Below are 243,793 nucleotides of genomic sequence, written 5' to 3' on the forward strand. Positions count from 1 at the left end.
GGAAGATTTAACATTATGGATCAATTTCCTCAAAGATTTTAATGGGGTTTCCATCTGGCAAGAGCCTCCAGTATCTAGTTGGGACTTAGACCGATGCCTCAGGGGCTTGGGGATTTGGTGTTTACTGTCAGCATCTGTGGTGTACAGAGCCCTGGCCTATGTCCTAGAAAGACATGGAGTTGATTAAGAATATCACATTCTTTGAGTTATTCCCCATTCTGGTTGCTCTAGTCATCTGGGAGCACATACTCAGAAACAAAAGGTTACTAGTCAGTCATTGAAGTGCTCAATAGACAGTCAGCCAAATGCCCTCGGGTGGTAGAGTTATTGAGGGAGATAGTTCTCATAGGCTTGCAGCTCAATATGATGGTATGAGCCCGTCATATGCCATGAATTAATAATGGTATTGCTGACATGCTTTCTTGGGCTAAGTGGGATCTATTTCAACAGCAGGTTCCAGAGACAGATGAAGCAGGGACTCCAGTGCTGGATCACCTATGGCAAATTAGAATTTGACTACCTGATACCTATTGCAGAGATCTGTAGCTCCAGCTACCTGGTCCGTGTATTGCAGTGGATACAAACGAGTTGAAAGTTTCTTGAGAGAGCAGGAATGGGAGGCAGGGTTAATTTGTGCTGATTTAATTATCAAATACTTTGCCCTGGCAAGGGACCAGGAGTTGTCGAGAGGTGCAGTTAATGGTCACTTGGTCAGCCTGGCATTCTTTATGAAGGTGCAGGAATGAAGGAATCCTTCACAGATGTCATGAATTGTGGCTCTTGCTACACTTACCCACTCCATCGAGCAGTGGAGGAGCCGACCCCAGTTGACGCTGCTGAGAGTGGCCTAATCGGTCAACGCCGCAGTCACCCTCTCCCCTCAAGCAGTCGCTCTAGATGCGCATGTGCAGCACACTTGGTTATTTAAAGGGGCCGCAGCAGGAATTCTCTCGCAGCACTCACAGATGACGTCAGCGACTTCCCTTTCAGTGACACCCCACAGACGCCTCAGAACAGGTCCCCTGGCACCTTTATTGTCCCATTGCGTGATGCTACTCCTTTTCACTTGCATTCTTTCCTTATTTTTTTCCTTTCTTTGTTCCTGCCTCCCTTGTCTTGTCTGTGCCTGGTTCTTCCTTGTAGGTCCCATGTCCATCCCCTAGTCTCACTGTTGTCTGTCTTGTACCTGTTTCTTTGGCCTGATTCTTTGATTTTGATCTCGGCTGGGATTAGACTCTGCCTGACTGCTGCCTGATGTGACCTCTTGCTCGGAACTGGCCTTGCTTGTCTGCTGCCTGCCACGACCTCCTGCCCATTCTCGTCTGTGCTGTCTGCCACCTGCCCTGACCTCTGGCCTGCCCTACAGTCTCCGCTGACTGCTGCCTGCCTTGACCCATGCTCAACTGGACTTCATCATTGGATTGCCCTAGGGACCCACCTAAGTTCTGCTGGCCCCTGGAACCCAAGTGCTCCATCTGTGGGGAACAGGGTTGGTATAGGCGAAGTTCTAGTTCGTCCCATCACAGGGCTTCTCCGCCACCTGACAAGGTGGACCTAGTAGACTTGCTCACTAGATGGTGCCAATCTCCTGTCAGTAACAAGGGTCCACAATTCTGACAGGCATCACAACAAAGTTTTATGGTGAAGAAAATGATGACAAGCTGGATGAAAAAGGTGGAGTATTCAAAGGATGGAAAGCATCCCATATTGCATGAGCTGCTAGTCCAGTTATTGTGGGTGCTGTCATCAATATGCGACTCTGAATTTGAAACCAATTTATTTCAAGTTGCATTTTCTTTGGTATTTTTACTGGTAAGTGAGCTGGTGGTGGCATCCAAGAATGACTCAGGTCACAACGATATACTCCTGAGCAATGTAGAGTTGAAAAACCAGGCAGTATACATTCTTATACACAGGTCAAAAACAAACCAGGCTGGGAAGGGTGCTATGCTTTGTTTAAGACAGTTAGATTTGCAGATTACTTGTCCCTTAAAAGACTTGAGACCCTCTATGGCTGGTCCATGCCGATCAGATTCTCCTCACCATATATTAGTTCTTTACAATATTTAAGGGAGCCCTGATCAGGTTAGGAATGTATGCTGCCAAATTCGGAATGCACTCATTTTAGAATTGGGGCAGCCACTAGTGTTGCCTGGGCAAGCCTACACACTGATAGAGTCCAAAGAATAGAGCGTTGGATGTCTTCTTCTGTGAACCTGTATGTCACATAGATTTACCCTTTTCCACTTCTAATCTTTAACCTATTCATTTCAGATCTGTCCCGAGGTGAAGGATGATTTGGATTGTTGGGCACTCCTTCGCTCATTGGGCAGCTAGAAGAGCTCAAAAGCAGCCTTATGGAACAAATCTAGGCTTGGTATCACATAGGGTATGCGTATCATCAATGGGAAAGCATGGCATGCACTGGGAGCAGCTTTTACCTACCCTTCAGCGCAGTTCAGATGTATTGGCAAAGCCCGACATGTTGATCATTCACCTTGAGGGTAATGATCTGGGGAATCTTTCATGCTGCCAATTGATTCAGCTGATCAAGAGGGATATGGTGGAGCTAGCCACACTATTTAGTCACATGCATTTACTATGGTCAGATATCATCCGCATATCAAATGGAAAGATTAGAAGCTCTGGAACAGGGACCATAAAAAGATTAACCATCAGATTTGTGTGGGTGGATTGGGAGGTTTCCATATCGTGCACGAGTGGGCAGCGAACAGATGTGAAGGATTCTAGGCATGATAGAATCGTCTATTTGATATTGATTATGACCATTTTAATAATATATTCCAGGAGGCCCTGAAAGGCATCTTTTTGCATGCCATACATGGAGGCCACAGATAATCTGATTGGGAGGCATTAGACAAGTGTACTACTGCCTCGTGTCTATGGCAAGGTATTCATACCAGCGGTCAGGATTACATTCCGTTTTCATATGATTACCATGTGATTTGATTAGCAGGTTTTCAGACAAATGATTAGGCTAGGCTCCTTATGTTGGTAGATGTGTCGGAGTGCTGGTAGTTCATGCAATTCAGTGGGCACGACAGACCCCAAACATCAGAGCTTGGAATCAAGGTAGGGGGTCAGGAATGAAGATGCTTGCTTAAAGGTGGACAGTATGGGTGTAACCCATTTGGTATTATATAAAGTAGAGTGGCTTGGGTATGGGGATAGTGTTTTATGATATTATTATTTGTGTTTGATGTTTTTTTGGGGAGGGGGTGGACAGGGTAATTATAGCTCTGGGCCTAGTGCACAGAGGTGATTATAGCATAGCGCCATATGCCCATCTGTCTCTCCTCTGCACATATACACAGCATGCATGGGTCCCCGATCTTCCCTCCCCTCCCCCTATATTTCAGGTCTTTGTCTTTGGCCTTGACCAATGCAAGAGCCTGCTCATGCCTGGGCGTGGGGGAGGTGATGTTAGCAGGGATATTTAAACTATAGCAGATAGCGGCAATCTCCATCTTGGCTGCAGCAATCAGTGTGCCTTCCTTCCCACCCTCATTTGATTTTGCTTCAAAAAATAAAAGTGGATGAAATGCTGACTTGTAATCTGAAATTTGAGATAGTGTAAAATGTTAGCTAGTTGATCATGTTATTGTGATGTACCAGTTATCTTACTGTGTCACAGCTGATTAATGGTGGCGGGGTCCCCATGCCAGTGGTCAGGATTATATTCTGTTGGCATACCATGTGATTTGTTTAGCAGGTTGTCAGACAAACGGGCAGGGAGCCTCCTTCTCATGTTGGTAGATGTGTCAGGGGGCCGGCAGTTCATGCAACTCAGTGGGCATGACAGAGCCCAGACATCAGCGCCTCTTTGCTTGGAACCATGGTGGAGAGTTGGGAACGAAGATGACTGTCTTGATTGCTTAAAGGCAGGCAGCATGGGTGTAACCCAGTTTGGTTTTATATAGCGTAGAGCTACTCAGGTATGGGGATAGCATTTTATGATGTTATTATTGTAACTTCTTCTTGGTTTGAGGATCCCTAATATAAGGGTCACAGCAAATCCCTGGGCCAATCTCACTCTCCTGGCCCTCTGCTCTTCCTCTCATTCATTAGACTTTGGACCTTAGGTGTTGGCGGTTCCACCAGAGGGAGGAGAACCAAGCCTCCGGGGCTCTGGGTGGTCATCCAAAACAGTCTCTTAACATCCTTACTTCTCACTTTCACCATCCCAATTGTGACTCATTTAGGTTACTCTTCATACCAGTTCTTAAGCAGGAGAAAATAAGAGCAAGGCAATAGACTGAGAGTGGTATTCAAAAGAAAAATGTTTACTGCAACTTAAAAAATAAAATCCACACAAAACAGGCATAAATCATCATCATAAAAATAAAATGATAACTCCCAGTATTAAAGTCTCTTTATCCATCTCTAGTGCTTGAATCAGTGTGTTTTCCCCAGTGGTTAGAAAAGGGGAATAGTGCATATAGTGATGGGATAGGGAAGTGAAGTCCAAAACAATTCATCCCTTCAAAAATATGAAAACACAGTACTTCTTCTGCCACCAGAAATCTCTCCCTGGAGCACTGCCAGCTCACTTGGGCTGGTAAACAGGCAGGCAGTCTCAATCCTACTCCTTCCAAGAAGGGGGTTACCCTTCCAAGGTTGGCAAGTCATGGAAAAATAAACCCACTCTTGGCAAGACAAAAACTCTGTTCTCCATGCAGGAAAAACATCCCCTCCTGGGCTATGAGGGCACAAAAGATAGGATTTCACTTTGCAGGCTATGGGACCTACTGGGATCACCTGTAAAAAACGCCAGTCCTCTTAAACTGAAAACTACAGCTAAACACTTGACCCAGTGCTCATGCTTAATCCAGTTTAAAAAGGGGAGTTCAGCCATTCACTGCACAAAAGCAGGAGAACATCTAAGGGATGGTCTAAAAAGGCTGACCATCTCCCAAAATAGAGATTTGTGAGTAAGGAAACATAGTGCTCCTTACATTATTAATAAAACAATGGCCTTAATTTTCCAATTACTCATACATAAGAAATTAAGAATTACCATACTGGATCAGACTGAAGGTCCATCAAGCCCAGTATCATATTTCCAACAGTGGCCAATCCGGGTCACAAGTACCTGGCAGGATCCCAAACCATAGATAGATTCCATGCTGCTAACACTTAGGGATAAGTAGTGGCTTTTCCCAAGTCTATCTGGTTAATATCAGATTATGGACTTTTCCTCCACTGACCTTCCCCCCACCTAAACCTATACCCTCCCACTCTCCTAGTACCAAAATGTTTTTTATTTTTCATTCAGATTGTAGTAGCAGCCTATAGCAATCCGGGCCCAGTGCTTCTGGGGTTGCTAAGCACCTATATTGAAAGCATAGGCTTCTAGCATGGCTACTTAGAAATGCTACACTAGAAGCCTAGGCTTCCAACTGTAGGTGCTTAGCAACCCCAGAAGCGCTGGGCCTGGTTAAATTTTGCTGGGAGGAGGGGATGGGAGGGCACGATACCAGGACCAGCTGTTGTGATTATATAAGATGGAGCGGGCTTGGGGGGTGCTGCAGGCTCGATTTCGAGTGGGAGAGAAGAAGAGGGATGTGTTAGGGCCAGTAAGCCTGCATGCTCTTTCTTTTACTATTCCTCTATATGCCACTTAACCAGCGTCTCGGGCACATCTAGATTTAGGCAGAAAATTTGTCTGGCTATCTCTTAATATTGGAGTTAGCTGGTTAAGTTATTCACCTAACCCTGCCCCTCCCCGAAATGCCCCCAACATGCCCCTTTCTTATTCAGTTAATTCTTAGCCAGATAAAGACTTATCCAGCTAATTTTTAGCTGGATAAGAAAGGGGAATATTCAAAACTAGCCATTTAGATGGATAACTCTGTCTTCTATCCGTCAGCCAGTTTGCAGTCCAAGTCACCATCTTGTCACTACCCCAAACTTTTCATTTTGTTTACAAGTCTTCTGTACGGGACCACATCAAAGGCTTTACTAAAGTCCAAGTAGATTACGTCCAGCGCTCTTCCATGGTTCAATTCTCTAGTCTTGGATAAGTTCTTGGAGGAGAAGTCCATTACCTGCTATTAAGTTCACTTAGAGAATAGCCACTGCCATTAGCAATGGTAACATGGAATAGACTTAGTTTTTGGGTACTTGCCAGGTTCTTATGGCCTGGATTGGCCACTGTTGGAAACAGGATGCTGGGCTTGATGGACCCTTGGTCTGACCCAGTATGGCATTTTCTTATGTTCTTATGTTTCTTATGTTCTTATGTCACACAGTCAAATAAATCTATCAAATTCATCAGACAGGATCTCCCCCTGGTGAATCCTTGTTGTCTTGGATCAAGCAACCCCCTAGATTCTAGATAGTTTATTATCCTTTCCTTTGTTTCTCCATTAATTTACCCACCACTGAGGTGAGGCTAACCAGCCTGTAGTTGCCAGCTGCCTTTCTGCTGCCACTCTTGTGTAGTGGTACCACCACTGTCCTTCTTCAGTCTTTTGGTACCACACCTGTATCTAGTGATCTATTGAACAGGACACTTAGCGGACTTGCCAGCAAATCTCTGAGCTCTTTCAGCACCCTGGAGTGAATTTCGTCTGGACCCATGGCCTTATCCACTTTTATTTTTCCTATTTCCTCCCATACATTTTCTTCTGTAAACGGCCTGTTGTCTAGTACTCTTCCATTCACAGCCTTGTTAACCAGCGGTGGTCTATCTCTTGTGTTTTCTATGGTGAACCCTGAACTGAAGTATTTGTTTAATATTTGTGCCATTTCAATGTCCTCCTCCACATATTGATCCTTGCCATCTCTTAATCTCAGTATGCCTCTTTGGACTTTTCTCTTTTCACCGATGTATCTGAAAAAGTATTTATTTCCTTGTTTAACCTCCCTGGCAATCCCTTCCTCCGCCTGACTTTTTGCTTTCCTAATTTCTTTTTTTGTTTCTCTCAGTTTCTTCAGATATTCTACCCTGCGTTCTTCTAATTGGGATTTCTTTGCATTTCTCAAATGCCATTATTTTTGTTTTTATAATGTCAGCCACTTCCTTTGTGTACCAGATTGTTTTTTTTCTTTCTTTTACTATATAAAGATTAGTTCTTTTAACTTGGCCCATTGTAGTTCCACCTCCTTCTCTTCCTTCCAGTCTTTTCGCTCTGTTTCTAGGTACTTCCCCATTTTGACAAAGTCTGCATTTTGTAAATTCAAAACTCGGGTCTTTGTGTGATTGGTATGCATGAGAGAGAGAGAGACAGAGAGAGAGACAGAGAGAGACTCTGCAGAGAACAATATGTCACTTTACTATTTATACCACTGTAAGAGGGGGCACTTTTAACTCGGTGTGGGGTTTGGGGGTGAGGTAGGTTTGGGGGGCCGTTTTACATACACAGTAGGAGGTTCGAACAGCAAAGTTGACATCATTGAAGATTTTCTGATGTTTGAATCGATGAAATGAAATTAGGGGAAAAAACAATGAAATTAGGGGAAAAATGAAATTAACAATGAAATTAGGGGAACAATGACATTAGGGGAAAAAAACCCAAGGAACCATTTTGAAATCCAGCAAAAAATGACATGAAACAAAAACACTGCATGCCTCTTTCAATTTTAGGCTTTAAAATTTGAGCTGCTCTTGTTGGCCCTTATGGATTTCATTAATTGAAATGAAATGGGATATTTTAAAGAAATGTCCCATTTTGTTTCATTTCTTTTTTAAAGCAAAAAAAACAAATGAAATTTCATTTGTTTTTCTTTTGTTTCATTTTCAAGAAGCTACAAGCCACCAGCTCCAGTCCTAGCCCCTTACCAGAAAAAAAAAAATCATCATGCCATTCACTCAGACAGGCCCCCCTTCTCTTACACACACACTTAGGTTCCTTGTCTCATTCACAGACACACCCCTTACACAGGCTCCCTCCCTCTCACCATTACTCTCTCGTACACAGACAATCCCGCTCACTCACGCACACACACACAAACCCAAAAGGAGGCGCCACTCGTGGCCTACAGAGTCTCTGCTTCTCTCGGCTGCGAGCAGGGTAGACACTGCTCATGGCCTGCCAAGCGTCTGCATTTCTCAGTCACGATAAGGATGGGTGTTGCTCGCAGCCCGCTGAGTTTCGGCTGCGAGCAGGATAGGCTCCACTCGTGGCCCACTGTATCTCTTCTCCTCTTGGCCGTGAGTGGGATGGGCTGCACTCACGGCTCTATGTTGTTGCTCTTTGTAGCCCCCTAATGGCTGGTGCCCTAGGCAACTGCCTAGTTCGCCTATTGGGATGTCACCAGCCCTGTCTGCAGGGTTTTAAGGGTTGGGGCTAACTGGAGGGAGTGAAGACTATTAAACTAGTGGGGTTTGGAGGACCTAGCTCTTAACTGGGTGAAATGGGGATGAACTGGTAAACCTGGGATTAGCATTGGCATGCACCCCTTTTAAAATCCCCCCGTTTATGTGGTAGAAGTGGCATTTGCGCACACATGTATGTGTCCACTTAAAATTTGGCACCCTTGTGCACGCAGCCAGGCTATTTTATAACATTTGCACATATACACATGCAAGTTACAAAATAGCCGTGTCCCTGGGCGTGGGTTGACGCACATGCACACGTGTGCCCACGCGACGGTTTGAAAGTTACTATTATAGTTTTATGCACACTGAGTGCCGGTCTATTTTATAAAAGCTATTTGCATGCATAATGCCAGATTTTATGCATGTAAATGGCTTTGAAAATTCAGCCCTATGTCAGTGCTATTCACGTCCAGTCCTTGAGGGCCTCAAACAGATTAGGTTTTCAGTTATCCTTAATGAATATGCACAAGACAGATTTGCATTCTGTTGAGGCAGTGTACATGTAAAATATTAGCTTCAATGTAAAATAGGGACAAGTGATAGTATTTCTGTCTGCTCTTCAAATGGACACTTTAAAGTCAGTTTGATTAAAAGGGAAATCTCCCTTGCAAGGTCCATTGCAGTTTCTTTTTAATCTGCTGCAGGGCTCCTAGAAAAAAAAATAGCTGATGACAGTCTGACCAGAATGTAGCCTCTTGACAGCATGCTTACAAATGACAAGCCTTTGGGAAATGTATATACTAAATAAAATGAAAAACAGATTAATTGGTGGCTGATTGCAAACAATGTTACCATCAAATAAGATGATGATATAAATGTTGCGGAGAAGCTTAAGAGATCTGCCATTAGTCATCCGGCAGCAGAGATTAATCAATTAAACATCATTTACTTGTTCTTACATTATCTGCTTTAGATAGAAAATCTGGCATTTTAAAAATTAAAAAAAAAAACCGCTCAAAGTAAATTGTGGTTTTTGAGCAATGATGCTGTAAACAAAATCTGCATTCATTTCAGATCTATTAAAGCAAAGTGGCTGATTAAAACATTATTAAATCCTCTTAAAGGGCTATGGCATGAGTGACTGATCTCCCATGTAGCCTTCTAAGTTAATGATGTACATTGTACCATACAGGAATACATGGTGATGTATAAAGTTTTTGAACAATTAAAGAGAAAGCAACCAGTCTGCTTGATTTGCCTGAGAAACTAATAATGAATATCTGAATATTACTCAAACCATTTACATGATTGAATAAACAAACATGTTTTTCAGTTCATCTCAATCATTGGACTCTAACTGGGGTGGCCAGCTGATTCCATTTTGGCAGGACTGGTGATACCAGTTATAACCTGTTGAAAGCATGGACTTGTAATTCTGACTTTCCTAAAAGTAGAGCAATTGGCTAAGACGGCACTTCTCTAACCAGTCTTCATAAACCACTGGATCTGTCTGATTTTCAGGATATCCATAATGAATATGCATGAAATATATTTGCAAATATGAGGCAGTACATATAATATCTATTTCAAATTAATTCATCATGGAAAGGTTGAAAACTGGACTGGTTGTGGGACTGCCCAGGTATAAAATATTTTTGGGCTCATGACTCAAGAGATTTCCAATAGAATTGATGTTTCTGTTCACATTACTCCTAGGAAGGTGGGAGGGGTCTTTAATCCGACCTAAGTTTAGAATATTGGTAGCACAACTCTTGTCTGCTCACTTTACTGTAGCTAGGGATATGCATTCGTTTATAACGAAAGTGCAAAATGCAATGAATAAGACTAATTTATTTCATTCAGGGGCCCCCGAATCAAATAAAACAAATCTTATTAGTTTGTTTTGTTTTCAACTAATACATTGGGCCTAGGCCTGATGCCAGGGTCTCGCCTAGGGCATAGGCCTAGGCTCAGGCCCAGGCCCAAGCGTAATGCCAGGATCTTGGGGGAGGCACGGATCAATGCTGAGGCCTCAGCCAAGATCCCTGAAAAATTTTTTAAAAGCTTACCAGATCCATTAGGTAATTGACAAAGGCTGGGTCCCGACATTGGAGCCTTGGCACAGACTCAAACCCGAAGGCTGGATCTGACACTGGGGACTTGGCCTAGGCTAGAGCCCAAGTCCAGGCCCAATGCCTAGACCCAACCAGGAGGACGGTCATGGTGCCGGGACCTCGGCCTGGACCCCATACCTACACTGTACCCCGACCCATAGGCCAGGTCCCGACATCTGGGCCTCGGCTTGGGCTGAGGCCCAGAGGCCAATTCCTGATGGCATTGTTGTACATCAAAGTTGCACCGTCTGCTGGGGTGAATGTGCCAGAGTAAATTAACTTCAGCTCAACCACAGCACTAAAGAACCAAAGAAAGAAGAGGATCCAAAGAGGAGCTCCGGGCTTGAGCTCCTAGGCCTGGGCCTGACCCCGGGCCTGACCCCGGGCCAAGGCCCAGGCATCGGGACCTGGCCTTCTGGGTCAGGTCGAGGCATCAGGCCTGGGCTCGGGCTCCAGCCTAGGTCCAGGTACAGCCATCAGGACCAAGCCTTTGGTCCAGGTCGCAGCATCAGGCCTGGTGCTGGGCTGAGGCCATGGCTTCAGGACCCAGCCTCCCCTGCGGCTTCGAGCCTTTCCTCTGGCCAAGAACCCTGCCTCTGGGCTACAGCATCGGACCTGGGTTCAGACTCCAACCTAGGCTGAGGTGTCGGCTTTGAGTAGGTTGAGACTGCAGATTTGGCATATGCAAGTCCAAGGCTTCGGCCTAGTCCTTGCCGATGGATCCCTACTGGATCGGGTAAGTAGGATCTGAGGGGATCCTGGCCCTGGCAATTTTCTGGGAGGGTAGGAGGGAGGTTTCGCTTTTGTTTTTTGGCTGGTTTTTTTTGGTTTTTTTTTAATTGCTTGATTCGTTTTTTTCACACGAATGAAACAAGTCAAGCGATCCACAAACCAAAATTTATGGGGAAAAAACTTCCTGAAAATGAATAACGAAAATGAATTTTGTTCCCCTGCCCATCCTTAACAGCAGCTATTCAGACTTCTGGGAATGCAACTGATGTTTGGATCATTGGCATTTGCAAACCAGAGAAATAGCTGATATTGAATTGCTCTGCTTTGGGCTAAAGGGGGAGAAATGTAAGCTCCATCATATTTGATGATGTTTCCGAGCACATTATGTCCCAAATATAAGAAGGTATCTTGCTTTCTTTTTATGTTTTCACCTACTGTCTGTGTTGTTCGCTAAAGTTATTTTGACTATAATGTTCTTGGAGAGTGTAAGCTATGTTTTCTCTTGTGTTATAATATTTGAAAACTCTTCACATAAATAAAAAGTAAAAAAGAAAACCAAACTGGTTGCAGGGTCTTCCTGGATCAGGTTGAGAACCACAGATTTCAGGAGTGCACAGAAAGACTGAGTATGAGTAAGAATTATAAGGCATCAGAAAATATACTTATCTTCCATTAAAAATGTTAGAATGTTAAAATGTTAGAAAATCCTTGCAAAATAATTCAATAGTCATCAAACATATACACATAATAAGAGTTGTTTAAAATATGCATGCCTTTTTTGTAATTTTTCATAACATGATTATTGATATGTTAACCTTTATTTCTGAGCATTCAAGTGGACTAACACAGCAGCCAGGTATTACTTTATCCATTATATTTAATGTCATGGAGTCACAACACAGTCAATAAAGTTTACACCACTTATGCTGTCATCGAGCATGTGGCTAGCTTAGAATCATGTATTGACTGCACCACACCATTTCCAAGTGTTCTTTCAGCATCATGTATAAAATCTGAGGGGGGAAGAGGGTAGCATTTGCTTTGTAATTGGAGGTGACCCCTTCCCCCAAATGGGTTTCAATTGTAATCTTATAAAAAGGGATGGCATTGAGCAAGAAACAATAAGGTTCAAGGCATGCCCTATGCTCTCTTCCATTAAATAACTGATATAGAGGAAATGTCCTATCGTCATCATACTGGTGATCAATCTAAGTCACTCAGGCGGGTCATTCATCTAACTGCGATAGGGCCTTATCGCGTGCGTTACCGCATCGTGCTTTGAATATTTAAATTTCAAATTAAAATTAAAAAGGGGGAATTTGGGCAGGGTTTTGATTAATGAGGGGCCGGTAGCGCTGCGGGCGATAATGTTGCATACATTATCACCAGCAGTACTGCCGGAAATAACTACAGCTTTTCTACTGGCACTACAGGGGGCGAAAGTGTTCAGCGCGGCTGCAACCACCGCATGCAATACCGCACCGCTGAGATGTAGCCGGTGCACACTTTCACTCCTCCCCACCCCTTTTTTGGCCAGGGGCGATCGTTCCACTATATTTATAATGGAAAAAGATCTAGGTATCACAGTGGATAATACTTTGAAATCGTTGGCTCAGTGTGCTGCAGCAATCAAAAAAGAAAACAGAATGTAGGAATTATTAGGAAGGGAATGGTTAATAAAACGTAAAATGTCATAATGCCTCTATATCGCTCCATGGTGAGACCGCACCTTGAAACTGTGTACAATTCTGGTCGCCGCATCTCAAAAAAGATATAGTTGCGATGGAGAAGGTACAGAGAAGGGCAACCAAAATGATAAAGGGGATGGAACAGCTCCCCTATGAGGAAAGGCTGAAGAGGTTAGGGCTGTTCAGCTTGGAGAAGAGACTGCTGAGGGGGGATATGATAGAGGTCTTTAAGATCATGAGAGGTCTTGAATGAGTAGATGTGACTCGATTATTTACACTTTCGAATAATAGAAGGACTAGGGGGCATTCCATGAAGTTAGCAAGTAGCACATTTAAGACTAATCGGAGAAAATTCTTTTTCACTCAACGCACAATAAAGCTCTGGAATTTGTTGCCAGAGGATGTTGTTAGTGCAGTTAGTGTAGCTGGGTTCAAAAAAGGTTTGGATAAGTTCTTGAAGGAGAAGTCCATTAACTGCTATTAATCAAGTTTACTTAGGGAATAGCTATTAATTGCATCAGTAGCATGGGATCTTCTTAGTGTTTGGGTAATTGCCAGGTTCTTGTGGCCTGGTTTGGCCTCTGCTGGAAACAGGATGCTGGGCTTGATGGACCCTTGGTCTGACCCAGCATGGCAATTTCTTATGTTCTTATGTTCTTATGATGAATCCAGGCCTCAGTGAGGTCCACTAGGGGTGAGCTCATTCTCAAGGATGTGCATTCAAATATTATCTGTATTCTTTAACATTTAAGTGTTACCTTCATTTGATTTTTACATCTTGCATATAAGGAGCCAGAAGTGTCTGTCCTGAAATCTATATGTAGCTCATGAGCCAAGGAGAAAAAGAACTGTTTTGTCTGTAGTCTAGACAAAGAAGTGTACTAAGAATGTCCAAAGAATATTTCATTTGCTACGAACCTCTAAAATGTATCCCTATTATAGGCTGGATTGACCATCATAATAAGTGTCATCGTATAGCAAATTCATACGGTTTAATACTCAACCTTATATTTAATCATAGGTCACAATATTTTTCTTTTTCTTTTCCTTTTCTTAAGTGATTCACCTCTGTTGTGCACATTCCACCTTCGATTCGTTCAATTAAAATTCATTCTAATTTTTTACTTTTCAAATATTACTCAGATACTTAGCTGAATAAATGAAGCCACATTGTACGATTTATAAAGGCCCAGTGATTATGCCATTCTATTCAAGCTGCCTGTTCGCTCTGCCCAACATGGGACCGTGTTTCGGATATCGCCAATCCTTTCTCAAGGGCTCATTTTCTACAAGTATAAAAAAGGTTCGATGAGACATTTTTCAATTGTAATTTCGCAGTTTAAATCTATGGCAAGACAAACGTTAAACTTCAATCTAACAGAAACTTACTGTTACTCGCGCTGTTCACTGTTCAAACTGTAATAGTGTACCGGCGTTTGTTTCCAGTGTCGTCAAAATGGCCGCCATATTTAAAGGGCTAACCTAACAATTAACATCTCAACCTGACAGAGAAGATTGGGCATCCAAATGGCAGATGAAATTTAATGTGGACAAGTTTTGCAATACCGTACGTGGGCCTGGGTTCGGGGGGGGGGGGGGGGGGGGGGTGGTGATGGGCAGAATGCGCGGTTGGCATTCCAGCATGTGGATATTGCTCTCGCAATTACAAGCTGGTTAAAAGACAGGAAGCAGAGAGTAGGATTAAATGGTCAATTTTCTCAGTGGAAAAGGGTAAACAGTGGAGTGCCTCAGGGATCTGTACTTGGACCGGTTCTTTTCAATATATATATAAATGATCTGGAAAGGAATACGACGAGTGAGGTTATCAAATTTGTGGATGATACAAAATTATTCAGAGTAGTTAAATCACAAGCAGACTGTGATACATTACAGAAGGAGCTTGCAAGACTTGAAGATTGGGCATCCACATGGCAGATGAAATTTAATGTGGACAAATGCAAGGTGTTGCATATAGGGAAAAGTAACCATTGCTGTAGTTACACGATGTTAGGTTCCATATTAGGAGCTACCACCCAGGAAAAAGATCTAGGCATCATAGTGGATAATACTTTAAAATCGTCGGCTCAGTGTGCTGCAGCAGTCAAAAAAGCAAACAATGTTAGGAAAATGTCATAATGCCTCTATATCGCTCCATGGTGAGACCACACCTTGAATACTGTGTACAATTCTGGTCGCCGCATCTCAAAAAAAATATAGTTGTGATGGAGAAGGTACAAAGAAGGGCAACCAAAATGATAAAGGGGATGGAACAGCTTCCCTATAAGGAAAGGCTGAAGAGGTTAGGGCTGTTCAGCTTGGAGAACAGACGGCTGAGGGGGGATATGATAGAGGTCTTTAAGATCATCAGAGGTCTTGAATGAGTAGATGTGACTCGGTTATTTTCATTTTCGAATAATAGAAGGACTAGGGGGCATTCCAAGAAGTTAGCAAGTAGCACATTTAAGACCAATCGGAGAAAATTCTTTTTCACTCAATGCACAGTAAAGCTCTGGAATTTGTTGCCAGAAGATGTGGTTAGTGCAGTTAGTGTAGCTGGGTTCAAAAAAGGTTTGAATAAGTTCTTGGTGGAGAAGTCCATTAATGGCTATTAATCAATTTTACTTAGGGAATAGCCACTGCTATTAATTGCATCAGTAGCATGGGATCTTCTTAGTGTTTGGGTAATTGCCAGGTTCTTGTGGCCTGGTTTTGGCCTCTGTTGGAAACAGGATGCTGGGCTTGATGGACCCTTGGTCTGACTCAGCATGGCAAATTCTTATATTCTTATGTTCTTATGGAGATGAAGAGGTGGTTAAGGTGTTATCCGGACAGTTCTGCGGCAAGTTTTTTTGTACATGGGTTTTAGGGCAGGTTTCGCAATACCATACGTGGGCCTGGGTTCGGGGGGGGGGGGGGGGGGGGCTGTGATGGGCAGAATGCGTGGTTGGCATTCCAGCATGTGGATATTGCTCTCGCAAAAATTCAATCGGCGATCCAGCTGGGGCGGGTATTCGGACCATTCGCCTCTCTGCCGTTTGACAGCATGCATTTGTCTCCGTTAGCAGTCATCCCAAAAAAGGCACCAGGTAAGTTTCGTATGATTTTGAACTTTTCTTATCCAAAAGGCGCGTCGGTGAGTGATTTTATACCAAACAGGTATGTTTTATGCGGTATGCTTCTTTTGATGCAGCGGTGGTATTAGTTCATAAAGCTGGTAGAGGAACATTATTGGCTAAAGCGGACATAGAATCAGCTTTCTGTTTGTTGCCCATTCATCCTGCTAGCTTTCATTAATTAGGCTTTCGTTTCGAGGGGCGGTATTTTGTAGACTGTTGTCTGGCTATGGGATGTGCTGTGTCTTGCGCTTTTTTCGAGGCTTTTAGCACTTTTCTTCAGTGGGTGGCAGTGCAGTATACGGAAAGTGATAGTATGCTGCACTATTTGGATGACTTTTTGTTTGTAGGGCCAAGTCAGTTGGGTTTGTGTTAGTTGCAGCTGGCTGGGTTTTTGCAAATGGCTTGCACGTTCGGGGTACCCATAGCTCAGGATAAGACCAAAGGTCCAGTGATGCAGCTCACTTTTTTAGGTATCGAGTTGGAATTCGTGGCCCTAGTGTTGCGTTTGCCTTTGGATAAAGTAGATAAGTTACGAGATTTAGTGCAGGTAGTGCATAAGGCAATGAAGGTAACTTTACGACAGATGCAGTCATTAATAGGTTCTCTTAATTTTGCTAGTCAGGTGATTTCGATGGGTTGAGCCTTTATTCGGAGGCTTTCAGCAGCCACTGTTGGGGTTAGAGTGGGTCATCACTTTATTCAAGTAACATGCAGGGTGAAGGAGGAGTTAGGGGTATGGGAAGCGTTTCTGGAGTCTTTCAATGGTGTGTGTATAATGCAGGAGGAAGAAGTAACGAATCACACTCTAGAACTTTTTTCAGACACTGCGGGGGCTTGTGGTTTTGGGGTGTACTTCCAGGGCAAATGGTGCACGGAGCCGTGGCCAGTAGATTGGATAGAGGAGGGCCTCACTAAGAATATCACGTTTTGGAACTATTTCCCAAAGTAGTGGCGTTGTTCATTTGGGGCGAGAAGCTCACGAATAAAAGTGTATTGCTCTGGAGCAATAATCTGGGAATAGTTCAGGTTATTAATCGGCAATCAGCCAAATGCATCCGTGTGTCAGCTCTACTGCGTGAACTCGTTTTCCTTTGTTTGAAATGGAATGTTAACATTAGGACTAAGCACATGCCAGGAACGCAAAATCTGATTGCGGATGCCCTTTCTCGTTTTAAGTGGAAGGTCTTCAGGGAGCTGGCACTGCGAGCAAATTTGATGGGAGAGCCTTTCCTGGAGCACGTATGGCATTTGGGCCTTCCGAAGCTTGGACGTTGATCAGGAAATCCATAGCCCCAGCAACTTGGGTGTCTTATTTGGGGGGCTGTGGCGTAGTGATGCAATATTTACTGGCTGCCGGATGGCAGGGTGGCCCGGTCAGCGATGCCAGTATGGTACAATTCATCCTGTGGGCAAGGAGCAACGGGTATACCTTATCAGTACGCTCTCAGATTGCAGGGTTTTCCTTTTTTCAAAAATTAAGAGGATAGGGCAACCCTGCAATAAGTTTTGTGGTGAAGAGGGTGTTGAGAGGTTGGCACAGGGATAGAGGGCGAGCACTTGATAAACGGCTGCCCATCAGGTAATCGGATCTACTATTTATCGTTGGGCATTTGGAAATGGTTTGTTGGTCCAGGTATGAGGTGTTACTCTTTCGGGCAGCTTTTGTTGTGGCATTTTTTGGTGCCATGAGGGTGAGTGAGTTAGTAGCAAGCTCTAGGGTGAATGCTTACGGTACAGGCTTGAGGGCAAGTCACGTGTGGGTGTGCAGCAGTGCAGTTACTTTGTGCATACATCGCTTGAAGGTGGACCAACAAGGAAGAGGTCATTTTCTAACACTGGTCCTAGCTCAAGATGTCTTGGTGTGTCCAGTGCGCACCATCCAGGCTTTTGTTCAAGTGAGGCCGGATGTTCCCAGATCTTTTTTGGTGCATGCCGATGGAGCGCCGTTGACCGCTTTCCAATTTTTGCAAGTATTGAAGCGGGTGGTTCAGGGTCTGGGATGGAATACGGAGCGTTATACTTCCCATTCCTTTTGTATTAGGGCGGCTACTTCAGATGCGGAACTGGGGTTGTCTGAACAGGCGATCAGATCCATAGTCGGTGGTGATCTAAAGCCTTTGTTTTCTATGTGAGGCGAGAATAGGAAGGATGATGGGCGTGTGATAGGGATTTTAATGGTTTTTTCTTCTCTTGCAGAATCATGGGGGCTCCGTTGTTTGGGAATGTGCTTGGGTCGTAGGCCATTCCTTTGTTCACTGGGCTCAGTGCAGGGTGGAGTGGAGACCTTATGGGGAGCAACTGACCTTGGATACCATGAGATGACAATCAAGTGGTTTAGCATTAGGGGCATGAAGTGGACTGGCTTGTTATCCTTCTTGCAAGAGCTTGTCCTGGAGTGGGGTGTTCTGCAAATTCTCCTTATTCATCTGGGGTCAATGACATTGGGGGTTGTTCCTGCAGGGAGTTGGTCACGAGGTTTTGAAAAGACTTTGCGTCCATCATGAATGGGATGCCCAATACGAGAATAGGATGGTCCGATATCATAGTGCGATTGCATTTTAAGAGCATAAGAACATGCCATACTGGGTCAGACCAAGGGTCCATCAAGCCCAGCATCCTGTTTCCAACAGTGGCCAATCCACTTTTTTCTTCCGCAAATTCTTCACTGACCCACTATCAACTGACCATACCAACCATCAAATGTACTCTCAACTCTAACCTCCAACCAAACTCGCTTCCCTCCACTTCCATCCCAAGAATAGTTATTTGACCTGACTTGCTTATTTCTATATATGCTCATTCTGTTATAATGTTTCAATACTGTTAAGAAAATAATATTCACTTTGTAAACCGTTATGATGGCTCTACCGAATAACGGTATATAAAACTCATCAAATAAATAAATAAATAACTAAGAACCTGGCAAGTACCCAAAAACTAAGTCTATTCCATGTTACCGTTGCTAGTAATAGCAGTGGCTATTTTCCAAGTCAACTTATTTAATAGCAGGTAATGGGCTTCTCCTCCAAGAACTTATCCAATCCTTTTTTAAACACAGCTATACTAACTACACTAACCACATCCTCTGGCAACAAATTCCAGAGTTTAATTGTGCGTTGAGTAAAAAAGAACTTTCTCCGATTAGTTTTAAATGTGCCACATGCTAACTTCATGGAGTGCCCCCTAGTCTTTCTATTATCCGAAAGAGTAAATAACCAATTCACATCTACCCGTTCTAGACCTCTCATGATTTTAAACACCTCTATCATATCCCCCCTCAACCGTCTCTTCTCCAAGCTGAAAAGTCCTAACCTCTTTAGTCTTTCCTCCTAGGGGAGCTGTTCCATTCCCCTTATCATTTTGGTAGCCCTTCTCTGTACCTTCTCCATCGCAATTATATCTTTTTTGAGATGCGGCGACCAGAATTGTACACAGTATTCAAGGTGCGGTCTTACCATGGAGCGATATAGAGGCATTATGACATTTTCCATTTTATTCACCATTCCCTTTCTAATAATTCCCAACATTCTGTTTGCTTTTTTGACTGCCGCAGCACACTGAACTGACAATTTCAATGTGTTATCCACTATTTCGCCTAGATCTCTTTCTTGGGTTGTAGCACCTAATATGGAACCTAACATTGTGTAACTATAGCATGGGTTATTTTTCCCTATATGCATCACCTTGCACTTATCCACATTAAATTTCATCTGCCATTTGGATGCCCAATTTTCCAGTCTCACAAGGTCTTCCTGCAATTTATCACAATCTGCTTGTGATTTAACTACTCTGACCAATTTTGTATCATCTGCAAATTTGTTTATCTCACTCGTCGTATTTCTTTCCAGATCATTTATAAATATATTGAAAAGTAAGGATCCCCAATACAGATCCCTGAGACACTCCACTGCCCACTCCCTTCCACTGAGAAAATTGTCCATTTAATCCTACTCTCTGTTTCCTGTCTTTTAGCCAGTTTGCAATCCACGAAAGGACATGACTTTTTACTTTTTACTTTTCCTAGAAGCCTCTCATAAGGAACGTTGTCAAACGCCTTCTGAAAATCCAAGTATACTACATCTACCGGTTCACCTTTATCCACATGTTTATTAACTCTTTCAAAAAAGTGAAGCAGATTTGTGAGGCAAGACTTGCCTTGGGTAAAGCCATGCTGACTTTGTTCCATTAAACCATGTCTTTCTATATGTTCTGTGATTTTGATATTTAGAACACTTTCCACTATTTTGTCCTGGCACTGAAGTCAGGCTAACCGGTCTGTAGTTTCCTGGATTGCCCCTGGAGCCCTTTTTAAATATTGGGGTTACATTAGCTATCCTCCAGTCTTCAGGTACAATGGATGATTTTAATGATAGGTTACAAATTTTTACTAATAGGTCTGAAATGTCATTTTTTACTTCCTTCAGAACTCTGGGGTGTATACCATCCGGTCCAGGTGATTTACTACTCTTCAGTTTGTCAATCAGATCTACCACATCTTCTAGGTTCACCGTGATTTGGTTCAGTCCATCTGAATCATTACCCATGAAAACCTTCTTCGGTACGGGTACCTCCCCAACATCCTCTTCAGTAAACACCGAAGCAAAGAAATCATTTAATCTTTCCGCGATGGCCTTATCTTCTCTCAGTGCCCCTTTAACCCCTCGATCATCTAACGGTCCAACTGACTCCCTCACAGGCTTCCTGCTTCAGATATATTTAAAAAAGAGCAAGCCCTTATGGTGAAAAGGAATTAAAAAACTGAACAAACAGATAGGGAAATAGGTTTTAAAGCAAGGGGGTTTTTGGGTGAGACATGAGTGGTCCTGGAATGTCTCGACAGGTCTCTTCAGAGATGACGGGGTACACCTTCCGATGTGGGCATAGATTTATTTAACAATGCTTTGCAGGATGGATTTGAGCAGTTGATCAGTAAATCCTAGGAAGCCTTAGTGGGGGAACAAGGGCAACTAAGGTTGTCCTTGGTTGGTGGCAGTAAACCCAAGCCCGATGTTGTTAAGTGTTATTAATTTATTGTAAAGGGGCATTCGGGTGGGGAGGGGGGAAATCTTGTGTAGTTTGGGGGCTGCTACATGAGATGGCCAATGAGCAAGAGGGGGGACCGATGCTCAAGGCCATGCGCTTACCCACGCTGGGAAGAGGTGGGGGTAAGACGAGGGGAGGACATTTGTGTAGCTCTATCATTGGGACATGGTGGTGGGCACTTCGTGATGGATGTGGTGGTGTGGATGGTGCTTGTCAGGACTGTGTATAAAAGTTGATGGGCTCGGGTTCGGTGATGAAACTAAACTGTGCCCTTTTTGTTAACCAAAGAAAAGTTGTATTGTTATTTGTGAGGAGGGGGTGGGGGGTACTGCGGAGTGAAGCGAGAGTCTTGCCTCTCCCTGTTAGTATATTAACTGAGTATGAATACCCTGGATAACAAGCAGGGGATTTTATAATGTAAAATACAGTGAATTTATTTTTGTGCTGTGGCTCTCTTTCACTTAAAATATGTACAGAATACATGTCATCATCCAAAGAGTGTATTGATCTTGTGGCCCAGGCCAAGAATTTCTTATGAGTTCCAATTTAATGAAATGGGAAACTCTCCAGGATACTTGCTTCAGTTTGGGAAGCACGCCCTATGTGCCAGAAGATGACCACTTCATAGAATGGACTTCCATTCTAGAGGGCCAATATAATAAGGTGCGCTGAAGCTGCCGCGGGTTTGTGCGTGGATGTATGCGTGTTTTCCAGCGCAAAGCCCTATACTGGGATGTAATAAGGGTTTTGTGCCTGGGAAAAAAAGCGCGTATGAACGTGCTTACAGACCCGCGGTTTTTCCTACGCAAATGCATGCTAACGGCATGCAAAAGAGGTGATTAGCTAATCATAGGCAATGCAGAGAGCTGCGCTAATGCTCATGCGGGTTTTTTAATGTGGGTTTTTTACCGCCATGGTCAAGGCATGAGTTAAGTGTCTGCGCCGACTCGGGGGTGCCTATGTCAGTGTCCAAGCATCCTGGAAACCAGCTTAGCTAGGTACTTTTCTGGGTGTCGGGACAGCCAGCTTAGGTAGGTGCTTCCCCAGGCGCTGAGCTGATCGCCTAGCTCAGCGCCCGAGCAGCCAGATACACAGCCAGAAGAGCGCCTGAGCAGGAAAAGTAGCTAGACTACTTTCTGGGCACCCGATTGTGCAGATTTTCTGACATGAACCAAAGAGCAAGAGCGGCCTGATAAGCACCTTGCTGAGCACCTAGCTCGGCTTCAGAGCGGCCATCTTAGCAAAGTGCTTTTCACGGCATCTGAGGTAGGCGCTTCTCTGGACAGACAGATACATGGCTAGATTGTTGTGGATTAGCAACCATGAAAATATTTGCCATGTTTTCTGCAGCACAGTTACTGGAAATATTAAAAATACTTTCTAGGGTCTTACTTTCACTTAATAGGGAGAACTTTTCGCTCGCTCACTCGCTTTTATGCGCGGATTATCGGCGCGGGTTTTGAGCACGGATGCGGCCGCTTATTACATAGGCCCTGTATCATGCTTAGGTACACACATTTTTCTGTACGTGCGAGGATTCCTGCATGCAAATCATTTGCATAATTTATTTTTTTTACATCCCGCAGAAGCGGCAGCTTCAGCTGCACACGGTGATCAAAACCCGTGCACATAACGAGCACCTGTTTTGCCGCTGGTCTTATTACATCGGCCCCTAGGTAAGCTAGTTTTATCCTCACTCTTACAGTATAAATATATTCTCCAACATGCTAATGTATTCGCCTTTTCAATCAGATATAGATAACCTACAAACCAGTGAGTGGTGGAATAAAGTAGGTTGCATATAAAAAGGCCTGTTTATCTGGAATGATTCTCTGACATTGTGTAAGAGCACAGTGTGCCTATCAAGACATGAGTGATTAAAGCATTAAACCTCTTCTTGCATATGGCTAATAGGGTATGCACCTACATTTTTTTTTTGTTTCATTTTGTTTTTTTAAATAATTTTCATTTTCTTTGTGGTTTATTTGAAATGAAATAAACCAAATGGAAAACAAAAGGCAGGGGCCAGGTTCCCCCTCCCCATCGCCAGTAATGAAAAAAAAAAATTGAAGTCCCCCACCAGGCCTCTCCCTTGCCCTCTTACTCTCCAAGAGCTCCCTTACCCCATCCGTGGGTCTATAGAAATCTATATGGGGCTGGCACTTCTGCCCCAACAACTTCCTTCTTAAAAATTATATTGGCCAACCCTGAGGCTGGCACCATTTGTTTGTATGGAGGAAAGGGGGGCTCTAAGGTGGATGAGGGAGAAGGGAAGGCCCAGGCCCTTCCCAATTTCTAAATGTTCATGGCTTGATGATTTTTTTTTTCTGGTAAGGGGCTAGGACTGGAGCTGGTGGCTTGTAGCTTCTTGAAAATGAAAGAAAAGAAAAACTAATGAAATTTCATTTGTTTTTATTTTGCTTTAAAAATGAAATGAAACAAAACGGGACATTTCTTTAAAATATCCCATTTCATTACAATTAATTAGATGCAGTGTTTTCATTTCATGTCATTTTTTTGCTCAATTTCAAAATGGTTCCTTGGATTTTTTTCCCCCTAATTTCATTGCTAGTATTTTTATTTATTTATTTAGAGATTCTTATACACACGAACAATTTCATCAATTCAAACATCATAAAATCTTCAATGATGTCAACTTTGCTGTTTGTACCTCCTACTGTGTATGTAAAATGCCCCCCCAACCTACCTCATCCCCCCCCAAACCCCACACCGAGTTAAAAGAGCCCCCTCTTACAGTGGTATAAATAGTAAAGTGACATATTATTCTCTGCAGAGTCTCTCTCTCTCTCACGCAATAAAACACCCCTCTCCCCCTCATGGTGAATAGGCAATTGCCCTAACCATGCCCCCCCTTTTTTTTTTTTTATCACTGGCGCTATTTCTGCTATAAATATAGCATTTTGATAAATCTATGGGGTTAATGCACACTGGGGTAGATTTTCAAAGGGATACGCGCGTACCCCCCAAAAACCTACCCCAAACGCCCCTGCGCACGCCGAGCCTATTTTGCATAGGCTCGGTGGCGCGCGCAAGCCCCGGGACGCGCGTAAGTCCCGGGGCTTTGCAAAGGGGGCATGTCGGGGCATGTCGGATATTAAGTCGGAGGTCCCGAAAAGTAAAAAAAAGTAAAAAAAAAAAAAAAATTTGAATTCGGCCCGCGACTGTCGGGCCGAAAACCGGACGCTCAATTTTGCCGGCGTCCGGTTTCTGAGCCCATGGCTGTCAGCGGGCTCGAGAACCGACGCTGGCAAAATTGAGCATCGGCTGTCAAACCCGCTGACAGCTGCCGCGCCTGTCAAAAAGGAGGCGCTAGGGACGCGTTAGTGTCCCTAGCGCCTCCTTTTCCCCGTTTTTACCGCGTCACCTAATTTAAATACAGAATCACGCGTGCCGGGAGAGCGGGCGTTCGTCTGCTCTCCCGCGGACTTTACTGAATCGGCCTGATAGTCTGGGTAAAACAAATAAGCATAGGTGTAGCTTGCTTGTTATGGCGGTTACTACCCCGAATCAAGCCTGATACTTCACTTAGAATACATATTTATTTAACATTTAATATTTAATAATACTTAATATATTTAATAATACATATTTATTTATGTATTATTAAATATATTAAATAATATATTAAATATATTAAATAATACATATTTATTTATGTATTATTAAATATATTAAATATATACTTAATATATTTAATAATACATATTTATTAAACAGCTCACTGCTTCAACGGCAAGGGAATGAAGAAAAGAGGATTTGTATTCAAACAACCAACAAGGACTGAGTTGCACTGGCTGGGGAGTAGCTTGCTTATTACGGCGGTTACTACCCCAAACCAATTAGCTAGATACGTCACTTAGATGCAGCTCCTGCACTGCTATCTACGATGGCGGGGGTGGAAGGGAAATAGAACCAAAACAGTTATTTAAAGGGACAAGAGTAACAGAAAAGTATGAAAAAAAAAAGTGTGAAAGCTTGCTAGGCAGACTGGATGGACCGTTTGGTATTCTTCTGCCTTCATTTCTATGTTTCTATATTATTTTATCTCTTGGTCGGCCAGCAATCCTAGGCCTCAGGGATTGGTGAGTCCTTTCTATTACATCCCTACATTCTATTAGGAAGAAGAGCCCAGATTGTGGAATAGATAACCTGAAAGTGAATATGTTGGTAGGGATTTCCTTTTAAGAAACCTGGGTAGTCAGCTGTTGGGGGTTTTAACAGTTTGCCAACGGTCATTATGGGGGTCATTTTTAAAAGAATTTACATGCATAAAATGCAGTTTTATATACCTAAATGGGCTTTCTCTCTGTGGTTGTGCATGTAAAAGTACATGCATAAGTAAGGAACCATTTATGCACATACTGTTGTAAGAGCTATGTTAAACTAGACCAGGATTTGAATGTGAGTTTTCTTTATTGAATATGAGGATAAATACTAAATTCTGTATCCTACTTTTTACATAGTACTTTGTATTTTAAATTTGTAAACTGCATTGGGTGACCTTATATAGGTTAGAATTATAGTATAGATAATTGGATAAATTAATAAATAAAAAGAAATACAATTATTTAATGCAAATAGCTGAATATGGCCAGCAAAACACGGTGGCTTATATGATGGACTTCCTGCAAATTCAGTAGGGAACTCCAGGCACTTAGAAGCATAAGATAGGGTTTACACGTGACATTTTTTTCCTGCCAGTTTTGTAATAGAAAGTAAATCACATTTAATTCTTGCAAATTTGTTATCACTGTGATTGAGAGTATGTTGATTGTACCATAAGATATATATAAGATATATTCAGCTAAATGAATATTTGGGCACTTATCCAGCTAAATTATAGCCAGATATCTTATTATCCGTGTTGGGAACCGCACCCAAAGGACTTTCAGGAACACAGCCCAAAAGGTGGTATCCAGGGGGCAGCCCTCCAGCCACTCCAAAAGCCCTTTTGGACTACAGGTATGCATGAGCCCCTGTACCACGACATGACTGACACAACCCCGGGGCTGACAGTAGCCCATGCCTTTGGTGGGTAAGCGCATTGAGGCATGAGTGAGGTTGAAGCTGAAGACTCCAAGTTCAAGCAAGACAAGGAACCAGGCGAAGACTGAAGACAAGGAGTTCAGGTGAGACAAGGGACCAGGCGAAGACTGACAACCAGGACCAAACAGACCAAGGCAGGACTAAGGCTCCAGAATAGAAAGCACAGGAACCAGAACTTGAGAACTCAGAAGACTATGGAACAAGACTAGGAACTTAGGAGGAGGACTCTGAAGACTTGGAAAAGGACACAGGCCTGAAGGCTGAAGACATTGGAGCACTGAGGCAGACTGAAGACCCAGGGCACTGTCAAGATGCTGACACAAGCTGAAGACACCGGAATGCTGGACCAGACTGAAGACACCAGGACCGTGGAACAAAGTGAAGACCAAGACACTGAAACAGGCTAAATGCCAGGATGCTGGACAAGGCAAAGACCACAGGAAATAGGCAACTTTGAAGGACATGAAGACCACAGGAAACCCTTGCGAAGGTGATGAGGAACAGACTGAGAAGCCCTTTTACAGAGCAGATGAAGGATAATGTTGACTGGGGGCACTGCAGGCTTTCCTGCCGCAGGCCCTTTAACTGCAGCAGGAGTGCAAGCATGCGCGCCTAGAGAAAACAGGAACAGGAGTGGTGGTGGCATTCCAAGGCCCCACTGGAACTGGGGGTGGTGGCCAGCCATCTAGATGACTGGCAACAAATCTCCTGCCATGGGAATTGGGAGCAAAACATAGGCGGCAACAGTGATGGCGGCACCCCAGGGATGTGCAGGAACAAAAGGGGCATCGGTGGTGACTGCTGGGTGAGTGAGGCTGCTCGCAGGCCCTCTTGTGAGTGGTAACACAACAATCCAGCTAAAATTTAGCCAGATAATTTAAGGGTATTCTAGAGGTGTTTTGGGGAGGAGTTGCATTAGCTGGATAAGTCATCCAGCTAACTCCAATATTCAGAGTTAGCTAAGTCTGGTCACGCCAAAGAGCTGTCCTACAGTTAGCCAGATAAAGATATCCGGCTAAGGTAAGACAGTCAGCTATATTCAATAGTGACTGAATATGGCCCTCACAGTGTTTAAGCTAAGAACTAGATTAAAATCAAAACAGTTGTTCTGCCAAAAAGAAGACTGAGCACTATAAAACAAGTTTTAATCCCATTCAACATTTAGGGACTGATATAATAAGCCATGCTGAGCCTACCATAGGGTTTTACTCATGTTTTTAACACAGGTTTTTCAGTGCTAACCTTACCCATGCATGTAATATGGGTTTTAGCACTGGAAAACCCATGCTAAAGAGCCTGCAGTATGATTAGGGTGAGTGCAAGCAAATCACATGAAAACAAATATATTAGCTATTACAGGGCAATGCAGAGAGCTGCGTTAGAGAGGAGACATTTTTGCATGGGCTTTCTAGTGTGGGAAATTTAACTTCTGGGTCAGGGCAGGAGTAAAACATTTCTGGTGGCAATACAATGGATAAGATGCCAAATGTCCGTTTAGAATCTTTATTTTGGAGACTCGCTTTTTTATTTGATGAGTGAGTCTCCAAAATAAAGATTCTAAACAGATATTTGGCATCTTATCCATTGTGTTGCCCCCACGGCTTTTTTTAGATCGCCTACCCTCCTGTTTATCAACCCAAACATTTCTGGTGGCCATTTTAGGCTCTTGTGTTCCCCTGTGATGATGTGTGCAGGTACTTCTCTGTGGCAATATTGATTATGGGTTTTTTGTTTTTTTTTTATGGTTTTGGTACATTTTGCTGGTGAGCCAAAGAATTAGAGTGGCAGATGCTGAAGGACAAAGAAGAGAGAGAGAGAGAAAGAAGAAGCTTCATTGCTGAAGAGGAAATGAGGGCCCAAGAGGAGCAGGTCGTCCTGGCTCAAGCCATTCACAGAAGGGAATGCAGGCAGTGGATATTTCAACTGAGGACAATTCTGCTGGGGTTAGCGGTGTTAGATGTGGCCCAGATGTACAGACTGAGCTCCCGCGGCAATTCTTTCTCTCTATGAAGAAATCAGAGATGATATTGCTCCTCTAGCTGATGGTGGACATGCCATTGCAGGCTTGGTTATGCATCTTTCTTGCCACTGGCTCATTCCAGAATACAGTGGCTGCAGTGACCGGTATGGACCAGTCAACATTTTCAGCCAGGTACCGAGGGCCATGATGAAACAGGTCAGGGTACATGAAGTACCCACAAAAGCTTACAGAATGGCAGGACATGAAGAACAGTTTTTTGATATAACTGGCATGCTGAATGTAATGGGCACATTCGATTGCACCCATGCTGCTCTGACCCCCATGGGAGACAAATGGTATATCATAACAGGAATGAATAACAAACACAGGAGAAAATAAAATATTACCCAGTATAAGGAAAATTGCTGTAGATACTATAAACACAACAATACATTAGAACTGAAATGCCCATAAGAACAATTTTAAATGTGACTTTAAATGACCATCATAAGGCCAAGAGAAGGACTGCATCCATTTTTTTCAAAGATTAATGTCTAAAATGGTGTGAGCAGTATAAACATCGGTCATTCAAATAGGCAATGACTCATATGCAATGGCTCAATCCTCGAAGATCTTAGTTATTAATTTTTAAAAGTCCTTTATTTTATGAAAATGAAAAAGTGACTTTAGCACTTATCTGAAAATACTTCCACTAGCGACCACAAGCTGAAGAAAGGGAAATAGCCCCTGCAGAGGCTGCTGCAAGATTCAGTTCTTTTATTTGCAAGCTGTCCATAAGCCAAGCATAGATCACAAGTTGTCAGCAGTCTTAACTCCGACGCCGCAGCATTTCAAGAGCATCACACTCTCTGCTTCAGGAAAAATGCCGGTAACTGAAGGTGCCCTCCTTTATAACTGCTAATCAATTGCAGCCACAATACAAATCTAAATCAAAATAATATATGAAAAATGTGTACCGTGCATTAATAAAACAAGACTTCATTAGTCCAAAAATCGCCACTACCCATATAAATGTGTACAGATTGTTTACGGGACTGAAAGGAGCTAAGTAGAACCAAAAGTAACATAGCAAATGAAAGTTACTGGGACTGATGAAACTTAAGGACTTACTCAATGCTGAGTCATAACTTGTCTTCTTGGCCATAGGACAAAAGGTGACTTTTTATTTCCCCAATTTTCAAAATGTGACAAACTTCTGATTAAATTTCATTAGAATTTAAATTGTTCTGTTCTTAATATGAAATTTGTTCTGTTCTTAATATGAAATTTCATCTAATTTCCCATTTCATTTCTCCTGATTGCCCATCTCTAGTGGTAATTGTTGTGCTTCCCAGCCGCGTTCGCTCCGCGGCCAGGCCCGCTCACCTTGCTATGTCTTCCACCAGCTCCGGGCACATCCCACAGCCGCTTCCAGCTCGCGGCGTCTCTGGCTCCCCTGCTCTCCCGCTCCAGACCAGGCCTCACGGCGGGGCTCGGCGTCCTCCGTGGTGTCGGCCTCGCCCCTAGGCGCTCACACGCGCAGACTGCCCAGCCTCTGAAAGGGCCAGGGGCGGATCCCAGCTCCGTGGTGTGTCCTGATTGATCGCTGCTTAAAAGGAAGTGGTCTGACCCCACTTCCTTATCTTGGCAATCGGGTCTTTTCCACCAAGGACTCAGGTCACAGCTGCTTTGGACAATGCTCTCCCCAGATCGTGCCTCTGGCTGCCCGCTCCCTGGGGTACCATTCACCCGTTGGCCCTTCTCCTCGGTAGCTGAGGTCTCGGTTCGGCAGGACTAACATTGAGCACTGCTTTGGGTCGATCATGATGTGAAAGCAAGTTTGCCTTCCTGCGTTTCCTGTGTCTCCTGTTCCAGCATCTCCTGCTCCTTCTTCTCTCCATTCCTGGTAGTACCCTTCGGACTGATCTCACGGTATTGACCTTTGCCTGTTCTTGATTACTCCTTGATTGCTGCCTGCCCTGACCTCTGCCTGGAACTCTGACTACACACGGACAGCCCTCTGCTACCGACCCTGCCTGGCTGACCATTCTACACAAGACTCTGGTATTGATTCTCGCTATATATTCGGGCATTCTGTTCTGGCCTCCTGCGACCTCTGGACTTCCTTACTTGAACACCGACCGCGCACCCTTGTTCATAGTGGGCACTCCCTTGAAGTTTCTCTCTAGGAGACCCTGCGAGGCCCACCTAAGACCAGGCGGCCTGGGTAACCAAGGGCTCAACCTGAGGGAACCCTGGGTTGCTATTGGTGAAGCTCCAGCTATAGCCTCTGTCTCCGCCACTGCTCCGCCTCCTGATGGCAGGCGCTCTCCGGGACCGACCGGAGGGCCGTTCCAATCCTGCACCAGGCCAAGGGTCCACTCCCAGCGCAACAGTAATGGGGTATTTAGGGATTTTTCTGGGGGATAAATAGATCTCAAAATGGCATAGGAGACTATTGAACATTATTTTGTTAATGTGGGAATAAACAAATTACAAAATTTAGTCAAAGCACTAATGATTGGCTGATAAAGACTTAAAAAATCTTTTTACTGTTAGTACAGTAGTGACCTAAGGGAAAGAAAGATTATTTTGAGTTCCTTATGTACTGTCTCAGTTAACATAGGAACTTTCTTTGTATGCATTATCATTAGCTCAAGGATCTCTGGTAGAGTAGAGAGTGTGAAACAGTTTAGAACACAGAGGAGAATAAAGATGAACATGAACAGAGAGAAAGTGTAACTGACTCCTCTCTTCGGCTCTTTAAAAGCAAAAAAACTGAGTAATGAAAAGAAAGCAGTAGTAAAAAACACAAAAGAGTGTTCGTGTCAGTGAGTGTGAATGATTTATTTGAAGAAAAACATAAATATAGGTAGGATTTTACTTAGGGTTAATGTAGTTATAGCTGACCCGTAGTGCAGTAATTGTTAGCTTTTATATGAGCCGATACAGTAAAATGCACGGGAGAGCCGACGCTCTGAGGCGAATGCCCGCTCTCCCGATGCGTGCCCAGGCCACTCTCCTGGGCATGCGATTTTGAATTTAAATGAGGGCCTGTGGTAATAAGGAGGTGCTAGGGACACCAGCGCCTCCTTATTGACAGAAGTGGCGGCTGTCAGCGGGTTTGACAGCCGACGTTTAATTTTACCGGCGTCGGTTGTTGAACCCGCTGACAGCCACGGGTTCGGAAAACGGACGCCGGCAAAATTGAGCATCCGTCTTCCAACCCGTGAGCTGCAGGCCAATTTATTTGGGGGGGGCCTCCGACTTAATATCGCTATGATATTAAGTCGGAGGGTGTACAGAAAAGTAGCTTTTTCTGCTTTTCTGTACACTTTCCTGGTGCTGGCCGAAATTAACTCCTGCCTTTGGGCAGGCGTTAATTTCTGAGAGTAAAATGTGTGGCTTGGCTGCACATTTTACTTTCTGTATGGCGCAGGAATAACTAATAGGCTCATCAACATGCATTTGCATGTTGCGGGCGCTATTAGTTTTTGGGGGGTTGGACACGCATTTTCCTCGCGCTATTACCCCTTATTGTATAAGGGGTAATAATAGCTCGTCAAAAACGCGCGACCAGGCGGGGGCTAACGGTGCGCTCGGCCTGAGCACACCATACTGTATTGGCCAGATAGGTGAGTGAGCATTGGCTGAAAGGAAAATTGTGAACTAAATTTCAGTCACAAATAAACTGTCCATGAGTGAAAGAAGGTAAAGTACCTAAAATTCTTGTATATATATGTTAAGGAAAATATAATCCTAGGGAGAATTAAGTGTTTTTTTGCAATGTGCTTGAATAGAGTATCACTTCCTGCACTGCTAATGTAGCAGTTTATAGTGAATTCAGAAAAGCTAAACCTATTTATTTTTATTATAAAAAGAGTTGTTTATAGTAAAAAGGCTAAGTCTTTTCTCATTATATAACAATTAACCACTTATTAGAATCTCACTATCACATATCAGAGAAAAAACAGAAGTGAGCAAACAAGTGAGAAACAAAGTGAGCATTATCAGATATCACACAAGATATAATAGAGTGATGAATGTATCACTGTGTGGTAGATTATAATCCTTTCCCTTACTGACTACTGCTTTTCTTCTTAGGGGTATGTCGATTATCATTTAATGTTCTTATAGCTAGAAATTTACATTCAATAAGATGTTAAGATAACAGTGAGGGACCATTGTAGATAAAAGAAGACTAACGGTAACAGGAATTTAGGGCCTCATCTTCTAAAGTATCGCAGGCCTGCGATACTTTAGAAGATGAGGGGGGGGGGGCTGAAACGGGGGGAGGGCCTGCGCTAGCCGGCAGCGATCACACCGTTGCGATGCGATCGCTGCCGGTTTCGCACCCAATAGCGCCACCATAGGAGGTGTAGCTATTGGGAGCGAAAGCTGCCGCGAAAGGGCACTTACCTTTTCGCTGTCCGCGGTGTCAGCGCAGAGTCGGCCCCGGTGACCCCCTGACTCCTCCTCTTCCGGGGCTGACTCCACCCCCATCCTGGTATCGCACACGATAAAGGGACTTTTCACGTGCAAAAGGCCCCTTATCGCGTGCGAGCGGCATGGAAAATGAGGCCCTTAGTCTCTCTTTTTGAGTTTTAAAGATAAGGAGTAAAAAGATTGACCTTTGTAGCAAAAGCCCCTGACGTCAAAAGCTAATATTGAACCCAAACAGTGCTCACAAGCCTCTAAAAAGTTCAACTAAGTGTGTGCACACCTACGTTTCAGTTACAGATCATGCAAGAAAAAGAGACAGTGTCAAACGCCATTTTTTCACAGTAAAGACAGAAACAGAAAAGAGACATACAATATAGATACAGTACATGAGAGACAGAGTAAAGAAAGCTATAAGGAAATACATACAAATAGTTATTGGAAATTGTCATATCTGAATGATTTGCCTAAGTTATCGAAGCTCCTGAAAGATAAAAATTATGTATAAAGGATTAATTCCAAAGATTTACTTCACTTTTGGAATTTTAAAGTTAATAAAGTCACTGTTGTTCTTTATAAAAATACTTATCTGACATTTGGACACTTTCCATAGTGGAACCAGTTTCAGTACTGATTAATTCTAAGTGGAAACAAAAGAGAGTTGTTTATGTAAGATAAAGATTACAAATGTTCTAGTGTTTGTCTTATTTAAAAGTGATAGCTTAAAGTTTGAAAGAGTACAAGAGTAATAGCTTGTTAAATCTCATGAGGTCATAAGAAAGCTTTAATAAGTATTGAAAATTATTTCTGGTTGAATGCAATAATCTCATCTCTTTTTCCAGATGAAATTCTCTTTTGAATAAAATCAGATTATTATTATTTTATTTTTTTTTATCAGAGAACTGTCTATTTATTTCATTGATATAAATTTTTCCTGGGTGTACCATCTGGGAATTTCTAAAACAATAATTGGAAATCCTGAAGCCTTAGCTTTTGACCACAAATGTGACAGTAAATAAAAGTGAAGTTCCATTCTGGGTGGTTTACATTAGCTTCAGAAACAGAAAGGCTGCTGTAGAAGCAGAACACTGTGAAAGCAGGTCAACAGTGAACAAACAGAAAAATACCCTTGGAGACAAGACATTCCTCACCTGGAATGATAAGATTCTACTATTAACTTATCTTTAACTAAACAATAATTAACAACATTGCAGTCAATGTGGAGTCCAAAATGCTCATGATTTCCATGAGCCATGAAAAGCATTGGGTTATTTACAGTTCCTTGTCTGGAAGTCTGTATTTCAACTTTACAGATTTTCCCATCTTTACTGGGCATCATTTTGGTGATAAGATCTCCAGGTAGTGGAGATCTTATTTTATGAATTTATACGCCTCTATCATATCCCCTCTCAGCCATCAGAAGAGATGGCTAAGGGAGGATATGATAGAGGTGATAAAATCATGAGCGGACTAAAATGGGTAAATGTAAATCGATTGTTTACTCTTTTAGTTAATAGAAGGACTAGGGGGCCCTCCATGAAGTTAGCAAATAGCACATTTAAAATAAATTGGAGAAAATTATTTTTCATTCAACACACAATTAAGATTTGGAATTTGTTGCTGGAGGATGTGGTTAAGGCAGTTAGTGTAGCTAACTTTAAAAAAAGGTTTGCATAAATTTCAGAAGGAGAAATCCATAAACTGTTATTAATCAAGTTGACAGTGAATAGCCACTGCTATTGCAGGTGTTAGTAGCATGGGATTTATTTAATTTTTGGGTACTTGCCAGGTACTTGTAACCTAGATTCACCACTGTTGGAAACAGGATCCTAAGTCTGACCCTGTATGGCACCTTCTTATGTTCTTATGCTAGATTCACATCAGTCTTTTGGGTAATGATAGTAATAGGAGTCATGATAGTTGGAGATACTGGGTCTGCAGATACAGGAACAAAGCCAGGGCCTTGCCTAGGCATAGACCATGATCCAATGCAGGGACCATGGCCTATGCTGGAAAGTGACCCTGAGGTCTTGGCCTAGGCCCGGATTTGATGCCAGGGCCTCAGCTGAGTCTTGAGCAAAGGCCCAGGCCCCCTGAAAAAGTTTATGGGGTCAGGAAATTTCTGACTCACTTCCCTAATCCACTGAGGATCAGACACCGCAGCCAGGCCAAAGCCTAATGCCAGAGCCAGGATCAGATGCAAAATCCTGACTCCTGGGCCTCGGCCTAGATCAAGGGCCAGGTCTGTCGTCGGGGGCTGGTTTGGAGACCAGGTCCCAATGCTTGGGCCTTGGCCCAAGCCCAGGCCTGATGCTGGGGTCCAGCCCAGAGGCCAGGTCCCACTGCCTGAGCCTCAATGCAAGCCCAGACCTGAGACCAAAACCCAGGCCTCGTAGGAGTCTTAGTTCTTCATTCTTCTTACTTCAGTCTTCTTTTTCTAATGCTAACATCCACTGGGATCATGCTGGAGAAAATTAATTCTGGTGCATCCTCCTCAGCAAAGGATACATTTTGCTGTATTGCTGGGGGGAATTCTGCACTATTGTGGAGCCCAGAATTTGCGTAGAATTCCCCTCCTGAGCAGAATTTCCATTTTCTGTGCATTGTTTGGTGAAAATGGCGCAGGCCCCAGCATGCCATAAGTGGAGCCTGCCTCGCTCATGCCAAAGATGGAGCAGTGTCTGTGTGCCGCAAGCAGAGGTCATCCACTCACAGCAAAGGTGAAGCATGCCCCAGTGTGCAGCGAGCAAATCCCGTCCCGCTCATAGTGAAGATGCGGGCCCCAGTGAGAGTGAGGCTGGGTGTAGAGGGGTGGGGGTGTGTGTGTGTGTGTGTGTGTGTGTGTGTGTAAGATTGTGAGCCTGTGGTGGGGGGGGGGAGTGAGAGCATGTGTGAGGGTGCGTGAGTGTGGGTGCTAGAAAGAAGGAAGCCTATGTGAGGAGATTGTGAAGGAGTATGTATATGTGTGAGAGATTTGGAGCTGGTGTGTGTGAAAAAGGGATTATGTGTATGTGAGTGAGTGAGGGTGCTTGTGTATTTGTGAAAGAGGGAGACTGTGTGAGGAGGTGTGTTTGTGTGAGAAAGAGCCTGTGTGAAGGGATGTATGTGTGAGAGAGGGAGCTTGTGTGTAGGGGTGTGCATGAGAAAGAGAGGATTCCAATGTGCAGTGATATGTGAGAAACATAGGTAACCTGTGTGAAGGTGTATGAGTGAGACAGAAAGGGAGCCTGTGTGGGTGGGTATGCAAGAGAGAGAGGGAGCCTATATGAAGGGATGTGTGTGTGCAAGAGAAAGAGAGGAAGCCTATATGAGGTTGTGTGTGTGTGTGTGTGCGCGCACGAGAGAGAGGGAGCCTGTATGAGGAGGTGTGTATATGCACTTGAGAGAGGGACAGAGGGAGCCTGTGTGAGGGGTCAGGTTGATGCTTGCTGACCCTATTTTAAAAAACACCCAGATACACCCATAAAACCCACTGGGGGTCAATTTTAAAAGGCGCGCGCACATGTCCATGTGCGTGTGGTTCCCGGCACGGGCACATACATCGCTTTGGTGTCTGCCTGTTATAAAATAGGATTTACACACACACATGCGCGCCAGATTTTAATATCCGCATGCGCAGGCAGGTGGCCTCCTCCATGCGCGGGGGGGTGGGAGGGTTGATTTTTTTAAATTACATGCTGTGAAGCAAGTAGGACTTCCCCAGTTCCCGACGCGGAGGGAACTTCCCTACCCCTAACCCTATCCTTCCTCCCTCTTCCCTTCTCCTCCGTGACCCCTAAACTAACCCTACCTATCCACAATCTTTTTATTTTTATATTTACTGCTCCTCCAGAGCAGAAGTAAACTCCATGCACCCCCTTATAGTGGCAACAACAGCATCTAATGGTGCTGTCCCAGCCTGCCCCCTTTTAGCAGGCTCAGCACTTCTGCATGTATTGGGGGTTATGCGCGTGGCCAGGTCTGTTCTAAAATGCACGCAGTGCGCTCAAGGCCCGGCCACACACCTAACAGTGCAGCAGTCAACTAATGGTCTGTGGACAGGTGGTTAAAAAATTGTATTTGTGATTTGCTTTGAATGCTACATGTATATTGCAGAGGTTTGATTGAGGAGGCAGGTGTTCTCTTTCTTAACTGCTTGTTAAGCAGCTTGTGGATTTTGTCTCTGCTTACTCTATGCATTGCTGTAGTTTTCAAGAGCACTATTAAAGTCTAGCAACTAGGCAGAGAGAGGAATTCACACAGCAGAGATGTACAGCTTCTTGCTTTAGACCAACATTTAATATTTCATATTATCATGTATTTTCCTGCTGAGCATTTTTGACTGAAAGAAAACTGAAATATAGCCTGATTGGGTAAGACAACAGAGAGAGATAAAACCATCAAACATAAGTTTATTTATCCTGTATGGGTTCCAATGCTTGGGCCTTGGCCTAGGCCAGAGCCCAGATCCATGCCTGATGTTGGGGCGTGGCCCGGAGGCTGGGTCCTGACACCCGGGCCTTGACTTAGGCTAGAGGCCATACCTAGGCCTGATACTGACGCTGAGTTCAGAGGCTGGGTCCCTGGGCCTGGGCAGGGCCTGGAAAACAGGTCCTACTGCCTGAGTCTCAGCCTAGGCCAAAGCCCGGATCCAGGAGCCATCCCTTCAATCGTGCCGGTGCCGGTGCTGGAGGTTTCAAAATGGCGCCGATTGCCTTTGCCCTTACCTTGCCACAGGGAGCGACTGTCGCTCCCTGTGACAAGGTAAGGGCAAAGACGATAGACTGCCAGAATGGCGCCGATCACCTTTGCCCTTACCTTGTCACAGGGAGCGCCTGTCGCTTCCTGTGACAAGGTTTCGGCCCGTGGTTTCGGCCCGGACCGCCTCGGGCCGAAACCACGCCCCCGGGCCCGCCCCAGAAACACCGCGTTCCGCCCCCAAAAAGCTGCGTCGATCGGCCCCGCCCCCGACACGCCCCCGACAAAAAACCCCGGGACTTACGCGAGTCCCGGGGCTCTGCGCGCGCCGGCAGGCCTATGGAAAATAGGCGCGCCGGCGCGCAAGGCCCTGCTCACGTAAATCCGGGCAGATTTACACGAGCAGGGCTTTTAAAATCCGCCCCATAGAGAAGGTATAGATTAATATACACTCCCCTAATGCAATATAAAGCCCACCGCACTCCCCAATTTTCTTGATACTATGTACACAGTTATTCCCTACCCGACACAAACAGTATTAATCCCATGACCAGTTGTTTCCCCCCCACCTTAATTTATTACCAGAATGCTATCACTTAATATGCTCTGTTTAATACTCTGTTTATTGCTCTGTTTATTTCCTTGTTATTACCCGTTATAATGTATTCAGTTAATTTGATCTGTTATTCTCATTATAACATAATCAGTTAATTTGCTCAGTTCAATGTATCCTGTTTTAAGTGTAAACCATGGTGAAGGCTTGCTCCAAACTACGGTATATAAAAACCATCAAATAAATAAAAATAATTAATAAATAAATAAATATATATATATATATATATATATATATATATATGTGTGTGTGTGTGTGTGTGTGGAGGTTTGCACTCACAATCAGACTCTGACAATGGCCTCTCAGTATAGCTTTCCTGGTCATTTGTAAGGTTTGCTTTATTAGCTTTTCTCATATTCTGTAGCTTGAACACAGTCTCTTCCTTTTGTTGATTTTCTGGTGTTGCATTTGTTCTGTCTTCCAACTGAAACATTTACCACCTTCAGATCATGGAAAAGTCGCCCCTTTGCATCTTTTCTCTTTTGACTGCATTTCTCCCTTTTGACTGAGGATTTTTGGGGATAACACACCCTAGTATAACTAAGAAAGAAGAAGTATGCGAGCACTAGGCTGAGATCCTAGAGATGTACAACAAAACAAGAAGGCAGAGAACTGGAAAGGGATAGGGTAGGAAAAGAAACTTGTATTTCTTTAATTTTTTTTTCAGAGAGGGGGGGGGGAGAGATAGGGAACAAAACACCACAATATAAGCAACAAAACAGGGTGGGAGACTTGGATTGTAGAGGGGTTCTTTAAAAAAAATTTCTAGGGACAAAATCCCCAGTATAACTAACAAACAGGATGGGAGAACTAGGTTGAGATCAAAACAGCAAACATGGAGCCACCAAAACTCTCATGCTAGTACATAATAAACATGGAAGATAGTCATATTAACAGCTTGCCCCCAAGGTGGTATATATCAGGGGCAAGGCAGGTAGGCATGTGGCAGGATGCCCTCTAAGGTGGTACATTTGGAGCACAGCAGGTAGGCAGATCAGTAGCATCAAGAGCTGTCAGTTGATATATAAGGGGCATGGCAGGCAGACATATGACAGCAAGACCCCTAAGGGGATAGATAATGGGCAAGACTCCTATGTGATATATAAAGGGCATGACAGATAAACATGTGGCAGCAAGACCCTAAGGTGGTATGTAAAGGACATGGCAGGTAGGTAGAGAGATAGCAACAAGACCCCTAAAAGTGGTTCATAAGGGGCATGCAGGTAGGCAGAGTGGTAGCATTAAGACCCCTAAGGTAATAGACTTGGGGCATGGCAGGTAAGCAGAGTGACAGCAAGGCCTTCAAGGTGCTTTCAGTCATCTTATCACTTGCACAGAAATTTTAAAAATCCAAGCAATGGAAGATTGATTTTCAAAAAGATTAGCTTTTCCATCAACTTTGATGTCAGACATGTTCAAACTCATAATATTCTAGGCTCTTTTAATCGCCTGTTACATGTATTGACTACCAAGTTATACTAACTCTGTTACTCAAGGATTTTAATTCATTACGAATTTATTGTTTATATCCCAGTTCTTATCTCCTGTTCTTTGTAAGACTCTAGTCAGTCATTTCATCTGTTGTCTGTAAACCGAAGTGCTTAGTGATTCTATCTCTAGAACCTCGGTATATAAAAAATGTTAAATAAATAAATAAATAAATGTTCATTGGGCATGCTGATTGGAGGGTAGGAAAGATAATGCTCAGCTACCTTGGCTAGGACTGGCCAGACTGTGGACTTGTCTGGCCAATATGCCAATGCATCTGGATCCAATATCCTGAATGGGCTCTGCAAGAAAACAAAAATGTTATATAAATTTGTGCTGGGGTCTCTCTTGTCAGCTGCTTTAGCTATGGCCTGTGCCAGGGCAGATGGCTTTTTTGTGGGCAATGTGGGTTTCACATATTGAGGTGGGGGCAGAAGTGGTAGCTGATGGGGTGCTGCTTCTGCTTGCACTACTCTCTACTCACTATTTCCTGTGCTACATCCCTACTGTACTGCTGCCTCTGGAGCTCCTGTTCTGAGACCTTAGCTACCAGCATCTCCTTCATGAATGAGACACTAGGACTGAAGGGCATGACTCTCTTCCACACATGAATCACAAAGTATAGTAAGAATGTATGTATTGTTTTGTGTGAGAGGTTTCAGTCTCTCTTGCCCCTGCTGGTGGAAGGGGTCCAAAGACTATACGACCTGCTCCCTCTTGTTCATGGAAGCCCAGAAGAGTTACTATAGGGATGACCCTGCCCAGGGTGGCACTTCTGGAATTTAGATTTGTGGCATCCTTGAAGCGCTTCAGGATATATAGCAGCAGCCATGTCACTAGCCAATCATGATACGCGGGCAATGCACACATATGTCTATTTCCTGAGGTAGATAATGAATGTCTCCTGCTCCTCTTATGTCTGCAGCATCATATAGGTGGAATTCCAGCAGTGCCAATATCTTCAATCAGATACTTGTGAGGTATCCTAAATTCTTCCTGCCTCTTATGCAGGAGCTGCCCTGCCTGCATTCTTCTATGGAAATACCCTATTTTCCTGCACCTCTCTATCAGGTTCTTCAGGAATGGATTCCTATCATTGTTGGGTGCCATCCCAGGGCATCCCTCACTGGTAGGTGCAGCTATTGTGCAAAGCAACAGTTACCCTGAAAGCTCCCATTTTTGCTTGGCTTTACCAGATTTACACCATGGTCTGTCACAAAGAAACCTGCCTGAAGACTCCTACCTCTCCAGTCTAGCTGCCAACCCTCCAGCATCTGTCTTACAGCTGATAGAATATTGCACAAGGTACGGAGGCTATGCATCAGATGGGTATGCAGAAAAGCCCACCTGCACCCTAATGCTCTGTCCCCACTAGAACTGCTGCTAGGCCCTGCCTCAGTTTGGTTTTACCAGTGTGCTGTCCGGGAGAGGTAAGAGTGCATAGCATTCATGCTGGTACAGATAGCACTGGTGAAATGCACACTACTCCCCTCTGCCTTTGCCAGTTGCACCTGCATGTGACTATAGGACTGGTTGTACAGATTGGGAATGACCTTACTACTAAATGTAGATCTGGAGGGCACTTAGTAATTGGGAACTAACATATGTAGTAAATACTTAAAGTCCACATTCTCCACTTGCAGGGACTGATCATCAAGGGCAATCATTTCCCTGATGCTCCTCATTACTATGTTAGATGCCCTGCCTCTTGCCTCAGGACAGTGCTATGGAACACCATTCTATTTCCTCTATGGCGGGTTGCTGCTTTCAACACATGGCTGAGGACCACTGGCCTACCTCCTGCCTACTGGAAGGGTCAATGTGACCAGCCTGGGAAAAGTCTTTCCCTTTTCAACCCCTTACTTCTGGCTTGTACTTGGAGTGGCAGAAGGGGTCCCCACCCTAGGACTGCCACCCTCTGCTGTTGCCAATGCTAGCAGGTGCTGCTTCTGCAGTGCATACCACTATTTGTGATATGCCCCATTTGCTTCCCTTGACTAATATCGGTCCTGTAGTGAAGCATTGAGAAAAATGAGAGCACTCCATCACTTTAAAGTGCCTTCAGATCAGGCATTTCTTACACACTCTCTTGCTTACATCCATGGAAGATTATGCTGGCACTGGAGTTGAGGTAAAATGCCAGGGGAATTTACCCATACTTTACCTGTGCTGCCTGCTTTTCCTAGGGGTTGAACTCAGCATCCTCAGTATCATCTCTTTTCCCTATCACTGAACCGGAGGCTAAGACAATATTGACTAAACTACCTACATTCTCTTTGGTTACTAGCTCTTCAATACCTGATGATTTAGAGAATCCCAAATAATATTCTTCCTCTGAATCATGCAAATACTGTCTTCACTGTTTCAGAAGCAGGAACCAAAGCAGCATGCTGCTGGTTTTGAGCATTTCACTTTTGCTACCCCTGCCTTGATAATGCTAGTATTGGATGACTCTCCAATCTTTTCCCTCTGCTCCAACACAAGAGGGAGAGGAACAGACAGCAGTGGCATATTCTTCAACTGTCAATTTCTTTTGTGTTGCACTCTCTTCCCCTCCTGCCATTCTGAACCTAAAAAAGTCCCTTTAAGTACTGGACTGCCTTTTTTTTTGTGCAGCCCCTACTAAAGCTGCCAACTCTCACACTATCACTCCTCCTCTCTTTTCCTGATATGATAGAATTTGCTGATGTACTGCCTAATGGGGATTTGGATATTACAAATCAATTTCACAATACTGTAAGTGTACCCCCACTCATTGAACCACTCACTAAATGGCAAACTGTTTCTCTCTCTCTCACACACAGCCACATATAAAATGTGTGTGTTCTCTGCTGTATGCAGACTAACTCACACACACAAAAAAACTGATAAACACTAAAAGACTGGCAGTCTGGTAAGAATCTTCAGACTCTCAGGGTGCTGTGCTCACCTCATTGTCCAGAGACAAAAAAATAATTAACACTGCCTCAATTGAAATCTCCCCACTGTCTCACACCCTGACCCTCCCCCAGTCATGAGAAAAAGCAGCAGCAGTGAACTGCCTCTTCCTGGCAGTGAGACCATTGCAGCACAGAGAAGAGTAGAAGTTATTCTTTACCAATGTCAAATCCAAAAGTTATGCTGAAGAGGGTCACCATCACTTGATCCAGTTAGCCACTGTAGGCTAATTAAAAAGATGCGGCACTGTGATATATCCTGTAGCTAGTACTTGGTAACCTGTTCAGCCTTGGCTCTGACAAGTGGTGAGGTCACACAAGCAGGAGCTGGTTGGTAACTATAACATTGTTTTTTCTTTATAAAACACAGCCAGCGACTATAATGGGCCATTGAAATGAATGTGAAACAAACAAAGCTGATGACGATTGTTTCATTCATTGGACACCTTTAGTTGCTTTGAGGGGCCACAAATGAAACAAATATGGGTACATGCATTGTTTTACCCATTTCTTTCAAACTAATGTACATCGCTATTGCTCAGTAGAGTGCACAGTTTTACCCACAATTATGCATGTATTTTTCATGCACAAACATTACTCTGGCTGCATAAAAAACATGTTTTATTTATTTATTTATTTATTTATTTATTTAAGGTTTTTATATACCGGCAATCATGAGCACATATCTTGCTGGTTTACATGAAACGGGAGTGCATTAAATACATCAACTAGAACTGTGGTGATCGAAGGAGCAGTTACAAATAACAAGGGTAGGAGAACTTGGATAAGAAGGAAGAGATAGGAAAGAATAAACGATTAAACGGTATATAAATAAATTAAATGCTATGTATAGATGGCATGATTAATGGCTGAATATTTTGAAGTCCTTGGTTTGAGTCCGTGACTTGTGACATTAGATTGTGTCTGGGAAAGCTTGCTTGAATAACCAAGTCTTAAGTCTTTTCCTAAAAGTTAAGAGGCAGGGTTCCAGTCTGAGATCTGTAGGAATGGAATTCCACAGAGAAGGGCCAGCTGTGGAGGTGGCACGATCTCTTAGAGTGATGTGTCTGGTCATTTTCGCAGGGGGAACTTTGAGGGCGCCTCGGTAAACATTTCTGGTAGGTCTTGTCGAATTGTGTACTTGGAGGGGGATTTGTATATCGAGGAAGATGCGTTGATGAATAGTTTTGAAGATGATACATATGGCTTTATACATAATACGGAAGTGGACGGGTAGCCAATGTAACTCTTTCAGAATGGGTGATATGTGGTCTCTTTTTCTTGCGCCTGTTAGTAATCGGGCTGCTGAATTTTGAACCATCTGTAGTGGTTTGGAATAGGATGAGGGCAGACCTAGCAATAGGGAATTGCAGTAGTCTAATTTTGCAAAAATGACTGCTTGGATGATCGTTCTGAAGTCTTGAGCATGGAAGAGAGGTCTTATCCTCTTCAGAACCTGGAGTTTATAGAAGCAGTCTTTGGTTGTTTTGTTGATATGTGCCTTGAAGTTTAGCCGGTTGTCTATTAACACTCCTAAGTCTCTAACTTGTGTGGTAGGTAGGTTGGTGGGAAGAGTAGTGTTGGAGATATTGTTTTCGGGAGAGATGAGTAGAATTTCTGTCTTGGAAGAGTTTAATATGAGGTGTAAGTTGTTTAGTAGTTGTTTGATTTTCAGGTGGCATGATTCCCAGTAGTCAATAGTTTTAGAGTATGTGTCTTTGATGGGGATGATGATTTGGATATCGTCTGCGTAAAGGAAGTACTTTAGATTGAGGTCGGTAAGAAGTTGGCAGAGAGGAAGAAGATAGATATTAAATAGGGTCGGAGATAATGAAGAACCTTGAGGGACTCCTATGACAGAGTCAAATCTTGAGGATTCCTTGTTTTGGATTTTAACTTTGTAACCTCTGTTATTGAGAAACGTTTTGAACCAGGATAGGGCGGTACCGCTGATTCCTATAGATGAAAGCTGGTTTAGGAGGATGGCGTGGTTGACCGTGTCGAACGCTGCTGAAAGGTCTAACAAGATCAATAGGAAAGAGTTTCCTTTGTCCAGGCCCATTAAGATATAATCTGTCAACGAGGAGAGGAGGGATTCTGTTCCTCGATTTTTTCGGAAGCCGTGTTGTGGGGTGAAGAGAAGATTGTTGTCTTCGATGAAATCTGAGAGTTGAGAGTTCACTAGTTTTTCCATGATTTTGGCGATGAATGGGAGGTTAGCTATGGGACGGAAGTTGTTGGGGTCCTTCGGGTCAAGGTTGGGTTTCTTTAGGAGCGGTGAGATTGAGGCCATTTTGAGGTCATCAGGGAAGGTTCCTTGGGCTAGAGAGCAGTTGATGATATTTGTCAAAGATGTTGCTATTGTGTCTGGAATAGATAGAAGTAGTTTGGAAGGGATGTGGTCTGCAGGATGAGATGAAGGTTTCATTTTTCTCAAGATGGCTTGTATCTCAGTAGAAGCTACAGGTTCGAAGGTGTTTAAGCTGACATTTTTGTGAGCAGGTTGTTGATGTGTCTGGAGGGCGGCGGTGTCGGGAGGCAGTTGTATTAAGAGATTGGAAATTTTATTTTGGAAAAAGTGAGCGAGTTCTTCAGCTTTAGATTGAGCCATGTTGCCGGGGATCTCTCGCGGTATGGTTTGAGTGAGGCTGGAGACATAGGCGAAGAGGGCTTTGGCGTCAAAGACCAGGTTGTGAATCTTAGATGCATAAAAGTCTTTTTTTGATTTTGAGGTGAGAGAATTGTACTGGTATAGTGTAGATTTGTATGAAGAGATGGTGGTGTCGCAAGGGGTTTTACGCCAGGTCGCTTCTTTTTTTCTTAAACTTTGTTTAAGTTTTCTGAGTTCGTTGGTGAACCAAGGTTGTCTGTTGGCTGCATTGGTGTGAGATTTCTTTGTAATAGACGGACAGAGCTTGTTGGCTATATTTTCTGTTATATTGTTCCATGAACGAATGGCAGTGTTCGGGTCGGTGAGGTCTAATAGGGGGAGCTGGGAGATTAATTGGGTGTTAAGGTCTTCTAGAGAGCATTGCTTTTTGTAGTGGAATGAAGGTGAAGGGATGTTGGGAGTGTTGGTTTCTTTCAGTGCGAAAGAGGTGGAAATGAGAGTGTGGTCTGACCAAGGGATCTTTTTGTTCTTCAAGTTGGAAGTATTCGTAATGCCTTTGTTGACGAAAATCAAGTCCAGGGTGTGACCTGCTTTGTGTGTGGGTTCATTGACTATTTGTTGGAATCCCATAGCAGATAGGGCTGTTAGATGGAGAGGGATTGTCTATGTGAAGATTGAAGTCTCCTAAGATGATTGCTGGAGAATCCAGGTTGATGAGCATGGTGGTGATTTCAAGGATAGGGGAGACATTAGATTCTAGGAACCCTGGGGGGGGCGTAGACAAGAAGGATTTGAAGATGTTGTGAGGTAAAGAAGCCGACTTCCAATTTTGAGTTAGAGCTGAATGGATGTTGGGAGAAGTTCAGGCTTTTTTTCGTAGCCAGAAGGATTCCACCTCCTCTTTTTTCAGTCTCGGGAGTGAGAAGACGTCATCGGTATGTGTAGGTAGTTGGTTTATTAAAGCTGTGTCTGAGGGCTTAAGCCATGTTTCGGTTACTGCACAAATATCTGGGTTGGCGTCGGTGAGATAATCATTGAAAATTAGGGATTTTTTTGTTAGGGATTGTGCATTGAAGAGTGAGATTGAGAAGAGGGAGAGGCCTAGAAGCTGGGTGATTGGTGTACTCAAGGTGGGGGTGAGGGTTTTTAAGTTCTTGTGAAGGGCTCGTCTGGCAGATATTCTTTTAGGTGGGAGGCGGTGTTGTAATGTTGGTATTGGGAGTACTAGAGACATTGTGGATGGTTAGCTGGCTGGTGCAGTGGGTAGGCGGATGACTAATGGGAGGAAAGGCTGAGATTAGGAGAAATAATTAGTTGGTTAGGGCTCTGGATGAGCGTAGGATGGTTGTTTGCTGTAAACTTGCTGAATGTTTGCAGGGAGGATGTTTGCAGGATGGTTGTTTGCTGAGCACTTGTTGTATGCTTGCAGGATGGTTGCTTGCTGAGCACTTGTTGTATGCTTGCAGGATGGTTGTTTGCTGAGCACTTGTTGTATGCTTGCAGGATGGCTGTTTGCTGAGCACTTGTTGTATGCTTGCAGGATTGTTGTTTGCTGAGCACTTGTTGTATGCTTGCAGGATGGCTGTTTGCTGAGCACTTGTTGTATGCTTGCAGGATTGTTGTTTGCTGAGCACTTGTGGTAAGCATGTAGGATGGATGCTTATTGAAAGCTTGCTGAGATGGTACTGGCTGGGTGCAGTATGGTGCTTGCTGAGTGAGAGCTGGAAGAACGTGAATCAAGATGGACGCTGGCTGAGCTTGGTATTGGTGTGATGCTGCTCGGGGATGCGAGGGGCAAACCGAAGGGGCGAAACAAAGGGGCAGGCCCCTTTGTCACGCTCCTTCGGCGCGCGACGCTCGGCACGCGGCGCCTAGCAGGGTGGGATTTAAAGCCCTGCCGGGCTCTCTCTGGTTGGCTGCCTTCTGAGTTTTGGGCGGGCCTTGGCGCGATTCGCTGGTTTTTTTGCTGTTTTCGTTTTCGTTGCTGTCGCCGGATTTGGGCCTCGGCGAGCGCGGCTGGCGTCGGGGTCCCCCGGGTGGGGAGGCCGAGCACTGACCTGACCTTCCCCCGGTGGGGCTCCGGCGCCGGTCGCGCAGGTCTTCGGTCGCCGCGTGAAGAGGGAGGAAATGGCGCCTGCAGTCGGGGTTTAAAGCCCTGCCGGGCTCTCTCTGGTTGGCTGCCTTCTGAGTTTTGGGCGGGCCTTGGCGCGATTCGCTGGTTTTTTTGCTGTTTTCGTTTTCGTTGCTGTCGCCGGATTTGGGCCTCGGCGAGCGCGGCTGGCGTCGGGGTCCCCCGGGTGGGGAGGCCGAGCACTGACCTGACCTTCACCCGGTGGGGCTCCGGCGCCGGTCGCGCAGGTCTTCGGTCGCCGCGTGAAGACTGTGCACACTGGTTACCTCCCTCACATTGAAATCCCATACAAATGAAGGCATCAGCTATTACCCCCCAATGCAGAGAGGTGCACTGGCTTCACTTGTTTTCTTAGCACTGGAAATTTTACTCTTGCTGTGAGATGGAATAAAGTTTCCCATGCTAGTGTTAATCCATGGCAGGGGTGGTCCATAGCAGTCCTCAAGTGCCACAAACAGGTCGAGTTTTCAGGATATCCACAATAAATATGCATGAGAGAAATATGCATGCACTGCTACCACTGTATTCAAATTTATCTCATGCAAATTCATTACTGATATCCTGAAAACAAGAACTGGAATTCTTTACCTATGGGCAGAAACAAGAGCTCTAGATGTTAGAACGTGTAGTCAATATTTTAAGTGCAGAAAAATGGTTTGGGCACAGAAAGCATTTTTTGTATGCATAAATCATTTTATGTATAGAAAACTGATTTGCACACAAACCATGTTATCTGCACACAAAATATAATTTATATGCATAAAGGTGAATTTTAAAGGCCCGATGTTTGCATTAAATTAGGGGATGGGTGAATGTGTTGGGCTCGCGAATGCCAAGTGGATTTTAAAAGCCGTAAATGCCACACCGCACACATCTCAGAACCTTTCAAAATGGGATGGGGCATGGATGTTTCAGGGCATGAAGTTGAGATGTGCACATAAATAATTACGTGCTCCAGCATGCACCGTTGCTTCCTGCCCCACATTGGAGCAGGACCTGTGCTCCAGCCAGGACTGAGGCGTCAGACTTAGGTCACCGCAATCTTGGCCTACATAAGGAGCATCCTGGCCCCAGCATTTTTATGGGTGGGTGGGAGGTCCTGTTTCAGTTTTTTTTTTGGCCATTTCTTTTTTTTTTCTTAAATGTTTGATTCATTTCATTTGTGTGAAAAAAACAAACAAACATTCCATAAACCAAAATTTGTGGGGAAAGTACCTCCTGAAAATGAACTGAAAAACAAAAATGAATTTTTTCCCTGCACATCCCTATTTTTAACTCCTGCTGCATTTGCATACCATTAGCATACTGCTTTGGGAGTTAAAAATAAATTAGCTTGTGTGTTAAGAAACTGCACTGAATTTCAGCATACAGTTTTAATAATCAATTAAATCGGACCTCATATTAGTATACTGGGCATTTACTTGTGGGCAATTTTCAAACTGGGGAGGTTGCAGGTCTGCAGGTGTTCCCTGTGGAGTTTCCTTTTGAAAATGCAGGCCATCTGAGGAACTACTGTACCCTTGTACTTCATACCTGCTTTGAAGAAGGTGCAAAGTGCGTGCAGGGATTTTATAGTGAAATCCCTGTATGTTCTTTCACTCCTTGATCCATTTTAATCAACACTAAAATGGAGCAATTTGCAAATGTCATTTTTTAAGTGGAAACAACTTTTAAAAATAGCTCTCCTTGCCTATAGGGGCAAAACTTTCTTGAGGCTGGCACATGATCTATCCATGGCATCCCCACTTCCTCCACCATGGCTAGATGCATTTCAAAACATATGTATTTGCTGACAATTCCTCTTTATTTCCCCTGCAGTCTTCTCCCAATGAATTCATAAGTAACATTTTGCAACTTACTACAATAACTTTCTTTAGTGGTATTTCCCTTCAATTTATTTTATTTCTCAGAATTTGAATATGCGCCTTTCCATTAGTATCAAAGCGAGTTACAAAAAACAAACAAAAATAAAACAAAACACAATACAAAAAATATCAACTAATAATCTAAGGGCTATAGTGCTATGACTGTTTGGAGTGCAAATAATTGTCTCACACCAAAGACACTTCTAGCCATAAAATAATATTTACATTATTCATTGGAATGTATTGCAGAGCAATCCTTTAGGAATGTGCAGTCAAAAGGTTTGTTTCTCCCTTTTTTTTGGTTTCATGTTTCTACAATTTAGTGCACGCAAAACAAATACAAAAACAAAAGGAAAATTTCAGGTTGTGCTCCCTTTTCTTTCTGAAATGAAAAAAGTTGTTCCTGTTTTCTATATCATTTTAAATGACAGCAAATCCCTACAGTCTCAAGTCTGATCATTACTACTAAATAAAGGATGACACTACAAAGGGTTTTGCTTTTCTCCTAAAAACTGATGTAAAGGTTCATAATTTTATTGACTTTGACCTCTTGTGTCTTTACACCAGGTCAAATCATTTTGTCACATGTTTGAACTTATTAGTAATCAGATCCATAGTTCACTAGGTTTGGCTAGGGGTGGTAAAGGAAAATTTGAGAGCTTTTTACACAAGGTTTTGAACAGAAGTTCATTTTTTCTTCATTATTGTTCTTTCATCTTGTCATGTGTACATCATCTGCCCTTTGATATTGGAATATAAGCCTCTGGTGGTTTACAACCTTGGTTTCAATCCAAGAAACCAGATGCATTTTGTGCAATAGGAATGTGCTGTATCTAAACTTGTCCTGAAAGGATATAGTGCATGGACTGTGAATGCAAAGAGTTTGCCCACACTGTTCTTGAGCATTATTTTCTGAGCTTATAGACAAGATAGTACCTGACTAAAACCTGCTAATGTCAATGATTAGTCATGAACATGTTCTGAAAAGGCTCTGCAACCCACAGAAACCAAGTTCTTGCAAAACATGTCCATGCCTTTTCTTAGCTTTAGAGAAAGAGGACATTGTACATCAAGAGGGCTAAGTTTCTAGACATGAATATTCAAACATGGTAGGTTGAGCCACTGATTTGGTTTGATTGCTTTGCTGGGGGTCACACAAGAAACATTATGGCTGTGGAACATTTAGTTTCATTTTCACAGCAGTTATCTTCTGTTGAATGTTGACTAGGCACATAACTTTGGCACTGAATCCTAAAGTGAAAGCTTTTGTGAAAAGCAAGATGTAGGGATATTTCATTTAAGTTATTACAAAGGAAAAACTAACAGGGTCATTCATCAAAATGCGTTATGGAGTTAACGCCCACGATAACACAACGCATGCTATATTAATGATAACGCATTGCACAAATGCAAATTTTTCATAGGGGCGAGATTGGGGAGGGGTTTGGGTGGGCGTTATCCATGCAAAAATATAGCATTTTAACGAATCTAGGGTTATGTCTGTACATTAGATTCATGAGTCTCATGAAGATCAATGTCAACAATTTTCACTGTTGCTGTAAAAGAAATATTGTTGTGGATATGCCATACCATGAGATGAAGCTAATGCTTTGACCTGTTTGTTATATCAACAAATAAAACTGCCAACTGAATTCCTTGCCACTTTTCATTACTTGAGCAAATCAAAAAAATAAACTAGATTTTCAAATATGTTTTTATCTATGGACCATCATAGCAGTTACAAGCAAAAAGTCTTGTAAAGTGCTCCAATGTGCCAAAACTTCAAGTATCCAAACTCTCAAAATGTCTTCATTTTAACTGAATATATACCTTAAATTTGGGCACATTGAAATGCTTTACAAGAATTATTTTTTTCAAAAATTAGACCAATAACTATAAACTTCTCTGATGCTCACACAATCTAAGTGCCTGGGTCCGGCTTACAATGGTCCTTATATAATATGTATATTTGAAAATATATATATTTTTTTGATGTGTAGTTGGTTTCAAACTTTAAAAAAAAAACCCAACCCCCCCCCAAATGATTATTAGTATTATTTCAGCAAACCCATACCTGTGGCCCACCCACCATGCTGGTGACAGCAACAGAGAGGAGGTGAGCACAGAGCGTTAAGGCTCTAGCCGCCTACCTACTCTGGGAGCAGAAGACTGCGCCCCACCCTCCCCCATTGGAAACCAGCCTAGCAGTGGGAACCTGGCACCCAGGTGCTCTGCACCTCCCCCTTCTCTCGGCCTGCCCACAGCTCACCCACCACGCCGACCAGAACACCGTGGCAGCGACGCTGTAGGCACTTGCGCGCTTGGCACACGCATAAAGAAGCGCAACAAAGGAGCATGCCCCTTTGTGCGCCCCTTCATGCACCTAATTTGCGCCTACACATGGCTTAACGACCAGCATGGAACACAGAGTACAACATCCCTTCTCCCCTATCACATTTTCCCATCCCTGTAATCACCGGCCAGGGTTGCTACTGTGGTGCAGCCTTCCAACAGCCACTCCACATGCTAGAACCCTCACCAACATTAAACTCATCAACCTGCACCTTATTTTTGTTACTATTACCACCCTATTCTTTGCGCTTATTAATGCTCAATCCATTTCTAAAAATTCTGCTGCCATCTATGACTTCCTTGCCTCTGGATTTTATGACTATTTATGTATCACCAAAACCTAGCTGAAAAAATATGACAATCTGATCCTCAATCACTGCCTCCCACCTAACCTCATACTTTCATAGACCGAGAATAGAATGGAGAGGAGGGAGCTTGGCTGTATTCTTTACATCTCACCTGAAATTCACTGTTAGATGTCTCCACCCCTGCACCTTATGAGATGCTATGCCTGAAATCTCAACACATTAACCTTTGCCTGACATACAGCCCATCTGGGCTCCTTGCCAAAAACATACTCCCCTTGTGCGAGGATATCTTTAATCCCAACCTGAATCAGTCCACAACCATAATTCTAGGTGATTTCAACCTCCACCCGCCACTCCCACACACTTCATCCCCTACCAACATTCTGTTCAATACCCTTTTCTCTTGCAGTTGGAAACAAATCATCTCATCCCCCACTCACAAAAAAGGCAATTGCCTCGACCTAATATTCGTCAACCCCGAGAGCTTCTATGTAGAAGATCTAAACACAATTATCACTGAAATTCCTTGGAGTGGCCACTTCCTTATCAACTTTGCCCTCAAACCCAAATCCTGTGAACAAATCTCCCACAGAAATACTACCTCCATGACACGAGGCCATATCGACCCTGAGTCTCTAGCATCCAACCTCATTCCAATTCTAGATAACTCCTACAACTCACCCAAAGATCTCTTGGAACACTGGAACTCCTACCTTATATCAACCCTCGACAAACTAGCCCCTCTGAGACCATTCTCAACCAAAAGAACAAAATCAGCACAATGGTATAATTTCACACTCCAATATCTAAAGCAAGAGCTGAGGAGACCCAAGAGAAAGTGGAGGAAAGACCCTTCCCCCATGAATAAAACTCTATATAATGATAAACTAGCCTCGTATCAAGAGACAGTAAACTCCGCAAAGAAATCTTATATCTACAAGAGATTATCAGCCTCATGAACCCCCCAACCCCCCCCTTTCCCCCAAGAACTCTATACCTCTGTAAGGAATATAATTAACCCTAGTTCGACCACCTCTGCTTTCCCTCCCACCATTCCTGGAATGAACATTGCAGAGACATTTGCCACACACTTCATCATCAAGACAGCAACTGTCAATAACGTTTCAATAATTCCGATTCTGAAGAATCGGACAGTGTCCCGACTCAAGGCCCATCCTGGGATTGCTTCGATGAAATCACTGCATCGGACACCACTACAATCATTAATCTGAAACCATCTAATCCCCTTAACCCCTGCCATACTTCTCTTCTTAAACTTATCAAGCTGGATATTGCTCCATTTATCACTAAGTTCATCAACTATTCGCTACAACATGGCATCATCCCTGATCTCTTAAAACAAGCCTCAGTCTGACCCTTTATCAAGAAATCAACAGCAGATCCAACCATCACCGCCAACTACCACCCAATCTCCTCCCTATCTTTCATGGTCAAAGGATTAGAAACTGCACTTCTCCACCAACTCTGCCTTCATAGATACAAATAATATCCTCAACCAATACCCATTCGCATTCAGGAAGCACCACAGCACCGAACTGCTACTGCTATCCAGCTTTGACACAATGAGATGGGGTTTTGACCAAAGCTCCTTGTTCCTTCTATTTCTTCTTGACATCTCTGCTGCTTTTGACACAGTCAATCACTCCATCTTACTCTCAAGACTGTGCTCCTTCGGGATAACTGGTTCAGTTTTAGCCTGGTTCTCTTCATACCTTAACAGGACACAAGAAGTCCAAATCAACTTTGTTACCTCTCTTGATGCCTTGGAGCTTTGGAGTACCCCAAGGCTCTGCTCTCTCCACTGCACTATTTAACCTTTACCTAATTCCTCTATGCTGCATCCTCAGTGACCTCTGAGTTCACTATAAAATATATGCTGACAATATCCAGTTCTTTTTTCCTCTCAAGGAAACATGCACTATGATGGAATCTTTCCTCACTAACTGCCTTACATCCATTCAAAATTGACTGCATAGCAATAAACTAGCACTTAACACTTCCAAAACTGAAATCATTCTGTTGTCACGCCAGCCTGTTGCTGACACACTCAGCCATATTTCATTTGATTCCAATTGCATCTCAATTTCCCAAAGTGTACGAAACTTGGGAGTCATTATCGACTTCTCACTCTATGAGCAACCATATAAAAGCTTTCACCACCTCCTCCTTCTACAAACTGTGCCTACTCTGTCACTTCAAGCCCCTTCTTGAATTTTCAGATTTCAGGTCAGACCTTCAATTCCCTACAATTCTCTGGGCTTGACTACTGCAACTCCTTCCTGACTGGTCTACCACTATTCGTTACACGCCCACTACAAATCATACAAAACTTGGCGGCAAAACTCCTTACCAGCACTCCCATGTGCAATCACATCTTACCTGTACTCAAATCTCTTTACTGGCTCCCTATCTTCAACCGAATACAATATAAGCTAGTGATGATACTTCATTTCTGGATCACATCTAGGCTTCCCATGGCTCTCCTCTACTATAAAAATCCATGCCCCCTCCTGACCGCTCAGATCATCTAACCAAATGCTATTGGATACTCCACATCCAAAGTTCACCCGCCTTGTGGAAACCAGAATGCATGCCTTCTTCTCCACAGGACCACTCCTATGGAACAACCTACCACACGAAATAAGATGTTGCCAAGACAGGACCTTTTTCAAAAAAGCCTTAAAAACCTCTCTTTTCAAGAAAACATATCCTAACCTAAATGACAATGACTACCCACAAACTGCCCCCCTCCAGAGGATACTACTTAATCCTCTTGTCCTATCCCCCTACCCCCTTCTTCAAATGAACTTCTACTCCTTTTCCCTAATGATCCCACTCCATAGATGTTTGTGATTTCCTTCCTCCCATCCTAAAATATATGCATTTACTTCTTCCCCCCTCATCTTTATCTGTATACGCTTTACATTGTACCCCACTCTGAACATAGGAAGGAGGGGAAATAAATCAGTTTTAAATAAATAAATAAAAGAAATACTATATTGTGTTCATAATATATGGGATATCCTTGCAGACTGAACTGTTGCAGGTTCATTTTCAGAAAGGTTGTCTTGGTAGTTTGCATTTTGTTTTAAAACTCTAGCAATATTTCTGTATGCTGTTCCCAGCTTGGAAGCAGCTGAGGATACTCAATCAACATAAAACTTAAGAGTTAACCATAGACCATTATGCGGTGTATTGAATACGATAACAACTCCTGTTCCTGTGCTGTTAGAGCAAGAATAGTTGTCAGCATATAAAGACCTTTCTGACCCAGTCTTTCCAGCTGTCCTTATGTAATGTGTCATTGTAGACCCTGCTTACTCTCCTCCCTTCATTGCCCTTACCACTTTTCTCTGTATTTATCTTCTGCATATGTGAATTGTCAGTTTGTTTTATCTTTTAGAAAATGGCATGGCATATTTTGGGTTAAAACACAATAAGATGACTGCATTAATACAATGAGACAAAAGTCATACCTAGTAGCTCTTTGTATGCTTTCACTTCTGTGCTTTATGAGCTGGATGTGGAGGCTGAGTGATAATAAAGGAATGAATGAATGAAACAATAACAAGGTATGTTTAATTGAGGATGCCATTTCTATCTGAACATTTTCCAGATAAATTACTTTTCTGGCTGAAATTTCTTGAGCACAGAGATGTCATATCTTAACTCTGAAAAGTTGGGTGGCGGTCACCAGTTGGCTATACCCGAGCACACTATAACATAATAAATGAGGGCAGATAAAGACCAATACAACCCATCCAGTCTGCCCAGCAGCAATTTATCTAGTTTGGGTAGTTGCATATACGAATTCCCTGACATCCATTCCCTCTTCCCCCAGGTCCCTCACCAACCTTTCAACATATTACCACTTTGGGGTTGTAACTGCCACTCCTTGCAGATTACCCCAGTGTTCATTTTCATCCTCTTGGTGCAAGAGATCCTCTTTATTTGAATTCTGTTACCTGAAGATTCAAGGGAGACTCTTTCTGGCTATAGAAATATACTCTAGGATTTAAACAAACAGTGAGGTCAATGGAACCAATTGAGCCCAACCCCAGATGGATAAGTTTAGAGTACCTACCAGGATCTAACTGAATCAGACTCTAAAACCAACATTGATCCTGTCTACATCACAGCTTTTTAGATTCTAAGGGGATGGAATAGTAACTTCCAACAGCCTTAGGAAGATGGAGAAGGAAGGGGCAACAAAGAACATAACAGATAGTTCTATAGATGATAAAACATTGAATACTCAAAGCCCACCCACTCAGTATTGTGTTAAACCCCAGCCAAGAGCATAATATGTTGGGACTACTCCATCATTATTTCTTATCTGCCTACAAAAATAATTACATTTCACATCAGTAGTGAAAAAATTAAACTTGAACAGAAGGAACACATCAGGAAGAAGTATATTTACAAAATGTTTCCAAGAGGGCAGTCTGCTTGGGGTGGTTCTATCTGGGAGGGAGTACTGACTGAAGCTTAACAGAGGAGCAAGGTTCACGGCCAGGGCACAAGACCAGGTAAGGATGAAATACAGAAAAAATAGAATGCACAGTAGAAACAAAATAGCAATGCAGTATCTAATTTGGTTTTGTTCTTAAAAAACACAATGTTTTTGCAGTAATCTTTGTATAAAAAGTAAAGTAAATGCCTTAACCTCTTACACTCATATAGTGGAAGATAACTGAAAAGGGACATGACTGCAATTCCTTGAATAAGAAGATTGAAAGTATGCCAGTAGGTTAAACATTCTTTTTCATTTCAAAATTTAACAACTTTTCTGAAGCTTGCAAGGAAACATGTCTGTTTATCTGGTTTGCCACTAGCTCCCGTCCTGAAGTTTTGCTTTAACATTTGTATAATGTATTAAATTTCTTTCCTTTGCTAGAATGTGCTTCCTGCAACTGGGCAGAGTTAACCGACAGTGACCCTCACCTTCCTCTGTTTAGCCCAGAGTGCAGACTGCCACGAGCCCTTGGACCACGCCTTGGGTCAGACAAAACTCCCCTGCTGCTTGCACATTGCCAGGGTTGGGGTCATCTGTCAGCAGCTTCCTGAGAGCTCAAGTCTTGCAGGACCACACCTGGGAGGATTATCCAGGGAATAGGTTTGCTGGATTTCTAAGGCTAAATTCTTTTAGAGCAGTAAACTATTGTAAACAGATATAAGATTTTTTTTAAAAAAATTTGATTGTATCTATATTGTTGCATGGCAACAATTTGTAAACTTGCTTTGCTATAAAGAACCTCTCCAGTTTATTATAACTTTTGATCTTTGTCTGGTTTAACTCAATTTAAGTGCAACACAACAACAACAAAAAAGAGACCAGTTTTCAAAAGTACATCTTTCAGAAAACAGGATCTTAGTATTTGTCTGTGTCTGAAGGGGGTGCAGATCCATTTCAAACCAAAGGTCCAGCATTGTCACAAACATAAAAAGGAACAGATTTAAAGATCAGGCAAAAAAAAAAAAAAAAGCAAAATAAGGACCTGAGTCCTCTCATCAGCTATATAAAAATAATAAATAAATTAAATAAATAAATTAGCTGTTACATAAAAGCCTTGCAAGAATCAAGAAGGTATCAGACAGAATTTGGATGTTTTGCTCCAGGTCTCTAGAATAGTTAAACATCTGACTTTCGCTTGGACTCATGCTATCTGTGCTTCTGGAAAAATCTGAAAGCATGGCTATTTGTGCAGGCATTGGCTGGGTCAGTACTTCCAGCACTTAATACTTTTATTCCTTGTTTTTGTGTTTTTACTTAGCTGTTTGAAAGTTTGTCTACGAGTCGTGCTGAGTAAGTTTGTGTTTAACCTGCAGTTATTAACAATGCTGTATTTTTCTTTATTGTGCGCAGCACTGAGATGTATTGAGAAGGGTAACTTATCAAGTTGAAATAAATACATAATAAAATAAAAAACCTGACAATTAGTGAATTGCTTACCTGCAACAGATATTTTACCAAGGACAGCAGGATGTCAATCCTCACAAGTGAAGTGACATCACATGCAGTCAAGTCCTGGAATGTTTATGTCAAAGTTTCCAGAACTTTGACTATGCCCTACTGAGCAGGGTGTAGCATAGCATGATACTCAGCGGGGGCCCCTTCAGTCAAATTTATTAGCTAAAAGTAGGGGAAACCATTCCACAGGGAGGTAGGTGGGTTTTGTGAGGACTGACATCCTGCTTTCTTCAAGGATAAGCAAGATGGCAATACTCACGAGTGGGGAATCCCTAGTTACATACTACCCCAAATTAAAACAAGGGGAAACCAAAACAGTGCTAACGGGCACAACAACTGTTTATGGTGGCAATGAGTCTTTTTTTTCTGTATATTTTGTTTTATAGAAACAGCTTGGAACAAAAAACACAGGCCCTAAGAGGGAAGGAATTGGGTTCTGCAACTCAGATTCCTGAGGACAGACTGGCCGAACCTACCATCATATCAGGAGGGAACCAGATCTGCTTCGGCCAGGGAAGACCAAGGGACTTGAGAATCATAGTCCCTTGGTCTTCCCTGAGCTTCAACAAAATCCTTACAATGTGCAGAATTGGGAGATATGCATAGAGTAGGCCCTCACGCCAATCCAGGGCAAAGGCGTCCAATGCTATTTTGTCTTGAGTCTGTTTCCAGGAACAGAATAGCTCGACCTTCCTTTTCTGATGGAATGCAAATAGATCTACCACAGCTGTCCCACTCGCAGAATATCTGGTTTGCTCCCCCCCCCCCCCATGGCATATACTAGTGACCATTGGTGGGGTTCAATCTGTCTCGAAGAACATTCTAGCCTGCCAGATATGTGGCTCTGATGACCATCCCTTCAAAGATGGCCCAGTCCCACATCTGGATAGTCTCTCAACACAGGAGGTACAATCCTCCCTGATTATTGATATAAAACATCACTATTTAATGGTCCATCTGGTCAAGAATTTCTTTGTTGGTCAACTGATTTCTGATATCATTCAGAGGATACCAAAGCGCCCTTAGCACCAGTAAATATATCTGATGAAATTTTACCTTAGCAGACCAAAGACCATGTATATATAGCCCCTCTACTTGAGCTTCCAATCACAGGTTAGATGCATCCATGATCAGGACAATTTGAACTCGAGGAATTTGTAAGGATATGCCTCTAGTCAGATTGGAATTGACTTGCCACCAGGACAGGGAGTCCTTGAGTGACTGAGTGATATGGAGGTTGTCTCAGAGATCCTGAGTGGCTTGAAGCCACTGCGATCTGAGGGTCCATTGGAATATCCTCCTATGGAGGCATGCCAAGAGTGTAAAATGCATTGTTGATGCCATGAGGTCCAACACTCTCAACATGTCCCATACTGATGCCTGTTGACTCGCTTGAATACTTTCCAGTATGGTTATCAACATGATAGCCCTCTGTTGTGGAAGGAAGGCTTTTGCTTAACTCATATCTAGCAGAGCTTCTATAAATTCTAATTGAGATCATAGGTGCAAGAAGGACTTGGGTAGCTGATGACAAACCTTAGCAATTCCAACACTTGGAAGGTTCTGCACATTGATTCTGTGTCCCCTGCTTGACATATGCTCGTCAACAGTCAATCATCCAGTTAGGGAAATACATGTACCCCCAGATTACATAAATGCACCATCATCAAGGCAAGACATTTTGTGAAGAAACATGAAGCAGACACAAGACCAAATGGCAACACATGATATTGGCAGTGACAATCCCCTCCTATAAATCTAAAATATTTTCAGTGAACTGAAAATATAGTTGTATGGGTGTAAAGCATTCTTCAGATCGAGACAGCATAGAATGTCCCCTTTTTATAGAAAAGGAATTAAGAAGCCCAGGGAAAGAATCTTAAACTTTTCTCTTTTAAGAAATTTCTTCAAGGCCTTTTGGTCTACAGTGGTCAGAGTCCTTCTGTTTTCTTTGGAATCAGGAACTACTTGTAGCAAAATGCCCACCCTGTTCCCTTTAGTGCAGCAGGCTTGATAACATTGGTCTCTAAGAGGGCAGAGAGGTCCTTTTGCAGCAGCTTCTGATGTCAATTTGGAGGGACATTCAACAGATGCAGTCTGCACCCCCTTCCTTATTATGCTGAGGAACTACATGCCTGAAGTTACACTGGGCCAATGGTTTCCATAAAATCTCAGCCTGCTTCCTACAGGGAGGTCCTCTGGCACAGGTACTAGGATCTAGGCCAGTGATGGCTAACCTATGACACGCGTGTCAGAGGTGACACGCCGAGCCGTTTTGGCTGACACGCGCAGCGTTTCGAGGACTATAAGAATTTTTTTTTTTTTTTTTATCGGCTGCGCCGAGCCTTTTCTTTTTCAGCTGCGCCGAGCCTTTAAATGTGTTTTTTAGTTTCCCCCTACCCTCCACCAATGCCCCCGGGCGCAGGGAGGCTCATGCGTCGCAGCGATGAGACTCAAGACAACGCGCTGATGCTCCTCCTTCCTGCCTGTGCGGCCCCGGAAGTAAACGTTGCCGGAGCCGCGTGGGCAGGAAGGAGGAAGCGAATCAGCGCGTGCAGAAGAGGAGGAGCCGCCGCGGGTCGCTGCGAATCCCAAGTCGCAGCGGCCCAAGAAGAGGAAGAGGCCCGGTAGCAGGGCTGCCGCGGCCCGAGAAGATCAGGGCCGCTGCAGAGCCCATCCTGCGGCGACCCGCGAAGAGGAGGCCCAGAGGTGAGAGAGAGGCTGAGGGCCCGTAGAGTGCGTGTATGAGGTGAGTTGAGAGAGAGGACCTGAATGTTTGCAGAGACAGCATGTGAGAGCCTGTGTGTGTGTGTGTGAGAGAGAGAGAGCATGTGCCAGTGAGAGCCTGTGTATATGAATGATTGTATGAGAGAGCATGTGCCAGTGAGAGCCTGTGTATATGAATGATTGTATGAGAGAGCATGTGCCAGTGAGAGCCTGTGTATATGAATGATTGTATGAGAGAGAGCATGTGCCAGTGAGAGCCTGTGTATATGAATGATTGTATGAGAGAGAGCATGTGCCAGTGAGAGCCTGTGTATATGAATGATTGTATGAGAGAGCATGTGCCAGTGAGAGCCTGTGTTTATGAATGATTGTATGAGAGAGAGCATGTGTCAGTGAGAACCTGTGTGTATGAATGATTGTATGAGAGAGAGCATGTGCCAGTGAGAGCCTGTGTATATGAATGATTGTATGAGAGAGAGCATGTGCCAGTGAGAGCCTGTGTGTGTGAGAAAGAGAAATGCATGTGAGAATGAGAGCCTGACTGTGTGTTTGAGGGAAGAAGATGGAGAAAAAAGAAACAGAAAAAAAGACAATATAAAAGGAATTGGCAAAAAAATAAGAAAGGGAAGGTGAAAAAAAAGCCTGTGACCAACCAATTAGAAAACTAAGATCAGACAGCAAAGGCAAAAAAAAAAATGTACTTTTTAGTGATTGGCACATGTACTCTTTGGGAATGTGCAAGAATAGCACTTTCTCAACGGATCTCACAATGTACGAGATCAGCATGGAGAAAGTGGAAGCCCACGGGGCCTGCACAGAGGAGGCAGCAGAATGGACTTCAGTGTCAGTAGCAGCAATCGGCACCTCCGCAATAGCCACGCGGCATTAGTGACAGTGGCAGCAGAGGAATGAGAGAGGTTCCGAGGTTGCTGGCAAAAGAAAGAGAGGGGGGGTCTACCTTTAGTGTGTGAATGTGTATGAATGGGACTCTGCCTGGGGGTGTATGTGTGTGAATGCATGGGTGCCTGCCTGGGGGTCTGTGTGTGTGAGAATGAATGTGTGCATGCCTGGGAGATGGGGAGGGAGTGTTGTGAACATGAATGGGAGCCAATAAAAGAAACCGACTGACAGATGAAGTTTGTAACGCTTGCTTGGACTTGAAGTGTACGAAATACCAACCTTCAATTGAAGATTTAGCCAATGAAATTCAGCAACAAAAAAGTCACTAAGCAGGTAAGGTAAAGAATTATTTGTTTTTGCTTTATTAATAAATACAGTATATATATTAAAATTATAACTTTGTTGATTAGAGCTACAAATATCACAAAATTATGGATTTTTCTAGAAGTGACACACCACCCGAGTTATGCTCGGTTTTTTTATGAATTTTGACACACTGAGCTCAAAAGGTTGGCCATCACTGATCTAGGCTATGCAGTCTGCGATTCAGTCAAAATCCTATCCTGAGTTTTGACTGTGGTGCTGGCTGTGGCTTAGGGGGCTTCTACTGGCTCAGGTGAGTTCAAGGGACCTGCTGTACTGAGAATCAAGGAGGTAAAGGAAAGCACTTCCTCAGTCGAAATGCTGCCTCAGCCCCATATTGAGTATCTCCTGAGGAGAGTGGGTCTGGAGTGGCTAAGAAGAATTGCTGAAGCATTGTACATTGCTCCCTGATCTGTGCCCCTTTTTCCAAACAGATTCTCTCCAGTGCATGGCAAGTCAGCAAATCATTCCTGGATCTCTGCTTGGAGATCTGAGGCTTGCATCCAAGTGCCAATCCCATAGAGATTTGCCAATTGCCATAGAGGCAAAAACTCATAATAAAAACTTTTTAAAATATATCCAAAGCCAATCCCATAGAGATTTTGCCAATTGGCCATAGAGGCAAAAACTCATAATAAAAACTTTTTTAAATATATCCAAAGCAAGAAACCTGTGAGGGAGTTGGTTGGACCATTAGATGACAGAGGGGTTAAAGGGGCTCTTAGGGAAGATAAGGCCATTGCAGAAAGACTAAATGAATTCTTTGCCTCTGTGTTTACAAACGAGGATGTTGGGGAGATACCAGTTCCGGAGATAGTTTTCAGGGGTGATGAGGCAGACGAACTGAACGAAATCACTGTGAACCTGGAAGATGTAGTAGGCCAGATTGACAAACTAAAGAGTAGTAAATCACCTGGACCAGATGGTATGCATCCTAGGGTTCTGAAAGAACTCAAAAATGAAATTTCTGATCTATTAGTTAAAATTTGTAACCTATCATTAAAATCATCCATTGTACCTGAAGACTGGAGGGTGGCCAATGTAACCCCAATATTTAAAAAAGGCTCCAGGGGCGATCCAGGTAACTATAGACCAGTGAGCCTGACTTCAGTGCCGGGAAAAATAGTGGAAACTATTCTCAAGAACAAAATTGCAAAGCATATAGAAAGACATGATTTAATGGAACATAGTCAACATGGATTTACCCAAGGGAAGTCTTGCCTAACAAATCTGCTTCATTTTTTTGAAGGGGTTAATAAACATGTGGATAAAGGTGAACCGGTAGATGTAGTGTATTTGGATTTTAAGAAGGCGTTTGACAAAGTCCCTCATGAGAGGCTTCTACATAAACTAAAAAGTCATGGGATAGGAGGCGATGTCCTTTCGTGGATTACAAGCTGGTTAAAAGACAGGATACAGAGAGTAGGATTAAATGGTCAATTTTCTCAGTGGAAAAGGGTAAACAGTGGAGTGCCTCAGGGATCTGTACTTGGACCGGTGCTTTTCAATATATATATAAATGATCTGGAAAGGAATACGACGAGTGAGGTTATCAAATTTGCAGATGATACAAAATTATTTAGAGTAGTTAAATCACAAGCAGACTGTGATACATTGCAGGAGGACCTTGCAAGACTTGAAGATTGGGCATCCAAATGGCAGATGAAATTTAATGTGGACAAGTGCAAGGTGTTGCATATAGGGAAAAATAACCATTGCTGTAGTTACATGATGTTAGGTTCCATATTAGGAGCTACCACCCAAGAAAAAGATCTAGGCATCATAGTGGATAATACTTTAAAATCGTCAGCTCAGTGTGCTGCAGCAGTCAAAAAAGCAAATAGAATGTTAGGAATTATTAGGAAGGGAATGGTTAATAGAACGGAAAATGTCATAATGTCTCTATATCGCTCCATGGTGAGACCACACCTTGAATACTGTGTACAATTCTGGTCGCCGCATCTCAAAAAAGATATAGTTGCGATGGAGAAGGTACAGAGAAGGGCAACCAAAATGATAAAGGGGATGGAACAACTTCCCTATGATGATAGGCTGAAGAGATTAGGGCTGTTCAGCTTGGAGAAGAGACGGCTGAGGGGGGATATGATAGAGGTCTTTAAGATCATGAGAGGTCTTGAATGAGTAGATGTGACTCGGTTATTTTCACTTTCGAATAATAGAAGGACTAGGGGGCATTCCATGAAGTTAGCAAGTAGCACATTTAAGACTAATCGGAGAAAATTCTCTCTCACTCAACGCACAATAAAGCTCTGGAATTTGTTGCCAGAGGATGTGGTTAGTGCAGTTAGTGTAGCTGGGTTCAAAAAAGGTTTGGATAAGTTCTTGGAGGAGAAGTCCATTAATGACTATTAATCAATTTTACTTAGGGAATAGCCACTGCTATTAATTGCATCAGTAGCATGGGATCTTCTTAGTGTTTGGGTAATTGCCAGGTTGTTGTGGCCTGGTTTTGGCCTCTGTTGGAAACAGGATGCTGGGCTTGATGGACCAAAACCCAAAATTCTTTTACAAAATAAGCAAGATGATTTTCACATGCTGACCTTAGTCTGTGGCCAATCTAAAGGAACCTGATTATCCCCCTGGGAGTTGTGTGTGTGGTGAGGCTGAAAAGAGAACAAGACAGACAGCAAAGCATGTGCTGCTGGCTTAGAGATCTCCTCTTAATGATACACAAACTTTAGCCAACCATTGGGTCTTCTGATACTCCCAGGAGATTTGTGAAACAAGACACTAGTAAGACAAATGCTACTCACCCTGTATGAAACAGGCTTAACTATTAAACAATGACATGCTCCACAGTAGAATGTATGTTAGACTGTAACTTGTCATGTTGCCAGATGTAACTGTAGGTATTGCCCTGCATTTGAAAACTGCTATGCTTAACAATAAAAGCCTGCTTTGTTTGCACTTGACTAAACCATCTTTGTATTGTCAGGCAGTGAGAGGACAAACTATATAATGCTGTTTGACACTCTACAAATGGCACAGAAACAGTTCATCTTTGTTTTGGTTATATTTGTGCAGTCCCAGTGAAATTATGCCTTAGAAAGACTTCATAATCAGAATCATTTATATATACCACAAGTTAAGAATCATGAGAAAATATTTCTATTTAGGTTTTGATAAATACAAACATGCAGTAAAAATTAAGAATTGTGCAGACTAAGTAGCTGTTTATAAAAGTAGAGTGTAACAGCTAATAGTGTACCACAAAAACTTAAAAAGATCAGTTAGATAGGTGTCATATAGAGTGCTAAGCTTCCACTGTATGTGCTGATCAGCATCTGAGCACCAAAATATAATCACACATTTACATCATATGATGTTAGAAAATAATTTATGAAAAGTGAACAATTCTGTCCAAATTGTAAATTAAACTTATAACCACTTATCTTGTAGCACAAATCTTTTTTGATCACTTTTTTCAATATTATTGTCTAAAATCAAAAGATATCTTTTGGCGAACTTCTGCGTTGCAAGTTTTAATAGTCTCTATACTTTCAAAATTGATGACGGCACAAGATCAGTGCCTAGACTGATATACCAGTTTATACATCAGTGAGAGTCCCTTGCAGCACTAAGCCCCTGATGCAGCCTTAATTGGCGAAACTCGGCCGGAGTCGGGCTTTTTAATAAATTCTTTCCATGGTAAAAGGTTGTCCCTTTGTTGTTTTTTGCCTTGGCTACGTGGGACTGCCTTCCGATTTTATAACATGCGCGTGCTGCCGTGCGCATGTTATAAAATCCAAGGTCGGCGCGCACAAGGGGGTGCACACATGTGCAACTTGCGCGCGACGAGCCCGAGGGGAACCCCGATGGCTTTCCCCGCTCCCTCCAAGGCCACTCTAAAATCGGAGCGGCCTTGGAGGGAACTTTTTCTCCAGCCCCCCCCCCCCCCCCCATATTCCCCTCTCTAAACCACCCCCAGCCGTAACTAAATCCCTCCCCCTACCTTTGTTGAAAAAGTTACGCCTGCCCGAGGCAGGCGTAACTTGCACGCGCTGGCTCGTTGTGCAAGAGGATTTGGCCCTGCCCCCAAACCACCTATTTTTAAAGCCCTGGGACATATGCATGTCCCGGGGCTTGCGCACGCCACAGAGCCTATGCAAGATAGGCTTGGCGCGTGCAGGGGCAGCTTTTCGGGGGTTACGCGCGTATCCCTTTGAAAATCTGCCCCTAAGGGAATGGAATCCAGCCCACTTTGCACTGAAACTGCTCCTTTCCTAATCTAAACTTCAAAATAACATTTACATCATTTTCTGCATTATTTGAGTTGGATATTTTTTGCAGATTTATGTTGTAATCATGATCCATATTAATAATATTTTTCTGTTTATTAGGTTTTGATGTATGATTTTTTTTTTTATTTGTATGCTATTTGGGTTATTCTAAACCATGTTGTAGTATCTGTGATTTTATACTTCTAATTATCTTCCCGTAGAAATGTAAACTGCTATGAGGATCTTTAAAATTTGGAAGGTTTAATTAAGATCTGTGTTGCTCTTTATTCCCAGCACTAACCTTAGTGCCAGATATATACATTGTACTGCACATCAAACACTATAAAGGTCATGTTGCCCTGATATTTATATATATTCATATTTTTCTCTATTACAGTAATTTGACTCTTGTGACATGGTCTTTCCTCCACAATATAACTTTGGTAAGGCAATTCAGTTGAGCTCACAGCAGCCACAAGAGGGAGCATGCCAAGGCATGAATACCTATCCTGACAAATAATAGAAACAAGAAGGACCATATTTTTATAAAACACAATAGTAATCTTTCTATTAAAAGCAGAGAATAAACTTTACAGGTAGTTAAAAAAAAAAAAAAAAAGATTCACATTGTGAGGAATATTGCTGGGGTTTTTTTGGTTTTTTTTTTTAGCAGTGTTCTCATGCAGCACATATGAAGGAGCTGGGACTGGCTGCAAGGTGGGGCTCTGTGTGAATGGGTTTATTATGAATTATCTCCAACAGCAGAAGAGGCAGTTATAGATCTGTTGCTCAAAACAGATAGCTGGATCAAGTTGTTTATAATATTTACCCTAATATCATCCAAACCCTCCAAAATCATAAGAACATAAGAAATTGCCATGCTGGATCAGACCAAGGGTCCATCAAGCCCAGCATCCTGTTTCCAACAGAGTCCAAACCAGGCTACAAGAACCTGGCAATTACCCAAACACTAAGAAGATCCAATGCTACTGATGCCAATGATAGCAGAGGCCATTCCCTAAGTCAACTTGATTAATAGCTATTACTGGACTTCTCCAAGAACTTATCCAAACCTTTTTAAACCCAGCAACACTAACCGCACTAACAACATCCTCTGGCAACAAGTTCCAGAGCTTAAATGTGCGTTGAGTGAAAAATAATTTTCTCTGATTAGTCTTAAATGTGCTACTTGCTAACTTCATGGAGTGCCTCCTAGTCCTTCTATTATCCGAAAGTGTAAATAACAGAGTCACATCTACTCATTCAAGACCTCTCATGATTTTAAAGACCTCCATCATATCCCCTCTCAGTCATCTTTTCTCCAAGCTGAACAGCCCTAGCCTCTTCAGCCTTTCCTCATAGGGGAGCTATTCCATCCCCTTTATCATTTTGGTTGCCCTTCTCTGTACCTTATCCATCGCAACTATATCTTTTTTTGGGATGCAATGACCAGAACTGTACAGAGTACTCAAGGTGCAATCTCACCATGGAGCGATACAGAGGCATTATGACATTTTCCGTTTTATTAACCTTTCCCATCCTAATAATTCCTAACATTTTGTTTGCTTTTTTGACTGCTGCAGCACACTGGGCTGACAATTTCAATATATTATCCACTATGATGCCTAGATCTTTTTCCTGGGTGATAGCTCCTAATATGGAACTTAATATGGGGCTACCTTGTGAAAAGCATCTTGATACCAAGTTGTGAACATGCGAAATTGCAGGCAAGAAACCTTTTAAAGAAGAACAAAGGATATACAGAACATGACCAAATAATGGCAGGTCATGTTTCAAAGAATCTGAAAATCTACCAATTCAAAAATGTTTAAAATAGCAACAGAACAGATTCAGAGAGAATGAGATGTGATTTAAGGAAGCTTGAACAGTGGTTGAAGATAGGGCAGCTGGGATTCAATGCCAAGAAGTGCAGAGTCATGCATTTGTGGTGTGGTAATCCAAAAGATATGTATGTGATGGGGGGGATGAAGGGCTGTTGTGCACGGAGTAGGAGAGGGACCTTGGGGTGATAGTTTCTAACGATCTAAAGACAGCGAAGCAATGTGACAAGGCAATAACTAAAGCCAGAGGAATGCTGGGCTGCATAGAGAGAGGAACAACAAGTAAGAAAAAAAGGAGGTGATAATTCCCTTGTACAGGTCCTTGGTGAGGCCTCACCTGGAGTATTGTGTTTAGTTGGAGACCATATTTCAAAGGGGACAGAGACAGGATGGAGGCAGTCCAGAGAAGGGCAACAAAAATGGGGGGCTCCATCAAATGACTTATGAAGAGAGGTTGAAGGACCTAAATATGTATAACCTGGAGGAGAGGAGGTGCAGGGGAGATATGATACAGTCCTTCAGATACCTGAAAAGCTTTAATGATGCACAATTGACAAACCTTCTCTGTTGGAAAGAAATCAGAAGAACTAGGGGGTCACAAAATGAAACTCCAGGGAGGACGACTCAGAACCTTTAGGAAATATTTCTTCACGGAGAGGGTGGTGGATGCCTGGAATGCCCTTCTGGAGGTGGTAGTGAAGACTAATGGTGTAAGATTTCAAAGGGGCATGGCGTAAACACTGTGGATCCCTAAAGGCTAGAGGATGGAAAGGAGGACAAGAGTGCATGAGGGTGACTTGCTGGTGTAGCGGTTACTACCCTTAACCAATAAGCCTTCATACTGTTGCTTTAACAGCAGGGGGGAAAAAGAGGAAAAGGGGAATTAGTTTCAGACAGCAAACAACAAGTACATTGAATTTTACTGTCTGGGAAAACAAATAAGCATGGGGGAAACTTGCTGATGCATCCCTTAAAAATAAGCCTTATACTTGTGATGCAACTCCAACATTGCTCTTTGCTTCAACGGCAAGAAGTAATTTGAAATAGACTCAGACAGCAACCAACAAGGGCCCTTGACTTTGACGGTTTGGGAAACTAAGTATGGGGGTGACGTGTATGGCACGGCTGATGCTACCATTAGGGGAGACCTGTATAGCACGGTTGATGCTACCACAAGCTTGCTGGGCAGACTAGATGGGCTATCTGGTCCTTTTCTGCCATCATTTCTGTTTCCTTATGACCCTGGATAAAAATAAATAAAATAATTGTCCACTGAAATGCACTGGAGGTGTATTTAAGAAAAACAAAAATCATTTCATTTTTGTTGCAAAATAAAGGACCTGGAAAAATAGGGATAGGAAATAAGGGTGATGTCACATGATGTCACATACAGAAAATTAAAACTTCAAATATGAATAAGCAACATACAAATTCAAAAGGACACAAAGTATGGTACACAAGAAATGGAAGACACCTAATCTCATATTATGAGGATACTGGTGACATAAGTAGGCCATAGGAATGGCCCTTGAGTGATTTATGGCAACAACTGAAAGCCTTGAGAAGGACTCTTATCTTGTACAGTTGAGATGTGTTTTTACATATAGCCTGTGTGTTTATAATACTGGAAAGTTGTACTGGAATGTCAAGAATTTTCTCAGAAATTCCTACTGTCTCCTGAGTACTGAAACATTTTAGAGAACCTAGGTCTCTGAAAATATCTTAACACTGCCAGTTAACGTATGCTATTACTATAATTGCAACGGCAGCAGGAGAAAGACCCATACAAACTCAAAAAGACATTTCTGGGATCATGATGAGGGTGATGTGACAAAAAAATAGATCATTTTTAATAATACAGCACACGTCTATCACATGTGATAGAAAGAAAAGGAAGCATAATAAATGGATGAGGTCCACATAGATTAGTTTTGTTTGCTAATGATTTATGAGCTACCCTAGAACACCAGGGAGTTATTTTTTTGGGATGCCTCAGGGCATAAGAGGGTTGTGTGGCAATGGGTGGTGGGGGGGGGGGGCACCATATTGCCTTGGGGGTCCTTTAGTTGGGGCAGGGGAGTTGTAATGCAAAGTGGAGGAGTTTGGCAATGCCCCACCTCTGTACCCACACTATTTTTTACTTTTAGATTGCAGGGCCACCTAAACAGGCTGTCCCAGGATGGGTAGGGGGTTTACTAAGACCCCTAGGGGAGTCTTAGCTACTCTGTGGGTGGGTGAAGTTTTTGGCCTTGGGGCCTTTAATATGATGGTCGGCTGCTATCACACACATAGGACCCATTTTGCAGTACAATTTATTTTGTCTCATATTTCTCCTGCAATAACAAAAAAAATTGCCCATTATTTTGTCAGGGTGGGGAAAACTATTGCAGGAAAACCCTCCACAATATTTTGTCCCTCTCATGATAAAATATCATGGCTTAGTAAATGATCCCCCTTAGACTGTCATCCATCTGGGAATAGGGAAAATATCTACAGAACCTGAATGTAACTCACCCATAAGCTACCAATGAAAAGGCGTGAGCTAAATATAAATAACAAGATTCATGCTTTTTAGATGAGCAGATTGTCTCAAATCTCTGGAGAACATAAGAAATGTCATGCTAAGTCAGACTACAGGTCCATCAAGCCCAGCATTCTGATTCCAACAGTAGCAGATCCAGGAAACAAGTATTGCACAGGATCTTGAAGAATAGATCCTATCCTTCTTGCTCATAACTAGTGATAAGCAGTCTACATGGTATTATTAATATTTGGTGCACTTTTCTTCCAGGAACTTGTCTAAATCCTTTTTAAATCCAGCCATGCTAACTTCTTTCAACATATCCTCTGACAACAAATTCCACAGTTTAATTGTGCACTAAGCAAAAAAAACAAAAACCAAACAAACCAAAAACCCTCTAATTTGTTTTACATGTGCTACCTATTAGTTTCATTGAGATAGCCCAGTCATAGTACTATTGAAAAGGGTAAATATTCCCTGTTTACCTGTTTCACCCACTCACGATTTTATATAGACCGCTATCATGTCTCAGCTGTCTCTTGTCCAGGCTGAGGAGTCCTAACCTGTTTAGCCTTTTCTCAGAGGGTCGGCATTCCATCTCCTTTATCATTTTGGTCAATATTCTCTATACCTTTTCTAGTTCTGCTATAACTATTTTGAGATGAGCGATTAGAACTGCTCACAATAGTTAAGGTGTGGTTGCACCACAGATCGATCCAGAGGCATCATATCATCCTTTATTTTCCATTCCTTTCCTTATATCTATATTATCTTTTTTGACTGCTAACACACACTAGGGCAGGGGTGGCCGACCCCAATCCTTAAGCACTAGAAACAGGCCGGATTTTCAGGATATCCATAAAGAATATGCATGAGATAAGATTTCCATACAATGGAGGCAGTGCATGCAAATTTACCTCATGCATATTCATTGTGGATATCCTGAAAACTAGGTCTCTCGAGGACCAGAGTTCACCACACCTGTACTAGGCCAAGGATTTCAAAGTATTGTCGACAATGATCCAAAGATTGTTTTCCTGGGTGGTGACACCTAATATGGAACTCAGCATCATGCACCTATAGATTAGATTATTCTTCACTTTATGCATAACTTTACACATGCCCACATTACATTTTATCTGCTGTTTTGACATCCAATCCCCAGTCTTGCAAGGGCCCCTTGAAATTTCTCACAATCAGATTGTGCTACAACTTTGAATAATTTTGTGTCATCTGCGACTGATCACCTCACTCTTTATGCCCTTTTCCAGATCATTTATAAATAGATTAAGAAGCCCCAGTCCCAGTACAGATTCCTGGGTCACACCATATTTACCTTTCTCAATTGAGAGAATGAGCATTCAATCCTACTCTGTTTCCTATCCTTTAACCAGCTGCAAATCCAGGACACTGCCTCCTATTCCATCACTTTATAAGTCCTGAGGAGTCTTTCATGAGAGACTGTCACATGCCTTCTGAAAATCCAGATACACTATTTCAAGGGTGTCCAACTCTGATCCTTAGGGCACATGTCAGTTAGGCTTTCAGGATAACCCTAATGGATATGTATGAGAAATTTGCATGCACACTGCCTCAACTGCATGCAGACCTACATTATGTATATTCATTAAGGATATCCTGAAAACCAAACCAGTTTGTGATCCTCAAGGATCAGAGCTGGACAACCCTGTACTTTATTAAGCAACTCACCCTTGTCAACATGTTAACCCCATCAAAAAATCTAACAGACTTGTAAGGCAAGATTTCCCTTTGCTAAATTAATGTTGGCTCTGCCCTATTAGTCTGTGTTTATCCAGATGGCCAGTAATTTTGAACCTCTTCTAAACAATTTTCTTTTATTAGTAAGCTGGAGGGAAATAATCGTTCCTTCATTGTCCTAAGAGAACAATGGCTTTCAAGTAAAATATCAAAACTTTCTTAAAGTAGTTTTTAATTTCGGTGCCACCTTTTTCCTATTGTCACTGTTACATCACCTGCTTTCTTTCCTCTTCCTTTGCATGCTGCACCGCATAACCCTTTATCATGTGTTTTAGGTATGACATTCAACAGGGGAACAACAATTTTCTTAAGAGCAGATTGAAATAAGCCCTACACCTTCTAGCCAAACATACCAACTGAAACTAACCACACTCTGAGCTGAAAGGTTTCAGTACTCAAAACCAAGACAACACATACCAAATTTAAGGTTACTTCACTGACCAAGAATGGAAGTTAGATTCCCTAGCCTTCCTGATAGCCCAATGCTAAGCATCCTAAAATCCAGAAGTTAATCTAGAAGCTTTGATGTCCATAGCTGGACAAACCCCAGGAGTTTTAATTCCTCTCCACCTTGACCACTCCTGACTTCTCTGACTAAAAATATAGCCAGAAAATTCAGAGATGAGCTGGGGGAATTCCAGGGCAAAGCAAAAGTTATCCAGCTCAGTCAGATCATACCAAAATTCAATGTTATCCAGCTAATTTAGCTGAATAACTCTTTAAGACTGCATTAGAGAATACCTAAAGTTATCCTGATACATGTACCCAGATAACTTGATTCTTCACCAACTATATTCATAATATAGCTGGTTAAGTATATTTTTAAAACCCCATGGCTTTCAGGCCTGATTCCCCAGGCCTCCCATAATATTTTAAAATATATGAGTGTATGATTGATATGTGGTTTTAACATTTTTTGGTGAGTATTTACTGCAGTTAATTTTTCTATATTTTTGTAAGCTGTAATAAAATGAGAAATTACTATTACCTGATAATTTCCTTTCCTTAAGGTGGATAGATGGATTCAGGACCAGTGGGGTTATGCACCTCTATTAGCAGATGGAGATGGAGCAAGATGACGTCACAGTATATATTGTGATGGAGAAGGTACAGAGAAGGGCAATCAAAATGATAAAGGGGATGGAATTGCTCCTCTATGAGGAAAGGCTAAAGAGGTTAGGGCTGTTCAGCTTGGAGAAGAGACAGCTGAGGGGGGATATGATAGAGGTCTTTAATGATTAGATATAAATCGGTTATTTACACTTTCAAATAATAGAAGGACTAGGGGGCATTCCATGAAGTTAGCAAGTAGCACATTTAAGACTAATCAGAGAAAATCCTTTTTCACTCAATGCACAATAAAGCTCTGGAATTTGTTGCCAGAGGAGGTGGTTTGTGTAGTTAGTGTAGCTGGGTTCAAAAAAGGTTTGGATAAGTTCTTGGAGGAGAAGTCCATTAATGGCTATTAATCAATTATACTTAGGGAATAGCCACGGCTATTAATTGCATCAGTAGCATGGGTTCTTCTTAGTGTTTGGGTAATTGCCAGGTTCTTGTGGCCTGGTTTTGGCCTCTGTTGGAAACAGGATGCTGGGCTTGATGGACCCTTGGTCTGACCCAGCATGGCAATTTCTTATGTTCTTATGTTCTAATGTTAAGAAAAAATACTACAGCAATAAAATAGAAAAGTTTGCTAACAACCTTATTCTCCATAGTATCAAATCTTACCAATGACAAACAAGATTCACCACAAAGTCTACCAGAATCAAAATGCAACGAAATAGACAAATTCTTCAGTGACAAAACTGCAAACTTAAGAACCAAACTTCCAAACACCACCAAACAAGAAATTAAAATGCAAAAAAGAGACATTAACTTATGGTCTTCATTTATCAAGATATCAGAGCTGGAAGTAGAATCCATGCTAAAAAACCTAAACCCGGCCCTACACAATATCGACTCAATACCTACACTTGACAAAAAAAAAAAAAAACAGCCAACACAGTCTCCCCAACGTTAGCTAAGATCATAAACCTATCCCTAGATGAAGGAACAATGCCAGATATACTAAAAGGAGCAATTTTAAAACTAATCATAAAGAAAAAAAAACAGTGATCCCCTGATCCTGAGTAACTACTGCCCAGTCTCAAATCTTCCCTTAATAGCCAAATTAATAGAAAAAATTGTACAGAAACAGCTAGCGGAACACCTAGACAATAATAACATACTGTATCTGTCACAACATGGATTTCGCAAACACTACAGCATGGAGACACTACTTCTCTCACTAACAGATAACATTCTAAGAGGTTTTGATAGTGGTAAAAATTACATTCTAATAATGCTAGATTTATGATCAGCCTTTGACACAGGCCATAAACCTTAAAATACTACTAAAAAGACTAGAAGAAATTGGATTACACAACAAAACAATAAACTGGTTCAATTCATATCTAAACAATAGGTTCTTTCAAGTTCAGATAAACAAAGTATTATCAGAAAAAGTCAATCTCGAAACAGGAGTACTGCAGGGCTCAGCCCTATCTGCAACCCTCTAACATGTACATGCTGCCCTTATACCATCTGCTAACAGGACTGGGAATCATACATTACATTTATACAGACAATATTCAACTAATTCTTCCAATCGATGACACAATAGAGAAAACATTAAACCTAGCTAACATGTACCTAGACATTATTAAACAACTGCTAAACCGAATGGAACTGGTGATTAACATTGAAAAAACAGAATTTCTACACTTAGAGCGGAAAAATATCGAAATCATTCAAACTCCAATAATACTCAAAAACAACCAGAAAATTGAACTAGCTGAAAAAGTATGGAACTTTGGAATAATAGTGGACCCAGAAATCAATCTAAAACATCACATATCACTGAAAGTAAAAGAAGGCTATGTAAAACTCATGATCCTCAGATGGCTAAAACCACTACTAACACCAGATCATTTCAGAACTGTACTTCAGGCACTAGTCTTTTCCAGCACTGATTACTGCAAAGCACTTTTATTAGGACTCCCAAATACAACATTAAGACCACTTCAAATACTACAAAACACAGCAGCCAGAATACTAACTGGAAAAAGAAGGAGGGACCATATAAAATCAAGCGGAATTACATTGGCTACCCATAGAACACAGAATAAAATACAAAGCCTTATGTACCATACATAAACTAATACATGATGAAAAAGTGGCCTGGCTAAACACAGCATTACGAGTACATGTCCCACACAGAAACCTTTGATCAGCAAACAAAGCTCTCTTAATCATTCCTTCAGTAAATACAGCGAGACTAACCCAAGTGAGAGAAAGGGCTATATCTTTAGCAGGCCCTTCACTATGGAACACAATGTCCTTAGAGATCAGATTACAAAGAGATCTCAAAACCTTTAAAAAAAAGTTTAAAACATGGCTTTTTAAACAAGCATTTTCTAAAGAGACCGGAGAATAGAAAATATACAGGAATAGGAAGAAGAGCGCCAGCACACAACACTATTCTCAAAATGTGCATGATAATACTAACAACTCTATTTCACAACTAACGTAGTAGTAAAACAGAGTGTGAATTTTACCTGTGATTAGTACCTTACAGGTACACATGGTCAGGATCTACATCACTAAACAATCAATTGTCTTTTATGATATATTGTAACAGAATCTATTTGGCACCTGTTAGAATGTCCTAGTGTACGCATTCACCTAATTTAAATTTATGTGCCTACATGTAAACTGTTGCGATGGTATATAACTTAGCGACGGTATAGAAAAGATTTTAAATAAATAAATAAATGTGGATAGATGGATTCAGGACCAGTGGGATGTACCCAAGCTACTCCCAAATAGGGTGTGAGGCTGCCCGCAGTCCAATCAACACCATGCATGCAAAAGCTGCATCCTCCCTGGCCTGCACATCCAGATGATAATACCTGGAAAAGATGTGTAAGGAGGACCACTTCGCAGCTCGGCAAATGTTGACAGGAGACAACAATCTAACCTTTACACATGACACTGCCCGAGCCCTAACCTAAGTAGGCAACAGCTTTTCAGTGGCCACAACTACCATCCTTAATCCAGTGAGCTATTGTAGCCCATGAAGCTGGCTCACCTTGTTTACTTCCACTATGAAGGACAAACAGGCGATCTATCTTTTGGAAAGGTTTAGAAACCTCCAGATACCTCATGACAAGTCTCTTGACATCCAAAGGGCACAACAGGAGATATTCCTCCACATCTCTTTCTCCATCCAGGGACGGCAGGGAAATGGACTGAGTCAAGTGAAAATTTGAGACGACTTTAGGCAAAAAAGAAGGAACAGTACGTAGCTGTATCGCCCCTGGAGTCACCGGAAGGAACAGCTCCTGGCAAGACAAGGCCTGCAGCTTGGAAATTCAATACGCAGAACACATTACCACTAGAACACTGTTTTCAAGGTCAGTAACCACAATGAAATGTTACACAATGGTTGAAATGTAGGGCCCGCCAAGAAATCCAGATTAAGACTCCACAAGAGTACCGGTAACTGCAAAGAAGGATGAAGATGTTTCACTCCCCTCAAGAAACGGGCCACATCTGGATGAGCCGATAAGGATTCACCATTCACCTGGCCCCTGAAACAAGCAAGAGCCACTACTTGTACCTTCAAGGAATTAAGGGCCAACCCTTTATTCAATCCATCCCGCAAAAATTAAAAAATGAAGGAAACACTCCTCGATTTTCACACCAAGCTTCAATACATTCGCCAAACCCACACATAGACTAAGGAAGTGTAGAACTTTCGTGCTTGTACAAGGTGGCAATCACTGCAGTAGAATATCCATGCTTCAGCAAGCAAGCCCTTTCAAGGTCTATAAGACAAAACCGAGTCGGATCTTCTTGAACAGATCCCTGCTGCAACAGATTCCTGTGCATCGGAAGGTGAGTCTACCAGGAGCCTTCGCAGATCTGCATACCATGGTCTCCTGGGCCATTCCGTGTCACCAGAATTCGACCCTCCGAACTATTCTACCCAACACGGGCCACAGAGGAAAGACATACAGCAGCTTGTCCTCTGGCCAGACCTGCACGAGAACATCGATATCCAAGGAGAGGATTTCTCCTGCGACTGAAGAATCGAGGAACCTTTGCATTATGAGAAGTTGCCAGCAGTCTAGAAACAGAAGGCCCCAGCGATCCACTATCAGCTGAAATGCCTTGTCCGATAATGCCCATTCTCCTGGGTCCAGACTCTCCCTGCTAAGAAAGTCTGTTCTTACATTGTCTTTTCCTGCAATGTGCGAGGCCGAGATCTCCCAAAGATGCACTTCTGCCCATTCTATAACTTGGTCTATCTCCTGGCTCTTGCTTCCTCCCTGCCAATTGATGTAAGCCACCATCGTTGCATTGTCCGACATTACCTGGACCACTCGATCCTGCAGCCTGCCGCTGAACTGCAAGCACGCCAACTAGACCGCCTGGGATTCCAGCCAATTGATGTTCCAGAGAGACTTTTCTGTATCCCAGCTACTTTGTGCCTTTAGTTCCCAACAGTGAGCTCCCCAACCCTGGAGGCTCTCATCTGTCATGAGTACCAACCAGTCCGGCAATGATCTGCTTGCAATCACCCCTGAAGGTGAGAGCAGATTTTCATCGGCAGGTGAAGCTGAATCAAATAGTCCTGAGACTGTAGGTTCCAACGAGACAGCAGGGAGCACTGAAGAGGATGCATATGTGCGCTCACCTATGGCACCACTTTCAAGGTTGCCATGATAAAACAGAGTACCTGCAGATAGGACCACACTGTTGGGCATATAGTGTTCATCAGGAGACACACCCATGTCACCAAATTCTGAAAACTAGCTTCTAGCAGAAAAACTTTTCCCCGATTCATGTCGGAGCAAACACCCAGATACTTCAACGACTGAGATGGCTGAAGATAGCTCTTGGCTAGGTTCACTACCCAACTGAGCACCTGCAACAGGGAGATCACCTTGAGGATCACCAGGCTGCTCTGTTCCAGAGACTTGGCCTGAATCAACCAGTCGTCCAAATACAGGTGTATCAGGATCCCATCCTCTCTCAACTCTTCTGCCGCCATCACCATAACCTTGGAAAGAGTCCTGGGAGTGGTGGTCAGACCAAAAGGCAGCACCTGAAACCGATAATGGCACTCCTCCACTGCGAAACACAGAAAATGTTGGTGCTCCAATCGGATGGGAATATGAAGGTACGCCTCTGACAAATCCAAGGAGGTGAGAAATTCCCCTGATTGCTCTGTGCATAAAGTTTCCATGCGAAAATGCATCACCTGCAAATGACTGTTGACCCCTTTGAGATCCAGGATGGGATGAAAGGAGCCCTCCTTCTTGGCACAACGAAATACATGGCATTTTGACCCGTATTTTCTTGAGATGTGAGTACTGGAACCACAGCCCTGAGACTGAGGAGCCTTGACAATGTACACTCCACTGCCTGCTTCTTCTGTGGGGAGGGGCAGGGAGACACCACGAAGAGGTCTCAAGGAACACTGTGAAACTCCAGCGCATATCCCTCTCGTACCACCTCTAGGACCCGCTGATCCCATGTTATCTCGACCCACCTCTGATAAGAGAGATGTCCCCTATCTCCTGGTCCTCCCAATGAAGGCAAACCTTCATTGGGAGGCTCAGGACGTACCACAACCCGAACCTGCATCCCCACCTGGGCTATCTGGGATGAAAGAACTGAGAACTACCAAAAGGCAGAGTCTTCCGAAAGGTCGCCCCCTCTGCAGGGATGAAACCACTTGGAATCCCTGAGGCTACCCCTTATATCAAAGGGGTGTGGTGAATGCTTCTTACCCTCCAGCAACCGAGGAATCGGTTGCTCTCACCACTGGATCTGCCCCACTTACTGGCCAATTTCTCCAACTCACTCCCAAACCAGAGCAAGCCTTTAAAGGGCAATTTCGTAAGATTAGCTTTGGAGGTGAAATCCGCCAACCAATTTCTAAGCCATAACTTACACCTAGCCACTATTATCAAAACCACTTCTCTGGCCAAGGTGCAGACCAAATTACAGCCTGCATCTGCTAAAAAGGCGGCAGTGGGTCCAATAACTGTCCTGGAATTCACACCAGAGTCATCAACCTCCTGAGAGAGAAGCAAACAAGAACGAGCCACCAGGGAACAACAAGAAGCTATCTGCAAGGTCATTGCCACTGCTTCAAATGCTTGCTTAAGGATGGCCTCGGTCCTCTTATCATGCACATCCTTCAAGGCAGCTCCCCCCTCCACAGGGATAGTCATCTGTTTAGAGATTGCACAGGCAAGCACATCCACTTTCGGAAAATGGAGATGCTCTCACCATTGGATCCAGAGGATACAAACCTTCCAAGTTCTGACCCCCTTTGAAATTAGCCTCTGAGGTGTCCCACTCAAGATCAATTAATTCTTGAATGGCTTCCATAATAGGGAAAAAAAACCAAAAGGCTTTTCGCAAAGAAACCAAAATGGGATTTTTCTTTGGCTCAGACATGGAATCTGCCTAGGTACTCCCAGCATCTTCATGTCTGGGAAATCAGGGCCAGCAGCTCATCTTTATGAAAGAGCAGCAACATAATCCTATATGGTTCCAGTCCCAGAGGAATTTGCCCATCCTTCAGAGAATCGGGATCTGCCTCATCATCAGTGCCATATGGATTCCTATCAGGAGTACCTGCAGTCAATCGAGGTGTATTCCAGCGCAACAGTAGTAGCGAAAGAGGGAGAGGCCACCACCTGAGAATCTGACCAGACAGTATTAAATGGGGCTGAGGACTACACCTGAAGAAAGGATTGCAAACCTTGAACATTCTACCCAAGAAAAGGCAGAAAGATCCATGCCAAAACCAGAAGGCACTTGTGCGGCGCCCACTGAGCTACTGTCCCCCTGCTGAGGAACCAGTCAAGGAGGTTCCAAGATCAGGCATCCCTCCTGATGTTCTTAACCAGGCCCTCATCAGGCTGGGAAGAACCAGGCTTAGTAAAACCAGAGGAAGATAATTCTCCCTGAGCCTCCAAGCAGTGCTGGCACAAGTTAGATGCTGAGATGCTAGACTACGATAGGCAGCACAGAGGGAAAGATGCTTAGGTTTCTTAGTCACAGGTGCCATTCGTCTATCAATATGCTTAACAGGCGACTGAGATGTGCGTCCAGCAGAGTTCTTGCAAAAATGTTTAGGCGCACAAAATATAGGCATACCAAGGCTAGGCACTGCAAAACTTAAGCGCACTTGCATGCAGTGACGGTCCTGCAGAGGTCAGCCGAGCGCGCAGAAAAAAGGCGCGTGAAAATGCTGCTGCAGCCTACAATGCGATGCACAGCAAGAAGCCTAACCACGAGGCCTAGCCCACCTGGGGTGCTCCACCTGCCAGGCTGCCCAGGTCCCTTAACCTCCATGGGAGTGAACGTTGGAACAGCGTGCAGAACACTGAGGCCGGAGGAAGTCCTACAACAACCCCTCTACTCTGTCTGACCTTTTTTTTTTAAACTTACTTGAGCTCAGCCTTTCCCGGTATATGCCTCTCCAGCTGTGGGGGGGGGGGGGGGGAAGAGACATACTGTCACTGCCATGTTCGGCTTCCTGCACCCGCTGCCTTTCACTGTTTAAATCAGTTAAGTTCACGCTGGATGAAGAACTAACTACCGACCAAGGCACTCAGGAATTCTTAACTGGGGGAGGGACCATTAGGTATTACCACAGGAGAGCGGGGCAACTCAAAGCTCCTATTAATTCTCCTCTAAATTTCGAAACAATCCCCAGAAGGACATGCACGTCCACCATCTGCTGGAGACGAAGAATACTGGCAGGTTGATGTCAGCTTGCTCCGTCTCCATCTGCTGGCAGAGGTGCATAACCCAGGGGTCCTGAATCCATCTATCCACATGCTAGGAAAATGTGTGATAAACACTAGAAGCATTACTTTTAAAATATATGGGTATTTGTCCTTTTTTGTTTTCAAAATTTATACAAATTGGGAGTTCTCTCTTGAGATAATTAGTACTGAAAAATTATTACTTTCTCTCTCTCTCTATATATAGTTGAAAAACAATAAGGCAGTTTAGGTAACAAAACTGAAATGTTAAAAAATATACACATATCCAGAAAAAACAAAAGAGCACTAATGCCAAAAAACATCAACTATTTCCAATTATGTATATATTTTATGAAGGAGAATTTATTTTAGAAACAATATTATGTGATGAACATCTACATTTATACACTCACATGCAAATCACAATAAAAATATAAATATAATACTATTCTAATAACATAACTCCCTACATAGTTCATTTTTATCCTTAATACTGAACTAAATTACAGTTTGTAAAAAACTAATAAAATACTTCCCATATACATTGCCTACTGAGGGAGCCATTGTGGCTCCCATAGCTGTGCCTTTCATTTGTTTTTGAAATTGATCATTAAAAAGGTAAATAAAAGTTTATTTCATTTCATGCATTGGCCACTAAAATCATTAAGCATATTTAAGGTCTCATGCAAACAAACAGCACAGCCATGGGAGCCACAATGGTACACTCAGTAGCCAATTTATATGTCACACAATTTAAAAGAGAAAACATTTATCCCTCCCAGTATTGGGCATATATTTGTATGGGGGTCAGATTAATTGACATTAATTGACATTAATTGACATTTTCTGTTTGGTTAGGGACAGAAACAGTGTTTTACATGGATCAATGCAAGAAATTAAAATAATCAATTTACCGTACAATATCATTCAAAGCAAATCTTTTTGGATGCACTAGTATGTAAGTATGAGGGAAGGCTTGTCACTATTACACCCCAGGGTTCTGAAGGAACTAAAAATGAAATTTCAGACCAATTAGTAAAAATTTGGAACCTATCATTAAAATCATCCATTGTATCTCAAGACTGGAGGATAGCTAATGGTAACCCCAATATTTAAAAAGGGCTCCAGGGGCAATCCGGGAAACTACAGACCGGTTAGCCTGACTTCAGTGCCAGGAAAAATAGTGGAAAGTGTTCTAAACATCAAAATCACAGAACATATAGAAAGTCATGGTTTAATGGAACAAAGTCTGCATGGCTTTACCCAAGGCAAGTCTTGCCTCACAAATCTGCTTCACTTTTATGAAGGAGTTAATAAACAAAACATGTGGATAAAGGTGAACCGGAAGATGTAGTGTACTTGGATTTTCAGAAGGCCTTTCACTAAGTTCCTCATGAGAGGCTTCTAGGAAAAATAAAAAGTCATGGGATAGGTGGTGATGTCCTTTCGTGGATTACAAACTGGCTAAAAGACAGGAAACAGAGAGTAGGATTAAATGGACAATTTTCTCAGTGGAAGGGAGTGGGCAGTGGAGTACCTCAGGGATCTGTATTGGGACCCTTACTTTTCAATATATTTATAAATGATCTGGAAAGAAATACGACGAGTGAGGTAATCAAATTTGCAGATGATACAAAATTGTTCAGAGTAGTTAAATACCAAGCAGATTGTGATAAATTGCAGGAAGACCTTGTGAGACTGGAAAATTGGGCATCGAAATGGCAGGTGAAATTTAATGTGGATAAGTGTAAGGTGATGCATATAAAGAAAAATAACCCATGCTATAGTTACACAATGTTAGGTTCCATATTAGGTGCTACCACCCAAGAAAGAGATCTAGGCTTCATAGTGGATAACACATTGAACTCGTCGGTTCAGTGTGCTGCGGCAGTCAAAAAAGCAATGTTAGGAATTATTAGGAAGGGAATGGTGAATAAAGCAGAAAATGTCATAATGGTGAGACTGCACCTTGAATGCTGTGTACAATTCTGGTCGCTGCATCTAAAAAAAGATATAGTTGTGATGGAGAAAGTACAGAGAAGGGCGACCAAAATGATAAAGGGGATGGAACAGCTCCCCTATGAGGAAAGGCTAAAGAGGTTAGGGCTGTTCAGCTTGGAGAAGAGATGTCTGAGGGGGAATACGATAGAGGTCTTTAAAATCATGAGAGTTCTAGAATGGGTAAATGTGAATCGGTTATTTACTCTTTTGGATAATAGAAGGACTAGGGGGCACTCCATGAAGTTGGCATGTAGCACATTTAACACTAATTGGAGAAAGTTCTTTTTCACTCAATGCACAATTAAATTGTGGAATTTGTTGCCAGGGGACGTGGTTAAAGGTTTGGATAAGTTCTTGGAGGAGAAGTCCATTACCTGCTATTAATCAAAATAGCCAGTGCTGTTACTAGCATAAGTAGCATGGGATAGACTTAGTTTTTGGTTACTTGCCAGGTATGTATAGCCTGGATTGGCCACTATTGCAAACAGGATGCCGGGCTTGATGGACCCTTGGTCTGACCCAGTATGGCATGTTCTTATGTTCTTACGTTCTCCAATACCTCAAGAGATGTTGCCTGACATCCAAGGTCCGCAACAGACTACATTCTTCCACATCTTTCCTTATTCAGAGTTGGCAGGGCAATTGACTGATTCAAGTGACAGTCCGAAACCACTTTTTTTTTTTTTTTTTTAAATCAAAAGACTGAACAGTTTGCAGCTGGACTGCCCCTGGAGTCACTCGCAGGAACGGTTCCCAGAGGTGGAGGTGGTTAAGGTTAGTTCTGCTATGCTGAAGGGTGCTGCTCATCATTATGGTTCACAGTGTCATAAAGTTAATAAGGTTAAGGAGTTCATGCTCTGTCTTTGGGAAGAGAAGGACCCAAGAAAATGTCTGAAGGAAGGACAGAAAGTGAATGAATGTGCTCTGGATTTTTTCAGGTAATTTTTATGTTAATGAATTTAAGGTCAATTACTCATAATTGGATCAAAATTTACCTGCTCATATGTTTGGACAGTCACAAGTAGAGAAATATGGCAACACTAGACCTAAGTAGGATTGGAATAGACAAAACTACTGTAAAATTGAAATAGAAAAATAAATCAAAAGTAATCTGTAGTGAATGAAAATATTTTCATAACTTTTTTACATATCTGCAGTTCAATGGGAATTTCTTCCCATCAGTTCTTGTTCTCTTAGCTCCTACAGTATCCAGGACATATGACCACCGCTGCTCAAAAAGTATAATTGAGACCAGCAGCATGAAATAAGAAATTGCATGATAGCATTACTTGTCCTATTCCAAACTATAGTCTCTAAAACCAGGAGTCTGGTGGTGAAAAAGAATACATGGAGATCCAAGTGCTAGGTTAGTGCAGTTAGTGTAGCTGGGTTCAAAAAATGTTTAGATAAGTTCTTGGAGGAGAAGTCCATTAATGGCTATTAATTAAGTTTACATAGGGAATAGCCACTGCTATTAATTGCAACAGTAGCATGGAATCTTCTTAGTGTTTGGGTAATTGCCAGGTTCTTGTGGCCTGGTTTGGCCTCTGTTGGAAACAGGATGCTGGGCTTGATGGACCCTTGATCTAACCCAACATGGCAATTTCTTATGTTCTTATGTCCTTCATAGCAGCTCCCAGCTGAGCCATCAAGCTAGCGCTGTCACCTCTGTTCTTAATCCTTTACTCCTGAAGCTGCAACAATTCAATTTTTATTGAATTGAACAAGTATATTTTAAATATGATCTGCATTTCACTTGTAACTTATTAATAGGTTATTAGGTTGTATATAATAGAATATTGCAACAGATTTGAGAGTCTTCAATTGTAAATCTGTAAAATGTGTATTTTATTAAAAACTTGAAGCAGATAAATTTTACAACAAAGCAATATATTTTGCTTTGTAGGTATTTTTAAAGCTAACCTGATAGGTCAAGAAACAAATCACACCCTGTTTTTGTTGTTGTTGTATACTGACATTGCTAGCAATCACTAACTAGTTCATGTCTTGTGGTATAGCTACTGTGGTTTTATGTTTTAGCTTGTTGGAAAGAAAAAAGTATATATTTTTTTCTCAAGTATTTGTCCATTTATTTAGTTAAGGACATTATCTTCCTTTATAACTGTCTTCCCAGATGTTAATACCTTTAATTGTTGACCATATTCATTAATCTTTTTTGCCACATAGTGTTCCTGCCATTTCCTGTATGTGTCTCTGCATTCTAATTCCTCTGTAATGTTACCAAAAGCAAGAAGTGTTAACATTTACTTTACAATAATATGTCCTAAACCACCTGCTATGTCATGCTGACCTTTTGTACTAGTAGGCTTTTTTCTTTTTCACCCCTCCATAAGAACATCTTCTGTCATTCTGAATATGGGTGCTGGCACACCTCTCCTCTATGCAGCTCTGGTACTGAAAGGCCATTGATAGGGAAAGAAAATAGGTCCATCACTTCAGCAGCTACTTTTCATGATTGGGAGTTTTTTGTTTTGTTTTTAGCATGCTTTGTAACCAAGGAGAGCAATGCACTGTGAACCACATGAGACCTGGTGCTGACAAGCACAAGAATTTTGGTTATCTGCTATCTTTGGTTGTATGCCAGTTTTAAAGCTGATTTTAAATGTGGAAGGATTATCAAGGAAGCCCTCTCATTTCTGAAGCATGACTCCTCAGTATAATTCTTTTCTTTGCAATCTGCAGAGGAGTTTGACACAACACAGAGACAATCAGGCTATCAAATAAGCACTGAAAATATTTTAAAAAAATATAAAAAAATTTCTGCTTTATATTAAAAAAAAAATCTTTTAACTATTAAGATGCTATATAATATTAATCATTAAAGCCCCATGACAAAATCACTGCTTTCTTGGAAATTTTGGTTGAATCCAAACCTAAACTGTTTTGTTTTTTTTTGTTTGTTTGTTTTTAAAACATGAAACCATTTTCATTGAATTTATCCTGACATGTTTTGGGCAGATAGTAATCAAATATAATAACAAGCCTTAAAAAGTTTGTTTGTTGGTTTTCTGCCAACAAAATCCCCATGACTTATAAGCCTATAAGCTTTAGTAGCAATTGCGATCTGATGCACGTTCACAATTGTCAAAATAAAACAGCCTGATTAAGAAGTCTTCTAGAATTGAAAAACATCCCAGTTTACATTCCAGTATTAGTACAATAGCAACAGTTTACCTTTAGAAGGAACCTACAATCTATCAATAATACTAAACTAGTACAATAGAGTAGAACAGTAAATAAAACCACACTCTTTCTATTATTGCTCTTTTTAGAATTTCAATATGCCAATCTCTTAGAGCACCTATGATTATTTAAGAAACACTAACTTTACTAGGTCACTGTCTTCCTCTAATGTCTGATACACTAATATGAATGTAGATATATAGACAAACAGATGTGTGTATTAGAGATGTGAATCGTGTGATCGATCGTCTTAACGATCGTTTTCAGCTGGGGGGGGGGAGGGAATCTTATCGTCGCGGTTTTGTTTTTTAAAATATCGTGTAAATCATAAATCGGGGGAGGGCGGGAAAACCGGCACACTAAAACATCCCTAAAACCCACCCCGACCCTTTAAAATAAATCCCCCACCCTCCCGAACCCCCCCAAAATGCCTTAAATTACCTGGGGTCCAGAGGGAGGGTCCCGGTGTGATCTTTTACTCTCGGACCTCCGGTGCGTTGTAGAAATGGCGCCGGCGCTACCTTTGCCCTGTCATATGACAGCAGGGCAAAGGTAGCGCCGGCGCCATTTTGTTTTTTTTGTCCCCCGACATCAGGAGCGTAGGAGATCGCTCCCGGACCCCCGCTGGACCCCCAGGGACTTTTGGCCAGCTTGGGGGGGCCTCCTGACCCCCACAAGACTTGCCAAAAGTCCAGCGGGGGTCCGGGAACGACCTCCTAAACTCGAATCGTTTTGCCGTACAGCAAAATGGCACCGACCGTACGGCATGGTCGGCGCCATTTTGCTGTACGGCAAAACGATTCGAGTTTAGGAGGTCGTTCCCGGACCCACGCTGGACTTTTGGCAAGTCTTGTGGGGGTCAGGAGGCCCCCCCAAGCTGGCCAAAAGTCCCTGGGGGTCCAGCGGGGGTCCGGGAGCGATCTCCTGGACGCGTGACGTCGGGAGCTAGGAATCAAAATGGCGCCGGCGCTGCCTTTGCCCTGTCACATGATAAGGGCAAAGGGCCACCGGCACCATTTCTCTTCACAGCAGCCGTGGGCAGAGAGCGGGACATCGCGCAGGGATCATCGCGCCGGGACCCCAGGTCATTTAAAACATTTTGGGGGGGTTCGGGAGGGTGGGGGTTTGTTTTAAAGGTTCGGGGTGGGTGTTAGGGTTCTTTTGGTGTGCCGGTTTTCCCACCCCCTATTTAACGATACAATACAAATGCCCCTGACGATAAATCGTGGGCATTTGTATTGTATCGTGCACTCTAACGATTTTGGACGATTTTAAAATTATCTGACGATAATTTTAATCGTTCAAAAGCGATTCACATCCCTAGTGTGTATATGTATGTATGTATGTGTGTACATGTAAGTATGTGTGTACAAACACACAGAGAAAACAGTCAAAAACATAACTCTTTCCAGTTACATATTTTTTTGAAGGGGAATTTTTTATTTTAGAAACAAACATCCACTTGGAAATCAAAATATAAATATACTATTATATCATAGCATAATAATAGCACCCTATATTGAAAAGTCCATTCAGTTCACATGATGTCTCAATTGATACTTGTTTAAACAGTGTTAGGGTGACTTGGCTAGGAGTAGTCAAAGTTATTCATTAGATCTGAAATACTGCTGTGTTGAAACCATTAAGCTTTCATAAACAATCACAACTTTGGTGTCTCCTCTAGCTTGAGGCTCTCCTCATAACTTTGGTATCTCCTTGACAAAGGACCTCTGTTTCACCATTTACAGGCTTTGTCAGGAGGAAGAGATGCAGATATATGGATAAACCATTCCAACTACAAATAAACACAAAAAAAGATAGATATTCATACTGTCCTAACTATTCAATATACTGTCTTGTTCCAAACACCCCACACCTACCACAGTCTTTGATATTCAAACATGTAAGGAAACTTCATAGAGCCATAGGTTAACTGCGTGTTTCGGAGCAAACTTTAACTCGTGTTTACCTAAACCTATAATGAGGTTATAACTGCAGTTTTAAATCACTCCAAAGGGTATTTAAAATGTAAATTATAGGCTGTAAACCAGAGCTTTAAACAAAAAGACTAATTAATTTGTATAGACACTACCTGAGCTTTCCTTCCTCTTGTATTTCTGTCAGATAAATGAAAGCGAGGCTAGAAGTCATAAGATCTACATTTAAACGTATTCAAACATCTGTTAAGGGATTTTTACACATCTTTTCAAAAGGAGGCAGCATGCCAGCTGACATCATAGACTACATAGCTTATTTTTATCCTTAGGCTGTAAAAGACTAAGTTAAAAAAATGCTTCCCACTTGATGTTAAAGTTTAGCCTTTCTGGAGCCATTATTCTCCATGAATAAATAAAATATTGTTCATGACTTTGTAATTGCTGGGAAATATTCCCCCCTGACTTACTATCTGTATCACAAAAAATTTTAGATGTTCAAATTAATTTCACTCAAGCCAGTGTTTGACTCAAGGTGATACAATTTCTGTGTATGGATGCAACTCATATTGATGGTTTGCATTTTTATAGGAAACGTACCCCTAGATTCATCAAAAAGTGTTAATAAAGCATTGATAACGCCTACGATAACAAACAGGCGTGTTTATGGAAATATTTGAATTACCACACCACGCGATAACTTACTACTGATGCGAAGCGGTATCACGAGGTGCAGTAAACTTAGCGCGCCCTGCGATAATCCCTATTTTTCACATCTTGTGCTAAGGAGAGAGAGAGACTATGACTATCTGCAAGGCCCTCATTGAACACCTTGGTGAAGATTTGATGTCATTTGGAGTGAGCAAAATCTCACAAAGATGACATTTTGTACTATGTTATCTCACCCTAGCTTAATGTATCCTCTTATAAAGTCCATCAAGCTAGGGTGAGAGAACATAGTACAAAATGTCATCTTTGTGAGACTTTACTCACTCCAAATGACGTCAAATCTTCACCAAGGTGAACTGTGCTGTTTTGTACATCTAACTATACCTAAGAAACTGGCCCCTAAACCACCAACACCTCACCTTGACCTATTAGATGGCCCTCTTATAGAGATATAAATAGGCGCACACAGGGAGGCCCTCCATAGAGTGTCTCTCTTCCTCTCCTCGCTTTCTCTCCCCCCTCCCAAGCCCAGAAACGGCCAAAATGCGATTCAAAAAATTTATCACGAATTGCGTTATGGCCTTTTCGGGCATATCGCACAGCCTAATGCCAGAAAAAAAAAGGTGTTAAAACTGCAATAGCGCTTTATGTACGAGTCTCATGCAGGGTAGAAATCCCTGGCCAAGATGGTGAGACAGACAGTGAAATGCTAAGAGAAATTAGGAAATCTAACCAAATTGGTAGTGCAGTAATAATGGGAGATTTCAATTACATTTACCCAGTCAATATTGGAGTATCATCGGGACATGCTAGAGAGATAAAGTACCTGGATGGAATAAATGACAATTTTCTGGAGCAATTGGTTCAGGAACCGACGAGAGAGGGAGCAATTTTAGATCTAATTCTCAGTAGAGCACGGGATTTGGTGAGAGAGGTAATGGTGGTGGGGCCGCTTGGCAATAGTGATAATAATATGATCAAATTTGAATTAATGACTGGAAGGGGGCCAGTAAGCAAATCCATGGCTCTAGTGTTAAACTTTCAAAAGGGAAACTTTGATAAAATGAGAAAAATAGTTAGAAAAGGAGCTGCTACAAAGGTAAAAAGTGTGCAAGAGGCATGGACATTGTTTGTTTAAAAAAAAAACCAACAATTTCCTAGAAGCACAGTCCAGATGTATTCCACACATTAAGAAAGGTGGAAGGAAGGCAAAATGATTATGGGCATGGTTAAAAGGTAAGGTGAAGGAGGCTATTTTAGACAAAAGACCTTCTTCATTCAAAAATTGGAAGAAGGATCCAACAGAAGAAAATAGGATAATGCATAAGCGTTAGCCTGTCTTATCAATGTCACATTTAACTTGCCAAGAGAGAATTTGAAAATAATTTGGCCGTAGAGGCAAAAACTCAAAGTAAAAACATTTTTAAATATATCCAAAGCAGAAAGCCTGCGAGGGAGACAGTTGGATTGTTAGATGATCGAGGGGTTAAAGGGGCACTTAGAGAAGATAAGGCTATCGCGGAAAGATTAAACAATTTCTTTGCTTTGGTGTTTACTGAAGAGGATGTTGGGGAAATACCTGTTCCGGAGAAGGTTTTCATGGGTAATGATTCAGATGGACTGAACCAAATCACGGTGAACCTAGAAGATGTGGTTGGCCTGATTGACAAACTGAAGAGTAGTAAATCACCCTGGCCGGATGGTATACACCCCAGGGTTCTGAAGGTAATCAAAAATGAAATTTCAGATCTAGTAGTAAAAATTTGTAACCTATCATTAAAATCATCCATTGTAGCTGAAGACTGGAAGGTGGCTAATGTAACCCCAATATTTAAAAAGGGCTCCATGGGTGATCCGGGAAACTACAGACAGGCTGACTTCAGTGCCAGAAAATATAGTGGAAAGTGTTTTAAATATCAAAATCACAGAACATATAGAAAGACATGGTTTAATGGAACAAAGTCTGCATGGCTTTACCCAAGGCAAGTCTTGCCTCACAAATCTGCTTCACCTTTATGAAGGGGTTAATAAACATGTAGATAAAGGTGAACCAGTAAATGTCATGTATTTGGGTTTTCAGAAGACATATTACAAAGTTTCTCATGTGAGGCTTCTAGGAAAAGTAAAAAGTCATGGGATAGGTGGCGATGTCCTTTTCGTGGATTGCAAACTGGCTGAAAGACAGAAAACAGAGTAGGATTAAATGGACAATTTTCTCAGTGGAGGGGAGTGGGCAGTGGAATACCTCATGGATCTGTACTGGGACCCGTGCTTTTCAATATGTTTATAAATGATCTGGAAAAGAATATGACAAGTGAGGTAATCAAATTTGCGGATGGTACAAAATTATTCAGCTTAGTTAAATCACAAGCGGATTGTGAAAAATTGGGCATCGAAATGGCAGATGAAATTTAATGTGGATAAGTGCAATGTGATGCATAAAGGCAAAAATAACCCATGCTATAGTTACACAATGTTAGGTTCCATATTGGGAGCTACTACCCAAGAAAGAGATCTAGGCATCATAGTGGATAACACATTGAAATTGTCGGTTCTGTGTGCTATGGCAGTCAAAAAAGCAAACAATGTTGGGAATTATTAGGAAGGGAATGGTGAATAAAACGGAAAATGTCATAATTCCTCTGTATCACTCCATGGTGAGACCGCACTTTGAATACTGTACAATTCTGGTCGCCGCATCTCAAAAAAGATATAGTTGCGATGGAGAAGGTACAGAGAAGGGCAACCAAAATGATAAAGGGGGATGGAACAGCTCCCCTATGAGGAAAGACTAAAGAGGTTAGGACTGTTCAGCTTGGAGAAGAGACGGCTGAGGGGGGATATGATAGAGAGATTTAAAATCATGAGAGGTCTAGAACGATTATGTTATGCTCAGGCTTGTGGACCCTTGGGCCAACGGGAGGATGGAATACCTTAGGAGGAAGATCCGAAGGTTCTCCCGTCAGGTGGCGAGGCAAGAACAGAAGACGTGACCAGCTGACCCTCAGCACTGGAGGCAGAGGCGACTGTAGAGACAGATGAAGAGTCGTGATGGCGAGGAAAGAAGTGTGTCTTCGCCACTGGAAGCCCGCGGTCCCCCTGGGAGGAGCCCGTAGGGACCCGGGCCGCTGGGACATAGGTGGGCCCTTGGAAACGATGGTCAAGAAGAAGCCCAAGGTCAAGTGCCAGAGGATCGTCATTTACCAGTCCGAAGTCACACACCAGAGAATCACCGCTTGCTAGTCCGAAGTCAAACACCAGGAATCACTGCTAGCCGATCCGGATCCAGGAACACCAAGACGAGACAGAAACAAGGATTCAAGTCACAAGAACTCACTGAAGCAAGTAGATCTGACCAACCACGGAAGTTGCCAAGTCAAGGAATGAGCAGAGGAAGCCTCCTTTTATACTTCCTCTGCTCTGGATCATTGGAAGCAGCTGTAGATAAAGGGCTTAGGTCTCTTTAATTCTAGTGAGGTGGCGCGGCCTCGCGCCTAAGATGGCAGCGGCCATCATGGATTCCGGCCGTGGGGGAGAAGCTGTAGCTGCCACGCAGGGGGAGCAGGAACGGCTCCCAGCCATGTGGACACCCCTGGGGCCCACGCTAATGAGTGGTAAACAGCGGCACCGGACCAGGGCTCCTCACCCGGTGTTTGCCGCGGCGGGTCATGGTCAGGTAGGGGGGGGCGCGCCTACAGACAGCCGCGGGCGTGGAACACAACAGAGTAAATGTGAATCGTTTATTTACTCTTTCAGATAATAGAAGGGCTAGGGGGCACTCCATGAAGTTAGCATGTGGCACATTTAAAATTAATCGGAGAAAGTTCTTTTTCACTCAACATACAATTAAACTCTGGAATTTGTTGCCATGGGATGTGGTTAGTGCAGTTAGAGTAGCTGGGTTTAAAAAAGGATTGGATAAATTCTTGGAGGAGAAGTCCATTACCTGCTATTAATTAAGTTGACTTAGAAAATAGCCACTGGTGTTACTAGCATCAGTAGCATGGGATAGACTTAGTTTTTGGGTACTCGCCAGGTTCTTATGGCCTGGATTGGCCACTGTTGGAGACAGGATGCTGGGCTTGATAGACCCTTGCTCTGACCCAATATGGCATGTTCTTATGTTAGAATGCGTTATGCTATCGCATGGTGTGATATCATTTAACTAAATCCCACCCAAACTCCTCCCTGATCCCGCCCCCTCCAAAAAATTTGCATTTGTGCCATGCATTATGAACAATAACACATGCGTTAATGCACATGATAATGAGTTAATGCCATAACACCATAACGCATCTTGAGGAATGACCCTGTTAGTTTGCTCTATGTAGAGTTTATGACAAGGACACTGAATGGTATAAATAATTGCACTACATTAACAATCAAAATGCTGCAAATTATGACGAATAGGTAAAAATGGATGTTCAAAAATTCTTATCGCAAGGACATTGATACCATACCACACAGTAGGTACAGGTGAACTTCATGCTATCCAATGTATGTGCACGGGGTAATGTAGACACCAGCCTCTCGCATAAATTATGACCCTGGGTAGGGGGAACAATGGTTTATTCTTAGTAGCATCACATAGCATGAGTACATGCTAATGCTTCAGAATAATCTCCTGAACCATAACCAGACTTGTTAGAATAAGGTAAAGCACAGACCAATCTGTTCATGTGTGGTCTAGGTCATGTTTGTAGTAAAAGTTCTCTATTTGCATAGAGTCCCCTTTTATAGGCATGTTTAACTACCTTAAAGGGATATCTTCTTTCCAGAAACCTATTGTACATTGAATGTGCTTGTATCTTGTACTCCATAGAGGAAGCATACTGAGAAATTGTCCCATGGGATGATAACTATTAAAATGCAGCAGTGTGTTTCAGTCAGCTTGGTAAAAATAATAGTGGCCTGCGCCATTTTTAAAGATGGCGCCGGCCATCCAGTGCTCCCTCCATGTGACAGGGGCCAGCCAATGGCACGGATACCCTGTCACATGGTAAGGGCAAAGGCCATCGGCGCCATTTTGATTAGTAGCAGCCGATGGCCCGAGAGCGGGAGATCGCTTCCGGGACCCCCACTGGATCACCTTGGGGGGGGGGGGGGGGGGGGGGGAAGCAAAGGGATTAGTTTTAAAGGGTCGGGGTAGGTTTTTTGTTTATCGGCTCGGGCGCAGCCGATAAACAAAACCGCGATCTGGCCCGATGAAAAAAAAACCCACATGTGAATCCGAACCGATTCCGGTTCACATCTCTATTTCCTAGCCTTATCTCCCCATTCAAAATAAGTTTGTTTAGACAAATTAAGCTAGTGTGCAACATCTGCATCCAGAGCATGTAATTCATCCCTATGTGCCAGAATTTGTTGATGAGTGAAGTTAGAAATGTTAACTTTCTGAAGACGCTCAAGGTAGGTAATTTTGGAGATCAACTGGGTTCTCAATCTGCAATTTCTTATGATGCCTACAAAAGCAAGCATCCACACAATATAGTCTTCAGGCACTCCCATACAACTATTGGAGAAATACCATTCACATCATTAAGTTGAAAGTATTCTTGGATAGTAATCTTTATACAAAATGAATCATCTGACAGTACAGAATCATTGAACCTCCAGAAATGTCGACCTGTGTCTAGATTCAAGAATATATCCAGCCAGAAAGGGGCATGATCAGAGTAAATTATAACATCAATGTCCATATCAATTACCTGATTCGACATTGCCTTATCCACCCACAAATGGTCAATTCGAGAGTAAATGTTGTGCGGTTTAGAGAAGGTGTAGCTCTTATGTTTAGGGTGACTGTTCCTCAAAATATCTACCATATTCTGATTATGCATTATCTGAGTTTAAGCCTATGTTTTCTAGGAGTTTCACCTCCATCTGAGGAGTTATCTACCTCTGGAAACAATCATGTTAAAAATCACCTCCAAAAAGTAATTTACCTTCTACCCATTTATCCAAGATGGTGGCCAAGTGTTCAAAAATATGGGTCTTGTTCAGAATTGAGTGCATAAACATTAACCAGCTACTGGTTCTCTCCTACCCTTAAGATGGACAAAGATAAACCGGCCAATGGGGTCTCCATAACACTGCTTAAATTGACATATGAAATGTGAAAAAAATATACCAACACCTGTATATTTATTGCCCCTAGAGGCCGCTACAAAATACCTCTGCAGATAAGCAGAGGGAGTCAGATGTTCATGAGGCTTCAAGTGTGTTTCTTGAACAAAAGATATGGAAACCTTATGAGTGGTTAGATCTGCATATAGTAATTTCCGCTTCCTAGGGCTATTTAAATCTTTCACGTTCAAGGAAAATATTCTAAACTGAGCTTTCAGGTGCTTGTAAATTGTGGTATACTAGAGAAAAGTATCATAATCCAGCCACTACCAACAATTTTTCCATGGTAGGGATTAAAGTATGCCTGTTCTAAGCTCTCTCAGCCTGATTGTAGCTCTCACTATTTTACATCTTTCCAGAGCAACATAACCCAATATTAACTTCATATATTCTACCCCCATCCCAATCCCTCCCCCCCCCCCCCCCCCATGTTGTAATTTGCTCATTCCCTGAGCAGGTAAAAAGGAGGGATAAGACCAAAAGGCCCCGAAAACACCTCCCTTCAAGAAACCAAATTACTCTAAAATCACTAAAAGAAATCTAAGCACAACAGCAATGGTAACTGTAGAAATCAAACAGCCTGAAGTGAAGCAGCAAGATTCAATCATGAACTAAAATAGTTCAGCAAAAAGTTCAAGATTGAGTCCTGTGCGGGTGGAGCTCCTCCAGAATGGCGTTGTAGACGCAGACCTTCCTTCTCCACGTGCTGCATCTTGGATGACCCTCTCTATTTGTCACTGTAGAAGAAGCCGTCAAGTGAGAAGATGGAACAGCAAAGCCCAGATCTTTAATATTCTCTGCTTCTCCCACAGATTTAGCTTTATAGGTAATCCCCTTCACAGTAAGCGCCAGACCAAAGGGGTAGAGCCATTGGTATCAACAATTTTCATTGTGTAGCAGTGCTGTGACGCTTCATATCTCGAATTGCTTATGCACAGTAACCAATGACAGATCTGCATAAATTGATATCTGATACGAGTCCTAGGGCCAGGTCGTTCTCTTTTTCCCATTAACAATATGTTCCTTCACCACATATGAGTGAAAGCAAACTATTGTGTCTCTTGGCTTATCTCCAACTTGTGGGCCCAAGGCCAATAGATATGTCAGAGAGTCATGGATAATCAGAAGCTTCCTCCGAATTTTGTAGAAAGGCACATAGTTTTAGTATCTTTGCTTTATAGTCCAGCTTCTCCATAATGCCCCAGAAACAGAGGTTGCATCATCTGGATCTATTCTTGATGTCCTCTAGTTTCAGAAAGAGCCACATTTTCTTTGCGAAGATAAGAGTATTTTTTATGTAATTCTTCCAGCTTAAGCGCATGAGCCTCCAAGCTCGATCCATACTTAACTGAGCGTCGGCCACTTTCAATCAAGTCCTCCCGAAGGTCTGCCATCATCGTGATCAACTCAGTCTTATTGTTTTTAATATCTTTTCTTAGGTCACAAAACCACTCATGGAATTCGGAGTGTGTTGGTAAGTCCCTCTCTAATTGAGTTTGTGGTGCAGAAGCAGGCCCTTCCTTCGATGTCAGCACATCCAGGCCTACAGGCACCAAATCACTGGCCTCACCACATACGTCTTCACCTGATTTCGAAAAGGAAAACTGTTTCAAATCTGCAACCTTCTTTGTAGCCATGCCTGTAACTTCTGATGTACCCAGATATATCTGGGAGAGCAAAAACACTGCTTAGGACTGAGATTCAGAGATCAGGCGATCTGGTGTCAGGAGAGAATTGTCAAGCGGCCATCTAGGTCGGTGAGGTCATCAACCCCCTTGTTACCCACCTAGTATTATGGATAGGCAAGTTATAACTATTTTAAATAAATAAATAAATAAATAATTGTGATGCCACAGGTTTTTGTTTTGAGTTACTTCTGGAAAACTCAATTTTGCACTTTAAAATTCTGTAAAAGTTCTTGGTGTGTGAAAGCTGGGAGTGGAAGTAAAGGCTGGGGTCCTTATGATTCCTGCTTCCATTAACACAGTCATGCAAATTATCAAATACTTAAATATTTCATAATGATGAAATCACTTAGCTCCAAAACAATACACAGACAACATGGTCAATGCCATGTAGCTACCAGGAAGTGGATTTAAGGGTCTGCAAATAATTTGTCACATGTAACTTTATTTATTTTTTTTATTGTCTCACAATTAAATACAAGTTTAAGGATGTGATGCAAATCAATGTGATCTCTAAAGATTTCTTCAGCTTTCTAGTGCTTTACCAGCTCCAGAAAAAGAGCCTGCTGCCATACTTGGAAGGCTTCAACTCCTCTTCAATAGGAGGATTTGGTTCTGGTCTTGGTCGAGAGTGATAGACATTATCAGGAAGAGGCCTGTCTGTTTTCACTTTTGTGACCTAAAACACAAAACAATTTGAAATTTTCTGGTTATTTTTCAATTTAGGAGGGGGAAAGGGAGGAAGCATCTTCAAAAGTATTTTTATCTATAAAGCTAAAAGAAGCAACTGTCAAGTAAAATGGTGGACATCTAGGTTAACAGCTCTTAATCTACCAAAAGCTATTAACTAACATTGTTTGGGTTATCAGAACATTTGATTCTTTATTTAAGAAGTTATTCTGAAAGCTAAGAAAGCAGTGTGAGATGAGCGGAAGGAAGGCAAATTAAAGCAGATTTGCATCTCATACATGAGCTAAATAAGCTAATAAGAATAGCAGCAGCTCCGCTAGCAAAGCAGCTCTTAGCTCAGTGCTATATAATCAAATGTACTTTTGTTGGTGTATGTGTCTCTCCACCAATCACCAGATTAGAAAATTAACAAAAAAAAAAATCCAGTTTCCTAGCATGTAGACAGATGGACTCAGGACCAGTGGGTTTATGCTCCCCTGCGAGCAGATGCAGACAGAGCAAGCGGATGTCACAGTATATAGTCCAATCAAATCACGTATTAATACCCCATAAATATCTTTTATATAATTATGTGAAGCAAAGATCCTATAGCTCAACAAACATGAGTCATTACTTGAATCACAAAATATTTGCTGAAGGCTACCGAGTCTTGTCTGGCTCTGTAGCCTGCCTATTTCAATCGAAAAAAAATGTTTTGATGGGTGGAGGAAGGGTTTCATATATATGAGTTTTAGACCCCCGTAAGGTGAACTCAATTCATGTGTATATACTGTATTTTTCGCTCCATAAGACGCACTTTTTTTCCCCCAAAAGTGGGGGGAAAATGTATGTGCGTCTTATGGAGCGAATATAAAAAAAAACAAAACACAAAAATCTAACAAACCCCCACCCTCCCGACTCCCCCAAGACCTGCCAACTTAATTTACTGCAACCCCCCACCCTCCTGACCCCCCCCCCCCCCAAGACCTGCCAATTTAATTTACTGCAACCCCCACCCTCCTGACCCCCCCCAAGACCTGCCAAACGTCCCTGGTGGTCCAGTGGGGGTCCAGGAGTGGTCCGGGAACGATCTCCTGAGCGTGGGCCGTCGGCTGCCAGTAATCAAAATGGCGCCGACGGCCCTTTGCCCTCACTATGTCACTGGGACCGACCGCTGCTATTGGTTGGTCTCAGTGACATAGTGAGGGCAAAGGGCCGTCGGCGCCATTTTGATTACTGGCAGCCGACGGCCCACGCTCAGGAGATCGTTCCCGGACCCCCGCTGGACCACCAGGGACGTTTGGCAGGTCTTGGGGGGGGTCAGGAGGGTGGGGGGTTGCAGTAAATTAAGTCGGCAGGTCTTGGGGGGTCAGGAGGGTGGGGATGGGGTTTTTTTTGGGGAGGGAGGGGTTCCCAGAGAAAGAAAAGTTTTCTGATCTGGGGAGTGGACCGAAATGGCCTCACTCCCCCACAGCTGGAGACAGTCTCTGTAATCTGATGATAAATGCTGAGCTCAGGTAAGGTTTAAAAAAAAAAAAAAAAAAAAAAAAAAAAAAAAAAAAAGGAGTTTTACCTTTGCAACAGAGCAGAGAGATTTCAGGATTTCCTCCAATTTCCATGCTCGGCATGCTGTCTAGACATTCATTCCTGGCTCCTGTTGGGGTTGTGGAACTGGGCAGCCTGGCGGATTGAGCGGCCCTTGGTGGGCTAGGCCACGCAGTTAGGCTTCTCTCTTGCACGCTGCGTGGTTGACCACGGTGGCGTTTTGCACAGGCTCCTGCAAGTGGCTCTGCTGCCCTCTACAGGCTGGTGTGTGCAGTGCATCGGCTCTGCTCACACGCTGTGTGCTCTGTTTAAAACTTGTGCCTTTTACGTGCACAAGTTTTAAACTGTTCACACGCTTAGCTTGGCACAAGTTGTGCATGTGCCTTGCCATGCTTCCCTTCTGTGGCACTTTCTTTATGCACATAACCCTTTTGAGCATGAGCTGTTCAGATGCACGGTGATGGTGCCGGTAAACAAGATGCATAAGCATCTTCCTATTTGTGTTGCCTGTCATAATAGGGCTTCTCAGGCTGACCTGGCTTCTAATCTGTGTCAGTGCTGCTCAGACGCTCAGATAGTTGTCTTCATCGGATTTTGCTAAGCCTGGTTCCTCGCATTCTGGTCTTGACTGGAGGGATGCCAGACCTTGGTTCTCCTTTGACTGGCTCCTCTGCAGGCAAGGGCAGTTCTGTGCGACCAACTCCAGTTCCTTCTGGGTTTAGTCTGGATTACACTACTTTTTCTAGGATGAAATTTTTTCAAGGCTTACAAGCTTTTCTTCAGGTTCAATCCTCCATTTCACCCATTCCTGTCTGGTCAGACCCTCTGCTAGTGAATCCTCCCTCTTCTAGTCCTATGCTTAAGCACCAGAGCTTGCCTCAGCTCCCCTGATAGGAATACGGATGGGACAGACGATAAGGATGCTCCTGATTACCTGAAAGATGGTAAAAATCGTTGAGGACTAGAATAGTATTGAACCATGTTGCGGTTCTTTCATAGAGATGAACTGCGGGCCCCTATTTCCCAGACTTTGAAACAGTTGGGAATCCCTGGTTCAGAGGCCATGTCTGTTGGAGGTGAGAAAGAATCCCATTTTGGTTTTCTTGCGTAAAACCTCTTGTTTTTTTCCCTGTGATGGATGCCATTCAGGAACTGATTGATCCGGAATGGGACATCCCAGAGGCAAATTTCAAAGGGGGTTGGAAATTGAAAGGCCTGTCCCCCTGTTTCCGGCTGTGAGAGAGCAGTTATTTTCCTAAAGTGGATGCACTGGTATGTACCATCTCTAAGCGGACAACTGTCCACATAGAGGGAGGAACGGCCTTGAAGGATGTACATGATAGAAGGATTGAGGCTATTCTTAAGCAAGCCTTTGAGGCAGTGGCAAAGACTTTACAGATTGCTTCCTGTTGTGCCCTAGTGGCACGATCTTATCTACTTCTCTCTCAGGAGGTTGATGAGTCTGGATGGAATTCCAGAATGGTTATGGAGCCCACTGCCGCCTTTTTAGCAGATGCAGACTGTGATTTGGTCTGTACCTCGGCCAGAGGAGTGGCTTCAGTGATAGCAGCAAGGCTTCAACTCTGGTTGCGAAATTGGTCAGCTGATGCAGCCTCCAAACTAATCTTACCAAGATGCTCTTTAAAGGCTCGCTTTTATTTGGGAGCAAGTTGGAGAAACCAGCCAGTAAATGGGGCAAATCACCGGTTCCTCAGTTGCCGAAAGATAAGTAGCAGTTAGAGCACCCCTTTGGTATGAAGGGTCGTCTCTAGGGTTCCAAGCGGTTTCGTCCCTACATAGGATCAACCTTTCAGCAGGTCTCAGTCCTTTTGTCCCCGACAGCCCAAGAGGAGCGGGCTTGGGTGGCGGACCTTCCCAAACTTCCCAATGCAGGTTTGCTGACCCACCTTCAGGAAGAAGAGATAGGGAGGACGTCTCTCTCGCTTTTATCAGAGGTGAGTCGAGATCACATCAGACCAGCAGATATGTGGATATGTGCTGGAATGTCGTAGTATTCCTTGGGACATGTTCATGGTGTCCCCTTGCCACTTCCTGCAGAAGAAGCAGGCAGTGGAGTTCACACTTCAAAGGCTCTTCAGGCTGAGGACTGTGGTTCTGGTGCCTACAACTCAAGAAAGTATAGTGCGATATTGCATTTATTTTATTGTGCCCAAGAAGGAGAGCTCCTTTTGTCCCATACTGGATCTCAAGGGGGTAAACTGTCATTTGAAAGTGACTCATTTTCACATAGAAACCTTATGCTCTGTGATAATGGCAGTGCAGTCATGGAAATTTCTGACCTTCATGGATCTCTCAGAGGCTTACCTTCATATTCCCATTTGAATGGAACACCAGTGCTTTCTATGCTTTGTGGTGTTGGGGCACCATTACCCGTTTCAGGTGCTGTCCTTTTGTCTAGTTACCGCTGCCAGAACATTTTCCAACGTTATGGTGGTCGTAGTGGTGGCCTTGCACAGAGAAGGGATCCTGGTGCACTCTAATTTGGATGACTGGCTGATTCGAACCAAATCTCAGGAAGAGAGCTGCCTAGTGACTTACAAGGCGATTTCATTATTGTAGGAGCTTGGTTGGATGGTGAACCTGACCAAGAGCAATCTTCAACCATCCCAGTAGTTGGAGTATCTGGTGGTCTGGTTTGACACGGGGCAGGACAGCTTTTCTACCGGAAGTTCAGATTCAGAAATTGATGTCTCAAGTGCGTCAGTTGGTGTATACCATAGGCCCGGTGTGGTCCTACCTACAGGTGCTTAGCTTGATGGCGGCAACCCTGGAAGTGGTGCTGTGGGCGAGGGCGCACATGCATCCTCTTCAGCATTCTCTGTCTCGTTGAGCTCACAACCTCAGGACTATGTGGTTCAGCTCCACTTGCTGATGGAAATTTGCTCCCGCCTCCAGTGGTGGAGGATCATCTGCGAAAGAGTTCCCTTGTCCTCGCTGAACTGGTTGGTACTCATGGCAGATGTAAGCCTCCAAGGTTGGGGGCTCACTGTCTGGAATCAACGGCCCAAGGGCATTGGAATGCTTAAGAGTCCTGCAGGAGCATCAACTGCCTGGAAGCCCGGGCAGTTCGCTGGCATGCTTGCAGTTCAGCCACAGACTGCATGATCAAGTGGTTTGCATGATGTCGGAAAACACGATGACTGTGGCCTACATCAATTGCCAGGGAGAAACCAAGAGCCAGCAAGTGTTGCAGGAAATAGACCAGCTTATGGAACAGGTGGATGGTCATCTGCAGATCTTGGTCTTTTACACTGCAGGAAGAGAAAACGTAAGAGTGGACTTTCTAAGCAGGGAGAGAGTCTGGACCTAGGAGAGTGGGTGTTGACAGCCGAGACGTTTCAGCTGATTGTGGATCACTGGGGCCTTCTGTTCCTAGACCTGCTGACAACATCTCGCAATGCAAAGATTCCTCGATTCTACAGTCGCAGGAGAGATCCGTGGTCCCTGGGAATAGATGCTCTCGTACAGATCTAGCCGGAAGATAGATTAGTTTATGCCTTTCCTCCATGGCCCTTGCTGGGCAGGATAATTTGAAAGATCTAAGGCCCCAGGGGGTTAGTACTTATGGTGGCACTGGCCTGGCCCAGGTGTCCATGGTATGTGGATTTGTGAAGATTCCAGGTGGAGACCCCCCTTCGCCTTCCGCCGCACATGGTTCTGTTACAGCAGGGACTAGTTCTTCATGAGGATCAGACTCTGTTCTGTCTTTTCGTTTGGCCCTTGAGAGGGCTCACCTATTGAAGCATGGTTATTCCTCTGCGGTGATTGCCACCTATCTCAGCACTAGCAAGTTCTCCACTTCCTTGGCTTATGTGCAGGTTTGGAGAGTTTTTGAAGTCTGGTGTGAGGAGCGTGGTGTTCTTCCTCGTTTAGTTAAGATCCCACTCATTCTGGACAATTTGCAGGATGTGTTGAATAAAGGATTGGCCCTTAATTCCTTGAAGGTGTAGGTTGCGGCTCTTACCTTTTTCAAGGGCCAGGTGAATGGTGGTTCACTGTGTTCTCACCCTGATGTGATTTTTTTTGTTTGAAGGAATTGAAGCATCTTAGGCCTCTCTGAGTTTACCGGTTCCCTTGTGGAGTCTTAACTTGGTGCTGCATTTTGTGGCGGGCCTTATGTTCCTAATGCTGCGTAGCCTTTCCTTGCAGTTGTTCACCTTAAAGACTGTTTCTGGGGGCTATTTGTTCTACATGTCGAATTTCTGAGCTGCAGGCCTGGTCTTGCCGGGAGCTGTTCCTTTGGGTGACTTCAGGGGGTGTTACAGCTGCATGCTGTTCCATCCTTGTTGCCCAAGGTAGTCTCAGACTCATCTGAATCAGTCCATCTCCTTGCCATCACTGGGTAAGGTCAGGGATGCGGAGGATTATCGCCTCTTCCGCTCCTTGGATGTTAAGACACTGGTGCAGTATCGGAGGTTTCTGAACCTCCAAGGTGGGAGTAAGCAGGGCGCTCCGGCTTCATGGGTTATGATAGTTTGCTGGATTAAGGAGGAAGTTACAGCCGCATATATGGATGCTGAAAAGCTGTTGCCTGCTCAGGTTAGGGCTCAGATAGTGTCATGGGCAAAATTTAGTTTTTTATCTCCTGTTGATATCTGCCAAATGGCAGCGTGGTCCTCCTTACATACTTTTTCCAGGTATTATCGTCTGGATGTGCAGGCCTGGGTGGATGCAGCCTTTGCATGTGTGGTGTTGACTGGACCACGGGCAGACTCCCACCCTGATGGGGAAGTAGCTTTGGTACAGCCCACCGGGCCTGAGTCCATCTGTCTACACGCTAGGAAATGGAGAAATTGCTTACCTGATAATTTCAATTTCCTTAGTGTAGACAGATGGACTCAGCTTCCTGCCATCAGCTGCTGCATGCTTGTGTCAAAAGTCCTCCTATGGGGCTCTGGATTCCCAGGGATTACTGTTAAGTGTTCATCCAGTCCCTAGTATCTTATGTGAGTTAAGTGTTTAAAGTGTTTGTTGGTTGAGTACAGTTCTTGTTACCTGTTTTTAATCATGTTTTAATCAAGTTTTTTGCTAGTCTGTCCACAGTTGCTTTTTGAAGAGAATACTGGCAGGTTGGGATCACTGCAGGACTATAGATACTGTGATGTCAGATTGCTCAGTCTCCATCTGCTGGCAGGGGAGCATAAACCCACTGGTTCTGAGTCCATCTGTCTACATTAAGGAAATCAAAATTATTAGGTAAGTAATTTCTCCAATCTGGGCCCTGCCCACTGACCCTACTTCACAGAAAGCTCTCCAGGAGAATCACCCGCCTTTCAACACCAGCCACTGACCACCAAATTTGAAAATAGGTCCATGGTCTGGCTCCCCCACATCCTCACCCACCAAGCCTGGTTCATTGAAAGTCCCCATGACACCTCTCCATCTCAAGCCTTACCAAACTGTGGTTTGTGCACAGTTTCCTGATGCTCCTGCCCCACTTCTGGCTTTGCGAAGTGGTTGCTGGGCTTCCTAAGAGTGGGTGCCATGATGTTGTAAGGCTAAATCTGCCTTATAACAATGTTGTTGGACAGGTGTTCACTAGTAGCCAATTTACAAAGCTGCAGAACTGAGGCAGGAACAAATGGGGGATGGCTTCTGTTCCAGGAAGACCCACAATGGGGTAAGAATTGGAGCCTTGGCTGAAATGAGTTTGTTGGGTGAGGGGCGCTTTAAATTTTCTTACTTTTTTTGTGGTGTTTGCTACTTCTTCCCTTTTGGGGAATGGGCAGAAGGGAGTGTTGTGATCACGCTGTGGGTAGGGTGTGTTTCCATTGGCATAGGGAGGGGGAGAGGGACAGTGTTTCCACTGGCATAGGGAGGGGGAGAGGGACAGTGGAAGGTAGAAGGGAATGCTATCATTAGGATGGTAGAAGGGGGTATAGAGTGTTCTGTGGTTGGCTTAAGGAGATGGGTCATGCTAGGCAGGCGAGAAGGAATGCAAATATTAGGCAGAAGACCAGGATGTGCTTGAGTCAGCCTAGGTGTACCGGGATCAGGCTGCACAGGTAGAAGGGGGTAGGGAGGGATCAGGGTGTCCTGGGGTTGAACAGTGTGCTGGTGTCTGGTTAGGAAGTGTGCTTGAAAGTATTCTAGAGCAGCGATTCTCAACCAGTGTGTCGCCACGCACTGGCAGATGTGTCGCATGCTACTCGCAGCCAGCGGGGGCTGAAGAAATAAAGACTGGTGCTGCTAACTGCCGCCAGAGACGAGCTGTTCAGCTGTGAGAGAGAGAGAGGGGGGGGAAGAGAGAGAGAGAGAGAGAGAGAGAGTGTGTGTGTGTGTGTGTGTGTGGAAGGGTGCTTTATGTATGTGTGGTGTATATGTGAGTCAGGGAGGGTGCTTGTGTGTGCGAGAGAGATGGAGCATGTTTTTGGCTGGCTGTGAGAGAGGGGGCATGCGTGTGAGTGAAAGCCTGTGTGTAAGTAAGAGACGACGTATGTATGTGTGAGAAAGACTAATCAGGGAGATGACTGTAGAGCGAGAATGAACACAGGTAGGGGAGATGATTGGTGTGTGAGACAGAAAGTGGTCCAGAGGGTGAGACTGGTGTGTGAGTGTGACGAGAGAGAGCGAGAGCAAAGATTGGTTGTGGTCCCTAAGGGTGAGGACAGCTTCAACAGGTACTGCTGCTTCTGGTATGGCCTACAAGGGAAAGGAGTAGAACTGCTGGAGAGGGTAAGTAAAGGTGGCTTTTTAAGTTCATTTTCTTGATTGACTACCATTTTAATTATTGGGTAGTAGGTAATGTGTCTACTGTTTTGAAATATCTTATTGGTGTTTGAAGACTTAAATAATTTTTTTAAGAGTTTTTAACTGTTAGATGATGTTCTGTTCATCAGCTGTTTTGAAACATTTTTTCATATAGTTTTACAATTATTTCTGTGTGGGAATCTATAACAGCTTGGCTTTTTCTGTTTTCCTAATGGGAGGTGTATTGGTGTTTAGGGACTTAATTTTATTAATATTTGTTTAATATTTGTAGTGTTGCCTTTTTTAATAGGGTTGTTCCATTTGAGTGCATGCCATAATGAAGGTGTAATTTGCTGACTAGACTGTGTACATTATTGCAGATCCTGGGACTTTGTTAGGTGCTATATTTTTGTTTCCATTTCTCCAGGTTTGCTCTGCATGCAGAGTGGCTTTTTTTTGTTTTTTCAGCCAATTTGTCTCCATATTTGTAATTTGTGGTCTTTCTATACTTGAAGTTCGATCTTGTGTGTATGACCGAGGTGAGATATGTAACTAGCATGTAGACACATAAAATACTTCATTTTATTTGTTGTTTTCTCTCAATTGGACATGCATTGGTGGTGGACTGCTGTCTTTTTATAAGTAGGGCTATTGTGCCTGGTAGTAGAGGGAGTTTGTGTTGCTGTTATTGAGATAACACCAGAATATCTTTTTTGTATGGCGAGTTGTACGGGGAATGTTCTAGTTCTGCTTTATACCCATTACCGAGGGTCAGGGGTGGGGTTAGCCCTGTGACTGTCATGTGTTCAGTGTGTCTCGCATGTGAGGACCATCTATCAGGTGTGTCCCGACAGAAAAAAGGTTGAGAACCACTGTTCTAGAGCCATTCTGAGCATATGAGAAGAGTGCTGGCATCAGGTTTGGGCATGCTAGGGTGGGGGGGTCCAGAGTGGGTTGGGGATGGACTGAGATAAGCTGAATTGAAGACTATGTGGAGGCCTAAATGTTTGTTTTCTGCACAAAGGACCAATGCTTATACAATGGTGCAACAAGTGGCAACACATGGTCTAATTTGCTTTTGTCAAACATACCTACAACCAATGTTCACGGTGACAGAACAAAGATGGGAAGGAGGGATTGCTCTATTGCAGGGGTAGCCAACTCCGGTCCTCGAGAGCCACAAACAGGCCAGGTTTTCAGGATACTCAATGAATATGCATGATAGATTCGCATACAATGGAGGCAGTGCATGCAAATCTTTTTCATGCATATCCATTATGAGTATCCTGAAAACCTGGCCTGTTTGTGGCTCTTGAGGATCAGAGTTGGCCACCACTACTCTATTATGAAAAGCAGCCTAACTAAGCTTTCTGGACATTTAAATGAATTTTGAAATACGATGTTGGGGCACATACCTTGCTATGCTTTATAACACATTTTTGTTGATGAACATCAGGATTTGTATAGTGGTATTGCAGAGATGTGAGCAAACTAGATGGGTTGGACACATACAGAGCCTTTCACCTTAATACTACTTCTTCAAGCTAAAGAACATTCTGAGGTAATGTGTAAACATGCATTAAAAAAAGATGTTACGGCACAATACCAATAATATGCATAATTTATCTTGTGGGGAAAAAAAAATTCAGGCCCATTATGGCAAAATCAATCAACTGCCTTGAATGCAAAATAGCTCATTAATATGCAAATTGATTAATGTACCTTTTGAGATGTAGTTAACTAGATCCCAAAAAAAAAACAAAAAAAACCATTCTCCCCCACCTGTGCACCAAATGCTCCCTCTCCGGCATCCGCCATCCAACAAGGATAAATCTGTAAACCCAGTTCCTCACCACCAGCTCACAACCCTGCTTCCCGACCCAAAATGCAAAAAATCTCCTCTCCTCCATGCCCATGGAGAAATTACCTGATAATTTCCTTTCCTGTAACGAAGACAGGTTAATCCACGACCAGTGGGATGTAAGCTACTCCAGAACAAGGCGGGAGGCTGCCTGCGGCCCGATCAACGCTACATGCACGAAAGCTGCATCCTTCCAGGTCTGCAAATCCAGGTGGTAATGCCTGGAAAAGGTGTGCAAGGAGGACCACTTTAAAGCTTGGCAAATCTCAACAGGAGACAATCTAATCTCCACCCATGACACTGGCTGTGCCCTAGTGGAATAAGTCCTTACCTGACTAGGCACCCTGTTTACTCCCACTGTGGAGTATAAACAGCCAGTATGTCTTCCTAAGAGGTTTAGAAACCTCCAACTACCTCATGATATGCCGCTTGACGATATTCATCCACATCTCTCTCCCTGTCCAGTGTTGGCAGGGAAAGCTATTAATTCAAGTGGAAATCTGAGACCACCTCCGGCAAAAAGGACAGAACAGTTCGCAGCTGGACCACCCTCCGGAGTCACTCGCAGGAACAGTGCCTGGCAAGATAAAGCCTGCAGTTTGGAAACCCTATGTGCACAACACCATCCTCAAGTAAGTAATCTCAGTGGTTGAAAGGTGGGTCCTGTCAGAAAATCAAGAACCATAAGACTCCACAAGGGCACCAGCAACAGCAAAAGAGTGGGAGTGGGGGTTGAAGATACTTCACCCCTTTCAAGATCCGAGCCACATATGGATGGGCCGACAAGGGTTCACCATTCATATAACCTCAGAAACAGTCAAGAGCTGCCACCTGTACTTTCAAGGAATTAATAGCCAAGCCAACCAACTCCATGTGTCTCTTGATCTTCTGAATCATTCTGCCCAACCTGGGCCATGGGGAAAAGGCATATAAAAGCGTACCTTCCAGCCACTCCTGCACGAGAGCATCGATGCCCAAAGACTTTGGATCTCTCCTGCGACTGAAAAAGTGAGGAACCTTCGCATTGTGTGAAGTCGCCAGCAAGTCTAGAAACAGGAGGTACCAGCGGCCCACTATGAGATGGAATGCTTCTGTTTGACAATTCCCATTCCCTTGGATCCAGACTGCTGAAAAAGTCGGCTCTTACGTTGTCTTTACCTGCAATCTAAGATCTCTTGAAGATGTACTTTCGCCCATTCTATGAGTTGGGCTATTTCCTCCAACACTTGCTGGCTCTTGGTCCTTCCTGGCGATTGATATAAGCCATCATCGCATTGTCCAACATCATTTGGACTGCTCAACCCTGCAAGCAGTCGATGAATTGCAAGCATGCAAACCAAATGGCATGGGCTTCCAGTTGATTGATGTTCCAGAGAGACTCCTTGGTACTCCAGCGCTGGCAACTGCTGATGGTAATTCCCTCACCCCCACCCTGGAGGTTTGCATCTATTGAGAGTACTAGCCAGTAGGTGTTCGAGGGGAATGCCCTTCTTTAGATGATCTGCTTGCAACCACTACTGCAGGTGGATTCTGATCTGCACTGGTAACTGAAGCTGTATTGAGTAGTCCTGAGACTGTGAGCTCCACAATGTAAGCAATGCACGTGGAAGAGGGTGCATATGTCCCCTTGCCCACGGAACCATCTCTAGAGTGGCTGCCATCAACCCGAGTACCCTTAGAGAAGACCACATTGTTTCTGTCAAATCGCACCTGCGCCATCAGATTCTAGATGCAGATCTGCGGCAGGAACACCTTGCCTTGCTTCATTTCGAAAAACAAACAGATATTCCAGTGTCTGTGATGGTTGCAAATTGTTCTTGGCCAAGTTCACCACCCAACCTAGTTCCTGTAGCAAAGAGATCACCTTGTGCAAGGCCTGAAGAATATCTTTCATGCTCTTGGCCTGAATTAGCTAATTGTCTTAAGTTCACATGGACCAGAAAGCCATCCTCTTTCAACACTGCCATTACCACCACCATGACCTCGAAGAAGATTCTGGGCGTGGTAGCTAAACCGAAGGGTAGCACTCAAAACTGATGTCACCCCAAAACAGCAAAACACAGAAAACAGTTGAATCTTCAGCCAGATGGGAACATGCATATATGCCTCTGACAAATCCAAAAGACATAAGAAACTCCCTACTGCACTGCCATTATCACCAAGTGTCACTTGTAAAAGACAGTTGACTCCTTTGAGATCCAGGATGGGGCAAAAGGAAATCTTCTTGGGTACAAACAAATGGAATATCAGCCCATATTTTCTTGTGACATGGCTCCTGGGATCATGGCCCGCAGACTGAGCAGCCTTGACAATGTACTCTCCACTGCCTGCCACTTCTGCGGAGAGCCTCAATTCTCCTATCCTGCGCATCCCTTCAATGCTGCTCCCCCTTCTACAGGAATAGTCAGCCACTTGGTGATGGCACATACTACAGCATCCATTTTTGGAAAGCACTACTGCTCTCTTGCTGCCAGATTCAAGGGCTACAGCACTTCCAAGGCTCATCCTCCTATAAATTTAGCTTCCGGGGCACCCCATTCACGATAAATAAATTCTTGAATAACATCATTGCTTTACACAAAGAAACTAAAATGGGATTCTTCTTTGGTTCAGACATAGAATCAGCACCCAGCACCCCCAGCATCTTCAGTGTCTGGGAGATTAGATCCAGCAACTCATCTCTATGAAAGACACCAGTGTTGTTCTATACGGCTTCAACCCAGGAGGAATTTACCCATTCTCCAGGGACTAAAGATCACCTTCATCATCCATGCTATCTGGGTCCCTATCAGCAAGACCTGCAGCAGGTCTAGACATATTCCGATACTTACCTGCTGCGCCAGGCATGCAGGGATCTGCAGTCTGTGATCCTGAACTCTTAGGTTTGGCTGGCTCTGCCGAATGTACCTGAAGAAAAGGACTGCAGCCATTGAAAAAATTCCACCTAAGAAAGGCTAGAATGATCCATATCAAAACCAGGGGGCGTCGGTCCTAAGCTTCCCCTGCTGACGAACCAGTTAGGGGAGCCCCAAAACCAAACAAAGCCTCTGACATTTTCCCCTCCGGTCCCATTCCTGCATCATGCTGGGAAGGGCCAGGTTCAGCAAAATCAGCCCGAGACAACTCTCCCTGAGCCTCCAAGCAGTGCTGACAAGTTAGAGGGGACACCAAGTTGGGATGCCTGAATATGGCAAGCAGTACAAAGGGAAGGTGCTTAGGCTTCTTTGTTACCAGCGCCATGGATAAAACACTCGCAAGCAGCACGCTCCTAAAGGCATATGACAATTGTGCACCTAACTGCGCGTCTGCACAAGCGAGCCTAGACAGGGCGCCCAAAATCAAGCTCTGTCCAATAAGCGCACACTATGGATACTCAAAATTTAAGCACCCAATATGCAGTCCAGGTAGTCGCACACCTGAGTGCGAACTGACAGACACTGTTTTCCACCGCAGACTTGCGTGTAGAAAACGAGCAAACGCCACCGTGGCCTACCATCAACATCTGAGGAAAGCCTGAAAGCAGGGCCTAGCTAGAAGGCTACTCAACCCGCCATGATGCCCCAAGCAATCCTGGAGGCAGGAATGTATGTTGGATCGGTGTGCCGAGGCTCAGAGACCAGAAGAAGAATGGAATTCCTCAGTCTTTTTTTTTTTATATATATTTACTCTTTACCCGAGCTCAGCCCGGCCAAGTATAGTAGTGTCTCCTGCTGCGGGGGAGAGGGCAAAGGCCTTCACTGCCGCACTTGGCTTACTACACCCGCTAGCCTCAGCTGTTTCTCTCTCTCTACAACTAAACCCATGCTGGAAAACCGGCTACCGGACAAAGGCACACTACTAAGAGAGGGATCTGCAGATGATATCTCAGGAAAAAACTTGAATGAGGGAGGGACCATAAGGTATCACCACAGGAGAGTGGGGCGAATTAATTTCCTTTAAAAAAATTTTTTTAAGCAATCCCCAGTAGAGAGATGAATGTCCACCATCTGATGGAGAATACTGGCAGGCTGATGTCAGTGCAGGGGTGTATATACAGTGATGTCAGCTTTGCTTCGTCTCCATCTGCTGGTAGAGGTGCATAACTCACTGGTTGTGGATTAACCTGTCTGAATCCTAAGAAAACTGCCAATTCCCCCCACTTGCAGAAATGATCCTGTCCCAGTGGTTGCTATAATCCAAAATGACACGAGGAGAAAAAGGAAGCCTTGTGCCAGCTGGTGTCATTTTAGATTGCAGAACCAATGGGGCAGGAGTGATTGGGGATCACTCCTGCCCCATTATCACCTGGGAGCTCCTGCAGGTGGAAGCTAGAGAATTGTTTTTTGCTTATCAGGTGGGGTGGGGCAGGGTTTGTAAGTCAAGGCCAGGAACATGCTTTTCTGCAGGCAGCAGTGTGCAACTTTACTGCCTCTGGTAATGTCTGCATGTTCCCAGCCATGGGAAAAACCTACAAGGTATTTATTAAACTGTACTTTAGTGAATACAACAGGACCTACCCCACGTTAATGCATAGTTCTAATTTGGTTTAGTAAACAGTTTTTTAGATTATATAATTTATTTAGTATTCAATTATATCACCCAGCACAGAACAGCCAAGTTGACAGTGTATGGTGCATCTACAAGTATGGAAGATGTTTTCCTAACACTACAATTTTTTTTACATTACTTGTTTGCACTATACATTCTGATAGCGTTTTCCTTAAAAAAAAAACCAACTGATCCTCTTATTTTCAATATCTTAGCTTGACTTCCATATTTGTGTCAATAAGCTACAGTACATTTGCAAATCCTACCTTAGACAGCTCTCCAAGGTCAGGTCTCACCCATCCCAACTTGTCTAGAACACAGTTATCAAATGCCTGCTGCTGTTTGCGACAGCGCCGGAGTTCTAGCATATTGGTATAGTCAAGACAGGTCCAATATTCTGTAAAGGGTTCTGCACAGTGAATCTTTATCTTCCTGTAAAAATGGGAAAAATACACATTTACAAAGATCTCTAGAGTTTGAGATCTTCTATTCAGTTTAAGTGCTTTACAGCAGTTTGATGTCAAATGCAATATTTTGACTTCCACTATGTGAAAAACAGCATCATCTCTTTAGATCCCACTGAGTCAGACAGAAAACTATGGCCACATAGGATGCTTTCACATAAAACCTTAAAATGGATAATGATGTGGGGGTTCTCAAACATATAATTGCCCCACCATAACTAAAATGAAAGTGTTTTAACCTAGTTATGTTTTCACATCTGTATTTCTCTTCCATTTATTCTCCCTGTAAAGGTTCCACCTATTCTGGACCTCATATTCATAAATGAATCCATTTCGCCCTCCACCCCCCTACCTGTACTCCCATCCCATGGTCAGATCATTCGCTGATTTATACGGAATTTGCAATTAGGAAAAAACCCACACCAGTCATCCCTAAATCTACTATCAAGTTCAGAAAACCTTTCTCCTTGGACGTCCTCAGTGCCAGCCTTTCCAAGGACCTAACTGAACTAGATCTCTCCAACGCCGACACTGCTATTACCTCCTGGCTAAACATCACTCGCTCTGTGGCAGACAAAATTTGCCCCATAGAAACTAAAGAGATCAATCCAGCCAGGCACAACAAAAATCCCTGGTTCTCTTCAGAATTAAAAAAGCTCAAACAAGACTTACAACACAAAGAACAACGCTGGCGTAAGGACCCCTCTCCTACCTCCCAGGCTGCATATAAAACAGCTATGAACCTTTACAGGATCACCATTCTTCAAACTAAGAGAGATTTCTACGCTAAAAAAATCCATAGCTTCATGTACGACCCTAAGACTCTATTCTCATATGTCGCAACCCTCACCACCCCGGTTCCTCCAATCATCCCAGAAGCAGCCCAAAACAAATCTACAGAACTGGCCGTATTCTTCAATAACAAGATCAAAAATTTACTTGCAAATATGACCTCTACTATAACCACATCAAACATCCAGTCGCCTTATGCCCTAAACCCGTCCCCATCCACCTATAAACCGAAGCTGGAATCATTCGAACTCACATCCTCACTGGAGATCGAATCTTTAATCAAGAAAATGAAGCCTTCTTCACATCCAACAGACCAGATACCTACTAAACTCTTATTGACCATCCCTAACACCATAGCCAAACCGCTGGCTGACATAAATTGCTCCCTTACTCAAGGATCTGTCCCGGATGCATTAAAAACAGCCTCTCTAAAACCACTACTAAAAAAAAAAAACCTAATTTGGATCCAGCCAACCCGGTAAACTTCTGCCCCATCGCCAACCTACCATTTATTGCCAAGCTAATGGAAAAACTGGTCAACAGACTCATAGATTACCTTGACTCCCATAACATTCTTTACCCCTCTCAATTCGGTTTCTGGAAACGCTTAAACACGGAATCACTCTTACTCTCATTAACAGACAAAATCCTGATAGGTTTTGACAAAGGCAAATCGTACCTACTGGCGCTTCTTGACATCTCAGCAGCGTTCGACACAGTAAAATCACTCAATCCTCATCAACCGGCTAGCAGAAATCGGTATCACAGGATTGGCACTCATCTGGCTCAAATCCTTCCTCAACAACCGCCACTACAAAGTCAGAATAAATGATAAAGAATCCCACCCCGTCCTCTCCAATCAACGAGTGCCCCAGGGTTCCTCTTTATCCCCTACCCTGTTTAATATCTACCTGCGACCTCTATGCCAGCTACTAGAAAGTCTCAACCTTACACACTTTATCTACGCGGACGACGTACAGATCTTAATCCCCATCATGGACCCCATCTCCAGCACCCTAACACTCTGGAACAGCTGCCTCCACTCCATCAACCTCCTACTCTCTAATCTCAACCTGGTTCTTAATACTTCCAAAACTGAACTCCTCATCATCACTCCTACTGATAATAACCCCCTCATCTGCAACCCAACTCTTCCATCAACATCCCAAGTGAGAGACCTCGGGGCTATTCTGGACACCAGAATGAACTTCAAAAAATTCATTCACAACACCACAAAGGAATGCTTCTATAAGCTACATGTTCTAAAACAGCTAAGACCTCTCCTACACTTCCATGACCACCGGTCAGTCCTCCAAGCCATACTATTTCCAAGATCGACTACTGCAACTCGCTACTGCTCGACCTCCCCGCCTCCACAACCAAACCTCTACAGATGCTGCAAAATGCTGCAGCCAGGATCCTCACAAATTCGACGTAAAGACCACATTACACAGATAATAAAAAAACCTACACTGGCTTCCCATCCACTTTAGAATACTGTTCAAGACTCTGACCATCATCCATAAAACCACCTATCATAATACCTTACTTCAACTTACAATCCCACTCGAACCCCATACTTCCAACAGGCCGATTAGAGCCGCACACAAAGGAACTCTCCAGGCGCCACCTTATAAAGCCATCTGTCACAAGTCCCTCCAAAAAAGGGCATTGTCCTCGGCGGGACCGCAGCTATGGAACACACTTCCCGCTGACCTCCGCCAGGAACATTGTCTGCTCTCCTTTAGAAACAAAATTGAAAACCTGGCTGTTCTCACAAGCCTTCGCCTGACAAATCATCTCCCCAACCATTATTGAAAGGAACTGTTATGCTCGAACCACTCAGTTAATTATCCATGCTAATCAATGGTGTACTATATCGTTTTACTCTTAGGAGAGCTTTGTTAAACTAATTCTTCCTCTTTCTATTGTCCTGTATTGTAATCCCTGTTCATTGTAACTTTCTTTCTTCTGGTTATTGTTTTTTTTCCCCTGGTTATACTGTAAACCGGTACGATAAGACTGTCTTGAGCATCGGTATATTAAAAGAATTTTAATAAATAAATATTCAGTATCACAAGATCCATAGACATGGTTTCTAACAATTTTCCCATATATAAAGCCAGTATTATAAACAAGGCTAAAATAAATTTATATAAAAAATACAATAGGAGAGCACTTAAATATCTAGCACTTGCACTCCTTGTTTAACAATGAGGTGTTTTCACTGATCTTGCCTTTTCTCCAGCACCACTGTCCAACTTTAAGAGAATTTACAATATCGACAGTAATACTCCCAAACATATTATATGCTGCTGTCAACATATGACTGTAGCATGTATAATGCACTCCTTAGGGATTATATTATGTATTGCCATCAGCTTTGTAACCTCACCAACAAGAAACATTGTAAATTTACATGTGCATGTATTTGAAACAGTAAGATGATGACATGCTGTAAAAAGTCAGAACTTTACAGAATTATTTACATAACATCTGCAGGACATTAACAAAAATGGCACTACTACTGGTAGTTGGAAAACCTAGCAAGTGCTTGCCCTCTCACTTTTCAAAGACGCTTAATTCTGCATCTTTGCTTAAAAAATAAATGTTCCTGATATGAACAATTACCTATACATATGTCCACATTCTAAACCCAAGTGGCAACAAGTTCTACACTGTTTTATTTTTAAGCCAATTTGGATCCTGTGGTTTCTACCCTGATTGCAGTGATTAGTTGATTCTTCTGGCACCACAGGACACAAAGGAACAAAGGAAAAATACAGAAATTGAACATGGATGCACTGGCTGGCAACATAACTGCACAGAGAACAACCCCAGATATATTTAATGTTCTTTCAGACTATTAAAGGATTTGTTTATCTTTAGATTGTGTAAAATGTATTAAGGATTTTTTCCTCAACATCTAGTGGAGCTGTACAGCAGTATACTAGTGACAAAGAATTTGTGTCAACAATAGGCAAAAAACATTTCATGCATATTGAGATTAGCGTTAAAATTAAATATAAATAAAATTCAGTTTCTGATCTCTATTTGCATAATTTAAAAGCCCACATTAAAAAAGTGATTGACAACTACAGCGTGGCTACAAGATCCTTGTCCTCAACAACAATGTAGGGGGGAGGGGGGGGTATGTCAAGGTGGTTATAGATCATTTGTGCTGGTGGATTACCAGATCAAATAAAGACAGAAGGAAGTGCCCAAGTTTGCTATAGTGAGTACAGATCACTATACATACAAGCCTCAGGGGACAAGAGAGTCACACTCTATCAATCTGTGCCGAAGCTTTAGTCTTCAAAAAGGCAAGTCCCTGCACATGAACAGCCAGAAAATAAGGGCTGTATTTGGCATTGAAATTTCTTCAAGATCAGATTTATTACAAGTAGGTAAGAATCAGATCAAAATGTGGTAACATAAGCTACTTCAACAAAGAAAGTAGTACAAGATTAATATAGATGCTGTCAAGAAAAAACTAAATCTAGCCAGCCATTCAAATTATGGGACATTTGAACACGCAAGCAAACTAAGAGCCAGATTCGGGCTTTTCTCCCATTTTGTGTCTATAGAAAAAACCTTTAGTGAATCAGGAACTAAAAAAGTAACTTTTAAACAGGTGCGCATACATCAGCCCAGGGATGCAGTCATTTTCTAACATACACGCACTTGTTATAAACTAGCCTGATCGTGCGTACAAATCCCACTTCAACCGTGGAAGTGGGGGAATTTTAAAAGATACACATGCTGACGTCATTGCCCGTTTTTCCAGTTAACTCAGTTAAGAGATAGGACTTCAAAATCCCTCTAGTTTAATAGCCCTCCTTCCCCTTCACCTAAATAGATCAGCTTTCATTTTATGACTTACACAGTATCCATAGCAGAAGTAAAGCTATGTGGCAGGAAACCCTGGCACACACTGTGCGCGCAAGTATTTGCATGCAAAATTTAAGTTAAAATCCAGGAACACCCATGTCCCGTCCATACTACGCCTTGCCCCTTTTTTGGGAAGTTTTCATTTGTGCATGTAGTGGGAGATATGCGTTTTAGCAGGTGCCTTTTAAAATCCGCTTGGTGCGTGAAAGCCCAATATTCATGTATCTCCCAGTTTTGGTGCACGCTGGGCTTTTAAAATTCACTTTTATTGAACAGAACAACTCTAGCCTCAAGTAATGGGAGCCCAGAAAAAGTTTTTAGGCTCAGTTGTTCTCAGGATACCTCTGATGATGGTGACTAACATAAAGCAATGAAGGTCTTCAGTTATTTCATGAATAATATGGTAGTGGCCACAGATGTATTATCAAGAAATGAATGAAAAACATCTATATATAAACCAGATGGCACCATTATGTCCTTAGTAGATTTGCTGTGCTGATAAATTAGTTTCCATGGGTTGCTTGTTTTGTCCCTATACTACTACTCCTGGGGAAATTCTGCACAAAAAAAAATTAAATTCTTCAAACTTTATATTGGTCAAATAACACAATTTACATGACAGTCTAAGTAATTACATTTTAAATTAATATAGAAAAAAGTTATTAAAGATGCAGAATTTCCCTAGAAGTTCACTGTAAGAACGTCCCTCCCACTCACTCTCATGGCCACTTTGCTCTCTCAGGCCCCCAACTCCTCCACCTGCCAGTATCTCTCTCCTTCATCTCTAGACTCAACCCCTTCCACTCTATAGCCAGTCCCAGAGTTTGACCCTGATCTCTGTACTGCCCCTCACACAGGCTCCTTCTGTCCCTCCCTCTAATACACATACACACACCCTCATTCAGGCTTCCTCACTCTCTTTCACATACACAAGCTCCCAATCTCTCACATGTACACACACTCCTTCACAATCTCCTCCTATATGCTCCCTCTCTCTGAAACCCACACTCAAGAGAGCAGGAGGATGCTTAACTCCCATTCTCTCTCACACCCTCCCCTCCCCACACACATTCTCTTACTGGGCCTTCCATCTTCGCTACGGCACACAGGGGCCTTCCTTTTTCACTGCGAACAAAGCGCGTCCCGCGGCATATGCAGGACGTGCTCTGTTCGCGGCATGCTGGGGTTTCCTCTGCTATTTTCTGTGCAGAATTCCCCCCCGGACTATACTTCTCATAGTTTGGACATTGGCTGCTGAATAGTAGCTGCAATGTAATATATGTAATGTTGAGTTTGTGGGTTTCATTGCCGGGTGTTGGGGTGGCAGTATGAGGAGTATGGACATTGTTCCTGAGTTAAGATATTCTATGTTGTGTTGAGAGACTTTGGTACTATTATCATTTGTACATTTTTAGTTGTGGGTTGCTGGGCTTGAGTTACAATGTCTGTGGGTTTTATTGTAAAGGCTTGGGGTGGGGAGGTGGGTTATTATAATGTATGACTTTTATATGCATTTGTAACATTTAGACTGTACCTTGCTTATAGTTTTTGTAAATAGGTGTGTAATAGATATTTTACACGCTTCTGATATAGAAACAACCATCCGAACTCAGAACAGGAACAAAAATATTTGAAAAATTTGGGTGCCAACCAAAAATTTGAAGAGACAAACCCATAACTGCTATCTTTGTAATGTTTTTGTTGGAGTTGGTTTGCCTTTTTATGCTTAGATGTTTGATTTTGAGATTTTTCTTTTGCTCAGGCATACCTAGAAGGTAATTTCAAAGGAGTTGCATGCATAAATGTAACATACTAATTCTAGCAATTTTCAAGAGACATTTACTCAACTAAAGTGCCCTTTTGTGAATAAATCCTAAGGACAATTCAATGGCATATATTGTAGTAATTTTCAAAAGCCACTTACTTGAGTAAAGTGCATTTACAATTGTAAAACCCAACTTTAAGCATGTAAATACTTTTCAAAATCAGGCCCTTAGTCTTAAGATGTTGAACTTGGCGTATATTTTTGTACATTTTTTTTTCCTTATTCTCTTCCACTCCTGCTAACTTCTTTTGGTCCCTTTATCCCCTTCACTTATGTTCATGTTTTCCTCTTCTGGTTAGGCAAGTGCAGCTGGGGCTGCAATTACTGCTTTGTGAGCTTAGGCCAGCCACATCAGCTCCTTCTGGGATGCCTGGAGTCATTTTTCATTTGCCCAGACAACCTGGCACCTAGGTTTTTTTCTCCTCCCCTGGCCTTCAATAAGATCATATGGGTGACTCAAATAATTTTAAATAAAATATACTAACGTCCATGTGTAGGTCAAGACCCTAAACAATACCTGACCAACCTCAGCTCCTTAAGGCCTAAATATAGTGACTCTTTTACCCCCATTTCAAAATTGTCTCCATAAAATGTAATAAAACTTTTTTGGTAGAAACCTTCTTTGCCCCCAACATTCTTATAGCTTCAAGTCTAGCACTTGGATCTCCATGTATTCTTTTCAAACACCAGGCTCCTGGTTTTAGAGACTATAGATTGGAATAGGACAAGTAATACTATCATGCAATTTCTTATTTCATGCTGCTGGTCTCAATTATACTTCTTGAGCAGCAGTGGTCATATGTCCTGGATACTGTAGGAGCTAAGAACAAGAACTGATGGGAAGAAATTCCCATTGAACTGCAGATACGTAAAAAAGTTATGAAAATATTTTCATTCACTACAGAAATCTTTTTTGCATGTTTTATTTTTGGTCAAGTGTTGCCATATTTCTCTACTTGTGACTGTCCGAACATATGAGCAGGTAAATTTTGATCCAATCATGAGTAATTGACCTCAAATTCATTAACATAACAATTACCTGAAAAAATCCAGAGCACATTCATTCACTTTCTGTCCTTCCTTCAGACATTTTCTTGGGTCCTTCTCTTCCCAACGACAGAGCATGAACTCCTTATTAATTTTATCACACTGTGAACCATAATGATGAGCAGCTCCCTTCAGCACAGCAGAACTAACCTTAACCTGCAAAGATTTTGTGTGGGAGGGAAAAAGTAAACTGAGTAGCAGGATTGGTTCAGAGTTGAGGCACATATAGAGGATAATTTTCAAATAAGTGTGTGCGGTAGCATATGCACGTATATATGGCCATGAGCAGATCTACACAAGTATTTTATAACATAAGAGTATGATATACACGTGTTGCAGAAAATATATTCATCTCTACCTCACAACATATGTAATCTTCTGCACAAATAAATGTAATGCATTGAAACCACATATAATCAATGCATTGAATGTATGTATTTTTCCTACCTATTTAAATATATACATGTGTATTTTACATATGAAAAGTAAAGTAGGACTTACGTGTGCATGTCAGCCAATTTTAAAATGTATGCACTTAAAGGAAATTAACCAGTTTGCCCAGTCCTCCTTCAGCAGATCAAAACTACCTTGGTTCTTCAGCCTAAACTTCCCCCAGTTCACTCAGACTTCCCACTCAGTCAGTACACAAAAAACATTTAATGTCACTTACAGCAAATAATTAGCAAATGTTAAAATACACAAGTAGGCAGGCAAATATGCATGCATGACTTAAAATAGCAACTTACGTGCATTAGTTCTACAGTACTATTTTATTGCAAAAATCAACTTCAGTTTGACATTGCCTTTTCCTTCTGTATATTCATATTAGATGGTAGGGGCAGAATTTTGTAAAAACAATGTTTATATTTTGAATGTTTCATAAAATTAGTTTGCTAGTGTTCATGAAGGGAAGTGGATTGTCTGCCATTATCCACAGCAGCATGGACAGTGGTAGTACAAGCTCCTCCCCCCCCATTACTATCTTAATGGTGAATTTTCAAAACCACCATCCTGGAAACACACTTGGACCCACCCCATTTCAATACACATATATGGACATGCAAAGGTGAAAATACCCACATATTTTTAACTTTATAAAATACACAAGTAGATACCATTTTTGCATGTATATGTTCATTTTTACTGGTGCAACGTTTTGAAAATTCACCCCTAAGATAGTAATGGGGGAATCTTGCACTGCTGCTTTCCATACTGCTGTGGATAATGGCTGATCATCCGCTTCCCTTCATGAGCACTAAATTCACTAGCAAAATAAAGACCATTTTTATCTTTTGAATACTCCATAAAATTAAGGTGCTTTTATCAAATTCTGCTCTTAAGATCTAGTACGAATATATAAAGAAAATGCAACTTAAAACTAAAGTTGACATTGGCAGCAAAATAACACTCTAGAACCAGATCAATGTCTATCGAGAAATGTTATTTTTTTTTTTATTTCTTCTGTGCAGCAGGGGAAACATACTAAACAATACTGGACGTGCTATAGCTTCAATTTCCAGTGGCCAAGGACTAACACGGACTCCAACAATTTCAAACTGTTTTAAATTAATTCAAGGGCAGCAACTCGTATATGCTCTTTAAGTTACAGATCACGGAGCACAAACCATAATTTAAAAAGAAAGATCTTGAAATGCCTTTTCAGCTTGAAAAGAGCAGCTATGATCTGTAGCAAATTAAAAAAGGAACTCTGCCGAATAACAACCCCGGACGAACTTTACCAAGCACTGCATGTACGGTCACCCGCCCTCCGCTGGCATGACAAGCCCTCTTTTTGGAGTAAAGCGGCAGCGTATTCAAAATAATTCAGTCACGCCAATACATATGAAGAAGTCCCTACGAGACCACGTCCTTCCTTATTCTCCCACCACACAGGGTCCTCAAAAAATTCCACTTCGTATTTAAACACCGCGTTTCTGAGATGGGGAGCACAGAACAAACAGCTTTTCAAGATGCTGTCTCCCACTGAAAGAACACACTACCAAGGTGCCAGGGAGCGTAGTTGATACAGGCCAACACCTAGGCCAAACAGAGCCGGAACCTCTGAGAAGATCCCCGCTCCCTACTCCCAGCTCACCTCCTTCACCTCCAGCTCCTCCAACGTCGGGAGCTGCACAGTGTGCGACATGACGGATTACCACCGCCACCCAAGGCCGAGTTTTACACCGCCACCTTCGAGCCGCTTCCTCACGTAGAAAAAAAAGAGGGACTAAACCGGCTACTGCAGAAAAGGCCGCAGAGAGAAACTAAGGTCACGCCATGGCGCATGCGTAGGCCCCGCCCAGTCCTCGGCATTTTAACCAACCGCCGACGCCAAACTGGAAGAACGAAGAATTCGATTGACAGCCGCGAGCACGCGCAGGTCCCTCCCCCTCTCAGGGCGCGAGCGGCGTTGGCTGCAAGTCGGCTGATGGCCAAGACTCGAAAGCTGATTGGACAGTGAGGCCGGGTCAGGGGTGGGCAGTTGGTTGTCGGGGTGATGGGAGAAGCGTTAGCCGCTCTTGCTTTGGTTGCTCTTGCACTGTCCAAGTTCCCCCGTTTCTCTTGGGCAAATGGAGTATATGGGCAGCAGCTATGCGGGGGAGTACCACAACGGCAGGTAGGAAGAGGAGGGAGAAAAACGGACCCTAAAGAAATGGTTTTATATAGCTGTCTAAATACAAAGCTTTTTTCTTAATGAGATTTTCCCCATCAATAGATTTGAAAAGTAAAACCATCCATATTTTTTTTTATTTCGTTTGCATCAGGGAAACCAGAAAAACCGATGCTCGGTGTCACCTGTAATAATTATAGTTTTAGGGTTTGGATAAAATGCTGTGGTAACTGTGGTAGTTCGAATGCAAGTAAAGAAAAGTCAATAAACAAGCTAGGGAAGTAGTCAGGAATGCAAAGATGCAAATGGAAGAAAAAATAGAAAATACCGGGGAAAGATACCTTTTTTTTTTAATATGTTAGTGTTAGGAAGAGGAGGTGCAAAAGTGGCATTGTGAGACTCAGAGGTGATGGGGAGGACTAACTCTAAAGAAAAAAAACTGAAATTGTGTGGTTAAGGAAAAACTCCTCCATAGTCAAACTGCCATTTCTAGACCTGGGTACTTTTAAAATTACACCCTCAGATCAAGTACGGGACTTAGGATTACAAATCGATGAGAACTTGACAGTGAAAAAGCATATAAGATCATGAGAGGTCTTGAACGAGTAGATGTGACTCGGTTATTTACACTTTCAAATAATAGAAGGACTAGGGGGCATTCCATGAAGTTAGCAAGTAGCACATTTAAGACTAATCGGAGAAAATTCTTTTTCACTCAACGCACAATAAAGCTCTGGAATTTGTTGCCAGAGGAGGTGGTTAGTGCAGTTAGTGTAGCTGGGTTCAAAAAAGGTTTGGATAAGTTCTGGGAGGAGAAGTCCATTAATGGCTATTAATCAATTATACTTAGGGAATAGCCACTGCTATTAATTGCATCAGTAGCATGGGTTCTTCTTAGTGTTTGGGTAATTGCCAGGTTCTTGTGGCCTGATTTTTGGCCTCTGTTGGAAACAGGATGCTGGGCTTGATGGACCCTTGGTCTGACCCAGCATGGCAATTTCTTATGTTCTTAAGCAAATTAATTAAATCAGGATACTCCAAGCTGAGAATATTGCATTGTTTGAAACCTTTACTAACCTTACAAGACTTCCGCACTGTTTTTCAAACACAGTGATCTATGTTTGAAAATACTACTAGACCTACCTTCAGGACTATTAAAACCTCTACAGTTATTACAAAATGCCTCAGCAAGACTTCTATTTAGGGGTAAGGAAATTTGAACACATCACCTCCTCACTGATTGTAATGGAAGCCAGTGCAATGCAATCAAGAATTCATTATAAAGTACTAACAATAATTTTTAATATCATCAACGACAGAAACCCTTACTTATTAGGAGTGACACTTCAACCATACACACCGCAGCGGACATTAAGATTGCCTACAACGCGGAATACACACCTAACACAAATAAACGAACAAATGTTTTCCATAGCAGGTCCCAAGTTGTGGAACTCACTTTCAGGCCGATACAGTACAGTGCGCTCCGACGGAGCGCACTGTACTGTATCGGCTATTGGACGCGCGTTTTCCCTTACCCCTTATTCAGTAAGGGGAGGAAATCGCGCGTCCAACCCGCGGCACCTAATAGCGCCCTCAACATGCAAATGCATGTTGATGGCCCTATTAGGTATGCGCGCGCGATTCAGAAAGTAAAATGTGCAGCCAAGCCGCACATTTTACTTTCAGAAATTAGCGCTGACCCAAAGGTCGGCGCTAATTTCTTCCGGCACTGGGAAAGTGGACAGAAAAGCAGTAAAAACTCCAACTTAATATCATAGCGATATTAAGTCGGAGGTCCCGAAGAGTAAAAAAAGTTTAAAAAAAAAAAAAAATTGAATTCGGCCCGCGGCTGTTGGGTCGAAAACCGGACACTCAATTTTGCTGGTGTCTGGTTTCCGAGCCCGTGGCTGTCAGCGGGTTCAAGAACCGACGCCGGCAAAATTGAGCGTCGGCTGTCAAACCCGCTGACAGCTGCCGCTCCTGTCAAAGAGGAGGTGCTAGGGACGCGCTAGTGTCCCTAGCGCCTCCTTTTGCCCGTTTCTAACGCAGGGCCCAGTTAGCATACAGAATTGCGTGCCCCTCTCCCACAGACTTTACTGTATCGGCCGTTTCAGAGACATTACGTTTGATAACAGAAAGAAAGCGTTTCAGAAGTGAACTAAAGACCTGTCTCTTCAAAAATGCATACGATTTAACTTAAATTATCAATATAAAGATTACTTCACCATCAAAAATCATAGACATTGTCAGCAGAATGAGCAAAAGTAATGAGCGATGTAAAGTATGACAACTTGCAGACTAATCTGTGATGATCACTGAAGTGGAACTTACATATTACAAACTAATGTCCTGACCTCTAATTAACTTGTATCTGATGTTATGTTGACCTAGAGCATGTATTTGTTGTTGTCGAGACATAGATTGTGAATATTGACCTAGAATAAGAATATTGTTTTTGGTAAACCATTGTGATCTTCTTTTGGAACAACGGTACATAAAATGCCTAAATAAATAAATAATGCATATAGAGGCTGATGAGGAAAAAGCATAATTGCTTAACAAATGTTTCTGTTTTGTATTTGCTGAGGAAGAACCAGGAGTAGGATAACAGAAAACAAGCTCAAATAGGATTGGAAGTGAGATAAATCTCAAATGAAATTCAGAAAAGTCTGTTTGTGAGGAGCTAGCTAGTACATAAAGCGATGGGGCCAGACGGGATACATCTAAGAGTAATAATTGAACTTAGAAGAGTTCTGGCAGCTCCAACTGGCTGATCTTTTCAATGCTTCTTTAGAGTTGGGAGTAGTTCCAGAGGACTAGAGACAGGCAGATGCGCTTCCTTTTCACAAAAGTGGAAGTAAGGAAGAGGCCAGGGACTACAGGCTGGTTAGTTTGACCTCTGAGTTGAGAAAATTAATGGAATTGCTGCTAAAACAGAAGATAATGCAGTTTCTAGGATCTAATGGATTACAAAATCCGAGGTAGCATCATTTTACCAGAGGTAGGTTTTGTCAGACAAATCTGATCAATTTTTTTGATTGGGTGACCACAGAGTTGGATCAGGGGAGAGCACTAGATGTAGTGTACTTGGATTTCAGTAAGGCCTTTGATACAGTTTGCATAGGTGACTTAAAAATGAAATGTTCATCCTTGGAATGGGCCCTAAAGAGACTGAGTGGGTTAAAAACTGGTTGAGCGGGAGATGACAGAGGGTTGAGGTAAATGGAGATCACTTCGAGGAGGGGGTGTTACTAGTGTGCCACAGGGATCGGTTCTTGGATCAGTTCTTTTCTACATTTTCATAAGCCATATTGCGGAAGGATTGTCAAGAAAGGTTTGTCTTTTGCAGATGATACCAAAACCTGCAACAGGGTAGACCTCCAGGAAGAAGTGGAAAACATGAGGAGGGATCTTGCGAAGCTTGAGGAATGATCTAGAGTTTGGCAGCTAAGATTTAATGCTATAAAATGCAGTAATGCATTTGGGCTGAAAAAAAAACAAAGGAGCAGTACATTATAGGAAGTGAAATTGTAAGCATAAAATAAGAGCGGGATCTGGGGATGATTGTATCTGATGATCTTTAAGTAGCTAAACAGATGGATAAGGCAATGGCAAAAGCCAGAAAGATGCTTGGCTGCATAAGGAGAGGAATGGTCAGCAGAAAAAAAGAGGTGATATTGCCCCTGTATAAGTCCTTAGTGAGACCTCATTTGGAATACTGTGTATAGGTCTGGAGACTGCACCTTTAAAAGGATATAGATTGGTTGGAGTCGGCTAGAGAGTGGCTACTAAAATGGTTAGTAGTCTTTGTTCTAAAGCCTATGGGGTCAGACTTAAAGATCTAAACATGTATACCCTAGAGCAGTGGTCCCCAACCTTTTTTGCACCAGGGACCGGCTTCAAGCAAGACCATTTCTCCATGGCCTGGCAAGGTGGGGTGGGGGTGGGGAAAGGGCGGGGCTTTGGTCATATGGGGGCGGGGTTATGGATGGGGTTGGATTTTAGTGCATACTTATCATTTTAATTATGACATTTATAATGTGAATGTGACTCAACTCACCATAGGTTCAGAATGTCCATTCTCTCTCACACATATACTGTCACATACATACACATTCATGCTCTTATACCCAACCATTAGCTCTCGCTCTCACAGACATTGACACACTCTCAGGCTGTAAGGTACTCTCTCCCCCCCCCCCCCCCCCCACACACACACTCTCTTACTCCCCTGGATTTTCTCATACACACTCATGCTATCACTCTCACTGGCTCCCTCACAACCTCAGAGCCTCTCTCATTCCTCTGCTGCCACTGTCACTGCTGCCGCGTGGCTATTGGGGAGGCGCCGATTGCTGCTACTGGCACTGAAGCCCATTCTGCTGCCTCGTACATTGTGAGATCCGCATAGAGAAAGTGCTACTCTTGCACATTCCCAAAGATTACATGTGCCAATCAGTAAAAAGTAATTTATTTTTTTTCACATCTGCTGTCTGATCTTAGTTTTCTAATCGGTTGGTCACAGGCTTTTTTTTCCCCACCTTCCCTTTCTTATTTTTTTGCCAATTCCTTTTATATTGCCTTTTTTTCTATTTCTTTTCTCTCCATCTGTATTCTTCCCTCATACACACAGTCAGGTTCTCAATCTCACATGCTGTCTCTCTCTCTCTCACACACACTCACACACACACACACACACTCTCACTCTCACATGCTCTCTCTCATACAAACATTCATACACATAGTCTCTCACTGGCACATGCTGTCTGAGTCTCACACACACATGCTCTCTCTCACTCCCACATGCTGTCTTGCTCAAGCACAGGCTCTCACTGTCACATGCTGTCTCTCTCACACACACACAGAGGCTCTCACATGCTCTCTGCAAACATTCAGGTCCTCACTCTCACACACAATCTCTCAACTCATCTCATACATGCACACATACTGACTCTACAAACCCTCAGCCTCTCTCTCACATCTGGGCCTTCTCTTCACCGGCCACTGCAGGATGGGCTCTGCAGCGGCCCTGGTCTTCTCGGGCCGTAATGCTCTTCTTCTGCACGCGGCTGAAGCTCCTCCTCCTTCCTGCCTGTGCGGCTCCGGCAAAATTTTTCTTCCGGGGCAGGGCAGCAGGAAGTAGGAGGAGCACCTGCAGTGGCTGAAGCTCCTCCTTCCTGCCTGCGCAGCACCGGCAATATAGTTCACCGCTCAGCTACGACGCGCTAATTTGCTTTCGGGTCGTGGGTTTGGAGGAGGCGGGTCTCCAGCTTCACCCCGCCTCCCTGCAGCAGCGGCAGCCAAAGAACGGCAGCCGGGGAGAGCGGCGCTGCGGACCGGCAAAAAACCCCCAACGGCCCGGTACTAGTCCGCGGACCGGTAGTTGGGGACCCCTGCCCTAGAGGAAAGATGGGATAGAGGAGATAAGATAGAGATTTAAATACCAGGAGGCAGGCCTCTTTCAGTGAAAATGAGACTATAGAACCATGGGTCATATGATGAGGGTGAAAGGGGTAGATTCAGGAGTAATGTAAGGAAATATTTCTTTACAGAGAGGATGGTGGATGCATGGAATGGCCTTCCAGTGGAGGTGGTGGAGACAAGGACAGTATCTGAATTCAAGAAACATGGGACAAGCACCGGGGATCTCTGAGGCGTGGTAGAGTTTGTGGAGCTCAATAGTTAGTGTGGATGAGAAGATTAGGTAGGCCAAATGGACTTTTTCTGCTGTTATGTTTCGCTGTTTCTTAGTGTTTAGACAGGTGGATCCAGAGCATGTGGGTTATGCACCTCTACTGGCAAATGGAGATGGAGCAAAGCTGACATCACAGTATATATACCCTTGCAGTGACATCAGCTCACCAGTATTCTCCTTCTCCAGCAGGTGGTGGACATTCACCTCCCCACTGGAGATTGCTTAAAGTTTTCAGAAGTAGAAAAGAAGAAAGAAAATGAATTCGCTCCACTCTCCTGTGGTGATACCATATGGTCTCTCCCTCACTTGAGAATTCCTGAAGTGATATATATTGGATTTCCCTCAAATGAGTGCCTTGATCCGGTAGCTGGTTTTCAGCCAGTGTGGACTTAGCTGTAAAAGACAGCTGAAAGATAAGCGGATGCAGGAAGCTGAGCATGGTGGTGATGGTATATGCCCTCTACCCCCACAGCTGGAAACCGATTCTGTATTCAGCCAAGATGGGCTGAGCTCAGGTAAACCAAAAAACAGAACAGAGATGGAAGATTTTTTTGTAGGGATTCCTCCTTCCTCCGGTCTCTGTGCGCCGATCTGACGTTCGTTCCCACCTCCAAGGGAGTTTAGGGGAAACAGGCAGAATGGCAGATTGAGCAGCCTTTTTGGGTTAGGCCCCATGCTTAGGCTTATTGCTGTGTGCTATATGGTAAGCCGCTATATGTGTGCTATATGGTAAGCCGCATTTTTGCATGTTTTCCTGCGCATTAGGCTGCTCTCTTCAGAACTGTCGGTTCGTACGAGTGTGTCTGGCTGTGCGCCCAGATTTTGGATGCTTAGTTGGATGCCTGCTTAAACGTCCAGTTGATAGTGGTGTCTATTTGAGGTGCATGCTTACCTATATGTCGGCATTTAGGGCACTTCGTTTTTGGGTGCTCATTGAGGCACAGGGTTGTATCCCTAAATTTTGGACGCCTATTTTGCAGCACAAATACAGCTGGACGCACACTTTTCAGTCGCCTGTTAAAGCGTACTGACAGACTAGTGGTGCCTATAGCTAAGAAACCTAAGTGCCTTACCCTCTGTGCTGCTTGTCACATTTGGACTTCTGTCTGACCTTCCCTCTAACTTGTGTCAGCTTTGCTTGGAGTCTCAGGGGGAACTGCCTTCATCTTATTTTACTAAGTCTGGTTCTTCCCAGCCTAATGTGGGCCTGGGTAAAGACATGTCAGAAGGGGCGCCTGACTTTGGAACTCCCATAACTGGTTTGTCAGCAGAGGACAGTAGTTCAGTGGGCACAGGACAGGTGCCTCCTAGTTTTGGCATGGATCCTTCTGCCTTTTATTGGGAGGAATTATTTCAAGGATTGCAGTCCTTTCTTTAGGCGTAGTCCTTGGCCCCGACAATCTTGCCAGATCAGAGTTGCAGGTGATGAACTCCTGCAAGCCTGGTGCTGCGGTTAAGCATCAAAGCACACCTGGATCGGCGGCTGGTCTTCCTGATAGGGACCCAGATGTCAAGGATGATGAAGCTGAGTCCTACTCCCTGGAGGATGGAGAAATTCCTCTGGGTTTGGAACTGTATAGGACTATGTTGCGGTTCTTTCATAGAGATGAGTTACCGGCTCTGATTTCCCAGACATTAAAAATGCTGGGATACCAGGGTTTGAATCCATTTCTGAGCCAAAGAAAGCTTGCATGGGCGAAAGCGGCCCCTGTGCGTGCAATTGGGCCGCTCAAGACGTGACGTCACATGCCGTGACGCCAAACGTCGTGATGTCACGCCTCAAGCAGCCCAATTGCACGTACAGGGGCCTCTTTCGCCCGTGCAGGCATCCATCTTCGCCTCCGGGAGGCAGGGGAGCCGATGTCTGTCTTCGGAGGAGGGCTGCGAAAAAGTAAGTCGTTGCTTTACACTGCCAGTCCTCTCTCCCCTCCTGCTTCGGGAGGAGGGGAGAGAGGACTGGCAATCACGAGCTGCTGTGAAAAAAAAAGTTAGTCGTTGCTTTACACATGGGACTGTGAGGAGGCCTTAGCTGCTGGGGGGAGCAGGGAATCGAAGTGGTGAAAAACGAGAGTCCCCCAAAAGAAAACAGGCAAAGTGCTGGAAGAAAGTGGAGGGAGGGGAGCACTTCTCTCCTTGATGACGTCAGGAGGTTCTGCAGCGAGGAGATACTGTAGATGAGATAGACTGAGTTAGAGTACTGACTAGGGGTTTGCTATTGATATGCGATTCCATCAGGTATGTTGTAGAAGGTACAGGCAGGGAGAGCAGGCCCTCGAGGAGCAAGTACCTGTTCCCTGTAAGGCACCTGAAATAAAGCAGAGGGCCCCCGAGGAGCGGGTACCCAGGTTAGCATATACCCCGAAGGGTAGAGAAAGAGAGAGCTTCCTGCGGCAGCACGGAAGCGGCAGAATAGCGTAGACAAGAACGGATTCGAGTCCTTGCTAACTCGACGCCATTTTGATTACTGGCAGCCGACAGCCCTTTGCCCTTACTATGTCACAGGGGCTACCGCCGCCATTGGTCGACCCCAGTGACATAGTAAGGGCAAAGGGCCATCGGCGCCATTTTGACTACTGGCAGCCGACAGCCCAAGTCCAGGAGATCGCTCCCGGACCCCTCCTGGACCCCCGCTGGACCACCAGGGACTTTTGGCAGGTCTTGGGGGGGTCAGCAGGGTGGGGGGTTGTAGTAAATTAATTTTGGAGGTCTTGGGAGGCGTCAGGAGGGTGGGGAGTTTTGTTAGATTTTTACTTTTTTATTAAAGATTTGTCTGCGAGCCAGATGCAGCCATCAAAAGAGCCACATCTGGCTCGCAAGCCATAGGTTCCCGACCCCTGCTTTAGTGGCAATCATGTCAGCAATAAGAGTATTTATTTTTTATTTTATTTATTTATTTGTTTATCGAGTTTTATATACCGTCATTCGGTTTCGCCATCATAACGGTTTACAAGTTTCGAAGGATAAAATGTTAAGAGGTTAGTAGATGCATTGACATACAGTGTTTGCTTATAGCATTAATAAGGTTGAGAGTGATATTCTAGGGGGGTATCAGGGGGGTATATGGTGGGATTCAGTATGAAGGTTACAAAGGCTGGGGGCGAGGACATTTTGGACCAGATTTGTGGTATGTTTTGGGGGGTATGTGTATGTGTCATTGGGTGTTTTGGTAGGCTTTGGTAAACATCCCGGTTTTCAGTTCCTTTTTGAAGGTTTATGGGTTTGATTGAGTTCTTAGTTCCCTTGGTAGGCTTTGGTGAACATCCAGGTTTTAAGTTCCTTTTTGAAGGTTTTTGGGTTTGGTTGAGTTCTTAGTTCCGTTGGGAGGGTATGTTATGAACCGGAAGGTGGACCCCTGTTTCGAGGTAGAATCAGCGCTACCCAAAAGGGACTTAACCTCCTTTAGGTCTCTACCGTCAAAGGGCAAGGCCAAAAGTTGTGGATGTTGCAAGAAGACTTCACCCTGGAAGCTCGTGATCCCCCCAGGAGGGGCCCGTAGGGATCCAGCCGCTGGGACTTAGGAGACTCACTTGAAGACTGAAGAACGGTCTGGATGCAGGTGCCTCCTGCAGGTCGTGGTTTCCAGACGGCTGGTGCCTCCAGCAGGTCGTGGTAGTCTTGAAGAAGTAGTCGAGAGGAAGTCAAGAGCCGGTCCGAGGGTCCGAATGCACGAGAGGGTCGAAAGCCAATCCAGAGACGAGTCAGGAGAAGGGTCCGAAGCCAGTCCAGGAGCAAGCCAAGAGAAGAGACGAAAGCCGGTCCAAATCTATAGCAGCCACGCGCGCGCGGCTCTAGCAGAGCTAGACTGTAAGTAAACCCGTCATGAAGCAGGGAATTCTGGTACATGAAGTCCTTTGTCAGGTTGAAGCGTTCAGACTCCTTCATTAGGAGTCAGCCCAGCTGAGCAGAGCCCAATCGGCCGGGCCAGGCAGCGGCAGGAGCCACGAAAGCAAATCCCGAGAGGCCCCTCTGCCTCCGCGGAGCCTCCAGAACCAGACCCTAGTGAGTGGCCAATATCAGGGCCGCCGCGGCCGACGTCCCGGATGCGGCTCCCCGCTGCTGGCGGCCATGACACCTGGCCCCGTTCGCGGGCCACTGCCGCTGGCAGACCTAACAGGGTGTTCCAGAGTTTAGGGCTTCTGAGGGATATGGCTCTTTCACGAGTTGAGATTAGTTGTTTGGAGCGCACATGTGGGATTTTCAGAAGGCCTTTGTTGGTTGAGCGGAGGTTTCGTTGAGGAGTGTGTATTTTTATTGTTGTTTTTAACCAGTTGGATCATTCTTGGTATATTGTTTTGTGCAGTAGGGTCAGTATTTTGTAAACTATTCAAAATTTTATTGGGAGCCAATGTAGTAAGTGAACTGCAGGCTCTAGTGCATTTCCCACCTTACCTGCAACTCTTTCATGACAAAGTGGTCTTGTAAACCCATCCAAAGTTCTTGCTGAAGGTGGTGTCTGCTTTCCACTGAAATCAGTCTATTATGCTTCCCACTTTTTTTCCAAAACCGCATAAACATGAGAGAAAGTTACATTCGCTGGACTGCAAAAGGGCCTTAGCCTATTGTAAATGAGGAACGTGCACTCATATAGACAATCTTCTCAACTTTTCATGTCATACAACCCAAACAGATTGGGAATGCCAGTTGTGAAGAGAGCTTTCTCTAATTGGATTACATCCTGCATACAACATTGTTATGCGGCAAAATCCCCTACTCTGTCGCATTCTATAAAGGCACAAGTCAGAGCAATGGCAGCTTAGCTTGTGCATTTGGGAAATGTACCCACTGAGTGCATCTGCAAAGCAGCCCACATTCACATCACACTACTACCTAGACAAACTGGCAAAATCGGATGATGCAGTGGGAAAAGCAGTATTACTCCATTTATCATGCAGGCAAATGCTATCCATAGAGGAGTCCGGGTTGTAAAAAAAAAAAAAAAAAAGCTCTGAAGGGCCGATGATAAGGCCACTTCCGGTCCCTCCTCCATTCCTCCCTCCGGCAGGCAAAGTCACAGCAGTTGTGCTTGGGCAGCTCCTCCCTGCCCCCGCAGCACAGCTCGATGTTCCGGGGTCCTCTCTCTTGCTTTCACTCTCCTTCTCACCCTCCCAAGAAAAGAAAAATATGGAATTTAAAGCAGCAATTGTTAAGGATAAAGAGTTGATGTCTAGACGATTAGAAATGCTAGAAAATAATTCAAAACGCTTTAACTTAAGGTTTCTAAATTTTCCTAGGATTCTTGGTGAGGATCCATTAATTACCCTGAAAAAATTTCTTGTAGAAATACTTGGATTTACTATGGATCACTCACCAACTATCAGCACATGTTATTTCCTTCCACAATCGAGGAATGCTGAGAGAATGGAAATGTTTCAAGGGAACCTTTCACACTTTTTGGAGGATTCCTCGGCTAATATAATTAATTGGGGTAGTCTGCTAGCTTCTTTTTACTCAGTAGCAGATATAAATTCCATAATGAAAAAATATTTCAGCAGATACCCGGTTAATTTTATAGATAAAGCGGTTAAAATTTTTCCAGATCTTGCTATTGCCACACAGCAAAGAAGAAAGGCCTTCCTGGCTCTTCGCCAGGAAGTCCTTTCATTGGGATTTACTTTTGTGTTAAGATTCCGCTGTAAGTGTATGCTCAAGAGACAAAATGACATGTTTCTATTTTTCACTCTGGATCAATTAAAGAACTTTCTTGAACAATCCAGGGTACCAACATCATCCCCTGTGACCATTTAGGAAAGATGGAAATTTGGTGTAGGAATCAGCTAGAATTTATCCTTGTTTAGTTATATTATTTCTTATAAATACTCCCAACTGAGGTTAAACTACTACCCTCCATTTGTTTGATATGTAATGGGAAAGAAATGTGAAAAGTTATGAGTATTTAGATACATATCTTGTATAATTTCTTTTTTCCTTTATCTTACCATGTGTTTTCTGTTAAATAATATGTTTTTTATGTATTATTTGAAAATCTAATAAATAAATAAATAAATAAAGACATAAATAAAATGCAAATAAAAAGAGTACGTTACTGGCCACACAGCCAAAGTATATTTTCACAGCCCTCAGCTTGATACTCTCCATGAAGCATGGCCAAGTCTGCCTGCTTATCAATGGAAAAAAAGGAAGTTTGCTTACCGTAAGGTGTTTTCCGAAGATAGCTGTTGCACTCACCGCCCGCAGAACCCCCATGCCAGCTCCTTCCACTCAGCTATGCCTCCAGGCCCTGCCTGGGACATTGGCTGCCATGGCCTGCCTCTACAATTCCTCTCCGCTCGCACCCGCCGACACCGGGGCCTCCTCGGCCTCACCAGCGCATGAGACGCCAACAGCTTCCGGCCCTGCCTGGGGTTTCCCCTAGGCGCGCGCACGCAGCACTGGCAGTTATTTAAAGAGCCTTCGGTGGGAAACCTGGGATTGCCCTGCAGGATGACGTCATCAGCGTGGGACTATATAAGGCTCCCTCGGGCCATACCCAGACGGCTTGGCAATGAGTCTCCTGCGTTTCTTCTCTCAGGATCCTGTGCTTCTCCTTGAAGGACTTTTGTTCCAGTACCTGACTCCTTTTCCAGTGCCTGACTCCCGCTCCAGGACCAGGCCTTGCGCCTTTCTTCCTGGAGGCTCTTCGGACGGATCTCCTGGCTCTGAACCTTGGACGGGACCTCATTCTGCTTGTCTGCCGCCTGCCTCTGAACCTTGGACTGGACCTTACTCTGCTCGTCTGCCGCCTGTCTCGGAACCTTGGACTGGACCTCATTTTGCTCGTCTACCCTGCGGCGGGATCGGGGCGCTTGGCCATCCCTGACCTGCCTGCCCTATGACTCTAGGCAGGCGCCCACCTCCTTCTCCTGCTGCTGGCTCCTGAGCTTTGCCTGTCTCATCTTGCCTGCCAGCCATCTATCTCCTGTCGTGCCCTGCTCCAGTTACGGACCCGGCACCTATATCAAGCCTCGGGGCCCACCTAAGTCCAGCTGGTTGTAGCACCCAAGGGCTCAACTCGAGGGGAACGTGGACTGGTATTGGCGAAGCTCCAGCTGGCCCCTGTTTTCCTCCGGCCTTGCCTCCTGACGTTGGGGACCTGTGGGGGTTTACCCTCTCAGGTAGCATCAACCCCAACTCAAGCTAGGGGTCCACAGACCACGCCGTGGTTTCTACAGTAGCAGGATGAATTAGCCATGTGTTCCCACCTTTCCTTCCTGGACAGCATCTCTACATGCCCTGGATATCTTTTTGCTTTGACATAAACTGAGGAAACTTCTGGAAGGCTCATTTGCATGGGAGCAACTATGCTTGCCCAATAGGGCAAAAGCCTTAAGCTCTGCGAGACAGCTCTGCCTAGTGCCACCCTGATGATGTCACCATGCAGCATGGCTAATTCGTCTGCTATCTAAATGGAGTCCAGCAAGGATTGGTGTTGGGACCGGTCCTGTTCAATATCTTTGTGAGTGACATTGCAGAAGGGATAGAAGGTAAAGTTTATCTTTTTGTGGATGATACCAAGATCTGCAACAGAGTGGACAAGCTAGAAAGAGTAGAGAGAATGAGACATGATTTAAGGAAACTTGAACGGTGGTCGAAGATATGGCAGCTGGGATTCAGTGCCAAGAAGCACAGAGACATGCATCTGGGATGTGGAAATCCAAACGAGCTGTATATGATGAGAGGTGAAGGGCTGTTGTACACGAAGCAAGAGAGGGACCTTGGGGTGATAGTGTCTAGCGATCTGAAGAAGGCAAAGCAATGTGACAAGGAGATAGCTAAAGCCAGAAGAATGCTGGGCTGCATAGAGAGAGGAATAACCAGTAAGAAAAAGGAAGTGATAATCCCCTTGTTCAGGTCCTTGGTGAGGCCTCACCTGGACTATTGTGTTCAGTTCTGGAGACCGTTTCTCAAAAGGGATAGAACATAAGAACATGCCATAGTAGGTCAGACCAAGGGTCCATCAAGCCCAGCATCCTGTTTCCAACAGTGGCCAATCCAGGCCATAGGAACCTGTCAAGTACCCAAAAACTAAGTCTATTCTATGCTACTGTTGCTAGTAATAGAATTGGCTATTTCTAAGTCAACTTAATTAATAGCAGGTAATGGACTTCTCTTCCAAGAACTTATCCAATCCTTTTTTAAACACACCTATACTAACTGCACTAGCCACATCCTCTGGCAACAAATTCCAGAGTTTAATTGTGCTTTGAGTGAAAAAGAACTTTCTCCGATTAGTTTTAAATGTGCCACATGCTAACTTCATGGAGTGCCCCCTAGTCCTTCTATTATCCGAAAGAGTAAATAACCGATTCACATTTACCCATTCTAGAACTCTCATGATTTTAAACACCTCTATCATATCCCCCTCAGCCGTCTCTTCTCCAAGCTGAAAAGTCCTAACCTCTTTAGTCTTTCCTCATAGGGGAGCTGTTCCATTCCCTTTATCATTTTGGTAGCCCTTCTCTGTACCTTCTCCATCGCAATTATATCTTTTTTGAGATGCGGCGACCAGAATTGTACACAGTATTCAAGGTGCGGTCTCACCATGGAGCGATACAGAGGCATTATGACATTTTCCATTTTATTCACCATTCCCTTTCTAATAATTCCCAACATTCTGTTTGCTTTTTTGACTGCCGCAGCACACTGTACCGACGATTTCAATGTGTTATCCACTATGACGCCTAGATGTCTTTCTTGGGTGGTAGCACCTAATATGAGAATGGAAGTGGTCCAGAGAAGGCTGACAAAAATGGGGGGGGGGGCTCCATCAAATGACTTATGAAGAGAGGTTGAAGCACCTAAATATGTAAACCCTGGAGAAGAGGAGGTGCAGGGGAGATATGATACAGACCTAAGATACTTGAAAGGTTTTAATGATGCACATTCGACAAACCTTCTCCATTGGAAAGAAATCAGTAGATCAAGGAGTCACGAAATGAAATTCCAGGGTGGACAACTCAGAATCAACATCAGGAAATATTTCTTCTTGAAGAGGGTGGTGGATGCCTGGAATGCCCTTCTGGAGGAGGTGGTGAAGTCATTAATAGTGAAAGATTTCAAAGGGGCATGGGATAAACACTGTGGATCCCTAAAGGCTAGAGGATAGAAATGAGGAAAAGAGCGCATGGGGGTAACTTACTGGTGTGGCAGTTACTACCCTTAGCCAATAAGCCTTCATACTGTTGATGCAACTCCATTATTGCTCTCTGCTTTAATGTCAGGGGAAAAGAGGAAAAGGGGAATTCGTTTCAGACAGCAACCAACAAGGACATTCAATTTTACAGTCTGGGAAAACAAAAACCAATGGGAGTAACTTGCTGATGTGGCTATTACTACCCTTAACCTTGATCTGTTTCCATATCCAGCTATTTCTCTAAACATCTACACTGTACGATGGAGGTCCATCCCCTAACCTTGCTGTAGTGATTCCAAATGTTACACCTACAATTTCTGCTCACTGGCTTTTGTTTAATCAATCAGGGGAACAGCTTGCAGTTGCATCTTGTTTGCATAGAAGAAAAACTACTCCTTTCTGCAGGTAGAAAATATTCTCTATATCAGTGATCGCTATTTTTCAAACAGGTGGCATGTTGGCAAAAAACATCAGTGTGAGAGCCAGAACTATCACTGGACAAAGGAGCTGGTGCAATGGGCAATGGGCTCTCCCTGCGGTAATGAAGTCAGCTCGGTTACTCAGGCGCACTCAGAATGACACTTGTAACTCAAACGAATTCTGATCCCCAGGTTTTCTTTCTCAGTCCATCTCCCTGCCTACTTTTCTCCCCCAACATTTTCTCCCCCCCCAAAAAAACTCTCTTTCCTCAGCTTCTCTCCTCCACACATTCTCTTCTCCAATACCCATTGTTCCCTAACTACATTCCAGCCAGTCTCAATCCCCACTGTCTTCCACCAGTTAGCCTCTCATTATCTTGTCCCCTTTTTCAGCTCCTTAAAGATGGTTTTCTCTTGCTTCACCTGCCTGTGCCACCTCTGGAACAGCTGCTCTGCTTTTTTCTGGCACTGTGTGACTCTCAGTGAGTTTGAGCCACATGGTGCCTGAACTTCTTCACTGCTTGCACAGTCTCATGAAAATAGCACAGCTGTTCGGGCATCCTGTAACACAAACTCACTAAGAACCGTGTAGTGCCAGAGTTAAAACAAAACAGCTGTTCCGGAGGCAGTGCCAGCAGCAAGCCTTTAAAAGAAAGTGGAGAGAGAGAGTGTGTGCTGGGTGGGAAGAGAGTCAAAGAATTGCACCGAGGGTCAATGAGAGCCACCACTGGCCTCCAGACCTTATAATGAAGAACGCTGCTCTATATCCTACTCCTCTCTTGTCGACTTCTCTCATCTCTGTCTTTCCCTTCCAGCTAGGACATGGAAATTCTCTCCACTCACCCTAGGAGTCCTCCTAAACTGTCTGCAGGTATGTCCCATTTATGTCCCCACCCCTCTACCAATTCCTTCCTTGTGCGAAGGGAATGGCTGCATTAATATTGTTCTAGTGAGGCTATGAGCTTACAAATTATCCTTTTCTCTTCCACCTAATGAGCTGTTATACAGATCTAGTGCCAAAATTGGTAGGCAAATTTTGTATCCTGTGTGTTTGTGTCAAAAGTTACCTTTTACTGCTTTTACTGAAATGAAGGGCCTAGCATTAACATTTTGCTCACACAGACTCAGCAGAATCTTTTTTTTTCTCAAAATCTGGGCAGGGCTGGTCTAAAGCATGCAACTTGAGAGTACTGCAATGATACAATAAAGCAAAAATGTATAGAATAAGCTATAAAGAATGTTCATATTTAATTATATACTGTGGTTTCTCTGTAAAAACACAGGGCTGGCAAACACCACAGGTACTTTAGCACCCACTTTAGCACAGGAAATCCCTGCATACACATTTCCTTCCCCACCCCTGGGCCCACCACTTTCACTCGTGGTTAACAGTAAGTGCGTTGTGAAATTGCGTGCATACCTTTTCCTGCTGAGGAGTGGGGCACTTTTCACTTGTAGGGATTTACCATGGTAACTCTTTTGTCACTCAGACAAATCCCTTTGAAAATGACCCTCTCCAGTAACACTGATATGTGTGCTCTGAGGACATAGATCAGAATGCTGGGATGACACCACAGTGCATGCATTTATGTGAGCACTTTAATAATGTTGATAGGCATGGTGCAAAGAGACCAATGCTACCGAGCCCTGCTACTTGTGTTATGTGACATGATTGCATCTATGATATTGTGATATTGTGGACTTATCAGAGATTTTAACATTCTGTAAGATTTAATTTTGTTTATATTACCTCATCCATATGCATAATAGTGAACTACATATTATACTTCCTAGTCAAGCTCCTGTGCAGTACTTGCAAACCAAACAAGTAGCAGACACCTGCTGCAAAAGAAAAATTACCAGTGTAAGCAGTTCAGACAATTGTTTATATAATAGGCTAGCTTTATTTACTGAATTTCTTCTTAATTTAAAAATAAAGATAAGATCCCTTCAAATCAGTTTTGGCATTATGGGGCAATTTTGTAACATTGTGTTTAAGTTACACCAAGTTTCAAATTGGACTTACACGCATAAATCTACTTTGATAATTAGCCTGACAAAATTATGCACACACAATTACGCCTGCTATTTGGCATATGTAGTTCTTCTGAGTCAATTTATGTGCATACTATTTAAAATAAAAACATCTGTGCATAAGTCCCAACTTTGCCCAGACTCCACCCCCTGGAATGCTCTTCCCTATGCTCATAAAAGGATGTGTGTGTAATTTTATGCACCTATTGGATGCACTGTTTTCTAAAGGGCTATTTCTGCAGATAAACCACTGCTTTACCCACAGAAGTCCCTTTGAAAATTACCCTTCCTGTGTCCGTGAAAATGTGACCATATATAAAGTAGTATAAAAAAATGGTAAGTGGACTCAATCGTGTTAACACAATGATAATAGTCATTTTGTGGGCAGGTAACATAATATCTGTCCCACCCCAATTAGTCTGTTTTATGAATGTGAGGGCTCCAATATAGTAAAGAAAATAAATGTTAAAGCACATGTGCAGCCTTCAAACAATCAGGACGCCCACAAATCATATAGGTTTTCATTTTTATTTACTTATAATTATGTAGAAGTATCATCACTGTACTCTACTTTGCATAACACACAGCTTGTTAGAAGCAGTATGAAAACCTGCACACTACAAGAATGAAACAAGCTGAATGGTATTGTAGATTGAAAGGATCCAAATTTTCTGAACTGGTTGTTACAGGATGGAGGGAGAAGGAAAGTATACACTGCCAACTGACACCAGATATGAAGGCGAGATGAAAGATGGAATGTTTCATGGCAAAGGAACCTTACATTTTCCCAATGGAAGCCAATATGTAGCAGACTGGGAAGATGGAATTGCACAAGAGGTATAGTGCCAGTACAGTATCCCTGTGGCCTCTATTCTGTGAAATTCAGAAATGTGCAGAAAGTCCTGCACAGGAATAAATCTCCGCAGGGCAGAATTGAGAATTCCCCCAGCTTTGCCAAAATATGTTTTCTGTATCATGAAAAAAAAAAAGCGCCACGTGCTGAATATGTCTAGATATTTGGCCATTTATACAGCTCAAGAATATTGCAGAATTGAGACCTACTTGTTTAGATCTGTGCCTTATTATCTTTTTTTTTTTTTTTTTTAAATCCCTTTTAAGCGGTGTTGCTGATTCCAACCATCTGTGTAATTTTTCTGCACAGCACTTGATTTCTATATATGAACAAACCCCTCAGGTTTGAACCAGAGCTGTGCTTTACCATTATGTGGAGCCGTTCGCACTTCAGTATTTCATAATAATAATTTTCAATGTACATGAGGCATTATATCCAAGCAGGGCTTTAACAGGCTTAACAATTTTACCATAACTACCAGGCTTTAAGATGTTGGCCCACAGCTCTGGTTTCGAAGAGGAGTTTACAATAACAGGATTGGATAGAGAATGAACAGCAGGTAGATACCTTTGTTTAAGGTGAATATTTCATTTCATCAGGAGAGGAAGGATTGTAAATTCCTATTGAATAAGCACTGGCTCATGTACACTTGCTCAAATAATGATTTTATAGTAGTAATAACAGTTATCCAAAAGTGTTTTTGACTTCCACATAAACAGTTGCTTTATCTGCATATCATTAGTAGCTTGATCTATATTTTTATGAAAATTAGAAGTGCAGAAATGTGGACTCCTTTAGTTTAATGATAAATATATATTTTTTCGGTATAGTAGTTTATTTATTTTTGACTCTTGGAATTTTCTGTGCCTGGAATTTATGGGTTTGCATCATGCATGCCACATAAAGCGAGCATTTGAATATTTGATAATTAATATTCAACAAATGCAATTATAAAAAAATGTATTTATAAATTATGTGTATGTATATTTATTTATTTTGTATATTTGTTTAATGAGATAAATTTGGGTCTTTAATGTACTAGTGCTTATTTAATGAATCCAACTCTTAACAATTTTATTTAAGATCAATTAAAAACCAAATATGGTCTTGATATATATATATATATATATATATATATATATATATCTATATATATTTCTTGTTGCTCACTCCCAGGGATCAATGGTTGCTTTCCAAAATCTACTTGGCTAGTAATGGTTTCCTGTTCATACCCCGGATCAGTCCAGACTAATGGGTTTATGCATCCCTACCAGCAGATGGAGGCAGAGAACAAAACTTTGAGGCAAAGGCGCATGAGCGAACGCCGTGACCTCGGAGGTCCATCCGGGCGCTCAGGTCACGGTGTGCGCTCATGCGCCTTCGCTGCTTGAGCGCCCAAATTGGACGTGTGTTCATGCACCTTCGCCGGCGTTTGGGCACTCAAGGGTCAGGGGTGACGTCACAAGCTGCAAGATGGTGCTGGGGAGGCAGTAAGCGGCGGAACGGAGGGAGGCAGGCAGGCGAGCCGGAGATGCCCCGCATGCAGGAAAGGTAGGGGAGCCGCCGCCCCGCCCCCTCCCGCGCACCCCACCCCCAGCCCTGGCTCCGCCGCTCTGGCAATCTTCCAGTTGCCTGCTGGTGCAATTTTTTTGGCATGATGAGCTCGCACGGCCTGTACGTCCCATTTGGGTGCTCAAGCCAGCGAAGGTGCCTTGAGCGCCCAAATTGGATGTGCGTTCTTGCACCTTTGCCGGCGGATCTGCTGGAAGCTGCTTTCGCCGCCAGCTGCCCCCGGGAGACAGGGGAGCCGCAGTGGGCGCCTCGGGAGGAGGGGAAAGAGGACTGGGGCTGCTGGAAGCATGCAGTAAGTTTACTTTAGTTACAATTTCTATTTTCTTAATAACGTCGAGTCGATTTTCGCCCTGCGCCTTGCTTCGGGATGGGGGGAGAGAGGACTGGCAATCCCCGATGCCCGAGCGTAGGAGAACCATCCACTTCCTGGTACCTGTCATTTCAAATGTCATTTGAAATGACATTTGAAATGACAGGTACCAGCGCACCCAGGATACTGTAGAGGCGCTGTATAGAGCTCTATAAAGTAAAATGGATTGCGCTTCATGGACGCTTCTTGGACACGCTTTGGACGCGGCTTGCATTTGCATGCCATTTAAATACTGTATCGAGCGGTATGTGATCCGAACTGTGCGCGCGGCAAACGAGGGTGCGCCCGGCACTACCGCACTCTTTCTACCGCGTCCTTACTGTATCGGCCTGCAAAAGTGCAACCTGCAGTCCCTCAGTATTTCTCTGTCTCTAGCAGATAGTAGAGGTGCAAACCTGCAGTCTGGAGTTGTTAGAAGAAAAAGATTTAGATAAGAAGAGGATTCGGCTCCCTGAGTTGTTAGGTTCCTTTGAGGGCCATCCCTCGGGTGGAGCAGGGCGAGCGGGGAGTTGGTGATCCCTGTCTGGACTCAGCCCTTCTTGATGGGTGGGTAGATAGTCAGGGGTCCTGGTTCCCTCTCCCCCTCTGGGCCCTTCACTCCCTTGGTGGGCCTCGCTCCTCAGCGTCTGCTCTCCAGAAGCAGGGGAGTAGTTCTTTCCCCTTTTCTTCATGGCATGTCTCTTTAATTAAAAAAAACAACAAAAAACTAAGAAGAGAGAGTTGGAGCAGGGAGAGCAACAGCAACAGTAGTTCTGTGCAGGGCTGAGGAGCGGGTAAGCGTTTGTTTCTTGTCGGGAGGCAGGAATGAGGGAGTGGGCCGAATTGCTTGCCTTTGTCGGCGCCGGGTGAGTGCTAAATTTCAGCACCGGACAGTGGCGAGAACAATCGCGTTGGCACAGTTTATTTTTAGGCCTGACACAGCGTGCAGCCCCGACCACCCCAACATGCCGGCAAACGTTGTCGCTGCTGTGGTTTGAGGTAAGCTCACTTCGATGTGGCCTCGTTTTGCTGTGGATGTGCCTCAGTGGGGGCTGCAACCTCAGCGGGACCCCCGGGGGCGGTGAGAAGGTACAGGTGGCTGGGATGGCTCTGGAGGCCCAAGAGGGGTCAGAGGAGCCAGTGGCCATTTTGCCAGCATATGCTGAAGTGCAGGCTGCCATTTCTGAGCCCCGGGACTCCCCTCCCACACTTTTTCCAGTGGGAAAAGACCCTGCTCGTGGCAGGAACAGGAAGGGGCTAGAGAGGGAGAAGATCAGGACTCTTCCTTCTCGGACCCAGGGCGTTTTCCACAGGTTTTGTACTTCTCCTTCATAAGGCTTATTTAGCCAGGAAGGAGTTAAGGACAAAGACACACTTACCTAAGAGGTCCCAGAGGGTCAAAAAGGCTAGAGGACTGGTGGAGTCAGGAGGGATCCTGCATATGATGGGACTTGGACGAGGCCCAGAAGAGAACGATTCTTTGGATGGTTGGACAATCCTGATCAGCTACAAGAGAGTCTGGTGGGACTGGACAAGGACTCTGTTGGTGATCTGGGAGATGCAAGGCAGGATCTGGACCAGGGTCCAGTGGATACTTTGAGGGATCCGATGCAGGATCCGGATGTGATTCCGATAGCGGAAGGAGATGACCCGCGAATGGTCCTGCTGTACCGGAGGGAGGAACTGGGTCTGTTAATTCCCCAGGTGCTAGAGGAGCTCAGGATTAAGGCTGCCCAGGAAGACTCAGATAAGGAAGGGGTGAACCCACTCCTAGAGGGATTGTGGGGACTCCCTACAGCTTTCCTGTTGCCAAAGCAGGTGAAGAAGTTGGTGGATCGGGAGTGGGAATCTCCCGAGGCAGGCCTGAAGGTCACGAGGGCTATGGGGAAGCTATAACCCTTGCTGGAACAGACCTTGGAGGCATGGAGAATTCCCAAGGTGGATGCAGCCATGTCGGCGGTTACCAAAAAGAGGACCATCCCAGTAGCAGTAGTGGTGGCCCTCAATGTCCAGGATAGGAAGTCAGAGATTCTGCTCAAATGGCTGTTTGAGGTTTCAGCTTTGACTGTGCAACGCTGTGTGGAAGTCTGATGCAGAGAGCCTGTTTGTCCTGGGTGCAGAAGGAACGTAACAAGTGGTCAGGAGCAGCAACTGACGCAGCGCAGGCAGCCCGTTTAGAGGAGGGGGTAGCGTATGAGGCCGATGCTCTGTATGACATGGTTCAGACTTCTGCTAGGAGTATGGCCTTGGCTGTGGTGGCATGAAGGCTCCTGTGGCTGTGGAATTAGTCAGCGGACGTGTGGTCTAAAGCTCAGCTGTCAAACCTTCCCTTCAGGGGGAAGTTTCTCTTCAGGGAGGAATTGAAGCAGCTCGTGAAGCAGTTGGGAGAGTCGAAGGGCAAGAAATTGCCTGAGGACTGGAAGGGTCCTAGGAAGTCCTTTCCACCGTGAGCCTGTTTTCGAGAGGCTAGGAGATTTTGGGCGGGCAGGTCCCCTGTGCTGGCATTGCAGAAACAGAGTTCGGGCAGTCAGCAGCCCTTTTGGAATCAGCACAGATCCCTGAAGGACAGTGGGTCCCAAGGGGGGAGTGGAAACAAAATTGAGCAATGAAGATGTGTTAGTTCGCTCCTCCCTGAAAGCTATCAGAGGGAGACTTCTCTCTTTTATGAGGAGTGGACCAGAGTCATGTTGGACCAGTGGGTCCTGGAGGTAATAAGAGACAGTTATGCCTTAGAATTTTCTCGGCAGCTTAAGGACGCCTTTATAGTCTCCTGATGCGTCTCTCGGTGCAAATGGGAGGCTGAATGGGACACAATACATCGGTTACAACTTCTGCGTGCCATTGTTCCTGTGCCTCTGCAGGAGAGGGGGCAGGACAGGTATTCCGTGTATTTCGTGATACCAAAGAAAGAGGCCCATTCTCAATCTGCAGAAGGTAAATGCTGCCCTTTGGGTGCTGCGTTTTCAGATGAAGATGCTGCACACAGTGATAGTGACAGTGCGCAAAGGGGAGTTTCTAGCGATGTTGGACTTGTCAGAGGCCTATCTTCATAGCCCCATTCAGGCTGAACACCAGACGTTTCTGAGGTTCATGGCTCTGGGAGAACATTTCCAGTTTCAAGCACTTCCGTTTGGGTTGGCGACGGAGCTGTGCACATTCACAAAGGTGATGATGGTAGTGGCGGCAGCACTCAGGATGGAAGGTATTCTATTGCACCCATACCTGGATGATTGGCTGATATGGGCAAAGTCAGAGGTGGAGTGTGATCGCTCAGTCCAGTGGGTACTTCAGCTTCTGGAAGTGTTGGGCAGGGTGACAAACTTCACAAAGATTCACCTGAGACCAACCCAATCTTTGGAGTATCTGGGGGCGCACTTCGATACCCGGCTGGGGAAGGTGTTTCTGACTTCTGAGAGAGTCCTCAAGCTGCAGAGTCAAGTTCTTCGGTTTCTGTGCCTGTTGGTGCCCAAGGTCTTAGATTACCTGCAGGTCCTCGGTTCCATGGCTTCTACGCTGAACTTAGAACCATGGGCTTTTGCTCACATGCGTCTTCTGCAGAGGGCTCTGTTTTCCCATTGGAATCCGTTGTCGGAAGAATTTCAGCTTCCTTTACTGTTGCCAGGGGATGCTAGGTCTAGTCTTTCATAGTAGCTGTCTTGGCGCAATCTGGAGAAAGGAATGAATCTGGAAATACCTGACTGGGTACAGGTGATCACGGATGCCAGCCTCTCTGGATGGGGGGAGATTTGTCAAGGAAAATCAGCCCAGGGGCAGTGGTCGCCGGAGGAGAATAGCCGTTTCTCATGTGGCCGGAGTGAACAATGTGCAGACAGACTTCCACAATAGACAGCGTCTGGACCCAGGGGAGTAGGAATTGTCGGAAGAAGCCTTCACCTTGCTGCAGGCAAGGTGGGGCAGAACAGTGATAGACCTCATGGCGATTCCAGCAAATGCAAAAACGGATTGGTTTTTCAGTCGCAGATGGGAGGTTGGATTGGAGGGCATCGACACTCTCGTTCAACCATGGCTGACACATCTGTTGCTGTACGTATTTCCACCGTGGCACCTCGTAGATCGAGCATTGTGGCACATCGAGCTTCATCTGGGCAGAGTGATTCTGGTGGCATCCAAGTGGCCACGTTGGCCTTGGTTTGTGGACCTCATCTCTCAAGGTTGCTATGGCAAGGACCCGTATTTTCAGACCAGGAGGATCGCTTCTGAATTGCAACTTGGCTTTTGAGAGGCGGCGACTCTGTTTAAAGAGATATTCGGAGCCTGTGATTGCAATTTTACTTCAGGCGAGACCTTCCACTTCCATGGCTTATATCTGAGTGTGGAGAGTTTTTAAATCCTGGGGTTTGCAGAACAGGGTACAGCTTTTAAAGGTGGACATCCCGCAGATCTTGGCTTTTTTGCAGAGCAGTTTGGCTAAAGGGTTGGCCTATAATTCCCTTTGGGTCCAGGTAGTAGCTTTGGGTTCCCTTCATGGTAGGATTCAGGGAAGACCACTAGCGACTCATCTGGATGTGGCTCGTTTCCTAAAAGGGGCAAAGCATCTGCATCCTCCGGTGCGGAAGATCTGTCCGGCATGGAATCTGATTTAGGTTCTTCGGGTGCTGTGTGGTCCTCCCTTCAAGCCAATGGGCTTGAAGGGAGGACCACACAGCACCCGTTATTGAAATATTTAACTCTGAAGACTGTTTGTTTTCCTGGTGGCCATCTGTTCGGCTTGGTAAATATTTGAGCTGCAAGCGTTGTCGTGTTGGGACCCTTTTCTGCACTTTTTGGAGGATGGGGTTTTTTTACGCACAGTTCCTTCCTTTTTGCCGAAGGTAGTGTCCTCCTTTCACCTTAATCAGGTGGTTGATCTTCCAGTTTTTCTGAACTTGACAGTCAATACTCCGATAGCTAGGGAGTTTCTCTTACTGGATGTGCGTTGAATTCTTTTATGATACCTCAAGGTGACAAATGCCTTTTGGAGATCTGATCATCTGTTTGTCTTGTGCAGTGGAGCAAAGAAGGGAAATAAGGCTTCCAAGGGCACTATTGCTTGCTGGTTAAAAGAGCTTTGGCTTACATCTGTAGGGGCCAGTCAGTGCCAGAGGGGTTGTGGGCGCATTCCACTAGGGCGCAGGCGTCAACTGCTTTCTCCGAAGGATACCTGTCATGCGGTGACATGGTCTTCTCTTTACACTTTTACCAACACTACCGCTTAGATGTGCGGGCTTCGGAAAAGGCGGCATTTGGGGAAAGTGTATTGCGTGCAGGTATTTTGAGTTCCTGCCCAGTATAGAGGGGCTTGAGTACATACCACTCGTCTGGACTGATCCAGGCTACAAACAGAAAGGAAAATTGGTTCTTACCTGCTAATTATCGTTCCTGAAGTACCACGGATCATCCAGAGATTCGTCCCCATCTGTTGAAAGACTTCCTCGCTTCTGGAGATAGCTGAGCTGACTGTGCTGGTATCTGATATTCTCAGAGTATTGAGAAGTGTACATAGTTTGATATAGGTTTTGTATTAAATCAAGGGGGCTTAGTTTGTGGGGGTTCCCACTTTAGTCTCTGTTCACCCAAGGTTTATTGGGGTTTGTTAAGGTACACATCTTTGCTTGGGTACAGGTCAATACTGAGGGACTGCAGGTGGCACTCTTGGTTATGTAGCAGTGCCTCAAAGTTTTGTTCCCTGCCTCCATCTGCTGGTAGGGATGCATAAACCCACTCATCTGGACTGATCCATGGTACTTCAGGAACGAAAATTAGCAAGTAAGAACCAATTTTCTTATATTGTCCCATCAATTGTCCTTCTTCCACCAGATCTCTGACATGCCTATTATGGGCCTGATTTTAAAAAGCATTTACATGCTTAAAAATTGGGTTTTATTTAAGTAAATGCGCTTTACCTGTGTAATGGCTACCATATATGCCATTGAATTGTCCATAGGATATTGACATGCACAATAGCATGTTATATTTACACATGTAACTCCTTTTAAAATTACCTTCTTAGTCTATAATTATATGTTATATATTCTAATGTCCCTTTCTTTTTACAGTTTGCATTTTCTTGCAATTTATTTGTTTAAGAGCATTTTTAACCTCTTTCTCAATCAAAAACGATCTCCCAAGGCAATGTACTTAGTAAACTCTTACAACCAGCAATACAAATAAACATCAATGTACAAATTTAGAGTAGGATTTAAATTTCTATTCTCAGCTTTCTTATTAGCACTTGATATAGGTAGTTTGGAATTCTTCATATTTATCGTCATTTTATCTAATTCCATCTGAGCTACTTCAGTTTTGCCATAATCTTTTTATTGGGATATTCTAATTTTCCTGTTATTCGAGTTTTCTTAGAAAATGCCTCACTCTGAACTATGTCCTTCTGAGTGACTGTCATCTTTTAAATTTTAGAGCCAGCAGCCAGATTCCAACCTGGGTTAGGTGGAGCCCATCCCATCAGAATAGGCTCCTGCTTCTTCAAAATATTCCCCAGTTCTTAACAAATCTAAAGCCCTGTTTCTTACCATTCAGATAAGCAGATCCACGTCCAGTGGATTATGCGTCTCTACCAGCAGATGGAGACGGAATAAAGCTGACCTCACAGTATATATACCCCTGCACTGACATCAGCCTGCCAGTATTCTCCATCTCTAGCAGATGGAGGACATGTATCTTCCTACTGGGGATTGCATTTAAAGTTTTGGTGTAGAAGGAGAAAAGAAGTTTATTGCCCCTGTGGTGATACCTAATGGACCCTCCCTCAGTCGAGTTTCCTGAGGTGATATCTTCGGATCCCTCCCTCAGATGAGGCCTTGGTCTGGAAGCTGGTTTCTGCTGGCGTGGACTTAGCTGTGAAAAAAAAAAAGAACAGCTGAAAAGCAAGCGGGTGCAGGAAACCGAGCGCAGCAGTGCAGGTCTATGGTCTCCGGCTGAGCTCAGGTAAAGAATAATTTAAAAAAAAAAAAAAAAAGACAAAAGAAGTAAAGGGGAGTTGATTTTAGAGATTCCTCTCCCTTTTGGTCTCCATGCTCCACACACCTATCCGATGTCCATTTCTGCCTCTGGGGGAGCTTGGGGACTCAGGCAGGTTGACCCGCCTTCTGGGCTAGGCCCCACTCTCAAGCTTAGATTGTTCGCCTCATGGTAGGCCGTGGCAATGTTTGCATGCTTTTTCTCTGTGTATAAGGCTGCCCTCTTCAGGTATGTTGATCTGTGCATCTAGTTGTGTGCCTAGCTGGGCGCTCAGTCGAGTGCATAGGGACACTTATCTGGGTGCTCAGTTGTGCGCATAGGAGCACTTAGGTGGACATACAGTGGTGCACTTAAGGATGCCTAGGCGGATGTTCAAGTTGCATACGGAGTGAGCGTTTGGGTAGGCATTCAAGTTGAGCATCTATCTGAATGGTGTGTTAGGCTTCTAGTTTTTGAGTGAGCATAGCTGGGCGCACAGTTCTCAGACACCTGTTGGAATTTACTGACAACTTTATAGCGCCGATAACAAAGCCTAAGCACCTTACCCTTTGTGCTGCTTGCCATATTTGGGCATCTCAGCCTGGCTTCCCTTCTAACTTGTGTCAGCACTGTTTGGAGCCTCAGGGAGAATTGTCTCCATCTGATTTTACTGAGCCCGGTCCTTCCCAGCATGATAAGGGAATGGAAAAAGAGCTGCAAGAGGTTTCATCTGAATTTGGGGCTCCCTAACTGGTTAATCAGTAGGGGGAAAGTAGTTCAGTGGGCGGGGGACTGATGTTTCCTGGTCTTGGTATAGACCCCTCTGCCTTTTCTTGGGTGGAATTTTTTCAAGGGCTGCAGTCCTTTCTTTAGGCACAGTCGAAGGCTCCAGCCAATCTTAACAGTTCAGGATCTCAGGCTGTGGATTCCTGTGCGTGGTGCTGCGGGTAAGCATCAGAACACATCTAAACCTGCTGTGGGTTAACGCTGATAGGGACCCAGATGGCACAGATGATGAAGCCAATCCTTACTCCCTGGAGGATGGGGAAATTCCTCCAGGGCTGGAGCCATATAGAACTATGTTGCATTTCTTTCATAGAGATGAATTACCGGCTCTGATTTCCCAGATATTGAAGATGCTGAGGGTACCGGGGCTGATTCCATGTCTGAGTCAAAGAAAGATCCCATTTTGATTTCTTTGCGTAAAGCCTCGTGTTTCTTCCCTATTATGGAAGCTATTCAAGAATTGATTGATCTTGAATGAGGCATCCCAGAAGCTAATTTTAACAGAGGATAAGCCTTGGAAGGGCTGTAACCCCTGTATCCGGCCGTGAGTGAGCAATTGCGCTTTCCAAAAGTGGATGCACTTGTGTGTGCCATCACCAAGTGGATGACTATCCCTGTAGAAAGGGGAGCGGCATTGAAGGATGCACAAGATAGAAGGATTGAGATCATCCTTAAGCAGGTCTTTGAAGTGATGGCAATGAATTTGCAAATAGCTTCTTGTTGCTCCCTGGTGGCTCACTCTTGTTTACTTCTCTCTCAGGAAGTCGATGAATCTGGTGTGGATTCCAAGGCAGTGATGGAAAAAGCAGCCGCCTTTTTGGCAGATTCAGGCTGTGATTTGGTCTGCATTTCGGATAGAAGGGTGGCTTCAGTAATAGCGGTCAGGCATCAGCTTTGGCTCAGAATTGGTCGGCTAATACAATTTCAAAGTCTAATCTTACAAAATTGCCTTTTAAAGGATCACTCTTGTATGGGAGTGAGTTGGAAAAAATGGCCAATAAGTGGGATGAGTCCCAGTTTCCTTGGTTACCAGAGGAACCAAGACTGGAGGGTGGCCAATGTGACCACCCTCCAGTGGGTGCTCCTTCAGCATGAGAGGTCATGCAAGGGGTTTAAGACGCTTTTGACCCTATAGAGGAGCAGCTTCTCAGAGGACTTGTCCTTTGGGTAGTGTCGCAGTCCTTTTGGTCCAGGCAGCCCAGAAGGAGCGGAGGCTCAGGTAGTGGTGCCCCCCTGAGCCTGTCAATGAAGGTGTGCCGACCCACCCCTGGGAAAAGGAGATGGGAGTCACCTCTCTGTTTTTTGACAGAGGTGGATCAAGATCATATCAGACCAGTGGGTTCTGGAGGTGATAAAAGGTGACTATGCTCTGAAGTTTCTAGTTCAGCCTACTTTTGGGATCCTACACGTCATAGTAGGTGATTAAATTATTAGGAATGTAGACAGCTGGGTGGCTGGTGGGCGTGAGGATCGCCTGGTAACATGCCTACCTGGTGCGAAGGTGGCGGACCTCACACGTCACCTAGATAGGATTTTAGACAGTGCTGGGGAGGAGCCGACTGTCGTGGTACATGTGGGCACCAGTGACATAGGAAAATGTGGGAGGGAGGTTCTGGAAGCCAAATTTAGACTCTTAGGTAGAAAACTTAAATCCAGAATCTTTAGGGTAGCATTCTCTGAAATGCTCCCTGTTCCACGCGCAGGTCACTAGAGGCAGGCAGAGCTCCGGAGTCTCAATGCGTGGATGAGACGATGGTGCAAGGAAGAGGGATTCAGTTTTGTTAGCAACTGGGGAACCTTTTGGGGAAGGGGGAGTCTCTTCCGAAGGGATGGGCTCCACCTTAACCAGGGTGGAACCAGACTGCTGGCGCTAACCTTTAAAAAAGGAGATAGAGCAGCTTTTAAACTAGAACAAAGGGGAAAGCCGACAGTCGCTCAGCAGCGCATGGTTCGGAGAGAGGTATCTTCAAAGGATACTAAGGATGCATTAGAATTAGGGCATCCCGACAGTGAGGTTCCAATAATAAGAAAAGTAGTCCAAGTGCCTGTAACTAAAAACTCACCTGAGCTAAAAAATTCTAACTTATCCCTATCAATTAAAAAGCAGAATGAAAATACAAACAAAAAACAAACTTTGAAATGTTTGTATGCTAATGCCAGAAGTTTAAGAAGTAAGATGGGAGAATTAGAATGTATAGCAGTGAATGATGACATAGACTTAATTGGCATCTCAGAGACATGGTGGAAGGAGGACAGCCAATGGGACAGTGCTATACCGGGGTACAAATTATATCGCAATGATAGAGAGGAGCACCCAGGAGGCGGTGTGGCGCTTTATGTCCGGGATGGCATAGAGTCCAACAGGATAAATATCCTGCATGAGACTAAATGCACAATTGAATCTTTATGGGTAGAAATCCCTTGTGTGTCGGGGCAGACTATAGTGATAGGAGTATACTACTGTCCACCTGGTCAAGATGGTGAGACTGACAGTGAAATGCTAAGAGAAATTAGGGAAGCTAACCAAATTGGTAGTGCGGTAATAATGGGAGACTTCAATTACCGTCAGTAACAAGGGCAACCGAATAAAATTTAAATTATAGCCTAAGTGACGGTGTCATCAAGCCAGACGTTGTGATTTTAACCCAAAACCCAACGGGTCTTCTAATCATTCACCATCACTGTAAAAACTTGGTTTTATTAATTGAATCGCAAGGATGAAGAAGAATGAAGGATGAAGAAGAACTTCTGAGACTTCATGTCCATCTTGAACTGGCAAATACTCCTATGTTGATATTGTTCAGATGCCCCTGAGAAAGCTTGTCCTGCGAAACACCGGCCGTGTTGGGCTGTGTTTATACCTTGCATTGAGAGATTGCTTATTAATTCTTCTTCACATTGTCAACGGAGTTGAATGTCTATCAAAGACTGTTTTTGAAAGTCTTTTTGACTGACTTTTTAACCTTATGTTAAAATAAAAAATTTTCAAAAATTCAAAAAATTATTTTTTCAATTAATAAAATCAAGTTTTTACAGTGATGGTGAATGATTAGAAGACCGGTTGGGTTTTGGGTTAAAATCACAGCGTCTGGCTTGATGACACCGTCACTTAGGCTATAATTTAAATCTTATTCGGTTGCCCTTGTTACTGACAGTTTTACCTATTGGGTTACTGTATTGACTCCTTTTGTTATAATTTTAGACTTCAATTACCCCAATATTGACTGGGTAAATGTATCATCTGGACACGCTACAGAGATAAAGTTCCTGGATGGAATAAATGATAGCTTTATGGAGCAATTGGTTCAGGAACCGACGAGAGAGGGAGCAATTTTAGATCTAATTCTCAGTGGAGCACAGGATTTGGTGAGAGGTAACGGTAGTGGGGCCGCTTGGCAATAGTGATCATAATATGATCAAATTTGAATTAACAACTGGAAGGGGGGCAGTAAGCAAATCCACAGCTCTCGTGCTAAACTTTCAAAAGGGAAACTTTGATAATATGAGAAAAATAGTTAGAAAAAAACTGAAAGGAGCAGCTACAAAAGTAAAAAGTGTGCAAGAGGTGTGGTCATTGTTAAAAAATACCATCCTAGAAGCACAATCCAGATGTATTCCACACATTAAGAAAGGTGGAAAGAAGGCAAAACGATTACCGGCATGGTTAAAAGGGGAGGTGAAAGAAGCTATTTTAGCCAAAAGCCTGAGCACAGGGATGCCACACACCATCACCACCGGGCTCCCTGAAATAACTAACAGTGATGAGAAAGACAGAAAGAAAGAAAAAAAAAGGTGAAAGAATCCGTCTGGAACTGAGAGGGGAGGGGCGGTGTGTGATCCTCGATCGGGAGACCCGCCCCCTCTGACGTCACTGAGGACTGTGACGGATGTTAAACGGCGCCAGAACACCGGATGCCTGAGCACAGGGATGCCACACACCATCACCACCGGGCTCCCTGAAATAACTAACAGTGATGAGAAAGACAGAAAGAAAGAAAAAAAAAGGTGAAAGAATCCATCTGGAACTGAGAGGGGAGGGGCGGTGTGTGATCCTCGATCGGGAGACCCTCCCTCTCTGACGTCACTGAGGCGCCAGAACACCAGGCGCCTCAGTGACGTCAGAACACCAGGCGCCAGAACACCAGGCGCCAGAACACCAGAGCGATATAGAGGCATTGTGACATTTTCTGTTTTATTAACCATTCCCTTCCTAATAATTCCTAACATTCTGTTTGCTTTCTTGACTGCTGCAGCACACTGAGCCGACGATTTTAAACTATTATCCACTATGATGCCTAGATCTTTTTCCTGGGTGGTAGCTCCTAATATGGAACCTAACATTGTGTAACTACAGCAAAGGTTATTTTTCCCTATATGCAACACATTGCACTTGTCCACATTAAATTTCATCTGCCATTTGGATGCCCAATCTTCCAGTCTTACAAGGTCCTCCTGTAATGTATCACAATCCACTTGTGATTTAACTACTCTGAATAATTTTGTATCATCCGCAAATTTGATAAACTCACTCGTCGTATTCCTTTCCAGATCATTTATATATATATTGAAAAGCACCGGTCCAAGTACAGATCCCTGAGGCACTACACTGTTTACCCTTTTCCACTGAGAAAATTGACCATTTAATCCTACTCTCTGTTTCCTGTCTTTTAACCAGTTTGTAATCCACGAATGGACATCACTTCCTATCCCATGACTTTTTAGTTTTCTTAGAAACCTCTCATGACGGACTTTGTGAAGCGCCTTCTGAAAATCTAAATATACTACATCTACCGGTTCACCTTTATCCACATGTTTATTAGCCCTTCAAAAAAAATGAAGCAGATTTGTTAGGCAAGACCTCCTTTGGGTAAATCCATGTTGACTGTGTTCCATTAAACCATGTTTTTCTATATGCTCTACGATTTTGATCTTGAGAATAGTTTCCACTATTTTTCCCAGCACTGAAGTCAGGCTCACTGGATAATAGTTACCCGGATCGCCCCTGGAGCCTTTTTTAAATATTGGGGTTACATTGGCCACCCTCCAGTCTTCAGGTACAATGGATGATTTTAATGATAGGTTACAAATTTTAACTAATAGATCAGAAATTTCATTTTTGAGTTCCTTCAGTACCCTAGGATGCATACCATTCGGTCCAGGTGATTTGCTACTCTTTAGTTTGTCAATCTGGCCTACTACATCTTCCAGGTTCACAGTGATTTCTTTCAGTTCATCTGACTCATCACCCCTGAAAACCATCTCCGGAACTGGTATCTCCCCAACATCCTCATTAGTAAACACGGAAGCAAAGAATTCATTTATTCTTTCAAAATGGCCTTATCATCCCTAAGAGCCCCTTTAACCCCTTGGTCATGTAATGGTCCAACCGACTCCCTCACAGGTTTCTTGTTTCGGATATATTTTTAAAAGTTTTTATTATGAGTTTTTGCCTCTGTGGCCATCTTCATTTCAAATTCTCTCTTCACCTGTCTTATCAATGTTTTACACGTAACTTGACAATGCTTATGTTTTATCCTATTTTCTTCAGATGGATCCTTCTTCCTATTTTTGAAGGATGTTTTTTTTGGCTAAAATAGCTTCTTTCACCTCACCTTTTAACCATGATGGTAATCGTTATGCCTTCCTTCCACCTTTCTTAAAGTGTGGAATACATATGGACTGCGCCTCTAGGACTGTATTTTTAAATAATGTCCATGCCTGTTGAACACTTTTAACCTTTGCAGCTGCATCTTTCAGTTTTTTTCTAACTATTTTCCTCATTTTTTCAAAGTTTCCCTTTTGAAAGTTTAGTGTTAGAGCTGCAGATTTACTTATTGTCCCCCTTCCAGTTATTAGTTTAAATTTGATCATGTTATGATCACTGTTGCCAAGTGGCCTCACCACTGTTACCTCTCTCACCAAATCCTGCGTTCCACTAAGAATTAAATCTAAAATAATTCCCTCTCTTGTTGGTTCCTGAACCAGTTGCTCCATGAAGCAGTCATTTATTACATCCAGGAACTTTATGTCTCTAGCAAGTCCTGATGTTACATTTACCCAGTCAATATTGGGGTAATTGAAATCTTATCAGCAACAGAAGTGGAACAAAATTATATTTAAAGATAATGGCTAAAGAAGGCGTCAGCAAGCCTGACGTTGTGTGAATTCTTACAGAGACACCAACCGGTATTTTCAATCATTCGCCTTCTTTTAAATTTATTTACTTTCAAAATAATTTTTGTTCAAGAATTTTTTCTTTTTTCTTAAAATGTCCTCCGTCAGTCATAGACTCTTAAGACATAAATGCTTGACTTCATTACGGCCCTACACGGCCCGTGTTTCACCCGAAAGCTTCCTCAGGGGCGTATGAACAACATATAGACAAGAGTCTGCATCCAGTTCATCTGGACATCACGTCTCAAACCGGGAAAATGGAGGGAGGACTTTCTTGAACAAAAATTATTTTGAAAGTAAATAAATTTAAAAGAAGGCGAATGATTGAAAAGACCGGTTGGTGTCTCTGTAAGAATTCACACAACTTCAGGCTTGCTGACGCCTTCTTTAGCCATTATCTTTAAATATAATTTTGTTCCACTTCTGTTGCTGATAATATGGATCACAGTGGATAATTATTGACTCTTTATGTTATCAGTTGGGTAATTGAAATCTCCCATTATTATTGCACTGCCAAATTGGTTAGCTTCCCTGATTTCTCTTTGCATTTCATCATCTGTCTGACTATTTTGTCCAGGTGGACGGTAGTATACTCCTATCACTATACTCTTACCCAACACACATTGGATTTCTACCCATATAGATTCTACTAAGCATTTGATCTCTTGTATGATCTTTATCCTGTTGGACTCTATACCCTCCCGGACATAAAGTGCCACACCCCCACCAAGTTGATCCTCCCTATGATTGCGATATAATTTTGATTACTGGCAGCCGACGGCCCTTTGCCCTTATTATGTCACAGGGACTACCACTGCCATTGGTCGCCCCCAGTGACATAGTAAGGGCAAAGGGCTGTCGGCGCCATTTTGATAAAGGTAATAGGCCTTGGTTACCACCGGTTTGATTTCTTCAGGTATTTTCAGGACCTGAGCCACTTAAAACTTAAACATATCCAGTGGTGTAACATTTTTTATAACTGGAAAATTTAAGAAGCGCAGGTTATGAACTCTAATATTGTTCTCCAATTTTTCCAACCTTTTATTCCCATTGTTATGACTTTGAATTGCAGTTGAGTGAACTTTTTCCATTTCACTCATCCCGTCTTCCATTTTGTCCACATTTTGTTTCTGCTTAGCTATTTCACTTGCATTTAGATTAACTTGATGTTTGACATCTATAATTTCTTTAGTGAGTCCCAAAATAGCTTTTTCAAGCGATTGAAGCGCTCCCCATATGGTCGTTAGGGATATTTCTTCAGCAGGTAATATTAACTTAGTTTCGGTTCCTCCCGAGCTCGAACCACCCCTCCTCCACCCGGTGCAAGGCCTACGTTCTCCTCCAAATCAGCGGAGCCCAGCCTGACAGCAAGGCTCTGTCCCTCACCTCCTACTACACCCTGGGACATTACCTTCCTCTGAGGCTCTAGAATATTCAATCCTTCAGACGTTCCGGGTTTCCCCATCGCCACTTTCCCATCTCCAAATCCCTTGGTCGGTTCAGCAGCCATACTTTCTCTCATTTCCTCCGCTTGCATTGGAGGCGCTGGCCTCACTGGTGATCTGGGACTCAGCGATATTTCGGTCAGGGAGAGCACGTCCCGCTCCACGGACTGCTCTCCAGCGACCAGGTCTCCCGGTAACAGCGACAATATTGCAGAGAAGAAGCTGCCAATGCGGGGTTGTGATGTTTGGAGAGGTGTAGAAGTTGTTTCTGCACCTCTAACCCGCGCTTTCCGCTTGGTATTGGGGCATGATGGCAATGTTAATAGTCAGAAATAACGGGAGCTTCTTCCAGCACGTCTGGTCAGGGTGCCATCTTGAAAGCTCTCCTTTACATGCTCAATTTTAAAAGTGGCCTGTTCCTATCCTCCCATTTGGAGCAGTTGAAATATCACTGGGTAATCACAAGCTTAAAGTGTCCACACTGCTGGTATGGTCAGATCATGTGTGGCCTTTTAGTGATGGGTCAGCCAGTGTCTTGGCCAGTGTCTTGGCCATCACATAGCTAAACCAGAAGCTGTGGCCTGTACATTTTGGGGTCCAAGCATATTCCTTGTGTCAGGGCTCACAAATTGGTATCTCTGGAGGACATACTGCAGAACAGGCAGGGACTTCCCAATCAGACCATGAGGAAGAGGTTTCTCTGCTAGGACAGGTGTGGCAGCTCTTATTTATTGCTTCAAGGTTGGCTGACTGCTACCAACGAATAGCCTTAGGTTGGTTGTGAGGGCCTGGCACGCATTTGTTGGAATCCCCAGATGTGATTTAGTAGTCTGGAAGATCTGAGCTAGATTTTGCTACTGTTATCCTGAACATATACTGTCTCAGAACAATGTGGCATGCACTTAGGGTAGGGAAATAGGCTTTAAAGGCTCAGGCTAAGCTACAGGCTAGCTTCTACTGTCTTATAGCAGATCTCCAACTGACTGTGCTGTGATTGATACTCATCCCCGTTACCATTCCCAACATGCCAGTGGAGATGAGGCACAATGAGGACTTATGTTCCACTTGCTGTGTCATAGAACGCACCTTCGGACTTCTCAAAAGTAGATTTCGCTGTTTGGACAAAACGGGTGGAACTTTAACTCTGATAATGAGATTAAAAGAGGCATGTGTCACAAGAGAGTTTGTGTACAACTGCCAACACAGTGTACATAGCTTGGCCTAGCTAGTGGCATTTTGCTTGGTGGTTGTCCTCATCGGACCCTGTCCTAGCCCTCACATGTGGGTGAGATAGTGCCATAAGTGTGATAAGACTCTAGCTGGGCCTTGAGCATGGAGAGCAACTTCGCTAGAAATGCTATAAATCACAATTAGCTTTAAAGCTTAAAGGCACAGCCTAAAGGTACAGGTAGACAGAGTTCCCTTTTTATAGCTGACAAACGTGCATGTAAAGTTATGCACCTGTACTGTGGAGGCTTCGTGTCACATGGGTGTGCCAAGACACAGCTGATAGCAGTGCCTCAGCAGTTTCAGAGCTACTGCTGACTAGGGTTACCAAATGGCTCCAGATTTACATGATATGTTGATCGAGTCCTGGTTTTACTCCCCTGCATGCAGGTATTTATACTCTTGCATTTCCTAGGAAATGCAATAGGGAGATCAGAACATGTCCCAGCTTGTAATGGGTTAAAACCAGGACTGGATCAACCTGTCCTGAAAATCGGGAGGCAGTTGGCAACTGTACTGCTGACATCAGAGTGCTCACCTAGCAGGCCTTCATTTACAACCTTGGGTAAAATGCCTGTGCTACATGGTGCCATTCTCGCAATGCTCACAGGTCCTTCCAAGCTGGCATACCTCTTTCTGATTGCATGCACCTATACACAGATGCACCCTACTACACCTACCTAGGCTATTTGTCAGTTATCATGTGCAGAAGGTGAGGGCCTTGGCCATTGGGATGTCATATTGCTTAGGTTAGCTTCTCAGGGAGGCTAGGCAAGGATACAGGTCCGACTGTGAAGGAATCAGATGGTGTCATGCCTTTATTTGTATTTTCCAATCACCTCTGAAATATCACTGTCACAGTATGGTTACTAATGACTCTAAGAGCACCCACATCTCTCCTAAGAAAAGGTTCACGTCATAGAACCCAACGCTAAGGTGTTTTAGAAGCTCTTTGCTCTGATGGACCCGTCACATGTAGCCTTAGTTAGATATGGAGATGTCAAGATATGGAGATGTTAAGGTGCCGCAAGGTCCTTGGCTTTTGTAGCTCATGGATAGTCATGTGGTGCTGCTGTATGTATATGTGTACATACCCAGAAAATATGCAAATTACTTTGTAGCGATAGCTAGTATCATTTACAATCCTAATGCTATCTGTGGCCACCCTTAAAGCACATAGGCTGAGCACTGCTGGAGTGAACAGCTTGCAGATTAGTCTGTTTCCAAGGTCACTCCCCACCTTTCCGTAGTTTTATGATTGCAGGCCCTTGTTCATCCAAATGGCTGTCAGGACTTGTTGCCAAGCTGGAAGAGCTCCTGTCCTCTAGGCTGTGCCTCATGTTGTATTTGTCACTTTTCCAGTTAGTGGTGAGCAGGGCAGGTGTGCAGATGGACAATCATCAGCTCTGTGTATATCATAAAGGCTAGAGAAGGTGTTGTCAGTTGATAACCTCGGGAATCTACAAGCTGTCTCCATAGTAAACTGGCCACAGTGTTGAATGTATAGGTTACTGCTCCCAGAGGTTTCCTGTGGTTGGTATGATGGTTTATGCCCTTTCTGTGTTGGTCTCTTGCAAGACACACATTTAGTGCCACCTGAGGCCTTGAGGGACCATGTCTGTACCTCAGACAAAGTATGTTTCATTTATGCCTCTGACAGATGTCTTTTATGTGGGCAGGTGTAGATAATCTTCTGTGCCGAGTAAGGACTCAGACTACCTCATTAGCAATTAGGGACAGGCTGCCACAGACATCAATGATGTTTGATGACAAACAGTCCAGCAACATTCGCATTGGCCATGTGAGGATGCATGAAGTGCTGCAGGCAGTCAGTACCCAATAGATATGTGTATCAGTGTCCATCTCGATGAGTGACATGCTGTGTTAGCCTCTGTCAATCTCAGTGTCTGGGGGTATGATTTGAACTCATAGGTCCCTCCCTTATCACACAATGCATACCCCAGAGCAGGCAGTATATGTGCATTCATTTTGCACACATTGGCTTTGGCAACCAGTGATCCAGTGTTTCCACATTTGAGAAGGGGGTGCCTCTGAGAGATGACAGTATGGGCTGCTGTATTAATGGGCTCATGCATTCCCCCTAGGCCACTGCCCCCCCCCTTGCATTGAGAGGGAGAGAATGAAACTTGCCAGCATCACACTTCAAATATGCAGTCTAACATTTTGGGACGAGTTGACATCTACCTGTAATACTCACCTTCCACCCCCTGCCTCTGAGGCTTTTCCACCTAGTATTTGAGTGGGCTTAATAGTCCAGTTAATTGGGGGTGTGCAGGGTTCCCAGAGCTTCAGCTGCCAGGGAGGCTTTCCAGTTTTGGGAGGGGGATTGTGATTGTTAAGAAGCTGTCCTCTGAATGTGGGGATGCAGGGATGGCAGGACACGGAGTTGCAATGACCCCTTAATGCCAACAATGTTGGGGTTATTCAGATAAATGACTTGAGGGAGGGTTTATTGCCAGCATGTAGCAGATACCCAGTGCCGGGGGGAGGGGGGGGAGTTGTGGGGTTGGTTTGTATGGCAGGTGCATGAGGCCTTGCAGCAGTCCTATTTTCTGGTCACTGGTCTCCTTAGCCTCCTCTCTGTAGATCATATCATGGACAGTTGACATGGAGGCTGCCATCCTGGGCTTCATCATTTCACACTTACTCTGCCATCTGTATAGGCTGGCAGGGTAGGGCTACCTGCATTCTGCCATATTTAGCTCAATATGTTTATGGTGCAGATATAGAAATGGTGGCTTTAAGGTCATCACAATGAGACCTCCTTGAGATTCCATCTCCTAAAGTGGCGCATCTACACATGATTCGAGAGTGTGCTTTTTCGTTGCCTGGCCCACTTTTTGGAATTCTCTCCTAAGACAATCTGACTCACTTAAGGATTTTAGGAAGCAAGTGAAATCCTTTTTATTTAAATTAGCTTATTTTTAGTGTAATGTGTTCTTTTTGTTTTTTTACATTATGTTTTATATTATTTGATATTATGTTTTACATTATCAGGCCATTGTTTTATTTTATTTTAGTACAATATTTATTTTTAGAGTGAAATTTTTTAATTATAAGTTTATGTGATTATCTATGTTTTGGTTTTATGTTTACATGATTATGTATATATTATTTTGTCCATCACCCAGGCCTTTATTGTATTGGGCGATTCAGAAATTTTAATAAATGTAAATGTAAATATCTGCTGTAGAATCTAGAGGACAGGTTTAGCTTAAAACCTTTGGTGCTTCAGTTGTCCACTAACTAACTTTTCCATTCACCACTGCTGTTTACTTGCTGACTGCAGGAACAGGGTGTCAGCTGCTTTGTGACAACTAAGGAGGAGGAGTGAGGGAGTTGCTTTGTGACAACTGAGGAGGAGTGAGGGAGTTTTGTCATGTAGAGAATGCCCACAGGCCAAGAGCAGGGGTCGGGAACCCATGGCTCGCGAGCCAGATATGGCTCTTTTGAGGGCTGCATCTGGCTCGCAGACAGTCGCCACACTTTCCCACTGACCCAGCGCTCCCCGGTCCTCCTCCGCCCGGGCTTAAAATGCTGTCAGCCCGGGCGGAACGCGGCAGGAAAGCTGGAGTCAGCGGCACCGGCGTGCTCTCTTCGCCCCCCCCCCCGCGGCCCGGAAGAGGAAGTGAAGAGTATCGGGTGCCTGCGCGGCAAGAAGAGGCCACGCTAGTGCGCTCGGCATCGGCCCGAAGAAAAGAAGACTGCAGCGTGGCTCGGAGGAAAATGAAGAGGTTCAGCCGCGGCCGATGGGACTCCGCCTCCGCGAGGGCTGAAAATGAAGAGGTTAGCTTTGGGAGGAGGCTGCTGCTGCTGCCGCGAGTTCCCGGGGTGAGGGAGAGAGAGAGTGAATGAGCGAGCAAGCATGTGTGTTTGCTCGCTCATTCACTCTCTCTCCCCCACCCCGGGAACTCGCGGCAGCAGCAGCAGCCTCCTCCCAACGCTAACCTCTTCATTTTCAGCCCTCGCGGAGGCGGAGTCCCATCGGCCGCGGCTGAACCTCTTCATTTTCCTCCGAGCCGCGCTGCAGTCTTATTTTCTTCGGGCCGATGCCGAGCGCACTAGCGTGGCCTCTTCTTGCCGCGCAGGCACGCGATACTCTTCACTTCCTCTTCCGGGCCGCGGGGGGGGGGGGGGGGGCTGTGTGTGTGAGAGTGAGAGATTGCATGTATGTGAATGATTGAGAGCCTGTACATGTGAAAGAGAGTATGTCTGTGATTGAGAGCCTGCCTGTGTGAGAGAGAGAGAGCATGAATGTAAGTTTACCATTGGGAACCTGTATGTGTAAGTTTGTGATTGAAAACCTGTTTGTGTGAAAGAGTATGTGTGTATGATTGAGATCCTTTGTGTGTGAGAGAAATCATGTGTATGTATGATTAAGAGCCTGTGTGTATAAGTAAGAGAGAGATCATGTGTGTCTGTGTGTGATTGAGAGCTGGTTTAGGTGAGGGAGCATGTGAGTATGTGATTGAGAGCCTGTGTGTAAATGAGAGAAAGAGAGGACATGTTTGTAAGCATGTGAATGAGAGTCTGTGTGTGAGAGAAAAAGACAGCATGTATTTATGTGATTGAAAGCCTGTGTGTGTGTGTAAGCGTGAAAAGATAGACAGCATGTGTGTAAATGTGTAATTAAGAGCCTATATAAGTGAGTGAGAAAAACATGTGTATATGTGAGTACTGAGAGCATGTGTGTATAGGTGTGTCATTGAGAGCCAGTGTGAGAGAGAGCGCTGGTATGTGACTGAGAGAGGAGAAAGTTCCAAGCAAACCACCCCACCTCCTGCTAATTCAGAACAATCTCAGGACACCTGGATATCAAACGTTCCCAGGTATGCAGAGCAAAAAAATTTTTGTATCCTTATTATTTTTCATTACTGGGTCTTTGTGTCTGCTATTTTGAAATATTTTGTTGGTATCTGGAAATGTTTTATATGTGTTTTTAATTATTGGATATTCCACTCATTAGCTGTTTCGAAATATGTTCTTTTTGTTAGTACAGTTTTACTGCTGATGATTTTATATTTCTTGATTTGTTTTATAAGGATGGGTGATGTTTCTTTTTTCCTTTGTTACACTGCATACAGAGACTCTGGCTTGTTGCAGTTTCCAATTCATTTTTTTCTGTATGCTTCTTGTTATGCGTTTTGGTCTCTTTATTCTATGTTAGGTGAGGGACAGCACGTGATTCAGGTGAGGTTTTCTGCTGGCGTGTTTCTGTGTAGGACTCTATAGCAGCCTGACTTGGTCCGTTTTCCTAATAGGAGATGTATTGGTGTCTTAAGGCCTGGTGTAATATTTTCAGAGACTTATTGTACTTTAAAAGTGTGATCTTACATAAAATGCACACATTTACTTGTATTTAGTTTTAAACATATTGTATGGCTCTCATGGAATTACATTTTAAAATATGTGGCGTTTATGGCTCTCTCAGCCAAAAAGGTTCCTGACCCCTGGTCTAGAGGGCTGCTTCTGCTGCTTGGGTCCAGGCAGACTTCCATAGATTGGCTGCCATCCCTGTACTGGCCTGCCTTTGGGATCTGTATACTACTTGTAAGGTCATCCTTACCTTACATATATTATACAGATCCCCAAGCCAGGCCACTATAGCCATGCCTCATAGATAAGTGGCTAGTTGGAATGTGCAAGGACACTTTAGCAAGCAAGGTCATGTGGAGTGCAAATCTTGTACCTTTAACACAAAAACCACACAATGAAATGACCCAACCAGAAAGTGTATTTTTCAAACCAGTGACCACTTTATTAGCAAACAAATGTAGTCAACTGTTTCAAATAAAGTCAACATCTTTGGTAATCACATTCTGCAAGGATAAGATTACAAATAGCACATAACAGTAAATGAACTGAACAGCACATTCAGTGTAGACCTGTACGTACATTGCTAGAAATGGCATCATTATATATACAGGCTTAGCATCTTATCCTTTTGGCACAATCATGATTATAGCAAAGAACACAGAAAGCAGAAGTGGCACCCCCAATAGCTATATTACAGCTCTAATGTTAAAGCTGATAGCAGCCTTACTATGTGATGGCAAGAAAAAGGCCTCAGACAGTCCATGAGGAAAGAGTGCACTCAAAGAGAGGACAGCCTAAGAGCCAAGGCAGCAGAGCTCAAGTGAAGGCCCCAGACAGTCCATGTTGAAAGAGCACACTCAAAGGGGGGATAGCCTAAGGGCCAAGACAGTAGAGTTGAAGTAGCAGGCAGCAGGACCAGGACTGGAGAGCACTCATGGAGGCCGAGGACCAGCAAAGATACTGCAGCATGGAGATAGCAGCCCCAGGAGAAGACACAGCAACATTGAGGTAGCAGTCCCAGGAGAACAAATCGCAGCATTGAGATAGCAGCTCCAGGAGAAGACACAGCTAGATGGAAGTAGCTGCAGCCTGAGCTGAGATGAGATGAGACACAGCAACATGGAGTAGGTAGCAGCAGCCTGAGCTGAGATGAGATGAGACACCGCAACATGGAGTAGGCAGCACCAGGATGAGATGAATTGAGATGAGATAGACACCATGATCGGGAGCAGGAGATGAGACATGATGAGAAGAGGCAGCATCTGGATCATGACTGGAGACCGCATCAAAGAGGCTCGAGTATGGGCAGAACATTGAGGAGGACTTTAAAGCTAGGCAGCAGCACCACAGTGGCAGACAGTAGACCATCTGTTCATCTAGCCAGCACAGGAACTTGTAGTAAGGACAGGTCCATCTAGCCTGCATAGGAACTCTGTAATGAGGACGGGCCAGGCTTGCTCATCAAGTCTTGTTTCTCAGTGTAACAAGCCCTCAGTGGCGAATGTTCATGGGCCTTTGCCATGCCATGACGTGCCACTTGAGGGTAGCATTTCTCGGGGGGGGGGGGCTCTACCCCCTGTTCATTTGTCAGGCTGGGGACTGCTATGAAGCGTAGAGTCTTAAGATGCTTGGGAAGGCACTGGTGCAGGCTCCGGCACTCTTTTCAGATTCTGTGTGAGGATGCTGGTGAGGTTATTTATTGACGCTGCCTCTGTGGTGAGAGCTTGTGTGTGGGCTGCTGTCTGGTCACTCATGGCCTGGGTCTGCCTATTGACTGCCCTCCTGAGGCGCACTAGCTCTGCCCATATCTGGTGCAGGTGGACACCACGGTTCCTTTACAGCCGGTCCAGTTGCTTGTGCATTGTGGCCTCGGTTGGTGCCATTGGTGCTGGCTCATCTGGTGCCGGAACTGGTGCTGGTGCAGAGCTGGTTCTGGGTGGAGTGCAGAGTTGAGACTCTAGAAGTGGCAGGAAGGGGCTGGTGGGTGGTTGTTACTTTGTGTGTGCTGCCTAGTGCTGACCATGTGGTGTGCTGGAGCGAGATTGTGCTGGGTCAATGGTATGCCACTGCAGGTTGGGTTCCTCCATGAAGCTGGAAAGATTTAGAATCACATTCAGAGGGCTGGTTGAGACAAGGCCTTGCAGGATGTGACTGTGCTGAGGAGGATGCCACTGCTCCTCCTTGCTGTACTGTGTCTCAGCGTCCATGAGCAAAGGGACACAGAAAAAGGCTGATGCACGGCTGGTTCCTGGCTCTTCGCTGCACTTCCCTGGGGCTGGATGGCTGGGACTAGCAGAGTCTCGGGCGAGAGCTGTGGAAACAAAGAAGAACACAGAAATACCATAGCCAAGAGGTACACACATGGACCGTTTGGCATGAGCTGCACACTTTGCATGCCAATCAATGTGAGCATCTTATGCCAAATGATGTGCACAACTGTAGCAGCCTTGCTATTTACAGGTGAGGAGAACTTACCGGCTCCAGTTCACGTTGTGTCCAGCCACTCAGCCATGCCCTTGAACACATCTGGTCCCAGCCGTTGGAAGAGGCGCTCCTCCATGGGCATCAGTACTATTGGAAACGGGGCTCCTCCACCAATCTGCCGGATGTACCTGTTGTGTATTGCAATCTTGGTCTTTAACTGTGCCTTTATATTCTGGTATCTGTGGGCCATCTGTTCCCCACTGCGTCTCATGCTGCTACGCCTGGAGAATGCCTGGGTGATGGTGCGCCAGATCTGGCCCTTGGCTGCCTTCGAGGTCTTGGCCACACGGTTCCCAAACAACATGGCATAATGTTCCAGGACCCCTGCAAGTATTGTGTCGTTGTCCTCCGGGCTAAACTTCAAGGTCCTGAGACAAACGTGTCCTGCTGCCTGACGAGGATGCCACTTCCCTTTCCTCATTCTCGCTCCCATTCATCTCTCCCCTCCCTCCCTTCCTCTCCCTTCCCTCTGCCTTCTCTGTCTATCCCTAGCCTGTCGTCTTCCTCTTACTGGACTCGCCTACCTGGTCCTTTCCCCACCCCGCCTCCTCCTATCCCTAGCCCCCTCCCTAGCTCTACTCCTGTCCCTGTCCCTGTCCCCACTCCTACTCCTCCTCCTCCTTCCCCTAGCACTCCTGCCCTCGTTTTTCTCTTCCTATCCTCCCTTCTCCCCTTCCTCTCCTCATGCCTCTCCTCTCTCCCCCTGCCTCTCACGCTCCATCCTCTCCATTCAACACCACCACGCCTCTCCACCAAACCTCATCATTCCTGCTATGCCTCACTACTACACCTCACCACTCCTCCTTCGCCTCACAGCACGCCTCACCATTCCTCCTCCACCTCACACCACTCTTTCTTCTGATGCAAACACAGACAGACAAACAGGACAAACTGACAAAAACATTCACTCCAACAAAGAAGACAAAAGATCAAGGTACAGGGAAACAGATGACAACAGAACACAAGACACTGCATTCAGAAATCACTAGCTAAACTCTTACTCCAACCACTATCCAACAACTCATCTCCTCTCCTCTCTTTCCAATGTCTGACACACTCTCAAAGAGGCAGCTGCAGGAAACCGGTATATATATAAAACAAAAAGCACGCCGCGTAAAATGACACATGATGTGCTGACGCAGCGCGTTGTCAACTGATGTAATGTGCTGACGCAATGCAGTATGCGCTGATGCAGTGCCCAATATGATATTTTGCTCTGCGATGCGATACACAGAAAAGTAACCTAACCATGTCCATTTTTTATCATGGGTGCTATTTCCGCTATATTTATAGCATTTTGATGAATCTAGGCCTAAGTTGGCAAATCTACATGCGTGTCTTTTAAAATAGCCTCTTATGCACATAAATGTTCGCCCCAGACTTCCCCTTTTTTGCATGCGTATATTTGCTCGCAAAAGTCAAAATGCATGCATATTTTTTATTTTTACAAAATGTGGAATATGCGAGTAGCGACTTCTTACATGCGTATATATTAATTTTTACACAAGTAACATTTTGAAAATTCAAAATTTGCTGGTCAGAGAAAGTATTTTCTGCAGCTACTGTTCAGCAATGTTGTGGCATGTTACATGTGGATACAGGTGGAAAAGTAGGAAAGAACACCGTGAGAATGTCCAGACTTCCAGCTGTCATGCTGTGCAGTGGTACAGTGTACCTGGCCTGCTCTACTGGAAGGATCCCAGGAGTGGCTACAGCTGAATGGGGAGCAGCTAAAATGAGGAGCAGACTCTATGGTAATAAATCAAGTTGACAGATGTATAAAATACAGACCTGATTCTGAGTTGTTTGCAAAATTAGAACGTTTTACATTTCTGTGAGTTAGGATGACCAACTGTCCTGCAAGTGAAGCAGCAATTCCCCATCCTGAGTTAAACAATACTAGTATTTTCCACTATAAGTATAAACTTAGTATTTGTTGAATACCTTTCAGTGCCAAAGTGAAATATCTAATTGCTGCTACTTTAAAATTATTTACACTGTTCTAAAGCTGCAAATGGTCTTTTGCTCATTTGCTGAATTTCTAAAGTACTGTAAACTGCTTTGGGTAAATTTTGTATTAAAAAAAATAAATACGTATATACATTTTTTCACCTTATCCAGAAAAATAATTACTCCAGCCTAATATCTTTTACTGGGACTGTAAAATTCTTAGCTTATGTCAAAATATACATCAAATTTGTATTTGAAAAGTAGCCATTAATGCTTTTGGACTGATCTGAATATTCATTCCCAAATAATACAGAAGAACATAAGAAATGCCATGCTGGATCAGACCAAGCTCCATCGCACCCAACATTCTGTCTCCGACAGTAACCAATCCAGGTCACAAGAACCTGGCATATCCCATAAAGTAGATCTATTTCATCATACTCACTCCCAGAGATAGCAATAGCTATCTTTAATCCACCTGGCTAATAATATATTATGGACTTTTCCTGCAGGAATTTGTCCAATCCTCTTTTAAACCCTGCTATGCTGGTTGCTATGATCACATTCTTTGGCAACAGATTCCATAGCTTGACAATGTGCTGAGTGAAAAAGTACTTTCTACAATCTGTTTTGAATCTGCTGGTTGTTAGCTTCATGGAGTATCCAGTTGTTTTATTATTATTTGAAAGGGTAAATAAATAACCATCCTTTATTTACCTGTTCTATTCTACTCATGATTTTATAAACTTCTATCATGTCCCCTCTCAGCTATCTCTTTTCTAAGCTGAAAAGTTCCAACTTGCATAGCCTCTCATCATAGGAGAGTTGTTCCATCCACTTTATTTATTTATTTAACTCTTTTCTATACCGACATTCATGATACAAATCATATCATATCGGTTCACATGGAACAAGGGAGTTATAACATTAACATTGAAGCAGAAGCAAAGTTACAATAAAACAAGTTCGTGAGAACTTGGGAGCTGAAATAGCCAGAGGCAGAGGTTTAACGTAATAAACGTAACAAGGATATACTGGTAGTGCCTTGTGTCAGATACAGAGTGCTCTGTATAAGTAGCACTTATATATTTTGCTTATATAAGTAGCACTTATATAAATATTATATATAGCACTTATATAAATATATAAGTAGCATTTATATATTTATGATTTTTGTCACTCTCCTCTGCACCTTTTCTAGTTCCACTATGTCTTTCTTGAGTTGGGGTAGCCAGAACTGCACACGGTATTCAAGGTATGAATATACCATGGCTCGATACAGAGGCAATATGATATTTTCCATTTTATTTTCCATTCCTTTTCGGATCATTCCTAACATTCTATTTGCTTTTCAGACCATCATTGTGTGCTGAGCGGAGGATTTCAAGATCCTTTTCCTGTGTAGTGATTCCCAATACAGAATCCAGCATTGTATAACTGTAATTGGGATTATTTTTCCCTATGTGCATCACTTTGCATTTTTCCACACTAAATTTCATCTGCCATTCAGTTGCCCAGTCTCCTAGTCTCACAAGGTCCTTCTGCAGTTCCTCACAATCCACTGCTGTTTAAACAACTTTGAATAATTTTGTGTCATCTGCAAATTTGATCCCTCACTCATTGTTTCTTTTTCCAGATATTTATGAATATATTAAACAGCACAGGGCCCAGTACTGATCCCTGTGGTATTCCACGAATTTATTTATTTATTTATTTGTTTATTTATTTATTTATTTATTTAGAAACTTTTAATATACCGATGCTCAAGGTAAATATCTTATCGAGACAGGAGAGCAAGGAAGAATAGGCTAAACATAGTGGGCCGGATTTTAAATTCCCTGCGCGCATAAATCTGGCCGGATTTACGCGCGCAGGGCCCTCGCGCGTTGGCGCGCCTATTTTGCATAGGCCGCCGGCGCGCGCACAGGGGTAGATTTTATAATTTTGTGCAAGCGCGTACTTTTGTTCGCGCACCAGGCGCGAACAAAAGTACGCTGGACTTTATAAGATACGCGCGTAGCCGCGCGTATCTTATAAAATCCAGGGTTGGTGCGCGCAAGGGGGTGCACATTTGTGCAACCTGCGCGCGCCGAGCCCGGCGCGCACTGCCTGTTCCCTCCAAGGCCGCTCCGAAATTGGAGCGGCCTTGGAGGGAACTTTCTTTCCACCCCCTGCACCTTCCCCTCCCTTCCCCTACCTAACCCCCCCGGCCCTATCTAAACCCCCCCTACCTTTTGTTGGCAGATTTACGCCTGCTGAAAGCAGATGTAAATCTGCGCGCGCCAGCGGGCTGCTGGTGCGCCATCACCCGACCCGGGGGCTGGTCTGGAGGCCTCGACCACGCTCCCGGGCCGGCGCCACGCCCCCGGTCCCGCCCCCCTGACCCCAGACACGCCCCCGGACACGCCCCTCCCCGCCCCTTTTACGAAGCCCCGGGACTTACGTGCGTCCCGGGGCTGTGCTCGCGCCGGTGGCCTATTCAAAATAGGCGCGCCGGCGCGCGAGGGCCCTGCACGCGTAAATCCGGCCGGATTTACACGCGCAGGGCATTTAAAATCCTGCCCACAGCCCCGGAACGCAACAAATGTGCACCCCCTTGCGCGCGCCGACCCTGGATTTTATAAGATACGCGTGGCTACGCGCGTATCTTATAAAATCCAGTGTACTTTTGTTCGCGCCTGGTGCGCGAAGAAAAGTACGCGCTCGCGCAAAATTATAAAATCTACCCCAGTGTTAATATAGAGAAAACAATAAGTAGATTATAAACTTTACTTGACAAGTAACCAAGTAGGAGATCAAACAACAGTTAGTTCTTCGGGGTGCGTAAATCTACACAGGATTGATGGGGTGGTGTTAAGGGTTGGAAGGGAAATGACGGGGTCAGGGCGGGGGGGTGGGGGGAGAAAGAACATGCGGTGTGTGTGGGGGGGGGGAGGGGCTGCGAATCTATCGGAGTGGCTTGCCTAATAATAGGAGCCGGAGGGTAGCCAGAGTTACTGAAGTTATAATGAAGCAGAGTAGAACTGACAGGGGATTATGAATAGGTTAGGGGAAGGCTAGTTTGAAAAGCCATGTTTTCAGTTTCTTTCTGAAGGTGAAAGGGCATTGTTCCTGTCAAAGCTCTGGTGGTAATGAGTTCCATTGGGAGGGACCGGCAGTGGACAGTGCACGTTTCCTAATGGAGGGGTGAAGTGAGGATTTCGTGGGGGGTTCGTGCAGAGATCCTTTATATGCCGCTTTGATCGGTCTTGCAGAGGAGTGAAGGTTGAGCGGAATTTTGAGTTGGAGTGTAGATTGAAGGTAGATGGTTTTGTGGATAATGGTCATGGTCTTAAACAGGATACTGTAGTTGATGGGAAGCCAGTGTAAGTTTTTAAGGATAGGGGTGATATGGTCTCTTCGCCTGGAATTGGTTAAGATCCAAGCTGTGGCGTTCTGTATCATCTTTAATGGTTTAATTGTGGAGGCAGGAAGGCCAAGGAGTAAAGCATTACAGTAGTCAATTTTTGAAAACAGTATGGCCTGGAGGACTGAGCGGTAATCATGATGGTGTAAGAGGGGTCTGAGCTGTTTTAGCACATGTAGCTTATGGAAGCATTCTTTTGTGGTATTGTTTATAAATGTTTTGAAATTCATTCGGGTGTCTTTAATAGCGCCTAGTTCTCTCACGTGGTTCACTGATGGGATGATGGGGTTGCTGACGAGGGGGTTGCAGTCGTTAGGAGAGATGAAAAGGAGGTCAGTTTTGGAAGTGTTGAGGACAAGGCTGAGGCTGGAGAGGAGACGATTGATGGAGTGAAGACAACTGTTCCAGAAATTTATGGTTTCGGTGATGGGATCTGAGATGGGGATCAAGATCTGCACGTCGTCAGTGTAGATGAAGTGGGTCAGTTTAAGAGTTGATAGAAGCTGGCAAAGGGGAAGCAGATAAATGTTAAACAGTGTAGGGGAAAGAGTCGAGCCCTGAGGTACTCCGTGAGTGGCAGAAACAGGGTGGGATTCTTTATTGTTTATTCTGACCTTGTATATCCTGTTATTGAGGAAAGATTTAAACCAGCTGAGGGCGGTGCCAGAGATGCCGATGTCCGAAAGTCGGTTGATGAGAATTGAGTGGTTCACGGTGTCGAATGCTGCTGAAATGTCGAGCAGAGCCAATAGATAGGATTGGCCTTTATCTAGGCCCATTAAGATGTTGTCTGTAAGCGAGATTAGAAGGGATTCCGTGTTTAGGCGTTTCCAGAATTTGAACTGGGAAGGGTAGAGAATGTTGTGGACGTTGAGGTAATCGGAGAGTTGATTGTTGACTACTTTTTCCATTAGTTTGGCGATAAATGGTAGATTGGCGATGGGCTGGAAGTTAGCAGAGATATCTGGATCCAGGTTGGGTTTTTTGACCTTTTTCCATTTGGAAAAATGACCATTTAGTCCTATCTTCTGTTCTTTTAACCAGTTACCAATCCACAATAGAACACTTTGTAATTTCCTGAGGAGTCTGTCATTGGGGACATTGTCAAATGCCTTCTGAAAATCTAAATACTCTATATCAACTGGCTCACTTGTATCTAAATGTTTATTTACACCTTCAAAAAATTCTAAAAGATTAGTAAGTTAAGCATCCCCTTTCTAAAACCATGTTGACTCTTCTCCATTAAGCATGTCTATCTATATGGGCAGAGATTTTGTTTTTAAGAATACTTGCTATCATTTTGCAGGGCACCAAAATCAGGCTCGCTGGTCTATAGTTTACCGGATTACCTCTGGAGTCCTTTTTAAAAATCGGTGTCACATTAGCCACTTTCCAGTTTTCAGGAATTGTGGCTGTTTTAAACGATAGGTCATAGATTATTAGTAACAGGTTAGTGATTTCATATTTTAGTTCTTTTAGAAGTCTGGGCTGGATGCCATCTGGTCCTGGTAATTTGTTACTCTTTAGTTTTCTGTATGATCTATGACATCCTTCACTGTCACAGATATTTGTCTTAATAGCTCAGAATTTCCACCATTAAACAATGTTTCAGGTGTGGGTATGTTCCCAGCATCCTCCTTCGTAACTGCTGAAGCAAAGAATTCATTCAGTTTTTCTGCTATTTCCTTACGCACGCCTTTTGCCCCTCACAGGCTTTATGCTTCAAATGTACTTGAAAAAGTTTTTATTATTAGTTTTTGTCTCACTGGCAAGCATTTTCTCAAAGTCTTTCTTGGCCTGTCTAACTGTTGTTTTACATCTTACTTGCCAGTGCTTATTCTCTTACATATTTTCATTGTTTGGGTCTGCTTGCCATTTTTTGAACGATGCCCTTTTAGCTTTAATGCCTCCTTTACCTCACCATTAAATTACATTTGCAATTGTTTAATCTTTCTTTGACCTTTTTTAATGCATGAAATGCATTTTATATGGGCTTCCAAAATGGTATTTTTAAACAATGTCCATGCCTCATGAAATTTACCCCTAGCAACCACTCCTTTTAGATTTTTTCTAATTAATTTCCCCTTCTATCATAGTCTCCCTTTTTAAAGTTATTTGCTACTGTGGTAGTTTTACTTAATGTTCTCCCTCCAGTGATTATGTCAAATTTGATTTCATTATGATTGCTATTGCATAGCAGCCCCACCATAGCAACCCCTCGTACCAGGTCCTTTGTTTCACTGAGGACTAGATTTAAAGTAGCTGCCCTCTCATCAGTTTTAGGAACTGTTGCTTCATAAAGCGTCATTTATGGCATCTAGAAACATAACATCTTTTGCATCTCCCAATGAGACATTAACCCAATCAATACTGGGGTAATTGAAATCTCCCATTATTATTATGTTGCCAAATTTGTTTGCTTTTTTAATTTCTTCTAGCATTTCACAATCTTTTCTTCAATTTGGCCAGTTGGTCAGTACATACACCTTTTAAGAAGATTACTTCGGACCAAGAAGGTTTCCAAGTTATAACACCAATGGGTATTCCTCAAATGGATATCTTGAATTTGCTAGAGTCTTCCCAAAAAGACCTAATATCTCCAGCAACTTTAATAGTCACCTTCCTGCTTGAATCTGACCGTGATTGGGTCCTGAGATCCTTTTTCCGTCATCGATGACTTTTCTGGACCTTAAAGTCAGCAAATATCCTGATCTTGCAAACCACACTCAAAAGAAAAGGAAGCAATTGCTTTTATTAAGGCCTAGGGCTTTAGAAATAGGTGCATTTTTTCTTTTAAAATATCCGTGTAAGTGCATTCTTAAGTATCGTAATGTATCCTATATTTCTTTCTTGCCTACGCAATTAATGGCTTTTCTTGCTAATAAATTTCCTTCTGATATTAACAGGGTTTCTTCCTTTCCAGTTGCCTTAGAAGGGAATAGATTAGGGATGGGCAATTCCAGTCCTCGAGGGCCACAAACCTGTCGAGGTTTTAGGATATCCTAATGAATATGCATGACATAGATTTGCATACAACTGAGGCAGAGTGCATGCAAATCTCTCTCATGCATATTCATTAGGGATATCCTGAAAACCAGACTGGTTTGTGGCCCTCGAGGACCGGAAGTGCCCACCCCTGGAATAGATAGTTCAGCTCTGATATCCGATGCAATGATATATTGGCACCTGATAGCCTAATGTTTCCTACTAAGATATTTCCTGTGGTTGTTAATTGGATCCCCTTATTGAGGACTTAGGTTGAAGAGAGGAATTTGGAATCTAATGAGAATCTTAATGTTTTTGTTTAACTTGAATAGTTAAAAGTTAAAAAAAAATTTACAGTTTATAAAATGACAGTAGTATTTGTATTACAGTTGTTTTTCTTTTCTTTTTCTCTTTATTGTATATTCCTGAAGATTAATGTATCCTGCTCTTCTGTATTCAATTCAAGTGTATATCTTGAAAAATAGTGGAAAAACTTTAAAAATTTAAAATTAAAAAAAAAAAAAAGAAATGCAGGAAATCGTGCTTTTATATACTTCCTCCAACTTAATATTGTGGCAATATTAAGTCAGAGGAACAAAAAGAAGGAGAAACTTTAAAAAAAAATAAAATTTTTAAGTGTGCAGGCTGTCAGATTAGGAAAAGGGATGCTCAATTAATGAGCATCCATTTTCCTAACCCGCTGACTGTCATCTCTCCTGGGCGCCTGCTGCTGAGGAGGCTCTAGGAGCGCACAATTTCCCCTAGCGCCTCTTTTTTACCGTGGCAGCTGATTTAAATTGTAAATCTGGTGCCCCCTAGAGGTTTATGAGCATGCATTAGGAGAGCGGGCGCTCAATCTTGAGTGCCCGTTTTCCCTGCACTGATTTTACATCAGCCTGTGAGACTCTGGAACTCATCCTGCCTCTGGGGCCCTGCGCATGAAACTGGGAATATTTCTGAAAATGCAACTCTGTCAGTTCTGAATATCAGTTTCCTACATAAGACCCCAAATTTAGCCTTTAGAACTTCTCTCTTTCACCTTCCTATTTCATTGGTACCCACATGTACCAAGACAGTTGGCTCCTGCCCAGCACTCTCTAAAATCTTATCTAGATGGTGCGTGAGGTCCACTTTCATCACAACAGGCAGGCAATTTACCAAGCAATCCTCACACCTGTCAGCCACCCAACTATCTACACTGCTAATGATCGAATCATCCACAACAATATTCATCCTAACCGTTCCCTCTTGAACACATGGCCCTGGAGACACATTCTAGGTGCAAGAGGATAATGGGCAGGTCCATACTACAAGAACACTTCCTATCACACCTAGGTGGTGGTCTCTTGCCAGGTGACCTTAATCTTTCAAAGCAGTACAAGGGCTGTTTGACTGGAGTTGGGACCATTCTACTATGTCCCTGAAAGATTCCTCTGTATACTCACTGTTTGCCTCAGCTCCTCCAGGTCTGCCACTTTGGCCTCCAGAGATTGGATGCATTCTCTAAGAGCCAAGAGCTCTTTGCACCTGGTGCATACATACAACACCTCACCAATGTAGACAATCATACACTCGGTGCAAAAGAATGGATAGCCCCCAACTTACTGCTGGACGTCTGTCTGCATCTTAATTTTATTAAATTAAAAGCTAATTATGGAGTTAGTTAAAAGTTTTTAAATTATTTGTTTTAGCCCTGAACTCGGGGAATACTTTAAGATTTACAGGGTCAGTCACAAAAATATAGGGGCAGATTTCACACAAATAATCACAATCCACTCTCTTCAAGCTTCATACAGTGGATTCTTTGTCAGGGAGGAGATATCCTTCAGGCCACAGGATGTTAAAAGTGTTAATCACTAAGTGCATTTAAAAGAACCAGAGGGACACTTGATTGCTGTTCCAACATAAAATTTTCAGACGCACTTATGCCAAAATAACAAATCTGACACAGAATATACTTTCCTTTGGTAAATCCACAATTCAGAAATAAATACTTGACCCAGCAATTGTGTGGTCCCTCTTCTGTTACTGGGTCCCCCCTTATTCCTTTTTTAAATTTAGGGCCTCCACCAGCTATTCCAACTTGTCTTTAGGGACTATCAGGACTTTGTACAAAGGACACTCCCTCCAATTTAGATTTCTTTGTAAATGGTACCTGAGTAATGTTGAAATTCTGTTTGAATCATTTTCTTTACTTCCACTTTTCTGATTCTCCTTTGTACTGATTAGGCACCTCCTTGAGTCTCTGGAGTATACTGGATGGGTATAAGCAGAAAGTAAGCCTCTTGTAAGCCTCTTCTCCTCCTGTGTCTTCTACTTTCTCTGGAAAGTGGTTGAGTCTTTTCACCTCCAAGATTTTTTTCTTTGTGGACACTGACTCTTTTGGGCTGAGTGAATCAGATGGGAAATAAACAAGTCCCCTAAGAAAAAGTGACAGGAAAGGTGGAAAAACTTTCCTTTTTGAACTGAAGCTCTGAAATAAAGAGTCTTCACTAACCTCAAAAAGTAAAATCAACCAGAAAGTTTTTTACTGTACATCTCCACAAATCCATGTCCCACTCAATTGGGCCTAAGATTTCTCCAGAAAATAGGGAATTGAAAAGAAATATTCCTTCTTTTTATATATCCAACACAAAAATCCACAGCCCAATAGAAAACAAGATGGCTACCAACTGATCCACACGCTGAAGGAGGGTTCTCTCTCTGCCCTTTTTCTTGTTACTTGTCTTTCCTGGAATAATGCCGCATACAACGAGGAAAGCTTGTCTGAAGGAAGTATCAAGTTCTTCCCCCATGCCTAAGCGTTTACAACCACAGATTGAAATCTTTTTCGCAGCACTCCTAATGCCGGAGGGGAGAGCCATTGTGCAGATCGACGTTGAGCGTTTGCCGTTTACACCGGTTGAGGCAATATCATTAAGCCCCAGCGAACCGAACATACCTCCACTTCCTGCAGCCTTACTATCGGAGAATTTGGATGTGAGCAACATCTCTACAACTATAGCTCCGACAAGGGAAACGTTTGTGGTTTTACCTTCGGAGAATCCGTTTGAGACAGGTTCCAAGGGCCTATCTCACGTAATAAAGCTGCCTGAAAATGCTGGAAATAGAGGCAGTACTATGAGAGAAGGAGAATAGAAGTCTCAGGTATTCTCGAAGACAATTTCTTTGTTTGAAAAATCTAAAGAAATCATATTAGAAAATGTATGGACAGCATTAATTGCAGTGGAAGAAGCTATATCATCTTTAACTGATGTAATTATGGAAAATAATCATCGAGTGCAAGTAATAGAAAACATAAGAACATAAGAAATTGCCATGCTGTGTCAGACCAAGGGTCCATCAAGCCCAGCATCCTGTTTCCAACAGAGGCCAAACCAGGCCACAAGAACCTGGCAATTACCCAAACACCAAGAAGATCCCATGCTACTGATGCAATTAAAAGCAGTGGCTATTCCCTAAGTCAACTTGATTAATAGCAGTTAATGGACTTCTCCAAGAATTTATCCAAATCTTTGTTGAACCCAGCTTCACTAACTGCACTAACCACATCCTCTGGTAAATTCCAGAGCTTTATTGTGCAATGAGTGAAAAAGAATTTTCTCCGCTTAGTCTTAAATGTGCTACTTGCTAACTTCATGGAATGCCCCCTAGTCCTTCTATTATCCGAAAGTGTAAATAACCAATTCACATCTACTCTTTCAAGAACTCTCATGATCTTAAAGGCCTCTATCATATCCCCCCTCAGCCGTCTCTTCTCCAAGCTGAACAGCCCTAACCTCTTCAGCCTTTCCTCATAGAGGAGCTGTTCCATCCCCTTTATCATTTTGAGCAACAGGATATTAAAGTTGTGGAATTGGAAACAAGAATTACCAAAGTTGAAGTGATCCAACAAAAGTTAGTTCAATCAGATGTTGTTGTGACAAAGAAAATGGAAAATTTAGAAAATTCTCTACGAAGCTACAATTTAAGGATTTTAAATTTTTCTTATATCAAACTTCTACCTCCAAAGGAAGTATTCAAGAGCTATTTAATACAAATCCTTAAATTTCCATCTGAAGCCATACCCATGATAACAAAAGCCATTTTTCTATTTAAATCAGAAGGAGATATACCTAAGAATCTGGAATCTATTTCACCTACAAATATTTCTGAGCTGCTAGAAATGTCTCAAGAGATGGTTATTCAGAATAGAGCAACTTTACTAATCACATTTGCATTTATATCTGAAAGAAACTGTAGCACTGCGGATGGGAAAGAGCACCAGGGTGCCCTTTCGAGCGCGGGACAAGATGTGTGCCCTTGCAGTGAAACGTCCTTATCCTGAGCCTTGACCAGACCTGCACGCTTCCTTGAGACCACCAATGCAATGGTGGGCTCTGAATGGTCCTCCGACCGTTCCAAGCCCTTTCGGACTGCCGCTAGGGAGCGGTGGGAAGCAGCAGGCCGGACAGAGGTCAAGGTAGACGAAGACATCAGGCGTAACATGACAGACAAAGACAGCAGGTGTGGCAAGACAGACGAAGACAACAGGGCGTTTCAGGGTAAACGAAAACTCAGGCAATGAGGTAGACGAAGACTCTAAAGCCAGTACCGAAGGGCACCCTCCACAGCCAACCAAGGCAAGGTGTGGACCACACCTTGGTCTGACGAAACAGAGTTCATTCGAGGACAAAGGCAAACTTGGCTTGGAGATAGCCGAAGGCTCAAACGTTGAGGATGCTGAAGGCTCAGACGTTGAGGATGCCGAAGGCTCAGATGTTGAGGACGACGAAGCTCAAACATGGAGGATGACAAAGCTCAGACGTGGAGGACGACGAAGCTCAGATGTGGAGGACGACAAAACTCAAACATGGAGGACAACAAAGGCTCAAGCGTTGAGGATGCTGATCCGAGATGGAACTCAGATAGGACGAGATGACTCTTCAGCGGCGTCTGATGGAAGGCCCACCGGCGCCCTACACACCCCAGCCGGGGTGGTCGCGGACCACTGGGCCACTACGCACCCTACCAGCCCAACCAGGCTGGTCACGGACCACGAGGGACGGGTCAGAACGGAGCTGAAGACATCTGTAACAGCTTGGAGACAGGAACATCAGGGAAGCAGAAGACATCAGGAGAACATCTGGAACAAAGACGACAAGAGACCAAGGAACGAAGAACATCTGGACGAAGACTCAGGATCCCACATGGAACAGAGTGCCTAGGAGGAGAACAGATGTGGAGTCCTAGGGAGGACTTACTCCTTGCAAAGGCCAAGCTGGAATGACTGAGGAACCCTTTTACAGGATGAAGCAGGAAGCACCCAAGGCGGAGCTTGCAGATGGGACCAGAGGAACCATTCCCTCCTGGCCCTTTAACTCAGGCTGAAAGATGCAGGCCTGCCCCTAGGGAGAGGAAGCAGTGCAGCCCTGCTGCACGAAGACTGTAGGGCTGAAGCAGAAGCTGGAACTAGGCCTCACAGCAGACCCTGGTGTCAGGGACGACTCCCTGCTGCTGAAGGAGGATCACTGGCAGCTCCAGGCGAGATTGGGGATGCAGGCCCTCTCCCCACGGAGGGCCCGAGGTAGGTCAGCGGTCTCCAGGCCGCATGAGGGCAGCAGTGCAGTTTCAGCCACAAGAGGGGAGAGACGGTGGCCTCCGGGCCACATAGAGAGCAACAATGCCGCTCTAGCCGCGTAAGGAGTGGGGCGGCGGCCTCCGAGCCGCACAGGAGGAAGCAACACGGCACCAGCCGCTGTAGGAGCACAGGGACAGCCTCCGGGCTGCAGAGGCTGCAGGAGCTCGGCTCCAGCCATGGGAGAAAGCCCCGGCACGGCTCCTGCCGCACCTGCACGATGGCGGCCTCTTGCCACTACAGGGAACCTCGGCACGGCTCCTTCTGTGCCGGTGACGACATCGGAGGTTGGGCCGGCTGGCCTGAAAAAAGGTAAGAGACTGCTTGCGGCCCTGCCGTGAGCAGGATCACGACAGAAACTCTGTGTTAAGATTTTTTCTACGTAATTGTCATTTGCTGTTCCCTGGCCAAAACGTTTGGGATTTTCCAGACATCACTAGAGCTACGCAAGATCGGAGGAGGAAATTTCTTCATATGAAAATGGAGGCTACAAATAAAGGGGCAAAACTAGATTTGAGATTTCCTTGTAAATGCTTTCTTAGTTATCAAAGCTCTAAGTACCTGTTTTTTTAACCCTCTCAGCTACGGGAATTCCTGGACTCTCATTCCTAATTAGTCCCTAGGCCTGGTTCGGTATATATTTGTGATGGGGTATAGGATCAGATTATTTCTTAAATAATCTATATTTCCTGTATAAGCACTCTATTGTAACCTTGTTTTCTCTTAAATTACCTGTTATTATTATAAGACAAATATTGGGGTGAGATTACCTTTTGAATATTTCCTGTTGTATAAATACAAGTTTATTTGTCTTAATTTTCTGGAACAAGTTCTGCTTGTGAAAAAAATGAAAATTCAATAAAGAAAAAATTATAAAAAGAAAAAAATCCACAGCACCTCTAGTGGTTACTGTCTTATATAGACACAGGAAACAACCATTTCAGTAGCCTCACATACAGGTCGATACAGTAAGGCCGCGGTAGAAACAGTGCGGCAGTGTCAGGCGCACCCTTCCTCCCCGCACGCACAGTCCTCTAGACCTGTGGCATAGATATTTATCACATACATAACACTACTCAACGTACGCAGTGCACTTCAAAAACACATGAGACAGTTAGTTCCTTTTCACTAGACCTTACAATCAAAACAAGACAAACATACAGAGCAAAGATACTTTGGGAATTTCATTTATTTTAGAAAAAATGGTTAAAACAATAAGGCTCTAAGCTAGATAAACAGGGGTTAAGACTTAAAAGCAGACTCAAAAAGGTGGGATTTTAGATGATATGTTCCTTTCTATTTAAATGCACAGCCTTTCTAAAAGGCCACACCTTCATGGGGATTCCAGTGGGACCCTACATTTGTCATCAGAAGGGAAAAAATGTCTTCTTTGCATAATCTGTATCATTTGGTATAAGTGTATTTGTCTTGATTTGTAGGGAGATTATATCTTTCCAGATGGCCTTCAATACAAAGACAGTAGCTGGCTTTATTGTGATGGCTACGATAGAAGATTTTATACAGAAATCTGTTCTGGTTTAAAACCTGCAGGTAATGCATATACATTCTAATACGGGGAACAAAAGAAAAATGTACAAATATTATTTTCAGTTTCTAAAATGAGAGAGCAGTAGAAAAATTGTTTCCCTTACCACTGCCACCACCAGGGACCTAAGCTCCATCTTTCTCTTCATTTCTCTTTATTTATTTATCTATTTATTTATTTAAATGTTTTTTTATTGTCCGGTATTCGTTGAAACATCATATCTGTTTACATGGAACTAAACAGTGGAAATAAATTAAACAGGGCGTCAAGAACTTGGGGGGGGGGGGATAACTTGTACAAAAATAGAGGAAATAAGATATATACAATATATACACATGTACAGTAGATTATACAAGGGTACAGTAATATTTGTGTGTGGGGGTTGATGAATTGGTGGTATTGACTAGAGGGGAATATGTGGTGAAGAAAGTGAGTGGGCGATCTACAGGAGTACTAATACAGGTACAGTGGGGGGAGGGGAGATTTACAGGAGAGATAAAAGCAGAGCATTAAGGGAAGGGTTTAAGGATTTCTGCAAAGGTCGAGAGTAGGGGGGGCGCGGGGGCAGTGACTATTCAGGGAAAAGCTTGTTTGAATAACCATGGCTTGAGGTTGTTTTTTTTTTTTTAATGTTTGTGTGCTTGGCTCTTGCTGAAGATCGGTCGACATGGAGTTCCAGAGGGTGGGTCCAGCAAGGGAGAAGGTGCGGTCTTTTGTGGAGCAGAGGCGTGTGGACTTGGGGGAGGGGGTATGAATAGTTCTCTTCTCAGAATCCATCTTTTTCCTTCTTTTGACAGCATTTTTCTTCTCAGTCTTCCTTAGCTTTTTTCACATCTTTAAGATCCCTCATCTACCCCTCCACTCCATTTACTCTCTTACACTTCCATTCTTTTTCTTTGTCCTTTATCCCCTCTACCTCATTTTCTTATTCCTTCATCTTCATACCATCTCTCATCTGTATAACACCTCCTTTCCCATTCTCATTTCTCATGCTTTGACTCCACCAGCCCTCCAACCCTCCATTCCTCTTCCCCATCTGCCCTCTACCTCTTCCACTTTCTCCAGCATCTGCCCATTGCCTCTTCTTCCCCTTCTTCCCCAACATCTACTCCCTGCCTTTCCCTTCAACCACCCCCACTGCTTTTCCCCTTCTCCAGCATGTCGTCTCATCTCTTTTCCCCTTCTGGAGCATTTGTTCCTGTCTCTTCTCCCTTTCCCAAGTATCTGCCCCTGCCTCTCTCCCCACCCCTTCTGTGGCATCCATCCCTCTATCTTTCCCCTCACATCTCCCCTCCCTCTTAGCACCAAGCTACCAGAGTTTACTTCCTCCTCTCCCTTGCCTCTGGAGATAAAAATCACAGAGATCATCACATTCAAGCTCTGCTGTCCATTTAGATGCAGGCCATTGGAGGAAGGATTCACCTGATTAGCTGCAGGCAGGAGCAAGAAGTAGAAGATGGTTGAGAAGGAAAGCAAGTTTTTACTGTGCTTTGCACTCCCCCCACAGAAGGACTGCAGAAGATAGGTTGGAGGACTCAGTCAGGCTCAGCTGTTTGGCTGCAGGAGGCAAGTGGGAGGAAGAACTCACATAATCTCAGCAGTCTGGCTGGAGATAACTAGATAGTTGAACTAGGGGGACAGCTAAATTCTGATTTGCATGGAGACACAGCAGTTGTACATGAGACAGATTAAAGTTGTGCGCTGCTTAAAAGGAATATTTAGACTAAGCTACATTGAGATCAATATTCAAAAGAGTTTGTCCACCTAAGTTCCAAACTTAGAAACATAGAAATTTGATAGCAAACCTTATGGCCTGTGTTGTCTGCTCATCTCTCAGCTCATCCTGTCCTATGCTTTCTTGAATTCAGATACTGTTCTTGTCTCTACCACCTCCGCTGGGAGGCTGTTCCATGTATCACCACCTTCTCTGCAAAGAAATATTTCTTTAGATTATGCCTGAGTCTCCCCCCTTTCACCCTCATCCTATGTTCCCTTGTACTAGAGCCTCCTGTACTTTGATACTTTGAAGGTATTTAAATCACTGTTTCCCAGTCCTCTTCTGGAGGCATACTTAGCCAGTCAGGTTTCAGGATTGTCACAATGAATAGGTATGAGATAGATTTGTATACCCTGGGTTTCTAGTGTATGCAAATCTATCTCATGAATATTCATTATGAATATCCTGAAAACCTGAGTGGTTAGCTGTGCAATTTTCAAAAAGTCCTTTTTATACGGGTAAACATTTACACACATAAAAAGTGTTGAATGTTAGTACCCTCCCTCACTTTCTCATCATTCTCACAGGACAAGCAGGATGATAGTCCTCACATATGGGTGACATCACAGGATGGAGCCCAATCACGGAACACTTTTGTCAAAGTTTAACTTTGACTGGCACCTACTGGGCATGCCCAGCATGGCACTAAACCAGCCAGTAGGTTTTTTCCGCGCAGCAGTAGCCACTTGGGTTAAGAAGCTCCACAGAGATTCCTGACAGGAATTTTCCTTACGGAATTACTAAAAACTTTCATACCCCACAGGGGTCCCTCCTTCGAATTTTTGACTCCGCGGTACTCCAGTAAGTTTTTTACCCGGTTTCGATTGATTCCTGTCGAGTTTGGCCCTCGCGGCCTACTGGCCGTCGACCATACCGTGGCTAAATTTTTCAGAGGCCATGGCGTCGGGGTTCCGTCGGTGTCCAGACTGTACTCGCACCATGTCCATTACAGACCCACATAAAGTCTGTGTAATGTGTCTCGGGTGCGAGCATGATGTCCTGACTTGCACCAAATGTGCCTTAATGACACCAAAAGGTCGCAAGGCCAGAATGGAGAAAATGGAACTTCTCTTCCGTTCTCAAACTCCGACGCCGTCTATTGCATCGCCGTCGTCTGAACCGGCACCGTCCACTTCACGCCAGTATCGGCCACCGGCCGGTGACCATCCGGTGTCGACGACTTCTCGGCCTTCAACTACCTCTGCTCCCCCTCAGGACCGAGGAGATCGTAGAGAGAAACATCGGCATCGACACCGCAAGTCTCGGACCATCGAGGAAGGAAAATCTTCGACCTCGCCATCGTCTGAGCCGCCATCGAAGAAACCCCATCCAGAAAAGGCACTGACCCTTTCTGCGACCGGGTCACCAAGGCAACCCCCACCCTGACGGGTATCGGGAGCCGCGACTCTGCCTTTAACGGTGGTCCCTCCGGTTATGCCTCTGCCTCCTTCCTCCCTTCCGGAGCCAGGGCTGCTTGCTCCAGGTCTCAGTGAAGAACTGGACCAGATGGTTCAGGAGGCCATCGATAAGATGATGCACAGACTCCAAGTTCCTCTGACACCGAAACCGGTGCTGATTGTGGAACCGACCACCAATCCAATTCCGGCAGCAATGGCACCGCTGCTCTCAACGATGGAAGCGCATATAGCCGCTTTTCCACCGATGGATCCTAGGTCATCGATGGCTCCGGTGCCTTCCCCGCTTACCCTGTCCATTGGGAGGGGAAACACCGTTCCACATTCCTCCATCGGGAGTCCTGCCAATGCCACAACCATTGATGCCGATGCGCCCATCAGCGCCACCGATCCATCCATGGATGGATCGGTGCCCTCGATGCCTTCATCAGTGCCTCCAGCACTTCCCTCGATGCCTTCGGAGCCTAGACGGGGTTCGTCAGGAATACCATCGTCCCATCCTTCCCAGACTCCTAGAGAAGCAGGTCCTGATCCCTATGACACCTGGACCGACAATTCTTCTCAAGACACCGATGACTTGCCATCGCCACCTTCTCCTACTGAAAACAGGAAGTGTTCTCCTCCAGAGGACCTATTCTTCATAAACTTTGTGAAGGAAATGTCTGAATTGGTTCTTTTCCAATTGCAGACTGAACAAGATGACAGACATCAAATGATGGAGCTGTTACAATTCCTGGATGCTCCCAAGGAAATAACCTCCATCCCTATTCACCAGGTTCTTTTAGATCTCCTCAAAAAGAACTGGGAACATCCTGGTTCTGTTGCTCCAGTCAACAGAAAAACTGATACCACTTATTTGGTCCAGTCAGCCCCAGGTTTCCAGAAATCTCAGCTGGATCACCAGTCTGTGGTTGTAGAATCTGCCCAAAAAAGGGCAAAAAGATCAAAACCCCACTCTTCCTTTCCCCCAGGTAAGGAACAGAAATTCCTGGATGCCGTTGGCTGACGTGTCTTCCAGGGATCGATGCTTATCTCTCGGATCGCCTCCTACCAGCTATATGTGACCCAATACAACAGGGTCTTATTCAAGCAGATACAGGAGTTTGCAGAATCCTTGCCTCAGCAATTCCAAGAACAACTTCTAACCCTAGTGAACAAGGGTTTTGAGGCAGGGAAGCATGAAATAAGATCTTCTTATGACATCTTTGAGACTGCCTCCAGGGTATCTGCAACTGCTATTTCGGCAAGAAGATGGGCCTGGCTTAAGTCTTCGGACTTGCGCTCTGAAGTACAAGACAGATTATCTGATCTGCCCAGCATAGGAGACAATCTGTTTGGGGAACAGATTCAGCAGACGGTGGCAGAACTCAAGGACCATCATGAGACCCTTCGCCAGCTCTCTCTGATGCCCTCTGAGTATTCCTCCAAACAGCCTTTCAGGAAGAATACTAAAAAGTCATTCTTCCGTCCAAAGAAGTCCTATCCACCACAGTCCAAGACACGTTCCACGAGACCTTTCCAAAAGGCCCAGTCTCGTCAACCTCGTAAACAAAGGCCGCAAGCAACTCCTCAGCCAGGCCCTGCTTCCGGTTTTTAACTCCTGCATAGAGAGCAGCAGCCAGTTTCCACTGCCTCGAATACCAGTGGGAGGTCGATTGTGCCATTTCAACAACATGCGGCACACAATCACCTCAGACCAGTGGGTCCTTACCATAATCTCTCAAGGTTATCGCCTGAACTTTCTCTCCATTCCACTTGACTCCCCACCTCTACTGGCGTGGGGAACATCCGACCACTCACTACTCCTGGAGCAGGAGGTCTCCCTCCTCCAGTCCAGAGCAATAGAACCAGTACCTTTCTCTCAACAAGGCCTAGGATTCTATTCCCGGTACTTTCTCATTCCCAAAAAATCGGGAGGTGTTCATCCAATTCTGGACCTACATGCCCTCAACAAGTACCTCCAACTAGAAATGTTCAAGATGGTAACCTTGGGTTCCCTCCTACCTCTTCTGCAAAGAGGAGACTGGCTCTGCTGTCTCGATCTCCAAGATGCGTACACGCACATTGCGATAAATCCATCTCATTGCAGGTTCCTGAGATTTCTAGTAGGCCCCAAGCACTATCAATACCAAGTGCTCACATTCGGCCTGGCATCTGCACCACGAGTCTTCACTAAGTGCCTCATAGTAGTAGCAGCCTTTCTCAGGACTCAAGGTGTTCACGTCTACCCCTAGCTAGACGATTGGTTGATCAGGGCTCCCACTCAGCAAGCTGCTCTGTCGTCCCTATGTCTTACTTTACACAATCTGATTTCGCTAGGATTTCTCGTCAACTACGCAAAATCCTGCTTAGTCCCATCTCAAACTTTATTATTCATAGGGGCAGACTTGGACACTTTGCAGGCAAAGGCATTTCTGCCTCGACAGCGAGCTCTCACTCTCATCTCTCTCGCACACCAGCTACAGTCTCAGCAACGCACGACTGCACGCCACTTCCTCATCCTACTGGTACACATGGCGTCCTCAGTACAGGTTACCCCACTGGCCCGCTTGGCCATGAGAGTCATGCAGTGGACTCTTAAGGTCACAATGGACTCAGTCCGTCCAACCTCTGTCGACCACTGTCCACATCACCGACTCACTTCGTCAGTCTCTAGCCTGGTGGCAAATTCAGATCAATCTCCTCCGAGGCCTGCCCTTCCAGGCTCCAGACCCCCAAATAATTCTCACCACCGATGCTTCCAACCTTGGCTGGGGAGCCCATGTAGCAGATTTGCAAACACAAGGAACTTGGTCTCCAGAGGAAGCCAAACACCAAATCAATTTCCTGGAGCTTCGAGCAATCAGATATGCTCTCAGGGTATTTCAGGATCGCCTTTCCAATCAGGTCATCGTGATTCAGACAGACAACCAGGTGGCCATGTGATTCATCAACAAGCAGGGACGGGCTCCTTCCTACTGTGTCAGGAAGCTGCACAGATATGGGTGGAGGCCCTCTCCCACTCGATGTACCTCAGGGCCATCTATTTGCCGGGAGTGGACAATGTGTTGGCGGACAACCTAAGTCACGCTTTCCATCCGCATAAGTGGTCCCTCAACCCCTCAGTAGCGGACGCAATATTCCAATGTTGGGGTCATCCTTGCATAGACCTCTTTGCGTCACCTCAAAACCGCAAGGTAGAGAACGTCTGCTTTCTCACTCACAGCCAACACTCACAGCCAAGAGATGCGTTCTCCCTCTCATGGGCAACCGGTCTCTTATATGCATTCCCTCCACTTCCACTTCTCTCGAAGACTCTCGTGAAGTTAGGTCAGGACAAGGGACGCATTATCCTGATAGCACCTCACTGGCCTCGCCAAGTGTGGAATCCAATACTTCAGGATCTCTCCATTCGCAGATACATTCCCTTGGGAACAGACCCGCTTCTGATCACTCAGAACCCCGGGTGCCTACGCCACCCCAATCTTCAAGCTTTGTCCCTGACGGCCTGGATGTTGAAAGGTTAATTCTTCAGCCACTTAACCTTTCGGAGCCAGTTTCCCGTATCCTGATTGCTTCATGGAAGCCTTCCACAAGAAAGTCTTACCTCTACAAATGGAACAAGTTTAAGTCATGGTGTTCTTCTCAATCCCTTGATCCCTTTACCTTTTCCACCACGAAGTTTCTAGACGATCTCTGGCACTTGTCAGAATCAGGTCTAAAAACTTCCTCCATCAGAATGCATGTCAGTGCGGTGACCACCTTCCATAGAGGTGTCGGGGTTGTTCCTATTTCAGTACAACCCCTCGTAACACGTTTTCTGAAGGGCTTGCTTCACCTCAAGCCTCCCCTACATCCTTCGGCCCATTCTTGGGACCTCAATCTGGTTTTGGGTCGGCTCATGAAACCACCATTCGAGCCTCTCCAATCCTATGATCTTCGCTATCTCACATGGAAAGTGATTTTTCTTTTGGCAATCACATCTGCTCGCAGAGTTAGTGAGTTACAGGCCCTAGTTACCTATCTGCCTTACACTAAACTTCTGCAGGACCGGGCAGTACTCCGCACTCACCCTAAGTTCTTACCTAAGGTAGTATCGGAGTTTCACGTTAATCAATCCATTATACCGCCTACCTTCTTTCCCAGGCCTCACTCCAATCCAGGAGAACAGGCTCTGCATACCCTTGACTGTAAACAGGTTCTAGCCTTCTATCTAGACTGTACAGCTGCCCACAGGAAAAGCACTCAATTGTTTGTCTCTTTCCATTCCACCAAATTAGGGCAGCCTGTGGGTAAGCAGACTCTCTCCTCCTGGTTAGCGAACTGCATATCCTTTTGCTATCAGCAAGCAGGCATTCCACTTCAAAACCGTGTTAAGGCACACTCTGTGAGGGCCATGGCGACTTCAGTAGCACACCTATGCTCGGTGCCGCTTCCTGACATTTGCAGGGCTGCTACATGGAGTTCTCTCCATACCTTTACAGCCCATTATTGCTTAGACAAGGCCGGAAGACAAGATTCCATCTTCGGCCAGTCTGTCTTGCGAAACCTTTTTACAACTTGATGTACCAACATCCTTCCGCCTGCCCGTTAGGGTTCAGGATGTCCTCTACCAAATTCCTCCCCAATACTTGTGCCTATTGCACATCTTGGGTACATTTGGTGCATTTCTCGGACATCCTCAGCTCGGTACTCACCCATATGTGAGGACTACCATCCTGCTTGTCCTGTGAGAAAGCAAATGTTGCTTACCTGTAACAGGTGTTCTGACAGGACACCTGTCAATCTAATATTTATCTAATCTTAAAGAAATACTGTCAGAATTGAGAAAATTGTAATTTTATAATGATTGCTATGTGTTTATTTATGGTCATGATATAGAAGCAGAGAGGTCTAAATAGAAAGAACAAGATTGGTTTAGCAGTATGGGTCAGTTGAGTTTGTTCCATGGCAGTAAATATGAAAACCACTGTTATATGGTACAGTCTGGACCTAATGCTTCCAAACCCTAACAATGTAATTTTAATATTCAAGAAGTTCTTAATAGAAAGGTTTTCTTATGCAGCTATTTTTAACCTTTGTATTATATTCATAAATAAAAAATAATCCAATCTAAACCAAAAGCGCATATACAAGCTATTGTCTTATATTTGTAATAAATGTACTAAAAGCATTATTATCTACATCTATAAGGTCGCTCACAGCTCACAGACTTGGATCCTCCTAGACAAATCCCAGAAGGTTGTTATGACTGTGGGGATGGATTTTATAACCCAAATACCAGGGTTGTTAATGACTACGAGCACAATTTCCTGAGAAATGCAGGTACATTTCATTTCATTTCTTTGTTTTTTTATGCATCTTCTTTTTCTTCTTCTTGTTGTCCATCCAGCAAAGTCCTATTTATTTCCACTGACCAGAACATGAGTTGGCTTCAGCAAGATCTTGCATCATGCAAGGGCCATCCTCAAGCAATAGGCAAATCAAAAAATGTTGCATGGTCTGCTTCTCATCATAGTTGCAGGTCTCAGATCTGGTAAAGTTTTGTTGTATAATAGGCATGTCATTTTTTGGCATGGCAGTTTCCGCCTGCTTTTTGGAGCTACTGTTCCTGAATGTAATTCACCTTCAGCTACCAATGAAAAGGCATGAGCTAAATCTAATTTCATAAATATATAAATCAAATCTGGTCTCTACTGCAATTGTGATGCTCTGAATTTTCATTAGCATTACTTAGGGATTTCCTCATATTTCAATCTCTCTTCCATTTAGTCCAGCCATTGCAGTGATAATACATAGCCAGGCACCTAGATGTATTCTCCATCCAGAACTTGGTACCTGTCAATCCTGAGTCTAGCCAGTGGGTGCCTCTGTTGATGACCAAACCATCGATATGGATGTGTCACGGACAATGAATGTCACATGCCCTAGTTCTTACACACTTCCCTGCTTGCCATTGTCAGAGACAGGATGCCAGAGTAGATGGGCCTTTGGTCTAACCTAGTTTGGCAATTCTTATGTTCATGCTTATGTTAAGTAAGGAAATAAAAGGGAAATATCTTTTGTTATAAACTATGCTTCTACATTGAATATTTTATACACCCTTAGCACAAACTGGTGTACATGATAGTTGTGGGCATGGGTCCAAAACTCTGGAATGCAGCATGTCTAGTGATAAGTAAGATAAGTGGAATGCTTTCCAAAAACACAGGAACCTGTAAAGATTAACAATATAAAAGGGAACACCCAGTGAACCAGTTTGTTACTTTTAAATGTGTGCTTTGAACTTCCCATTGTGCTGTAACATAAATGTGTATAACAGTTAAATGATGAAATGAATGCAGTGGTTAAGCAAAATGAATGCCCAATTCTTTGGATTATACCAAGCTTTTTTTAAGTGCTTTGCACAAGTTGTTTGCTGGTATGGGTGTGAAGGAGAAATCTGCAGCCTGTTACCTTCCTTTAAGTACATTGAGACAATTGAAAGATCTAGTAATTACACAACATCAGAGGAACATGACTACCCCTGTGAGAGACAATTCAGGGCACAAGGCCATAGCAGTAGAGGAAGAGTGAAAAAACAGCTGTAAGCTGAAGAAACTGAGGAAGGGGGCTGGAATGACGGGGAACAAATCCAGAAGTACTACTTTATAGGTTGGGCAGGAAGAAGCAGGAAAACACCCAGGTTGTTGGCCAACTCTTGAAAGCATCAAAAGCAGATGGTAGGAAGTATTCAGGAAATTCTCTAAAACAGCTCTCAGTTCGAGACTGGTTTAGCAAAATGACAGTTTATTTCTCTGCTCTAGGAGTGGCATTTAAGGATGCTCACCCTTTCACCCATATGCTTCACAGTCTGTCATAAATCTTTTTTTTTTTTTTTTTACTGGGCAGTTTCCTCCTTCTCCATTGGGCTTCCAGCTAAATTAGAACTGGCTTCTATTGAGTTAAGACACCATAAGCCTTCATTTGCAATTACCTTGGTGTTTAACCCTTGTTTTATATCTGCCTCCATTCTTCCAGCTTAGCCTAGACATTACAATGACAATTCTTAATTGTAGCCTTATAGCATAGTTCCTTCCTAAACGCGGCTAACATGGACTCTATATCCAGCCACTAGGTGTTGCTGTTAAATGATAACTGAGATTCCCTCCCTGGTAGATGCTCTGCTGCCTCAGCTTCATTCCTAACCCCCGCTAGCTCAGAGAGCAAAGCATCTTACCGATAATTGAACCCAGATTTTCTGTATGGCAGTGTCAGTCGCAGAACTAAGAAACTGGCCCTATCTGTCATTTCCTCTTCATCCAGTCAGACCAGACCAAACCAGTGAGGTAATGCATGCCAGCTAGTAAATGGAGAAAGAGATCAACAGGCTCACTCATTCCTTATATACTTCCATGCTGACACCAGTCTGCCAGTATTCTCTGTCTCCAGCAGATGGTGGATGAGCTTCCTATGCTGGAAGCTGAAGCCTGATTAGGCCCGGTGAACAGGAAGATTCTGGTAGGCAGTTCCTGAGGTGAAAGATGAATTCTCCCTCCCTCAGTTGAGTGTGGCCCTAACCCGAAGGAAATGGTAGTTCTGTTGGCAGTTCCTGAGGTGACAGCTTAAGACTCCCTCCGTCAGTAGAGCACATCCGGGGACCAGAGCACATCCGGGGACCAGAGGGCTACTAGTGTGAGTATTTGGTATCTCTCCCCCTCCCCTTGTTTTTCTCCCCTCTTCTTTTTGCCTCTTAGCTATCTATTTAAATAAATGAGACAGGAGAGGCACTGCTGTTTGCTGCAGCTTTATAAAGCTGTTAAAAATAAAAAAGCAAGCAGAGAAGAGGTTGTTTCTGAGGCCTGGTCAGAGCAAGACACTGCAATGGGCTGCAGAGGGGAGTCGGGGCTGACCAGTTTAGGCTGGAGTAATCAGTTTTTCCAGCAGGCAGTGCAAGTTTTGAAAAATGTTTGGGGGTGTTTGGTTGTGGTAACAAAGTGCGGGAAACAATGCCCACACTCTATACGCTATGAGGAGGTAAGAAACAGCTCCCATGGAAAAATTGTCATGCCATATTTGCTTCTAGGCACAGAAGTGGCAAACCACAGTGGATTTGAATGCACCGGGTATCTCCAAAACAGTCAGGGCAGCAAGGTCTCTTTTTTCATTAGTTTCCTTCTGTGGAGGATGGTGTCTGGTGGAAACAGAGGCCATTTTGAGGCCAAAGTGTGCAGATGTCTTGTCAGGAGCCTTTCCATTTGGTACTGTGGAGCAGGATTTGGTGTATTTCTTTCTGAGTACTCCTGCTACTTTGTCCTCAACAGTTTACCCAGCTGGTAGTGTGTGGGTTCAGACTGGAGAAGGTTTTTTTTATTTGGGCTGCCAGTTTATGTGTATCAGGAAGAGCTCAGATTTTCAGTCCACTGGAGGGTCCATTGTGGCTGGCACTGATAGGCCTCCTCTTTCTGCCAATCTTGTGGTTGCTGAGGTGGACTGATGGTTATGCCGATTGCATGGAGCTCTGAGGGATTTTTTCCTCAGCCCTGAGAGCCAGGTGCAGTTCAGAACTTTTTTCACTGGGTTCTCCTGGAGAGAAGTGTCCTTTGCATGGGTCAGGGAGTAGTCCCAGAGTTGGCCTCAGCTCCTCCACTTCCTTTGGGGGATACAGGATGGATGGTGGTACAGAGAAAAGGATTTTTTCTAGGCAGTGCAGATGGCGTTTTTGGATGCTGTATCTTTTCATGGAAGATCCAACACCTCTTCGTTTCCCAGCCTCTCCTCATGCTATGATTTGCAGAGGAGAAAAAGGGATTACTTCTGAATTTCTCAGAGGACCTTTGATGGTCTCTATAAGATAGCCATCCTTGTTATATGGGGACAGATTTGTTGGCTGGAAGTGCATTCCTCTGGAGCCTGGTTTGCTATGGGGGTTTGCTTGTGAGCCAAAGCAAGTCCTTTAGATGCGCAAAAAAAAAAAAAAAAAAAAGTAAAACTATATGAGCAGTCAATGGAGGTTACTCGTAGTTGAAGAGTCCCTTGGGTCTCCATTACAAATTCCTCTGACCTTGCATTCCTGGAACCTGTTTTGGGTTCCTGCTACCCCTGACATTCGATTATGATATGTTCATTGCAAACATAGAAGCTGTTTGCCTTGAAAAAAAACTATAAAACACTAGGAGGCTGTTGTGACTGCAGATCTGGATGGCAGACTCCATATCTAAAATCTGTCTTTTCCTTCTGTTCTTACAGAGCAAACTTGGGTCTTGAGAATATGGTGACAGGTTCAGGGGTTTTTCCAGGTACCTAGAAAGTCACAGGCACCATCTTGTAACTTCTTGCCTGGCAGTAGATTCTGGGAATTTCATAGTAAGGAAGGAAGATCTCCTAGGCTTGCAGCTCCTTCAAGATTTTTTTTTTTGGTCATCTAAAAGCAAGGTTGGTTGAAGAATTGGGGGACACACACAATATCCTCTGGGAGAGGATAGTTTCTATGAGATCACCTTGGCAAATCTATACTTTCAGTTTCTTCTGTGATTTTGTTATGGAGGTCTGGATGCAGCCAGTTCAGATGAGGTCTGGGCCTTGATATTTAATATTCCAGTTCTGGCATTTCTTTGGCTACTGCAGAGATTGCCATACTAACAGTAATAGGAGCCCTCCATGTTCTTCTCTATTCATGAGCCAGCAAAGGTGTTGGTTATGGGCTGAGGGTACCCAGAAGCAGCGGGGGGAAGAAGCTTCTGGGGAGGTGGCGGAGAGTCTCTTAGTGGATGCCTTGGCAATCATGTCACAGCCACGGGACAGTGAAATGGAGATGGAGCCCCTCCTCTCAGTCTTGAGGGGTGGTTTGAGTCTGCAGTGGGCCCAAGAGCAGGTGCAGCTTCTGGTGCAGCAGCATCTGTTTTCCCTCTGCTGGATATTTCCTCTTTGTCCTGGTCTAGGATGTCTCAGGAGATTTAAGGGGCCTACAAGCTTTGTACATGGGATGAGGCACAGCCCAGGAGCTGTCTCTGCCTTCCCAGCACCCTCTGCGCCCACCCTCCTAGTGTCCTCTATGCCAGATCCTCAGGGAAAGAAGAGCATAGGCAGTAGTGAAGAAAGGAGTGCCAGAGGAGGACTTGTCTCCAGGAGCTTCCCTGGGGGAGGGGGGGTTTTTAGGAGATGCTCTTTGGAAGATAATCAGGTGGAATTAGATTAAGGTGAAGTTACTCCTAAGGGAAAGGACCATTCTTCTATGCTGCATCTCCTTCATAGGAATGAATTAACATTCCTCATATCTCTGTCCCTGTGTACATTGCAGATTATGGATAAAAGAAAAAGAAGAAGTTCCTGCTCCCAAGGAGGATATGGAGCAAAGAGTTCAAGAGTTGTATGGCCAGGTCCAAGCCTGGACATGGCCAGGAATCTAACAATTTGGTCCTACCTCCAGATTCTCAGATCCTTAGCAATAGCCTTGGATCTCTTGCCGTGGGCATGGGTGCATATGTGTCCTCTTCAGACCTTGCTTTATCGAAGAAATCCCCAGTCCCAAGACTTTTCCATGACACTGCCGTTGCTGCCATTGACAAGATATAGCTTATACTAATAGCTAAACTGCAAGCACTTGGAACAGGGGGTAAATTTTGTGACCCCATTCTGGATCATAGTGAAGTTGGATGCCAGTCTGCTGAGTTGAGGGGGTACATTTTCAGGAGCGGTTTGCTCAGGACAGTGAACAGTTGAGGAAACAAGCTGGTCCATCAATCACTTGGAAGCCAGAGCAATTTGGCTGGCTATCTTCAGGTTTGCACCTCAGATAGTGGAACAGGCAGTCCCTCGGCGGTAACATACATAAAACATCAAGAGGGGCCCCAATATACTCGGGTGTCATTAGAGATAGACTTGTTTCTTCCTTGGGCCGACATGAATTGGCAGGTCTTGTCTGCATCTCATGTGGCACGCATGGACAATGTTCAGGCAGATTACCTCAGCCACTATATCATTGACCCAGAGGAATGGACTCTCTCAAAGGACCTTCCTTTGAATTGTTGCAAGAGGGGATCAGCTGAAAGTGAACTTGATAGGATGCAGCCAGAAGGTGAAGGCATGCAGATTTTGCAGCTGACAGAGAAACGTTTGTTCTTTTGGGATTGATATTGTAGTTAGGATTGACCAATCTAAGGGATTATATATGTGTTTCCTCCTTGGTCTGTGATAGGCAGAGTACTTCAGAATTGCAGGTCTTCCAGGACTAGTGCTACTAGTGGCTCTAGACTAGCTTCCTTTGCGGTGGTATGCAGTTATCAAGCTCTTCTAAGCAGCAGTGCTCTAAAACTTCTCCCTTACAAGGAGTTACTATGCCATGTTCCGATGTTTCACTAGGATCTGGATTGATTTTGTCTTACGGTTTGGTCCTTGAGCTGGTATGATTAGTGAAGAAAGGCTAGTCTCAGACCATGGTAGCTATGCTCCTAAACACTAAGAAATGTATCTCTTCCTTGGCTTATATGTGTATTTGGATAGATTTTGAGGATTGTTGCTCTAGGTATCGTGTTCCTGGGTATGCTTCAGTTCCCTGGTTTCTGGATATTTTGCAGAAAGATCTTTCTAAAGGCTTCTCTCTTAATATATTTAAGGTACACATGATGGCTCTCTCTTGCTAGAGGGTGTATTCAAGGCAGACTTCTGTCTTCTCATCTGGATGTATCTCGAATGTTTGGGAGGCATTAAGCATATTAGACCTCAGTTTTGGATTCCAGTTCTGTCTTTAGATCTGAACTTAGTTTTGTTCGTTTTTGGTGGGATCATAGTTTGTTCCTCTTAAGACTATTTCTTTAAAACTGCTTACTTTGAAGATGGTCTTCCTGGTTTGTTCAACTTGGAGACTATCAAAGTTATAAGCACTTTCCTGTACAATGCCTTTCTTAGTGATTACAAAAAAAATTGGTCCCAGGTTTGTATGGCTCCTTCATTTCTACTGAACGTAGTTTCAGAATTTTATTTAAACCAGTCTATTTCTTTACCTTCATTTAGTAAGCACACAGATTTTGAAGGATATACACTACTTCGCTGCTTGGATTTTGAGGAGATATCTTTTTCTCTCTCTCTTTTCAGGAGATATTTTTTCTCTCTCTCTTTACACTTTACTACCTTTTTTTCCTTCCCGCAACTTCTGCGCTTGCTGTCACCTGGCCTGTTATTTGTAATTTCTTCTTCACGCATTTTCAATGTTGATTGTAAACCGGCATGATATGTCCTATGAATGTCGGTATATTTTAAAAGCATTTAAATAAATAAATAAATAAATAAATAAGATATCGCAAGATTGTTAGCACTTTCAGGAGATCTGATCATCTTTTTGTTTTTGTCCTGGTTAGCAGACTGGGGGAAAGATGAGGCAGTCTCTAGTACTATAGTATCATGCTAGATTAAAGAGGTTATTAACAGAGCTTATGTGGACCCCAGTAATCCATTGCCAAAGCAGGTACGGGCTCATTCCACGAGGATGCAGACCACTTCTTGGGTAGAGATGTGATTGGTCTCTCCTTTGGAGATCTGTATAGCAGCCACTTAGTCGTCTTTGCATACTTTCACTAGGCATTTCTATCTGGAGGTCAAGGCTAGGGAGGTGGACTTTTTCGCCTCAAACTTTTTGTGAAGGGCTTAGGCAGCATCTCGCCCTACAAGGAAGTAGCTTGGGTACATTCCACCAGTCTGGTCTGATCTGACTGGATGAAGAGGAAGGCAAAATTACTACTTAGCTGATAATTTCTTTTCACTTAATACAGTCAGACCAGGCCAGAGTCTTCCCTTTTTGCTGCTAGTGTTCTTGAGATGTTTGGTATCTTCCGTTTCCTACCTCACACTCTGCATTACAGAAGATGTTTTTGCAGAAAAGTAAGTGGAGTTGGGATTAACAGTGAATTCTCTGCTCTGCTGCAAGTGAGTGATTTCTTATTCTACTGTTTAGAAACTCTTCTTTCATTTCTGCTTCCTGATTCTTCTGGAAGTCTATTGATTCAAAAAACAATACAACCAGTAAACATGGATAATTTGTTGATTGCCTTAAACTTGTCCACAGTTAGCTTGTTACAGAAATACTCGCAGGCTGATGTCAGCATGGTATATAAGGAATGACATCAATGAGTCTGTTGATCTCTGTCTCCATCTGCTGGTTGGCGTGGGTAACCCCATTGGTCTGGCCTGATCTGACTGAATTAAAGGAAAGGAAATTATTAGTTAAGTAATAATTTCACTATTTGTAATCTGAAAACAGTGTTGTAGCTGCTGCAGGTTACCTCCTTGTTTTTTGTTTAGGTTTATAACTGCCATTCCTTGTAAGTTACCCTCATGCCCTCTATTTAGGGTTGTACTCTCACTCTATGTAGGTTATCTACTTGCCTTCCATTTAAGGTTGTAATTCTGCTTTGTGCAGGTTATCGTTGTACAGTAAAGTTACCACAGGTTATCTCTGTGCTTCATTTCCATCCTCTAGCAACTAGGGATCCTCTGTGTTTATCCTACGCCCTGTTGAATTCCATTACCACCTCCTGTGGGAGGGCATTCCAGGCATACACCACCCTTTCCATGAAAAAAAATATTTCCTGATATTGTTCCTGAGTCTACCCCCCTGGAGCTTCATTTCATGATCCTGAGTTCTACATATTCCTTTTCACTGGAAAAGGTTTGCCTCTTGTGCATTTTTAATACCTTTTAAATATTTAAATATCTGTATCAAATCCATCCCATCTCTCCTCAGGTATAGGTTATACAAATGTAGATCCTCAAGTCTCATCTCAAATGTCTTTTGGTCTAGATTCCACTCCATTTTGGTTGCCTTTCTCTGGACTGTTTCTGTCCTATCTTTGAAGTAGCATATCATACTACTTCATTATTTTTGGATCATCAGACACTATCACACCAAAACTGGTAGTGTCCCTTCTTTATAAAAATAGTATAGCAACTTCTTTTGATAAATTATCAGTATTATTTTGTGTTGAAATGAATTAAAACTTTACATTTTTTGCAGCCAGATAAAACTGTTAGAGGATAATTTTCAAAGGATTTTCTGCAGGTAAACACGTGTTTCTTCATGTAAAACTGCCTTTTTAAAATTTTCTTTCTCCTTCAGGTAAAAGTGTGTACAGTATGTTGTTTCACAATGTATGTACTTTTACACATGAATTTTGTTTTGAAATCACTGTATATACTTTCTAGTGTATAATTTGACATGCTGCTATGTAGGTGCAAAGTCTGCAGGTACATGCTGTAGCATTTTCAAAGGGAAACCTGAGCCAGAACTGCAAGCTATATGGGGACTCAGAAAACGTCCGTGACCGTGTCCCTCTACCTGACTGGCCCAGCAGGCCGCCGCAGCAGCGTCGGGGGAATCGCCAGTGCTGGACTGGGCCTCCGCGCGCAGGCATCCGCAGGGGTTCCTGGGCTTGGGAGCCGTCCCTGCTCCTTCCTCGCGGTGTCGGGCAGCTTCCCCCGCACATCGGGAATTCAAGATGGCTGCCGCCATCTTAGGCGTGAGGCCGTGCCTCCTCATTAGAATTAAAGGAACCTAAGCCCTTTAATTACTCACAGCTGCTTCCAATGATCCAGAGCAGAGGAAATATAAAAGGAGGCTTCCTCTGCTCATTCCTTGACTTGGCAACTTTTGGGTTAGTCAGGTCTGCTTGCTTCGGTGAGTTCTTCTACTTCGGATCCTTGTTCCTGTCTTGTCTTGGTGTTCCTGGTTCCTGACTTCGGATTGGTTAGCGGTAGAGATGTGAATCGTGTGCCAGATCGTCTTAACGATCAGATTCGGCTGTGGGGGGGCTTGAATCTGATCGTTAAGATATGTGAATTGGAATCGGATTTTAGGAGGCTCGCACCGCAAAAAAAAACAACAAAAAAACACATCCGACCCTTTAAATCGACCTCCCGACCTGACCCATTGCTAATTATTTTTTTACGGAGGCCTGCGCAACAAAAAAAACCATCCGACCCCTTAAATCGACCCGACCCATCGCTATTTTTTTTTTACAGAGGCCCGCGCAGCAAAAAAAACCAAAAACCATCCGACCCTTTAAATCGACCCCCCCCCCCCGACCCCCCCAAAACCTTTTAAAGTTACCTGGTGGTCCAGGGGGGCCTCGGGAGACCTCGGGGAGAGATCCAGGGGGGCCTCGGGGAGAGGAGAGATCCAGGGGGGCCTCGGGGAAAGATTTCCCAGGCATCACCTGTTCTAAAAAAAAAAAAAAAAATGGCGCTGATGCCCCTTTGCCCTTACCATGTGACAGGGTATCCGTGCCATTGGCCGGCCCCTGTCACATGGTAGGAGCACTGGATGGCCGGCGCCATCTTTAAAGATGGCGCCGGCCATCTTTACTCATCAGCCCATAGTATAATATGGGCTGATGAGTAAAGATGGCGCCGGACATACAATACAAATGCCCCTGATGATAAATCGTGGGCATTTGTATTGTATCGTGCACTCTAACGATTTTGGACGATTTTAAAATTATCTGACGATAATTTTAATTGTTCAAAAACGATTCACATCCCTAGTTAGCGGTGATTCCGGGTGTGTGACTTCGGACTGGTAAGCGGTGATTCCTGGTGTATGACTTCGGACTGGCAAGCGACGATCCCTTGGTGTGTGACCTCGCACTGGTAAACGACGACCCTCTGGCACTTGACCTTGGACTTCCTCTTGACCATCGTCTCCAAGGGCCCACCTAAGTCCCAGCGGCCCGGGTCCCTACAGGCTCCTGCTGGGGGGACCGCGGGCTTCCAGTGGCGAAGACACAGTTTCTTTCCTCAACGTCACGACTCTTCGTCTGCCTCCACAGTCGCCTCAGTCTCCACAGTCGCCTCTTCGTCTGCCTCCACAGTCGCCTCAGAGTATACCATCCTCCTGTCGGCCCAAGGGTTCACAAGCCTGAGCATAACATCCAGTTTTGAATCCTAAAATACATTATACTAGAGACAGGTTTTAAGAAGGTGTGGCAAACTTCTGCTGAGTCTCCAAAGTTCTTAGGTGGGTATCTTTTCCAGCATTGCAAATTTCCTTATTATCCTGCTACACCAGTCCAGACACATGAGTTATTCTCCCCTACCAGCAGATGAAGGCAGAAGACACAGCTTTTCCTGTGATGTCTTCACAGATTCTAACAGTGGTGCAGCCTAGCAAAAGCCGATATTCTCTGCTTTCAGCAGCTGATAGGACATATTTGTCTGGTGCACCAAGATTTATGGCTCCCAGGTTTGGCTTGTCCAGTTGGTGGAGTATTTTGAGCAGTTCTCTCTTGAGCTGTGGGCCAAGTTGCTGTTTTTTTTCCAGTTTAGTGAGCCCAGTTGTGAGACTTCCAGTCCTAGAAGTGACTTGGTAGAAACAGAGGAAGAACTTTTAGGCTTGAGAGGATCCTTTGAGAATATTCTTTCTCTTCCTTCCCTTCCCAGTCCTAATTTGCCACTTTTAATTGCTTCTCCAGCCGGAGAATAATAAAATTAAAAAAGAGCAGAAAATTACAGGGAGTGTCTGCCAGGGTATTGCGACTACGTACTTAAGCCTCAGCGCTATGATTAGTGGGGGGAAGTGTTGGGCTATTCAGGTCCCAGTTCCCTCATCGGCCCCAGGGGTTTGCCTTGCTTGGTTCTCTCCTTGGCACTCAGAAGACCTTTAATTGGGATTCACTGATAGCGATTGGAGCTGTGGGGTTTGTGGGAGCTGGCGCATCAGTAGTTCTGCTAGTTTCTACAGTCCCATCTGCAGGGGAAGCGATGCTGTTCCCGGGGAACCTGTAATTCCTCAGAACTCGGTGGTGCAGGACAGACAGAGTTGATGGGGTCGTCTTCCACCACAGCAGCACTAGAGAGCCATGCTGAGGAATGTTCAGGAGAGGATACTGAGGCACTGATTTAGGTGGGAACAGCTAAACTTTGTCTTCTTCCTGCACAGCCTTCCCACTCACGCCTCTTGTAACTTTAACTTCAGGTGGCCTAGGAGGGCTCCTGGTATTATTTCCTGTGGGAGATTCTGCTTTTGACTGACTTACAGGCTATGGTTCTTCCTCAAAGAATTATTTTATTTTTTGTACCAGGCCTTCTGTGCGATCTAGAAGCTCAGTGAAGAAGGGGAGGAGCTCATCTTCCACATGCTAGGTAGCAGCTTAATGAGTCAAGTTAGTGTCAGATCTGATTTATTTAGATGATACCTTGAGGATACTACCATCTTCTGACCATGAGGAAAACCTGATGTGGACAGCTGTGGATCCCTGGAAGAAGGAGAACTTTCATTTGAAAGTGAAGATTATACTATTATCTGTCTGTTTTATAAGGACAAAATTGCTTCCCTTAACTCACACTTAAATTACATCTCTCAGGATGTCAGATGATAAGGCCCAGAAATCTCCAGTGTGGGATTCTTTTCTTCAGGGGGTCTGTAAGTCATCCAAAGCAAGCCTTTCTGCTGCATTAGGAAAATGGAAGGGAATGCATTTATCAGAATGGAGGTTTCCTGAAATTGGTCTCAAGAGGGTCAAAGCTTTAAGCAAATTGTTTCTTTTGTCTCCAGATGCCATTAGATGCCTTTTTCAGTTGCTGTGGATAGATACCTTGGTTTCAGCTGTTACAAAAGAACTATTCTGGTAGAGGTGTCTGCTAAAGATCCCTAGGAAAAATGAGGTCCTTTTAAAACATGCTTTCACATCTATGGCCTTGACAGTACAGATTGTGGCTCAGGCGGTTTTGTGCTGGGTGCAGCAGCTCCAAAAGTCTTAGGTGGATACCTTTGTCAATTCATCTATAAATTCTACTTTAGTTTTCTGTAATGATTTTACTTTGCATTACATGCAGAAATTAGCTCTTTGACATCTACTCCAGCTCTGCATTCTAAATCCTCTTTAGAGAATACAGCATTTTCCAGATAGAAATGTATTTATTTATTTTAAACTTCTTATATATTGCCTATAGTGGAATAACCATTCTAGGCGATTTACAATAAAACATACAAGATAATTAAAAGAGACCATTGTAATATAATACAGCATGAGAGAGCACAACAACTATCAGCACAAAATCAAAAGCCAAATGGAAAAAAATGGGCCTTAAGTTGCCTATGAAACAATTTGTACATAAGAACAAGCTGAACAGGCCTAACCTCTTTAGTCTTTCCTCCTAGGGGAGCTTTTCCATTCCCTTTATCATTTTGCTTGCTCTTCTCTGTACCTTCTCCATCGCAACTATATCTTTTTTTTGAGATGCAGTGACCAGAATTGTACACAGTATTCAAGGTGCGGTCTCACCATGGAGCGATATAGAGGCATTATGACATTTTCCGTTTTATTCATCATTCCCTTCCTAATAATTCTTAACATTCTGTTTGCTTTTATGACTCCGCGGCACACTGAGCCAACAATTCCAAAATGAACTGGAGTTCCTGCAGCAAAACATTGCATGCTATAGGCATTGCTACAGAGAAGGCTCTACAATAGGTAGCCTCTATGCTTCCTTAAAATTTGTCAACTAATCATAATGGATGTGTCAGGATGTATGTAATGAGAACCTCAGCCATATAAGAAAAACTGTGTCTTAGAAGGCTACTTTATACTAAAGATAATGTCTTAAAATTAACACAGTATACCACAGGGAGCCAGTGCAGGTGTAATGTGAGTTTGAGGGGAACAGTCTACAATTAAGCATGCTGCCTCTTTTTGAAGCATCTGCAGGGACTAATATAACAATTAGGAAGGTCCATGTGTAAAAAATTACAATAATCAATGGCAATTATTACAGATGCTTGCACAACAGTATAAAAAGCAGGAAGAATCAAACAAACCTAAAAGGCAAATTTTAAAAGCCCTGAGCGTGCACAAGTCATGCACAAGTTGGGTCAGTGCGTGCCAAGCAGATTTTAAAGTTGCCCAAGGATGCATGTAACTCCCACTGCACAACTAAAAAGTTTCTAAAAGGGAGTGGAGTGTGATTGGAGCGAGGGAGTGTCAAGGCCTGGCTAAGAGACATGCGCGTAAATACTTGTGCTTCCTTGCACATGCCATGGTCCCCTGCTGTGTAAATTTATTTCTGCTATGGAATGCGTGTAAGTAGTAAAACAAAAAATATAGGCAAGGGCAATGGGATTTTAAGGGTTGGGGCTAACAGGGGGGGAAGGGTGGCTATTAAATTAGGAGGGTTTGCAAGTCCTATCCCTAAACAGGGCGAACTGGAAAATGGTAATTGGCATTGGCTTGTGGTCCCTGTAAAATTTCCTCACTTATGCAGTAGAAGCAGCATTTGCGTGCATATGTGCATGTCCTTTTAAAATTGCATCTCTGGACGAGGGTTGATGAACGTGCGCACATGTGCACCCACAAGCCTGTTTAAACAATTACCATCTGTGTTTATAAAATGCAGCCTTTCCTAGCATGTGGCTAGATGGATTCAGGACCAGTGAGTTATGCACCTCTGTCAGCAGATGGAGACAGAGCAAACTGATGTCATAGTATATATACTCCTTCAGTGACGTCAGCCTGCCAGTATTCTCCGTTTCCAGCAGATGGTGGACGTGCATCTCCCTACTGAGGATTACTTCAGATTTTAGAAGGAGAATTTCATAAAGAAAAGAAAAAGCCCCGCTCTCCTGCGGTAACACCATATGGTCCCTCCCCCAGTTGAGAATTCCTGAGGTGATTTCCAAGATCCCTCAGATGTGTGTCTTGGTCCGGTAACTGATTTTTCAGCCAGCGTGGAGTTAGCTGATTGTACAGCTTAAAGGCAACAAGTGCAGGAAGCCGAGAGCGGTGGTGAAGGCATAGGCCCTCTTCTCCCGCAGCCAGAGATCATCTCTGAACTCAGCCAGGAAGGGCTGATCTTAGGTAAGTTAAAAAAAAAAAAAAAAAAGAAAGTCAGAGACAGAGTAGAGGGGTTGTGTAGGACTTCCATGCTTGGCGTACCAGTCCAACGTTGGTTCCTGCTCCCGTGGTGGTTAAGAGAACTGGGCAGCCTGGCGAGTTGAGCAGCCTGGGTGGGCTAAGCCCCGCAGTTAGGCTTTTTCCTGTGCACCACTTGTTAGGCCATGGTGACATTTTCGCATGCTTTACTGCATATTCGGCTGACTTCTAGCATCCGGCTGTGCGTCCAAATTGTGTGCCCAGTTTCCTTTGGGTGCACTGCCTGTGTGTACATTCTAACATGTATCGATTGTGCACCCAGGTCTGGTGCGGTGACAGTGTACTTAGTTTTGCAGTGCATGGACTTGGTGTGCCTAACTTTTTTCAATGCAAATCAGCTGAATGCACATCTTCAGTTCCTGTTAAGCATACTGATGAACTAATGGTGATGGTGACCAAGAAACCTAAGCGCCTTTCTCTCTATTGCCTGTCATATTCGGGCATCTCAGCCTGGAGTGCCCTCTTACATGTGTCAGCACTGCTTAGAGGATCAGGGAGAATTATCTTCCTCTGATTTTACTAAGCCTGGTTCTTCCTAGCCTGATGATAGCCTGGTAAGGTCTTGTCCAGAGGAATGCCTGACTTTGGAACTCACTTGATTGGTTCCTCCGCAGGGGAAGGCAGCTCAGTACGCCCCACACTAGTGCCTTCTGGTTTTTGGCATGGATCGTTCTGCCTTTTCTTGAATAGAATTTTTTCAAGGATTGCAGTCCTTTCTTCAAGTGCAGTCCTCAGCTGCGCCCAATCCTGTCAGGTCAGATTCTCAGGTGGTGGCCTCTCCCTCTTCTGCTACTATGTTTAAGTGCTGAAGCACGCCTCAGTTAGCTGTGGCTATTCCCGACAGGAATCTGGATGGCACTGATGATGAGGCAGATCCTGACTCTTTGGAAGATGGGGAAATTCTTCCTGGACTGGAACTGTATAAGACTATGTTGTGGTTCTTTCATAGAAGTGAACTTCCAGTCCTTAATTCCCAGACTTTGAAGATGTTGGGAATGCATGGGGTAGATTCCATGTTTAAGTCAAAGAAAAATCCCATTTTGGTTTCCTTGCTTAAAGCCTCTTGTTTTTTCCCTGTTATGGAAGTCATTGAATTGATTGATCTTGAATGGGATGCTCTGGAGGCAAATTTCAAAGGGGGTTCGGATCTTGGAAGGCCTGTAGCCCCAGGATCCAGTGGAGAGAGAGCGTCTATGTTTTCCAAAAGTGGATGCTCTTGTCTGTGCCATCTCTAAGCGGAAGACTGTCCCCGTGGACAGGATTGATGCCATCCTTGAGCAAGCATTTGAAGCAGTGGCAATGACATTGCAGATAGCTTCCTGTTGTTCCTTGGTGGCTTGCTCTTGTCTGCTTCTCTCTCAGGAGGCTGATGATTCTGGAGTGAATTCCAGAGCAGTTATGGAACCCGCCACCACCTTTTTAGCAGATGCGGGCTGCGATTTGGTCTATACCTCGGCTCGAGGAGTGGCTTTGGTAATAGCAGCCAGGCGTCAATTAAGGCTGCGAAATTGGTCGGCCAATGCAATCTCCAAAGCTAATCTTATGAAATTTCTTTTTAAAGGCTCACTCTTGTTTGGGAGCAAGTTGGAGAAACTGGCCACTAAGTGTGGCGAATCCCTGGTTCCTCTGTTGCTGTAGGATAAGAAGCAGTTGCAGCACCCCTTTGGTATGAGGGGTCATCTCAGGGGTTCCAAGAGGTTTCGTCCTTACAGAGGGCCGAACTTTCAGAGGACTCAGCCTTATGGCAGGTCTCAGTCCTTTCGTCCCAGACAGCCCAAATGGGGCACAGGTTCGGTTACCGGATCCTCCCAAGTCTCACAATGAAGGTTTGCTGATCCACCCTCGAGAACAAGAGATAGGGGGATACCTCTCCCTCTTTTATGAGACTTGGGTCAACATCGAATCAGATCAGTGGGTCCTGGAGGTGATATGAGAAGGATATGAGCTGGAATTTTGCAGGTCGTGATCATGGTATATCCAAGCCATTCTCCACAGAAGAAGAAGGCAGTGGATTGTCAAGGCTCCTTATCTGAGGGCTGTGGATCCAGTGCCTATGTCTCTAGAAATTACAGGGTGATATTTGATTTATTTTGTTGTGTCTAAAAAGGAGGGCTCCTTTCGTTCCATCCTGGATCTCAAAGGAGTCAACCGTCATTTGCAGGTGACTCATTTTCACATGGAAACCTTGTTCTCAGTGATAATGGCCGTGCAGTCGGGGGAATTTTTTACCTCCCTGGATTTGTCCGAAGCCTACCTCCATATTCCCATCTGATTGGAGCACCAACATTTTCTGTGATTCGCAGTATTGGGGCGCCGTTATCAGTTTCAGGTGTTGCCTTTTGGTCTAGCCACCACTCCCAGAACTTTTTCCAAGGTTGAGAAAGGATGAAATCCTAATACAACAGTATTTGGAAAACTGGCTGATTCGAGCCAAGTCTCTGGGGAAGAGCTGCCTGGTGACCCGCAAGATGATCTCCCTGTTGCAGGAGCTCAGTTGGGTGGTGAACCTAGCCAAGAGCAGTCTTCAGCCATCTCAGTCGTTGGAGTATCTGGGTGTTCAGTTTGACACAAGGCTGGACAACGTTTTCCTGCCATAAGTTTGAATTCAGAAGTTGATGTCGCAGGTGCGTCTTTTGGTGAACACTATACACCCGACAGTGTGGTCCTATCTACAGGTACTTGGTTTGATGGCAGCAAACCTGAAAGTGGTGCCATGGGCGAGAGTGGATGTGCGTCCTTCAGTTCTTCCTGCTGTCTCGTTGGAACCCTCAGTCTCAAGACTATTCATTTTGGCTCTACTTGCCGATGGAAATCTGCTCTCACTTCCAGTGGTGGTTGCAGGCAGATCATCCGACAAAGGGAGTTTTCTTGATATTGCTGGACTGGTTGACACTCATGACAGCTGCGAGTCTCCAGGATTGGGGAGCTCACTGTCAGGAACTAATGGTACAAGGACGCTGGAATACAGAAGAGTTTCTCTGGAGCCCAGGTGGTTCAGTTGGTGTGCTTGCAGTTCTGCGGCAGACTGCAAGGTCGAGTGGCCCAAGTAATGTCGGACAAAGCAATGACAGTGGCTTTCATCAATTGGCAGGGAGGAACCAAGGGCCAGCAAGTGCGCAGGAAATAGACCAACCTTTGGAATGGGCGGAAGGGCATCTCCAGATGATCTCAGCCTCTCACATTGCAGGAAAAGACAACTTAAGAGCTGACTTTCTTAGCAGGGAGAGTCTGGACCCAGGAGAATGGATATTGTCGGACAAGACATTTCAGCTGATAGTGGATCGTTGTGGCTTTCCGTTTCTAGACCTGCTGGTGATTTCTTGCAATGCAAAGTTTCTTCGATTCTTCAGTCGCAGGAGAGATCTGAGGTCCTTGGGTATCAATGCTCTCATGCAGGTCTGGCCAGAAGACTGTTATGATTTTGAGGTGTTTGGTGGATTCTCAGGGGCAACAGTGATGTTATCTCCTACGGGGGGGAGCCCTGTAGGGAACCCTGTAGGGAACCCTGTAGGGAACTGAAGCACCGGGCTAGACTCAGATGCACAAACACAGAGAATGTATCTTTTATTATACAGCTATTGTGGGCCACCAGAGTTGGCAGTAGAGAGTAGATAGATAGCAACAGTCTGTGATCTTTGGCGTAGGAGACCTGTCCCACAATGGTGGTGTAAGGCCCCGATGCTGATATCCAGTAAGGCACTATAGGAAAGAGACTGGCAGATGTTATACACACTCCTTGTAGCTGAGTAGATAGAGTTCCCAGTGAGCAGTAGAGAGTGGATAGGTATCAACAGTCTGAGGTCCTCGGCAGAGGAGTCCCATTCCACAATGGTGGTGTAGGGCCCGATGCAGATGAACAGCGAGGAACCGAAGATGGACAGACTGGAGAAGTAGTACTCACTCTCTGTAGCTGTAGGTGGTGTTCCAGCAGGTTGAAGAATATGGAGCAGGCACCAGGATAGACACACAGGCCCTCGAGGAGCGAGTACCTGTATCAAGATAGGCACCTGGAAATAAGCAAAGGGCCCCCGAGGAGCGGGTACCCAGGTTAGTAGACCCCGAAGGGTCAAGGTGGCTTCCAGCAGAGTAGAAGCGGCAGAGCAGCTTCAGACCGGAGCAAATCCAATCTGTTGCTAACTCGGTGAGAGTCAGCAAATGGACAACCTTATGAAGGGGGAAGCAGTGATGTCACTCGAGGGGGATGCCCCCGAGATTTGCGCCAACACTGATACAAGATGAGAGGCATGCGCATGCGTGCGCCCTAGGAGGCCTCAGGTCAACATGGTAGAATGCCGCGCCAGAACCACTCCGGGGAAACCGGAGGGTGCGGCAAGGAGACGCTATGGACGCCATTCTCCCGAGGCTGGTGGAGAAGGCTGAAATAGAGATGAGGCATGTTGGGCGAAGCCGTCTAAGACCGACGGACGCAACAAAGACAAGCTGCTGTATGCCTTTCCCCCATGGTCCATGTTGGGCAGAATAGTTCACAGGATTGAAAGCCACAGGGGGATGGTGCTCCTGGTGGCACTGGATTGGCCCAGAAGACCATGGTATGCAGTTATGCGAAGACTCCTGGTAGACACCCCCCCTTCATCTTCTGCCGCACAAGAATCTGTTACAGCAGGGGGCCTGTCCTTCAGGATAATCTAACTCAGTTTTGTCTTATGGCGTGGCCCTTGTGAGGGCTCACATCTTGAAGCATGGATTTTCTTCTGCGGTGATTGGCACTTTGCTATGAGCTCAAATGTTCTCCTCTTCCTTAGCCTATGGGTGGGTTTGGCGAGTGTTTGGGACTTGGTGTGAGGATCGAGGTGTTCTTCCTCATTCAGTTAAGAACCTGCTCATTTTGGAATTTTTGCAGGATGGGTTAAATAAAGGGTTGGCCCTTAATTCCTTGAAGGTATAGTTAGTTGATCTTGCCTGTTTCAGGGACCAGGTGAATGGTGAATCCTTATCATCTCATCCTGATGTGGTCCATTTCTCAAAGGGAGTGAAACATTTTTGTCCTCCCTTGAGGTTACCAGTTCTTCCGGAGGAAATGGACAACCTTCCGGAGGAAATGGACAACCCTCCGGAGGAAGTGGTGAAGACCAGAACTGTGAAGGACTTCAAAGGGACGTGGGATAAACACTGTGGATTCATAAAGTCTAGAGGACGTGAATGAAGAGTGGGTGGCTCGCGGGAATGACGGCTACTGCCTGGAGATAATACCCTTATTCAATAAACATACACACGGTTAATGCGACTCCAACATTGCTCCAAGCTTCAACAGCAAGAGGAAATGTGGAAAAAGATTTGCATTCACAAAATTGGGGAGTAGCTTGCTTGTTGCGCAGTTACTACCCCAAACCAAATAAGCCTGATACGTCACTTTCAATGCATAACCAGCATAGCTCTCTGCTTCAACGGCAGGGGAGAAAGTCTGATACTCGTGCATATCCAGCATAGCACTCTGCTTCAACGGCAGGGAAGAAAGTCTGATACTTCGTGCATATCCAGCATAGCTCTCTGCTTCAACGGCAGGGGGAATGAAGAAAAGTGGATCTATATACAGACAACAACCAACAAGGACCGAATCACATAGTCTGCAACAAACAAAGCGGTTTGTTGCAGAAGCTGTTTGGTATGTTCCCAGAGTTGATGTATTTCCTGAGCAGAGGCTTGCGCTGCTGGAGAAGGGACAGACAAAGATATCGGAAGAGGAGGCAGAGGCTGGCGTCCATACACTACTTGAAAGAGTGATGACCCAGTAGACGCAGACTGATGGGAGTTCAAGGCAAACTCAGCCCACAGTAATAAGTCAGACCAGTTGTTCTGCTGAGACATTATGTACGCCTGAAGAAACTGCTTCAGGGTGCGATTAGTCCTTTCTGTCTATCCATTCGCCTGAGGGTGATAGGCCGATGTGAGATCCAGGGCGATATCAAATTTTTTACAAAGCGACCTCCAGAATTTAGCCGTGAACTGGATACCCCTATCCGATAGGATGTGTCTCGGAAGTCCATGAAGACGGAAGATGTGGTGAATGAATAGTTTGGCTGGCTCTGGGGCAGAAAGAAAGCCAGGTAATGCCACAAAATGAGCCATCTTCAAAAAGCGGTCCACGGTGACCCAAATGGTGTTATTGCCACTGGAAGGAGGTAGGTCCACAATAAAATCTGTGGAGATGTGTGTCCACGGCTCACTAGGTGCTGGAAGTGGTTGTAGGAGGCCCCAGGGACAGCCTGCCGGTGGTTTTTGACGGAACCAAGTGGGACATGACTCCACATATGCTTGAGCATCCTTCTTCATGGTTGGCCACCAGTAGAACCTCTGGAGTGTAACGGGATGACCAGCGAGTAAGGAATCATGCGCCCAGCAGAGGATCTTCCTTCGAAGAGGTCGGGAAACCACTGTCTTCCCGGAAGACACTATGTTTGGCAGAGTGGAGTACTTTGGTCGGGTCAATGATGTGTCGAGGGACATCTGGGACATCATCAACGGTGAACGAACGAGAGAGGACATCTGCTCGGACGTTCATATCAGCAGGTCGATATCGAAGTAAGAAATTAAATCGAGTAAAAAAAAGAGACCAGCGGGCCTGTCTGTGGTTAAGGCGTTGAGCATGGTGTAGATACTCGAGGTTTTTGTGATCAGTGTACACTGTTATTTGCTATTGTGCCCCCTCGAGCCAGGGGTACCACTCTTCAAAGGCTAATTTGATCGCCAGCAATTCTTTGTCCCCGATACCGTAATTACGCTCAGCCGGAGAGAAGCGACGGGAGAGGAATGAGCACAGGTGCAGGGTGTGATTGGTAGAATGGTGGCTGAGTACTGCACCAACACCGACATCAGAGGCATCTACTTCGACGATGAAGGGTCGTCGGGGGTCAGGATGACGCAGGCATGGCTCCTACAGGAAAGCCTCCTTAAGTTCCCAGAAGGCGGACACGGCCTCAGGTGACCACTGGGAAGGATTAGCTCCTTTTCATGTCATAGCTGTGAGTGGGGCAGTTAGTGTCGAATAGTGATTGATGAATGACCTATAGTAGTTAGTAAAACCCAGGAATCTTCAGAGAGCCTTAAGACCCATTGGTTGGGGCCATTCTCGAATGCTCTTAGTCTTCTGTGGATCCATCTGGAATCCCTGGCTAGAGACGACATAGCCCAGAAAAGGGACAGACTCCTTGTGGAAAGAGCATTTTTCCAGCTTGGCGTACAATTGGTTTTCCCTTAAGCATTGGAGAACATTGGTGATGTCCTGTTGATGGCTCTGGAGGTCTTGCAAAAATACCAGAATGTCATTCAAATAGACCATGGCACAAGTGTAGAGCATGTCTCTGAATATTTCCTTCATCATATTCTGGAACACCGCTGGAGCGTTGCAAAGGCCAAATGGCATGACCAGATATTCAAAATGGCCGTTGCGGGTGTTAAATGCGGTTTTCCATTCATCGCCCTGGCGTATCCTGATCAAATTGTAAGCTCCTGTGAGGTCCAATTTGGTAAATATCTTGGTCCCCTGGAGCCTATCAAACAGTTCGGAGATTAATGGCAGGGGGTAGCAATCCTTCAGTGTAATCTCATTTAAACTGTGGTAATCTATGCACAGCCGAAGGGAGTTGTCCTTTTCCCCCACAAAAAAGAACCCTGCTCCAGCGGGAGATTTGGAAGGCTGAATAAAGCCTTTAGCCAGATTTTCTTGTATATATTCAGACATGGCTTTTGTCTCGGTTAGGGAAAGTGGGTAGACTCTTCCTCGTGGAGGCTCAGTGTTGGGCAGCAAATTAATAGCGCAATCAAAAGAGCGATGTGGAGGTAAGACGTCTGCAGCTTTCTTTGAGAAGACATCCTGGAAGGAGGAGTACTGGGGCAGAAGTCCCGGAATGGAAGTCAGTGTGGCTGGGCAGGGCATCGGGGACACAGTCTCCAAACATTTTTTATGGCAGTAGTTATCCCAATGGGACAATTGGAGAGTACTCCAGTCAAATTGTGGAGTGTGTATCTTCAGCCATGGTAATCCTAGAACCACAGGATGTATAGTTTTGTCCAAGATTAAAAAGGAAATTGTCTCTGTATGCAGAGATCCTGTGCGAAGTCGAATTGGGATCGTGGAGAAGGTGACTTCGCCAGGTAATGGTTCACCATGGATAGAAGAGAGCAACAATGGCGTCGGCATACGGACCGTGGGAATCCGTAGATGTTCTATGAGTTGCTGGAGAATAAAGTTTCCACCGGCTCCGGAGTCCACAAATGCCAGAGTGTTGCATATAGGGAAAAATAACACTTGCTGTAGTTACACGATGTTAGATTCCATATTAGGAGCTACCACCCAGGAAAAAGATCTAGGCATCATAGTGGATAATACTTTAAAATTGTCGGCTCAGTGTGCTGCAGCAGTCAAAAAAGCAAACAGAATGTTAGGAATTATTAGGAAGGGAATGTTAATAAAACGGAAAATGTAATAATGCCTCTATATCGCTCCATGGTGAGACCGCACCTTGAATACTGTGTACAATTCTGGTCGCCGCATCTCAAAAAAGATATAGTTGCGATGGAGAAGGTACAGAGAAGGGCAACCAAAATGATAAAGGGGATGGAACAGCTCCCCTATGAGGAAAGGCTGAAGAGGTTAAGGCTGTTCAGCTTGGAGAAGAGATGGCTGAGGGGGGGATATGATAGAGGTCTTTAAGATCATGAGAGGTCTTGAAAGAGTAGATGTGAATCGGTTATTTACACTTTCGAATAATAGAAGGACTAGGGGGCATTCCATGAAGTTAGCAAGTAGCACATTTAAGACTAATCTGAGAAAATTCTTTTTCATGCAACGCAAATAAAGCTCTGGAATTTGTTGCCAGAGGATGTGGTTAGTGCAGTTAGTGTAGCTGGGTTCAAAAAAGGTTTGGATAAGTTCTTGGAGGAGAAGTCCATTAACGGCTATTAATCAAGTTTACTTAAGGAATAACCACTGCTATTAATTGCATCAGTAGCATGGGATTTTCTTAGTGTTTCGGTAATTGCCAGGTTCTTGTGGCCTGGTTTGGCCTCTGTTGGAAACAGGATGCTGGGCTTGATGGACCCTTGGTCTGACTCAGCATGGCAATTTCTTATGTTCTTAAACTCCTGGGCTTCCACTTTAATAGTGACAGGCAGAGATAATGGAGGAGAAGGTGTGGTCAGGCCTAGGAGGAGCCCTGCAGCAGATCCTAGGCCTGGGAGTTTCCCAGACGGATTGGGCAGGATGGTACCGCATGACCCGATTGGCCAAAATACATGCATAGGCCTGCCTTCTGGTGATGATGTTTCTCCTTAGAGGATAAGGGACTATGTCCCATTTGCATCAGTTCCTCATCCTCTGTGCTTGCTGTAATAACGGCCAGAGTAGATGACGTCGGGTGAGTGCGTGGAGCACTAGAAGCCACTCTCTTATGCTCCTTTGACCTCTTGGGAGCGTTCACGCAGACGACGGTCTATGCGACCAGCAAGGTCTATGAGGGAGTCCAAGGCCTCAGGGAGTTCTCGTGCTGCCAACTCGTCCTTAAGACGTGGACTCAGGCCCTCGAGGAATATGGCACGCAGACAGCCCAGGTCTCAGTGCAGTTCAGATGAGAGAGTCCTGAACTCGATGACGTAATCAGTCAGTGATCTGGAACCCTGCTGCTGATGTAGGAGTGTAGATCCCGAATGGCCTTTCGACCTGGGTTGTCGAATACAGTGCGAAAAAGGGCAAGGAAGCCCGGTAGGTCTTTAAGGATTGGATCCATACTTTCCCAAAGAGGCAACGCCCAGGCCAGTGCTTCTCCGTCCAGAAGGGATGGGAGGATGGGAATGAAGAGTAGAGCCATGGGGGTGGCTTGCTGGAATGTTAACTACTACCTGGTGATTACTACCCTTACTCAAAAAAATCCCTTGCACGGTTAATGCAACCCCAACATTGCTCTCTGCTTCAACGACAAAGGAAAATGTGGAAAAGAGGATTTGCATTCAGATAACAACCAAAAAAGACAGAACTTCACAATCTGGGTAAACAAATAAACTTGGGGGTAGCTTGCTTATTACGGCGGTTACTACCCTAAACCAATTAAGCCTGATACATAACTTTGAATGCATACACAGCGTTGCTCTCTGCTTCTACGGCAGGGGGTAATGTGGAAAAGAGGATTAGCATTCAGACAACAACCAATAAGGACTGAACTTCATAATCTGGGTAAACAAATAAGCGTGGGGGTAGCTTGCTTATTACGGCAGTTACTACCCTAAACCAATTAAGCCTGATACATCACTTTGAAAGCATATACAGCATTGCTATCTGCTTCAACAGTAGGGGGAAGTGAGGAAAACAGGATTTACATTCAGACATCATCCAACAAGGCATCGATCTGTGCAATCTGGGTAAACAAGCTTCGGGGTAACTTGCTTGATGCGGCGGTTACAACCCTTAACCATAAGCCTTATGCTCACCTTTGATGCAACTCCATTACTCTCTGCATCAATGACATGGGATGGCAGGAAATTTGAATCAAACAGTTACCAACAAGAGCCCAGAAGTTGGTGGTTGGTGAAACAGATAAGTATGGGAAAATAAATGTGGAAGCTTGCTGGGCAGACTAGATGGGCCAATTGGTCTTTTTCTGCCATCATTTCTATGTTTCTATATGTTTCTATGATATATGTAGTTTTGGAAACTACATCAGGAAAATATGTAGGTTGTAAGGAGAAGTGCGTGCTGCACTGGTTCAAGAAGCCCCTACATAACAAGGGGTCACCTGTAAAACGAGGAGGTGCTGGCAAGGCACTGGAGGCTGGAAGGGTGGCGCTTGCGTAGGCTTGGCAGGCAGCGGAACGGAGTCCAGCCGAGTATTCAACTGATTGATGGCAGTAGCCAAAGTCTCTAGGATGTTCTGCTGTTCTGTGATTCGCTGGGCCAGGCCATCCCTGGCCTGGATTGCTGAAACCTGTGCAGGGCCATGGACTTGGCAATCTATTAGTATTTAATTAGTGTGAGGGCCCTGGGAGAGATGGTACCACCCACAGGGAGGAGCCCCTTGAGCCTCACCGTCGGGAGGCGAGGTCTCAGTGACATCAGACACAGTATCATTCTAGAGTCTTTATTAAAGAGAAAGAGTGACACAGCCCATGGAGCGGTGGGTGTCAGAGAGGAGGTCTTACAGACCCAGAGACACAGAGTCTGTAGAAGGGAGAATTCCCTGAGTGGATACCTCCATAGGATAGATGATGATCCGCAGAGCGAGGTTCACTGATGATATCTTCAAAAGAGATGGTAGTGGCCCGCGGAGCGGGGTACACCGAAGAATGTCCTCAGCTGAGTCGGTAGTGGTCCGCAGAGCAGGGTATACCGATGAGGTCCTTAGTAGAGATGGTAATGGTCCGCAAAGCGGGGTACACCGGAGAGGGTCCTTAGTCGTGATGATAGCGGTCTGCAGAGTAGGGCAAGCTGATGAGGTCTTCAATAGAGATGGAAATGACCCACAGAGTGGGGTACTCACGGTGAAGGTCCTCAGTAGAGATGACAGTGATCCGCAGAGCAGAGAGCACCGGTGAGGTCCTTAGTAGAGTTGGTAGTGGTCCGCGGAGCGGGGTACACTAGAGAAATCCTCGGTAGAACAGGAAGTAGTTCGCGGAGCAGGGTACTCACAGAAGTGTAGCGAAGGTTCCAGGGAAGCCCCGGAGAAAGGGGCAGGCAGGAGTCCCAAGCGATAGGCCCTCCGAGGAGCAGATAGCCAAGACGAGGAGAGAGCCCTCGAGGAGCGGGTACCCTGGATGTCTATGCCTGGAAGCAGGAACTGGAACGCAGGTCCTCTGAGAGCGAGGTGGATTTAGCAAGAAGCTACTCTTTGCCAAGTCGTCGGTAGGCAGGGCCAGTGGGCTTATATGCCCAGGAGGCTATGTCATCCGGAGGGGACGCCCCCGAGGTGCTTGCCATGATGGCTTTAAGACTGGCCCGTGCTCTCGCGCGTGTGCCTAAGGACTTCCGACGGCAAGATGGCGGTCGGCGGCGTCTGTGCCACCCCGGGAGGCCTGGGACTGGTAAGCAGGCTGTCGGCAGCTGGCAGAGGCTGCCAGTCTACCCCCATGGAGTCAAGGAAGCAAAGAAAGAGGTGAGCAAGAGTGGTTGCAGCCGTCTGCGACCGACGGCCGTAACAAACCTTAGAGTCTTCATGATTTTTTTTCTTTGATCCTATACAACTGAGAAATTTTTGGATGCCATACGTGGTATTGTGATTTCCTCTTCCTCTGCTAATATGGAATTTTCTTGATTGTGTACTGTTCTGCTTTGAAGCTTTCATCCTTATTATGTTTGTAATTTGCCTTGTATTTTAGCCAAGGGACTAGTTTGTACCAGTCTGTGGCCAGTCTGTGGCCATGGCTTTTTTCTGTTCCTCCTCAAATATATAGGGGTTTAAATAAGGCATCATGTCCTCGGATACTTATTTCTCTTTTCTTAATGATTTCTTTACACTGTTCTGTATAACTAAGTCCACTGCCTATTTTTCTTTGTCAAATATATTTTATTTTATATTTGATTTAAAATGAATAAATAAAGAGTTTTTAAAAAGTTGGAAAAATTATCCATCAGAAGCATAAGCATTGACAAGTTAAATGTCCTGGGCTCAATGAAACTCTGTGGATCCATTCGCATGCGAACCGCAGGAACTGCTTCAGTACTGGTACTGTCTTTCCTTCTCAACACTCAGTACCTTGTCAGTCAAAGTGCATCTGAGCACCATAGTGGAATACCATGTTCAGATAGAGGGTAAACTGTTTTCCACTCATCCTTTTGTGTCAAAGTTTATGAAAGGCCTATGGCATACTAGGAGTCCATTGGCCAAGCCACTGTGCCATGGGATTTTAATTTCATTCTGTCACAATTTATGAAGCCACCCTTCATTGGAGTCGGCTTTTTTAAAGTTTCTTGCATGGAAAGTATTATTCCTGGTTGTGATCATGTCAGCCAGATGAGTCAGTAAACTTCAAGCATTGGTATATTACTCTCCATTTATGCAGTTCTTCCACAATAGGGTGGTGTTCCCTACTCACCCAAAGTTCCTATCAAAAGTGGTGCCAGCTTTTCATATAAATCAAGCCATCTTGTTATCCATGTTCTTTCCAAGGCCAAATGCACTTGAAGAAGAGAAAGCCCTTCATATATTGATCTAAAAGAACCTTGGCTTACTACGGAAAGAGAACTCAGGTACATCATCCATCAAACCTCGCAACTATTCATCTCTTAGGATCCTAACCAACTGGGCATAGCAATTGCCAAACATATGTTGTCCAGTTGTCTAGCACAGTGGTCCCCAACCCCGTCCTGGGGGCCCACCAGCCAGTCGGGTTTTCAGGATATCCACAATGAATATGCACGAGAGAAAATTTGCATGTTATGGAGGCAGTGCATGCAAATTTTCTCTCATGCATATTCATTGTGGATATCCTGAAAATCCAACTGGCTGGTGGGCCCCCAGGACAGGGTTGGGGACCACTGGTCTAGCAGACTGCATTGTGCATTGTTATGCACTCACTGGTCTTCAGATTATAGATTCAGACTCTTGTTCCAAGACGGAGTAAACTCACATGTCTGGTGGCCAAAGTTATTCTATTACTGTTCCCAGCCTGGTAGAAGGTACTAGACACTACCACATTGGGCACAGCAATAGTATAACATGGCCATCAGAAATATGAGTTAAGTTTTATTTTTGCTCTGACCTAGGAGTTAAATTTCCAGCATTAAGACAAGGGGGCCAATGCAATAAAAGATGCACTAAGAAAATGCATTCATTAGGAAAGCACGCAATTTTAACACTTGCACAATTTGTCATCGGTAACCTGGATGCAATATTTAAATGAATTAAAAATGAAAAGCGTGCATAAAAAGCGCACGTAGTTTAAAACAGAGTGTTTGTAGTGCCATATATTTTATTTCATTGGACATCCAAAATTGCATCGCAAGTGCGATCTTTGTCTGCGTATACCTGTCAAAAAGGCTTCTGTCAACTGTAATACAATAATACGATTGTTTCAATTAAAAAAGTAACGCTTTTAACTAAAAAAGCAATATTTGAAACCGGCTTTGCTCTCCCAATGTGATATCGGCATACGTGTCAAAATCCTATCTGCAGGGTATATAAATTCCTTCCGTGACATAAACTTTCCTTTTGTTCTGAGTTCAATTGGACCTGTACTGGCCACAGACTGGTACAAACTAGTCCCTTGAATTCATGCGATTTCTGCTTTAATTTCTTCATTTTCCAAAGGTAAGAGGTGGTTGCTTTCTGCTTATTTAAATGTTTATTTCATGTTGTATTTTGCTTTTGTCGGCATGGAGGATTAATTGGACGTCCTTGAAAGCGTCCACATATGGGGTCATTTTTATGGACGTCCGATTCCTGGGTGTCTGGCTGCCCCCCATTCACTCCTTAAAAAGAACATCCAGGAATCGGACGTCCATAAAAAACCCCATTTGTGGTTGTTCTACCGATCAACGTCTGATGATTGAGCATGTATAAACCTTCAAGGACTGACGTCCAAGAATTGGGCGTCTCTAAATCAATATCCTGGGGCCGGGATGCAAGGATACTGAAAAAATTTAGAGAAGAATGTTTTTTTAGTACCCAGAGGCCACCTGTCCACTATACATTCTTTTTTGAGTTCCCTTGCATTCTGGCCCCTGGAAATCAACACTTTAAGCTGCCTGCCCTTTAAAACACCTCCCTTCAATGTTGAGAAATAGTTAATACCTTTTTTTACATGGGATTTGTATACGCCCATGCTAATCATACCGCTGTTTTTTTATTGCAAGTTTTTTAGTGCTAAAACCCATATTATATACCTGGATAAGGTTAGCACCAAAACAGCTACACTAAAACATGAATAAAAACCTCCGGTAGGCTCAGTGCAGCTTATTACTTTGGCTGCCAGCTAGGCTATTAATTCGGACCTCAGGAATGTTAACATAGCAACGTAGTAAATGATGGACGAAAAAGGCACAATGGCCCTCCAATCTGCTGAGCAAGGTTTTTAGGGTTGTAAATGCTATATTACTTCCAAACCTTTGACTATAATAGCATACCTTATAATAGATTTGGCAGTTAGGACTTCAACTAGTCATTTTTCAAAAGAAACCTCTGTATGCATATGTGCACATGAAAGTTAGGTGGAGAGAAATTAATTGTTATTGAGCTGATTTTCTGAATATGATCTTTCTTTGTCCAAAACAATTAAAGTTAGTTAAAAAAAACCACAGTACTGAAGACAACTACCATCCACTATCAACCAGATTATTTGTAATCATTGCAAAATAATCCAGTATATTACAGAGATGCATTATATTGTACTCAGCACCAAAAGAAAGCACAGAAAGATTTGTTTGAAGATATATGCATTAATAATTCGATTAAAGCTTTGCTATATAACAGAAAGAATATGTTCCTCATTATTTTGCGCAGAGTAATAATTGACAGCTGATTAAAGAGTTAGAATTTAGAAATCCAGTTTTTATTGCCCAAAAAGAAAATTATTTTAGAAGGTGAAGATGTGCTTAGACAATCATATTAGCATATTCAAACAATTGCAATTTGCAAAATAGTAATTAGAACTCCATATCTGCTACTTTTAATCAGTGCTCGAGCTTTAATTGCATTTTAAATATTGATGAAATGTGATTCTCCAGTGTAACCCTGGTGTTGCAGGGGTTATGGAGGCAGGCAGAGACAAAAAAGAGAAAAGCTGTAGCTAACAAGCAGCTGCTACAAAGAAAGATGGGCATCTGTGATTTAAATTGTTAGCTACACAGCCAGGTAGAGTGTAAAAAGGCTAGTCAAGAGGCTGTTAAGTCCATTGCTGCCAATTACTAACAATCAGGGAGGAGCTTTAAGACGTATTCAGTACAATAAACCCAGTTTGTCTTGTTTCAGAGGTTACCACTGAAGAGGTTACAGCTGCACTGATTCAAATAGCCTGGAAACTACAGCAATTATCAACCAGTCTTTCTTTTGAGTGTGGTAAAAAGTCTGTATAACCATAGCTTAACTCTTTATGTTCTGCTACACAGACATAGATTCCGCAGAGTTTGCTTCCAGGGTGCCATGCTCCATCATTTCTGCCATTCACATTTCATTCACTTCTGCTACAATGGCACAGTCCTATAATGACATTTCTTCAGTTTATAGCATTAGCTTGTCTGGGAGGTGCTCTTTTTTTCAGTTCTGCAAAATATTGTGAATGGCAATAAAAATATTACAAACCAAATTTGTTTTAAAAGATACAGTACAAGATTTTTTCTTGCAAAATGTTCAATAGTTTGACCAAATAAGTTGGCCTGTTTACCAAAGTGCAATATTTGTACTGCATAGAAAACTACCATGGGATTTACTAAATTGCAATAGCAAGTGGTACTGAGCTGTAGCATCTCTCTCATTCTGGAGCTGTCTTAGTTTCTCTACAGCTCAGCCATCCTGGGATTGCTGTTCCAATACCTGAGGGACTACAGCCCAGCTGGGCGCTTCCAGCTCACTATTGCCACCTCTGGTGATTTACCATATTGTCTAATAAAAGAACTAGTGTGTGTCTGTCTCCTACACTAAGCCTGACCAGTGGTCCCTCTCGGGATTTCCCCTAAGGACGTGGTCACCTGCCACTGGTCCAAGGATCCACCCACAACTACTTTAAATAACTATAGGTTGCTAATTCCAGCTTTCTCTACAGAGCTTTGACATCAGATTGCTAACTCCGCAAGCAGATTCACATCAGATTGCTAACTCCATGGATCCGGCTTGTCTCCAAGGTTCCGGTTAACTCCATGGATCCGGCTTGTCTCCAAGGATCCGGCTTGTGTCCAAGGTTCCGGTTAACTCTAAGGATCCGGCTTGTGTCCAGGGTTCCGCTTAACTTCAAGGATCCTGCTTGACTCCAGAATTCGGGTAACTACTTGGATCCAGCACAACTCAATGCTTTGCAGGCTATACCGGGCCTGGCTCAGCGCATTGCGGAACAACAGGACGCCTTGGAAAAACTCACTTCAGCTTTTCATCAGCTACACACACAGAAAGTTCAGCTTCTAACCATGAAAGTCAGTTACAGGAGGTAACTTTAAAGACTGCTGTACCACTGGCGGCTCCGATCCGCTTCTCTGGAGAAATACAGAAGACTCGGGGTTTTTTAAACCAGTGCTGCATGCACTTTACCTTACAACCATCTTTATTTCCTACTGCTGTCTCCAAGACTACCTACATCCTTTCTTACTTGGATGGTAGGGCCTTGTCTTGGGCATCTACTTTGTGAGAGCACAAGGACCCTATTTTCCAGCACATAGAAGGATTTATGGACTTATTTAAATCCGTTTTTGATGACCCTGCTCGAAATTCTGTAGCCGGTTTTGCTTTGGTGGATTTGAAGCAAGGCAACAGATCATTGGCTGAATTTGCCATAGAGTTTAAAACTCTTACGGCAGAACTTTGCTGGGACCCCAAATGTCTCAAGACTCTCTTTTGCAGAGGCCTGGATACCCGTTTAAAAGACGAGCTGGCTGCTCGTGAAACACCTGACTTGCTGGACGAATTAGTAGCCTTGGCTACTTGGATCGATCACCGGCTCTGGGACAAGGTGAAGGAACTGCAGCCCAGGATGTTATCTGGGTTGAATCAGGCTAGCTCGATACCTGCACCTCGAAAGGTTCCAGTAATTTCTGCTGCTGATAAAGATGAACCGATGCAACTTGGTCGTGGACATTTGACTTCTAAAGAGAGAAGATTTTGGAAGAAGCGCGGCCTCTGCATGTACTGCGGTCAGTCTGGCCATGATGTCTCTACATGCTCTATTCGTCTGGGAAACGGATGGGCCTAAGTCCTGCAGGAGGACTGTTGGGCCTTACCGCGTCTTCTCCTCCGTATTCTCTCCCAGTCTCTTTGACCTGCAGACCGGGTTTGGTTCGAACTCCTGCCCTGGTGGACTCAGGGAAAGGAGGCAACTTTACTCCTCAAACTCTAGTGGAATATCTGAAGAGTCCTCTCGCCAATTCAGAAGATCCACTATTGCACTACAACTTGAGGTGGGCTTTGAACGTTTCTCAACACAGCCACCTCTATTGAAGAACGCTATGACGTTCCCAGCAGCCCTTTCCTTACCTCGTTGGCGACTCTCTTCGGGGTTGATGGAAGGCTAGCTGCTGCGGCGTCTCCAGGCAGTCCTTCTTCGGCGTCCCCAGACCGGCTCGACGCTACAAGCCGCTATGTTGACCAGATGCTAAAAGGCGCGCGCGCACAGCCCTACTGATGTACCAGTGTTGGCGCGAACCTCAGGGGCGTCCCCCTGAGATGACGTCACCAACTCCAGATATTTAAGGTCTCAGTTCTCGCTAACAAGAGGAGTTAGCAAGGGGTTCGCTTCCTCCTGGTCGCTGCGGATAGAATTTGCTCTCCATGACCCTAGCTACTCTGCCTCCTCGGACTTCACTAGAGGTACTCGCTCCTCGAGGGCCCACATCCCGGACTTGCTCCTGAATACCACTTCTGCTAAGAAGTCATCGCTGCTTGCAACATTGTGAGTTTCCATCTATCTCTCAGAGCTTTCCCTGGGTACAGGTACTCGCTCCTTGAGGGCCTAATGTATACCATCTCCTGGGCTGCCTTAAGAGACTATTGTGTGAGTACTACCATCAAGGTCTTGTTCCAGAACTCTGCATGTAATGCCTACTCACTGTCTTAGTTTCTCTACAGCTCAGTCACCCTGGGATTGCTGTTCCAATACCTGAGGGACTACAGCCTAGCCGGGCGATTCCAGCTCACTACTGCCACCTTTGGTGGTTTAATACATTGCTTCTAAGAAGTCTTTGTTGCTTAACATCAGTGAGTCATATCTATCTCTCAGAGCGTTCCCTGGAACCAGGTACTCGCTCCTCGAGGGCCTAATGCCTACCAACTCCTGGGTTGCCTTAAGAGACTATTGTGTGAGTGTTACCATCAAGGACTTGTTCCAGAACTCTGCACATACTGTCTACTCACTGTCTTAGTTTCTCTACAGCTCAGCCACCCTGGGATCGCTGTTCCAATACCTGAGGGACTACAGCCCAGCCGGGCGCTTCCAGCTCACTACTGCCACCTCTGGTGGTTTACCATATTGTCTAATAAAAGAACTAGTGTGTGTCTGTCTCCTACACTAAGCCTGACCAGTGGTCCCTCTTGGGATTTCCCCCGAGGGCGTGGTCACCTGCCAATGGTCCAAGGATCCACCCACAACTACTCTAAATAATTACAGAATGCTAATTCCAGCTTTCTCTACAGAGCTTTGACATCAGATTGCTAACTCCGCAAGCAGATTCATATCAGGCACTGCAAAGGAAGCAAACCAGGAAGACTTAACGGACCTTATGGTCCTTATCTGCTACCTTCTTCTTTATTTTTATTGTGGACATGGGAGTTTTCTCCTGCTTCATTAGGCTTTCAATTAATTTGGAAGTGGGGCTTGGATCCAGTGCTATTCACCTTCATTCACAACTTCCTGGGCATTTTTCTCTTACTTTATATCCCTTCCCAATTCACTTACCCCAGTCACTGCGTTGACAGTCATTTACTGGGAGTCATACACCAGTGCTCTTTCTGAAACCATGGGCCCTACATCCAGCCACTAGCTGCCGCTGTTGCATAATCACAAAAATTCCCTTTCGCTAGGGGCTGTGATTGCTGCTTCTGCAGCACACTCAACCCTCTGGAACAATTTTAAAAGCACACATGCATGCATAAAACTGCATTGTACATGCATAAAAACTTTGGAAAATTACCCCCTAAAAGACTAACCTTACTCTTGGGCAGTCATGCAAGTCTCTGGAACCTTCTACCCTGTATTTGAATGTAATCTATAAAACAAGGATCACTTTCTGTATACGAGGAGATGCTGGACAGTTCGAAAGACTGAGGGCACCCAGTACTCAGCATCTCCCGAGAACACTTATATTGACTAATAAAAATCCATTATACTTTTACTGAGTCTAAGTGTTCTTGTGTCCCTGGCCATAAGCACAGAGTAAGCTTAACAAGTACACTCTGCAGCCACAGCAGGCAGAAAATTATTAATATACAAAGTTTGGATAGTTTATAACTACTAGCAAATTCGCTTAGGGATGAGTAGAACAAAAAAAGATTGGTCAAGGATATGAAAACAAACATCTTATGTATGATAAACCACAAGTCCTGCCCAAAGGGCTTCATGTACTCGTATGCTTGATCAGGAAGTCACAAAGTCCATGCTTAGCTCTTTTGCTCTGTTTATGTAGGTTATACTGCAGACCACATGACTTAGAAGCTCTTATTTCTTATCGTCCAGTCAGATGAATCCAAAACAAGCAGTTATGCACCTCTACCAGCAGATGGAGATAGAGCAAACTGAAGAGGGATACTCTGTGGTGGTGATTTCCACCTTACTCAGAGCTAGAAAGTTCTTCATTTCCTTGACCTATGTGCGGGCTTGGAGAGTGTTTGAGGCCTCTTGTGAGGATCGAGGTACTCTTCCATCCTTGGTCAAGATTCCACTCATTTTGGAATTTTTATGGGATGTCTTGAATAAAGACATGGTTCTCATTCTCTTAAAGATGCAAGTAGCAGCTCTCACCTGTTTCAGTTGTCAGGTAAATGGTGGTTCCTTGTCGGCTCATCCTGATGTGGCCATTTTCTGAAAGGAGTGAACCATCTTCATCCTTCCTTACGGTTTCGGTGCCCCTATGGAGTCTTAAATGGTATTGGTTTTCTTGGCAAACTCTGCGTTTAGACCACTGTGTACCCTGTCCTTGAAAACAGTGTGCTTGTGGCAATTTCCTCTGTGTGTAGGGTTTCCGAATTCCAGGTCTTGTCTTGCCATGAGCCATTCCTTCAGGTGACTCCAGGAGCAGTACAGCTGTGTACTGTTCCTTCCTTTTTACCGAAGGCTGTCACTGAGTTTCACTTGAATCAGTCCATCTCCCTGCCATCTCTGGACAGAGAGAGATTTATTTATTTTATTTTTATTTCTTTATTTCTTTCTTTCTTTCTTTTATTTATTTATTTATTTATTTATCTCCCTGCCATCTCTGGACAGAGAGAGATTTATTTATTTTATTTTTATTTATTTCGGATTTTTATATACCGGCATTCGAGACCGCAGTCACATCATGCTGGTTCACATCAAACAGGGGTGCATAGTAGAACATTGGATGTGGAGATGTGGAGATGTGGAGGAGTATTGTCTTGCGACCCTTGGATGTCAACTGACATATTGTCAGGTATCTGGAGGTTTCTAAGCCTTTCCAGAAATCGGATCGCCTGTTTGTTCTTCAAGGTGGTACTAGACAGGGAGAGCCGACCTCATGGGCTATGATAGCTTGCTGGATTAAGGAGGTAGTCACGGATGCATACGTGGATGCTGGGAAGCCGTTCTCTAGTCAGATTAGGGCTCATGCCACTAGAGCTTGAGCAGTGTCATGGGCAGAAGTTAGATTGTTGTCCCCTTTGACATTTGCCAAGCTGCGACGTGGCCCTCCTTACACACATTTCCAGGTATCATTGTCTGGATCTGCAGGCCCGGGAACATTCAGCCTTTGCACGTGTGGTTTTTGACTGGACCGCAGTCAGCCTCCTGCCTTATTCGGGAGCAACTTGAGTACATCCCACCTGTTCTGGATTCATCTGACTGGATGCTAAGAAATGAGAAATTACTACTTACCTGATAATTTCCTTTTCCTTTGGGCAGTCAGATGAATCCAACTTCCTTCGCGTGGCTGCTGAATGCATTATGTTCCTCTTGTGTGACTACCTGTTACAGGGAATACTGGTAAGTGTTAATCCAGTCCCTAGACTTATGCTTATACATTTTTATCTGAGCTCAGTGTTGCCTGTTGGCTGAGTATTGAAATGGTTACTTGTTTTTAATCAAGATTTTTGCAAGTCCACCGTTGCTTTTGAAGACAATACTGGCAGGCTGATGTCATTGTACTGTGACGTCAGTTTGCTCTGTCTCTGTCTGTTGGTAGAGGTGCATAACCACTTGTTCTGGATTCATCTGTCTGTCGTAAAGAAAAGGAAATTTCAGGTAAGTAGTAATTTCTCATTTACAATGATACATGTTCATTTTTCACAGAATAGCAAGTGAAAAAAATGTAATGCTAAGTTACTAATCAAACATTACAAGGTAAAATTCATTCATCGTTTAATATTTTTATTTTTCATGGTGTACATTTTCTAACATCATTTCAGAGAGTTATCTATGGGATGGAAAACTTAGGCAATTTGAAAATGCTGATCTTTGACAATGAATGCAATTGTTCTTTATAGCCATTAACTAAAATACATTGACCCCAGTTTATGAAAAACCAAAGTTTAGAATGGTGTTAACATGGAGTTATATGAGCTTGATACACTTACAGAAAATTCTTAAAGAATAAAAATAAAAAGTTAAGAGCCTTAATCATCAGACAAAAATCCTAAAAAAGATTCTCTAGTCATGGCTAAATAGGATATAAACCAGTGATGGCGAACTCCAGTCCTCGAGTGCCACAAACAGGCCAGGTTTTCAGGATATCCACAATGAATATGCATGAGAGAGATTTGCATGCACTGCCGCCATTATATGCAAATCTCTTCATGCATATTCATTGTGGTATCCTAAAAACCTGGCCTGTTTGTGGCACTCGAGGATTGGAGTTCGCCATCACTGATATAGACCAATGGTTCCAAATCTATCCTATTGACTCCATAGCCAGTCAGGATTTTAGGATATCTACCATGAATATGCATGACATAAATCTGAAGATACTGGGTCTCCAATTTACGTAACATTGACATTGACTCCCCTAATCAAAATTGTTTGGGAAGAGTAGAAATAGTCCAGCCTGTTTTACCCATTTTGCCATTTAATCTGTAAGATCTAGAAGGACATATCCCACCACAGAAGTCTGCTGCAAATTGCAGCTAAAATTGCATTGTAAAAGAATTTAAATACTGAAATCATATTTATATTCTTTTAAATTCCAAATCTCACTGAGAGCAGGTTATACTGAGATAATTGCCTTTCTGCTGTATGTCTTTGCCTGTGGTTTGTCAAAATTACCGTATACTATGCAGCCTAGAGTTTCAGCATTCATATTGGTCTTGGAGAAATCTGGAGACTTTGTAGGTTGTGATACGTTTTAAAAGACCCCAAAAAACCCCACCACATATTACATGAGCTTCTTCAGAAAAGGTCTATTCGATTTCAGAAGCTCATGCATTAGAACATAATTTTTGTTTGTCTTCTAAAAGATATCACAGATATTCTATGCACTTTGTGATTATTTATCTGCTAGTAGGGCCTTCTACCACTGGGTCTAGCAATTAAAGAAATCTTAAATAAAAAATAATACAGGACATACTAATTTTCATTTTAGTTTGATCTTACCACACTATGAAAGAGCAGACCCTTATTTAGGTATGTTGATTTGATTGTCTTATTCTGGTGTCATATGTTGTATTTCAGATGATGAAGAACATGAATGGATAGTTCGGACATGTCGAAAAGGCTGGGATGAAATAACTGGATACAGACCTAAACATTCATCTAAAACCTCCTGATTTTACAGTTATTGCTTTTTTTAACAGGATGTTGAGGAGGTTGTTTTGCAGAACTATGCTTAAAAATGTTGAATGATGTGAAATGCCATGTTAGTCCATTTAAATATGCAGACATAAAAACCAGCAATGTGCAGAATAATAAATATTGAAACAAACATGCAATAAATGTATTTATTTATTAGCGTCCAGTCAGATGAATCCAGAACAAGTGGGCTATGCACCTCTACCAGCAGATGAGATGGAGCAAACTGACGTCACAGTACATATACCCCTGAAGTAACATCAGCCTGCCAGTATTCTCCGTCTCCAGCAGATGGTGGACGTGCATCTCCCTACTGGGGATTGCTTCATTTTGAAAAAGGAGAATTAAGAATATTACATTCATCTTGCAGTGATACCAAAAGGTTCCTCCCACAGTTGAGAATTCCTGAGGTGATTTCCTTGGTCTCAGATGAGTGCCTTGGTCCGGTAGCTGGTTTTTCAGCCAGCATGGACTTGGCTGCTTAAGTGGCTGAAAGGTAGCGGGTGCAGGAAGCTGAGCTCGGCGTTGACAGCATATGTCCCCTCCCCCTGCAGCCAGAGACCATCTCTGTTCTTAGCCAGATAAGGCTGCGTTCAGGTAAGTTAATATATATATATATAATTATAAATACATAAAAGGAGGCTTTTGTAGCATAGGGCTTCCTCCTTTTGCCTGGTCTCTGTGCTCGGCGCACCATTCCAACGTTCGACCCACTTTGTGGGAGGTTGAGGGACATGGGTAGTCTAGCAGGTTGAGCAGCCTCTGTAGCCTAGGCTCTGCTCAGAGGCTGTTTCGCTGCGCGCTGGGTAGTAGGCCACAATGTCATTTTGCGCGTATACTTAGGCTGCCCTCTACAGGATTGTAGGTTCTGGGTGTGCGTCTAGCTGTGCATCGAGGTTGTGTGTCCAGTTTTTGTATGCTTAGTCGGGCCTTGTATTATGTGTATCTAAATTGAGCGGTGCCTTAAGTGGCCGCACGCATACCTGTGTGTATAAGTTGTTTTGTGCACTTAAATTGTTTTACGGTGCTTATTTTTGGGACGCCTAAGTTTTGGACACCTAGGCATTGGGACGCCTAGGTGTGAGACACCTAAGTGTCAGATACCTAATTTTTGGACACCTAGATTGGACGCCTAGTATTTTTGAATGTTTAAAAAAAAAAAGCTAGATGCACACCTTCATCCACTGCTCAAGTGCACTGTTGGCCATAATGGTGCCTATGCCTAAGAAACCTAAACATCTTTCTGCCGTTGAAGCAGAGAGCTATGCTGGATATGCGTGAAGTATCAGTTTTTCTTCTCCCCTGCCGTTGAAGCAGAGAGCTATGCTTGATATGCGTGAAGTATCAGTTTTTCTTCTCCCCTGCCGTTGAAGCAGAGAGCTATGCTGGATATGCATTGAAAGTGAAGTATCAGGCTTATTTGGTTTGTGAGTGCGAATCCTTTTTTCCACATTTCCTCTTGCTGTTGTAGCTTAGAGCGATGTTGGAGTCACAGTAACCATGTGTATGTTTATTGAATAAGGGTATTATCTCCAGGCAGTAGCCGTCATTCTGGCGAGCCACCCACTCTTTATTGACGGCCTCTTGATTTTATGGATCCACAGTGTTTATCCCACGCCCCTTTGAAGTCCTTCACAGTTCTGGTCTTCACCACTTCCTCCGGAAGGGCATTCCAGGCATCCACCACCCTCTCCGTGAAGAAATACTTCCTGACATTGGTTCTGAATCTTCCTCCCTGGAGCTTCAAATCGTGACCCCTGGTTCTGCTGATTTTTTTCCTACGGAAAAGGTTTGTCGTTGTCTTTGGATCATTAAAACCTTTCAAGTATCTGAAAGTCTGTATCATATCACCTCTGCTCCTCCTTTCCTCCAGGGTGTACATATTTAGATTCTTCAATCTCTCCTCATAAGTCATTTGATGAAGACCTTCCACCTTTTTGGTTGCCCTTCTCTGGACCGCCTCCATCTTGTCTCTGTCTCTTCGGAGATACGGTCTCCAGAACTGAACACAATACTCCAGGTGAGGTCTCACCAAGGACCTGTACAAGGGGATAATCACTTCCCTTTTCTTACTCGATATTCCTCTCTCTATGCAGCCCAGCATTCTTCTGGCTTTAGCTATCGCCTTGTCACATTGTTTCGCCGACTTCAGATCATTAGACACCATCACCCCAAGGTCTCTCTCCTGCTCCGTGCACATCAGCCTTTCTTCCCCCATCGAATACAGTTCATTCGGATTTCCACTCCCCATATGCATGACTCTGCACTTCTTGGCATTGAATGTCAGCTGCCATATCTTCGACCACTCTTCCATCTTCCTTAAATCCCGTCTCATTCTCTCCACTCCTTCCGGCGTGTCCACTCTGTTGCAGATCTTAGTGTCATCCGCAAAAAGACATACCTTACCTTCTATCCCTTCCGCAATGTCGCTCACAAAGATATTGAAAAGGACCGGTCCCAACACCGATCCCTGCGGTACACCGCTTAAAACCGCTCTCTCTTCAGAGAGAGTTCCATTTACCATCACACATTGTCTTCTGTCCGTCAACCAGTTTGCAATCCAGGCCACCACCTCGGCACTCACTCCTAAGCTTCTCATTTTATTCACCAGTCTCCTGTGCGGGACAGTGTCAAAAGCTTTGCTGAAGTCCAAGTAGATGACATCGAGTGCTCTTCCTTGATCCAATTCCTTGGTTACCCAGTCAAAAAGTCAATCAGATTTGTCTGACAGGATCTTCCAATGGTGAATCCATGCTGCCTCTGGTCCAGCAATTCTCCCGACTGTAGATAGTTCACTATTCTCTCTTTCAACAGTGACTCCATTACTTTTCCCACCACCGAAGTGAGGCTAACCGGTCTGTAGTTACCAGCCTCTTCTCTGTTCCCACTCTTGTGAAGCGGGACCATCACCGCTCTCCTCCAATCATTCGGCACCACTCCCGTTTCTAGGGATCTATTGAACAGGTCACACAGCGGACCGCCAGCACATCTCTGAGCTCCCTCAGTATTCTGGGATGAACTTCATCAGGCCCCATGGCTTTGTCCACTTTCAGTTTCACCAGCTCTTCCCATACATTTTCTACTGTAAATGGAGTTACATCTACTCCATTCCCCTCCAGTTTCTTGTTAACTAGCGACGGTCCTTCTCCAGGGTCCTCTTTAGTGAACACAGAACTGAAGTATTCATTTAATATTTCTGCCATTTCTTCATCTCTCTCCACACATTGATCCTTTCCACCTTTCAATTTCACTATACCACTTTGAACTTTTCTCTTTTCACTGATGTATCTGAAAAATGTTTTGTTACCACTCTTTATCTCTTTGGCAATCCTCTCTTCCGTTTGACTTTTTGCCATCTTGATTAATTTCTTCGTCTCCCTCAGTTCTACCAGATATTCTTCTTTGTGCTCCTCCTTTTGGGATCTTTTATATTTCTTGAACGCTGTTCTTTTAGCCTTTATTTTGTCAGCCACCTCCTTTGAGAACCAGATAGGTTTCATTTTTCTTTTGCTTTTCTTTACTTTTCTAACATATAGATTAGTTGCCTTGGTAATTGCTCCTTTTAGATTGGTCCACTGTTGATCCACATCTCTCTCGTTTTCCCAGCCTTTTAGTTCTTCCTCCAGGTACTTCCCCATTTCATCAAAGTCTGTGTTTTTGAACATCAAAACTTGGGTTTTTGTGCTTCTTTTCCGTGTCCTTTTTGTGATATTAAACCATACTGTTTGATGATCACTGGTGCTGAGGTGGGCACCCACCTGGACGTCTGAGACATTATCTCCATTAGTGAGCACTAAGTCGAGTATAGCTCCTTCTCTCGTGGGTTCCATTACCATTTGTTTGAACAAAGCTACTTGCTTTGTTCAAACAAATTGTGAGTGTATCATCTACTACTGGTTATGTATCCAGCATACCCTGGCTACTCACTACTTATAGTCTCTTTCTACAGCTCAGCAACCCAGAGACCACAATTCCAGTATCTGAGGGACTTCGGCCCTGCAGGGCACATCCGCTCACTACTGCCACCTCTGGTGGTTCTACGTCCTGTCTAATAAAGAACTATCTGTGTTTGTCTCCATTCTCCAGCCTAGCTGGTGGTCCCTCTCAGGATATCCTCCTGGGGACGCTGTCATCTGCCATCGGCCCAGGGATTCACAAATTACTTCAAGTGTTCATGCCTTACACTACTAGAGCGGTATTATATGACTGCTACTCTGTGGGAAGCAACCCACCACAGATCATTACATTCCGCCTACGGAGTATTATAAATGTTAGCTCTTCCCCTTGGCAGGGTGATCCATAACAGATTGCTAACTCCCTGGCAGACTTATAACAGATTGCTACACCTAGCAGCAAGGATTGATAACAGATTGTTAACTCCTCCCTCTTCAGGAGGAGCACGATAACAGTTTGCTAACTCCGAGCAGCAGAAATATAACAGATCACCAGCTCCTCCCCTCTGGAGGAGCAGATCTCCAACAGATTGCTAACTCCGCCCCCTGGCGGGGTGGTCGACAACACTTCCCCATTTGCCAGAACAAATTGGGGTCATCTCTATGTTGATTATTGTTATCCTGAAATTGATCCTATTTGTTTGTCAGGTATTCCTGGAATTTCCTGTCATCTTTTATATAAGTAGGAAATTTCCAACAGTTGCTTTTTGGTAATGTGCCATCCCAATTAATATTGACCCAAATTAGAGAGTAGTCAGACACCCCTGGCGTATCTATACCACTATCTATTAGAGATGTGAATCGGAACCAGAATCGGTTCGGATTTCAGTTCCGATTCACATCTCTATAGATGTGAATCGGAACCAGAATCGGTTCGGATTTCAGTTCCGATTCACATCTCTACTATCTATACCACTCACTCAAGACTATCGGTCAATACTTCAGGCCCTCATCCTGTCTAAACTTGACTATTGTTACTCCATCTTCCTAGGACTCCCAGCTTCCACCATCAAGCCACTCCAGCTATTACAAAACACAAGAGCCAGATCCCTCACTAGCAGCAAGCATTCCACACACATAACCCCAATACTGAAAGAACTCCATTGGCTCCCCATCATATACAGAATCCAGTACAAAACCCTTACCCTCATGCACAAATCCATCTACAATGAAAAGACTGACTGGCTTAAGGACACCCTTCATCCATACACCTCCCAAAGAAACCTAAGCTCAAAAAGCACTGGACTACTCTCAATACCTTCCATCAAACAAGCACACCTCACTTCAACGCGAGAACGCGCAATTTCAATAGCAGGCCCTGCCCTGTGGAACAAACTACCAACAAAACTCTGAACCGAACCTTCTCCTCAAAACTTCAAAACAGCCCTAAAAACCTGGCTCTTCCGAAAAGCTTATCCTAATGTCAATTAACCCTCACCACTTAGATCCATCCCTTCTCCCACCAAGAGATCTCACATCCCAACAGAGACCTAATAACATCTCAAACAAACAACATACTTCAACACTAACATCTAACTATTTAAAGGCAATGTTAAGAAATTTGTTAACATGTGTTATTCAATGTATATAATGTTACAATTTCTAAACCAATACATAGTTGGGTTAATGTTTATAATGTTCCAACTCTTAAACCAATACATATTTATGTTATTTATAACGTTACAATGTAAAGATAATATGGCCGCCGTCACATTATCACAAAAATTATCTTGTAAACCGATGTGATACCCATGTTTAATGCCGGTATATAAAAACAAATAAAATAAATAAATAAATAAATAAGTTGAAGAAATGAAGGGGAACAGTGATGCGGAGCCCAATATATAATCATTTCTAAAGAGCATGTCATGTGCCTTAGACACGTGCATGTAATCCTTCTCCTGAGCATGAAGCACTCGACAATACTCCAGGAAATTTAGTTCATGACATAACTGACTTATACATGTTTTCTTACTGTGGCGAGCAGGTGTAATCTTGCCCCCTGGATCGATCCATTAGGGGGTCATGCACGCTATTGAAATCTCCTGCCAATAGCAACCCTCCTGTGCCATGGGTGATAAATAGATTGGTGATATTGGCAAAGAAGGTTGGAGTTGGGGAAGTAGGGCCATAGATGTTACCAATTGTTTTGTCTTTGCCATTCAATTTCCCAATTATTAGTATATACCTACCCTCCGGGTCAACAAGCTCTTTTGTCAGCTGAAAAGACAGGTTCTTATGGATTAAAATTGCAACCCCTGCTTTTTTTCCTACTGCTGCTGAGAAATAATACTGTCCGATCCAATCTCTTCTCAGTTTTGCGTTTTCTGTCACTGAAAGATGAGTTTCCTGAATGCAGGCAATCTGTACCTTGGAGTGTTTTAGAAACTGCAAAACTTTGGTCCTCTTACTAGGGTGGCCTTAGACCATTTACATTCAAACTGCCTAATTTCATGTGATTCCTACTAGTCCCATTGGAAAAATCGTAAGAACAAGATATGCTGCTAGTAGAAGATGGTGTGCCCCCCAGCCTAAGCCCACCATCTGGTTTAATGCCGTTGTTATGTGAATCACTGCACGCCTACCCGCTCGGTCCCTACGTGCGAGTACATAAGAGGAGAAATGATGTTTAACCCTTGAGTTCCATGCGCCGCTGTTGACGGCCCCTCCCTCCCTCCCATCCCCCTTCCCCAACCCTTATCCCTATCCATCAGTAGCTTCATAATATTATTTCCTCTCTAGTGGGGAGGAAACAGTGGGGGCACACTATTGATGTGTCGTGCCCCACCCTTCTGCAACGGCACCCTAACAAATGCAAACAAACAACAATAAATCCTGGCTTACTCACAACCATGTAAAGTTTATAGAGGCATTGTTCCATGGTGCGTCTCTTGAAGTGCACTGGCTGTTCCCCTATGGGAGACAACTTAACCGGAAAAAAACGTTCACAGTCCCCTGAGTGTTGCAAGATATAGTTTACTAGCAGATTTCCTGTCTTCTGGACCTTGCTTTTGTGTCATAGAAGTCGCATAGCAGCGATTCAGGATTCATTCGGACAGCAAATCATCTGCGTTGTAATCCGCAGGACCTCAGAAGTGTTCTGTTCATCCTTCCATGGGTGCTTCAGTACAAGTGTCCTTTGTGGGCAAGGTAATTGACTTCAGAGTTGCCTGTAGCCATTCCTGGCCCAGAGTCCTTGGGCAAAATACTACATCAGAACTGAAACATCCGTACCGTCCCAGCTGAAGAAGGCATTGCACTCTTCAATCCGCTTCCTGATCTCCATGATTGCTGCCTCCTTGCACCACGTGCAGCTAACGGATGGTGTAAGCGTTGCTGGGTGGCATAGGTTTGTTAGTGGCCAAAATTCTCTCGCCGTCGCAGCATGATAGTGCAGCAAGGTTTGCCTGATTAATGGACTTTATGCTTCACGTGTTTGGCGTACCAGGCCACTAAATAAGAAATAGGAGCTTCCCCCTTGCTCTGTTCGATAGCAAGAAGAGGGCCGTCATTTTGGGGACCTCAGCATCACCCTTTGAAAGTAGTATATATGGTACCCCTTCCCGTATGTCCGAATTATTGTGCTCCATCAGGCCAGGTACAACTGTCCTCGGTAGAAGCTGGTATCTAGGAAGAAAAACGGGCATGAACTCCCTTTTCCTTTCACCTTTGACAAAGTCCGTGTGGTCTGCGCTCTACAGCCGTACAGGTGGGTCTAAGGGGTTTTAAAGCAAAATGCAGCCTCTTTAGCTGTGGGAAGTGTGCCATGTATTTTACACAGTGGTAGTGAGTTACAAACAGTCAAACGCAGCAGTTTAAAGTAGTAGCAAATTAGAGCTTCACATATTGGCCAGGAACAGTTTTGCCGGCTCTACCTCCATAAAAATATGTTCTTTGCCTCCATGTTTGAACTTCAAGGTAGCCGGGTACACCAGTTGAAATCTAGTGTTCTCATTGAAAAGGTCTGTGCACACCGGGCTGAATTGCTTGCGTTTCTGGGCAAGCGCCTCAGAGAAATCTTGGTAGAGACGTATCTCAGCATCTTTATACTTCAGAACCGATTGTGCCCTATAAGCTTGCATAATTCTCTGTTTTTGAGACCAGTTCAGTAATTTGGCTATAATGAACCGTGGCCTTAGGTTCCCCTCCCACCTACGACCTAGCCGGTGCGCTTGTTCGATGTGGAAGGTCGGGCTAAGATTTGGTAAGCCCAGGGCCACTGGGAGCCATATTTCCAGTGTTGAATCTAGGTTAACTTCCCCCGGGGTCTCCAGGAAGCCTGACAAATGTATATTATTACGTCATGCCCTGTTCTCTAAGTCATCGATTTTCTCCATTTGTGCGGCTACTGCTTTTTCTAGGTCTTTAACCCTAGACTGCGTGGCGAGGGAATTATCTTCCAGTTCGGAAACCCGGCCCTCTAACACGGCAAGTCGCGGGGGTAGTTCTGCAAAGGAGTCTTTCAGTTCTTTAAATTGCACGGAGAGGTCATTAAACCAACAGTCGAGGGCAGTGACCACCGCATTGATAACATTAATAGTGAGTTCCGTTTGCAGCACTGTTGGATTTGGTGTGTTCGGAGGCGTCATCCTTTTCGGAGTGTGTGCCATTTTTGGTCCTACAGCTCCTGCTTTTTCATTTTCTTTTTTGCTTCCCTTCAGGGGCATAATATTGGCTCCTTTAAGCATAAATTGATCTATAGACATTAATCTACAGTACCGAGTAAAGATGCTGTTGTTAGGAGGTGAATTGAAGGAGATGTTTGCCGTTGCAGGAGAGCGAGGCACGGAGCCTAAGCAGGAATGTCCACTCGGCTTCACCGCATCACGTGACCGTCACTCATTGTACTCTTATCAATAAAAAATGACTAAAAGGTGAATTTTCCAAAGTTGCGTGCTTAAAAAGTAGCACTTACACATGTAAAATAGCATATACTTGAGAATATGCTATTTTAGAAACCTCAACATACACACGTAAATAAGGGTCCATGAGTAAATTTATGTGTGTAGAAAAGGGGCAGGCCGGGGCATTGCTAGGAGAGGCCAACATTTACATAAGTTGCTATTTCATAAGCAGTTTATGCTTATAAATATAGCACCTTATTTGTATATATTTACTCCTGCTCAATATTTTATTTATTTATTTAACAGTTTTATATACCGAAGTTCTGGTAACAAAGTTACTAATCACTTCGGTTTACATTACAACAATAGATTGACAGTATTTAGAATAATGTCTTACAATGAACAGGATAAATAGAACTTGGAGAAAATAAAAATAATAACTTAAGGGTAATTATATACAAAGTAGTGGACCTTCCTGGAGATCAAAGCTTAGGTATTAAGTTTGAAATTAAGAGAATGCTTGGTTGAACAACCAGGTCTTTATCTGGAGAAAGTGATCGTAAACATCTTAAAAATGAAAAAATGACTGGATGCAGGGCCTAGGTGAAATGGTAGGACCTCAGTCTGAACAGCCAGGAGGATCTTCACGAGTTGCAGATGGACTGGTTGAACCAGTAAACTAATTAGCAAAACTGGTAATTTCATTGCCGCTAGCATATTAGAAAATACCCCAACCTACACGAGTAAAAGTCAACTTGCAGCGGGGTAATTGCATCTAAATTATGCATGGAAAATCTACTCATGTTTCCCTTTAAAACTGGAAGTAAAGGTACACATATATATCATTTGCAAACATTTACACAACTAACAGGCCAATACAGTAAAGCGCGGCCGCGGTAACCCTGCTTCTATCCCGCTTTGTACCCACAATTTGGCCGTGTAAGTCCAACCCGTGATTCACTATCCCTTTTAACCCATCCTTACCGCTTCTTTAAATCAACGGGTAAACCTTTCCGCCCGCGGCATCTTTATGATATGTAAACGATCGGATTAGCTATTCCCTCCCATACAGTAACGTGCGCCCCAATTATCGCCTTTTTAACCTGCAGTTTTGCCGCGTGTTTAACCTGCTAATTTACCGCCTACCCTTACCCCTGCGTTAGTGTGGAGCGTCAGGTCAGAGAGACGATATTTCACGGGCAAACGACCCCCTCATCCCCCGGGACAAAACCTTTAGAGGAGCCAGGATCGGGCAAACTTTCCCCCAGCCCCCGCTCACCTGTTGTTTCCAAGCATAACCTAAACTCTTGCCTGCCCAACCTAAAATCCAACGCACCAGGAAAGCCATTCTTCAGATCGCGACTAATCCCATCACTGGAAGGACGAAAGATTTTTTTAAGCGTCCCAGTTCCTCTCTCCACTATATCAATGCATTCTTCTTTCCACTGCAATGCGAACAGGATCGGGCAAATTTTCCCCCAGCCCCCGCTCACCGGCCCTGGCCGCGTCCATGGGTGCCAGTCTCCGGAGCAGCCCCAGTCCTCTCTCCCCTCCTCCCGGGGGCAGCCGGCGGCGAGAGTGGCTTCAGCAGCCTGGGGCGGATCGGGCGCTCCCCATGTGAGGCGGCTTCCAGCAGCCCCCGCCGGCGAGGGTGCATGAACGCACGCCGTGACCTGAGCACCCGGCTGGAAGTCTGAGGTCACGGCGTGCGCTCATTCACCATCGCCGGCGAGGTCTGCTGGAAGCCGCCTTGCATGGGGAGCGCCCGATCCGCCCCGGGCTGCTGAAGCCGCTCTCGCCGCCGGCTGCCCCTGGGAGGAGGGGAGAGAGGACTGGGGCTGCTCCGGAGACCGGCACCCATGGATGCGGCCAGGGCAGGTGAGAGGGGGCTGGGGGAAATCCGACCCAACCCAGAACAACGAAACTCATCTCTATAAAGTACTACTTCTCCCCCTTTTCTATCCTCTCTGTCCTTCCTTAACAAGTTATAGCCTGGCATGGCCATATCCCAATCATGAGCCTCAATGAACTAAGCCTCTGTAATTGCAACAATGTGCAAGTCTGCCTCCACCATTAGGGCCTGCAATTCTGAGATTTTGTTGTCCAGGCTATGAGTATTTCTGACCATAACTTTTCAGCTTTCCTCCCTTTGTTTGCTGCTCTTTGTAGTCACCTTTTCTGCTCTTTTGCTTTAGAATGTTGAGCTAATGGATTTTGTTATTTTCTCACTGCCTGTATTACTTGGGGGTGACATTCCAATTTCATCGGCCACCTTTTGCCACTCCTATCCTCTAGTTTAAATGCCTGATGATGTATGACCAGAATTTCTCGCTTAGGACATGTGCAAAGTGATGCACATGGAGAAAAGTAACCCACACAGTTGTGTTATGATGTTAGATTTCATAATACCACCCAGGAAAAGGATCTGGGCGTCATAGAGGACAATGCTTTGAAATCCTTGGCTCAGTTTGTGGCAATGATCAAAAAAGCAAACAGAATGTTAGGAATTATTAGGAAAGGAATGGAGAATAAAATGGAGAATGACATAAAACCTCTATCGCTCCATGATGAGACCGTATCTGGAGTACTGTATGCAGTTCTGTTTGTGGCACCTCAGAAAAGATATAATTGCATTGGAAAAGGTATAGAGAAGGGTGACCAAAATGATAAATGGAATGGCTCCCCTATGAGGAAAGACTAAAGAGGTTAGGGATGTTCAGCTTGGAGAAAAGAAAACTGAGGAGGGATATGATACAGGTCTGTAAAATCATGAATGAAATAGAATGGATAAAAGTAAATAGCACATTCAAAACAAATTGGAGACAATTATTTTACACTCAATGCACAATTAAGTTCTGGAATTCATTACCAGAGGCAATTAGCATAGCTAGATTTCAAAAAGATTTGGACAAGTTCTTGGAGAAGCCCATAAAGTGTTATTAACCAAGTAAACAAAGAATAGCCACTACTTTTTACTGTGATAGCAGCATGGGATCTATTTACCATTTGGGATCTTGCTAGGTACTTGTGACCTGGATTGGTCACTGTTGGAAACAGGATACTGGGTTTGATGGACCTTCAGTCTGACCTGGTATGGTAATTCTTATGTTCTTATCCTACCACAACAGAAATGTGCATATCCAGAAAGCACATAGAGAGAACATTTTTCTTTGTGGATAGTAACGCTGGAGGACATCATCAAAGAAGTAATATAAATGTAAATAAACTTTTTTCTTTGTTGTTGTTTATCCTTTTTTTTTGCCCAACAGGTTTCTGCTATTCCGTATCGGGCATCCAGCTCAGCACCCCTTGAGCAATGAAAACTTTCATTCACAGGCTGGGAGCTGAACATGGAAATAACTTTCATTTTTTGTATCTTGGATGTTTGTTTTGTTTCTGTTGTTTTAATACACCCTAAAACATCAAACAAAATTAAACAATATTTTTTGTTTTTTGTATCATTTTGTATTAGAAACAATACAAATCTAAATAACAATTGTCAATATTCCCTGTCATTTTAAATCAGCAGCTCATCCCTATCAAGAACATTTTCCCCTCATGTCTTTTGCTCCCTTTCCTCAGCCTGGTCATTATAGCAATGGATGTTGCCAAAGAGGCATGGTCTGCAGCTTCCTTTGGAGCCCAGTATAACTGCACTCTGGATAAGTCAGCAGATATCACTCCAAGGGGGCTGTGGACATGGCCTCTGCAGAGTAATCAAATGATTTCTCCAGAAACACTTGCAGCAAAGAAAACATGCAATGTTGAAAGGTTGACCAATAAAAGCATGTCCGTTTAAATCTGCTTTTCAAGAGAGCTAACAGCTTCTGTCTAGAGAAGAGAAGGAACACTGACTTGTATTTATTGTGGTGTACTATTAAAATTATAAACATTTATCAAAATTCAGGGCTAATCAGAATCTCTTGGCATTCCGAGTTCTGATTAATAAAGATCAGAACCTCTTTATCTTCTCCCACTTCTGGTGCAAAAGAGTTTGCAAGGCCACCATATCCTAAGGTTGACGTAGATCATTCGGGAATACCCAGGAAGGGGCAACTGGGTGAACATAGTTTTTGCTGTCATGCGTCATATTGTGTAGGAGAATAAATTATATTTCATCGAAGTTTCTTGAAATTCCCCAACCCCATGTGTTTGACTCAGAACACTAGTATATTCATGAGCTGCATTTCTTTGCAAAGGGGGAGAGGACATCCAAGGAGAGAGGAGTTGGGTAAATTCAATATTTTCTGTGAGATACATGCAGCAGTATACCCTAAATTATTTTTCCCCTCAAGCTGAATTTGATCTCACCAAATCGCATAATCAGAGTCAATGTGGTTGCAAGATAAATGAGGCCCTTACTATGCAGAGAGAGGCAGGCCAGAGAGTTTTCAAGTAGACTTTTCAATTCCTTTTCCAAAAACCTTCAGGCAGTTTTCACTGCTTTCAAGAACATCTGTGTTTCGAAGCTGCATTCAATTATTGATGTGTTAGGGAATTGCCTTGATGTTGCCATTGATAACATGGGCATCACATTGAGCATATTTTGATCCCCACCCCCAACCCTTGCTTTATCTTCCCTGTTTTGCTGGCATGCATGTTACAACCCCAATTTAAAAAACTCAACAGCTATGTGACAGTACAAATCGCTGCAACTTTATTAAACACTATCACTTTGAGGGGTAATTTCTAAAGTTGTGTACGTGAATAAAACATGGCTTATGTGTGTAAATAACATAAAATTGTGCAGGGATTGAGTGTATAAAAGTGTGGGCACAACCTGATTTTTTACATCCATTTATGTGCCCAAGAATAGGAGTTTGGGGGGGGTTGGGGGGATTTACACACATTATTTATTTATTTAAGCTATTTATTGCCCGCTGATCCACCAATCTCAGTGGGTTACAACTAACATACTTTTCATTTTAAAAGGTATGTGTGTAAATTAACCACATAAGTTAATGCCTTGTAAGGAGCAGGTCAACTGTTATTGTTCGGTGTGGTTGTGGACCTGTGGGTCGTAGTGAGAGTTGGCTCCACCCACAGGGAGGAGTCCTGTGGGGACTCACTATGACAGGCTCTAGCCTCAATAGACAGACTAGTAAAAGATTTTATTAAGCAGGAACGTAGGTATTCCACTAGGTGGGCATAGACTCAGTCCGGAGTGAAGTGGTGCGAAGCTGGGCTTCCTGGTAATGGTCCGCAGAGCGGGGTATGCAAGGGCAGCTCCTCTGGCGTGGAGATGCTTCTTAGATGTGATCCGGTAGTGGCCTGCAGCGTGGGTTACGCCGTGAATCAGGTGGAGATGAGAGAGAGACGCACTCATAGCAGAGGAGCAGAGAAGACGAGAGCACTCACTTAGTAGAAATGAAGCAAGTAACAGAGAGCACTTGGTAGTGGCCTTAGGTACGGGGAACACCGTAGGTCTTGTCACCAAGGTGGTAGATGATGGTACTCACAGACTGAAGGAGTAGATTCCTGCAGGCGAGATGGCCCTCTGAGGAGCGGCTAGCCAGAGCACAATAGGCCCCCGAAGACCGGGTACTTTAAGTCCAGTATCAGTAGTCAGGAACGAGTACTGCGAAGCAAAGAGAAGATCTCTGAAGGAGTGGAATCTGGCAAGACGGAAGGCCTTGCTAACTCGTTGGATGTCAGGAAGCATAGGTCTTAAATACCTCTTGGCGGATGATGTCACAGGTAGGAACGCCCCAGAGGTTCCCGCCGTGATGGGAATAAGAGGGAAGCTGATGCGCGTGCACGCATCCTAGGTAACTCCGTCATCAAGATGGCGTCCGGGATCACCCACGCCATCCCGGGGATGCCAGGGAGTGCGGCGTTTGCAGGCTAAGGCTGAAAGACTCTTTGAAATCACTGGAGCAGGCAAAAGAGAGGTGAGCAACAGAGGTTGCAGCCGTCTGTGACCGACGGGCACAACATCAACTTTGTGCTGGTTAATTTGTGCATATTCTTAAGGACAATTTTCAAAGTAAACTTATGTTAATAAGTTTGCTTTGAAAACTGGCGTAACTCAGGGGCATTGTTAGGTTTGCAAACATGGAACCCATACCCCAAGTCTGATAATAAGCACCTTGAGTCTAAGATACTGGTAAAAAAAACTCCAAACTTTTTCTCCAATTCATGCATTGCACGGTAACAAGAACCCTCAACCCCCTATACATATACTATG

The 243,793-nt window shown here is 44.0% G+C and overlaps 2 protein-coding genes across 3 annotated transcripts; one reads left to right on the forward strand and one right to left on the reverse strand.

Annotated features, from left to right (window-relative positions):
- Positions 1-96,667: 96,667 nt before the first annotated feature.
- NDUFA8 (NADH:ubiquinone oxidoreductase subunit A8) lies at positions 96,668-121,868 on the reverse strand. Of its 2 annotated transcripts, none has more exons than XM_029613032.1 (4): positions 121,670-121,863; positions 119,567-119,730; positions 111,822-111,987; positions 96,668-96,921 (listed from the first exon to the last, which is right to left on the reverse strand). In XM_029613032.1, the coding sequence occupies exons 1-4, from the start codon at positions 121,718-121,720 to the stop codon at positions 96,784-96,786; spliced, it is 519 nt and encodes a 172-aa protein (XP_029468892.1). In that variant the 5' UTR covers positions 121,721-121,863; the 3' UTR covers positions 96,668-96,783. The 2 variants fall into 2 exon arrangements, with proteins under 2 accessions (XP_029468892.1, XP_029468893.1); XM_029613033.1 differs by lacking the exon at positions 96,668-96,921 and adding an exon at positions 107,090-107,249 and having other exon boundaries at positions 121,670-121,868.
- A 170-nt stretch (positions 121,869-122,038) lies between these two features.
- MORN5 (MORN repeat containing 5) lies at positions 122,039-228,941 on the forward strand. Its single transcript, XM_029614668.1, has 5 exons — positions 122,039-122,191; positions 140,156-140,303; positions 182,048-182,159; positions 190,519-190,650; positions 228,693-228,941. The coding sequence occupies exons 1-5, from the start codon at positions 122,145-122,147 to the stop codon at positions 228,785-228,787; spliced, it is 534 nt and encodes a 177-aa protein (XP_029470528.1). The 5' UTR covers positions 122,039-122,144; the 3' UTR covers positions 228,788-228,941.
- Positions 228,942-243,793: the final 14,852 nt, after the last annotated feature.

This window comes from Rhinatrema bivittatum, chromosome 8, assembly GCF_901001135.1.
Source record: "Rhinatrema bivittatum chromosome 8, aRhiBiv1.1, whole genome shotgun sequence".
NCBI classification, from domain to species: Eukaryota; Metazoa; Chordata; class Amphibia; order Gymnophiona; family Rhinatrematidae; genus Rhinatrema; species Rhinatrema bivittatum.

Excerpts from the sequence above, each read along its gene's own strand:
- NDUFA8 (XM_029613032.1), bottom strand. The coding sequence starts at position 121,720 with ATGTCGCACACTGTGCAGCTCCCGACGTTGGAGGAGCTGGAGGTGAAG. Across the intron at positions 119,731-121,669 it reads AGGAGCTGGAGGTGAAGGAG|GTTAAGGTTAGTTCTGCTGT; the intron begins GTGAGCTGGGAG and ends AAATCTTTGCAG. Across the intron at positions 96,922-111,821 it reads ACCTTGGAGAGCTGTCTAAG|GTCACAAAAGTGAAAACAGA; the intron begins GTAGGATTTGCA and ends TTTGTGTTTTAG.
- MORN5 (XM_029614668.1), top strand. The coding sequence starts at position 122,145 with ATGGAGTATATGGGCAGCAGCTATGCGGGGGAGTACCACAACGGCAG. Across the intron at positions 122,192-140,155 it reads GGGGAGTACCACAACGGCAG|GATGGAGGGAGAAGGAAAGT; the intron begins GTAGGAAGAGGA and ends TGGTTGTTACAG. Across the intron at positions 182,160-190,518 it reads TTCTGGTTTAAAACCTGCAG|GTCGCTCACAGCTCACAGAC; the intron begins GTAATGCATATA and ends TACATCTATAAG.